Source organism: Panthera leo, chromosome E2 (assembly GCF_018350215.1).
Source record: "Panthera leo isolate Ple1 chromosome E2, P.leo_Ple1_pat1.1, whole genome shotgun sequence".
Classification (NCBI taxonomy): Eukaryota; Metazoa; Chordata; class Mammalia; order Carnivora; family Felidae; genus Panthera; species Panthera leo.
In genome coordinates, this window is record NC_056693.1 from 9,432,143 (window position 1) to 9,677,787 (window position 245,645).

General features: G+C 52.0%; 8 protein-coding genes and 1 pseudogene across 21 annotated transcripts in view; 4 read left to right on the plus strand and 5 right to left on the minus strand.

Annotated features, from left to right (window-relative positions):
* The window catches only part of CARD8 (caspase recruitment domain family member 8), a 22,094-nt gene extending 6,791 nt beyond the window's left edge, over positions 1 to 15,303 (plus strand). For 4 of the 8 annotated variants that reach the window (XM_042919437.1, XM_042919438.1, XM_042919439.1 and 1 more), the window contains 8 exons: positions 4,240 to 4,295; positions 6,346 to 6,496; positions 7,300 to 7,529; positions 7,603 to 7,865; positions 9,130 to 9,255; positions 9,586 to 9,727; positions 11,341 to 11,385; positions 14,742 to 15,303. In XM_042919437.1, coding sequence (XP_042775371.1) covers positions 4,240 to 4,295; positions 6,346 to 6,496; positions 7,300 to 7,529; positions 7,603 to 7,865; positions 9,130 to 9,255; positions 9,586 to 9,727; positions 11,341 to 11,385; positions 14,742 to 15,013 — 1,285 coding nt within the window. In that variant the 3' untranslated portion in view covers positions 15,014 to 15,303. The other 4 variants (XM_042919435.1, XM_042919440.1, XM_042919436.1 and 1 more) reach the window with 4 other exon arrangements.
* LOC122208774 lies at positions 2,364 to 3,620 on the minus strand (annotated as a pseudogene).
* Positions 15,304 to 32,356: 17,053 nt separating the features above from the next.
* Positions 32,357 to 53,383, minus strand: ZSWIM9 (zinc finger SWIM-type containing 9). The gene is given in 6 exon segments (XM_042920323.1): positions 32,357 to 33,997; positions 33,999 to 34,589; positions 34,591 to 34,758; positions 44,716 to 45,028; positions 51,961 to 52,233; positions 53,312 to 53,383. Coding segments are annotated over 5 exon segments (2,706 nt in total). The 5' UTR covers positions 52,224 to 52,233; positions 53,312 to 53,383; the 3' UTR covers positions 32,357 to 32,626.
* Positions 53,384 to 53,679: 296 nt separating this feature from the next.
* On the plus strand, positions 53,680 to 98,924 carry LIG1 (DNA ligase 1). 3 transcript variants are annotated; one of them, XM_042919240.1, is made up of 28 exons: positions 53,680 to 53,785; positions 58,943 to 59,017; positions 60,989 to 61,072; positions 61,720 to 61,855; positions 65,238 to 65,364; positions 67,756 to 67,848; positions 69,624 to 69,725; positions 70,627 to 70,746; positions 70,940 to 71,015; positions 74,576 to 74,656; positions 74,867 to 74,923; positions 77,486 to 77,658; positions 78,052 to 78,218; positions 78,595 to 78,671; positions 79,435 to 79,526; positions 79,716 to 79,815; positions 80,565 to 80,650; positions 81,403 to 81,518; positions 84,068 to 84,163; positions 86,441 to 86,551; positions 87,120 to 87,191; positions 89,606 to 89,750; positions 89,874 to 89,956; positions 91,186 to 91,338; positions 93,584 to 93,637; positions 94,487 to 94,630; positions 98,451 to 98,543; positions 98,666 to 98,924. In XM_042919240.1, the coding sequence occupies exons 2-28, from the start codon at positions 59,001 to 59,003 to the stop codon at positions 98,747 to 98,749; spliced, it is 2,739 nt and encodes a 912-aa protein (XP_042775174.1). In that variant the 5' UTR covers positions 53,680 to 53,785; positions 58,943 to 59,000; the 3' UTR covers positions 98,750 to 98,924. The 3 variants fall into 3 exon arrangements, with proteins under 3 accessions (XP_042775174.1, XP_042775172.1, XP_042775171.1); XM_042919238.1 differs by lacking the exon at positions 53,680 to 53,785 and having other exon boundaries at positions 70,630 to 70,746; XM_042919237.1 differs by lacking the exon at positions 53,680 to 53,785 and having other exon boundaries at positions 69,627 to 69,725.
* A 1,488-nt stretch (positions 98,925 to 100,412) lies between these two features.
* On the plus strand, positions 100,413 to 110,064 carry CABP5 (calcium binding protein 5). Of its 4 annotated transcripts, none has more exons than XM_042918815.1 (7): positions 100,413 to 100,676; positions 100,895 to 101,112; positions 102,041 to 102,071; positions 102,609 to 102,752; positions 103,690 to 103,799; positions 107,761 to 107,908; positions 109,534 to 110,064. In XM_042918815.1, the coding sequence occupies exons 2-7, from the start codon at positions 101,050 to 101,052 to the stop codon at positions 109,557 to 109,559; spliced, it is 522 nt and encodes a 173-aa protein (XP_042774749.1). In that variant the 5' UTR covers positions 100,413 to 100,676; positions 100,895 to 101,049; the 3' UTR covers positions 109,560 to 110,064. The 4 variants fall into 4 exon arrangements, with proteins under 4 accessions (XP_042774749.1, XP_042774748.1, XP_042774747.1 ...); XM_042918813.1 differs by lacking the exon at positions 100,413 to 100,676 and adding an exon at positions 101,708 to 101,876 and having other exon boundaries at positions 101,062 to 101,112; XM_042918814.1 differs by having other exon boundaries at positions 100,413 to 101,112.
* Positions 110,065 to 113,504: 3,440 nt separating this feature from the next.
* ELSPBP1 (epididymal sperm binding protein 1) lies at positions 113,505 to 130,218 on the minus strand. Its single transcript, XM_042920344.1, has 7 exons — positions 130,146 to 130,218; positions 129,935 to 130,003; positions 123,636 to 123,773; positions 118,788 to 118,934; positions 116,887 to 117,045; positions 114,742 to 114,906; positions 113,505 to 113,638 (listed from the first exon to the last, which is right to left on the minus strand). The coding sequence occupies exons 1-6, from the start codon at positions 130,216 to 130,218 to the stop codon at positions 114,749 to 114,751; spliced, it is 744 nt and encodes a 247-aa protein (XP_042776278.1). The 3' UTR covers positions 113,505 to 113,638; positions 114,742 to 114,748.
* A 10,722-nt stretch (positions 130,219 to 140,940) lies between these two features.
* Positions 140,941 to 150,435, plus strand: BSPH1 (binder of sperm protein homolog 1). Its single transcript, XM_042920345.1, has 6 exons — positions 140,941 to 141,013; positions 142,360 to 142,482; positions 145,477 to 145,497; positions 147,407 to 147,436; positions 149,764 to 149,895; positions 150,255 to 150,435. Exons 1-6 carry the CDS (start codon positions 140,941 to 140,943, stop codon positions 150,395 to 150,397), a joined length of 522 nt encoding a protein of 173 aa, XP_042776279.1. The 3' UTR covers positions 150,398 to 150,435.
* A 41,559-nt stretch (positions 150,436 to 191,994) lies between these two features.
* CRX (cone-rod homeobox) lies at positions 191,995 to 195,022 on the minus strand. Its single transcript, XM_042920348.1, has 3 exons — positions 194,923 to 195,022; positions 193,899 to 194,050; positions 191,995 to 192,724 (listed from the first exon to the last, which is right to left on the minus strand). The coding sequence occupies exons 1-3, from the start codon at positions 195,020 to 195,022 to the stop codon at positions 192,077 to 192,079; spliced, it is 900 nt and encodes a 299-aa protein (XP_042776282.1). The 3' UTR covers positions 191,995 to 192,076.
* Positions 195,023 to 225,692: 30,670 nt separating this feature from the next.
* On the minus strand, positions 225,693 to 230,420 carry SELENOW (selenoprotein W). Of its 2 annotated transcripts, none has more exons than XM_042920215.1 (6): positions 230,290 to 230,420; positions 228,805 to 228,829; positions 228,644 to 228,697; positions 228,390 to 228,464; positions 228,196 to 228,294; positions 225,693 to 226,081 (listed from the first exon to the last, which is right to left on the minus strand). In XM_042920215.1, exons 1-5 carry the CDS (start codon positions 230,334 to 230,336, stop codon positions 228,214 to 228,216), a joined length of 282 nt encoding a protein of 93 aa, XP_042776149.1. In that variant the 5' UTR covers positions 230,337 to 230,420; the 3' UTR covers positions 225,693 to 226,081; positions 228,196 to 228,213. The 2 variants fall into 2 exon arrangements, with proteins under 2 accessions (XP_042776149.1, XP_042776150.1); XM_042920216.1 differs by lacking the exon at positions 230,290 to 230,420 and adding an exon at positions 229,770 to 229,941.
* Positions 230,421 to 245,645: the final 15,225 nt, after the last annotated feature.

Sequence of the window (245,645 nt, forward strand, 5' to 3'; positions counted from 1 at the left end):
GAATTTGGTCATTTATATGGGAATCAGGGGGAGAATGAATGAGGTTATACAGTCTTACCAGCAAACCCACAAATTTATGAATGAGATCAACCACCTCTTCTTCCAGGAAGGCAGGATGAGAAGCTATACACGAAAAGGCAGTCATGGATGCAAAGATCACTGTGTCATTGGTTAAGATGGGAACCAAAACAAATTGCTAGCTCAGTGCCTTGGGAATCTGGCTCGTGACGAGGCTGAAGGACGGAGTGGGGAGTCCCTGAAGGGGTGTGGTGGAAAATATTCAACACCAGCTTCCTCAGGGGAGGGAGAGAGCTTTTATTTGTAGTGCCGTCCAATTTCTGTGGGGTGATTACTTGTATCATGGTGGATTTCAAACTACTAGCATAACCTCAAGAGTACAGAGTATAGAGGCGCCTGGGTGGCTCAGTAGAAAGAGCTTGCAACTCTTTGATCTCAGGACCCTGAGTCGGAACCCCATGTTGAGTGTAGAGATGACAAAAGAATAAATAACAAACTTAGAGAAAAGAGTGCAGAGTAAGATGTAGTAAAAATGCGAGCATTTATTTATTTGTAATATGGTCTATTTAAATGAAAGTCTTAGGTAACTTAATTCTTTTTTTTTTAATGTTTATTTATTTTTGAGACAGAGACAGACAGAGCATGAACAGGGGAGGGTCAGAGAGAGAAGGAGGCACAGAATCTGAAACAGGCTCCAGGCTCCGAGCTGTCAGCACAGAGCCTGACACGGGGTTCGAACTCACGGACTGTGAGATGATGACCTGAGCCAAAGTGGGCCGCTTAACCGACTGAGCCACCCAGGCGCCCCGGTAACTTAATTCTTAATAATAGCTGTGTTTAACAACCTGCACACAAAATTCCTGAAAAATTTAACAGTCGGATCCCACCTACTGGGATGAATTGGCTCCCGCTCACCAGGGGTTCCTCCCACCACCGAAATCCCAACCTCTGCCACCCATTGGAATCCAGCATGCAGGAGCATCACACAGAAGGCAGTGTATGTAACCTCCGTGCTTTGCATGGGGCCAACACAATCCATGACTGCTTCTGTAGCCTCAGACATAGCGCCAAGACTGAGCAGGGCAGGTCAAGTTTCTCGCACGTGGCTTGCCCAAGAACGCTTTTGAGAAAAGAGCCACAGATTCTTTAAGTCCACTTCTGCAAATATGTGTTCTTTTTTATCCATAGCCTGTGTATCAATTTCTCTGTTAATCCCTTATCATGTTGAAGTGAATAGACATAGCAAGGAATAGATAAGGAGTTTGGGGATCAAGGATTACGCGTATAGATCAAGAAATGAAGGGAATCTAAGAACACATCAGTGAAACTAGACATTTCATGATACCATGGAAGCAATTATGCAATAATTACTTTACCCACAGAAAACAATGCTTTTGTTTCCTCTTTCATCACATCTCCCCCTCCCCTCCTTTTTTTTTTTAACTTAAGCAGGCTTCATGACGAGCACAGAGCCCAACACAGAGCTCGAATTCACAGCCATGAGATCATGACCTGAGATCAAGAGTCAGACGCTCAACTGACTGAGCCACTCAGGCGTCCTTCATCATACCTCTTTTTAGGAACTAGGATTCTTGCCTTGTGATACCCCAGGTCTTGATTCATTCCAAATTTCCAACTCCCCAAGACAGAGGCTGGATTGTGTTGGTTGTCGTCATGTGTTAGGGACAGATTCTCACAACCAGGTGCCTCATGAACCACTAGCTCACCCCATAGATCATGATTTTCAGCTTTGTCTAAATAGTGGAATCATGGAAGCTTTAAAAGTAATGGTGCTTTGGTCTCACCACCAACCTCCTGACTTAATTGGTATGGGCTGTGACCTGTGTTTTGTGATAGGTATGTGTGTGAGTTGCGGGGGAGGGGGGGGCGAGTGGTTTATCTTCCCAGGTGCAGTCAAGTTTGGGCACCACTGCTATGGGAGCATGTGTTTCACCCATGAGTCAATTGCTAATTCAGTGTTTTTATTCCAAAAGTTATATGACACAAATGAGAGCCAATTAATTAATTAATTAATGCTAAATGACCCAAAATGTTTATTTGACTAAATTCTATTTCATGTATAAGCATTACAGTCTCCCCTCTGTTTATCAGACTTTGGCAGTTAAAAAAACGAACCAACCTTATCCAGAACAGTGAAAATACCAAGTGTGCTGAAATCTACAGGTTTACTGTAGGACACACACACACACACACACACGCATGTGCACAAACACACACACACATAAACGTGTGTGTGTGTGTGTACGTGTGTGTGTGTGTGTGTGTGTGTGTGTGTGTATATATATATATATATGTATTTAAGTCCTCTCTCCCTTTGGCCACATCAACTCTCAGTTATGATCATTAACTACAGATAAATTTTCAAAATCACTTCTTTGCTTTTCCAAGATCTTTGTAGCCATCATCATCCACCTCTGGCCATTTTTTCCTGAGTGACATCAATCATGTCATATATAAAGTCTCCCTGAATGATGATCTCATCCTCTCCTGTTACTGAGTCCCCACAGGAGAATTTTTGAGCATCAAGTCTCTGTGCTTCTTTAAGATCAATTTCGAAAGTTGCAAAGCCACGTAGTCCTGTCACATATTTCTTCTTCACTCTGGGAATTTTGGCGATCAGAATCTTTTGTGGTACAGTCTTCTTTTTTGCTTTATTGGACCTCTTCTACCTCTCTTCTGCTTTTTCTTCTCTTCCTCTTCCCCTGCTGTGTCTTTTGACCCTCACCGATGTCAGCTTCTTGTTTCTGTGAATTTTCTCCAGGAAGTTTTGCAGGCTCATTTCGAAAATTCTTCTCTAGTGTTTGCTTCGGCAGCACATATACTAAAATTGGAAAATCCTTCTCTAACCACTGTTGACATTTAGTGACACCAGGCACGTGTGTTCACAGTACTTTGTTGGTAGTAAAAAGACTCCACAGTAAAAGACTCAGAGTGGGTAGTGTGCATCTAACTTGCCCTGGAATATTGTCTCTCAGACCTCCTTTGCCATCATGCCCATTGGATTTGGAAATATAAGCAGTCGCATCTCACAAACCCATGTGGTCACAAAATTCTTGTCCCCCTCCAGTCCTGCCCCTACTGCCAGCTGAAGTGACACAGTCATAGCAACTTAAATATTTTTTTTTAAGTTTATTTATTTTGAGAGAGAGAGAGGCAGTGAGAGAGAGAGAGAGAGAGAGAGAGAGAGAGAGAATCCCAAGCAGGCTCTGCACTGTCAGCACAGAGAACGATGTGGGTCTCAAACCCACAAAACATGAGATCATGACCTGAGCCGAAATCAAGAGTTGGGACACTTAATTGACTGAGCCATCCAGGCACCCCCCAGCCAGAGCAACTTAAACAATAGAAGTTAGGTATGGCCACTTTGGACACTGGTATAATAGGAGAAGAGGTAGAGTGGTGAAAACACATTTGGTTTGAGAGATCCTCTTAGTTCTACTATGCTTACATTTTGTTAACAAATCTCTCTTTGTCCAGGTTATCTCTTTTTTGAGAGTCTAATACAACTGTCCAGTAGAACTTTCCATGATGATGGAAATGTTCTGTTCTGCAGTAGCCAATATGTTATCCATTTTCCACATGTAGGTATTATTTGAAATGTGGATAGTACAGCTGAGGAGCTGAATTTAAATTGTTTTTAAATTTTATTAATTTTCAAGAGATGGACAGAGACAGAACATGAGTGGGGGAGGGACAGAGAGAAAGGGAGATACAGAATCCTAAGCAGGCTCCAAGCTCTAGCTGTCAGCACAGAGCCCGACGAGGGGCTCAAACCAATGGACTGTGAGATCATGACCTGAATGAAGTTGGACTCTTAGCCAACTGAACCACCCAGGCACCCTTGAGGAGCTGAATTTTAAATTAAATTAAATTAAATTATTAAATTAAATTAAATTAAAAGTTTAAATGGCCTCTTTTGGCTAGTGGCCACTGTTTGGGCCAAACAGCTCTAGTTTTTAATCACATCCCTTTCATTACTATTACTATTACTATTATTATTATTATTTATTATTATTATTATTGCGTGTGTGTGAACTGATTTCTTTCTTTTTTTTTTTTAAGTTTTGGTTGTAAGTAATCTCTACACCCAACATGGGGCTCAAACTCATGACGCCAAGATCAAGAGCCTCATGCTCTACTGATAGCCAGGTGCCTGCTGTGAACTAATTTCTAATATTTTCCTCATTTTTGACACTCAAGTTGTCCATTCAGAAGCGAATCTGAAGACCAGGAATCTTCACAGAGTCAAGAATCAGGTAATTGGCTAACATAGAGATGAGGCCAGGGCTGTGTCAGTGGGTTGATGGAAATGTCCCGTGGCTTTACATAGAGAAGACAGTGTTGAAGTCCTTTATGGCAGTGACAACCAAAAACAAATTTTCTTATCTCTAACACCATCCTCCATACAACTTAAATGGGGATATGAAGTACTCAAAATCTTGGACGTTATATCAGGAATGAATTCCATATTCCAAATACTCTATTAGGGTTATTACACATATTCTCTTTTTATTATCCATGGAAACTCTATGAGTGGATTATATAGATTCTACTTCAAAGACAAATAAAGCAAACTTAGAGGTGAGAAATCTTCCAGCTGGTAAGTGAGGTGTGGCAGCATTGGATTGTATTTGGTTAGGAGACGTTTCCATTGTATTAGTCTACTAGGACTGCCATAACAAAATACGGTAGACTAGGAGCCTTAAACAATAGAAGTTAATTTTCTCATGGTTCTGGAAGCTAGAAGTCTCAGATCAAAGGCTGGTAGATTTGGTCTTTCGTGAAGACTCTCTTCCTGGCTTGTAGATGGCCACCTTCTCCCTGGGTCTTCACATGGTTTTTTCTTTGTGCATCCAGAGAGAGAGAGAGAGAGAGAGAGAGAGAGAGATCTGGTCCCCCTTCCTTTTCTTGTAAGGACACCAGGACACCTTTCCTATTGGATAAAGAGTTCTTTCTTATGACTCATTAAAATTTTTTTAATGTTTATTTATTTTTAAGAGAGAGAGAGAGAGAGAGAGAGTGTGAGAGAGACCATGAACAGGGGATGAGCACAGAGAGAGAGGGACACACAGAATCTGAAGCTGGCTCCAGGCTCTGAGCTGTCAGCATAGATCCTGATGCGGGGCTCAAACTCATGGGCTATGAGATCATGACCTGAGCCGAAGTTGGACACTTAACTGACTGAGCCACCCAGGCACCCCTCTTATGACTCATTTAACCAGTAATACCTTCTTATAGGTTCCATCTTCAAATTCAGCCCATATATCTATGCTCATTGTGTTGGGCTGGAAAAAATTACCCAACATGACTATTTTAGATTCTGTCATTACTTGCTCCACCTCTAAGTGCTGATGGTTGAAAACTGTCCCACATGGTGTGAAGTAGTTTGAAAGCCATGCGAGATTCAAGGAGAGCAGGGCACTGGTGTTGGCTGTATCTTGATGCCCAGCCCAACTCCTGTCTTCCCAGTCATGTGGTCATTGGGTAAGCTAATCACATGAATAGCTAACATTGTGTGCTATTTTCGCTGGGTATCACACAGCCAGGTACCAAGATTCAGAGCAATTCTACATGAGGAAAAAAACTCAGAGAGGTTAAGTAACTGTTTAATTGAGACTTTTCATTTTTCCTATACAAGATCTCTACTCTCTGCAAAATGAGATTCCATCATATATAATTCCTCATAAACCAATTTTCGTCAGAGGACAGTGGCTAAAAGATTTCTATCGCCCAGGTTAGAGATATTTGTTCTATGCAAATCATCCTCGCCCAGAGCCTAAGCAGTGGGAAATGAATTCAGCAGTGCGTGCACGGAGGGTCTCCAAGCATTGTTGCGCAGCCGGATCCTGGAAGCGTTCAGGGAACGGGCGATGGTCTGGGGGTGCCACGAGATGGATGGTGGAGAGGACGAGAGTGAACAGATGTGTCTTTGCCTCTTCAGCTTTCATGCTTGTTCGCTTTATGGACTTGGCTTCCCTCACCAGCAACAAGCATTTTCTGCTCCTTGGGACCATGTAGAAATTTAGCTGCTGTGGTTCCTGACTTAGGCAAATACACCCCCTGCCCCTCATGCTGCCCAGCCTGACTTCCTTCTTAAATTTGGGGGTGTAATTTCAGCAGTAACAAAGAACCTTCTTGTGGCTTTCTCTGTGTGGATTCAAAACAAAGCCGCTTGTGCTAGTCCTATACCCTTCTCTCTGATATCTGGATTCCCAACAGTGCATGTGCAATTCAACATCCAGGACCCCTTCAGGCCATGCCTTTTTCAACAATCCACATATGACACATGCAATATATTTTTTTCAGAAGATACTTGCTGGGAAGAGAAGACAGTAGTGCCCCACCTGGTTGCTAAACTCTGTTCTGGGACTGAACCGGTTTGTAAAAGTAATCAGTTTCTGGGACCGGAAGGAAATGTGGATATTGAGTTGATTGATAAGAGTGCAAACAGATACAGGTAAGAATCGAAGATGCTGATTGTTTAAACACAATTCTGCTATAAAGAAAGTATATAATGTGTGATACTTAACATGTATACACGTACATGACATATCTCTTAAGACATCTGAAATTTTGTCAATATTCTCTGTATTCCATATTCCGAGTTGGTATTTTAATTTTGACAGATGTAGAATACAGAGAAATCAGGGCCCAGAAAGCCTAATTAATTCCCCAGAATTTTCTTTAAAAAAAATTTTTTTTACATTTATTTATTTTTGAGAGACAGAGGGACAGAGCACAAGTGGGGGAGGGGCAGAGAGAGAAGGAGACAGAATCCAAGGCAAGCTCCAGGCTCTGAGCTGTCAGCACAGAGCCTGACACGGGGCTCGAACTCACAAACCGCGAGATCATGACCTGAGCCGAAGTTGGACGCTCAACCAACTGAGCCACCCAGGGGCCCCCTCCCCCCCGCAGAATTTTCTAATCCTTGCTCCACCCCAAACATCACATCCCTCTGCACAATTGTTCTTTATTTTTTAAATGTTTATTTATTTCTGATAGTGGTGGGGAGGGCAGAAAGAGAGCGAGAGAGAAAGAGAGAGAGAGAGAGAGGGAGAGAGAGAGAATCCAGGCAGGCTCCATGCTGTCAGCACAGAGCCCAATGCAGGGCTCGAACTCACAAACTGTGAGATCATGACTGGAGCTGAAATTGAGTCAGACGCTCAACTGACTGAGTCACCTCGGTGCCTCTGCACATTTGTTCTTTAAATCAAAGTCCTGGTGTTGTCCCTGTATGACTATCATTCTGACTCTTTTCAGTGTCCACTTCCCCGTGGCCGGCTTCTATCTGTGGCCAGCAACAGGCCTTGGCTTCCTGGTATCAGCAGCAGTGACCGTGACGATTACGTTCGATTCTTGGGGTCGGCACCTGGACCTGAAGTTACAGCATCACGAGAAGTGGATGGTGGCCGGCCCTTTATTTGACATCTCTGTGGAGCCTGAGGGGGTCATCACTGAAATCCACCTCCCCCACGTCATCTCCCTCCCAGGTACAGAGGGGAGAGAGGAGGCTGTGGGGACGGTGGGGAACATTGTCTAATGGCCTTTCTGGTTGCCCTGCAGCAAATGAGGTCGATATCTCTTGGTTCCAAGTTGCTCATTTTAAGGATGAAGGGATGGTCCTGGAGCCACCAGCCCGAGTGGAGCCTTTCTATGCCATCCTGGAAAACCCTAGCTTCTCTCTGATGGGGATCCTGCTGAGACTTGCCAGAGAGACCTGTCTTTCGGTCCCCATCACATCCACGGCACTAATCTATTATCACTTCCACCCCGAAGATGTGAAATTTCACTTGTATCTTATCCCCAGCGACTCCTTGCTAACGAAGGTAAGGCCTGCAGATTTGGGAGAAGATGTGAGAATTACATTTTCAGCCTATCACCTTGGACCTTCTGTCTCCCTATTGAACGGAAAAGTCAAGGCACAGGGGCACCTGGGTGGCTCAGTAGGTTGAACGTGGGACTCTTGATTTTGGTTCAGGTCATGATCTCAGTTTTGTGAGTTCGAGCCCCGTGTTGGGCTCTGTGCTGACAGCTTGAAGCCTGCTAGGGATTCTCCCTCTCTCTCTGCCCCTCCTTGGCGCTCTCTCTCTCTCTCACACACACACACACACAATAAACAAACAAACAAACAAACATAGAAAGGAAAAGTCAAGGCACAGCTTTCATTGATAGAAGCATGAATCACCCTTCACAAGGTCAATCTGTAGGTGCTGACTCTAGAACGATACGCAATGATCCCAATAGGAGTTTGGTTCTGCTAAAAATGGAGCTACCTTTTCCGGCTTTTAAGGAGAAGCAAAAAAGGGAAAGGAGACTTATGGGGACTGGCAGAAGAGGTGATGCAGAGATTTCATTGTAGAAATGGACATTAGTAATATCTAAATGAAACACACACGCGCCCCTCTGCAGTCATCCTCCTCCTGTGCATTTGTGAAAGGCTCAGAGTCCTCCCCCCCCCCCTTTCCAGGGTTAGTGCTGAAGCAGAAGTGTTGGTGGCCATTGTGGCCCCCTAGCTACTGCATCCCTGGATAGAGTATCACTTCTGTTCCTCCAGCCTCGGTGGAGAGGGTAGTGGGGGAAGACTCATCTGATTTTCTGGCCAATTGGTTAATTTTCCTACAGCTCAGTAAGAGGCAAGTGTGGGCCTGGCGGTTGTTAGGTTGTGAGTAACCGTGGGTATTTAAAATACAAGAGAAAATATTTTAAAGTTTATTTGTTTATTTTGAGTGAGAGAGCAGGGAAGGGGCAGAGAGAGAGAGAGAGAGAGAGAATCCCAAGGAGGCTTTATGCTGTCAGCACAGAGCCTGATTCGGGGCTTGAATTCACGGCTGTGAGATGATGACCTGAGCCTTTTCAAAACGACATTCCTTCCTTATATACAGAGACATATTCATATATATACGAATATGCATATATATAGGTATATACATATATATTTGAATGTATCAGTCTGTACATGAACCTTTACGTCCATTGAATGATGTCATACGTGCTACTTGATACCGTATATGGAGAACTTTGTATGCGACTGCTTTTGCTTATTTCCTTTTAGCTTTGCCCTCTGATTTGCTTCTGCTGCTTCTTCCTCAGGCAATAGATGAGGAGGAAGCTAAATTTCAAGGTGTGCGTCTGCAGACCTCGCCCCCAGTGGACCCACTGAATTTTGGTTCCCGTTATATTGTGTCTTGTTTGCCTCCCCTGGAAATAATACCCAAGGTCAGTAGAATTGGATCTAACTCAAATTGAACACATGTTTCAAAAATATTTTGTACTTTTGAAGAAAAAAAAAAAAAAAAGAGAGAAGATTATTCTCTGAACCATGTCCTGATAAGAGCTGGTCTACTCTTCCTTCCATGGAACAATAATATTTCCTGAAATTGTAAACTTACCAAGAATGTTGACCTTTCTCCCTCTGTTTTCCTCTCAACCAGCCATGAGATTGTATGGGAAATGGATTATATTTCAGTGGCCAGTTTCCTGTAGGCAAACAGAACTTGCCACCCCCTCACCCCCCCACCGATGCTTTAAGTCATGTGTTTCCTCTAGGAGTTGAAATTATCCTACAGGAACCCTGGAGAAATCCAGGTCTTCTCTAAAGTCTATGCTGGGAGGATGAAGGAACCAATCATGCTTGAAATTACTGACAAAAGATACAAGACTTTGATCTGGTACACTTTGGTGAAGCCAGGTAGGTAAAAAAAATATATATATAAGGCTAGAATTGGGGGGGGGGGGGAAATCACGCACCTGTCTCCTTGGTTGCAGTGAAGTCTATCACAGGAGAAGGTCTGTTTATGGTCTCATCCCAGAGAAGAAAATAAATCTACTGACAGTTTATAGTGTCCAAAGTTCTGCACTATCAACAACCCCAGTGTTAGAAGGTTTAAGGAATGTACTCGCTTATTGTTCACATTTAATCACTTCATGATGGTATTTCATGCCAAAACACGTTTGCCTAGAAGATAATTGTTTTCTTCCTAATTTTTCTTTAAATTCTGGTTAGTTAACATCTAGTGCAATAGTGGTTTCGGGAGTAGAACTCAGCGATTCGTCACTTACATACAACACCCAGTGTTCATCATTACAAGTGCCCTCCTTAGTGCCCATCTTCCACCTGGCCCCTCCCCCACCCGCCTCCCTCCCATCAACCCTCAGTTTGTTCTCTATCATTAGGAATCGCTTATGGTTTGCTTTCCTCTTTCTTTCTTTTTTTTTTTTTCTCCTTCCCATATGTCCATCTGTTTTGTTTCCTAAATTCCACATATGAGCGAAATTCTATGGTATTCATCTTTCTCTGACGGACTTATTTCACTTAGCATAGTATACCCTAGCTCCATCCACATAGCTATAAATGACAAGATTTCATTTTTTTTGATGGCTGAGTAATACACACACACACACACACACACACACACACACACACATATATATGCCACATCTTCTTTATCCATTCATCAGTTGATGGACACTTGGGCTCTTCCATAGTTTGGCTGTTGTAAATAATGCTGCTATAAACATTGGGGCTCATGAACCCCTTCAAATCTGGACCTTGTTGTATCCTCTGGCTAAATAATTTCTGGTGCAACTTCTGGGTCATAGGGTAGTTCTGTTTCCTAGAGGATAATTTATGTAGAACAGTATGATAACTTAAGGGTTGGCTTCACATTGTCTCACATACTGGCTTAGAAATAGAAATAGAAGGAATGTTGGGAAAATATATTCCTTCCTCTGATGCATTTCCCTAATGGGTAGGGAGTGACCTTCTACCTCATGGGGTTCCATTTGTATATTAATGTTCGAATGGGATCCTTCACTTAGGGAATGGAATTAAATTACTTTAGTGTGTTACAGGGGCGCCTGGGTGGCTCAGTCGGTTGAGCGTCCAGCTTCGGCTCAGGTCATGACCTCATGGTTTGTGGGTTTGAGCCCTGCATCGGGCTCTGTGCTGACAGCTCGGAGCCTGGAGCCTGCTTCGAATTCTGTGTTTTCCTCTCTCTCTGCTCCTTCCCTGCTCATGCTCTGTCTCTTTCTCTCTCTCTCCTTCAAAAATAAATAAAAACATTTAAAAATTTTAAAAAATTATTTTAGTGTGTTACATCAAAGCCTAGAGAAACCAAGGGGCACCTGTCTGGCTCGATCAGTACAGCAATGTGACTCTTGATCTCGGGGTCATGAGTTCTAGCCCCAAGATAGGCGTAGAGATTACTAAAACAATAAACTTAAAAAAGAAAAGAAAAGAAAAACTAAATAAAGGTATACAGCTGATTTCATATCATTCTCCAACTTTTCCTTCCTTCCTAGAGGAGCTCCAGTTTGGTGCTACATCGGCCCCTCCTCCCCTCCCAGGTCAGTGCAGTGTTTCCACCAAAAGTCTGATTTCAGGAGATCTTTGAGTGATGTCGCTCAATGTGGGTTCATACCTTCTCTTCATTTACAAAGACTAAGTGGTTCCAGAGACAAACACAGAGTCTGATGCACTTCAGCAAACACATGAGGCTGTAATACGCAGACTCTGAGCGTGCAACCACACTTTTTTGGGAAACCATTTTGCATCCGCTGAACTTTAAGTAAGAGTAGTTCGAGGCGGCTGGGGATCAAACTTTAGAGAGACGGAGACCACATGAGACCAGAGGGGCAGGCAAGAAACAGAACTTGTAAGCATAAGGATGATCATTGAACTCTTTTGGAGCCTAGTCCGAAGGCAAAGGGGGGCTTTTGAAGGGTGAGTAACAATGCACTCACTCTTCGGAACTGTGTGGATGACTGTGAGTGAGGAATGAACAGGAAGTGGGCATTGGCTTATGAGGCTGTTGTAAATGTCAAGATCAGGTGTTAGCTGGGAATTGGTTAAGGTTAATGGAAATGGTAGGTAGCGGGGAAAGAAATTATTTAAAATAAAATGCCAAAGGGCACCTGGCTGGCTCAGTCGGAGGAGCGTGGGACTCAATCGCACTAAACTTTTAAAAATAAAATAAAATAAAATAAAATAAAATAAGGAGCCAAGATTCAGAGGACTCCATTCTGCCTTCCACGTTGTTGGCCATGATCGTCGGGCTCCACGCAGTAGAAGTGACGGGCCCCCTTTGTCAAAACAGATCATCCAGGAGGAGAAGGAGAGCATTTTCTGGTGTCTCTCAGGGAGGAGAAGGCTCCTCGGGTATCGCATTGGCTTGAAATGGCAGCAGACTCATCCTGGCCAGCGGGTGCTGTCAGGAGGTCCAGAGAGGCAGACTAGCTGGAGAAAATCAGGCCCCACACCTAGAGTTGCAATTGGGTTCAAACTCAGCTACAGCTCTTGGTGAAGAATCAGCTAAAGGTGATTTCATAAAGGAAACTGAAAGGACTTAATGCAGGTGGTGAGTGTGTAGCATTAATACAGGGTCTCTACCCTTCCTATCACACAAGCTCTTGAGCAAGAGATATCTGTCACCTGTCGTCTGAAGGATGAAACTGACACTCATTCACTCTGTCTAGAAGAGCCTTCAGAAGCTTCTGCCGGCCCACATCTTGAGTCAAATCTTTATCTTGGCCACCATGTGCCATGAATCATGACACCTCTTTACCCCTCTTTCCCTTTTGGCATGGTGGCATCTTGCACTTAATACCAAAATTCTTTTCCTTCCGGGGCACCTGGCTGGCTCAGTTGGTTGAGCATCCGACTTCGGCTCGAGTCATGATCTCACGGTTCATGAGTTCCAGCCCCACATCGGGCTCACTGCTGTCAGCCCAGAGCCAGCTTCGCATCCTCTGGCCCTACCCTGCTTGTTCTCTCTCTCTTCCAAAAATAAGTAAACATTAAAGAAGTCCTACAAATCCTTCAAATCCTCCTTTGATACTAATTCTTCCGTGAAGACTTTGCTTCACAGTCTAGTCATCCCCTCCTTTGTGACCTGAAGGCTGTGGTGACATTTGTCCCATGGGACTATGGTGATAAAAATGATCTTGATGACAAACGCAGCTTATCAAAGGCCTGTAGCATGCTAAGTAATCAGGGTACCTGTATTTGTGCTTTATATGGTCCACTTCTGTTTAGTCCTGTCAATAAACGGTGGCTGGCTTCCCCAATCACAGAGGAGCGTCAGAGTGCGGACATGGTAGTGGCCGTGAAGTAACAATGTTGCATGCAGTGTAGCCTGAGACAGACACACTCTGCACGCATGGGGTTTCTATTCCAGCAGGGGAAAACAATGAAGCCTGTTCCACACTGCTTATCAAAATATACTTGTGGCGCGTGTTGCCAAGGAAAACTGGAGGGGTTTAGAAGAGGATAACATGAGGAGCTTGGATCTAGCATTGAGGGAGCTGAAAACGTCTCAGAGTGCATCCTGGAGAAAAGGAAAAAGTGAAGTTTATGTCCAGTTAAGAAGATCGAATAGCAAGGGCGCCTCGGTGGCTCATTCGGTTGAGCGTCCGACTCTTGATCCCGGCTCAGGTCATGATGTCCCAGTTCGAGTCCTGCATCGGGCTCTGCGCTGATGGCGTGGAGGCTGCTTGGGATTCTCTCTCTGCCCCTCTCCTGCTCGTGCGCATGTGCTCTTTCTCTCTCTCTCAAAAAGTAAATACACTTAAGAAAACGAAGGTTGAATAGCAGTTGCTAAACAAACGGAAAGGTTGAAACAATCGAGGCAGCAAGAATAGGTTAAGCTGAGAATCTTTCTGTGGCAGCAACATCATTCATTCAAACTGTGGGGTCACTGACCATACACTTGCAATGACTTTTCAGTACAAAGACCGAGACTTCACAGAAATCACGTCATTAAATTAAGCTGTTTGGCTATAGCCACAGATGACTGGGCATGAATTACCTGTGCCACCGTGTTAAGAGCAAAAGTTCTAGAGGCATGACTTGTACATAAAAAGCAATCACACTTTTTAAAAAATGCTGTTTTATTTTGAAAGAGAAAGAGAGAGGGAGAGAGTGCAAGCCGGGGGAGTGGCAGAGAGAGGGGGACAGAAGATCTGAAGCAGGCTCCAGGCTCTGTGCTGACAGCAGAGAGCCCAATGTGGGGCTTGAACTCACGAACTGCGAGATCATGACCTGAGCCGAAGTTGAAACCTCAACTGACTGAGCCACCCAGGCGCGCCCCCCCCCCCCCACTTTTAGTGAAGAAACTGAGGAACAAGAAAGCAATGTTATTTGGCCAAGGTCACAGAGGTACTATACATGGGCACCAACAGGAACCCTGAGTCAGCATGATGCAAAATACCTTCTTCCGTCCAGTGCCCCTGTCCCTCCTGTGTGGTCCTTAACCAGGTAAATCTCTTTCTACACAGTTCAGCAGCAGAAGACCCTTGAGGGTGGGGAGCCAGCCTTATCCATCTGCCTCTCTGGTGTCATGCACAGCTGCTGGCAATGTATGAACTCGGAGACGGTTAGAAGGATGAGTAGTTGGATGGATGGCAACGTAGAGCCCTCTCTCTAGGGTTCCGATGACAACCGGAAAGTAGCGAAGGCGAGGTGCTCAGAGCTTGGAGGGGAGGGTGCTGGGATTGAAGAAGAGGTCTCACTGAGTTCTCCCTAGGTTCATTGACCCCTGAGAATGGACTGCGCGTCCCGAGCGTGCGTTTGTGAGACCCGGGCAGCCCGCAAAAGATAATGAGCAACGTCTCCATGCAGAATTATGTCTTGAAGCTGGGCATGGGTCCTGACCCCTATAAGCAAGCTTCCCCTTTCTCAGTCTGCAACTCTTCCTTCTGTCCAGCTGTGGCCTTTATGAAGGAGCACCATCGTCATCTTCAAGCCAGGCTGGGGAACCTGAATGGAGTCCTGGATGATCTTCAGGACCGTGGGGTCTTCACCGAGGAAGAGAAGGAGATGGTGCGGCAGATGCCAACACAGCAGAGAAGGAACGAGACCCTACTGAGGATGGTGGAGAATAAAGGGCACCAGGCCCAGAAGGTGCTCTTCAAAAGCATTAGTAGAAGAGACCCTTATCTGATGTCCTACCTCAACCAGCAGAGCTTACAACAGTGATTCAGACCGATACTCAGGAAGAGAGAATCCAGTGTTCTCCGCTGCAAATGGATAAACGGACGGGTGATCATTGAGTTCAGGGTCCAAGGCACGAGGTCCAGGTAACACCAACACATCACACAGGCTTTCCTGAGGACTGATGTGTAATTTCGCGGAGACCTATTAGTGTATCCTAATATCTTAACGTCAAGAATATCTGAAGAGAGGACTACTGCCTCGAAGTGCTTTTTAAAAACAAATCCTGGGGCGCCTGGGTGGCTCAGTCGGTTGAGCATCCGACTTTGGCTCTGGTCATGATCTCACGGTTTGTGAGTTCGAGCCCCGCGTCGGGCTCTGTGGTGACAGCGCGGAGCCCGGAGCCTGCTTCGGATTCTGTGCCTCCCTCTCTCTACCCCTTCTCTGCTCATGCTGTGTCTCTGTCTCTCAAAAAGGTGAATAAACATTGAAAAAATTAAAAAAAAATCCTGTTTCATCCATTGGCACATTTCTTGGACATCTGGGCAGAGGCAGATAAACGCAAGTGTGTTCGTGATTGACAAGGCCCAGGGAGACCAGTTCTCCTGAGCAATGTGAGAAGCAATTCCGGTGAACATTACCTCTGGGATGTTACCGTCTCACAACAAAAGGCAGGAAGTCTTACAAAAACTCTCTGTTGGCGGTGGGGGGGGGGGCTGGGTGGCTCAGTCAGGTGAGCGTCCGACTCTTGACTTTGGCTTAAGTCATGATCTCACGGTTGGTGGGTTCGAGCCCCACTTCAGTCTCTGCGCTGACAGTGTGGGGCCTCCTTGGGATTCTCTCTCTCCCCCTCTGCCCCTCCCCTTCTCTCTCACTCTCTCAAAATAAATAAATAAACATTTTTTAAAAAACCTCTCTGTTGAGGACATTCATGGCATTCCTAAGTCTTAATGTTGTCGTTATTAAAAACATGCTGTGTCTTTAACATTTTATCCACTGGTATTTATCCCAGAATGATCTGAGTCCCTTTCATGGAACAGAGCACAGGAATGGAAGCCCATGCGAACGTTGGCAGAAAACGTTTTGCTGCTGGAATATAGGCTGGTACTGGGAGTGGGCAGGTCCACCCAGTGGTGAAGTATGGATAAATGGCCTGCATAGAACCAGCGAGAGGAAAGATGAAGAGCATCCAGCTGATTCTGAGAGAGGCCCTCCTGGCTAAGGATGTCACAAAAATAAGCCTGACATTTGGAGTCTCCATTGGGCCCTGCCATTTTCTATCCATCCCAGCCGTCTTTGAACTAGTGTTTGCATGGCATAATTATTGCTACCCTTTGACTTTGAACTCAACTTATTTCATTATATTTGAAGTGAGTTTTTGTGGAAGACGGCATAGAGTTGAGTCAGTTTGTTTTCGTTTTGTTAACCCACGTTGACAATCTCTGCTTTAATTGGCACGTTGAGCCGTTTACATTGAACATAATCGTTGACATGTTAGAATCTAGCCTGGGTCAGCCATTTTTGGATTTGTTTTCTGTTTATGCCCTTTGTGTTGCATGGCTATCTTTCCTTTCTTGGCTTTTCAGGGGTTACGTGAAGAGTTTTTTCAGATTCCACCTTAATTTATCTGTTGTGTTTTTGACAAGATGTGGTCGTGTATTTTTTGGTGATTGCACTAGAGATGAAAAGATACACACTGAATGCCTCAGTAGTAGTATCAATATTGTGTTAGAGTAGAATCTAGAGGGGCGCCTGGGTGGCTCAGTCAGTTAAGTGTCTGACTTTTGATCTCAACTCAGGTCTTGATCTTGATCTCAGGGTCATGAGTTCAAGGCCTGCATTGATCTCTGCACTGGGTGGGGTGTCTACTTAAGGAAAAATAAAGATAAAGTGGAATCTAAAAGCCTTACCACCATTTTGGCCATGTTACCTTTTATGACCGGGTTGTCTTCAATATTACCTCTCTCTATATATAATAAAGTCCCAAACAGAAAAATGTTATATATGTTTTCTACTTGCAATTGCTGAGTATGCTTTAAGAACCCATGAGGAGGGGCGCCTGGGTGGCTCAGTTGGTTAAGTGTTTGACTTCGGCTCAGGTCATGATCTCTCAGTTTGTGAGTTCGAGCCCTGCGTCAGGCTCTGAGCTGACAGCTTAGAGCCTGGAGCCTGCTTTGGATTCTGTGTCTCCCCCCTCTCTGCCCCTCCCCTGCTCATGCTCTGTCTCTCTCTGTCTCTCAATAATAAATCAACGTTAAAAAAAATTTTTTTTTAAATCTTTGTCAGGTGCTGGAAGCCGAGCTATCCCAGCCTGAGTGGCAAGGCCCGGGCCGTGGATGGATTGGCGACTGCAAGGCGGCCCAGCGACAGTGAAGCTTCTTGTACTCCCGCTCTTAGGTAATTCGGCCTTAAAACCACCTGGGGTATTGTCTGTTGGGGAATTGCCCTCGACAGGCCCCCTGGGAAAAGAGCCATTGGGAAAGAAAAGAAGGTTCCGCAAGAAATTGTGCGGCCTTACGTTTAGCCCTTGCCACCCCCTATGGAGACTTCTCTACTTACAGAAAGGATAGCCTCATGCATTTGCCAGCAAAGGAGGCCAATAAAGGAGAGACATATGGATTTGAAAGCCCCACTCCAGTAACTAAGGAGTGTATCTATGGACTCAGGTCACTCTAACCCCTGGGCCCACCTGGCCCCCAGGAGGCATTCCAGATGATGATTGAACCTAGTCAGTTAAGGGACAGAATGGTTCATTGGTTCCTAGGTGCATTGTCTCTCTGAGAATGTACAAGGCATGGGTTTCTAAGGCCCTCTTGGCCCCTTCCTGGCACCTCAGACCCAGGCGAACACTTTTGTTCTTCAAAACCACGAATGGTTCAGGGAAACAACCAAGAGGTCATGTCCCTGTAACTGTTCCACTCGAGGTGTTGAGAGATAAATGACCTTTCATGAGAACAGCAAAGCAAATACTTTATGGATTATAGATAAGCATAGACACATAACAAAAACAATGAAAGAAATTAATCAATAAGCAAAGGGCAGGAGGGGACGTTATGAGAAAACAATCATGGTATTCCTTATTGGGTGATGACCCAAACGAACAATTTTAGAACTGGGTAATGCCAGAAAACGTAGATGACGTATGCTACAAGGAGATCACCAGCAAATATAATGCCAAGTTTGCTACAATCAATCGGCCAGTTCAACACACTGCGGTTGTCTGCGTCCATTTCATTTTTGTTTTGTTTTATTTTCACTTTTTCTCCGACGTCGTTCATCCTTTGGGAACCCTTGGACCTGCTGCAGCTGGACTCCGGCAGTCAGGTAATCCCATCATTGGTGTCACCTCATTCTTTGATGATTATTGTTACTTTTTTGGTGTTTGTTGTTATTTTCCACGTAAGTGGAGATTTTTGTGGCTTTTCCTTACATTTTGAGTAAATTTGGTTGGTATTCTGGACATTTGAATGTTATGTTATGAGACGCTGGGTCTTATTTATGTGCAAGGCAGATTGTGGATTTTTCAAAAAGATTTTATTAAAAAATTTTAAAATATTTATTTATGTTGAGATCATGAGAGGCACAGAGGGAGAGAGAAATCTCAAGCAGACTCCATGCTGTTAGCCCAGAGGCTAAAGTGGGTCTCCATCCTCAGGAAGCACGAGATCATGACTTGAGCCAAAATCGAGAGCCCAAAGCCTAAACAACTGAGCCACCCAGGCACCCCAAGATTTTATTTTTAAGTAACCTCCACACCCAACATGGGGTTCAGACTCACAGCCCCAGGATCAAGAATCGCACACTTCATTGACTGAGCCAGATGTGCATCCCTGGATTTTTTTTTTAACCTTACAGTTTTCTTTTCTTTTTTTTTAAATTTTTTTTTACATTTTATTTATTTTTGAGAGAGAGAGAGAGCACAAGTGGGGGAAGGGCAGAGAGAGGGAGACACAGAATCCGAAGCAGGCGCCAGGCTCTGAGCTGTCAGCACAGAGCCTGACACGGGGATCAAACCCACGAACCGTGAAATCAAGAGCTGAGCCGAAGTCAGTTGCTTAACCGACTGAGCCACCCAGGCACCCCTAACCTTCCAGTTTTCAAAGTCTTTACCCGGCTATTCAGGCCTATCTTATGTATGTATCTATGGCACTGGGCATGGGTCTCCCCATTACCTCAGTTCTCAAAGTTCTCAGAATCCTAAATAAGGCCAGATCTATGTATACACAGGTTAAGCTTGAGCATAGGAATTCATATGACTATGAGTCCTCATTCCAGAGCCTGTCTCTCTTCATTATTGTGCTAGTGGGAACAATGGTAATTTGTGATTTTTCGTATCTTTAACTTGAAGTTGAAGCAAACTTGAATTTGAATTTTAACTTTAAAAATTTCCCAACAAAACCGGAAACATCTTAATTAGAAAAAATTCAAAAGCACAAAATGATGAGTCAGATAGATACATCTGAGTGTGTTAAGGTTCAGAATCAGAGTCAGATAAATAATCCACAAACTAATAGATGTGAACAGCAGATTATTGTTATAATATACAAAGAAAGCATTGGGCATCAATATCGAAAAATAAAACCCCTGGTTCAAAACAGGCTAAAGTTATGAAGTAACATTTTGCAGAACATGAACCACAAGGGGCCATGAATCAATGAAAACCATTTCAACTTCTAGTTAGCAGGGATCTTCTATAAAAACTATAAGGAGATACCATTTTGCATCGTTAAATTGCCAAATTTTAGTTTCTTGTATCTAGTATGGGAGAATATATAAAGCACAAAATATATTTGAGTACTGTGATTTGTTGTGTAGAATGATTTTTTTAAATTTTTATTTATTTTTGAGAGGGAGAGAGACACAGAGCGCGAGCGGGGAAGGGGCAGAGAGTCTGCCCCTCACCTGTGCATGCTTTCTCTCTCTCAAAAATAAACTTAAAAAATAAAATAAAATGAGAGCTAGTCCTTAGCAAACCACCTATGTCACGATCCTAAGAGATCTCCGTGATGGTTGTACCACCATGAAACTCATGGAACTGCTGTCTGCTCACATTTACGGAATTGAAGGGAGGGAGACAGTCTGTGAAAGCCGGGGGCACAACAGGCCCAGCGGGAAGAGGGGACGTGTCCTCTGCAGGGCTCCCGCGAGCTCCGCGTCTAGCCAGACCTGTGAGAGTTTCCCTCAGCCCCGTGATCCCATTTTGTGAGCCTGAAGTTTACGCTGTGATGTAGCTCACTGGGGAAAATGTTCACCCTCCAACAGGGACTTGAACCCCTCATCTATAAACCTGATACATTTAGCAGGAGAATCATTCTGTACCAGGAGGTGATGAGCTGCTCCCGTGGGCTCCTCACAAAGATCCCCGATAAACAAGTTGATGGAGACAGCGAGTGACATCAGTGTCCGCGGGGAGGAGCAGTCCTGCCGTCCCATCCCTGATATGCAGTCTGTGCCCATCAGACCCAGCCTTTCTTTCCAGCAGGTGTCCCTTTGCTGGGGAAGCTGGCAGCCTTAGGTAAGGAGTGGGTGACACTCGCCGGGAGAATGACAGGGACCCGTGAAGCCCCTCAATGCTCCTGTGCTTGCCCCACACTTCCTTACAGAGGCTTCAGGGTTTTTTTCATGTGTATTTTTCTCATATTCCATCTGTTATGACATATGTATGTTTCCTTCTTTTAAATTTTTTTGCCATCTTTTTTGTCTTCCTCCTTTTCGAAAAAAGTTAAAAGTCTAAAAAAATTTAGTTTATTATTTTTTAAGCATTTTTATTTTTTTTTATTTTTTTTTTTTACTATTTTTTTTTTTTTGGTGAGTACTTCCTTTTATTTATTTATTTTTATATTCAATTTTTTTTTTATTTTTTAATATATGAAATTTACTGTCAAATTGGTTTCCATACAACACCCAGTGCTCATCCCAAAAGGTGCCCTCCTCAATACCCATCACCCACCCTGCCCTCCCTCCCACCCTGCCCTCCCTCCCACCCCCCATCAACCCTCAGTTTGTTCTCAGTTTTTAACAGTCTCTTATGTTTAAGCATTTTTAAATGTTTGTTTATTTTTGAGAGAGAGAGAGACAGTGTGCGAGCAGGAGAGGGGACAGAGAAAGGGAGACACAGAATCCGAAGCAGGCTCCAGGCTCTGAGCTGTCAGCACAGAGCCCGACATGGGGCTAGAACTCACGAGCTGTGAGATCATGACCTGAGCTGATGTTGATGCTTAACCGACTGAGCCACCCAGGTGCCCCTGCAGTGACGCATTCTTGGGATTGTGCGGGGAATGACTTTCTATTATTGTACTATATGCTTAGACAAGTCATGTCTTCGTATTTCCTGAAGTCCCAAATTTATTGGCATAGTTAATTTGAATTGATCTTAGCATCTCACTAAAGTATATGCAGCTTCTCTATTGCTGTTTCTTTTTAAAAAAGATTTTTTTTAGTTTATTATTTCTAAGTAATCTCTACACCCAATGTGGGGCTCGAACTCACGACCCCGAGATCAAGAGTCACGTGCTCCATTGTCTGAGCCAGCCAGGTGCTCCCGCCCTGTAAAAAAAAATGTTCAATTCTGATTTTATTTATTCCTTCCTTTTAGGGAAAGACACAGAGTCTTACAGGCGTGTTGTTAATTTTCTTATTCTCTTTATTTGATTTTAACCTTTTTAAAAGTTTATTTACTTATTTTAAGAGCGACAGAGAGACAGAGAGAGTGTGCAAGCAGGGGAGGGACAGAGAGAGAGAGAGAGAGAGAGAGAACCCCAAGCAGGCTCTGCACTGTCAGCGCAGAGCCTGATGTGGGGCTGGAACTCACTAGCTGTGAGATCATGACCCGAGCTGAAACCAAGAGCTGGACGCTTAACCGACTGAGCCACCCAGGTGCCCCGATATATTGTCTATTATAGAAGATGTGGCTGCTTGTGGTTAATTAGATTTTTACATAGCTTGTCACCTTCTGTGCTTTTATTTTATTTTTTGAAGTTTATTTATTTATTTTGAGAGAGGGAGGGAGAGAATCGGCAGGGGAGGGGCAGAGAGAGAAAGAGAGAGAGAGAGAGAGAGGATCCAAAGCAGGCTCTGTGCTGAAAGCAGTGAGCCCCGAGGGGCTCGAACTCATGAACTGTGAGATCATGACCTGAGCCGAAACTGGACGCTAAACCGACTGACCCCCTCCCCCCGCCCCCGCCCCGCCCCAGGTGCCTCTCTGCACTTTTATTTTGAAAACTTGTGTAATTTCTTCTTTGGTGTTTCTTATAAAACACATATAAATGGTCTTGGAGTGTGGTTTTTCCACTATTCAGATAGTGACGCTTGCTTCCTTTTGGTTAGCTTTTGCATGGTGTATGTTTTTTCATTCTATTGCTTTTGGCCTATTTGTGTATTTGTACTTATTGATTTATTTTTAAAGCTTATTTATTTAATTAATCTCTGCACCCAACGTTGGGCCTGAACTCATGACCCGGAGATCAAGAGTCGCATACTGAGCCAGCCAGGCGCCCCTGTGTCTTTGTATTTAAATTGTAGTCATGGGGGTGCCCGCTGGCTCAGTCGGTTAAGCATCCGACTTCAGTTCAGGTCATGATTTCACCATTTGTGAGCTCAAGCCCTGCTTCAGGCTCTGCACTGAACTCTGCTCTGAACCTCATGGGATTCTCACTCTCTCCCTCTCTCTCTGCCCCTTACTCACTCACTTGTGTTGTCTCTCTCTCTCTCTCTCTCTCTCAAAAATAAATAAAATAAATAAATAAAAGGTAGTTACAGAGCGCCTGGCTGGCTCAGTCGGTAGAGCATGTGACTCTTGATCTTGGGGCTGTGGGTTCGAGCCCCACATTGGCTGTAGAGATTACTTAAAAATAAAACCTTTTAAAAAAATAGATAAAATAAAATGTAACTAGATTAGCACATCGTCGGGACATGGTAGGCTTGCGTTCTCTGCCTTTTGATTAGTGTGTCCCGTCATGTCCTGTAATTATTGGTATGGTTGAGTCAGGTTTGTGCTGTTTTTTGCTTTATCGTCTATTTTTGATGTCCTGTGTTGTTCGGTATGTTGTTGAGGGAGGCTAAGGGAGACAGCAATAATGAAATGGGTTTTCATAATAATTCGACAAACCCCTCTCTATATCCCTCCCCCCAGGAACACCACCTCCTTCACCAAGGATTGAGGAAATACACAGATAAAGTGGTGACCAAATCAAATCGAGTCAAATTGCCAAAGGCAAGAGGACGTAGATTACTATACGAGTTATCAGCAGTCAGGGGGCGCCTGGGTGGCTCAGTTGGTTAAGCGTCTGACTTCAGTTCAGGTCATGATCTAATAATGGTTTGTGGGTTTGAGCCCCACCTCAGGCTCTCTGCTGTCAGCACAGAGCCCACTTCTGGTCCTCTCTCTCTCTCTCTGTCTCTCTCTCTCTCTTTCTGCCCCCCCCCCACTCACGCTCTCTCTCCCTCTCTCAAATACATAAACATTAAAAAATTATTAAATTTTTAAAAATTATTAAAAAATTATTAAATAAATTATTTAAAAATTATTAAATAAAATTACAATTATTAAAAAAATAAGAGTAGTCAGAATGTCTGATCTGCAGAGATCTTTGGTGGTTTGTCATAGTCACAGGTCCACTGAACTAAGAGAGATAGAAAGAACTAGAACTAAATCGAAATCGAAATCGAAATATGACTTCAAGTCTTGGTTTCTAGCAGTGATAGTCTGGTGAACAGTGTTGATATGACCTGAGCCACCACAATAAAGGGTCATGGTTCCTCAGGCATGCAAGTCAATTTTTAGATTCTGAGACCCCTGAATTAATGAAAGCCCAATCATTCTGAGGAGGAAATCAGAAACTCTCACAAAAGTTTATGTATGTAAGTTTTTCTTCTATCCTTCTCCAAAGGGAACTATTTGACCTTTTATCAGAGCTATTTTTTAAAATTTTTAATAATTTTTAAACTTTGTTTACTTAGGGAGAGAGAGAGAGCACGCATGCGTGCTGGGGAGAGAGAGGGAGAGAGAGAGAATCCCAAGCAGGCTCTACACTGCCAGCGGGAGCCTGATGTGGGGCTCGAATCCAAGGACTTTGAGAACATGACCCAAGCCCAAATCTAGAGTCAGACGCTCAGCCGAGTTACTCAGGCACCCCTAAAGCTATTTATTTTATTTTATTTATTTTGAGAGAGAGGGAAAGTACAAGTGGAGGAGGGGCAAAGAGAGGGAGAGAGAGAGAGAGAGAGCAAGAGAGAGAGAGAGAGAGAGAGAGAGCAGGTTCCTAACTGCCAGCGCAGAGCCCTACGTGGAGCTTGAACTCACAAACCATGAGATCATGACCTGAGCAGAAGTCAGAGGCTCAGCTGACTGAGCCACTCAGGTGCCCCAACTGAAGCTATTCTGCATTGGGTAAAGAAAGATATCCATATATTTGGGGACTTGATTGACACTGGTTCTGATCCTGGGGATCCAAGATGCCACCGTAGTCCCCCAGGGCAGAGTAGGGCTTATATCAGTCATATAATAATGCAGGTTGTTTGAGGAGCTCATTGGGTCCATGAACCCACCCCATGGTTATTTACCCACTTCCATAGTTTATGGTTGTAATCAACATGGACATGATTAGCAGAATCCTCATATTGGTTGCTGATTGAACAAGCCTGTTTTGTTTGGAACGATCCAGTGGGTTTCTCTAGAGCCTAATCAAATAGGCTCATCAACCTAATGAAGTAGTAAACCAAAGCAAGACTCCATTTTGGAGAGGTTCTACACAGTAGAGTTTAATGTCACGATCAAGAATCTGAAAGATGGAGGGGTAGTGATTCCTGCCACATCCACCATCAACTCAGGTATTTGGTGTGTGCAGAAGACAAATGTATTTTGCAGAAGACAAGAGATTGTCTTGAATTTCCTGAGAAGTGATTCTATTTTTTTTTTTCAAGTTTTTTATTTATTTTTGGGACAGAGAGAGACAGAGCATGAACGGGGGAGGGGCAGAGAGAGAGGGAGACACAGAATCGGAAACAGGCTCCAGGCTCCGAGCCATCAGCCCAGAGCCTGATGCGGGGCTCGAACTCACAGACCGCGAGATCGTGACCTGGCTGAAGTCGGACGCTTAACCGACTGCGCCACCCAGGCGCCCCGAGAAGTGATTCTAAATGTACCTTTGCTCCAGTCGTGATTTCTTTGCTGGGGCAAAGCAAGAGTTTTTGGTACCTGTTTTGCTGGTACTTGATCTGGTGAATTCATTTATTTTCTCTATACTTGATTAATAAAGACCGCCAGAAGCGATTTTCTTTCACCTGAGAAGAATAATAATCTAACTGGCATGTCCGACCTAGCGGCAATATCAACCTTCCTTCCATTTGCACATATATATTTTATACATAAATTATATAATGAATTGCACATATTGTACATTACAAATATAATCTTGATGATGTTTCTTGTTGTCTTTCTCCCAATTTCTAACCTAAGCCCTGTTAATAGTTTTGAGCCTTGTGCACAGAATTTAACTTACAGGCTGTCAAAGGTTATAGGAGTGACAAACTTTGTTACGAGGACAAACCTATGGGGCTTCTTTGGGGAAAGGGTTTTGTGTGATTTCAGTTCTTTGAGAGATAATTGCATCATGTTATAAGAAAGTATACTTTGTCTGCTATCCTTACCTAGAAGAAACAGGGGGTAGATATGGTTGGGCAAGTGACATGGGATGAGCCATGCTTGATTTCAATTGTCAGCCTGACACTTTCTTGACTCAGAGCCACACTTCCTACAGTACCTTCCCGGTAAGGTTCTGGATTAGAATGGATCGGTAGTGGACCCCCTGTGTTTGTGAAGGTGGGAATGAGGCGGAGGCCTTTGATTCTTGTAATATGGTATGATTCAGCCTCAACAATAGACAGAAGCTCCTAGCAGGGTCTAGCTTCCAGCTTGTTGAGGTAACAACCTTTGGAATTTGAATGCCAGCCTTAAGGAATGCCATAGTATCCTGACTATATGTGTGAACCTATCAATTCTGTTGCCAATAACAAGCACATAAACAGAATGTTCAGTGGGGGGTGGGGGGAGGGAGGTGGATTTCAAATACGTGGAAGTCAGGAAGATACATGATAGATGTTTCAGACTAGGATTTATCACCTTCAGCATGATGGCCATTTAGACCAGAAAATTCCTTGCTGTGGGGACAATTCTGTACATTGTAGGGTGTTTGGCAGAATCCTTTGGCTCTGCCCACGAGATGCCAGCAGCACCCTGCCAGTTGTGACAAAAATGTCTCAGGACACTGTCAACTGTCCCATGAGTGGTGAAGAAATGGCCCCACTTGGGCAAGTCTGTATTAGGTGAATGTTTAATATGATAATTTTCTTGGAAGAATTGCATAGTGCAGCAAAACTCTGCAAAAGAGGTTCAAATATACACCCTACACTTCACATGTTTAAAGTGACATTTTCTGTCAAAAAAAAAAAAAAAAAGCCATATTTTGGATCATGTAGGTTTAGAGGTAAAACGTCATCCAATACTCTACAGGAGAAAAAATTTCACATCACGTACAGATTTGTCTTTTCAGAAGTCAAACAAGTGGCCACTCTACTTTCTCCAGGCCTCCGCTCACATCCTTCCTGGGCCACTTCCACCTTCTAGCCCACCTCTACATCCGTGTGACCCCTCTTCCCTCTCCAGGTCACTCCCGCATTCCTTTCGGGTCCAGCCAGGCTCTCGCCCTACCGGGCAGGCTCGCCTCTCCCTGCGGGCCCGTTCACAGCGGGCCCGGCTCTTTCCCGCAGGCCCCGCCCACCTCAGATCCACCGCCCGCCCCTTTCCCCTAGGCCCCGCCCACCTCCGGCCCACCGCCCGGCCTCTTTCCCGCAGGCCCCACCCACCTCAGATTCACCGTCCGCCCCTTTCCCCCAGGCCCGGCCCCTTTCCCGCAGGCCCCGCCCACCTCAGATCCACCGCCCGCCCCTTTCCCCCAGGCCCGGCCCACCTCCGGCCCACGGCCCGGCCTCTTTCCCGCAGGCCCCACCCACCTCAGATTCACCGTCCGCCCCTTTCCCCCAGGCCCGGCCCACCTCCGGCCCACCGCCCGGCCTCTTTCCCGCAGGCCCCACCCACCTCAGATTCACCGTCCGCCCCTTTCCCCCAGGCCCCGCCCACCTCCGATCCACCGCCCGGCCCCTTTCTACCAGGCTCCGCCCGCCCCGCATCCACTGTGCGGCCCCTTTCCCTCAGGCCCCTCCCACCTTCGCTTCCCGCCCGGCCCCTTTCCTTCAGGCCCCGCCTCTCCCCGGCCACCCACTCCTGTCTCCGCCCCTAGCCCCGCCCATCGCTCCCGCCTACACGTTGCGGGCCCCGCGTAAAGCGCTTGCCGCAGGCAGCACAGCGCTAGCCGCTCGTCCCCGTGCACCTTGCAGTCGAGTGGCGCTTGAAGGCGCGGCCGTGTGCACCACCTCGTGGCTCAGCAGCTTCCACGCGCGCTTGAAGGCTTTCCCGCAGGCCTCGCGGCCAAACCATCCGGCCCGGACCTCAGAGCCGGGGACGAGAGAGCCGGGCGCCGCCACTTTGGCGGAGGCGCGCCTCGGCCGCGGCATCGGGGACCCGGCGAGGGATCGAGTACGCCCGGTGTTCGTGGACGAGCTGCACCAGGGCCGGAGCCTCCGCCCCGCCTCCTCCGGGCGCCTGGGAGAGGAGAGAGGGCTCAGTCCCTAGTCATCTCCATCCCACACCTGCAGGGCAGAAACCTGCTCCTCCCGCTCATACCCCTTCATCGAATCCCTCCGATGTTGGCTCTATCCGGAAAGTACGCCCAGAATCCGGCTACTTCTCACTCTCTCCCCGGCCGCCTCCCCTAAGCTCATATCCTCTCTGACCCCAAGCGAGGACACCTGTTGCCTGTCTGGACCTCCCGCCTCAGTCCTCGACCCCCAGGTAGGTTCCCCAGAGTGTGCCTGTTAACACCTAGATCAGTTCACGTCCCTCCTCAGCCCAGAGCCCTCCCGCATTGTCCCCTCTAACTCAAAGAAATGCCCAGGTCCTCAGCAGGACTCAGGAGGCCCTGCGTGACCCCCCTGCTTTCCCTCTGGGATCTGTCCTCTCTCCCCCTCTCCCGCTGTCTCACTAGGCTCTGGCCACATTGGCCTCAAGGCTCTTCAACGGACTCATTGTCTGGAACCCTCTTCCCCAAGACAGCGGCCTGGCTTCCCCCTCATCTGGGTCAGGTCCTTGTTCAAATGTCATTTCTCACTAGAGGCCTTTCCTCACCACCTATTTAAAATGGAAACTCACGCTACCCTTCTGTCTTGCCCTACCTGCTTCCTGGCTTTACTTTTCTCCGGGGCACTTATCTTTGGATGTGAACCTGGGGCTGCCCACGTCCACCTTTCGCATCCACGGGGAGTAGAGTCAGCCTGGCAATGAAATTGTCATAGACACAAACAGCTCCCAGAGAAGGCAGGGACAGCTTCTGGATGAGCACCTAGATCTAGCTGTGCCTGAAGCATCCCCTCCTTAACTTTTTGGTTGCGTGAGGCAATGAATTACCTTTTGTTGCTTCAGCAAGCTTGGCTTGGGCTTTCTGCCATGTGGTAGGCTGAATGATGGCCTCCAACTATATTCAGGTGCTTGTGACTTTGGAAACAAGGACTATGCAGGTAGGATGAAATTAAGCGTCTTGACATGGGGAGATTATCCTGGATCATCTCGGTGGCTCTAAATGTCTACAAGTGTTCTTATAAGAGGGAGATTCGATGCAGTGAAGGCGACGGGATCAAGGAACCGAGATGCTCCGCTGTTGACTCTGAAGGTGGAAGAAGGGGCCGGAGCCAAGGGTTGTGAGGGATGAAGTTCTAGAAGCTGAAAAGGGAAGCAGACGGCCTCTCCCCTAGAGATTCAAAGGGCGCACAGCCCTGCGAACATCTTGATTTCGGCCCTAGGGAAACGGACTTCAAACTTCTGATCTCCAGACTGTGAGAGAATGAGTGTGGGTGGCTTTAAGCCGTCAAGTTTGTCATCATTTATTACAGCAGCCGTAAGGAACTAATACATGCCCTTTGCAGCGAGACTCTGAACACAGAGGGAAACAAGGGGGTTGGTCTGGATCAAAATGTGATGCTCAGAGCGCCCCCATCGGCATCGTGGGGAAAGGCGGGCGAAGCAGGCTCAAATTTGCGCGTCACCCACAATTCCCGAGTCAGGAGCTCTGGGGGAGGGGACACTCCTCACCATTCAACAGCCTGACTGCCGGCCATGTGCCGTGCACTGCCCTAGATTCTGGTAATAGAGCAGTGACCTCCCTCCCCTCTACTGTGGCCCAGCAGAAAATAAGCAAGTAAAATACTAAGTATGTCGGATGAGGGTTCATCAAAACCAGTTGAAATGCACCCGTGTTCATGAACACACCTCGCGCACAAGAATTTAAAATGCTCTATATCCAACAGTTTTCTTTTTCTTTTGGAGAGGGAGAGGGAGCGTGAGCGGGCGAGGGGGCCAGAATCTTATTTTTTTTAATTTATTTTTTTAATGTTTTATTGATTTTTGAGACAGAGAGACAGAGCATGAGCGGGGGAGGGGCAGAGAGAGAGAGAGGGAGACACACCATCCGAAGCAGGTTCCAGGCTCCGAGGTGTCAGCACACAGCCCGATGCGGGGCTCGAACTCACGAACCGTGAGATCATGACCTGAGCTCAAGCCGGACTCTTAACCCACTGAGCCACCCGGGTGCCCCAAGGAGGGAGGGAGAAGCTTAAGAGCGCCTGTCCAGTGTCCCCACTCCAGTCCACCCCCCACACGGCCCCAGATGGCTGTCTTCACCCAAGGCTGCTCTTGCCCCTCTCCTGCTCGTGGCTCCCCAGCAGCCGACGCCAGCGACAGCCCCTTGATAGGCTCCCCGCACCCGCTCCAGCATAACTCTCGAGATATTTGCCGGTGGTCCTTACATTCCAAGGGCAGCCTCTCCTTTCTGCAAGTAGGTACTTAACTCTTCCACCAAGGGGCGCTAGCACCTGTTGTTAGGCCCTCTCTGAGCCTCGGTCAGAATCCAACTCCTGCTACAAGGCACAGTTCAAACCTGCTCCGGAGGCACACACTCAACCTGGACCCTCCCCCCTCTTACACACGCAGAGGTCACCCCCAAGCACGGCCCGGATCCCCCCCGTACAAACGATGGTCTCTCCCAACCAACTTCACCCCCCTCACCCGGACTCACAATGAACTCGCCCACTCCAACCTCGCGCCTCCCCACACGGTGAACTCGCCCAGCCAGAGGCCCCGCCTTCTTTCCTTGGCACGGTCTTCTAAGCCCCGCCCCGCCCTTCGAACCTGGGTTCCCCCGAAGGCCTCCCCTCTTCCAATTGTTTCGACCCGTTTGTCTCTTCCCCCTTTTCCCCCCAGCATTTACCCCCGGCCTCCGCGACAAAGGTCCCGCCCGCCCAAACGTCCCTTCAGTACCCAGGCCCACTTCTCCCACCCCTCTGCTGGAAACTTGGTGTGTCCCGGAGTGGCAGAAGGGAACGGGAATCGGGCGAGACCATTACCCGAAGAGGGGGAGACACAGGAAGGGCGTCCCTGTTTAGGGACCGACCGCACCGCTGGCTCCCCTGGTGCCTTTCAGATTCGAGCGGTGTCTCCCCAGACTTCGCCACCTCCCTATCGCTGTCCCCTCCCCACTTAGTGCTGCGATCCTCATCCTTCGGGCCAGACACCCAGCCGTCCGCGGGTCCATTCACGCGCTTCCGACCGCCTCAAGCGCATGCGTGGTGCATTTTCGGAAGAATTCGCTGGCATTTATCGTGATGTTGATCTGGTCTAACAGATAATGGGAGACCCTCCCCATGCAGCGTCACCAAATGCCAACCCACATCTTCAGTCTCTCAAAAACAGAACGGGAGAGTCGGTATATAACGACAACCAATCACCGGGGTTCTTGGCACGCACTAGAGAGAATAAGGGCATTATTTTCAATTCTCCAACCAGCCTTGGCAGCAGAGTTAGTATTTAGCCCCATTTTCCACATCAAGAAACTGAGGGCTTGGGGTTCCTGGGTGGCTCCGTTGGTTAAGCATCGGACCCTTGATTTCGGCTCAGGTCACGATCTCATGGTTTGTGGGCTTGGGCCCCGTGTCCAGCTCTGCACTGAAATGGGGGAGCCTGCTTAGGGTTCTCTCTCCCTCCCTCCCTCCCTCTCTCTGCCCCTCCCCTGCTCCCTGTCTTTTTCTCTCTCAATAAATAAACATTTTCAAAAAAACAAATGGGAGCCATTGTGAGTGCAGAGGTGGAGGTTTGGCTCGGGGGACGGGGACTCTCCGCTGTGTGTCCATTGGCAAGTCACTGCAATTCTGTGACTTAATTTCCACAGCTGGAAAATGGGCACAATGTCCACCTCCCAGGGTGTTGGGAGGGGGGCGGATCATAGAGGGCATCTCTTAGCTGTCACCCTCAGCGCGGGCTTCATTCCCAGGCTCTATCAAGATGCTGGCAAGCAGGTCTAGGTCAAGACCCCCCTCATCCTGGGGCCTCTTCCTAGGACTGAGAGAACCTTCAGTAGCCTCCCACCCTGAGCAGACCCATTGGCCAGGATTCAGTCACGTGCCCCTTCTTAAACCAATCGCTGGCACCGTGGCTGAGATCGGCCTGGGCTAGTCATTTGAGGGTAGACTCCACCGATGTCGGCCAAGTTGTCACCTTGGCATACCGGTCCAGATGAGGGAGGAAGAGGCCCGAGCTGCCAGGGGGAATCTACTCATTTCCGGCCCCTCCATGCCATCTGGCCCCAGGAGGTCTTGTCGATAGAATGGACCGCTGGACCACCTGACTTTCTCTCCAGGTCTGGGCCACCCCGCCTCCCCCGAGAAGCCAGGAACTCAGTACAGAAACCAAAATAATACTGTTTTATTCCGATCTTGAAGCACAATAGTCCAGACTGTTGCCTTCTCCCACTGGAGAGCCTCCGCCCCTCCCCCCATACCCCTTCCCCCATCCAGTCTCTTCTGGAAATGACCAACCAGAAGGCCAAGGGGATCCAAGCCTCCAGGCTTTGGGGACTCTCAAATCACTCCCCTCTTGCTCCTTCTCTCCCTACCTCCTATACCTTTCCTTTCCATGCGTCTTTTTTTTTTTTTTTTTTCCCCCTCTGTCCTCCACCCTGGCCTCCTTCTCTCCTGCCTCCCTCTGCTTTCCCCCATTTCTGCCTCTGTTGTCCTCTCTCCGCGGGTCTCCCTGCTAGCTTCTCTCCTCTTTTCTCCCCCCTTCCGTTTGTCTGACACTCCCCTTTGCTTTCTCCTTCACCCCTGCACTCTCTGGACGGACCATCTGCTCCTGCCTGGGCTCTCCCCGTATCCTGGTGTCCTCCCCTCCCCCAGCTTTGTCCCCTCCTTGCTTCTGCCCCCCCGTCTGACCCCCCCTTCTATCCCCTGTCTCATCACACATCTCCTCTCCTGAGGGAGGCCCTCAGGAGCCGTCCTAGCCGCCACCCTCTTCCACACTGTGCCTCCAGGACCTCAGAGACCACTGTCAGCTTCCCCTAGGGCCCAGAGAGGCAAACGGCCAAGGTGAGGTCCCTGGATGACACAGGAAGTGGCCAGAGGGACTGAGGTGGCCTCCTTGGCCTCAGCCCTGTTATCTTTGGGATCGAAGAGCGCCCTCCTGCCCTCACAGCGGAGGGTGGCAGGCGGGGGCCCGATGGGTCAGGGCTCTGGGGCTCTCCCCCAGCAGTCCCTGAGCAGGTCCATGTGGAATAAGGCTGCCCCCGTGAGGAGGCGCGCCGCAAAGAGGTGGCGGCAGGGCAGACGGCGGGCGGCGTGGATAGAGCAGCTGCAGCGGGTCAGGGCCCTGTCCAGGAAGAAGTCCGAGGTTCCGTCCTTAAGGGCAAACCCAGCTCCAGTCCAGTGGAAACCCCGGGTCCCGTGCTGCCTGGCGAAGGCCAGCTCTTCGGCCACCAGTTCCGCCAGCTCCGGCCCGCAGGCCGCTCGGAACTTGGCCAGGGGCTCCCAGTCCACCTCCTCCTCTGCGGAGGAGCAGCAAGGCCTCTTTGGTTCCCGTGGACCTTCTTCTTGACCCCCTTCCTGCGGGCTCTCCCCAGCGGCCAGGCACACTCTCCGCGTCCCTGCCCATTCTGGATCGCCTTCACACACAGTTCCCACGGCGGGCCCACACGGGACTCCGTTCCCCAGCCCTAGACACCTCCCTCCTGCACCCCCACACCCCATCCCTTGTTCTCCTCGGCCCTTGGGGCCCACAGACCGGGCTCCCTCTCCGTTCTCCAGGCCTGTCACCCTCGTGTCCCCCAGATGGACCAGAACTACGTCTTCCAGATCCCTTCTTCTTTTGACGCCCAACTTCACTTCCCTCTCTTCTCCAACCTCTGGCCCTCTCTGCCTCTCATCTCCCCACTGGGGCCCCCTTTGGTCTCCATTCTCAGGGACCAACTCCCTGGGCTTCTCCACATGGTGCCCCCTCCAGGTCCTGACCTCCAGCCCTCTTCCCTTCTCAGCTTCCAGCTGAGGCCCCTTCCAGTCTCTGGTTTTCAGTCCGTGTGCCCTCTCATCGTGCAGCTGGGCCCCCCGCCAGGTGCTCCCTTCAAGACTCTTGGCCCTCTCAGGATCAAACGGGGCCCCCCTCCGCTCTGTGGTCTCCAGCACCCTAATGCTGTCACCCTCCAGCTGGGCCATCCTCCAGGTATACCCTTCCAATGCTCTCGGCCCACCGTCCTCCAACCAGGCCCCTCTCCCTGCGTAACCTTCTGGTCCCCAATCTTTCTCGGCCTCCAACGGGGCCCCCCTCCAGTCTCTGATCTCTGGCCCTCTCCAGTGCTCGTTCTCCGACTGGGACCCTCTCCAGTCTTGGACCTGCAACCCTCTCCCCGAGTCACTTTCTAACTGAGCCCCTCCCCGGTCTCTGGCCTCCACTCCTCGGGCCCACTCCTTCTCCAACTGGGCGCCTCGCCAAATACTTCCTTCTCTCGGGGCCCCTGCCCAGTCCCCGCTCTCCAGGCCCTTCATCCTTTCCTTCTCCACGTGGGCTCCCCTCCCCGGCTCGCCCTCTGGCCAAGGCCCCCCCGCCGTCGGGGCCCTCGGGCGCCGCCTCCCCGGCCGCATCGGCCCACTGCATGGCCACCAGGTCGCGGAGGCACTGCGCCACGCTGCGCGAGGGGCTCAGGCGGCGGAGCAGGCGCCGGCGGTGGCCGCGCACCAGGGCGCACGCGTCCAGGTCCCGGGCCGCCTCGAAGGCTCGGAAGCGCACCCACATGTCGCGGCGCGGGGCCCAGTTGCGCTCGAAGTAGTCGACGAAGGCGGCCGGGCCGTGGGCGCGCAGCTCGGCCAGCGCCTCGGCGTAGGCGGCGGGCGACGAGGCGCCGGCCAGGCGGCACAGGCGCGGCCACAGGCCCGGGTCCTCGCGGCCGGCGCCGCCCAGCTCCTGGGCCTTGCTGAAGAGCGTCTCCAGGCCCTGCGCGCGGCAGATCTGCACGCGCGCGCCCGGCAGCAGCTGGCGCACGGCCGGCAGCTGCGCCGCCACCTCGGGCCCGGCCGTCAGGCAGCGCACGCGGCCCTTGACGTCGGGCGCGCTCTGCAGCAGCGAGGCCAGCGCGAAGCGCAGCAGGCTCGGCGTGCCCGGGCGCGCCACGCAGCAGGCGGCCTGGCGCGCGCGCCCCCGCGCCGTCCACGCACAGCACCGCCAGCAGGTCCAGCGCGCCCTGCAGCCCGGGCAGCCGGTCCACCAGGAGGATGCGCGGGAAGCGCCGCAGCAGCGCCCGGGTGCGCGACGTCAGGAAGAACACGGTCTCCACCACCGCCTGGTCCTCCACGAACACCAGCTTCACCTGCGGGCGGGGCGGGGAGGCAGGGAAAGCGGTCAGGGATCGCCCGGGGCGGGGGGGGGGGCGCGGGGGGCAGGGAGCCCGGCGGTCCCCGGAGCTCCGTGTCCCCGACGGGGAAATGGGAATTCATTCATTCCCGCGTGCAGGCATTTCTTCCTCCGACCGGCAGGCGGCGGTGCAGGGGGGGGGGGGGATGGGATGGTGTAAAAACGCGACCTCAGGAGGCGGACTGCCCGGGCTTGAGGTCCGGCACCGCCATCTAATAGCTGTGGGGTTTCTGCCCACGGGCCAGCCTCTCTGAGCCTCAGTGTACCTACTGGGGGCTGGGTATTCATTCCTTCCTGCGCTGAGAGGCAGGCTGGGGCAAAGGTTCTCAAAGTGTAGGGCTGGGAGCAGCGGCGCCCGCTGGGACCTTGACCGAAACGCATATTCTTAGGCCCACCCCAGACCTGCTGAGTCAGAAACTCTGAGGGCCCCACCATCCGTGTTTGACAAGCCCTCCACGGGATCCCCACGCGCGCTCCAGGTTGAGAGCCACCGGTCTATCTAGCAATAAAGCCGTAGGCTGCGCAGAAAGGTCGCCTGATTTTGAGTCCCGGCCCCATCACTTTCTAACCTTGTGACGTAACCTCTCCGAGCCTCAGTTTCCTCCTTAACCTCGTCGTTCCCCCCATTTCCGCGTCTGGGAGCTGCAGACGCGTTCCTTCGTGCTCAGGGGGGCAGGTCCAGCGTGGGGTCTAGAGCCAGCGCAAGGCCGAGACCCTGGGGCCCCCACTTCCTGGCTGTGTGTGGCTCCCGGCCACTTCCCTGACCAACACCCCCTTGGAAGAATGTTACGAGATACTCCCCGCGACGGGAAGGATGAAACGAACGGAAGCATTTCGAACACTGCCTGGCACAAATGATACATTCGGCAATAGGCGCTCAAGAAATAGGAAGGGCTCTCCAAGCGTTCGCAGTCGCTACGATTATCGCCCTTGCCCCCAAAACCGTGTCCTCCTAAAGGCCCGCTCCGGCCCTCCCTTCTTAGCAAGTACCCCGGCTCTCTCTAGCCACCGTTGGCCCTGGCACTTAATCACCCCGAAGCACGTCACATCTCGACTTGCTTGTTGCCCGTTCACCCTTCCGGAGATGGGAGCCCCACGAGGTGAGGGATGTTGTGTTTTGCATTCCTGATACGTTGAATGGAGACCGTGGCATCAGCTTGCTACCTCCCCGGGGTGGACGAAGGCACAAAGCGTGCAGCGATACCCACAGGCCACGTCTCTGGAGTTCAGGGAAGAGTCTTATCTTGCAACCTGGCTTCGGCTCTTACCGGTGTGGGACCCTGGGCTGAGTTGCCAAACTGAGGCGATGTCTATAGAATAGGGTCGTGGAGAGGCCAAAATGAGATCATTTGTGTCCCAGGCTTGATGCGGATCTAATCCCGCTATTGTTTCTGTGTCACTTGATTCACCGCAGCACTCAGAGGACAGGGACGACGCTGCCCCCCTTTCTGGAACACGAATCTCTCTTGGCTTCTGTCACCCTGAAAACTCCTGGCTGTCCTCCTTCTTCCCAGGCGTCTCCTGCTCTGTCTCCTTCGCTTGCCTCACCCCTCTTCCACTCCCCACTTCTAAATGTTGCTGAGCTGTGGTCCTGTCCTCTCCTCTGCTCTTTCCAGTCGCTAGGCTCTGCCCAGGCGATCGCCTCTGGTCACCCGGCCTTTTATCATCTGTCAGCTGGTAACTCTCAGTTCTGTATCTCCAGGCTCCAGATCCATCCACTGGATTGCCTCTGCAGGAACATGGCCCCTTGGACGTCTCCAGCGCCCTCCAGAGGTGGGCAGCCTCAAGCCATACTCGATGCTCATTGACCACCCCCACCCCCGCCACCCCCGCCCCAACCTGCCCCATCTCTGTTTCATTTTCAAAACTTCAGATCAGATCACCCCCTCCCCTGCTTGAAAGCTTTTCCTTTCCCAGGACTCCCCAATCCCACTACAGGTACCCCCCCCCCACCCCCAGAGTTCACGCCACACTGTGGGCTGGGCGATCAGACCCTTGGACCTCATCTTCTGGTCCTTCTTGTCCTCCTTGGCCTTAGTCACTCTGGGCATCGTCATCGCACAAAAGCCACTGAATGGGGCAGAGGGTTGATGGTCAGCCTTGTCCTGCATGTCCCTGTCGGTGCCAACCCCCAGCCGCAGGGCCAGGATCTGAATAACTTAAGCACAGATCTCTCCACAAACCGTTCTGCCATCATCCAACCTCTTCCTACAGGGTGGTTAAAAAGCACTGCATTGTTCTTAGCTTTCAAGGGGAAAGAAAAAATATCCTCTAATTGAAAAAAAAAAAAAAAAAAAGGTCTGGTAGAGTCCCAAGGGAAAAAAAAATTTTGTCTTCCTGACCCAGAAGCCTTATAGTCAGCATCTTAACCAGTGTCCGAATTCAATAAATGTTATGAAAAAGCCTCGTAATCTTATAGCTGATTAGTTACTATCCCCCTACGATTTTTTTCAACCTATCCTGAGTTTTGACATCATTGCTTGACGATTTATCTCAGCAAATGTTTCAATCTAGAACTGCGCTCTGTCCAACCTGTATAGCCACCTGTAACTATTTAAATTTAAGTGAATTAATATTTGACAACCTATAAAAACTCAGTTCATCAGTCACATTAGACATATTTCACCCTAGCCACACGAGGCTAGTGACTGCTCTCCTGAATGCCGCAGGACATTTGCACCATCGTAGAAAGTTGTGTCAGGGGTGCCCGGGGGGCTCAGTCAGTTAAGCGTCCGACTCTTGATTTCGGCTCATGTCATGATCTCACAGGTTCATGAGTTGGAGCCCCGCGTCGGGCTCTGCGTTGACAGCTCAGAGCCTGCTTGGGATTCTCTCTCTCCCTCTCTTTCTCTGCCCCTCCCCTGCACTCACTCACTCTCTCTCTCTCTCAAACTAAATAAAATAAACTTAAAAAAAAAAAAAAAAAGAAATTCCTGTCAGACAGCGCTGGTGTAGAAATTAATGCAAAGACAAAATTGTCCTAAGTGGAACGGGTTTAAAAGAGTGACCTGTTTCTATAGTCTTGAGTTCTTGTCCGTCTCTCCTCCGGAGTCAGGAGTAACAGAAAAGTAAATAAAGCGAAATGTATTTGCCAAGAGGCTTTCCCAGAGCAGGCAGGCACTTGGCGAGTTTGAACCTGATCTCCATTCTTCAAGGGATAACTCAGATTTCTGATCTTGGGTTTTCTTTCTGAAGAGGGCACGGAGGCTTTCCTTCCACCCCTGTTTGTTCATCAAATGGCGTTGATGGACAGTCTACTGTGGGCCTGGCACACGGGCATAAATGAACCCAGGGCGGCTAAGCGTTCCAGACCCTGGAGCCAGGCTGTGGTGCTTCCTCTTACCAGCTGTGCGAGCTTCCGCACCGGCTGTGTGGCTCAGGGCAAGTGTCTGAACTTCTCTGGGCCTCCCCTGCTCGCGCCTGCAAAGGTGGGGCGCACCATCACATGGGCTCATTTGCACGAAGCATGAAGAGCAGTGCCTGGTCCCAGATCAGTATGTGCTGAGTGTCGGCTGTTTTTATGGGTCCCCGCGCACGGACAGCGTGCTCAAGAGAAAGGCTGATGGGACTGAGGTTGGTGCGGGGACCTCCGAGTGAGCGAGGGCCATTGCTGAGAGGGGACGATCATTTTCCTTCTATTGAAGATAGGGCAACCGAGGCAGTGAAGGATTACCTCAACCCGTCTGGGCTGTCTGAGCTCAGCGTATTCCAAAGAAAGGTCTGGCTCTTGCCCAGCTGCTGGGAGATAAGAACGTCCTGCCGGATAAGAATGTCTGGGCGCCTTGGACCACTTCTAGATAGTCTATGCGAAGACGGGAATGATTTATGATGGGGGGGGCGCTTGAGCCACACAGTGTCATCCTGACCTCCAGAGGGGCTGGAGACCCAGGGCGGCCACTCAGGCAGTCAGGCGCGTCTATGTGGCGGAACCCCAGCAAAATCTCTGGACACCGGGGCTGGGGGGGGGGGGGGGGCCTCCTCGGTTGGCAATACTCCAAGCCTGTGACACAATGTTGCTGGCAGAGCTGAACGCCAGGAGAACAAATGGAAACTCACGCCTGGTGTCCTCCCGCCTCCACCCCACGCGCCTTTTTTCCCTTTGCTGATTCTTAATCTGTGTCCTTTTCGCTGTAATAAACCGTAGCTGGGAGTGTAACAGTGTTGCTGAGCTCTGTGAGTCCTCCTGGCAACTGAGGGCGGCCTTAGGGTCCCCAACTACACCGGGGGAGGGGGATGACTTGCCCAGGGCCACGGAGCTAACAGGTAACGGGGCTGGGGATCCAAGTCCAGATCCCTGAAATTGTTGGGGGGGGGGGGGGAAAGCAAGGAGCCGAGGGAGACGTGTGGGGGATGCTGCCAAGGGGGTGTGTGTGTGTGGCGGCCTTTGCCAAAGGTGGGGATACCTCAGTTTTCCCCCAAATATGAGTTTCGCTACCAAATATTTACGGAACAAATCTGATGTGCCAAGTACCAGTTCGGGCACTGAGGGGGGGGCCATCAGGACATCTTAAGAGTAGGAGGAGGTGAGGGGCACCTGGGTGGTTCAGTCGGTTGGGCGTGTGACTTCAGCTCAGGTCATGATCTCGCGGTCCGTGGGTTTGAGCCCCCGCGTCGGCACCACACAGGACGGGGGTTTTTCTGTGCCGAGGCCTCACCTCCTCCAATGCTCACAGCAGTCCTGTGAAACAGCTACCATTGTTACCGCCCCCATTTTCCAGATGGCAAAACTGAGGCACAGAGAGCTTCCGCTGCTCGCCCGGGGTCCCGCGGGCAGTGAGCGGCAGAGCAGGAATTCGCACCCAAGGCGGCTGGGGCCTCGAGTCCCTGTTCCTGCCCACGCTACCCCCTCGGCCTTCACGAAAGCGATCCCACGGGCCTGGTTCAAGGGCGCGCGGCCGACAGGTGTCAGGCGCGGTCAGGGCGTCATCTCAGACACACAAACAGATGCGGCCGCCGTAGACGGTGGGTTCCACAGACGTGAACCCCGGAAACCACGGCTCGCGACATGTGCCACCCACACCCCTTCCTCCGTGTGAGCACGCGCCCCCTTTTCACACGATCGGAACGGCCCTGGTCTCTAGACTATTCCCGACCTGAGGGAATAAAGATAATAGCTCAATAGCCGAACGTACAGGGCCTCCTGGCTTTCGGGCAGTGTTGTCGCAGGGACGCACACATCCACACGTCCTACGAAGGGGTGTGTGCACTGTTACCCCCGTTCTACGGATGAACACGCGGAGGCCCCGGGAGCAAGGCGTTTGCACCACAGGGGATGTCCCACGGCTGGCAAGGGGCCCGGCCGGAAGGTGCCTACAGCTCTTGGCACCTAACGGCATCGACAAAGTCAGCGTCTAGCTCTTCGCAGAGCACCCAGAAAGCGGCTGGTCTGGTGTGCCAAGGCTGTGGGGCTCAGGGGACAGGCCCTGGGGGAGCGCTGACCAGAGGCTAAGACGAGCCGCGAGCGGCTCGGTCCGGGAAACACGAGCCTGGGTCCGGGCAGGGCTCTGGAGGACCCCGGGCGCGACGGCCCTCTCTCCGCCCGCGGTCGCCCTTCGCCACGTGCCAAGTCACGGTGTCCCGGGCACGGGGCAGCAATGCACCTCCCTGCCACCTTGCAGTCGGGCAGGGTCATGTGACTGGCTTTGGCCAAGGAAGCGGGAGCGGAAGCGACCTGACCTGGCGTGTCCCTTCCTGATACATACGCGGACCGTGTTAGGATGACTCAGGTGGGCAGAACTATTACCAAAAACCCATAGCGGGCGCACGGCGTGAGCAGGGAATAAACGTCGGGGCTGCTGCTGCTCGAGGTCCGGTCATCGCCACCGCGAACTCCGGGCCGTCCCGACTGACCCAGTTTTAAGATACTCTATCGCTCACCCCCTGATTTTTCTTTTCTACGTAGAAACAGATCAGTATGGTACATTGGGACCCTGGCCTATTTTCACTTCTCTCTCGCTCTCTCTTTTAACATTTATTTATTTTTGAGAGAGAGAGAGAGCAGGGGAGGGGCAGAGAGAGAGAGAGAGAGAGAGGGAGACAGAGGATCTGAAGCGGGCTCTGGGCTGACAGCAGAGAGCCCGACGTGGGGCTCGAAGTCACGAACCATGAGCTCATGACCTGAGCCAAAGTCAGACGCTTAATTGAGCCACCCGGGCGCCCCTCACCTTCTCTTCTAAAATGAACCATTTGAACGTGCAAAAATCCCACAGGGTCCAGGGGTGTCTGGGTGGCTCAGTCAGTTGAGCGACCGACTCTTGGTTTGGGCTCAGGTCATGATCCCAGGGTCATAGGATCGAGCCCCCGTGTCGGGCTCAGCATGGAGCATGGAGCCTGCTTGGGATTCTCTCGCGCGCGCGCGCTCTCTCTCTCTCTGTCTCTCGCTGTCTGCCTCTCTCAAACGTGCACTCTCTCTAAAAATAAAATTAAGAAGTTTAAAAAGAAAAAAGAAAAAAGTGCACAGGGTCCAGAAATCTAATCATATGAAGCTCCACAGCCACGGCCTTCTTCCCCTGCTTTTCCACCCACGCCAACCCACTCGCTGTTCCTGTGCCTGTTCCACCTCCTGGGTGTCTTCTGGAGCTTCTTTCTGTGAACACGAGCCAGCATAGCCACATAGCCTCATTCTCTGCCTCCCGCGCACAAAACAGCACGTTATGCACGGTTTTGCACCTTGCTTCGCGGTGTCGTTAACCTCAAAACCGTATCTGAGCGATCTGTTCGGATCGGCTGCCAGCGTCGTTTGCAGCATCGATTCCCGCCCGCAGGAGAGGGGCCAAAGCGGTCGTGTGGACGGACATTGTCCAGTTGTCCTCCACTGTGCCTGTACCGGTTGACCTTTTAGCGTACGTACAGGTAGCACACTCAGATCAACAGTCACCTTTCTCAGAAGGCAGAGCATACCTGTGAGAGAAGGTACCACGTTTCTGTTCCAGCTCCCTCTCTGCCCAGAAAGCCAGTTGGCCAGCTGGTTACCCTAGAGCCTGCCAGAAATGAGGTAATGGAGATGTGACCGAACACCTCAGCCCATCATCGCTGCCTTGGGGCAGATCATAAAAGGTCTTAACACCTCCCCGGATGAAGCGGCTACGGAAGTCTTGCCCACGAACCGTGGCAGTGGCTTTGGGGCACACTACTCTTGTCCGGTCCGCTCCACACACACAGTCCGCTCCCCAGACCGAGCGGGCCACGGCCACTCAGGGGTCCCAGGCATCTGGCTTTGCAAAGTAATCCCTCCAACAGACAAACAAAACAAAAGCAAACCAAAAAAAGGAATCCCTCCCACAGGAGCTGGCTGGGAGGAGCTACAGAAAAGGAAAGAGCAGGAACCAAACTCAGGAAGCTGGAAAACAGATGGACAAGCCGATCGCTCCCCACTCCCCCGCAAAATAAAGCCCAAACCCCAAACCTCGTGATTCCTGAACCTGCAACTGGAAAATGCTGAGGACCGACAGCAGCATCTTCAAAAGGAATTGGCAGCACGAGGCAGGGTGGGGGTCAAAAAAGACAAATTGGTGGCCGTTTAAGAAGCAGTTAGACCTCTCAAGGTCAAGTTGCCTCTCATCCCCAGGTGGCTGGAGGTTTCTTTTGCGAAGAGCGTAGAACAGAAAGGGTCCCTGGCCTTGCGGACCACAGGGCCATCTGATGAGGGACAGGGCATCCCAAAGCCCTCTTCCCCCGTTTGGTTCCTGGAAGCTGGCAGCCTGACTTTTACCCATCCTCCTCCCTTCTTCACTTTCAAAAAAGAAAGACTTAAAAAAAAAAAAAAAAAAGGAATAACCCATTCACTAGTCTGCCTCTTGGTGTTCCAGAACATCTTCCTCATTTCTTTTACAAGTATTAAGGTGGGGGTGCCTGGGTGGCTCAGTGGGTTAGCATCAGACCCCTGGTGTTGGCTCAGGTCACGAGCTCGTGGTTCGTGGGTTTGAGCCCTGCATCGGACTCTCTGCTGTCTGCATGGAGCCTGCTTCACATCCTCTGTCCCCCACTCTCTCTGCCCTTCCCCTGCTCGTTCTCTCTCTCTCTCAATAAATTTTTTTAAAATAACAAAAAATAACTGTCAAGGCCAAACCACAGACTCGGGAGCCGACCCTGGTTTAGCCGGGGTCTATGGCAGCTTCCAAACTGGAAGTTAAAAGGACAATCCCTTGACCTTGAAAGCTTTCATCTGTCAGCAAGCTGCTTCTCATGGAGGCAGCCCTACACAGCACAGGTGTTTCCAGAAAAGACAGCCGAGGCTGATTTATTTGATGGTGGACAGTGGAGGACGGAATAGCTCGGCAAAGACCAGTGGGGTGGGGAGCGCGTGTGTGCGAAGCCCCATTTGACAGAGCAGCAAACGGACTTGGGTGCGACCCTCAACTCTCCGGAGGCTAGAACTGATGGGAGGGGCCCGAGCCTCATTTCCAAACTGGGGAGTAGCCGAGCAGTGAAGAGAACATCCCCGCATCTCAGACGGTGTAGGGCTGAAGTCCAGCTCCGTCATTAGGTAGCGGTGTGGCCTCGGGCCACTCGCTTGCCCTCTCGGTGCTTCAGTTTCCTCGTCTGTGAAACGGAGGTAAGAATGGTGACGTCCTTCCTCCACACGCTCTGGTGAGCTTTCAATGTACAGCCGCTTAGGGTCGTGCTTAGCCCACGGTTAAGTGCCTGACAAATGTTAACTAACGTTAGCACCAGTATTAGGTGTGGGTAGAGCGAGACCGTGTGCCCTCCAGTGCAAGCAGGGGAGGGGAAGAGGGAGGGAGGGAGGGAGAATCCCTAGCAGGCTCCGCACGGTCGGCGTAGACCCCGTCATGGGGCTCGATCATCACGGCTTGGCTCGTGAGCTTAGGATCAAAGCCGAGATCAAGAGCCAGACGCTTAACTGACTGAGCCGCCCAGGTGCCCTGACTTGGGACCTCTTCCCTGCACAAGAGAAAAGTCCCCCAACCCCCCTCACCCCCTTCCTTCACGTCCACCCCAGCTCTGAAAGCAGCAGAAAGATTTCTCTTGGACAAACAGCTCGCATGCTCCAGCCTCTGAACCTTTACATGGGCTATTCCTTCTGCCTGGAACTCCCCTGCCTCTGCAGATCGAGTGGGGGGGGGGGGGGGCCCTGCCTCCGTTGTCTCCCCTGTTTCGCCAGCATTTCCTTAGAGAGACCTTCGGTGACCACTCAAACTAAAGCCGCGCCCTTCCAACTAACCGTCCCTCTCCATGTCCTCACCTGATGCTCCCCGACCCTACCCCTCACTCTGCCACCTCCTTCCCGTCACCTTCGGTGAGGAAGCCCCCTCCCTTCCGAGCCTTGATCTGGGTGTTTCCACTCTGCGGGCATTCGGCAGACTACATGCTTCGCGTCTGTGCGTTTTCTACGCGTGTCGTCCAGGTTTGCAAAATGTCTTTTAGAGGGCACTTCCTGCCCTTCTGACTCGTCTTCTTCCTAGCCCCAACCCTATTGACATCTGATCACCTTGGGGTGTGACTCAGGACTCGAGGAGGCGAGGGAATTCAAGCCCGTTCCTCTGCAAGGCAGCCCCAGGGCCAGGCGCGGTTATTTCAATCGCAATTAGTTAAAAAGAAACGAAACTTAAAGCTCGGTTCCTCGGTCCTACTGGCCACCTTTCAAGTGCCCAATAGCCACGCGTGGCCAGGGGCTACCGTTCCGGAGAATCCCGCTCCCCCCGCATTTCCGTGGGGGCAGGGAGCTCTTCCGGCCCAGCGCTGCGCTGCCCGGCCAGGTCCCCGCGGCCGGGGACCACGCGTCTTGCAGGCTGCGGCCTCCCCAGCACCTAGCAATAAGCACCTGGCGAATGACCAGCGCGGAGGAATGGATGAAAGGAGCGAATGGAGGAGTGGGCGGATGGGTGAATGAATGACCCGCGAGGCTCTGGGCGTGGCCGTCCCCCGCCCCCGGCTGCCTCTCCCGAGACCCCACCTTGGCCTCGGGGTCGGTGCGGAAGAGCCCCTCGAGCACGTGCAGGGCGTCCAGGACGCCGTGGTCGCGGCCCTTGCAGTAGGAGAGCAGGCGGTGCACGTCGGCGGGGGCCACGAACTGCTTGGAGATCTTGTTGGTGGTGCGCACGGGCAGGCAGGCGTTGGCCAGCAGGTGGCCCGGGCGGAAGTAGTAGGCGAACTCGAGCGGGCAGGCCGGGTGCGAGTGGGTCAGCTGGCACTCTGTCACCACGAGGCGGTCCCGCAGCGGGCTCAGCTTGACGATGATGAAGGCCGGGCAGCCGGGCTGGGGGGGCCTGCGGGAGGAACGACCACCGCCGCCGTCACATCACCCTCTGCCCTTGTCCTCCTTCTCTGTCTCTCTCTCTGTCTCCTTTTTTACATTTTCATTTTATATACTTTTTTTTTCTAATTTATTTTTTGAGAGAGAGAGAGAGCACGCGTGCGCGCGCAAATGGGGGAGGGGCAGAGGGCGAGGGAGGGAGAGAATCTTAAGCAGGTTCCACACTCAGCCCAGAGCCCCACGCTGGGCTCCGGCTAGATCTCACAGCCCTGAGATCATGACCTGAGCCGAAATCAAGTGTCGGACACTTCACCCGCCCCGCCCCCCGGAGCCGCCCAGGCGCCCCTGATTGTTTTCTAAAATTAAGAATTGTTTCCTGCACAGAGAAGAGAGAGGGCCTCACGATTCCGCCGGTCCTGTGACCCTGGGCGAGTGGCTTCCAGCCTCTGTGCCTCAGTTTCCTCCTGAGTTGAAAGGGAGATAATATGCTTGGTGCCTGTCTCCTAGGCTTGTTGTCAGGGTTGAAAGAGTTGATGTATGGAAAGCACTTGGCTTCCCGTGTGCTCAGGGTTTGCCGCGGCCCTTTACCTACCACGGCACCTCGAGAACGATTTAGCTTCTCATCTTTATCTCAATTTTAAGAAAGAAAACACTGCCATTTCCCATTTAGCAGTAACAACATCGCGAGTGCAGGGCCCCTGTGCACCTGCCCTCCCCCAAAAAGGACCCCTCCCTCCTCTGCCCCCCAAAGTGGCCACCTCCCAAAGTGGGTATTTTGCCTTCCTGCGTATGTTTTTAGGTACCCGTAAGCAGCAGGAGGTAGGTTCTTAGGTTCGGAAACTTTGTCTACATGACGAGGCGCTCCAGCTCACCAGGCATGGAGGGAATGCAAACAGCAACCCCCAAGGACATGCCACTACACGCTGCCAGGACGAAATAAACGAAATAAACGTGGAGCGCAGGCCAGGAGGCGGGGCAGGCCCGATTCGTACTTCTAGACCACGGGCGCGTAAAACCTAAGTCACTTGTGGAACACTGCGTGACACGATCTGCTAACGCTGATCACGGATGTGCCCCTCCGGGACCCAGGATTTCCACTCAAGCGTGGGAAGTAAGCAGGGATATATTCCTCAAACGCAGCACTAACCAACAGGAAGAGGGACCAAATCGTTACCGTCCCCGGCAACGTGGATCATCTCCCGAACCCGCCGTACGAAGGAAGCCCGACGTGAAGGATGATAAACCACCACGCGTCCCGTTTATCGCGAGTTCAGGGGCGCCTGGGTGGCTCAGGTGGGTAGGCGTGCGACTCTTGATTTCGGCTCAGGTCGTGATCTCTTAGGTTCGTGAGTTCGAGCCCCACCTCAGGCTTTCTGCTATTAGAGGGAGCCTGCTTCAGATGCTCGGTCTCCCTCTCTCTCTGCCCCTTCCCCGCTCCTTGTCTCTCTTTCTCTCAGTCTCTCTCTCTCTCTCAAAAAGTAAACATTAAAAAAAAAAAAAGAGGGGCGCCTGGGTGGCTCAGTCAGTTAGGCGGCTGACTTGGGCTCAGGTCACGATCTCACGGTCCGTGAGTTCGAGCCCCGCATCAGGCTCTGTGCTGACAGTTCAGAGCCTGGAGCCTATTTCCGATTCTGTGTCTCCCTCTCTCTGACCCTCCCCCGTTCATGCTTTGTCTCTCTCTGTCTCAAAAATAAAGGTTAAAAAAAAAATTAAAAAAAAAAAAGAAATTTCAAGAGGAAAGCTAGACTCTGCTGTGGAGAGATCAAAGAGAGGTCACGACCTCGAGTGGTTAACCCTAAGAGGGGGGAGTGTGAGGGGGTTCTTGGCACTGGACGCGTGTATCCCTTGTTCTGGGTACTGGTTACATATGCATATTATTTCCGGGAAATTCACTGAGTTGCATACATACGCTGCGTGTGCTTTTTTAAACATGTGATGAAATTAAGGGTCTTGAGATGGGGACGTGATCCTGGCTTATCCAGGTGGGTCCTGTGTACTGACAAGGGTCTTTGTAAGGGGAAGAGAGAAGCAAGAGAGGCAAATCAGAGAGAGAGAGAGAGAGAGAGAGAGAAATGCTTCTCTGCTGGAGGAGCGGCAAACCCAGAAGAGGCTGCAAGCCCAGGATCACAGGTGCTTCTAGAAGCTGGAAAAAGGAAGGCAGCAGGTTCTCCCCTGGAACATCCAGCTCTGCGGACACCTTGATTTTTTAGCCCCGGGAGTCCCGTGCTGGACTTGCGCCCCCCTCAGAGCTGTAAAATCACAGATTTGCATTGTTTTAAGACCCTCCGGTTTGTGATCATTTGTCACGGCAGCAACAGGAAACTAGCCTGAGCATCACATTCTATATATACTTTTGCAACTTGCTTTCTCCGTGCTTTTCCACCCATCAGTTTTTTCAACGCTGTTTCCTTCCTTTGGCTGCCCCACGTTCCACTCACAATTCTTCCAGCTCTACGTTGGGTGCTTTGTTTGTTTGATTTTTATTTTCATATAATCTCTACACCCAACGTGGGGCTCGAACTCACAACCCCGAGATCGAGAGTCGCACGCTCCAACTGACCGGCCAGGCGCCCCTCTAGTTCTCTAGTTCTAGTTCGTCTCTAGTTCTCTCTTCTTACAAACAACGCTTTGATGACACCCAACTCTCTCACCCGTCTGTGTGTGAAAAGAGCCTGTCTGTCTAGGACAATGGTCCTCAGACTGCAGGGCCTGGCCCCGTAGCTGAAATTGATCGAGGGGGTACAACCAGCGTTGTGAAAAATGAAAGAGAAATGGCGGGGCTGGGGGACAATCAGGGTGTATTTCCCTGATAATAATACTTAAAACTGACATCTGCTTTTGGAAAGGAGGCTCCGTGTTTCTCCGCGAGGGATGCTACCAGCAGTTTTGGCAGGGGGTTTTTATGTTTGCAGACCAGGGACTGGCCGCGCTTTTTCTGCAAAAGGCCAGACAGTAAATATACTCTATTTGGTGAACACGGCCATAGAGCCCATGTAAATGCATGGGCCTGGCTGTGTTCCGATAAAACTTTATTTACGAAAAAGAGCTGCAGGGTGCACCTGGCCAAGGGCCTTGTAGTCTGTCGACCCCGGTGACACAGGCTGTCCAGGGCTTGGCGAGTCATTACGAAGCCTGACTCCCAAGCAGTAAATGCCAGGCACACTCCCTAAAACGCTCCCAGATTGTTTCCAAATGGCCCCTGAGAAGGGTGAGGCTCCTCAGAAGCCAGGATGAATATTTCAGAACTGTCTCCGTTAAACCAGAAGGGGACCCTCGACACGTTCCTTTCCTTCTCTGTGCAGGAGGTCAGATAAAATCCAGGGAGCCTGCTAGGTTGTAAAAGTCTGCCAAAAACGCGTGAGACGCTTTGCCTTATTTAAAGTAACAAAAATAACACAAGTTTGGAAAAACCGTAAGCACACAAGTCGTTATACACAAGACACAAAAATGTCCAGCCACCACAGTGGTGTCGGGAGGGACTGAAGGAAGTTTCCGACGTGCGGTCATCTTTGATTGACCGAAACGGCCGGTTCGTGGGGCTCTTAACTCGACACGTTTCCCCCTGGATAACTCACGGGCTTTTTGTGAAACTCTCTGGTCTGGCGTCTTGTGGCCTGAGTGTTTCAGCCCCGAGAACAAGCCCCCCCCCCCCCCCCCCCCCCCCCCCCCCCCCCCCCGCTCAAGAGAGGTCACACTTCCGTGAGGCTGTGCATCTCGCCCGAGAACAGCACGTCCCCTCTGGGGTTCCGGGACCTCCCAGGACTGGCTACTGAAGCCTCCAGAAGCTAGTTTTGCTAGCTTCTTTACCTCACACCTGGTGTGTGGGGGGGAATAATGCCCCCCACCTCTGAATGTGAACTCCAAGGGGGCAGGAATCTTTGTTTTGCAAACCGCTATCTTCCCAGCGCCGAGAATGCCAGAATGCCGGGAGGCGCTCCGTAAATAAATGACGTGGAATGATGGAATCCTGCTGTACGAACCCCCCAGTACCCAGGCAGCCCGCTCGTTACATCAAGCCACCCAGCACCAAGTCCTGCCTATGGTGCCTTCTCACCTCGTCCAACCATCCACGTTCCCCCACCCCCACTGCCACCGGTCTACTCGGTTCTTTCCTTCTTCGTCCTCCTTTGCACCTAGTTACCTCCTACGCATCCTTCACGGCTCAAGCTCAGTGTCCCCTCCTCCAGGAAGACTTCTCTGACCATCCTCTGGGAAAGGGGGACAGAGTGACCAAGGAGACAAAGTCCTGATGTGTGTTCTTGGGACCCTCGGTCCCAGCCTCCTCCCTGGCCTCCCGTCTCTCTCCTCTCTCCTCCCGTCTCTCTCCTCCCGTCCGTCCCCCCCTCCCCCGTGGCCCCCGGAGGGATCATCCTAAACCCAGAGCTGCCCCTGCTCACAGCCCTCCCAGGGCTCCCCCAAGATGAGTCCTGGCCCCTGGACTCAGCCCCGCCGGGCAAGACCCTGACACCATTCCCCCCACATCTGCTGCCCTGTCACACACCAGACCCCCCCTATAGCACCCTGGCCTATGGGCTGCTCCCGGGTTGTGACACCGGACAGGTGCTGCCTGAGCAGTTGGGGGAAGAGAGGGTCTCAGAAACCGTGGGCCCCCAGTCATCATCCCTGAACTGGCTTGCTAATCCCCCCTTCCTCCTGGGCTCCCCATCCCGGGACCATCCTGCTGTCTCCCCAAAGCCACCACCAGCCTGTCAATCCCCAGCCCTGCCCCTCCTGTCCCCTGGCTCCCTGTGATATTTGCAGAGCACTGGGGACAGTGCCTGTGCACAGCAAGCGCTGCGTGTTGAAGTCAGATACATACATCCATAAGTGTATAAACAGAGAGAGCCCTTCGAGTTTTCATTGACTGGTCACCTCTTCCAGGAAGGCTTCCAGGAGCACCCCGTAAGCTCTCGGATGGAGCTGCCCACTCCTCTTTTATCCCCCTCCCTCCCCCCTTCAACTTCTTCTCTCTCACAACTGCCCTCATTTCCCTTAAAAATAACATTTGGGGGGGGGGGTCTTTGTCTCCTCCATTAGGTACTCAGCTGCTCAAGCACTGAGCAAAGTGCCCAGCAAAGAGCGTGCACACAGTTGGTGCTCAATAAGTGTTTGTTACTTGGAATTGGGTTCTGTTAACAAAGAGAGATTCCAGGATTGGGCCCAAGCCGCTCGCAACCTCTGGCGTTCTAGAGTTCTCTGTGATGACGGGTGTTTGACGCTGCTCTGCTTCTGGGTCTCTGTTTCTACATAGGCAGTGAGTAAACTACCGAGAACAGTAAACTCCCAATAAATGTTTAAATAACTACGGTCAGAATCGCTGTCAGAAGGTGCTCACGTCGTCTTTTGAGCGACGTGCCTGTATTAGCTCATTTAATCCTCACAAAACCTAGGAGATCGATGCCACGACTTCCTCCACTTTCCAAGGCAGGAGACTGAGACCCAGAAGGGTGACGTCACTTGCTCGGTGTCGCTGGCTAACTGCAGCAGGCCTGGGGGGTCGGAGGCTAGGCTGCTGGCTTGAGGCTGTGCTCTCTGACTTCTAGAATAGCTGTCGTTTACCGGGCCGCCCATGTTCCGGGTACCGGGTAAGTGCCTTCCCTCATCTTGGTCTCACGGTAAACTCACAACAGCCCTGTAACACGGAGCCTGTCTTTAAGTGCCCCGTCCTTGCCCATGGCTCTCCAGCCAAGGGTCTCAAACTTATGCACCCACAGGGACCAGGCGGGTGAAACACACAAGCGGCGGGGGCCACGTATGAGGCAATGGAGAGCGGTGGGGTCTGGGGCAAACCTGAACGCCATCACCCAGTCTAACTGGAGTGGCCATCTGCCTCGCAGGAAGGTGGGCTCAGCCTCCTCCTGTGTTTCCAGAAAAGCCGGAAACCAAACATTTTATGGGGAATGCTCTGATTTAGAAGTGGGGTCGATTGAAACACCCTTGGCCACCCGGGTGAGTCTCCCGGCTCTCTCTCGGGTGTTTCACTTGCCCCTTGTGACATTATGTTTATAGGAAACTGTGAGCTTGTTCATATAATGTGTCAGTCTCCCTGTCTTGCCTGAAAGTTCCACGAGGGGAGGGGATGTGTCTGTCCCGCTCAACCCCTGCTCTCCCCAGTGAGGTATCGCTAGCCCCTGTGTGGGACCTGGCCCCGTATTTACAGAAAGCGTGGATGAATCTTTTTCTCTTTGTCCTGTGGCTTTCTCTGCAGCTCAGTCTGGCTCTGGTCTCTTTCTATGTGTCCCAAACGTGGCTCTCACCCAGTTTTCTGACTTTGGCTTGGGTCATGATCTCATGGTTTGTGAGTTTGAGCCCCGCGTGGGGCTCTGCACTGACAGCTCGGAACCTGGGGCCTGCTTTGGATTCTGTGTCTCCCTCTCTCTCTGCCCCTCCCCTGCTTGCACACACACACTCTCTCTACCTCTCAAAAATAAATACGTTAAAAAAAATTTAAGTCTGTAACTTGGGGCGCCTGGGTGGTTCAGTCAGTTAAATGGCCAACTTCGGCTCAGGTCTCGGTCTGGCAGTCAGTGAGTTCAAGCCCTGCATGGGGCTCTGTGCTGATGGCTCAGTGCCTGGAGCCTGCTTTGTATTCCCTGTCTCCCTCTCTCCGCCCCACCCCTTCTGTGCTCTGTCTCTCAAACATAAATAAAGGTTAAAAAAAAAAAAAAAGTCTGTAATTGGAGCCCACCCTGTCACTCACTGTGTGTGTTTGCCTTTGTCCTGCCAGCAGACTGGCTGTCTCCCTTTCTCCCTTACTCTCGGCCTCTCTGCAAGGTGTATGCATTTAGCAGTTTTAGTGGGCATGTCTCCCTCCGGGTCTCTCTCCGCGGGGGCTCACTGCCTACTCCTCCCCGTTGCTTCCCCTCCGCCCTTCCCCCCCCCCCCCCCCCCGCCCCTCGCCCCCCGCCACCCAGCACCCAGCAAGGGGCAGCTCAGCTCACGCACCCCACAGTGGGCCGGCTAGGCGCGCGCACGTCCTTGCACACGAGCCGCACGTAGCTGTACTTGAGCACGTCGATGAGCGTGTAGAGCGGGGGCGCGCTGGCCCAGCGGCAGCGCGCCAGGTGCATGGAGCTCTTGACGAAGAAGAGTGCCAGCCGCTGCTGGCACCACGCGTCGAAGAAGCGGCTGAACTCGGCCCACGAGAAGAAGGCCCGCTCCCGCAGCTCCTGCTCCTCCTGGCCTGCCGTGCTGGGTGGGGACTCCATCCTGGGGCGCCTGAGGGGAAGAGGGGACACGTGGATATCAGAGTCGTCCCCATCAGGGTACCCCACCTCCTCCATTTTCCGCCCGCCTCTTTGGTGCTGGTGCCTCTTTCCAGGTGGGGCCCACGGCGGGATGCACCCCCATTAATATTTATATATGAATCTACGCTCCATCTCTGGCTTTCTCCCATCCCTGCATTATTCCTTGGGACAACTGGAGCCGGTCATCCTGGTCCCTAATTTCAGCTCTGGCCCCTTCCTCTGTAGATGTGCCCCTAGGTTCAGCTGGGGTCCCTCTCCCAAAATGGGACTCTTAAGTTCCGTGGTGGACACCTCCTCAAATGTGTTCCCTCCTTCCAGTTAAGACCTCCTCCCCCTCCTGATGTCTCTCCTCCACTTGGCCGCCACCTCTAGCGCCCCCGTTCTTATGAAACGCCCCCTTCTGTCTCCTCTTGGCCCTAACCCACATCCATCTGTGCCCTCTTCTAAAGATGTTCCATCTCCAGATGTGCTCCGACGTCCAGGCACGGACCCCGCAACCCCGGTCACATTCTTCACGCACCTGTGGCTCCCTCCTCCCGGGATGTATCTCCGATATGCAGCTGCTGCCCCTCTCCCAGAGGTGACCCCATGGGTCGCCACATCCAGCTGTAGCCCCTGCCTCCGAGACGCTCCCATATCCAGATGTCCTCTCCACATCCAGTATGTACTTTTCGCCCACAGGTGTGTGCCCCATTCACTTGTGGCCAATTCTCACAAGTGTCACCGATATTTGTCTGTGGTCCCTCCTGCCCAGACGCTCCCCCAAGTCCAGCTGTGGTTCCCTCCTCCCATTCGCAGCTATCCTACTCCCCAGATGTGCATCCTGGTCCTAGACATGGCCCCTGGTCTTCAGATGGGCTTCATCACCCCAGATGCTCCCCCCACGTCCAGCTGCGCCTCCCCACCGGGTGCAGCCCCTCCCAGCCCGCCTCGGTCTCCCCAAGCCCTCCCAGCCCCTCCTGCCTCGGGCCCTCCCATCTCCGCTGTCCCACCCAGCTGTGCCTCTCCCCTCCCCCAGATGTGCACCCTTCCAGCCCCTCCCCACTCACCTACCCGCCCCGGAGCGGCGTCCACCTCCCACAATGCTCCGCGCCGGGGCCAGGCCCGGCCCTTGCTCCCGGGATGCCCCGCGCGGTCTCCCGCCTCTCTTCCCGCCGTGCCACGCGCAGCGGCTTGCCCTGAATCTCCTTTCCCCGTCAGTCACTTCTCGGACCCACAGCTACACCCGCCCACCCCGAGCGAGGGAAAAGCGCGGGCCGTTTCCCGTCGTGCTCTGCGGGAGGGCTCACCCCACTTCACCCCTTTGCCTAGTAGCCTCCGGTCGGGGAGACTACAACTCCCAGCGTCCCCCGGGCGGCAGCGGCGGAGGGGACGACGCCCGGGCCCCGCCCCCCCGGCGCGGCCCCGCCCCCGCCCGCCCCAGTCTGCGCGCGAATTCCGTGGCGCCAATTGAGGACCGCAGTCGAGCGCCGAGCGGTTCCGGGTGTGACGCGCGAGACAGCGGCGCGCGGGGCCGGCGCGAGGCAAGTGGGGCTGCCGACGCGGGGCTGGGAGACTGGGGGGCGTAGCGCGTGCCGTACGCTCGGGGCCCACGGCTCCGCGGGGTCGGTCGGCTGCAGAGGAGCCGGCGTGGGAGATGCTCAGGGGGCCCAGAGCGTGGCAGGGAGGGGAGAGCGCCCGCAGCGGGTCGCTTGAGGGGGCGGGGGGCGTCCGCGGGGGAGAGAGGGCCAGGTAGAGGGTAGACGAGGGCCGGAGTCCGCAGGACCGGACGGGGTTTGAGGAGAGGCCTGGAGGGGCGGTGCCTCCGCGGGGGGGGCGTGGTCGTAGACGCTCGAGGGGAGGGGCGGGGGGGGGAGGAAATGCTTGGTGGGCGGGGCCATGGAGATTGAATGGCCGGGGAGGCGGGCCCACCTGGAAGGGGGTGGGGAAGGGGGGGGAGGGGAAAAGTTTGTTACTGGGCGGGGCCAGATGCTAGCAGGCGGGGCCAGGGAAAAGGTTCCAGGAGAGGTGGGGTCGGCTTTAAGTGGGGAGGGAATCCCGCTGGACGGAGGTGGGGCAGAGAGAGAGATCAGTGGAAGGGTCCAGGTCTAGGCAAAGGGCAAACGAAGGGTCGGGAACCTTCTGTGTAAGGAGAGGTCTGGCTTTGTGGATGCCTGATGAGGGAGCGGAGCTGAGGTGGGGTTGGCGGAGGCCAGGGAAGGGAGGGGGCCCTGGAGAGAGTAAATCAAATGTCTCGGTGTATTGGGTTTATTGTTGCCCGAAGGGGTGGAGGGCGGGTCAGAGGAGCCTGGGGAGCCGAGAGAGAAGGATGTTGATGACCTTAGGTGAGGGGGCGGCTTGAAGGGTAAGGCGAGGCAGGGGCGCACGTGGCTGGTAGAGATGAGCCTTTGGAAAGGGGAGCTGGCATCTGAAAGCTGCGGGGAACCGTTGAGGAGAGACGGTAGGGAATGGGATCAAGGACATCACTTCTTGGCCCCCCCCCCCCCCCCCCCCGTCCCCATTTCAGCCCATTTGAATCTCTCACCTGTTAGTTAGCCTGAGGGAGGCATGAAGGAAAGGCCAGTAGAGTCTAAGTGAGACTTCCTTAATATCCTTTTGTCTTAGGATTCTCTGGGAGTTTGCGAGGCTTGCAGATCTCCCCCCACCCTCCCCGCCCCCGCCTTCCATTCCCAGAACTTCTGATTCAGTGGGCTGGGGTATTGTAAACATAATCCCAGGCGATTTGTGGAGCTGGCTCTCTCCATTCCTGGTATCCATCATTGGCTGGCTATGTGGCCCTGAGCAAAAAGTCACTTTCCTTCTGTCTCAGCTTCCCCAGTCGTCTTTGGGGGACGTTGAGCTGTTCTAAGCCTCAGAGGATGAGAGAGAGTAGCGGATTTAGGGGAACGGTGTAAAATATTTTCCGTGGGTGGAAGGGGGGGTGGTCAGGGGAGCAGACAGGTCAGGAGATGTGAGCTTTCATTAACGAGAAGAGAAAGACTAAACTGTTTAAAGACCCTTTTATATTTCACTCCTTGCCCTGTGGCTTCCAGGTTTTTGAAAGATCGAAAGATCCTGCTTAGTAATTCTTCAGTAATGATGTTTTTTGTTACCCTGATTTTTTTAAATAAAGGCATATGTGTGGGCCAATGCATTCAGGACCAGGCACTGGTTTAGGTCCTGTGGCCATAATCTGAACAAAGTAGACAAAATCCTTACCTTTATGGAACTCAGCATTTTAGCTCTGCACTGCTGAATAGAGTAGCAACTAGCCACATATAAATATTCTATCTATCTATTTATTTGTTTTGCGAGAGAGTGTGCAAGAAAGTGATCGGGGGAGGGGCTGCGAGAAAGGGAGAGAGAGAATCCCAAGCAGATTCTGCAGTGTCAGCACAGAGCCCTACACGGGGTCTCGAACCCACTACCTGAGCCGAAACCAGGGGTCTCATGCTTAACCGACTGAGCCCCCCCCCCCCCCCCCCCCCCCCCCCCCCCGGCCAGGCACCTGCCACATGTACATTTTTAAATTTAAATTAGAAACAAATGAGAAACTCCTCAGCCCCACTAGCTGCGTTTCAAATGCTTGAAGCCCCATGTGGATAGAGTGAGCTTTTTGGACTACGTGGGTACAGAACGTTTCAATCGTGCAGAAAATTGTGTTAGAGGCACTGCTCTAGAGAGTGGGGCAAATTCTAATCTATAAGGTCCGGTTGTGCTAAATACTGGGAAGGATAAGAGGGAGGGGTTAGGACAGCATTCGTGGCAGCGGGGTTGACTGTGGGGGATCTTTTGGAGACGGCGCCAGTGGGATTTACGGGTTGATGAGTTTTGGGCGTGAGAGAAAGAGGTTGAGTCGTTGGTAACTCCAAGAGTTGGTGGTGGTGGTTTTGTTTTCCTTAATATTAAAAAAATTGCGTAGAGTCAACTTCCTCTTTTTGGCGTATGGTTCTGCCGGTTTTGAAACGCGTCGAATTACGTGACGATCACTGCGCTCAAGACACGGCACGGTTTCGGGGGGCCTGGGTGGCTCCGTCGGTCAAGCGTCCGACTTCGGCTCAGGTCATGATTTCGCGGTTCATAGTTTCGAGCCCCGCGTCGGGCTCTGTGCTGACAGCTCGGAACCCGGAGCCTGCTTCGGATTCTGTGTCTCCCTCTCTCTCTGCCCCTCCCCTGCTTGCGCTCTCTCTCTCAAAAATAAATAAACGTTCAAAAAATTAAGAAAAAAAAAAAAAAAAGAATAGGTAGCAGTTAAGGACATGGACTCCGGAGCCAGACACCTGTCTTCGGGTCTTTGCAACCCCTCAGGCTGTGTGACTTTGGACAAATTACTCGACCTCTCTGCTTCTCTCGCCTCATTTGTAAAATCACTTTCATCCAGTGCTCAGAGCCAGGCAGGGCGCCTGGCTGCTGGGGGGGGCAGGGAGGGCATTTCCCAGAGGGAGTGGGAGGCTGGGTAAGTACAATTTTTTCTTTTTCTTTTTTTTTTAAATATGTCTTAATGTTTATTTAATTTTGAGAGTGTGAGCAGGGGAGGGGCAGAGAGAGAGACGGGGAGACACAGAATCCGAAGCAGGCTCCAGGCTCCGAGCTGTCAGCACAGAGCCCGTCGCGGGGCTCGAACTGACGAACCGTGAGATCGTGACCTGTGTCACAGTTGGACACGGAACCGACTGAGCCGCCCAGGCGCCCCTGGATAATGACATTTGAATAATTACATGGGGCCTAGAAATTGAACAGGTAATAGATACGCAGGGTTTCACATGAAACCGGGACAGAGGTATGACAGGTCTGGTTCCCACCCTTCCTCCCAGCCGCCTTGGGTGCCCCCAGCCACACCTGTTGGCTTCTTGATTATCCTTCCGTAGTTTCTATCTGGCAAATAAAAGCAATACGAAAGAATAAACAGGATCGTATTTTTTCCTGTTTTACAAAATTAGGAGCATATTACGTATACCGTTCTGCCTCTTTCTTATTTATTATTATTGTTTCAAATGTGACTTAAGTATTCCTAGGGACTCGATCACGTGACTCAGGTCACGATCTCATGGCTTGTGGGGTTGAGTCCCGCGTCAGGCCGTGTGGAGCCTGCTGGAAATTCTCTCCTTCTCTCTCTGCCCCTCCCCCACCTCAAAACGAACAAACAAACAAACAAACATTTAAAAATATGTATACGTGTACTGGGGCGTCTGGGTGGCTAGTCGGTGGAGCGACCAACTTCTTGGTCTTGGCTCAGGTCATGATCTCAAAATTCACGAGTTCGAGCCCCACATCCGGCTCCACGCTGACAGCACAGAGCCTGCTTGGGATTCTCTCTGTCCCTTTCTCTGCCCCTCCCTTGTTCATGCTCTCTCTCTTAAATAAATAAAACAAAAAAAATTAAAACTATATATATACCTAGAACTTCTTTTTACATCGGCAGGTAGAGAGTATCTTCATTCTGCCTTTTTTTTTTTTTTTAACTGAAAGAATTCTATAGACTTACAGGAAGTTGTAAAACCAGTACCCCTGTCTTCCCCCAGGGGTGACATATACCCAGAGTCCAATATCAAAACCAGCAAGTTGGCATGGGACAGTACCGGGAACTAGACCACAGAGTTTGTCCGGGGGGGGGGGTGGGGGGGGGTGTGTGCGCGCGCGCGCGTGCATTTTGAACCCATGTGTAAATCTGTGTAACCACAACCACAGTCTGGGTGTGGAAAAGCTCCACAAAGGCACTCACTGTGCTGCCCGTTATGGCCGCTCCCCACCTTTTGTCCCTAAGCTCCGACAAACCCCTGATCTCTTCTCCATCCTGAGTTTTGTCATTTGGAGAATGTTGTGTAAATGGAATAGTACAGTACACAACTTCCTTTCTTTTCTTCTCTGTTTTGTTTTTGTTTTTTTTGTTGGGAGGCTCCACGCCCAACACGGGGCTTGAGCTCAGGACCCCGAGATCAAGACCCGAGCTGAGATCAGGAGTCAGACGCTCAAACGACTGAGCCCCCCAGGCGCCCCAGTACAGAACTTTCTGAGATCGGTATTCTCTGCCTGATATTTTGCCCCTGGTTTCTGTTAGCGGCACACCTTAGAAACGGCTCAGCGGCTGGTTTATATACGCCAGTGGATATAATTTAACGGACTTCCACGTTTCAGGGCCGTTTCGGATATTAGATAATCACCTCAAAACAGTTTTTTTTCCCCCTGATTTTAAAACATAACTCCCCCGCAAAAAAAAAACCCAAATGAAACTGAAAAAAACAACAACAACAACAAACTGTAGGTCTTAAGTATGTGTTCATATTAGATAAGAAGAAAGCTCTGTTCCATCGAGGAGCCTTCTTACCTTGTTCTGACTTGGGGCTTTTTCTTTTTTGTTTTGAGAGAGAAAGAGAGTGCGAGCCGGGGAGGGGCAGAGGGAGAAGGAGACAGAGAATCTTAAGCAGGCTCGATCCCACGACCGGGAGATTGCGACCTGAGCCCAAATCAAGAGCCAGATGCGTAACCGACTGAGCCACCCAAGGTGCCTCCGGAACTTCATCTTTACTAATAAATCCCACCAGCCAGTCATTTTGGTCCATAAAAACGGGAGTTTCATCTCGGTGGAGGAACTCATGTTTCTGACTTTGTGGGGTTTTTTTTCTCTCTGAAAGAAGGAGGGCCGTGTGTTTCGGTCTCTGCACGACCCGTGTTCTCACCAACTATTGGGATTTCTGTTTCAGGAACATCTGGCTGGAGAAGAGGAGGAGGAGAGGGGGGAGAGAGAATTCGGACGTCACCATGCAGCGGAGTATCATGTAAGGAAACAACTCCCCCACCCCGCCCTGTCTGTCCTGCACTCTCTAAAGGTCTCTGCTCTTCTCTCTCCCTTTCTGTGCCTTTTCCTGGAAGAACACAAGTCACTCTTCAAATTGGAATTTCCAAGAGTCAGAAGGTAACACAGGGAGCGCGATGCGTAGGACAGGGAGTGTGTCGACCGAGAGTTTTGAGCCACGGGGTTCAGAAGTGCTGACCCAGTGCTTTGCAGTCGGTGGTTCGGCCCCCCAGGGAACAGCCGGCAGCGTCATAACTAGGGGGAAGAGAGGGGGCGCTTCTCATCAGCATCTACTGGAGAAGGGCCAGGCACGCTGCTGGACGACAGTGCACAGGGCAGCCCCCGCCACCAAGAACGGGCGGCCTGAAACATCAGTAGCGCCCAGGTTGGGAAACCCTGTCCTGATGCAGGCCGGCCTCGGGGAAACGAGAAGGGGAAGACCTCGGCTTGTGGAGTTGAAACCGCTCGGTTGGACCCAGCGGCCCCAACTCTCTCACTGGGACTCTGAGGGGGGTGTCCCAGTCGGAGAGTGTGGAGGGGCCCCTCCCAAAAGGAGTGGATGGATTCTAGGCTGACCCAGTCCTGGACCCCCAGCCCGGAGACCTGGGAGGTCACAGATCACAGGCTCGGTTCTTCTCACATGACGACAAATCTGGGCGTAGCCTGTCCCGGGCGGACAGCGTGTCTGATGGTTTCTTGGCTGGATCGGCTGACTGACTGGCTGCTTTAAAGTCAGCCATTCTGGAACGGGTTTTATTTTTATTTATTTATTTTTTTAAGTGTTTATTTGTTTTACTCTGCGAGAGAGAGAGAGAGAGAGAGAGAGAGAGAACACAAGCCGGGGTGGGGCAGAGAGGGAGGGAGACACAGCATCCGAAGCAGGCTCCAGGCTCCGCGCTGTCAGCAGAGGGCCGGGCGCGGGCCTCGAACTCATGAGCCGCGAGATCATGACCTGAGCCCAAGTCGGACGCTTAACCGACGGAGCCACCCAGGCGCTTCTAGAATGGTTTCAGAGGTACAGAACAGCTGTGCAGACTGTAGAGACCGTTCTTGCACACGGCGCCCCGGGTTTCCACGGTTGACGCCTCGTGTGCCTGGTCCGTCGGCCACAGGAAGGAGCCGGCTCTGGGACATTACTGTTGACTACACTCCACGCCGTGTTCAGATTTCAGAGGTTTATCCCTTAACGCTTTTTTCTGTTCCAGGCTGCGTTTCGGAGTCCCATATTCCCTTTCGTTGCCATGCCTCCTCCGTTCCCTTTGGTGTCACTCTGGGGGACGGTTTCTCCGACTTTGTCAGGATGCCTGCAGACGGTCCCCAAATTTGTCCGATGTTGTTGTCACTGGGGTCACGGGCAGTGAAGTGCAGCAGCCTGGCATCACCCTGTAGTAGGGGGCACGGGACATCCCCAGTGACACTCGCCTCCCTCACCCGGTCGGCAGAGCGTGGGCGAGGTGCCTGCACCAATGGGTTCCCACCATCCCTGCTCAGGACTCCGGTCTCCGGAAGCCAGCCACTCGGGCGAGCCAGTCTCAAGTGGAGAGGGGACGCCTTGCCTTGTTTGTCTTCATAAGAGCACTTCATGCCTCCTGACATTTTATATTTAGCGACTTAATATCACCTCTTTTACTGGGTGTCTACCCCTCGGGGGTGGGGGCTTTGTGTCTGGTCTCCGCTGAATCCCCGGGGCCCAGCCAGGTCCCCGGCACCTAGGACGTGCTTAGCTGGTACTTGTTGAAGGAAAATTGGGATGCGTCATGGCTGTCGGTGTCAGGATGGGAAATATAAGCAGAGCGTCACCCCGCCCCGGCTGACCGTCACTTTCCTTATCGAAGGGAGTTGTCGCGCGCTGGGACGTCAGTCCGCGTCAGAAGCGATAGAACGGGGCACCGATCCGAGGACTCATTTGTGCTGTATTCATTCCCGTTTTCCCCCTCCTCCTGTGTTCCTCTAGGTCATTTTTCCACCCCAAGAAGGAGGGCAAAGCGAAAAAGCCAGAGAAAGAGACCTCCAGCAGAGAGATAGAGCCACCTCCAAAGTAGGTAACGGGGCTAGGACGTGGTGAATTTGTTCCTCTCAATCAGGACCCTCCTGGCTCTAAGTGTTTCGAGCCCCATTCAGAATGTCTTGGAGCCCTAAAAGGAATTTTTTTTTGGCTCCGGTAACTGGGAAGTCCAAAGGTAGGTCCGGCTTCAGGCATAGCTGGATTCAGGACCTCAGGGTTGTTAAGGCGGTTGGCAAGTCCGAGAGTCCCAGCAGTAAGACAACATGGGGACGAGCAGTCGGGAGCAGGTTGCGTGCATCAGTCCTACCCCTTACATCCTGTTGGTCAGAACCCGTCACAGGGCCGTGCCTAGCTGCAGGGGAGGCTGGGAAGTATAGTCTCTAGCCAAGAGGCCATGGCCTTCGCCACATCCCAGGGGCTTGTGTGACTGAAGAAGGCCTTCTCTGCTCTCAGCAGGGACTCCCGTCCGCTCCCCAGCATCGCTCATCACAGGAGGTGGGCACGTAGGATGTGGTAGATGGATGGATGATGAAGAGTGTAGGGAAGGAGGCCTCCAGAAGAAGCCCGTTAAATGCTTGAAAGGAAAGGGAGGGAATGAAACTTAGGGAAGGCGCTGGAACGTTCAGGGCAGTATACCCCCTCTCTGCCTGCTGGAACGCCTCCATTTTCCCACCCTCCAGGGTGGCGCTGAAGGAACGGAACGGAGAGGTGCCTGAGAACGATTCTCCGGTGAAGAGGCCAGGGCGGAAGGCGGCCCGGGTCCTGGGCAGTGAAGGGGAGGAGGAGGACGAAGCCCTCACGCCCTCCAAAGGCCAGGTAGGTTCCCCCCCCACCCCCCAGCCTCCCCGCTGTTTCTGGGAGGAGCCATAATTCTCATCAGCTCCCGGTGGCGCCTGCCCCCCAGGGCTTGTGCGTAAAGAGGGGTCTGTTCACATACGGATCTGAGAGTAACGCATGATACAGACTAAGGGCTCAAAAATAGATGTCCGGTCTCTCCGGAGGTCAGAGGGCTTTTCATCTTTTCCAAAGACGTTTGCTTCCGTCCCTCCCTTGCTTAAAAGTCACCTAAGGGGGGGGCGCCCGGGTGGCTCGGTCGGTTGAGCAACTGACTTTGGCTCAGGTCGCGATCTCGCGGTTCGTGAATTCTAGCCCCGCGCGGAGCTCTGTGCTGTCAGCGCAGAGCCTGCTTCGGACCCAACGTCTCTCTCTGTCTCTGCCTCTCCCCGACTCACACTCGCTCTCTCTCTCTCTCTCAAAAATAAAACGTTAAAAAAAAAAAAGTCACTTAACGGGCAGCTGATTAGTAACCTTAATTCCCTCTGTGGCCTGAATGGCCCTTTGCCACATCCCTGAGTATATTCACGGGGTCCAGGGAGTAGCGGGGGCGCCTTCAGGAGCTTGGACTTTGCCCTGGGGCTGCTGGGGATCCTTGGACCAGTTCTGAGCAGGAGAGAGACGGAAGAGGTGTTGGGTCACTGGCAGCCTTCACGACACTCCTTTGGGGCCCGTATCCATGAGGGTCCAAAGAGGAGCGGGAGACCACGCGAGTGATTTGAACGGAGAGTTTAATACAGAGAATGGTCAACCGGGAATGCGGTTTGCGAGTGGGTGACCGCAGGGGTGAAGGGAGAACTCCTTCAGGCAGCGTGGGGGTAGTCACCGCAGGAGGCGGCCCCCACGCCTGGCGGAGAGCCGAAGTTCAGACCTTCAGACGCTGGCTGGCGGGTGCCGGGGTCTCTGAGCTTGCAGGTGGTGCCCTGAAGGCCTGGTCAGATCTTTGAGGAAGGGGCACCGGGCGGAGGGGGCCGGTGTCTGTGGGGCGTCGCGTCGCAGGCCCCGCGAGCGTCGGAAACACCGTAAGTTGGATCCAGCTGGCGTGGGCCCCGTTCCGGCACCGCGTGATGCGCGGCGTCACAGCAGAGTGGGAAGGGGGTTCTCAGAGTCCCCGCGTCGTGAGGGAGAGGGGACGGGGTAGGCCGAGAGCTGAGGGGCGATCACTTAATAACTGGCAGGGGGCCCTGTAAGAGGAGTAGGGTAGCACTTGAAACCAAGATACGAGGGAGGAATTTCTTTCTAACGAGCACAGAAAGGCCAGGATGAGTGTGCCAGTCTCCCCGTGTCGAAGACCCGGGCTGCGTCTATACCATTATTTTTATCCCTGGATGCTCTTGTCCCAGTGAATGTTGATATTCAGCCGGTGAGAAGGGCAAGACATTCCTTGGGAAGTGTGCATCATTTTCCCTTATGTTGCCTTGTGTAGAAGTGAGGCTCCTGGCCACACCTAGCTGCAAGGGAGGCTGGGAAGTGTAGTTCTCAGACTCCTGGCCACACCTAGCCGCAAGGGAGGCTGGGAAGTGTGGTTCTCACACTCCTGACCAGACCTAGCCGCAAGGGAGGCTGGGAAGTGAGGTTCTCACACTCCTGACCAGACCTAGCTGCAAGGGAGGCTGGGAAGTGAGGTTCTCACGCTCCTGACCAGACCTAGCCGCAAGGGAGGCTGGGAAGTGAGGTTCTCACGCTCCTGACCAGACCTAGCTGCAAGGGAGGCTGGGAAGTCAGGTTCTCACGCTCCTGACCAGACCTAGCTGCAAGGGAGGCTGAGAAGTGAGGTTCTCACACTCCTGACCAGACCTAGCTGCAAGGGAGACTGGGAAGTGTGGTTCTCAGACTCCTGACCAGACCTAGCTGCAAGGGAGGCTGGGAAGTGAGGTTCTCACGCTCCTGACCAGACCTAGCTGCAAGGGAGGCTGGGAAGTGAGGTTCTCACGCTCCTGACCAGACCTAGCCGCAAGGGAGGCTGGGAAGTGAGGTTCTCACACTCCTGACCAGACCTAGCTGCTAGGGAGGCTGGGAAGTGTGGTTCTCAGACTCCTGACCAGACCTAGCTGCAAGGGAGGCTGAGAAGTGAGGTTCTCACACTCCTGACCAGACCTAGCTGCAAGGGAGGCTGGGAAGTGAGGTTCTCACACTCCTGACCAGACGTAGCTGCAAGGGAGGCTGGGAAGTGTGGTTCTCAGACTCCTGACCAGACCTAGCCGCAAGGGAGGCTGAGAAGTGAGGTTCTCACACTCCTGACCAGACCTAGCTGCAAGGGAGACTGGGAAGTGAGGTTCTCACACTCCTGACCAGACGTAGCTGCAAGGGAGGCTGAGAAGTGAGGTTCTCAGACTCCTGACCAGACCTAGCTGCAAGGGAGGCTGAGAAGTGAGGTTCTCACACTCCTGACCAGACCTAGCTGCAAGGGAGGCTGGGAAGTGAGGTTCTCACACTCCTGACCAGACCTAGCTGCTAGGGAGACTGGGAAGTGTGGTTCTCAGACTCCTGACCAGACCTAGCTGCAAGGGAGGCTGGGAAGTGAGGTTCTCACACTCCTGACCAGACCTAGCCGCAAGGGAGGCTGGGAAGTGAGGTTCTCACACTCCTGACCAGACCTAGCCGCAAGGGAGGCTGGGAAGTGAGGTTCTCACGCTCCTGACCAGACCTAGCCGCAAGGGAGGCTGGGAAGTGAGGTTCTCACACTCCAGACCTAGCCGCAAGGGAGGCTGGGAAGTGAGGTTCTCACACTCCTGACCAGACCTAGCTGCAAGGGAGACTGGGAAGTGTGGTTCTCAGACTCCTGACCAGACCTAGCTGCAAGGGAGGCTGGGAAGTGAGGTTCTCACGCTCCTGACCAGACCTAGCCGCAAGGGAGGCTGGGAAGTGAGGTTCTCACACTCCTGACCAGACCTAGCCGCAAGGGAGGCTGGGAAGTGAGGTTCTCACACTCCTGACCAGACCTAGCTGCAAGGGAGGCTGGGAAGTGAGGTTCTCACACTCCTGGCCATACCTAGCCGCAAGGGAGGCTGGGAAGTGTAGTTCTCAGACTCCTGACCAGACCTAGCCGCAAGGGAGGCTGGGAAGTGAGGTTCTCACACTCCTGACCACACTAGCTGCAAGGAAGGCTGGGAAATGGGGTTTTTAGTTGGGCCATCATATGCCTAGCTAAAAGTCAAAAGTTCTGCTACTTGAGAAAGAAAGAGTCCATTTAGAAAAATTAGTGTCCATGATGGGGAGAGTCTGGTACCATGAAATTTCACAGGAGGGTGGAGTGAGGCCCAGGTAAGAGAGGAGGAGGCCTGAACTGGGACTGAACCTTCGACGAGGAGGTGGCCCCTATTCCTCCCCTCACTGTAGAATTGCTCTTTCTTTTGCCTTCCAGAAGCCGGCCCCAGGCTCTCCACAGGTCTCCCCTCCCAGCCCTGTCACATTTCCCGAGGGCAGCCCTCCCCTCTCCAACACCTCTCCTGCGGGCCTCTCCCCAACGGGGATCCCGAAGCGGCGCACAGGTAAGGACACACAGGAAGGATGCCCCTTCCGTGGCTCCTCTTTGTGCACGCGAGGGTTTCTGCACCAGGCGGCCACCCTCATCCCAGCTCTGATCTTAATGTTGTGGTTGAGAGCATGGCTTCACCATCCGCTGGCTGTGTGACCTCGGGTAAATGACTTACCTTCTCTGAGCGTCAATTGCTTTATCTGTAGGACAGAGATGACCAGAGATTAAGAGGAAATAGGCGTAAAGTGCTTGGAATTGGGCCTGGCCCGTAGTGAGGGCTCAGGAAGTGTTGGTTATTCTAACCGTGGTTACGTGCCATCGTGGAGGCAGCGCAGCTCACGGCGGGGGCACGGGGCTGGGGCCACGACGCAAGGGAGGCTTGTGGAAGGGAGATTCCCCAAGCCAAGCCCTGAAGGACAAGGAAAAACAAGCAGGGAACGGGGAGGGAAGAGACTTAACGGAAGGAGGCAGCGGGAAGGCCCTTCAGGGCGCCGATGCCCTGGCGTGCTGGAGCTCAGCGCACAGGGTTGGGGACGCCGAGCAGGGACACTGGAGAAGGTCCATGGGAAGCCGGCCTGTGGAGGGGCACCTGTGTCCCCTGAGGGATCAGGAAGGTCTCGTACAGGGGGAGCACAGGTGAGAGACCCTCGTGTGATGGCAGGCGACGGGTGTCGCAGGTGTGACACATGAAACTAACAGACCGTATGTTAATTACACTCGCGTACAAAAGCTGTAAACAATTTTATGTTTGTTTTTATTTTTGAGAGAGAGAGAGTGAGCACGAGCGGGGGAGGGGCAGGTTGGGGGCAGGGGGACAGAGGATCTGAAGCAGGCTGTGTGCTGATAGCAGTGAGCCCCACGCGGGGCTCAAACTCATGAACCGCGAGATCGTGACCTGAGCCGAAGTCGGTTGCCCAACCGACTGAGCCACCCAGGCTCCCTCCCAATTTTTTTTTTAACGGGGAAAAAAAAAAAAAAAAAGAAAAACAATAGCGGTGGGAATAGGGCACTGTACGTACGTGGGAGCTCAGAACTGAGCCAGCGCGGGGGTTGTGACCCCTTGAGCTGAGCCTTGGAAAGGGATTGGTGCTGACTGCGCGATGCGGCCAAGAGCAGCCTGTACGGAGGCCTCGGGAGGGCGCTCGGGGAATCGCACACCCTGGAATGTTTCTGGAGAATGAAACGCACTTCGGGGAGCAGGGAGACCTTGAAGGCAGTGCGCGGGGAGACAGGAGAGCGGGGCTGGCTCGCGGAGGCCCGCACGTGCTGGGCCAAGGGCCCGGGGCCCGTCCTGGGGGTGCTGGGGCGCCACGGGAGGGCTGCGGGAGGGGGAGGTCATGACGACACAGCTGAGTGGCTCAGGGCTGACGCTGAGATTGGCCCTGGGTTGGGGGGAGGGGGGTTGCAGAATTCTTTTTAGAGGTAATGACCTCTGAACTTTGCCCCAGAGGGCCACCGAGCAGCAGCACGTGCCAGGGCCCGGAGTTGTGACACAGCGTGGCGTGTCTGGGAACAGCAGCAGTTCGGGGGCGGGGGGGGGGGGGGGGGGAAGAAAGGGTTATGTGACGTGGGAGGAGTTAGAAGGTCAGCTGAAGAGAGCTGAGGTAGGACAGGGGCCCACATCCAAAGACTCTATCCTGCAATGGCTGGTGGGGAGACACGGGCGGCTTTCTGAGCGAGGAGGAGGACCGTTCCGGCCGCGGCTGAGAGCAGGTCCCTCTGCGGCCATGCGCAGGAGCCACCGGGTCCAGGAGGCCGGGGAGAAGGTGACAGATGGCGATAAAAAAGACTGCAGTTGCCTTTTCGGTGAATTCCTCACCGTGCTTGAGCATCCGCTTGGGGTCTTCCAGAAGCGGCCTCAGAAGTTCCAGAACAAGAGTGCAAATGCGAGTCGTTTGTTTTGGGAAGCACAGAGAACGCAGACCGTGAGGGATTCAGGGAAGGCGGCCCAGCCGGGAGAAGATGGGCGTTCATGGTGGCTCCTTCGGTTTACGTGAGTCACTAGCGAGGGCCCGTCGCGGGACCCGTTGCTTCCTGGCCTCTCGCAGAGCCATCCGGGACACGCACTGATGGTCAGGTCTTAGGGGTGCAGGCAGGGCACTGAGGGGGTCTGCTAGAGTCCTCCCTGGGTCCTGAGCCGAGCGCATCACCGCGTCACTAACTTTTGGGGGTTGTTTTCACTCTGCACAGGCGGACGAGCGAGGCACAGAGAAATTAAGTAACTTGCTCTGGGTCACACAGCCAGGAGGCAGCACAGCTTGAAGGATGAGGCCGGCCTCGGGGCAGAAGGGGGGGGTCCCAGAGACTTCTCCAGGGGCCCCCATCACTGATGGGCCTGAGCTCACTGGGGAGGGGGGCAGACAGGCCAGCGAGGTCAGCCCTACCGTGCCCTTTGCCTTCCCAGCTCGGAAGCAGCTTCCTAAACGGCCGATTCAGGATATCCTGGAAGAACAGAACGAGGATGAGGACAGAGAGGCAAAGAGGAAGAAGGAAGAAGGTGAGTCACCAGGAGGAGGGAGAGAGAGGGAGAGAGTGTGTATATGGCGGGAATCTGGAAGGGTGGGGGCCTCTCCGATGGGACAGGGTGTTAGGATCCCCGATTTGATGCCTGTGTCCCTGGATCCAGATGTGGCCGTCAGAACCCACTCACCACCCCCCCCCCAGCCTAGGCGTCGCTGTTGTGAAAACGTTTTGAAATCCATTCCTTGGGCCGCTGCAATTTAGTGTTAATTCGTACACAGTTTGGCCCATTTTTATCTTCTGTTTGTTTGGATGGAAAATCGTTTCCTCTCTATCACGTCTTTTGCCTGAGAGATTTTATCAGGAAGCAGAGATCCCCAGCCTCTCACAGTGCCCTTAGTGTCTCAGTGATTTTTTTTTTCTGGCTCCACCCGCCCCCCCCCCCCCTCCCCAACCAGGCCACGACCTCAGTGGCTCCGTCCGTTAAGTAGTTACGTCCAGATGACTGTTTATGTTCTAGAAACCTGGGCGTTGGAGAAAATGGTGCGCGCACATCGAAAGGGAAAGCAGTTATTTTTTTGGTCCGTCCTTAGTCACGATCAGTGACTAAATAGGATGTCTCCTGGCCTCTGCACAATCTCTCAAACTGTGGAATCTGATTGAAGACTGCCCCCCTGGTTTCCTGTTCCACATTGATTTTTGTGCAAAGTTTTTTGTTTTTTGTTTTTTTTGTTGTTGTTGGGGTTTTTTTTTTGTTTTTTTTTGTTTTTTGTTTTTTTTACCACGGCCACCAATGAAAGCCCAGCTTTGCAGAAAGGTAATCCAAGGATAGAGGTCAAAGGATACTGGAATCTGATACCTCGAGCTAGTAGTTCCTGTAGTGTCCACCAGATGTCGCCATTTCCCCTTGGAGCCTTAAACGATCCTACCTTGTGGGGGGGGGGGGGACTTGCAGCTCTGTGCATATGAAATGGGGGGGGGGGGGGGGAAATGCCACCGTAAAGATCTGATCCATTGGTCATTTGGGGGCCCGTGTGAGATTCTACCAGTTATAGCCTTTGCCACTGCCAGTGTTTGTTAGGCTCAACTTCCCCGGGGCACACGTGACTTCCTGTTGGCCATTTTTAGTCGGTATCCATTCGTACTGTGAATTGTGCGTTTTTAGCCAGCATTAGTGCGTGGGGTCACGGGAGGGCGGGTAGCTTCTTGATACTAAGGCACGTTTTTCTCAAGTTCACATGCTTTTTTTTTTTTTTTTTAATCATTTATTTCTGAGACAGACACAGAGCATGAGAGGGGGAGGGGCAGAGAGAGAGAGAGGGAGACCCAGAATCCGAAGCAGACTCCAGGCTCTGAGCTGTCCGCGCAGAGCCCGACACGGGGCTCAAACTCGCAAACCCTGAGATCGTGACCTGAGCCGAAGTCGGTCGCTCAACCGACTGAGCCACCCAGGCGCCCCATCAGTTTAAAAAATTTTTACTTTTTACCCATATCAGGTTATCACATGCGTTTGGGACTCTTTCTGGTTGTATTTTGCGGTGAATAATTCTAAAAGTTGCTAAGACGGCACTGACTGTTTGTGTCCAGGTCTGGTTGCCCAGGCAAAGGAACACAGGGTTTGGATTGTGTTGGGGGTCCCGCCGTGCTTGGGGCTGACCAAGAACGGACTGTCACACCTCCTATCACTTTACAGATATGCTTGACTGGCGCACAGGAGTAGCCGGGGGCTGACCGTCTCGGGACTTGAAATGTCCTTGGGGGAGTCAGAGTGATTCTTTTTTGCCATCTGACTTTTCTGTCTGTTATCCAAAGCAGAGACCCCAACAGAAAGCCTCACAGAGCCTGAATTGGCCCAAAAGGAGGAAGCAGAAGGGGACCGGCCCACGACGCCCGCTGAGCACTTAGAGACCTCCCGTGAGTTTCCGGTCCTCTGCCTCCAGCCCGCCCCGGCTCTCTGGCTTTGGGTCGGATGTCTTCGGAGGCCAGTTAATTTTCAACACGACATAGCTCCTCAAATGTGTTGTTTAAATGCAAATTCTAGGAGGGGCGCCTGGGTGGCTTGGTCGGTTGAGCGTCCGACTTCGTCTCAGGTCACGATCTCGCGGTTCGTGAGTTCGAGCCCCGTGTCGGGCTCTGTGTTGACGGCTCAGAGCCTGGAGCCTGCTTTGGATTCTGTGTCCCCCTCTCTCTCCGCCCCACCCCTGCTCGTGCTCTGTCTTTCAAATATGAATAAACATTAAAAAAGATGCAAATTCTAGGGGAGCCGTAGGTTTTATTACCGTTCTTACGGTTATAATTTCTCCCCTGTGTGTGTGGGTAAAGAAAAAAGAGCTGGGCGTCCTCCAATAAGATATTTGTATCTCTGCGAAATCACAGGTACTAAGTGCTGCTAACTGAGCGGGAATTTATGAAGTTAGACAGTATAGTTACCCTCACAGGCCAGAGCACAAGCCCACAGCTGGGCGTCCGTGAGACTCCTGTGTGAGAAAGGACACCATGGGCGCATTTTGAGGATACAAATCGCATCCGATTTGCTGCAACGGCAGGAGAAGCGGGAGCGTTGTCTTCTAATCGTGCTGAGATTTCTTTTTACCGCCGTTCGTGTAACGTCTCCAGTTTCAGGCCAGATGCCGAGCAGAACCCTTAGTACTTGATGCAAAAGCTTCAGGCCCAAGAGGCTCAAAAATTACGCGCGGAGAGAAAAGGGGCAGAACGGGGGCCGTTTTCCACCTGGGGCGTCAGAATGACCTGGGGTTACAAATGAAGTTTCGGGTTGGATGTTGGCGTCTCCAGCTGACCCTGTGTCTCGCTTTAGCAGCCGAGCCCCCGACAGACAGCACCTCAGAGCCTGAGGTGGCCGGAAAGCAGGAAGCACGGGAGGGGGACCAGGCTAAGCCTCCCCCCAGAGCTCCCAAGATGGTCAGCAGTTTCTTCGGTGAGTGTCTCCCGCCCATCAGCTCCCAGCCGCGCGGGGAGGAGGCCGGTGGGCCTTTCTCAGGAGCACGCCCTGCCCTACCCCTGCCCTACGGAAGGCCTGACCCCTCTCTCCTGGCCTGATGGGCCGAGAGGAGTTGGGCAGTGGGGGCTCTCAGGAGGAAGGGCCCACAGTTTCCTGACTTCATTCCCAGCTCCCCGGAAGCCGGCGACCAAGAAAGAAGGGAAAGAAGAGGGACCTGGCGCCCCTAGAAAGGAGGAGGCCAAAGGGTGAGTTGATATCGACTGTCGAGTAGCGAGGACAGGGCATTAAAGGGAGTAGCGCAGTGGGTCCAAATTCTCTTGATTTTATCCCTGTAAAGACGAGACCGATAATCACCAAAAATTCTTTTAGCTTTAAAAATCTGTGATTACGGTAGGGCCTGGAGGACTCCGCCGGTTTGGGCGTCCGACTTTGGCTCCGGTCACGATCTCGCAGTGCGTGGGTTCGAGCCCCGCGTCGGGCTCTGCGCTGACAGCTCGGAGCCTGGAGCCCGCTTCGGATTCTGTGTCTCCCTCTCTCTCTCTGCCCCTCCCCGCTCGCACCCTGTCTCTCTCTCTCTCTCTCTCAAAAATAAAATAAAAAAAAAAAAAGCACGCAAAGAATTTTTTGAAAAGCTGTGATTACAGTTAATTCTTTTTTTTTTTTTTTTAAAGTTCATTTGTCGAGAGTGCACGCACAGGCGTGCACGACCAAGGGAGGGGCAGAGACAGAGGGAGAGAGAGAATCCCAGGCAGGCTCCGCGCTTGCCAATGCAGAGCCGGATGGGGGCTCGATCTCCCAAACCGCGAGATCCCGACCCGGGCGGAAGTCGGGAGTCGGGCGTTCAACCGACGGAGCCACGCAGCCTCCGTCCGGTGAACTATTCCGCTAAAAATGTTTTGGGGAGTCTTACTGTCGGTTTTGTGCCCCAGTTGAGACGTTGTTGGCGGGAGTAAAGGGCACCGTTTCAGCACGCGACATCGCTATGGGAACGCTGGCTCCTCTTGAACACCTACTGTGCGTCGGGTAGAGCACTAAAGGTTTCTTTTACGCTGTTGCATTTCATCTTGCAGCACTCTTGTGGCAAAAAAGGGCATTTTAGCCATGTTACAGGCATTGGAACCATTAGCCCAGAGAGGCTGCGTTAGCTTCCCTGGGTCACACAGGAAGACGGGGGTAGGGCCGGGCCTAGGGCTTGGGTCCCCCTGAATCCTGGGCGTGCTCCTCCTCGGTTCTGGCCCGTCTGGCCTCCTGGGTACGTGCGCGTGCTTATGCGTCCAGAAAAAAGTTTCTCTGACGAAATTGGTGGCCCACTGCCTACAAGGCTCTGTATCCTCGTTGGTTTTGTCTTTCCTAAAGTTTATTTTGAGAGAGAGAAAGCATGTGTGTGGGGGGCGGGGGAGAGGGGCATCGAGAGAGGGAAAGAGAGAATCCCAAGCAGGCTCTGCGTGGTGCCAGATGCAGGGGCTCGAGGCCACGAACCGTGAGCTCCTGACCTGAGCCGAAACCAAGAGTCGGACTCTTAACCGACTGAGCCACCCTGGCGCCCCCGTCCTGTTACCTATTTCACGTGATACCGAGATCATTCTTCCGACTCCATTCCAAGCCCGATTACTCGTCTGTCTCCGATGGCTGCCTCCAGGAGACAGACAAACGTTCGGGACGTCCAGTTTTTCTCACCTTGGAAATGGGGAGATACCGGTGACCGCACTCGCTTTCATCCAGCATTCACTGTGCATAGGCTCTGTCGGTATCCCCATTTCACAGACAGGGAAGGTGAGGCCTGAAGGCAGGACGGTATCGTGGAGTGGTGAGAAGTCCCAGCTCCTCCTCGGCCAGCTGTGTGACCTTGGGGAAGTGCCTTAGCCTTTCTGTGCCAGTTTCCTCCTGAGGGTTGGAAACGTTTGGCTAGGGCCTGGCCACTGCCAAGCTCAGCAGGTTGTAGCTGCTACTATTGTTCCTGTTAGTATTAATTTATCGTCGGTGCCTCGCGTAGGTCACAGATGGGGAGGGAGGCCCGCGCGCTGAGATTTGAACCAGGCGGCCTGGCTGTAGAATTTCTTAACTGCTGTGCTGTCTCTCATACGAACCCTACGGTCGACCGGACGACCACCACCTAGGAAATGCTTCCCCTGAGGAGCCCCACGCACGCCCCGTCCGGCTCAGCCGCACAGCCCCGTCTGTGCATCAGAGTCCGCGCAAGAGCTGGAAAAATTCCCCGAGTCTTCTCTCCCACCCTCTTGTGCCTCCCCAGTTTTGAGGTAGATACGGGCCTGAGGCTGGGGAGTCCGGGTCATTTTAAAAACGCTCCCCACAGGGGCGCCTGGGTGGGTCCGTCAGTTAGGTATGTGACTCTTGATTTCGGCTCAGGTCGTGATCTCGCGTTTCATGGGTTCGAGCCCCGCATCGGGCTCTGCGCTTTGGGTTCTCTCCCTCTCTCTGCCCCTCCCACACGCACACACACACACTCTCTCTCTCAAAATAAATTAATTAATTAACTTTTAAAAATAAAATTAAATTAAATTTAATTAATTTAAATAAATTAATAAACTTTTTAAAAAAGCTCCCCGTAGAGTGCACCAAGGAGGGGGCGCCCCTCACCATAATTCCTTTTTTTTTTTTTAATTTTTTTTTACATTTATTTATTTACTTTTGAGAGACAGAGAGCGACAGGGCATGAGCGGGGGAGGGGCAGAGAGAGAGGGAGACACAGAATCCGAAGCAGGCTCCAGGCTCTGAGCGGTCAGCACAGACGGACGGGGCTCGAACTCACAAACCGTGAGATCATGACCTGAGCCGAAGTCGGACGCTCAGCCCCCCTTCACCGTAATTTCTTAACCCTCACGACAACGTGTGATGGGGGGGACTCTTGGGAGCTCCGTGGTACAGACGAGGGCACCATGCTTCAGAGAGAGGAAACCGCGCTCTCAGGGTGACGCGGCTGCTCGGGGAGGGAACGGGGACGGGAACCCAGATGGGTCTGACTGCACAGTCTGGCTGTGAGCGGGTCCGGCAGAGTCAGTGTGAGGCATTTCCGGAGGCATTTAGAACGGGGAGGTTTGGAACGCCATCTCTGGGGCTGCGCTGCTTGTCATACGACCCTGCGTCGGCTGGAGCTACTCCCACCTACAAGTATCTGGGAAACAGGGTTACAAGAGTCCCCGGTGGGGCTCATTGCGAACAGAGGCAGTGCTCTGAGCACAGTGCCTGGCCCTTTGCGGCACCCAGAGACGGCACCCTTTTCCTGCTGTTCCATCCAGAGAAAGTAAGGGAGACGTTGGTTGGGAAACCCGAGGGGTCCCTAGCCTCTTAGAATGGACTGTAAAAAGCAGCCAGATCATGCTGGCCACCCCCCCCCACCCCAGCCACGCTGACCCCTTTTCCATTCCTTAAACGTGTCACGTGCGTGTCTACCTCAGGGCCTTTGCACTGGCTGTTGCCGTGCCTGGAGTGCTCTTCTCCCCGATACCCAGTCTGCTCACGCCTCAGGTTATTCTGCCCAAACATCTCCTTCCCCACCTCTTCCTCAGATCTAGCACCTTCTATCCCACTGTGCCCCCCCCCCCACCACTTGGTTTTAAATGTTTCTTAATATCGAAATCGTTTGCTTCTGTGTTTGGTTTTGTCTCGTTGCCCCTGACTCTCCCACTAGAGTGGAAGCTCCATGCTCACCAACTTCGTTTTCGTTCCTTTGTGTGCCCTCGTGCCTCGGACGGTGTCGGGTGCACAGCAGGTGCTCCAGAAAGTGTCAGTCGAAGGGGCGGCTCTGCTTTGCCCCAGGTGTCTGATCTCCCCTTTGCCTCCACAGACCCCTGGACCCCCCCGGCTACAATCCGGCCAAGAACAACTACCATCCCGTTGACGACGCCTGCTGGAAGCCGGGCCAGAAGTGAGGCTTCTCCCGCCCCCGACTGCCTTCCTCGCGCCCCTGTCGCCGGGTGCCTCTCCCTGGCGGCCTCCGTTGGAGGGAACTGCCACGTCCCTCGTGTCCACGTTCAGGGGACACAGGCAGCAGCGTGGAAAGCGTGGGGAGGCAGGTGGACAGACGATGGACGGCGTGGGTTGTATGCACTGCCCCGTGTCTCTCTTCCTCCCCCAGGGTCCCTTACCTGGCTGTGGCCCGGACATTTGAGAAGATTGAGGAGGTTTCTGCTCGGTAATCTGTCGGACCCCCCTGTGGGGGGGGGGGTGGGGGGGGTGGGGGTGGGGGAGGGACGCCTCCTGCTGCCTGGTCCCTTCACCCTCCCTCCCTCTCGTGGCCATGGCCCTGGGAGCAGCTGCGAGGCCTCTTGGGCCCCAGGCTCGGAAGGCCCCTGCCCCGTGCTTCTGTCTGTTTCTGTTGATCAGAACGAGACGTGGTAGGGGAGAGAACCCCGATCCCTGGGGTGGGGACACCGCCTCCTCCCTATGACGTGAGCTCCGTCTACCCGCATTTGGTGAGAAGTCGCCGCAGCCCGGCTGATTTCCTCGCCCTTACCGTGAGGAGGTCCGGGTGTTGGGTACAGCGAGAACCCCACTCCCAGTGAGCGCTGCAAGGGCCCCTGGGGCCCTGGGCTGCCTGGACCTGGTCCCCGTTCCACCCCGTCCTGCGCCCCACCCCCCCATCCCTGTGTATTCAATCGGTGTTGTCAGGGGGCCCACCTCATTCTGGTCCCTGATGCTCCATCAGCATTGTTTCCGGATCTTTCCATGTTGCTTTAAGTAGGTCTCACCCCTTTTAACCGCGCTGTGGGATTCTTTCATTTTCGTACATCGCGGAGTGTTTAGGCTGTTCCTAGTGCTTCAGCGTGTGTCTTTGTGAACACGGGAGGCGCCTCCTCTGGGGCCCAGAGGGTGCGGGAAGGGCCGGGAAGGCCAGACCTGTGGGCAGCGGAGCCAGTGCCCAGCCCCGGGCGCAGACAGGTCTGGGAGTGGGCCCCGTCCCGGCTGCTTCCTGGCTGTGTGACCGTGGGCGGGTGGCCTGACCTCTCTGAGCTTCGGCCTCCGCGTAAGGAAAGTGAAGATCATCCGTCTCGGGTTTGCTCGGAGGGGGTGCCAGGGTGGCACAGCGAGGTGCCTAGTAAGTACTTTTAGGAGGTGCTGTTGGCAGTCACTGAGTTCAGGAGGACTGTGGGTGACTGTCCAGTCCCCATGATCCCCAGTTGGAGGGTTTTACAACTTTTTTTTAGGCTCTTTAGAAATAACTGTAAACTTCGAGAAAAATCGTAGAAATGGCACAGCGAGCCCCTACGTACCCGTGATCAGCTTTCTCTAACGTTGACGTGTTTACGCCGGCAGGGGGATGGTTACCGAGACCGCGATGTCAGCGTTAGCGCGGGCTGTTATGTGACGCGCAGACGTCATTTGTGTCTGGCTGGTTTCCCCCTTTGCGTTGGCTTTGCTAGGCCGGGACCCACCCTGGACCCTCGCCCTGACCCTGACCCCTGCCTGTGGTGCGTGGTCACCCTGTCTCCTTGTCTCCATCCTCGACGGCTTCTCGGTCTTTCTTGGTCCAGCCTGGGGACTTTGCAGAAGTCTCACTTTGGGTCTGTGTGACGTTTCCTCGAGAGCTGATTCAGGCGGGGCGCCTGGGGGGCTCAGTCAACTGAACGTGCGACTCTCGCTTCCGGCTCAGGTCGTGATCTCACGGTTTGTTGGCTTTGAGCCCCGTGTTGGGCTCCTTGCTGACAGTGTGGCGCCTGCTTAGGACTCTCTCTCTCTCCCTCCCTCTCTCCGTCCCCCACTCTCACTCTCTCTTTCTCTCAAGATAAATCAACTTTAAAAAAAAAAAAAAAAAGGAAGTTGAGGTTTCTACTCCTGAAATCGTTACTGCACTATTTTCTAACTGGCAAGTAAAGTCCCATCGTGAGGCTCCGGGTAGACCTCAGTTTGGGGGGCAAGCCGTTCCGCCAGCTTCGGAGCCAGTGGTGGGTCCGCCCGTGACGGTCACGTCTGGGGGGTCTGCTCGGCGGGCTTCGTGGTCCCCCAGTGTCTCCTTGTGACACGGACAGAGGCGTTGTACGTTTACTTGTGTTGTTTTTTTTTTAAAGCTTATTTTGAGAGGCGGAGAGAGAGAGAGAGAGAGAGAGAGAGAGAGCACAAGCAGGGGAGGTGCAGAGAGAGAGAGAGAGGGAGAGAGAGAATCCCAAGCAGGCTCCACGCTGTCCGCACAGAGCCTGATGCGGGGACCAAACTCGCGAACCCGGGAGATCATGGCCTGAGCCCAAGTGAGGAGTGGGACGCTGAACCCACTGAGCCCCCCGGGCGTCCCTGACGTGGTCGTGCTTCTAGAGCCAGCGCAGCTCAGTGGCTGGGAGCGCGGGTCCTGGAGCGGACGGCCTCGGGTCACCTCTCAGCTTGAGTCGCACGGGCTCTGTGACCTCGGGCGAGTTCCATGACGCCTCAGTTGCCTCATCTGTGCAGTGGGGGTGATAGGAGCGTCTCTGTGATGGGGGAGCCGTGAGATTTCAGAGCGGAAACGCACAGGTGCTTGGAAGCGGCCCCCGGCACCTAGACGGCGCTCCGTGCTCCCATCATCCTCTGTGGATGGTCCTCCCCGTCTCCGTCGTAAGCAGGGACCGGGCTCACCCTCCTACCAGCAGCCTGTGGCTGTGCCGGGGCCTGGGCTCAAGCCTTTTGTCTTCTCCTCTCCCGGGTCCCTTCCCCCCCACCCCCAGCTTTGACCCTAACCTGCCAGCGGCTCACACCCCGTCCCCCCCCCCCCCCCCCTTGCCCCCAGGCTCCGGATGGTGGAGACACTGAGCAACTTGCTGCGCTCCGTGGTGGCCCTGTCCCCCCCAGACCTGCTCCCCATCCTCTACCTCAGCCTCAACCGCCTCGGGCCGCCCCAGCAGGGCCTGGAGCTCGGCGTCGGGGACGGTGTCCTCCTCAAGGCGGTGGCCCAGGCCACGGGTAAGCAGGGCGTGTGGTGGCCGTTGGAGCGTAGGGGGCTCAGGGGGAGAAGGGGGAGAGGTGGGGAGCGCGTGAGGGATGGGAGAGGGGACTGGAGGTGGGGAAGACAGCGGATGGATGATGGGACAGACTGGTGGGGCGCTGGTTCCGGTGAGGGAGGCCCCGCAGCTGGAGGCGGGGCTGGAGGCGGGGCCGCGGGGTTGGGAGGAGGGGCTGAGAAGACGGTGTGGAGGGAGCAGGTGCCCAGGGAAGCGGCAGATGTGGGGAGAACAACGTGGGCGGGGCCCCCGGGGCTCCGCGTGCATGTGGGGGAGCCGGCGAGGGGCAGGGTGGGTCCTCTGGGGACCCGCGGCCCGGTGCGGCCCCCTCAGCCCCGGCTCCCTGCACCCCAAGGGCGGCAGCTGGAGTCCGTCAAGGCCGAGGCGGCCGAGAAGGGCGACATGGGGCTGGTGGCCGAGAACAGCCGCAGCACCCAGAGACTCATGCTGCCCCCACCCGCTCTCACGGCCGCCGGCGTCTTCGCCAAGTTCCGAGACATCGCCGGGCTCGCCGGCAGCGCTGTGAGTGGGCAAGGCGGCCACCCCGGGCCCCAGACCCTGGGCCCTTCCCCTGGGGACCCGGAGACACGGCGGGCGGGTGGCGACAGGGGGGCTCCTGGCGGCCGGGTCGCTTCAGTCCTGCTTGTGGGGACCCTCGGGACGGGCAGGGGGGTCTCCCCTTGCCCTTCGACACCTGCTCTGTTCCTACCATGTGACGGGACAGTAGACACTGGCCGAATCAAGGTGCGGACGGAGGGGAGCCGGACGCGGCCTTCCTCGCTGTGTCAGAGCGCGACCGGGTGCTGGGAGTGGGGAGAGGTGGGGGCGGCTCGCTGGCCAGGAGGAGGCGGGGTCCTCACCCCGCGCCCCAGACACCCACTGGCCTGCCCGGCCTCAGTCCACAGCCAAGAAGATCGACGTCATCAAAGGCCTCTTTGTCGCCTGCCGACACTCAGAAGCCCGATTCATCGCCAGGTGGGCATGGGCCCGGGAGGCTGGGGGAGGTGGCAGGAGGGGGGGACTGGCCACGGGCGTCCCCACTAGGCTCTTCTCCTCGTGTCGTCCCGGGGCTCGTGGGTAAAAGGTGCGGTGATTGATTAGCCGTGTCTGCCGGGGCCTCGGCGGGTGCAGGACGGGCCGGGAGCCAAGCGGTCGACACGACAGTGAAAACAAAATCTCAGTCGGCCCCCATCGTGTGGTGTTTCTCGGGTCCCCGGTGTGGCATGTGTCAGTGCATCACTTCCTCCCTGCGGCCCTGCCGGGCAGGCCTTGTTACCCTCAGCCTGGTCTGCGGGAGGGGAGGCCCAAGGAGGATAAGCCTCACGCCCGAGACCCCCGGCTCAGAGAGAGGCCTGTGTGGGGGACACCTTGCCCATCACAGTCTGTGTTCCTCTCTGCCCCGGCTCGCCCTCCCCGAGCTTCACTGCTTCCCCAGAGGGCATCTGAGGTGAGCCGCAAAGGCCCCCAGGAGGCACTTTGTTCTGCCCCAGAGAACACCAGCGGCCATGCTACTACGGGCTGGCCTCAGTTTCCTTGTCTGTTCACTGGGGCTGTGTGACCCCTCAGGTCCCTTCCAGCCCTGAAGATTGTTCTGGCTTTGAGGAGAGGGTTCCAGAGGGTCCCAAGAGGGTTCCAGAGGGTTCCAGGGGGTTCTGGGAGACCAGAGGAGGCAGGCGCAAGGGGTAGAGGGCAAGGCGGTGCTGACCAGCCCGCTCGCCCTCGCCTGCTCTCTCCCCAGAGCCCTGAGCGGACGGCTACGCCTCGGGCTGGCAGAGCAGTCGGTGCTGGCCGCCCTCGCCCAGGCCGTGAGCCTTACGCCCCCCGGCCAAGGTGAGGCCCTGCGGCTGTCTCCGCCTGGCGCTCGGGTTGCCCGGGCTGCCCTCCCTTCCCGAAGTCCACGCCCCAGCTCCTTTCCAGGCCCCTTCCTTCCCTAGCAGCCTTGTCTCCAGCACCGCCTGCCCTGGGGGAGCCGAGGGGTCGGGCCCATCCCAAAGCCTCCGCCGGTGGCTCTGGTCTTAGATTTCCCCCCGGCTGTTGTGGACGCTGGGAAGGGCCGGACAGCGGAGGCCCGGAAGACGTGGCTGGAGGAACAGGGCATGATCCTGAAGCAGACGTTCTGGTGAGATCTGGGGCCAAGGGCCGAGGGCAGTTGGTGGGGGGGGGGAAGCTGGAGGGGTGGGAGGCTCGGCACCGAGGGCTGCTGGCGACGTGGGAGGGGCCGGTGGCTAGTGAGCGCTAGTGACCGTCGGGGGGTGGGTGGTCCGGGCGGGACTGGGGCCGGACACAAGGCTGGGGACAGAGATTAGGAAGGTGGCAAACGGTGAGGGATCCTGTGACTGACGCGCGGCGGGGCATTAGCACGTGCATGGAGTGACGGCAAGGGCTCCGGGGAGGGCCGCCTGGCCACAGCAGGACCGTCACTGCCCGGTGACAGTGGCAGGAGGGCCCGCGAGCGTCTGCACGGAAACCCTGGGGGCACCCGCTCGGGCACACGGCCATGAACCCTGCAGAACCACGGGCCAGGACAGCCGTCTCTACCCTGCCCCCCACTCCCACATCAGAATCTCCGGAGGCGGAGCCTGGCCTTGAACTTTTTACTCCATCCGCGACTGCCTTTTACGTGTGGCTCAGGTGGAGAGCCGCTGGTCTCACGATGACAGGGCTGACGGCAGGCCCAAGCCGCGGGGAACAGAGGGATGTGTAGTGACACTGAGGGAGGGTCGTGAGAGTTGGGACCAGGGGAGTCGGGGATGGGAGGGAACAAACAGGGTGACAGACTCACAGAGGCGCATCTCAGAGCCAGAGAACAGGGTTTCCAGGCTGCCGGAGTTCTGGAAGGACACCTGCTCATTCTTGCCCCCGCCCCAGCGAGGTGCCCGACCTGGACCGGATCATCCCTGTGCTGCTGGAGCACGGCCTGGAGCACCTCCCGGAGCACTGCAGGCTGAGCCCAGGTACAGGGCCCTCAGGAGAGACCACAGCCCCTCCCTGGGCAGAGCCGGCCGTGGGGCCACGGAGCTCGGGGCCGGCCCTCCTGCGGGCCCCACTCCCTCCTCCCAGCTTAGCTTTCTTCGTCCCCCTGAGAACCTATAGGTTCCTGTCACCACCAAAATCGAATCCCATTCCCCATGCTGAAGCCCATCTGTTTGTTTGGAGGCCCCGTCTGTATCAGGAGGAGCGTGGGGGAATCTGCCGTAACAAGAGATCCCCCAGAAGTCGGCGGGTCTGGCCACACAGCCTCTTCTTCCCACCCCGTCAGAGTCCAGAGGAAGGCAGGGATCAGGGAGGATGCGTGGCTGGGCTCCACGAACCCCCAGGGGCCCCCGGGGACCTAGGTTTCTGTCTTGTCACTTCGTTTCCCAGAGGTTTTCACCCTAATGTGCGTGACCAGGGATGGCTCGGATTTCTAGATAACGAGAAGAGGGAGGGAGAGAGAGAAGAGGGGTGAGGATGTGACCCCGACGGCGCGCATATCGTTACCACACACATCCTAATCACGTGGCCTTACCTAGCTGCAAGGGAGTCTGGGAATGTCCCAAAGCTGGGAGGCCACCCCCCCCTCCTGCCCCAGGAGGGCGTGTTCTCTTCGCGGTGGGAAAGGAGAATGGGCCCTGGGGCACAACGGGCTGTCTGTGCCACCCACCCCTCCCTGACCCGGGATTGGCCCTCCCCCAGGGCACCCTAACTGTCACTCCTCCCCTCCCAGGGGTCCCCCTGAAACCGATGCTGGCACACCCCACCCGCGGTGTCAGCGAGATCCTGAAACGCTTTGAGGAGGCGGCTTTCACCTGCGAGTACAAATACGACGGGCAGAGGGCACAGGTAGGGGGGTGGACGCGTTCCCTCGGCAGAAGGGAAAGTGCCAGAGAGCCGGGGCCTGGGGGGGGGGGGGGGGGGTCAGACCCGAGCTCGTAGCAGCTCGTGCCGCAGACTTCCACCTTCACGTAGAGGGTGTGTTAACACCCACCTCCCCCGATTATCTGAAAGCCGATTTTATTTGATTAAGCCATCAAAATTCCCGACACCCCTGCAGTGGGCGTTCGAGAAATGCCAGCTTTAGACACACCCGGCTGGCAGGGGGTTCAGTGTAACAGCCATTACGGGAGGCGTCTATACAGCCTTCGGTGCGGTGATGTAAGCACGTGTCGTGCGACCCAGCGCCAGGCACGCCCGTGGGCCCTTGGTTGGGTCTGTAAGGTCGCCTCTTGGGTCTCTTCTGTCCTGGCGGGGCCAGCTGGGGCCAGCCAGCGTTTGTCGCCTGGATGGATGAGCAGGTGTCGGGCTGACACCGTGTGGTGCTTAACAAGCAGTGAACTTGGAGAGTCAGCATCGTCGATCTTCAAAATACAGTAAAACCTCGGTTTTCGAGCATAATTCGTTCCGGAAACTTGCTTGTAAGCTTAGTCGCTTGTATATCAAAGCGAGTTTCCCCATAAGAAATAATGGAAACTCAGGTGATTTGTTCTGTGACCCAAAAACATTCATATAAAAATGATTACGGGGGCGCCTGGGTGGCTCGGTCGGTTAAGCGTCCGACTTCGGCTCAGGTCACGATCTCGCGGTCCGTGAGTTTGAGCCCCGCGTCGGGCTCTGTGCTGACAGCTCAGAGCCTGGAGCCTGCTTCCGATTCTGTGTCTCCCTCTCTCTCTGCCTCTCCCCTGCTCATGCTCTGTCTCTCTCTCCTTCAAAAATAAATAAAAAAATGATTACGATACTGCAACGTAACGCAAAATAACGAGGAAGATACAGAATATAAAGAAAAACAAATTAACCTGCGCTTACCTTTGAAAACCTCTGTGGCTGGTGTGAGGGAGACGACAGAGGGGAGGGTTATTGTGTAGGACGCCTTTCACTGTCACTGTCACTTTCACTGTCACTAATCACTGCTGTCTGTGGGCTCCATGGATCTCATCTGAAGTGAAGGGTTCCTCCACCCTTTTCTCCTCCTCCTCCTCTGGAGGTGAGATGCCGACGTAGACTTCTTATGAAATCTTGCAATTTCAGTCACTCGCCTGCCTCGTTCATACTTCGCCATGATTTCCTTCTTAACTTCCAGCGTAATCACGTCCTTCTTCTTCCTGCCTTTCTTTTCAGCCTTTTTCTGCGTGGCGGCCGTCGTGTACGCCCGCACGGAGGTTCTTCACTACGGTACAGTAGTGATAAACTCTGGTCATATATTGTATTTCACGTAACTGGCAATAAGGCAGCAGAGGAAAGGGTCTATATCCACAGGCAGCCCGACCTAGAATGAAGCAAAGCGTTCCTAAGCTTATTCTTTTGTTTTGTTTTGTTTTAATGTTTATTTTTGAAGGAGAGAGAGAGCATGAGTGGGGAAGGGGGCAGAGAGAGAGAGAGAGGGAGACACAGCATCAGAAGCAGGCTCCAGGCTCTGAGCCGTCAGCATAGAACCCGACTCGGGGCTTAAACTCACGATCTGTGAGATCCTGACCTGAGCCAAAGTCAGATGCTTCATGGACTGAGCCACCGAGGCGCCCCTCTAAGCTTACCCTTGTACGGAAAAGCAAAGGACTGTCCATAGGTGCTTCGAAATGACAAAAAATACACCAATGCCAGTTGTGGGCACCTTCCAATATTCTGAAAAACCACTGATTTCTGCCGAACACCGTGGCTTGAGACCAAGCACCCGAGCATGGGAGACGATCACAATCCCACAGAGAAACGGAGAGAGAGAGACAAAGAAGAACCATTGGCTCAGTTGTGCTCATGGGACGTTCGGCGTCACGGAGTGCTCGTGCTGCAAGACATCGCTCGTTTACCAAGTTAAAACTGATGAGAAGTGTTTGCTCGTCTTGCAGAACATTGGCAGAACAAGTTACTCGCAATCCAAGGTTTTACTGTAGACTGCTGAGAAAAGATAAGAGACCAAAGGATTTTACGGTAGTGACCGTGATTTTTAAGATACGTGCGTATTTTTAAGTCCTGTACGTTACAGCCCACGCCCACACAGCTGTCGAGATCACGTACGTTTAAGGCGGCACGTTTAAGGCTGTTTTAAAATGAATTAACCATAAAATCAGAATGATATTTACGGCTTGAGACCAGGCAAATCCTCTTAGACATAGCAAGACACTTTGGCATCTGGGTGGGGGCAGGGCGTGGGGGTTGGATAGGGAGGGTGAGGAAGGTGATGGCGGGGTCCAGGGGGCACGGGGCGGGGGGGCTTCCACAAACGGGTGGGAGTCGCTGTTTGGATGGAGGAGATGATTTACTCCGGTCTCTGTACCAGTTCCTCCTCCAGAGCTTCTGGAACCTTCTGCCGGTGAAGGTGGGGTCAGAAGAGAAAAGAGGGGCCACGGGGAGGCGGGGAGGGGCCGGGCTCTGATTCCCTCTCCCGTCCCCTACTGCCACAGATCCATGTCCTGGAAGGCGGGGAGGTAAAGATCTTCAGCAGGAATCAGGAAGACAATACCGGAAAGTACCCGGACATCATCAGCCGCATCCCCAAGGTGGGCGTCTGCCACCCGCTTCCCCTCTGGCAGGGGCTGCAGTTACGGGGGCAGGGGAGCAGCGGGGAGAGGTGGGGGTTTATTACAAGGAGATGGGGGTGTGTTTGGCTGCAAATAACGGAACGCCTGACTCCCAGAGGCTTAAGCAGGTGTGATTTTTTTCTTTTCTCGGGGAGATCAGGGTGGGCGGCCCTACCCAGGCTCAGCTGTGCACCAAAGCCCTCCAGAATCCGGCTCATTTCTGTCTCTGTCCTCTGCTGTCCTTCGCTGGTTGGCTCTTCACCCCAACACTCGTGCCCTGACCGCCCCTAGATACCTGCCATGCTTCCGGACAGAAAGACGGGCAGGGGGTTCTGGCTTCCCACTGTTCCCCTCTCCAGAGGAAAGTTCACGCTTTCAGGATACCTCCCACCACCCCCGGCCGACTCTGGCTTGGGGTTGCTGTCCCGCACTGGGCCCCGTGGCGCAACAGAGGCCGGGAAAACTGGAATCTCACTCAGACAGGGAGAGGCGGCCGGGACGAGGGCAGAGGGAGCCGGCCCGCACATCAGCCCCGCCGTCAGAATATGGCTGGGCCTTGAGGGCCCCGGAGCAAGGGCTTCTCTGCTTGCGGGGCTTCTTGGGTCTGCTTTGGGAGTCCTTGGTCAAACAGCCCTTCCTGCCTGCCCTAGTTAATCAGGACGTTGGCACTTTCCCAGAGCAGCGAGGACTGACCTAACAGATTCACAGGCACGGGCGGAGCCCTTGTTAGCTGCCAAGCCCTGGATTTTCTAACCCGTTTTACTAGATGTAGTTTCTTTTTTTTTTTTTTTTTCTTTTAACATTTATTTATTTTTGAGAGACAGACAAAGACAGAGTTTGAGCAGGGAAGGGGCAGAGAGAGAGAGGGAGACACACAATCCCAAGCAGGCCTGAGGCTCCGAGCGGTCAGCCCAGAGCCCGACGCGGGGCTCGAACTCACAGACCGCGAGATCGTGACCTGAGCCGAAGTCGGACGCTCAACCGACTGAGCCACTCAGGCGCCCCAACTAGACGTAGTTCCTACGAAACGTTCCGATCTTAGCGTATGTGGCTTGGTGTGTTCGGATAAGGTTATATACACCCACGTAAACATAAAAAAACCTTTCCATGTAAGCATTGCTCTGTATTGCTTCTCTGTGTCCTGTGCCGAGCCGTGCCCCCATCCGTCTCCCAGAAGCAGTAGCCACCCATGCGCCTTTTTGTCGGCACAGGTGGTGGTGTCTATATCGGAGCTTCCTGGGAGTGTTTGGATGGAGCCCCTACAGTTCGGGGCTCCTTTCCCTGTTCCCTCAGCCAGGGTTTACCAGGCGTCTGCTCTGTCCTGAGCCCTGTGCTGGCAGCTGGGGGCCTAGTAGCACGGACGGGCCCATTAAGTCTCTTCTTCCACCGAGCTTAGGCCTCACGAGGCAGGCAGATCTTATCAGAGCGTCCTGCTCTTGGCCCCGTAGTTCTGTGTGGAGACCTGGGCTCTGAAGGAAAGGACAGCCATTGTGGGAGCCTCTGTAAGAGTCAGACTTGACCTAGGCCTGGTGTCAGTGAGGCAGGCTACCACCGCGCACGTGGCCCCAGGCTGCAGGATGAATGGGGCCACCTGGAGTGGTACGGGAGCGTTCCTCTGAGAGAAAAGAAGCCCTCCCAGTGGAGGTGAAGGACGGGGACAAGCATGCTACGGTGATCGGCATGTGCAAAGGCCTGGTGGTTAAAGGAACATAGCCCATCCACGAAACAGAGAAGCTAGTGTGCTGGGGTGCGGGGCCTGAGGGGGGCCGGGCGAGGTGAGGGGGGTGCCGGGGACTGACGGGGACAGCTGTGGTTTTTAGCAGGGATACACTGCGATCTGTTTTGGCATCTGCTAAGAGTCCACTGAGTGCCATGAGGACGGTGGGTTAGGCGCGGGTCCGTGCGGGAGCAAGGAGACCGGTAGGATGACGTGGCCTAGGCCGGACTGGGCTCAGTGAGGGGGTGGCCCATGGGCGGCTTAGAGATTTCGGAAGGGAAATGGACAGGTTCACGGGGACCTGACAAGGGCCGCTGGGTTCCCAGCTTATGGCACCAAGTAGGAAGTCTTAGAAAAGTTCGCTTTTTCCTTCTTCGAGGAGAGAGGGTCTGTGCTCGTACGCGTGTCCGTGAGTTGGCATCAGTATGTCGGCGCATCCTGGGAGCTAAAACAGGGAAAGGCCATTTGTGTCCCTGCGTCTGCCTTTTGGCCTCGCCCCCACCTCTCAGCAGCCCGGGGTCTCCCCCTCCACCTTTCAGATTAAACTGCCGTCAGTCACGTCCTTCATCCTGGACACGGAAGCCGTGGCCTGGGACCGGGAAAAGAAGCAGATCCAGCCGTTCCAAATGCTCACCACCCGCAAACGCAAGGTAGCCCCGGTCACCCTGAGCGGCCTGCCGTGGTCCCCCGCTTTCTCTTCCTCCCAGCCCCGCCCCGTCCCCAGGAGGACGGGGTGTCAGTCGTGATGCGGTTCTTGCGGCCTTTGGCAGGGTGGCTGCCCCAGCTCCAGCCGTTGCGTTCTCATCCCAGCGTGCTAAAGCACAAAGGGGGAAGAGCCCCTTTCCTATGTCTCTGTCTCATTCTGGAAGATCTGTTCCAGGAGCCCGCCCACCACCTGTACCCCAGCAAACTTCTTTCCTCTCATTGGCCAGAATTGTGTCCTGTCACCACCGTCAGCTGCAGGGGAGGCTGGGAGGGCAGATACCTGGCAGAGGGGAATGAGGCTGTTGGGATGAGCTGAGAGCCATCACGCTGCAGAGCCTGGGGCCAGCAGCATGGTCACCCTCTGGGTGGGGTGGGGGTGGGGGGTGGCCCATTGGCTGGAGAGAAGGGGAGAGAGTGACAGGTGTCGGCCTCAGGCATGACGGGAGGCAAACCAACCGGGCCCCATCTCACCGGCCCCCCTCCACCCTTGCTCTCCATCCCGCCCCAACCCAGGAGGTGGACGCAGCAGACATCCAGGTCCAGGTTTGTCTGTATGCCTTCGACCTCATCTACCTCAATGGAGAGGTGAGTTCCGGCTGCATGCCTGGGGGGTGACGGGCGGCGGCGTGGGAGCTCGGGAGCCGGCGGTCTGAATTTCCCTCCCGACCTCCACGTCACCGAGCTGGGAGGCCACGCGCAGGTCACGGCTCTCAGGGTGTGGTCCGAGCACCCCTGAGGGTCTCCGAGGTCCTCTCTGGGGAAGCGTGAGACCCTGCCTGCCTTTCCGGCTCCACAGCTGGGGGAGGCAGATCCTCTTCCTGCCCTGCGGCCAGAGCGACATGTCACAGCCGTCTGTGGCCACGTGCCCTCCTTGTACACAGCAGGTGAACACACGGGAGTCCGGCTCCGTCAAAGGCCCGACTTTAATGATCTCACGGTCCGTGAGTTCGAGCCCCGCGTTGGGCTCTGTGCTGACCGCTCGGGGCCTGGGGCCTGCTTCGGATTCTGTGCCTCCCTCTCTCTCTCTGACCCTCCCCCCGTTCATGGTCTGTCTCTCTCTGTCTCAAAAATAAGTAAACACTAAACAAAAAAAGCCTGACTTTAAAGAATTTGCAAACATGTAAAGTAATGCTCCTCTTCTCGTTCATTTTTTTCTAATACAGGCATGTTTCATAAAAGCAAGTTGGGTTAACATATTGGAGTTACTATTTTTTTTTTTTTTTTTTTTTTTACTTTTTTACTTTTTTTTTTTTTACTTTTTTTTGAGAGAGACAGAGACAGAGTGGGAGCGGGGGGAGGGGGAGAGAGAGAGGGAGACACAGAATCCGAACCAGACTCCAGGCTCCGAGCTGTCGGCACAGAGCCCGACGCGGGGGCTCGAACTCACAAACAGGTCGTGACCTGAACTGAAATCAAGAGTCGGACACTTAACTGACTAAACCACACAGTCGCCCTGCAGTTATATTTTTTTGAGAGAGACAGAGCGAGAGCGGGAGGGAGACACAGAATCTGAAACAGGCCGCAGGCTCTGAGCGCAGAGCCCGACGCAGGGCTTGAACTCCGGAACGGCGAGATCGCGATCTGAGCTGAAGTCGGACGCTTAACCGACTGAGCCACCCAGGTGCCCCGGAAGTGAATTAATAAATGTTAAGGTTTCCCACTTTTAATACGGCAACTGCGTGAACATGGGCCATAGTAGCTGATACTGTGTCACTTCTATGGTAAATATCAGGGAGAATAACCCTTTTTTTTGGTACCCAAAAGCTCTCAGGAGTGAGTCCTCAGTAAACTCCAAGGGTGTGAGGTCGGTGGGTCGCCCGGCTGGGCCAGTCAGGAGAGCTGGCGACTCTTGATCCTGGGGTTGTAGGTTCAAGCCCCACACCCAGCGTAGAGAGTGCTTAAAAGTAAGATATTAAAAAAAAAAAGCATGAGGGGATCCTGAGACCGGAACGTGTGAGCACCGCTGCTCCAGGGCACGGGTTAAGAATCTGGAGCCGGGCCACCTGCTGTCACCCGCAGCCCAGCTCTCCCTCCCTGGCTGTGGGGCCGCAGACAAGTGATTGAACCTCTCTGAGTCTCAGCTTCCTCATCCATGATAAAGAGCTCACAGTAGCTCCTTGCCCCGCCTGCTTCGGGACAGAGGGAGCCGGGACAGAGGGAGCCGTGGGACACAGGCGTGCTGGCTGACGCTTACCGCTTACCAGTGTTTATTCTATGAAATGCGTCGCCATCACCACCATCGTCCTGTAGGCAATTAGCCTTTGGCGATCTGGCAGCCGAAAGGCGACCGCTTGCACTCGACTCACGAACCGGAGCATCTTTTCAGCCTTTCTGTGACTTACCGGTCTGGCGGCTTCTTGTTAGTCTCTTGTTGGTCTGCAGAGTTCCTTCCCCAGGAGGCCGGTTCGCCCTTTGCCTCGACGGAGGAAGCCGGGCAAGGTCCTGATGCTGAATGCCGGCCGGTGCCTGAACCACCCACTTTTACGATGCATGTGAAAGATAGCATTTGGGGGCGCCCGGGTGGCTCAGTGGGTTAAGCGTCTGACTCTTGGTTTCGGTTCAGGTCGTGATCTCACGGTTCACGAGATCGAGCCCTGCATCAGCCTCTGTGCTGACTGTGCAGAGCCTGCTTGGGATGGTCTCTCTCAGTCCTTCCCCTGCTCTCTCTCTCTCTCAAGTAAATAAACATTAAAAAAAAAAAAACAAACAACGAACTGTAGTCACAATGACAAGAGTCCGTTCTGGCTCCAGCAGGGCCCGGGCCCCGTCTTATGCACCTGAGGGCACAGCACTAACGGCCTCCAGCCCCCTTGGTGTTCTTGACCTCTACTTGAAATTGGTTCGCGTCCTTGGGCCGGTGTGGCTCCTCCCTCTCAGGGCGATCGTCGTACCCTGCGTGGTGGCTTGTGTGACACAGCCTTCCCGTCTCCCCCCAGTCGGGTTTATCCTCTCTCTACTCCCACGGTGACGCCCCTTCCTCTCCCTTCCTGCCCCCTCAGTCCCTGGTATGCGAGCCCCTTTCCCGGCGCCGACAGCTGCTCCGGGAGAACTTCGTGCAGACGGAGGGCGAGTTCGTCTTCGCCACCTCTCTGGACACCAAGGACACAGACCAGATCGCCGAGTTCTTGGAGCAGTCCGTGAAAGGTGAGGGGGCCTGGGGCCGGCCGCCGTGTGTCCGCCCCGCCCGGGACGATTGCCCTGGTGGAAGCCGGCTGGCCGTCCTGAGCCCGGGGCTTCACGAAGGCCACGCTTCCCTGTCTCCTTCAGACTCCTGCGAGGGGCTGATGGTGAAGACTCTGGACGTCGACGCCACCTACGAGATCGCCAAGAGATCACACAACTGGCTCAAGGTGAGCCGCCCCGGCTGCCCTTCCCAAGTCTGGAAATCTTGCCTTCCAGGTTTCCGATCCACACCGCACCCTGTTTGAGCGCGGGCGCCTTTCCTCGGTCCCCGCTGCCTCCCAGCGCCGCGAGCCTGAGCGCCGTGGAAGCTGGATGAAGTTTCTGGGCTCAGAGCTTGGCCCCTGGGTTGAGTGGGGCCAGCGGGAAGGGAGTCAGCCAGGACATAAATGAGCCGACGTTGGGAGCAGTGAGCACTGTGAAGAGAGCAAGTTGAGTTGGGGCCAGCGAGGATCTCGCCGTGCTCTGGGTGATTGGGAAAGGCCTCTCCCGAGGTGACGCTTGTGTGGAGACGTGGACGACAGGAAAGGGTCAGCCACATGGAGATCTGGGAACAGAGCAGGGTGGGCGGGGCAGAAGGGCAGGGGCAGCCAGTGCAAAGGCCCTGAGGTAGGAACAAGCTCAGCGCGTGCAGGGAGCACGGCGATCGAGGTGTGAGGTGAGGTCGAGGTGGAGAGCGGGCCCCCGATCACACAGCATGTTGGGGGTCGCTGTAAAATACGCTGGATTTTCCGCTAAGGGTTTTGAGAAGCCGGTGGTGGTTTTAGGCAGGAAGCCCCGTGATCTGGTTGTCATTTTGCACAGGACATCTGGCTGGCCGTGAATGGCGGATGGCACGGTGGGTGGGGGGGTGCTGGGCAGAACGGGAGCCGGCGGGCAGGAGGCTTGCCTGGAGAGGGGCGGGAGGACTGCAGCAGGAGGCCAGCTGGAGGGCAGCCGGCTGGATCGCCCCGTGGGTTTGTTAGCGGCCGTGGTCCCTCTGCCCCACCCACCCCCCCCACCCCGGACCGGGAGGGGAGGAACGTTTACTGTTGCTGTCACATGCCCAAGGCTGAGCCCCTGCCTGGCACTGAGTTAATGTTTCTGGAACAAATGGCAAATGTTCTCCGTGTGAAAGAGCGGAATGCGCCTCGTTCCAACAGAAAGGGGGGACCCACGGGGACCCCCGAGGTCTCTCTCTGACCTGTCCTCTGTTCTGCTAGCCCTTCCTAGTTTGGTCACCTCTTTCCCATTCACTCGGGAAGTCTAGAAGCTCGGCCTGTGTCCGGCCCCGGCCTGGTGGCCATTCTTGGTCTTCTCCCGGGAGCTCTCCTGAGACTCCCCCCTCCCACCCACCCATGAGCCTCCGGCAGCGAGGTCTGTGCCTCGCACCCCCTCACCTCCTGCCTTCCCTCCCCAGCTGAAGAAGGACTACCTCGATGGCGTGGGCGACACCCTGGACCTCGTGGTGATCGGCGCCTACCTGGGCCGTGGGAAGCGGGCCGGCCGCTACGGGGGTTTCCTGCTGGCGGCCTACGACGAGGAGAGTGAGGAGCTCCAGGCCATATGCAAGGTGCCGGGAGGCTGGAGGGAAGTCGATTCGCCTCAACGTGGTGGGGGCCTGAACCAAGAGGCTCTCGTGGCCTCTCTGTGAAGCGTTATTTTTTTTCCTAGTTTTTATTTGCTGTTTCTGATCCCACAAGGAACTCTTGCTTTGCATAGAAAAATACACTAGCGTAGAAAGATGTAAGGAAGCTACATTAGGTTAGGAATGAGCTATATCTGAGCTCAGCTACAGATAGTGATGGCTTCAGAGAGATTTGTTTTTCTCCCACAGAATGAGAAGTCTGGAGGGGGGGCAGGCAGCTCTCCGAGGTCATTGGGGGACCCAGCTTCTCTCGCCCCGCACAGTGGCTTTGTCGTGTGCTTCCAATCTCACCTTCCTAATGTGGCTGCAGTAGCTCCAGCCATCACGGCCACGCTCCAAGCATCAGGAAGGGGAAAGGCCCCTGAGCAAAGGGATGTTCCACCTGTGTCAGCCTCAGCCAGCAAGCAACTTCTGTTTAAGTGGCATTGGTCAGAATTTTGCTCCCAACGCCATCCACAAGGGAGCTTAGAAAATGCAGCGGCTTCTGTTTTTGTTTAAAGCCACACACGTCGTTGACCCAACAAATATGAGGCTTTTGCCACAGAAACAGAATAGACTTACCCATAATTCCGGTGCCTCGAGGTAACAATTACTAATATTTGAGGGAACGTCTTATTTCCACTTTTTCAAAGTTGTAATCTCTGTATATGAGGGTTTGTTTTTTTTTTTTTTTTACCCACTAAGGACCTTTTTTTTTTTTTTTTTTTTTTTGCTTTTTTATTATTTCTTTAACATTTATTTCTGAGCGACTGAGACAGAGGATGAGTGGGGGAGGGGCAGAGAGAGAGGGAGACACAGAATCCAAAGCAGGCTTCAGGCTCTGAGCTGTCAACACAGAGCCCGGACACGGGGCTCGAACTCACGAGGTGAGATCATGACCGGAGCCGAAGTCAGATACTTAACGGACTGAACCACCCAGGCACCCCTCTAAGTACCATTTTAAATACCGTCAGATATGCTTAAGTATCATAGGGATAAAAAAATATTAGGGTGTTTGCACTTGTCCCCAGGACTTTTATAAACACGACTTGAATGGGCTAATATAATCCTAAAAAACAAAACGGTTATTTGAAAACGCGTTTATTCAGAAGCAGCAGAGCATTGCAGCTTGGGACACGCAGAGAATGGCAGAACCACAGCTGGTCCCACGAAGGAGAGGAATGTAATTCTATGGAGAAGAAGGGGTTGTTCTGAACAAAAACCCATTGGGGAAAAAAGCGTCCGTTTGGGGGGGATGACAGTTTCTCACTGGCTGAGCTGCTGGGGGCGGTCGGTCACGTCTTCTAGGATGCAGACTCCCTCTTTCCCTCCGGGGGCCTGTAATTGATGGCTCTTCCCTGTCGGGGATTCTGTTGGGGCCTGTAACTGACACCCGGAGGTCTGTCACTGACAGTGGGGGGGGGGGGGGGGGCGTCCTCCCTCGACTAGCCGCTGACTCTGCTTCAGCGACATGGCCCGTGACTGTTGACAAACGCTTGCGGCTGAGTTTTCAACACGCGCCCCCGTTTCCGGAACGAACTCCCTGTAGTCGGCCGGCTACCGTGGGGCCGGCTTTGTTCTGTCCGCTAAACCGATGCTCAGCCCGGGTGACCCGTGGCCGAAGCGGCTTTACGGTTGGCCGATTATCTCAGGGCCCCAACCCGCCACCACCCTGCGTGAACGCACCTAGCACAGTTTTCCGAAACAGCTATTGTCGGACAACAGGTAGGAAGCTGTTTCAGGCTCTCGACCCCCAAACGGGCCTCCCGGCGGGGAAGTTTTCTACGTGCGGTTTGAAGCCGGCTGTCTGGCTACATTCGCGGGCAGCGAGTTCTGCTTTGGCTGTGCTGAGATTGGAGAGGACATCCGGTTGTGGGGCCGGTGGGGGGGAGGGGAGCCCCGGGGGAGCGGCCCCAGGGCCCGGGAGGCCGGGTGGAAGGAGCAAGGGTTTCTCCACAAGGCGAAGGGCAGCAGGTGGGCAGAAGGAACAGAGCAGGGAGAGGGCGTCCCCGCTCCGGGGTCTGCACCCGGCTCCCCCCCTGCAGCTTCCTCTGCGGTTTGGTGGGTGCCGGGGGAGGGCGGGGCCTCCGCTAGGCGCAGGTCGCCGGGTCTCAGGGGCAGGAGCAGCGGGGAGTGCCTGGCCGCCTGCCCTGCGTGCTCGCCTCTCACCTCCGCCGTCCCCCCCCCGCAGCTTGGAACTGGCTTCAGTGACGAGGAGCTAGAGGACCATTTCCACAGCCTCCAGGTGGGCAGCGCGGTGCGGCCTCGTCTCCTCTCCCTGCACCCTCTGGGTGGGGGCGGGGCGCTGGGAGGGGGGCAGCGGGCGGTGGAGCTGGCTTGGGAGCCCCTCGTGTCCAGGTTCGAGTCCCAGCTCCGCCGGCCGACGGGATGGGTCATGGGGCCTCCACCACCTTCCCCGCTCCTGCCCCCGCTGATGGGGGATGAGCCGCGGGGCGGGCGCTTCTGCAGGGGTGCCCGAGTTGGCCCTGAGCGGATCCCTGCGGGGCTGGGTAAGCCCCTGGTAATGTAATTGGGACTGTTTGTTGTCGTGGTCACAGGCATCTTGGGGTAGACTCCCTTTCCGGCGTGCTGGTGTCTCTGCCTCTGTGACATTCTCGCTTCTCTCTCTCTCTGGGTCTCTGTCCCTGTCTTTGCGCCTTTTATCTTTAATGTCTTTAACAAAAAAAATTTTTTTTAATGTTTATTTATTTTTGAGAGAGACAGAGACAGAGCGTGAGCAGGGGAGGGGCAGAGAGAGAGGGAGACACAGAATCCGAAGCAGGCTCCAGGCTCTGAGCTGTCAGCACAGAGCCTGATATGGGGCTCGAACTCATGAGCCGTGAGATCATGACCTGAGCCGAAGTCGGACGCTTAACCGACTGAGCCACCCGGGCACCCCTGTCTTTAATATCTTAACTCAGGTCCCAGGGCCTCTGTCCTTCATTTCTTCCCTTCACCTTTTCCCCCCTGTCCCCACCCAGGCTTTTACGTTAAGGCTTGTCTGTGTCTCCGTCTATCCCTTTTGCCCATTTCCTCGCCTTGACTTTGAGATCCAAGACCCTCTCTTCCTCCCACCCGCTGCTGTTCCCCACAGGCCCTGGTGCTGCCCACCCCACGCTCCTACGTCCGGGCCGACGGCGCCGTGGCCCCCGATCACTGGCTGGACCCCAGCGCCGTGTGGGAGGTGAAATGCGCCGATCTGTCCCTGTCCCCCATCTACCCCGCTGCCCGGGGCCTGGTGAGTCACCGGGGTGCAGCGGGAGGGACCTGGGGTCAGCCTTCTAGATGGGGGATGGGCAGAGGATCACGGAGCCCACACCTGTGCTTCCAGGCTGATAATAGCCAGGAAAGCTTGAGCTTAGGTTTTATTTGGGTGTCAGAAACAGGGTCAAAGTCTCTCTTCTTCTTTCTTTTTTTTTTTTTTTTAAGCAATTCCTCAGGTTTAGAAAGTAAACAGTGAAATTGTTTCCTTTAATATAATCATCTCACCTTTGGCTCTTCAGTGAGTTTTAAAAACACGGTTCTTTTGGGTAAAAGCTGATGGCACTTTTTCACTTCCTTCAATCCATTTTCTCGCTACCGAGGTTTAAAATTCCCCGGGCTGATTTCTGTCACCCGTGGCTCAGTCCTCAACACCAGCTGTCAAGGGTCAGCATATGGGGGACACGCTACCCTGTGGCTGGCGCTGGGGTCGCTCTTTGCTTTCCCCTCCAGAAATCTTGAATTAAAAATGGATTTCTTTTGTGATTTCTTCTGGTCCTTCAAAAATGTAGCCAGCGTATGCTTTTACGATTGGGCGTGGACTTCCACTTAAAGGCGAACTCCTATTTTTATTTTTATTTTTTTAAGTTTGAGAGAGAGCAAGAGCAGGGGAGGGGCAGAGAGAGAGGGAGAGAGAGAGTCCCAGGCAGGCTCCACACTGTCAAGAGTAGAGCCCGATGTTAACCATTCTGACAGGTGTGAGGTGGTATCTCATTGTGGTTTGGATTTGTCTTTCCCTGTTGATGATGATGTTGAGCATTTTTTCATGTGTCGGTTGGCCATCTGGATGTCTTCTTTGGAGAAGTGTCTGTTCATGTCTTTTGCCCATTTCTTCACTGGATTCTTTGTTTTTTTGGGTGTGGCGTTTGAGAAGTTCTTTATAGATTTTGGATACTAATCCTTATCTGATGTGTCATTTGCAAATATCTTCTCCCATTCCATCAGTTGCCTTTTAGTTTTGCTGATTGTTTCCTTCGCTTTTAATTTTGATGAGGTCCCAGTAGTTCATTTTTGCTTTTGTCTCCCTCGCCTCCGGAGACGCGTTGAGTAAGAAGTTGCTGCGGCCGAGATCAAAGAGGTTTTTGCCTGCTTTCTCCTCGAGGATTTCGATGGCTTCCTGTCTTATGTTTAGGTCTTTTATCCATTTTGAGTTTATTTTTGTGTCTGGTGTAAGAAAGTGGTCCAGGTTCATTCTTCTGCACGTCGCTGTCCAGTGTTCCCAGCACCACTTGCTGAAGAGACTGTCTTTATTCCATTGGATATTCTTTCCTGCTTTGTCAAAGATGACTTGGCCATACATTTGTGGGTCCATTTCTGGGTTCTCTGTTCTGTTCTATTGATCTGAGTGTTTGTTTTTGTGCCAGTACCATACTGTCTTGATGATTACAGCTTTGTAGTACAGCTTGAAGTCTGGGATTGTGATGCCTCCTGCTTTGGTTTTCTTTTGCAAGATCGCTTTGGCTATTCGGGGTCTTTTCTGGTTCCATACAAATTTTAGAATTATTTGTTCTAGCTCTGTGAAGAATGCTGGTGTTACTTTGATAGGGATTACATTGAATATGTAGATTGCTTTGGGTAGTATCGACATTTTTTTTTTTATTTTTTTTAATGTTTATTTATTTTTGACAGAGACAGAGACAGAATGCGAGGGGGTTAGGGGCAGATAGAGAGGGAGACACGGAAGCAGAAGCAGGCTCCAGGCTCTGAGCTGTCAGCACAGAGCCCGACGCGGGGCTCGAACTCACGAGTTGTGAGATCATGACCTGAGCCGAAATCGGACGCTCAACCGACTGAGCCGCCCAGGCGCCCCCAGTATCGACATTTCAACAATATTTGTTCTTCCTCTCCAGGAGCATGGAATCTTTTTCCATGTTTTTGTGTCTTCTTCAATTTCTTTCATAAGCTTTCTATAGTTTTCAGTATATAGATTTTTCATCTCCTTGGTTAGATTATTCTAGGTATTTTATGGTTTTTGGTGCAACTGTAAGTGGGATCGATTCCTTGATTTCTCTTTCTGTTGCTTCATTGTTGGTGTAGAGGAATGCAACCGATTTCTGTGCATTGATTTTATATCCTGCCACTTTGCGGAATTCATGAATCAGTTCTAGCAGTTTTTTGGTGGAATCTTGAGGGTTTTCCATATAGAGTATCATGTCATCTGCGAACAGTGGAAGTTTGACCTCCTCCTGGCCGATTTGGATGCCTTGTATTTCTTTGTGTTGTCTGATTGCAGAGGCTGAGACTTCCAATTCTATGTTGAATAACAGTGGCGAGAGTGGGCATCCCTGTCTTGTTCCTGATCTTAGGGGGAAAGCTCTCGGTTTTCCCCCATTGATATTAGCGTTGGGTCGTTCATATATGGCTTTTATGATCTCGAGGTATGCTCCTTCTATCCCTGCTTTCTTAAGGGTTTTTATCAAGAAAGGATGCTGTATTTTGTCAAGTGCTTTCTCTGCATCTATTGAGAGGCTCATATGGTTCTTGTCCTTTCTTTTATTGATGTGATGAATCACGTCAATGGTTTTGTGGATATTGAACCAGCCCTGCATCCCAGGTATAAATCCCACTTGGTTGTGGTGAATAATTTTTTTAATCTATTGTTGGAGCTGGTTGGCTCCTCTTGTTGAGGATTCATTGGGGAAATTGGTCGGTCATCCATGTTCATTGGGGAAATTGGTCGGTCGTTCTCCTTTTTAGTGGGGTCTCTGTCTGGTTTTGGAATCAAGGTAATGCTGGCTTCATAGAAAGAGTTTGGAAGTTTTCCTTCCATTTCTATTTTTTTGGAACAGCTTCAAGAGAATAGGTGTTAACTCTTCCTTAAATGTTTGGTAGAATTCTCCTGGAAAGCCATCTGGCCCTGGACTCTTGTTTTTTGGCAGATTTTTGATGACTAATTCGATTTCCTTACTGATTATGGGTCTGTTCAAATTTTCTATTTTTTCCTGTTTCAGTTTTGGTAGTGGGACTCCCTATTTTTATTATTATTTATTTATTTATTCATTTTAAATGTTTGTTTATTTTTGAGAGGGAGAGCAAGCGAGTGAGCATGAGCGGGGAGGGGCAGAGAGAGGGGGACACACAGAATCCCAAACAGGCTCCGGGCTCTGAGCCGTCATCACAGAGCCTGATGCAGGGCTCGAACTCATGAACCACGAGATCATGACCTAGGCCGAAGTCAGACGCTCAACCAGCTGAGCCACCCGGGCGCCCTGGGACTCCTATTTTTAAATCGACTTTCTTTTTCGAAAATTCTCACTCAGACTCCACCCTAGACAGTCAGGGTGCCCCGGTGACAAGTGACAGGAGCGGCGTTTATGGAACGTCTGTGCGAAGCGGGCACTGTGCTCACAGGCTCGGCACTCACACGCACGCGTCCTGTCCTCACGACACTGAACATCCCCAGTGTGCAGCTGGGGAAATAGAGCCCCGGGAGCGAAGGTCACTGGCCCGGGGTCACGCAGCTCCTGAGTTGGGAGCTGGGATTCGCACCCTGCCTCTGGTTCTAGAACCTGCACCCCATCTCTGCTATCCTGCCTCTCGGCCCTAAGAATAATAATATAATAACAGCTGTGGTAGCTGGTGTTTCTTAAGCACCTATTACACTCCAGGTATGGTCCTAACTAAGCACTTTGTTGCCTTATTTAATTTTTATAACCTGTTGCTTGGCCCCATTGTGTGGACGAGGAAGCTGAGGCCGGAGGGGAGGGAGCGGAGAGGAGGCTGGATAGGAAACTGCTGGCGTAGGTGGCCTGTGGGCTAGACCCCAGGAGCGTCTCCATCATCGCCCCCTCCCCCAGGTGGATAGCGAGAAGGGGATCTCCCTCCGTTTCCCCCGGTTTATTCGCGTCCGCGAAGACAAGAAGCCGGAGGAGGCTACCACCAGTGCCCAGGTGAGGCCTCGGCCCGGGTGGGCTTGCCCGGCCAGGCCGGCTTCTCGGCGGTGGGTTCTGGAATGGGGGGGGAGGGGTACCCCCGGGGCTTCTGATCGCCCGCTCCCACCCGCTGTCCTCAGGTGGCCTCTCTGTTTAAGAAGCAGAGTCAGATTCAGAACCAGCAGGGCGCGGACTTAGACTCCGACCCGGAAGATTTCTACTAGGCTCCCACCCTCCCCGGGGCACCGGGGGCATCACCTCTGTTGTTCAGCAAATCCGGTGTCACGGTCGAGTGGGTTTTGAGTGTCAGAGGTGTGTGCGCGCGCGGGGACAGTTTAAGTTGGGATCCGGGATTTCACCAGTCGTTTGTGTTTTCAATAAATAATTCTTGAACCCCCACCGTGGTGTCAGAGTCTGTGTTGGGTGCTGGGGGCGCGGCTCCTGGAGCTCCCACGTGGACGGCGGGGGACAGATGGGAACCGTCTGAACCAGCACCTTCCGGTGGGATTATCTGCAGGGCTGGAAATGCCCTTTATCCGTATGCGGCCGCCAAGCCCTTGAAATGTAGCCAGTGTAACTGAAGGATTTATTTGTTTATTTATTCATTCATTCATTCATTTATTTATTTTGAGAGAGATAGAAACAGTGCAAGCAGGGGAGGGGCAGAGAGAGAGGGAGAGAATCCCAAGCAGACTCCTCGCTTGTCCGTGCAGAGCCGGAGGTGGGGCTCAAACCCACGAAACTGTGAGATCACGACCTGGGCCAAAACCAGCAGTCGGATGCTTAACCGACTGAGCCACCCACGTGCCCCGCTGGTGATGTTCATTTTATTTACTTATTTTTAATTTAAAACAAAATTTAAAAAAAAATTTTTTTTAACATTTTTATTTATTGTTGAGACAGAGAGAGACGGAGCATGAGCAGGGGAGGGGCAGAGAGAGGGGGAGACACAGAATCCGAAGCAGGCTCCTGGCTCTGAGCTGTCGGCACAGAGCCTGACACGGGGCTCGAACTCACGGACTGTGAGATCATGACTTGAGCTGAAGTCAGACGCTTAACCCACTGAGCCACCCAGGTGCCCCTAATTAAAAAAAATTTTAACATTTATTTTTGAGAGAGAGAGAGTGAGAGGGGGAGGGGCAGAGAGAGGGGGAGACACAGAATCCGAAGCAGGCTCCAGGCTCCGAGCTGTCAGCACAGAGCCCGATGCGGGGCTCGAACTCATGAACCACAAGATCATGACCTGAGCTGAAGTCGGACGCTTAACCGACTGAGCCCCCCGGGCGCCCCCGGTGATGTTCGTCTTAATCATTTGATCGAGATGGTGTCGGCTGGGTGTCCCCCCTACAGAGCGACTCTCCTGTGCCATGAGTACGTTGTAAGGGGATACTTTGTGCCGTGTAAATAAATGTGGTCAAGCTTGGCCCTTTTTGTTCCTGTCTGTGGGGACTCCTGGTGTCCTGTGTTATGCTATGTAATCTGTTGTTCTTTCTGTGGATTTCCAAATGGCCCCCGACCTGGCCAGTGGAGCTTGTTCAGGCTGGCGTCCGTGTTCCTTTGCTGTGACCCCACGACGCTGTGCTGGCCTCACGGCACAAGATTTGTTTCTAGGCGCATCTGCCTGCTGGTCCTGTTCCAGTCATGGGAGCGGCCGCGTCTCCCGGTCTCGGTTCCTTTGAGTGCAGAATGCTATTTAGAAGTCAAGCCCCAGACGCTAGACGTATCCTGTAGACGCCGCCTCACTCCGCTCACGTTCCCACCCGGCACCCTGGGCCATGCCGCCTCTCTGCGGGCACCTCCCCCTATTTGGATCCCCTCCCGACCCCCGGGGTGGAGACCCTCGTTGCCTCCTTGGGCGGTGACACGTGGCTATGACTTCTCCCCCTCGCCAGTATGGATGCCCACCTCGTTCCTCCCCTCCCCTCCCCCAAATCATTTAGGGAGACGGAAGAGAGAGACGAGCAGAAGCAGCCCAGACAGCACCCTGTTGGTCGCGATGCGTGCCCGCTTCCTGAAGCCAGGGTTCTGACCCAGTCCCTGGGTTCCTGCATCCGCCAGCTGGCCCTCGCGGGTGGCACACAGCTCCCGGCGGCCAGGGCCGTGCCCTCTACGTCTTTACCTGCCCACAGGCCAGCAGAGGCCCGGCCTGCGGTGAGCGCCCAGAACGTGAATGAAGGGCTGCCCCGGGCTCTAATCCCCGTTTTTTGCAATGATCTTTCCAGTCCTATTCTGGGGATAAAAGGTCAGAGCCTGAGACTGGCCTCCCCCTCCTCCGCCCGCCCCATCCCCGCCCATCTCACTCGAGCCAGACGGGGAGGCAGACACAGCTCTGATCCCCTCCCCAACCCGAGTAGAGATTTCTGATCCAGCTGTCACAGCTCTCGGACACCAGGGGCCGAGGGAGAGGCAGGAAGAGTTGGCAGAGGAGTGACCGAGAAGATAAGGAGGCCGAGCCACCGAGGGGGACGGGAAGGAGGGGGAGCCGACTTGAGCCTGGTGCCTGCCGAGCCGTCCCCGTCCCTCCATGCAGGTCCCCGTGGGCCCCGCCTGCATCTTCCTGAGAAAAGGCATCGCCGAGAAACAGCGGGTGAGGTGGCAGCACGCTTTTTACTGTCAGGCTTTCAGAGATGAGTAGCCACTCGGTGGGATTTCCCAGGTCGGGTGCGACGGCCCCAAGCCTGACCCTCGCGGTGTCCCAGATACGGGGGCGGCAACGGTGATTGGAAATTCTTAGCCGGTTTAGGAACCGGTCGCGGGGGGCACGGATCCTCCGGCCCCGCCGTCGCTGAACGCTGGTCCCCACAAAAGGGGTTCTGAGCCTTGGGAGAAAGAATGGGGTGGGTGGGGTAAGAATCCAGGGGGTGTAGCGGGAAGAATTCGGACTCAGAGCTCAGATCTCAGGCTGCATCTGACCTGCTGCACAGCCTGGAGGGAGTGATTTAAAGTCTCCCCGCCTTGGGAGGGGCTCTGCCCCTAGGAGCTGTGTGACCTCAGGCAGTTTCCTTAACCTCTCTGTTCCTCCGCTTCCTCTTTTATAAAGATGGGAATGCTATTTATTTGGTCCTACCCTGCACCGGGTGGTTCTGAGGTTTAAATGAAGGGACTGTGGACGTCTGGCCCAGAGCTGGCACTCTGAGCACGTTTGCTCTGATTCTAAGCCTCACTGTCTTCTTCTGGAAAAGGAGGGGACTGGATTCCATGGCATCCAAGGCCCCCTTTCAGCACAGCGGGATGGATGTCCGTTCAGGAAGGGCAGAGGGAGAGAGATCAAGATTCCAGGACAGGAGAGAGGAAATGCAAAGCGATGAGCGAGAGGGCGAGAGGCAAAGAGCCGTGGGTGGGAGGCAGGAGGTGAGCGAAGGAAGGGAAGGAAGGGGTGGGTGGAACGAGCAGGAACGGAGGAGAAACAGGAAAGGAGAGGGATCGCTCAGAGGAGGGAGGGGACATGGTTGGAGAAGTGGATATGCTGGATCCCTGACCCTCTCCAAATTCCCTCTCCCTGCATTCCTTTCCAGGAAAGACCGCTGGGACAGGATGAGATCGAAGGTAACCTCTGTCCCCAGAAGACCCCCCATGGTCGTCTGCCACTAAGCTGCTCTCTGTGCATCTCCGTGCAGACCCTTTCGTCCCAGCTCCCTCTCCTCCCACTTAGCCATGATTTGTGGAACTCATGGTACTTTAGGCACCTCCCAACGTGTTTAGAAGGCAAACCCATCCCCGGGTGTCTCGGAGATCCAGGAGTGACACATGCATGAGTTTATTTTGAGAGAGAGAGAGAGAGAGAGAGAGAGAGAATCCCAAGCGGGCTCCATGCTGTCAGCGCAGAGCCCGGCATGGGTCTCGATCTCATGACCCGTGAGATCATGACCTGAGTAAGCCAAAATCAGGAGTCGGACGCTCAACCGACTGAGCCACTCAGGTGCCCCATATGCCTTTTTTTTTTTTTTTTTTAACATTTGGCACCTCCCTGGTGGTTTCAAGGGATGCCAGTCTGCCCCATTGACTGTTTCAAGTCTCCCCAGCCAGTCTGCCCCATTCACCGTTTCAAGTCCCCCCCCAGAGTTCTCCTCTCTTCGCTTTCAGAGCTTCGGGAAGCGTTTCTTGAGTTCGACAAGGACAGAGATGGGTTCATCTCTTGTAAGGATTTGGGGAATCTCATGAGGACGATGGGCTACATGCCCACAGAGATGGAGCTGACTGAACTGGGCCAGCAAATCCGCATGAACCGTGAGGCCGGGGGCGGGAAGAAGGACTGGGGCTGGGGGCGGGCTGGTGGGGGGAATCGGGAGGGATGTGGAGGCTGAGCGGCAGGTAAGGAAGAGGGTAGGCGGCCCTGGGAGTCCGGAAGCCACTGGGAGTCCGAGCAGCTCAGCCTGTACTCGGGGAGGCAGCGTTTGAAGTGAATAAAAACGGTGACCTTAGAGGCAGGATCTGGACTCAAGGCCCATTTCTATCATTTACTGATTGTGGGTTTTTTTTTTTTTAATTTATTTATTTTGGGGGAGAGAGAGCGACGTGGGGCTCGAACCCACGAACCGTGAGATCGTGACCTGAGCCAAAGTCGGACGCTCAACCGACTGAGCACCCCCAGGCGCCCCGACTGTGGCCCCTTTTGAAAAGTGGAGTCAACCCCCACTCTTGAGTCTCAGTGTCCCCACCTGTCAGGCAGAAATGATGTCACTCCTTGTGCGATTGCGACAAAGGAGGTGACGCAGGTCAGGCTCTTGGTTAGGGATGTAGGTTTACTGCCATCACCACCGGCTTTTCGAGAAGGAAGCTGGGCCAGAATCGCTCTGAGGTTTGCTTCTGGGCACGTCACGGAGGAAAGGAGGCCGAACGCCAGGACAGGATCGTGTTCCTATCTGGAAGGGACGTGCCTCCCGTTTAATTCGCACTCCCCCACTCACAGACCAACAGAGGAGGGAATGTAGATCTGAATCAATTAAGAGATTTGCTCGAGGTCACACGGACAGCTGCTTACTGCCACCCTGTGCACCCCATCCGCCCCGGTTTGGATTAAAGGGACCCTGGGGCCCGGGTTGGCCGAGAGAGAAGGTTCTCAGAAGGCAGAGAGATCAGAACAGGTCTACCTTGAACAGACCCTGAAGGTAATGGTGGCTTAGGCACACGGAATCTCACTTAGACCTGCCTCTTCTGTCCCCAGTGGGTGGCCGTGTAGACTTTGACGACTTTGTGGAGCTGATGACCCCCAAATTGCTCGCGGAAACGGCGGGGATGATCGGCGTCCAGGAGATGCGCGATGCCTTCAAGGAAGTGAGTTGAGAGTTTCGCGATGCTAGAGGTAGTTGAAGAAAGCCCAGGGGTCTACGATTGGGCTTTAAGCGGGGACAGAACCCACCCACACCGATTTCTTTTTTTTTTAATCATCGCAAATAACGGTGGGAGTAAGCAGCCCCTTATCTCAGTCATGCATATGGGGAAACTGAGGCTCGTGGAATTTACTAAATCTTACCCAAGGTCCTGCAGTCCCCTAGCCCATGTTAGGACCTCTCATCTCACTGTCTGTAATGGGAAGAAGGAATCCAATAACTTGAGATCCCAGAGGGGAACGCAAAGAGATAATCTGGTTTAACCCAGATGCTTAACACACATGAGACCCAGGGAGGGTGAGGCGTTTGCTGAAATGCGCTCATCCCCCGATAAAATGCTTTTCTCAGAGCTTTCAATACAGGCGGCAAAAGTAAAGAACAGCATAGCGTTTGGAAGGAAAGACTTTGGAGCTGTGCAAATGTGGGTTCCCAATCCCAGGAAGATCTCCCCCTTTCAGCTGTGTGATTTTTCTGCCCCAGCTTCACATAAAGATCTAGAATTGCATCGTCCGACAGAACTGCCTGTGATCTCAGAAACGCTCTGTCCAGGGCCCCTGGGTGGCTCAGTCGGGTTGAGCGTCCGACTTCAGCTCAGGTCATGATCTCGCGGTTCGAGAGTTCGAGCCCCGTGTCAGGCTCTGTGCTGACAGCTCAGGGCCTGGAGCCTGTTTCGGATTCTGTGTCTCCCTCTCTCTCTGCCCCTCCCGTGCTCATGCTCTGTCTCTCTCTGTCTCAATAATAAATAAACATTAAAAAAATTTTTTAAAAAGAAAGAAAGGAACACTCTGTCCAAAATGGTAGCCACTGGCCACCTGTGGCTGCCAAGCCCTTGACACATGGCCAGTATGACTTGAGGAACTGATTTGTTCATTTTCTCTAATTCTGGTTAGTTTCAGTTCGATTATTTACTTAATTTCCTTTGACATTCAACAGAATATAAATTCAATTTGTTTGAATTTAAAAAAGGAATACACAGGGCGCCTGGGCGGCTCAGTCAGCTAAGGGTCTGACTCTTGATCTCAGCTCAGGTCTTGATCTCAGGGTCGTGAGTTCAAGCCTGCATTGGGCTCTGCGCTGGGCGTGAAGCCTACATAAAAATAAAATAATAAAATAAAATAAAATAAAATAAAATAAAATAAAATAAAATGTAAAATAAATATAAAAAAATAAAATAAATAAAATAAAATATAATATAATATAAAAATAAAATATAAAAAATAAAATAAAATAAAATAATATATAAAATAAATAAAATAAAATAAAAAATAAAAAATAAAATAAAATAAATAAAATAAAATAAATAAAATAAAATAAAATAAAATATTATAAAATAAAATATAAAATAAAATAAATAAAATAAAATAAATAAAATAAAATAAAATATTATAAAATAAAATATAAAATAAAATAAATAAAACAAAGTAAAATATAAAAAAATAAAATAAAATAAAATAAATAAAATAAAATAAATAAAATAAAATATAAAAAAATAAAATAAAATATAAAAAAATAAAATAAAATAAATAAAATAAAATATAAAAAATAAAATAAAATAAAATAAAATAAAATAGTAATATATAAAATAAATAAATAAAATATAAAATAAAATAAAATAAATATTAAAAAAATAAAATAAATAAAATATAATAAAATATAAAATAAAATAAATAAAATAAAATAAAATATAAATAAAATAAAATATAATATAATATAAAATATAAAAAAATAAAATAAAATAAAATAAATAAAATAAAATATAAAAAATATATAATATAAAATAAAATAAAATAAATAAAATAAAATAAAATAAATAAAATAGTAAAGTAAAATAAAACAAAAACAAATATTCAATTCAGTTATTGGGAAACATTTTGTTTGGAAAAACTTGGGCATGTAGATCTACCCTTTCAACTCTAAATTGTATAAAAGGTGCATACAGGTCAAGTATTTCCTATACTATTTGGTGTTTGAATTGAGAGGCGCTATCGGTGGTAAAATACACCTGGATTAAGACTTAGTATCCTTGGCTTAAGCATATGTGTGCACTGAGCACATTAACTAATCACGCTAAGTATAAGTACTTACTATGGTAGTATGCTAAGTCTTACGAAATCCAGTGCGAATTAAAAAATGTAATGCTCAATAATTTTTAAAGATTTTACTAAAAAAATTTTTTTAATGTTTATTTATTTTTGAGAGAGAGAGACAGAGAGAGACAGAGCACGAACAGGGAAGGAGCAGAGAGAGAGAGAGACACAGAATCCGAAGCAGGCTCCAGGCCCCGAACTGTCAGCACAGAACCTGATGCGGGGCTCAAACTCACGAACTGCTAGATCATGACCCGAGCCGAAGGCGGACACTTGCTTAACTGACTGAGCCACCCAGGCGCCCCTCAAGATTTTATTTTTAAGTAATCTCTACACCCAATATGGGGCTTGACCTCACGACCCCGAGATCAAGCTCTACCACACATCTACGTGTGGGACGCCTGGGTGGCTCAGTTGGTTACGCGTCTGACTCTTGATCTCCTCGCGGGTCATGATCGCAGGGTCATGAGTTCAAGCCCTGCGTTGGGCTCCACACGGGGTGTGAGGTCTACTTAAAAAAATTCGCTGTTCTCTTTCACCGTTTTTTTTTTTTAAAAACGTGGCTACTAGCAAATTTTAAATCAGTCATGCAGTTCGCACTGTATTTCTCCTGGACGGCACTGCTCTGGGGGCGGGGGGGGGGGGGGGGGGGGGTGGGGATCATGTTCCAGGCTGAGGAAGCAGCAGGTGTGGACGGATGCTGGAAGGCAGGAAGGCAGATGTGGGCAAGAGCAAGGTCTTGGAGCTTGGAGTCCCGAGCTGGAGAGAAAGTAGCAGGCGATCAACAAGGGTCAGAGTTGGCGGAAGCAGGGCCAGCCTCTTAGGAGTCTGTGCTTCTCGGAACGAGCCAGGATATCATGGAGGGGGATGAGGAAGCCACTGGGCGATTTTCAGCAGGGGATGCGACAAGATCTGATTTCTGTTTTATGTTTTTTTGTTGTTGTTGTTGTTATTTTTTAAAGTTTATTTTTGAGAGAGAGACAGAGAGACAGAGAGAGAGAGAATCCAAAGCAGGCTCTGTGCTGTTAGCGCAGAGCCCAATGCGGGGCTCAAACTCATGAACCTTGAGAGCGGGAGTGGGATGCTTAACCGACTGAGCCACCCAGGTGCCCCTGAGTTCTGTTTAAATTTTTTTTTTATGTTTTTTTATTCTTGAGACAGAGGAAGAGAGAGAGAGACAGAGCATGAGTGGGGGAGGGGCAGGGAGAGGGAGACACAGAATCCGAAACAGGCTCCAGGCTCTGAGCTGTCAGCACAGAGCCGGATGCCGGGCTCGACCTCACGAACGTGGAGATCAGGGCCTGAGCCAAAGTTAGATGCTTAACCGACTGAGCCACCCAGGGGCCCCTGATTTCTGTCTTAAGTGAACAGGAACAGGAGGTCCTGAGATGTGGACCACCATGGGATCCAGAGGGCCAATCAGGGGACCGTCATGACGGTCCAGGCAAGAGACGATTGTGGCTTCAGCCGGGTTAGCATCAGCGCGGCTAGACGAGGATGGTTAGCTGCCCCCACCCCCCACCCCACCCCCACGCCCCCCACACTGGGGAGATAGCCCGGACGAGACTTTCTGTGCGGGTTGGTTAAGGGTGTGCAGCATGGAGGTTTGAAAATAGTTCATTAGTTTAACTAATATTGCACCGTGGGGAAGGCACCGTTTGGGGGACCTGCCACGGGGCGGTGAACACGACCGTGAAAATGACCCGCCCTCCGGGAGCTGAGGACATTTTCGAGTGCACGACGGGCGCTTAGCTTAGCTCCCGACCGCTGTGGTTGTGCTCACGGTCCTTGCCAACACCGCGCCTCTGCCCCGAGCAGTTTGACACCAACGGGGACGGGGAGATCACCCTCGGGGAGCTGCAGCAGGCCATGCAGAGGCTTCTGGGAGAGAAGCTCACCCCTCGCGAGATCTCGGAGGTCGTGCAGGAGGCGGACGTGAACGGAGACGGCACGGTCGACTTTGAAGGTGACGTCGCGAGGGGGCAGCCGCCGCGCGCGGGTGGCTTTCTGAGCCAGGGCTCACTCCTACCTCCCCCGTGCCTGTCCCTCCCTGGCTCACGGGGCGCCTTTGTCGAGAACGAAATGTCCCGTCGGGAGAGTGGACCGGTCACCAGCTGAGGCTCTGGGGTCAGATGCACGGGGTTCAAATTCAAGGTCGTCTCTTACCTGTCCTAGCCACCCAGAGAAGTCACGCGTGACGCTGCTGCTCGTTCCGGGCGGGAACGCCCTTGCCCCTTCCCGCTGGCCCAGTGTCAGTTATGCCACCGGAAGGTGCTCCCACCCCTCCTCTCGGCGCCCCCTTGTGCCTCCGCCGCAGCGCTGAGGGTGACATCACCCGAGCTCGTAATAGCGCCTCGCCTGTTTCCTCCCGAGGAGACCCCGGACTGAACCCTTCTTCCCTACACACCCCGGTCCTGGCTCAGAGCTCGTCCCACGTGTACTGAGGGATCGGCGGAAGGGAACCCGTGGGAACCCTGTGCGGATGGGAGTGGAGACCATTTTCGTGGGAGACCTAACAGGGAGGGTCAGAGTCTCATCATGGTGACTCTAGTTCAGGCACCCCAGCATCTAACTGCTGCCGGGGGACAAAAGCTGAGTTCTCGGTCTGATGCTCAGGTGCATCCCTGGTGTGACCCCCACCCCCGGCCGCACTTCTGTCCCCACTCTCAGGGTCGCTGCGCTCTGGTGCACACTGGCTGCCTGCTCTGTGTTCTCTAAATCCTGTTTCTCCCTCTCTGACGTCCCTTCCGCTTCCGGTACCTTCCCCGGTGTTCTCCATCCCTCAGGAATCGGCGCAGCTCGGTCTCCGCCATGAAGCGTCCCTTCGTCCTCAGCTGGCTGAATCCCCCATATCTGTTGCCCTACAAAGGCTTCCCTGTCCCCCTCCCTTCAAAGGACGTAATCGCCGCAGACCTCGCTGCCTTGAGTTGTGTTGGCCTCCTGGGATGTCAAATCCTGGAGGCGGTCAGGGATGTTCTCTGACCCATCAGCTTGTAATTCCCAGTAGGGAAACTCAGGAGGCATTTATGGCCTGGCTGTAACTGAGGAAATATTGTCGGGATGCCCGCTGGGTCTCGCCAGGCTCAGGTGTACGAGGGGCATCACTGAAAGTCTGGACGAGCTAAGAGACAGATCCCCGGGCCAGCCCCGCGCAGGGGAAGGACAGATGGACCTCAAGACCTGGGTGGGGCCCAGAAGTTCATGGGGCATGGAGTCACCGCAGAGTCAGTGCGTTCCTTCCAAGGTTTTCCATTCACCGTCCACGTGGCCTCAGGCGCATTGGTTAACCTCACTGGCCTCCGTTTGCTTATCTGGGAAATGGTAGTTACGCCTCCAGGATCGGTTGGAAAGATGAAATAAGATAGTCGTAACGATTGTGTAACGCTTCATGGGTCTTGTAAGCATTCTGTCGTTCAACCATCTGGAAAACTTGTGTAAGGCATATGGCGATCCTGTGATTCCCATTTTGGAGACGAAGAAACTGAGGAGCAGAGGGTTTCCCAAAGATCACCCTTGGTTCCTGACACATAGTTAAGGGCTCAAAATGTGCTCTTACAAATCGGCGCCTTACCCAGGGGCTTTTCTTTGCAGAGTTTGTGAAGATGATGTCTCGCTGAGGAGGTTCTGGAAGCCCCCGGTCTCTCCCCACCAGGCCGGCATGGACCCCGCACTTGTGGAAGACCAGATCCCCTCGGGCCCGTCCAGGAGAGAGGGTGGGAGGGTGCGTGGTGACTGGCCTTGCATTGTATGAGTCGAGGCTGGGCCAAAAGTGATGGCTTTGCCCGGATGGCGGGCGGGGTGAGGGGGAACCTCTCTAGAATGAGATAAGAAGCTAGAAATGAGATCAGGACCAAGGTCAGCGCCACCCCACCAATTCCAGAGGTTAATGACATCTCCTGACTTCATGTAACCCCCAATGCCTACACCCCAGCAGAGTCTCTTCCCTGGTGTCCTCTTGGGTCAGACTCTCCAAAAGCTCAGCCCATGGTCCACCCTTCCCCCTTCTTGCTTCAGCTGCTTCAGATTTCCTCGGTTTCTTTCTGTCGGTAAGAGGGAGGCATGACAATCTTGGGGCTACAAACAGGATTCCTGGGAAGACCGGGCTTGGAAATGGTTCCATTAAAGAGGCTTCCAAAGTGAGGTTAGTCCGTTTTCTTGATTTCCTGGAAGGACAGTCTGGTGGTTGCTTTTTTTCCCCCTCCCGCCTCCTACTTCGTGGTGTAAGATAACTTGGATAAGATACTCAGGCCACTGAATTAAACCATAAATCTGGATTACGGAGGTTTAGGGCAAGCTGATCCCCGGGGAATTAATCCCCTGCAAAATGTCATCGCGCAAAAGAGAAAGAGGATGGGGGAATTCTCAAATCCTCAGCTCGGCCAGGTGGTGTGGAAACTGTTCCTAGAAGCTCCCTGCCCTGCCTTCCCCGTGTCTGTCTGCCCTGGGTGCTCAGGGCGATTGCCTCTGGTAGGTGGGGAGTCAGGCCAGCCCTCACACCCTGATGCTGACCTGCACCCTGAAACCAGAGGGTCTTTTCCTCCTCACCTCTGCCCTTGGGCAGGACGCCCCAGTAACGCAAGGTCCCCAAAGTACAGGATTCGTGTCACACCCTTCCACCGAGTTTATTTCACTTTCGAAACCTACTAAGTAGCTGTATGCAATGGGTCATCGGTTTATAGAATAGCCTCGCTTTATAGAATTTAAATTTAATAGAGTGGAACCAGAATAATGTATTTCCTAACTTCTTGCTGTGACCACTTCCCTTTTGCCCTTCCTTTCTTCCCTCCTTCCTTCCTTCCTTCCTTCCTTCCTTCCTTCCTTCCTTCCTTCCTTCCTTCTTTCCTTCCTCCCTCCCTCCCTCCCCCCTCCCTCCCTCCCTCCCTCTCCTTCACTTTCTCCCTCCCTTCCCTTCTGGCACTTTATTTATTCAGTAGTGATGTATGAAGTGCTTGCTGCATACAAGGCCCTCTTCCAAGAATAGCTCTATCTCAGTGAATGAAATACACAGATCCCCGCCGCCACCCGCCCCCCCCCACCACCACCAGGAGCTTACATTATGAAGGGAAGAGACAGACACAGAACAAAATACATGAGTAAATATAATCCTAGTTAGTATGGCAGAAGATGGAAAGAGATATGGAGAAAAATGGAGCAGGAAAGTGGTTAAGGGATTTGGGAATGAGGAGGAGTCCCCAGTCCCGGTAGGGGCAAGGAGTCTACTGAGCACCAGGGGCATATGGAGGGGAAGAGCACTTCAAAAGCAGTGTTGGGTGAATGCAAAGGCCCTGAGGCGGGAATGTAGCTGGCCTGTTGGAGGGATAGCAAGAGGTCGTGGTGGCTGGAGGGGGGTAGGTGGTAAGGAGTCAGAACCGTCAGAGGTTAAACCATGTGTGTTCTTAGAGGCCTTTGAGGGCCTTGGAGGGCTTTAAACAGAGGAGTGACATAATCCAGATCACCCTTTAAAATACGGTTTCTGCCTCCTGTCTCAGCTCTATCCCCTTCCATCCATACACCTGTCCATCCCACTCACCTATTCAATGTGATATTTGCTGAGTCTCTGCTATATGCCTGGCATTGAAATGCCAGCATGGAGATACAGCAATGAAAAGGTACCTGACCTCAAGGAGCTTGTATTCTAGAGGCACGCAATCCCCTGGGATCTTCCATGATGATGGAATGTTCTAGATCTGCACTGTCCATTCGGGAGCCCCTCACCACCTGTGGCTATTAAGTTTTGTTTGTTTGTTTGTTTTAATATTTTTATGTTTTTTATTTTATGTTTGAGAGAGAGAGAGAGAGAGAGAGAGCACGAGCAGGGGAGGGGCAGAGAGAGACAGAGACAGAATCGGAAGCAGGCTCCAGGCTCCGAGCTGTCAGCACAGAGCCCGACGTGGGGCTTGAACTCATGAGCAGTGAGATCATGACTTGAGCCAGAGCCAGATGCTTAACTGACTGAGCCACCCAGGGTCCCCATGACTATTAAATTCTTGTTTTTTTCTAAGTAATCTCTACTCCCAACATGGGGCTTGAACTCATGACCCCAAGATCAAGCATCACACGCTCTACCAACCAAGCCAGCCAGACACCCCCAGAAATGACATTTCTTAATGACAGGCTATCTCAGGTTGGGTTCCCAGCGTCCCTCCTCTGAGTATGCAGGAGGTTTATCAAGGAGTGTCCTTAGGCTCGATACCTGGGGAAGGAACCGGAATGCAAACTCACACACTGCAGCAGAGCCCACGGGAACTCCTGACCTAGCTCTTCTGATTTGTCTCCCTGGGGTTGAACTGGCTGAACTTTTAACCTGCCCTCAGTCAGCACTTGCACACAGGCTGCCCTGGGAAGAGCATGACCTTGCACAAGGGAGGTTACTCCATAGCTGAGGACATCCCTGATTTGGGACTGATGGCTGATGGCTGCCTGCAGACAGCATTGGCCAGAGCTGGGCAGGTCCTCTGCAGAAGGGGGATCCGGGGACACATCTCCATCTCCAACACTGAGTGGCTCAGCAGAGACCAGGGAAGGGGGATTCCACACAAGCAAGGCACCGAGGCTGGAGTCAGAGTGGTAGCTTCAAGAACAGGGCTGTGCCTGGGTTGAGGGGGCAGAGGTGGAAAGTTTGTGAGGGAAGGGAAGTATGTCTGTCTGTCTCTGAAGTCTTGTGTGGCAGCTGGGGGCAGGAGAGCCAGGTTTCCTGTGGCCTGTTTGTATGTGATTAAGGAAGGATGGGTCATCTGGTTGGTCTTGATCTACAGTGGAAAAGATCTGCCATGGGATCTTCAGGCTTCTCGAATGTCTCTGCAACCTCGTTTCAGACAATCAGATTGGTACCCAATGAGGCTGAATGGTGAAAATCTATTCCTGATGTCTGCATGCAGTGTGGGATAGGGGTAGCAGTTGCTCAGAGGGTTTCATGAAAGAGGAGGAGGGGGGAAGGGGAGGGGAAACGAACAATAATAACACAAGGATGCCTCTGGGCTCACAGGGAAGCAGACTCTGTAATCAATTACTCATGTCTGCCATGGGCATGGGGAAGGAATAGTTGAGGTAGTCTTGCAATGAATTTTCTTTTCTTTTTTTTTTTTTTACTTTTTTAATGTTTATTTATTTTTTAGAGAGAGAAAGACAGAGTGTGAGTGGGGAGGGGCAGAGAGGGAGGGAGACACAGAATCCAAATCTGAGCTGTCTGCACAGAGCCCAATGCGGGGCTCGAACTCACGGACCGCAAGATCATGACTGGAGCCGAAGTCGGACCCCTAACCGACTGAGCCACCCAGGGGCCCCCTTGCAATGAAATTTCTACCCTATGTTTACCTACTAATTTATTTATTAATGATTTCATAAGTACCTAAAAATGCTCCACCCAAATCTATGGTTTCCAGGAAAGAGATAGCAGGATGCAGTTCCTTCCAAGGGGCCCCTGGGCTGAGAATCTGACCTCCTACCAGGAGATTCACCATGCATTCCAGGTCCCTCACCGAATCCCATTCCAGGAAGCACAAAGGCAGCCCCCTGGGGGATTAACTGTGGGCTCCTTTACTGGTGTTTAGGCCCCCCTCTGTTCTTCACAAAGGACCAAGTGATTAAGCAAAATGGCGGACAAGGTATTTCTAAAGGTGATTAAGCTCGAAAGGAAAAGACGAAGCAGGTTCCACACTTGGTATGTCCGTCTTCCTCTGAAGATGTTTCTCCTCCCCTTGAAAATAGAATCAAAAGCCAGCATTCAGGTGACGAGTGTGCACTGACTCAAAGTGTGATGTGAATAAAAAAGTATTGCATTGGCTTCCAAGACTGAGTCAGAAGAGGAGGTGGCCGAACCAAGAGTGGTTAGACCTACCCCTGCCCCTCACCTGGCTCATGGCGGCCGATAAGCCACTGAACCCTGAGCACCTTAACCTCACCTCTACTGTATTAGACTTGCTGAAAGAGGGACCCAAAGGAGAGAGTTGTGCTCTGGTGGACAAGAGTCAGAGGCTGGGCACTAAGAATGTTCTTCATTCTAGCCAAGCCTGGGGACGACTTGTGGGTGATTTTTAATACCCACCCTGTTAAGATGGTACCCAGAGCCCCAGACCTATTCCGTTGCCTCTCTTCTGTTCCAGGAAGATGATTTTGATGGCCAAGGCAAAATTCGGGAGGAATCACTAAGTTTGGTGTCATCCCTAAGCCACATGCATCATAAGGGCAAATATTGCCAGAAACACCAGAGCCGTCCACATATCTGATGAAAGGGCTTCTGTTTGTTAAATCCCAGACATCCTGAGTGATTAGGTCAGTGGACCCACACAGGGTGTCTGGGGAGAATACTGAAATCAGAAGAAAAGACTGGAAGGGAGAGAGAAGTTGGTCCTGTGGAGAGAGTTGAGGACTTACGTGCAGAGGTGGGGGAAGGACCCATGCAACGAGGAGGAGAACTGAACCCTACCTTTTTCTCTGTTGGCTACTCAGTGGGTAGCAGGTCAATAACCTGGTGCATGGCTTTTGGGGCCCAGTGAAGTCCTGGTCATCTCCTTTCAAGGTCATCTTTCCTTCTCACGCCCCAGTTTGAGAAATTCCATTCTCCTACTTTGCACACCCAAGGCTTCCCAGACCCAACACTTGGCATGGCACCTTTCTGGGTCCAAAATGGTTCATCCACCTCTTACTAATCTGGGAAGCTGTCCCCGTCCCTCCCCCACCCCCACTTCACCTCATCTCTGGGACAGGGAGCTCACCTTGCTGGCAACCCCAGCGAATCGTGCTGGAAGGGACGGATGTCACCTTCACAGCGGCATTGCCCAGGTATGCTATGCACCTCACCTTTGTGTCAGCAGTACACCCAGGTGTGGTCCTGGTCATAGTTGTAAGAGGTTGCACACCACGTAAGGTTGTGCTTCGATCCTTTGCTGGTACAGTTAAAATAATTCTTGTTTTTGTAGTTGAATGGGAAGTGGCAAGGAAAGCCAGGAACCAGTGAAGAAATTCCTAGGGAGTAGAAGGGGATAGGAAAATGGTTACCCCCGTGCCTTGACGCTGTGGTGAAGGCTTAGACTTCAGAGCCCCCTCTAAAATCAAAACTGGGTCGGGGCACCTGGGTGGCTCAGTCGGTTAAGTGTCTGACTTTGGCTCCGGTCATGATCTCACAGTTCGTGGGTTCGAGCCCCGTGTCGGGCTCTGAGCTGAGAGTGTGGAGCCTGGAGCCTTCTTCAGATTCTGTGTCTCCCTCTCTTTCTGCCCCTCCCCCGCTTGCTCGCGGGCGAGTGCGCGTTCTCTCTCTTTCTCTCAAAAATAAATAAACATTAAAAATTGTTTAAATAAAAACTGGGTCCACATGGCCCATGGGTCTGCTCAGAGACTCCCATTAAAGGAAGGAAATACTGACTTAACCCTAGATGCCAGAGGGGTTTTCTTCCCTGGGAAGCTATTTGAGTTTAGCTCTGTGGGGTGTGGAAATGGGGCACAAGGGCAGCGTGAACACACAAGGGGTCCTGGCAGTGGGAGAGAGGAGGACAGCGTCATGTCAGCAGGGGAGCCAGGGAGGCAAGTGGGAAGCGCGGAGAGGACATCTTACAGGGAGTCGTCTTCATTCACAGATCCTGAATGTGCGAATTCTCCACTCGTTGAAGTGGATTTGGAACCCAAATCAATACTGGCCGGGCTTGTGCGGCGCAGCTCTCGAGCAAAACGCGCCTAATGCTGAAGAGCTGTCCAGGGTCCTGAAGTCCAGGCCGCCTGGGATGTCCTTTATGGGGACCCATCAGGTTACATTTACAGAGAAATGTTCTATTTTTCTTCCTCGTGGGCTTCTTCCCTGACCACCCACCAAATGTACACTTGTTTTCCTTTGTTAACAAAATTATCCAAAACACACAATTGGGGTCAAAATATCCTGACCTTATGTCCTCCTAAAGCACTGTCTAAACAGTCCCTAAGGGCCATCTGGTTCTCTAGCTCAGTGTCAGCAAACTTTTTCTAGAAAGGGCCAGATGGTAGTTATTTTTAGCTTCGTGCCTCATACAGCCTCGGTCTTTGTATGTGGGCCCTGGGATTTGAATTTCATATAATTTTTGCCCGTCACAAAATAGGATCCTTCTTTGGACTTTTTTCGGCTGTGTAGAAAGTTGGGTTGGGGGCCAAGAGAAACATTGGCCCAGACTTAGCTCATAGGCAGGAGAGAGTTTGCAGACCCCTGCTGTAGGGAAATAGAACTTTATCTGACTTACTACCTGCTATTGCTTGGAGGCCCCAACTCTGTAACTTGTAAAAGATTGATACATTGTGAATGATTTTTGTTTGGTAGAGATGCCGATAATTTCTGTCTGGTAGACAACCCCAAGGGTTTGATTGCCCTTTGTGTTATTTTATTTTTATTTATGTATTTACATATGTATGTATGTATGTATGTATGTATTTAAGTAGGCTCCATATCCAACGTGGGGCTCAAACTCATGACCCTGAGACCAAGAGTTGGATTCTCCATCAACTGAGCCAGCCAGGCGTCCCTTGATTGCCCTTTAGGTGTTACCAGATTGGGTGGCTAACTTAACAATCTTGCTTCAGCTCAGCATTCTTTTTCACTGACTTTATGCAGTTCTTAAAATGTCCCTCGAATTGGCTTCACTATCCTTGTTATTCCCTTATTAGCAATTTTTTTTTTTTTAAATCTTAGCGTGGATTTACTCTATGTTTGTGCAAGCAAGTACTTAGGTGTTTCACATTTTGAAAACCTTATATTGACCCCTTTCTCTTGGATCTTAAGCGGCCCGCATCTTGCCCATCACGCTATCGATTTTTCATGCTATTTGCTCATCAGATATCCACGAGGGTGGGACTCTGTCTTACTCATCACCACATGCCCACCGCCCAACACAGTGGCTGGCACGCAGTCGGGCTGGAGTCAGTGTTTGCTGGGTAATTGAGTGAAGGAGTCTGCCTATGCCCACCCAGCCCCCTTCCCCGTATTACTAGTGTCGGCGCAGAGGCTCCACTTCCCATCCTCATCCATGTTCTCCGTGGTCGGGCACCACAGTCTGTTGCTTTCACTCTCAATGCATTCAAAGATCATGCTATTTCTGTAGACGGAGGGGAAGACACAGGGCTTGCTGAAAGAATTTCCCCCATACTCTGAAAAAAATGATGGAAAGGTCACAGGGACAAGAAGAGATAACAAAAAGAGCTTCCATGTATCATGCATCAAGTAGGCGCCATGCTTTATCTCAGGAAAGGCAACACGACATTGAACATGCTCCAGTTCAGTTCCTGGTGATGTTATTATTTCCATCCACTTTGCGTGTAAGTGAGAACCCAAGCCATCAACAGCCACACCATTTACAACAGAGTTGCTCTGCAGGCTTCATCAACAGAGTTATCGTGAGATCTAAGGTTAACGTTGGTTTAGGGTTAAGGATACAAGTGATGGATGGCTACGACAAAGATAAAATTCAAGGTTTTATATGGCATTATGGTTTTTTTGAGTGCTAAGGGATAAACGTAAATAAGGCTTTAGCAGGAATAAGTGTGCTCATGGATAGGTGCCTCACGTGAATTTTCATCTCAATGGAGGCAACACTGCTTGGTGAGGGAGCAGGGGCATCAGAGCCATATGGACTTGCATTCAAATCCTAACTCTGACATCACCTAGGAGTGTGACCTTGGACAGGATTTAATTTTACTGCGACCACTTATTGAATGTGGAAAAAATAGCATCTCATAGGGCTTTTATGGAAACATTCAATGGGATGTGGTATATAGAGTCTAATACAGAGAGGGCTCCAGAATGAATGGAGGTCATTAAGAAGCTAAGAGTAGGGGCGCCTGGGTGGCTCAGTCGGTTAAGCATCCAACTTCGGCTCAGGTCATGATCTCACAGTTGGTGGGTTCAAGCCCCGCATCAGGCTCTGTGCTGACAGCTCAGAGCCTGGAGCCTGCTTTGGATTCTGTGTCTCCCTCTCTCTCTGCACCTCTCCTACTCACGCTCTGTTTCTCTCTGTCTCAAAAATAAAATAAACATTAAAAATTAAAAAAAAAAAAGTTAAGAGTAGGGATGCCTGGGTGGCTCACTCAGTTATGCCTCTGACTCTTGATTTCAGCTCAGGTCATGATCTCACAATTCATGGAATCCAGCCCTGCATTGGGCTCTGCACTGATAGCATGGAGGCTGCTTGAGATACTCTCTCTCTCCTCTCTCTATGCCCCTCCCTCACTCATGCTCATTCTCTCTCTCTCAAAATAAATAAACATTTTTAAAAAGAATAAGTTAAGGGGCACCTGAGTGGCTCAGTCGGTTAAGCGCCCGACTTCGGCTCAGGTCACGATCTCACAGTTCGTGAGTTCAAGCCCCACATCAGGCTCTGTGCTGACAGCTCAGAGCCTAGAGCCTGATTTGGATTCTGTGTCTCCCTCTCTCTCTGCCCCTCCCCTGCTCACACTCTGTTTCTCTCTCTCTGTGTCTCTCAAAAATAAATAAAGATTAAAAAAATTTTTAAGAATAAGAGTAGGCATAGAATTAAGATGAAATCTGAAGCCACTTTGAAATGCAGGTAGGGTCCAGCACTGGGTGAATCCACGTATTGCCAAGTCTAGCAGCAGAAATAGTTGAAAACCAATGTCAGGACTGCAGCCCATGGTATTGGCTCTTAGGACAACTAGATTTTCCATGCTGACATTAGGCACTCGGGGGAACATGGCCTTAGGACATTCCTGTCTCCTGCAGTTGTCCTAATGTATTCTCCAAGAACACACTTAGTTTCTAGAAGTATTGCTCTCAATGCTCTGCTCTCCCCCATGCCACCATCCCCTCAGAATGATCATTGCTCTCCCCCACCCGCCTCCCCACCAAAACCCCCATCCCTGCTCCAGTGCCTTACCATTTGTTTCACAGTATTTCCACTGCTGCTTCTCATCAAAGCTGGAGGTGACGGAACACCACAGCTTTCTGAAGAAGCCACCCTCCGTGATGCAGTTGTTATGGTACCTTCCTCGATAGATGAAGGGGAAGATGCATCGTGGGTAATCTGTATGGAAAGGAGTCTGTGAGTGGTTTGACTTTCTCTAGTCATTCACAGGACAGTCACTCAATCATCCACCCGTGCATCCATCCATTCATCCGTCAGCCATCAAAATACAGGTCAAGCATCAAGTTTTAAAGATATTTTATTCATTCATTTTATTAAGCATGTTGTAAAGAAAGCCTACTTGTGTACTTTCATGCTCAAAGCTTCCCCCAACAGGGTTCCCAACCTCAACAACGCCGCCCCCCAACCTGCTGAACAAACTTAATATACTTCAGTGTCTTAAAAATGAATCTCTTAGAATCACCAACAGACCTGTAGAAATCAAGTCAAGACAAAGAATTTTGATGGTTTACGACCAACAGGTGAAGTCAAGATCTTGGCATACAAAAAAAAAAAAAAGTTGCCATTACTGAAAAAAAGTCAAATATCAGTGAAGTAAAATATAGTAACATTATCATCCAGGTGCTGGTACCTTATTGCAACTTTCATAGATTGAATTTCCCACCACAGATAGTACAACAAATATCGTTTTGGACATTATGTTTATAGTGGGTGGATTTACTCACACTCAGCGAGGGAATCAGGGTCATTTGGAGGTGATGGAGGGGTTGTCATTGATGAAGCGATGAGGGAAGGCTTCCTTGAGCAGGTGGCACTTGAGCAGAGGCTTGCACAATGTGGAGAAGCCAGCCATGCAAAAATTGGGGGGAGTTGAGGTCCAGATAGAGGGAATAAAAGTGGGAAGGGTTCAAGACAGAAAGGAGTTCAGAACATTCAAGAAGCATGACAGCCAGTGTAGCTGGAGCTCATCAGGCAAGGAAGGGAGTGGAAGAAGGTGAGGACAGAGAAGGGCAAGGTCTTGTAGAGCTTTGCAGACCAAGGTGAGGTGTCTCCTTCTCCTTCTTCTTCCCTTCCTCTCCCTCCACCCCCCTCCTCCGTCCTCCTCCTCCTCCTCCTCCTCCTTCTTCTTCTTCTTCTTCTTCTTCTCCTTCCTCCTCTTCTCCTTCTCCTCCTCCTCCCCCTCCTCCTCCTCCTCCTCCTCCTTCTTCTTCTTTCTTCTTCTTCTTCTTCTTCTTCTTCTTCTTCTTCTTCTTCTTCTCCTTCTTCTTCTTCCCTTTCTCCTTCCTCCTCTTCTCCTCCTCCTCCTCCTCCTCCTCCTCCTCCTTCTTCTTCTTCTTCTTCTTCTTCTTCTTCTTCTTCTTCTTCTTCTTCTTCTTCTCCTTCTTCTTCTTCCCCTTCTCCTTCCTCCTCTTCTCCTTCTCCTCCTCCTTCTTCTTCTTCTTCTTCTCCTTCTTCTTCTTCCCCTTCTCCTTCCTCCTCTCCTCCTCCTCCTCCTCCTCCTCCTCCTCCTCCTTCTTCTTCTTCTTCTTCCCCTTCTTCTTCTTGCCCTTCTTCTTCCCCTTCTCCTTCCTCCTCTTCCTCTTCTCCTCCTTCTCCTTTTTCCTCTTCTTCTCCTTCTTCTTCCCCTTCTCTTCCTCCTTCTCTTTCTTCCTCTTCCTCCTCCTCCTCTTCTTCTCCTTCTTCCCCTTCTTCTTCCCCTTCTCCTTCCTCCTCGTCCTCTTCTTCTTCTCCTTCTCCTTCTTCTCCTTCTCCTTCTTCCTCTTCTTCTCCTTCTCCTTCTTCCTCTTCTTCTCCTTCTTCTTCCCCTTCCCCTTCTCCTTCTCCTCCTTCTTTCTTCTTCTTCTTCTTCTTCTTCTTCTTCTTCTTCTTCTTCTTCTCCCCTTCCTCCACCCTCTTCTCCTCCTCCTCCTCCTCCTCCTTCTTCTTCTTCTCCTCCTCCTTCTTCTTCTTCCCCTTCTCCTTCTTCTTCTTCTTCTTCTTCTTCTTCTTCTTCTTCTTCTTCTTCTTCTTCTCCTCCATCTCCTCCTCCCCTTCCTCCACCCTCTTCTTCTCCCTCTTCTCCTTCTCCTCCTCCTCCTCCCCTTTCTTCTTCTTCTTCTTCTTCTTCTTCTTCTTCTTCTTCTTCTTCTCCTTCTTCTTCTTGCCCTTCTTCTTCCCCTTCTTCTTCCCCTTCTCCTTCTCCTTCCTCCTCTTCCTCTTCTCCTCCTTCTCCTTTTTCCTCTTCTTCTCCTTCTTCTTCCCCTTACCCTTCTCCTTCTCCTCCTTCTCTTTCTTCCTCTTCCTCCTCCTCGTCCTCTTCTTCTTCTCCTTCTTCTCCTTCTCCTTCTTCCTCTTCTTCTCCTTCTTCTTCCCCTTCCCCTTCTCCTTCTCCTCCTTCTCCTCCTTCTCTTTCTTCTTCTTCTTCTTCTTCTTCTTCTTCTTCTTCTTCTTCTTCTTCATCTCCTCCTCCCCCTCCTCCACCCTCTTCTTCTCCCTCTTCTCCTTCTCCTCCTTCTCCTTTCCTCAAGTTGTAGTTCTTTTGGACGTTTCAGATATTAACCCCTTATCAGGTATATTATTTGCAAATATTTTCTTCCATTCCATGCGTTGCCTTATCATTTTATTGATGGCTTCTTTTGCTACACAGAAGCTTCGTAGTTTGATGTAGTGCCACTTGTTTATTTTTGCTTTTGATTTTGGTGTCAAACCCAAACAATCGTCACTAAGACTGATGTCTTCCAGCTTAGCCCCATGTTTTCTTGCCGGAGTTCTGGGGTTTTGCATCTTATGATTCAAGTCTTTAATAATTTTGAGTTGACCCTTGTGTATGGCATAAGAGAGGGGTCCAGTTCCATTCTTTTGTATGCGACTGTCCAGTTTTATCAACACCACTTATTGAAGAGATCATTCTTTCCCCATTGCATATTCTTGGCTCCTTTGTCATAAATTAATTGACCATATATGCATGGGTTTATTTCTGGGCTCTCAATCTGCTCCATTAATCCATGTGTCTGTTTTTATGCCAATACCATACTGTTTTTATTACTATAACTGTGTAATATAGTCTGAAGTGTGATGCTTCCTGCTTTGTTTTCCTTTCTTAGGATTGTGTTGGCTCTTTGGGCTCAGGATATCCTTCTAAGTGTGCTGGTGAGCCATGCAGGGGCACAAGCAGGGGAGTAGCGTTGCATGATTTCACATTCCGAAAAGGTTACTTTGACTGATGTGTGGGGAATTGATTTGGAGGGAGGTGGGGGGGATTTGAGGAGCCCAGTTAACAAATTTGGGGGGGGGGAGAACTGATGGTGATTTGGAGAAGGATGGGAGCAGTGGAGGCAGCTCCTTCCCAGAAACTGAAGCTAGAATTGATTTTTGAAGGTAGAACTAACAGGCTAATTGGTGGATTACATGAGGGGTGGGAGGGAAAGAATTGGGGCTGTTCACAGGTGGTGAGAAACCCACCACTAGGGGTCCAAAGAGCAGTTCTTAGTTCAGAAGCCAGGGATGAGGGAGGAGATGCCAATGGCAAACCATCTATACAGGAGCCCTCTGTGATTGGCTGAAAGAGGTTTAATCAGATGCATGTTGTTAAATCTCTAGGCCCTGATTGTGTCTGTATCCGCACTTTGGGCAGAGTTTTGTCTCCTCTTGTGTGTCTTAGCATGTTTGGGGACCTCTTTTCTAGAAATAAAAAAAAAAAGTCTGTTTCTAATTTTCGGGTTCAATTTCAACCAGTAGATCCTGATTTGCATCATTTAAACTAGAGCGATATTTTCAACTAGAGGTGGTATTGCTTCCAAGTTTGGGTTTTTGTTTTTATTGTTGTGTTTTTATTCCCCACCCCACCCCCCAGTGTAATGGGGCTTCTTTGTAGTCATTTTTAGCTCTTATAATCAAAGAGATTCTGCTAGGAGGTATGAGCCTCTGGCCACCTTTTAATATCTTTTTAGGTTAGTTATGATCATGGTGCTTTTTATTATCAATTTGCTCTTTTATTTCTGTCTTATGAAATTTTTTTTTCAACGTTTATTTATTTTTGGGACAGAGAGAGACAGAGCATGAACGGGGGAGGGACAGAGAGAGAGGGAGACACAGAATCGGAAACAGGCTCCAGGCTCTGAGCCATCAGCCCAGAGCCTGACGCGGGGCTCGAACTCACAGACCGCGAGATCGTGACCTGGCTGAAGTTGGACGCTTAACCGACTGCGCCACCCAGGCGCCCCTATTTCTGTCTTATATTGCAGCTAAGGGATTGTGTTGATTTATTCTGAAATTATGAATTTGGAGTAGGTAACATTATACATTTTATTTCAGTATAGTGAAAGGGTTGTTATACTTATTATCAAAGGGAGCCTTTGATCTAAGAGAGTCAAGAACAGTGATACAAATGAAAAGAAAACCCTAAATATTCAAAATCTGGCTGCTCGTAGGAACAATTAAAATGTCCAACAACAGGATATTGGTTAAAACAAACAAAATGCCTTTTGTCCTGTGCAGAAAAATTAGAAATCATCTAATTGTCAAAAATGTCTTGGGCTTTGAGAAGCAGTAAACAGAATCTGTCAAATCCCTTCTCTGTTACACTTTGTTGTCTGCTTTTCCTTATTAATTTAGAAAATTAAGAAAGAGACAAAGAATACAGTGGTTCCCTGTGGTCTTGTAACCTCTCTTTCATTCAGAAAGCACCATTTTTAACACTATCATTGTCATATTATTAGCCATTGTTAGCATCCAGTATGTGGCCTCCGCACTTTCTATGCACACACACAGATGTCGTAACTCGTCTTCAAAAATATGATCACATTCTACACGTCCACACATTCTCTTTTATAATCCATCATTTGAGGAGGTCGGCTGAGGGGACAGCATGGCATCACTCACCCTCTTCCATACAGTACTTCCACTGCCCATCGTAAACGGCTTTTGTCGAACACCAAGGGGACAGGCTGTTGGTTTTGATACAAGAGAAGTAAGTAGACCCCTTGTAGATGAAGGGAAAGACACATGAATCCTTCTGACCTGGAGGACAGAGAGACAAATAGAAGGGTTTCATCACAAATGAATGAGCCAAGGGTGAGTCTTGCTTTGGTTCTCGTGGGCGGTTCTGAAGGTGACACATGCAGTGTTGGCATCCAACTTTCTTGTGACAAATAAGGGTGTGTCCAGTTTACGTGGAGACCAAGAGCACAGGGAAAGAGTCTCATATATCATAAAGGCAACTGGAATAAAGTTTTCCTCCAGACCATTAGAGCACCGTCAATGTCACACCAGACACTCTTGGGTCATGACATCACAGTAGGTAATGGAGCGACACGCGTCAAATAATGCTGCAACACAGACCAGAAAACAATCTCACATTTCAATGCTTTTTTCAATCCTTCTGATTACACAAAAGAGAAGACTTCAATTTAATGCGAGTATTTCTCTACCATGCCTCTAATTTTTAATAATCTCCCTTTTTAACAACAACAACAACAACAACAACAAACAGGGCAGGACCCAGGCTCAAAGCCTTATTGTTGCACCCAATAGAATTTAGGAATCAGATTTCCTTTTCATAGCATTTACTTTTGTGTGCAATTTCTATTTATGGCAAGTTAGTAATGCTTACAGATTACAGAGCTAATGTTAACTATTCTTTAAAGATAAAGGTGTTAGAGTGAAGATAAAGGTGTCAAAGAGTACATTTCAAGAAGGTTGGGTAAATGATAGTGCTGGTGGCATGCAGATGTGGCAAATACTGAGGGGTGCTTTTTGTATTCTTCTGTGTGAGGACAGGACTTTGTCTTTGACACAACGTATCCTCAGAACCTAGAATCGTGACTTGCTCATAATAGATGCTTCAGAAAGAACTGACAGAAAGGGATGAGCTCAGAAAATGCCACGTGAGGGGCGCCTGGGTGGCTCAGTCGGTTAAGCGTCTGACTTCAGCCAGGTCACAATCTCGCGGTCCGTGAGTTCGAGCCCCGTGTCGGGCTCTGGGCTGATGGCTCAGAGCCTGGAGCCTGTTTCAGATTCTGTGTCTCCCTCTCTCTCTGCCCCTCCCCCGTTCATGCTCTGTCTCTCTCTGTCTCAAAAATAAATAAAAAACATTTAAAAAAATTTAAAAAAAAAGAAAAAAAAAAAAAGAAAATGCCACGTGAAAGAAAGCTAAACCCCTTTCTTTAACAAAGGACTCATCAGAAGGGTCAGTATGCAAATGAGTGCTGAATTAGCAGGAGGCTATGGACTATATTGAATTGTCCTTTCCCCCCACTCCTCAATAGTGCTGGAGACTAATGGTCCCTGAAACACACCTTTTTTTTATGTTTATTTATTTTTGAGAGACAGAGACAGAGCACAAGTGGGGAAGGAGCGGAGAGAGAGGGAGACACAGAATCCAAAGCAGGCTCCAGGCTCTGAGCTGTCAGTACAGAGCCCACGCAGGGCTGGAACCCACGGACCGTGAGATCATGACCTGAGCCGAAGCCCGTGCCTAACCAACTGAGCCACCCAGGTCCCCCTCCCTGAAACACATCTTAAGAAATGTTATTCTACAGGTGCTTGGGTGGCTCAGTTGGTTAAGCATCAGACTTCGGCTCAGATCATGATCTCTTGGTTCGTGAGTTCGAGCCCCGAATCGGGCTCCTTACTGACAATGTGGAGCCTGCTTGAGAGTCTCTCTCTCTCTCTCTTTCTCTCTCTGCCCCTCCCCTACTCTCTCTCTCTCTCTGTCTCAAAATAAATAAATAAACTTTTTAAAAAAAGGAAAAGTGGGGCGCCTGGGTGGCTCAGTGTGTTAAGTGTCCGATTTAGGCTCAGGTCATGATCTCGCAGTTTGTGAGTTCAAGCCCCGCGTCGGGCTCTGTGCTGACGGCTGGGAGCCTGGATCCTGCTTCAGATTCTGTGTCTCCCTCTCTCTCTGCCCCTCCTCTGTCTGAAAAATAAATAAAACATTTAAAAAAATGGAAAGAAATGCTATTCTAGCCCACATTGTGGAGGAGAAAGTGAATACCCATGTAAGATAAGGAATCATTTCAACTTAATACCTTTTTTTCACCCTTTTTTGAGCAGAACTGGGATGAGAACTAGCATTTTTTTATCTACTGGTCCAGGATCACAGCTTTTCTCCCTCCCTTCATCATGTCATTCCCTCCTTCCCTCTTTTCTCCCTCCCTCAAAGACATAATTATGGATACTATGACTAAGATATTCTGATAGGTTATGGATGTGCGTGCATACACGTGTGTGCATGTGTGTGTGTGCTCATGTTCCAAAGATGGTGAGGCAAAGCTTCCATGGACTCGCCAAACCTATCTTCTTTTTTCTTTCTGGACTCCTAGCAAGAACCCATTTTTCGGCTGAATAGTTAGGTGGGGCCACGTGACTCAGTTGCAACACATGGAATGTGGGTAGAAATGACCTTCTCCAGCTCCTCGCTTAGAAAAGTCCCCGGTGGGGGCGCCTGGGTGGCTCAGTCGGTTAAGCCTCCGACTTCGGCTCAGGTCATGATCTCGCGGTCCGTGAGTTCGAGCCCCGCGTCGGGCTCTGTGCTGACAGCTCAGAGCCCGGGGCCCGCTTCCGATTCTGTGTCTCCCTCTCTCTCTGCCCCTCCCCTGCTCATGCTCTCTCTCTCTCAAGCATAAATAAACATTTAAAAAATAATAATAATAATAATAAACGAAAAGTCCCCGGTGAACCCTATGCTCCCTACTTCCTCTTCCAGCTGGACATAGAGCAGTGGTTCTCAGTGGAGGAGACATTAGACAATGTTTGGAGACGTTTCGGGTTGTTACAACTGGGAGAGGGGCGAACTGGAAGCTGCACCACTGGTTCCTACTGGGTAGAGGCTGGAGATGTTGCTAAACACCTTACCATGCACACGTCCCAGAACCGAGTCATCTGGTCCCAAATGTCAACAGTGCCCAGGTTGAGAAAGTCTGAGAAAGAGGACCCTGCAAAGTATGCTGAGGCCCTGTGGGATGGTGGAGCCCCAATACAGAAGGGGTCTGTGTCTCTGAATCACAACACAAATGGCTTCCCATGAAACATCCACACTGAAGTTCTAGATGACATGAACCCTACTGAGTTCAGCCACTGACATTTAGGGATAGTCAGTCTATTACTAATACAGATGAACCAGACATCATCTCTGTCTTCAACCTGGAACCTCCATCTCTTGCTCTGGATCAGATTCTTATCCTGTATAATCTGACCTGGGCCATCACAGGGGTGAGGCTGGGAGACAGCAGAAAAGGCAGACTGCCATCTTTGAGCTTCGCCAATGGGCTGAGGCAAGTGGAGGTCCTTAAGTCACATTGCGTTGTCCACCCCTGGCTCTCAGAACTGTGTGGTCTTGGTTGAAGACCAAGTTGAAACCAGTTAATATCTGGAAAGTGTTTAGAAGTGGACCTGGAACATGGCTGCTCCTCGACCAACATTAACTGTCATCATCACCATCACCATCGTCATCAATAATGCTCAGTCATGGGCACCACCAGTATGTGTGATGCTGGTGGCGAGGGGAGGGAAGACAGATGCCCCTGTACACAGGATTAAGATTATCCTTGGGACTTATTAGTACAAACCAACACATAATAGATACTATTAGCCATCTGCAAAGTAATCCAGCAGATGGTCTGATCTTCTTAACTGGGTTAAAATCCTCCATAATCCGGGCCCTGCTGACCTCTCTGTTCTCACTGCCTGATTAACATTTCCTCAACCTTCCTCCACCTTCTTTCTCGTCTTTGGCATTTGGCTCATGCCCTTCATCCTGCTCTTTTCTTTGTCCCTAGCTTTACTCCCTGCTTCTCATCCATACGACTTGGTTCAGCCTGGATTAATACTCTTCCACATTCTTATAATACTCTGAGATGATCTCTATAAATGTACTTACCAAATATTTAAAGAATATAATTATCTGCTTATGTGTCTATCACTCCCATTTGCTGTGAGCTCTCCCGAGAGCAGGGCATGAGTTTTATTTATTGCTATGTTTCTGGCCCATAGCACAGTGCCTGGCACTCGGGAACCACTCGGCAAATGTGTGTTGAATAAATTAGTCCATAACTATGTGCAGAGGAGACTTAGGGATACCAAGTTTCACCACAGGAATACGGGTGTGGTCTCAGGAAGGTATGACCAGAAAGAGAACCTAACTGGAAAAGCTGGCATTGTTCCTTGTCTGAATAAAGTGTGGCTTCTTAGCCTTTTCAGGACTTGTCAGTTCTTTTGACAACCCAGATCTTCTCTCTAGGAAAATGTCCATACATCCCTGTGGCAGAGAACTGCTGGGTGTTCAAAACCAGCGTCATCTTCCTCTCAAAGGTACTGCTAAAAACTACATCTCCCAGACTCCCTTGCAGCTAAGCACCCTGTGAGTTCTGGCCAATGGAAGTGGGAGAAAGTGACGGGTATCACTTCCTGGCCCCAAAAAAAACCCCCCAAAACAAAAAACCCTTCTCCTTCAAGATCCTAAGACTCTTGATCCTTGTCTACCAGCTCCATGCAAAGAATCCACAGAGGACCCTGGAACCCTAGGGGATGGTGGAGCCCCATGGTGGAAGGCGCATGGATCCTTGCTAACCAGATGCTCCCTCATTGGACTTTGTAGGAACAAGAAGTAAAATGTTTTGTGTTAAGCTGCTAATAGTTTGGAGCTTCTCTGTTATAATAGCTATCCTCACTACCCTGATAAATACACACCCTTTGAAATACGGAGCCAGGGTTTCATGAACTCTAGTGCTAGCCCAGTGACCTCAGCTTAGGAATTTCTGGAATACAGAATGTGGTCATTCAAAAAGGACTTCATGGAATTAAAGGGCATGAAAACAAGTGTTTCTTGAGCCTTATTGAAGGGAGAGGGCTCATCAGGCAGAAAAGGATTTTAATTGTGGAGAATGTTTCGCCATAGCTTAAGTGAACTATGACACAGGGTGTCTCTTTGTTCTCCTTCCATGTTTACCACACCATCTGGAGGTGGTTAATTTAGATTCTTAGATGTATTGAGAACGTAGGCTCACATCCACTAAAATGGCTACTTTTTTTTTTAAAGAGTTTATTTTTAAGGGGCACCTGGGTGGCTCAGTCAGGCAAGCGTCTGACTTCGGCTCAGGTCATGATCTCACGGTTTGTGAATTTGAGCCCCGTGTCAGGCTCTGTGCTGGGGGCTCAGAGCCTGGAGCCTGCTTCGGATTCTGTGTCTCCCTCTCTCTCTGCCCCTCCCCCGTTCATGCTCTGTCTCTGTCTGTCTCAAAAATAAATAAAATATTTAAAAATTTTTTAAAGATTTTATTTTTAAGTAATCTCTACACCCAATGTGGGGCCCGAACTCACAAGCTCGAGATCAAGAGTCACACACCGACTGAGCCGACCAGGAGCCCCTCCTTTTTTTCTTTTAAACAGAAAACAACAAGTATTGACAAGGATGTGGAGACATTGGAACCCTTGTGCACTGTAGATGGGAATACAAAATGGTGCAGCTGCTTTGGAAAATAGTATGGCAGTTCCTCAAAAAATAAAATAAAATAAAATAAAATAAAATAAAATAAAATAAACGTAGAATTGCCATGTGACCCAACAATTCCACTCCTCGTTATATCCCGCGAAGTATTTGTAACACCCAATGTTTACAGCAGCATTGTTCACAACGGCCAAGAGGTGGAAACAATCCACGTCCATCCATGGATGAATGGATAAACAAAACGTGGTAGGTCCATAGTATGTACCACACACACAGTGGAATAGTTATTCAGCCTTAGAAGGAAAGGAAATTCTGACACAGGCTACACAATGGATGGATGAATCTTGAGGACGTTATGCTAAGGGACATAAAAGTCACAAAAGGACAAGTATTGTTTGATTCCACTTCTGTGGGGTATGTAGAACAGTCAGATTCATGGTGTCAGAAAGCAGCCCCCAGGGGCTGGGGGCGGGGGAAATGTGCATTGTTTAATGAGTACAGGTGATGTATCGTGGCTATTGGTTGTACAACGCTGTGGGTGTACTTCTACTGAACTGTGCACTTGGCCATACACTTCAAAACGGTTAAAAGGGGAAATTTTATGTTCTGTGCATTTTACCTCGATTTAAGAAAAAGAGTGGAAAGGGAGGGTCCAAGATGCAGTCTGAGGACTCAATCCATTGGAATTATGGAGCCCCCCCCCCCCCTTTCAATGAACGTATTCGCATTTCCCTACCACGTGCTGAGCATCTCAAAAGGTGCTTGTGTCCTGGGCACAGCAGTCCCCGGCTTATCCACGGTCTCTCTTTCCATGGTTTCAGTTATCCGCGGTCAAGGTAGTCCAGAAGCAGATGACTCTCTATCTCCTCCCTACCTGAATCCAGGAATCTTTCTTTGGCCCATTCGTTCTTTCCGGTTTCCAAATCCTCCCCAACATTTCCCAGTACCTTCACCTCCACTTGTCTCCCAGATGTAGAGGAAGGTCATCCATCCCAGCAGGTAACTGGACCATCGGTTCATCGCAACTGGCCTCTTCTTTCTGGACTGAAGGAAAACAAAAATTTTGCTCCCGCGGGGCCCCTTCCTCTTCCACTAACTGCCAGGTTTGGTGTCATGCCATTTTACTTTCTACCCCCAGAGGGCAGTGAAGAGTAACTCACTCTTACAGGAAAGAAAGATGTGCTGTTCGCCAGAGAAACAACAACCCAGGGCTGGACCTGGTGACCTGGTTTTGTCTTGAGGTTCTGCTTCTATTACTGCTTCTCTGCTGGCTATGAATTATTAAGTACCTACTATATACCACCTTCTAACAACCTAAGGAGCAGGGGTGATTATTTTTGCTTTACGGTAGAGTGAAAACACAGTTTGGGAAGTTGAGTAACTTGCCCAAACACCACAGATGGTAAGGGACAGATCTCGGGTTCCACTGCAGACCTGTCTACACAAGTTTCAGAGTTCTCAAGCTTCATAAACCGCTTCCCTCCTATGGGCCTTTGTTCCCTCGCCTGCAGAAGTGTAGGTTAATAATTCCTGCCTCCGGGAGAGGCTGTGAGGGTCCGATGAGATGCTGAGGTGAAAGGGCATTTCCATTGTAAATTGTTAGTTGGGTTTATGAGTAATTCAGGCAAAGATCAAGGCAGCTCAGGAAAGACATCAGATGGCCCCAATTCTTAATAACAAATCTGAATGGTCCATTGGGGGAAAAAAATCCCAAAGCCATCGATTCAGGTCCTTGAACAGGTAGGTGGCATTACTGAGCACCTGGGTGTCAGAACACACTCTCTCACTTGCCTTCCTGCTACACATTGGGATGTCTTTCTGATTTCTCTTGTTATTCTTAACCACAGCACCAAGCCCTAAACTTGCTTTTTTCCTGAGTGATATCTCATTCATTCACTGCCCACCTACTCATGGCTCTCACTCTGGCTGGTGGTTCAGACTCTAGAATTGGACCCACCTCTGACTGCAGAAACTAGCTGGTCCTGACTGAAATCCTGACTCCGCCATTTACCACCTGGGTGACCTTGGGAAGTTACTTAAGTTCTCCAAGCCTCAGCTTCCTCCTCTAAAAAAATGGGGGTGCTAACCTTACTTACCACTTAGGCTTGTGATGATGATTAACTGAGATCATAAACAATAACAGGTAATACTCATTGAGTGCTATACACTATTCTAAATTCGTTATGATCCTGACAGTAGCCCAAAGAGGGAGGTACTAATATAACCCCCATTACTCATTTGGGGAAGTTGAGGCACAGAAAGCTTAAGCATCTTGCTGAGGATCACAAACTTCATAAGTGCTGGGGCTTTTAGCTGAACCCCAACACCCTAACACCAGAGACTGGGCTCTCAGCTGCTGTGGGACACTGTCTAAGTAGTCCAGAAATGTCCACCCAAATCCTTGTTCATACCAGAGCTCTCCAGGCAAACTTCTGAATGTCAAATTCTATTTTATTCTCCCCCTTTTTTTTATTTGAGAGAGAGAGAGAGTGAGAGCTGGGAACACGGGCAGAGGGAGAGAGAGAATCTTAAGCAGGCTCCACACTCAGTGCAGAGCCCAACGAGGGACTCAATCCCATGACCCTGGGATCATGACCTGAGCTGAAATCAAGAGGCAGATGCTTAAGTGTCTCCCCCAAATTCATATGTTGGAATCCTAACCTCCAAGGTATTGGCATTAGGAGGTGGGGTCTTTGGGAGTGATTAGGTTATGAGGGTGACACGTTATGAGTGGGGCTAGTGCCCTTGTAAAAGAGACCTCAAAGAGCCCCCTCGCCCCTTCCGCCACGTGAGGACGCAGTGAGAAGATGGTTGTGTACCAGGAAGTGTGTTTTTACCAGACCCTGAATCTGTGGGTACCACAGTCTTGGACTTCCCAGCCTTCAGAACCACGAAAAAGAAATGCTAAGACAATGCTCTTTCCCACCCCTCAAGTTGTCACCCCAACAGTAAAGCTTTCTCCTCCCTAACGTCCTATCAGTCATCAAACCCTGTGGCTTCTGCTTCCCGAATGGCTTTGTGAACGCATCACCTTCTCTCTGTCTCTCCTGCTCCTGCAAACTCAGGCTTTCACCTTCTATCCCCCAGATGGTTGTCACTTTCCATCACCGATGTCCTGGCCTCGAGGCTCTCCCCTATCCTGTCCACAGGGGTCTTGGTGCTTGCTTTCAAGCATTCATTCAGAAACAAATATTTCCTGAGCCTGTACAATGCGTGGGCTGCAGGGTTAGGGGATGAGAGACAGCAGAGTGGGAGACAGGCCTTGCCCCTGCCTTCATGGGGCTGGGCTGCCTACAAAGGAGACAGACAGGAAGGGAATAAACCAGAGACAAGCATGTGTCTCTTACTCATGATCATGGTGACGAAGGGGAAGGACCAAGGCTACAGACAAAGAGTAACTGGGGCAAGGTGACAGGAGGCCGGCGAGGCTCTTCCAAGCAAATGACTTGTAAACAGACCCTCAGGAAGAGTGGGATGTAGGCATGAGGGGAACCAGGGGAGGGGGTTTGGTGGCTCATCTGGGCAGGAGAGGCAAGATGAGAGAAAAAGCTGACATGTATTTAACAACAACCAGAACAGGTGTGAGCAGGGAGGAGCGAGGCCCAAGAGGTACTTGGCGAGGCAGATGGTGCTGGACCCCTACAGAGCCTTCCTTAGATTCTAAACGCTAACAGAAGCCACTGGAGAGATTAAAATGGGGACAAGTGGCATCCATTAACTCCCACACACTTCTCTGTCACTTTTATAACAGAATCCATAGTCCATACCACGGCCTTCCCCTCCAAGCTCATTCCTTATCACTCTGTTCTCCCTTGATCTGCCCCAGTTGCACTAGGCTCTTTGCTGTTTCCAGCACAGCACCGACTGAGCTTACTTACATCTCAGGGCCTTTACACTTGCTCTTCCCTCCACCTGGATGCTTCCCCCCAGGTATCTACATGGTTTGCTTCTTTGTGCCACGAAGGACACCGTGCAAATGTAAGAAGTTGATAAGGACCGATATTCTGGAATGTTAATGAGCCTACTTGGATCAAGCCATGGATATTAATAGAAAATATTTGGGGGTGGTTCAAGACAATGACTGAACGGTGAAGTGAGCCTCAACAGCCAGACACCCACGTCTGGAACATTCAAGTGAGGACCAAGTCATTCCTTGATCACTGGCACATTCAAATGCTTGTGGAGGACCTTTTGTCCTGGGCCGTGGGGTAGTTGGGGCTGGCATCCTGCCACTGTCACAAGATTGTTGGCTGGTAAGATCTCTGAGAAGTGGGAATGAACAATCAAGGATAATTGCAAGACTCCCTATTTGAATTTTTCTCCATAGGTGTACACGATTTCATAATTAAAAACAATAATTATGCAAGGCACTTAACAGCTTACTCATCCATAAAATGGGAATCATACCTATTCCACGCATTTGTTGGAAGGACCAAATTAAACAAAAGATATAAAATACTTAGTATGGTGTCTGCTATAAAGGAAGATCACAATAAATGTTGGCCATTAATGCTAAGGATGGTGATGACTGATAATATTGATGATGATGATAGTAACATCCAGTCTTCTCTTCACCATGCTAGGCTCTCAGTAATTAATTCATTAAGTAAACTTATCTTGGAAATGTTCTGATTTTCTTCTTTCCTTTACTTTTTGTTATTTATCGTCCTCCAAACTTTTCGGAAAATGTTATCTTCTAGTAAATGCTTTCCTTGCTTAATAATATTCCACATTGTTAACATTGTTTTCATCTATCTTTCTGTCACCCATACATCCATCCTTCCATCCATCCGTCCATCCATCCATTCATCCATCTTTTGACCCATCATCCGTCTTTTCATCCAGCCTTCCTTCCTTCCATCCTTCCATCCATCCATCCATTCTTCCACCATCCACTTTTTGTCTATCCATCCAATAAGTATTCTAGAACCTTGCCATCCATATAGAACTGGGGCAACTACTAAGAGGAAGTGGACATTATTTCTGGCCTCAAAAGTCAGAGATGGGGGGCGCCTGGGTGGCTCAGTCGGTTAAGCGTCCGACTTCAGCTCAGGTCACGATCTTGCGGTCAGTGAGTTTGAGCCCCGCGTCGGGCTCTGGGCTGATGGCCCAGAGCCTGGAGCCTGCTTCCGGTTCTGTGTCTCCCTCTCTCTCTGCCCCTCCCCCGTTCATGCTCTGTCTCTCTCTGTCTCAAAAATAAATAAACGTTAAAAAAATTAAAAAAAAAAAAGTCAGAGATGGGACATAGGCACAAATATCTATCACCCAACATGGGAAGTGAGAACAGCCACCAGGTAGTATGAAGGTGCTGAGAGGGTCATCAGGAGGCAGCTTAGCCCACCGCCTCAACTCACTGATTCTCTTCAGCAAAAAATGTCACAATGGACCCATGAGACGAGAATGGCACCCAATCAACCCAGGTTCAAACTCCACCTCTCCCATTTATCTGCTGGGTGGCCTTGGGAAGGTCATTTCACCTCTCCAATTTCCAGTTTTCAAGTTCTCATCTGTTAAGTGGAGATAAAAATCCAACTATGGAAGCTATTGTGGGAATTATAGGAGCTCATGGGCCTAGGCATTTGGAGTTTAGTGTGGCTTGAAAATACTGAGTCCTTCTGCTCCTTGGCAGCAGATGTCTCCAAGTGTGAAACAAAACCTCAGTGTGAGACCCCCTCACAAACATGCAAATGCACCTCTTCTATTATGCATTCAGGCTGTCTTTGGAGGGAGCAATGACAGGACCTCAGGAAGATCTCTGAATCTCAGCTTTCTCCTTCATGAAACAGGCAGAGTGAGCCTTACCTTAGAGGAATGGTGCCAAAAAATATTCATGGGACCATGAAGGTAGTAGTTGACTACGAGGAATTTACTAGGCAGTTTGTCCAGGTTAGTTCTCTTTTCTTCCATCTCTTTTCCCCCAAAGTTGGGGTACAGGCAGCCTTCCATAGCATTACATTGGTCAGACGGTCTGGCTTCACCTACACCTTTGAGTTTCTACAGAGAAAGGAATCTGCCCCCACAGCCTCCTTCCCCACTTTCCCTGGCCTTTCTTTCACAGAGCTCCATAACTGCACCTTCCAGTATGGCGGCCACCAGCCACTATGGCTTTTGAGCACTGGAAATGTGGTGAGTTCTCATTGCCCCATGTTGTAAGCATAAAATACTGGGATCTGAAGATGAAGTATGGAAAAGCAAAGAATTTTTTTTGTGTGTTGATCATATGTGAAATGATAGTATTTTGGCTATCATGGTTCAACGAAATACATTATTAAAATAAACTGCACCTGTTCTTACTCTTTTTTTTAATGTGGCTACTATGAAATTTACAATGATATTTATGGCTTACGTTTTATTTTCTCCAGGGGACAATGCTGTTCTAAACCTTCCTTCCTTGCTGTGGGAGCTCCCAGGTCCCGCCTCTCACACCCCTCCCAAGTTTCTAGGTTGAGGTGTACCTTTGAGAGAGTCCTTCTTGGCCCTAGCTGTCTCCACGAGCCCTCTTTAAGGTTCTGCTCACCAAATCTCTGGATTATTTGGGGACTGGCCCGACTGTTTTGGCCCCAACCTGTCGGTAGGAAGACACCGCAGCTTCCCCAAAGAGGGTTTTCTGCAAGTGATTACAATCAGGGTGGTTTGGATGAAATAGCCCCATGGTTAATGATGCCCCAAGATGAGCTCATGCATATCCATGAGGCCCATAAAATTCAATCATGTGTTTATTAATGGGATCTTTCAGGGACGGGGTCATGGGCAAGAATATTAATGAACAGAGAAGAAAGTGCCCCTGAATATGAGGCTACCAGGAAGTGGACAGGTTTTACCTGAATAATGAAAAACGAAGAGCCCTAGAATTTTCCAGTGAGAAAGGAAGCGTGGGAGAATCAAAAACACCAGCTCTCTGAAACACGTCATCTACTCTTTCCTCATTTTTAAGAAGTTTATTTGTTCACGTTTTATTTGTGTTAATGTTTATTTGTTTTTGAGTGAGTGGGGGAGGGGCGGACAGAGAGGGAGACACAGAATCTGAAGTGGGCTCCAGGTTCTGAGCTGTCAGCACAGAGCCCCATGCAGGGCTTGAACTCACAAACAGCGAGATCATGATCTGAGCCAAAGTCAGTCACTCAACCCACTGAGCCACCCAGGTGTCTCTAAAAGTTTATTTATTTATTTTGAGAGAGAGAGAGCACACAGGGGAGGGGCAGAGACAGAGGGAGAGAGAGACTCTCAAGCACTGTCAGCGTGGAGCCTGACATGGGGCTCAAACTCACAAATGGTGAGATCATGACCTGAGCCAAAATCAAGAGTTAGATGCTTAACCGACTGAGCCACCCAGGTGCCCCTAATTTTTCACTTTTAAATTCTATCCTACCATTCTGAAAACTCTGTGAGAAGTCCACAGCCCTGTCCTGGTATCTTTCAGGATTGACACCATAGAGATTTACCAAATATTGCAACTGATCACAGGTAGGACTCCTTGGTTTTACAGATGAGGAAATGGAGGCACAGAGGTGCCGAGGGACTTGCCAAAAGCCATATAGCAAACAGGCGGGGACAGTGGGACTTGGAGCAGCTGAGGTTGGGGTCTCATTTTATTGTCATTTTGGTGACAGTTTCTCATTGCATAGGTTTGGGAGTTTTCTAGATAAGAGGCTTTGAGGTCTTCCTTTCCTGACTTGACAGCCTCCTTCCCATCATCTACTTCCTGTCTCTGCCTGCTTCCTGTCATCTACTTCCTGTCTCTGCCTGCTTCCTGTCATCTACTTCCTGTCTCTGCCTCCTTCCTATCATCTACTTCCTGTCTCTGCCTCCTTCCTGTCATCTACTTCCTGTCTCTGCCTCCTTCCTATCATCTACTTCCTGTCTCTGCCTCCTTCCTATCATCTACTTCCTGTCTCTGTCTCCATCTGTCCTTCTTTCTCTGTGTCTTGGAGATCCACTCTCCCCCAACCTCTTGTACCATCTTTCTTCCCCTTCTCCCTTTTTCTTCCCACCCTGTCTGCTTTTTCCTCTTCTTTATCTCCTTGGGTCTCTGGGTTTGTTCTCTCTCTGTGTGTCATTCTGACCTGAATGTCTCACTATGTATGCATATATATGTATACACTTATGGGCATGTATGTGTTAGTGTCTATGTGGGTCCATAAATATGTGCATGTAGCTCTGCCCCTCCTCTTTCTTTTTTTTTAGTCCATCAGCCTGCCTCTCTTTCTTCCTCAACCGCTCCTTATTTTTAAAATTTTTATGTTTTTATTTTTTTTCTAATTTTTTTCAATGTTTATTTTTGAGAAAGACAAAGCATGAATGGGGGCGGGGTAGAGAAAGAAGGAGACACAGAATCTGAAGCAGGCTCCAGGCCCTGAGCTGTCAACACAGAGCCCAATGCAGGGCTCAAACTCACCCGGACCACGAGATCATGACCTGAGCCAAAGTCAGAAGCTCAGCCGACTGAGCCACCCAGCCGCCCCTTTAATTTTTATTTTTTTAGAAAGAGAGCACGTGCATGAGTGGTGGGGAAAGGGGCAGAGAGAAAGAATCTGAAGCAGGCTCCATGCAGCCCAATGTGGCACTCGATCCCGCCACCCTGGGATCATGACCAGAGCCAAAATCAGACTCTCAACCAGTTGAGCCACCCAGACACCCCTCAACCTATTTATTTTAAAATAGGAATGTGTATTGGAATCACCAGAGAGCTTTTAAGAATACAGACTCCCGGGTTCCAGCCTAGACCTATTAGCATTTGTATTTTTTTAACAGCTTTATTGAGGTAGAATTGGGCACAGTTTACTGTGCGATTACAAGTTTGGAGATTTGCATATACCTGTGAAACCATCGCGACAATCTAGGTAATGACATCACCTCCAAAAGCTCCCTCCTGTCTCTTTCTGTTTGTTTTTGTATTTGTGTTTTTGCTTTGTGTGTAAGAACACTCAACATGAGATCTACCCTCTTTTTTAATGTTTTTTTTTTAAATTTATTTTTGGGAGAGAGAAAGCATGAGAGGGGTAGAGAAGAGAGAGAGACCTGAGAGAGAAAGAATCTGGAAAGCCATTAGTTTTGTATAAAAAATTATTTATTAAGAACTTTCAGGGGCGCCTGGGGCACTGGCTCACTCAGTTAAGCGTCTGACTTTGACTCAGGGCATGAGCTCACTGTCTGTGAGTTCGAGCCCCGTGTCAGGCTCTGTGCTGACAGCTTGGAGCCTGGAGGCTGCTTCGGATTCTGTGTCTCCCTCTCTCTCTCTGCCCACCCCCCTCAAAATCAATAAACATAATAATAAAAAAATTTTTTTTAAAGTACCGACTCTCTTAGCAAAACAACAGCCAAAAGACCAACCACTCTTAGCCAAAGACCAACCACTATGTTGTGGAACATATTCTAGAACTGCCTTATCATATTTTGCTGAAAGATGTTCCAAAAAGGAGACGAAGTTATTGTACGTTTGCAGGCTACGTACACAACAAAGACACTGGACACAGTATCTCCTGGCTCCCTGGATCACAAAGGGAAAACCACCCATGGCTGCCACCACCTTGCAGAGACGGTCATCCGGGTACAACAGAGGCGAGGATGTGACAAATTGCTGTGCCCTGAGATTGGAAGTATTCCTTGGAGGGAAATGTACAGTTTCAAGTCCCAGGAAGAAGAGAGAGTGGTTTTCATGAAATAAGTGTGTGGATGCCGATAGGAATCCCCAGATGCCAACTGCATTGTTCCACGGGAACATCTGTCGATCCAAGATTTGGGGATAAACTTTCTCAAGTGACTGTAGGAAGCAGTGTACGCAGACACCAGTATTAGAAATAAGCAAAAGCATCAACTGTTCCCAATTAGAATTGGAATTCAGAGCTCTTGAGTAGGTTTTTATTTCATTTATTTTTTTATGTTTATGTATTTTTGAGAGCGAGAGTGAGCGAGCACAAACGGGGGGAGGGGCAGAGAGAGAGGGAGACACAGAATCCGAAGCAGGCTGAAGGCTCGGAGCTGTCAGCACAAAGCCCGACGCGGGGCTCGAACCCATGGACAGCAAGATCATGACCTGAGCAGAAGTCGGACGCTTAACCGACCGAACCACCCAGGGCAGCCTGGTTGGCTCAGATGGTGGAGCGAGTGACTCTTGACCTCAGGGTTGTGAGTTGGAGCCCCACATTGGGTGCAGAGATTACTTTTTTTAAAAGTCTTTAAAATTTTTGAAAAATGAACATAAAATCTATTGGGCAAGAGCAGAAGCCACCAGTTAAGAGCCTCTGATTTGCTGGCTCTTGACATTTTGGTGGCTGTCATTTGAGGCCAAGCCTTTCTTTTGTCATTGTTTCCAAAAGAAATCCTCGTCTTTACTGATGAGTAGAAAGGAGGCAACATGATGGATGTACTTTCAACTTAAAATATTAATGAAGGGGTGCCTGGTTGGCTCAGTTGGTTAGTCTGACTCTTGGTTTCGGCTCAGTCATGATCTCATGGTTTATGAGTTCAAGCCCCACACTGGGCTCTGTGCTGACAGCTGGGAGCCTGCTTGGGATTCTCTCTCTCGGTCCCTCCCCTGTTCATTCTCTATCTCTCTCTCTCTCAAAAATAAATATATAGGGGCGCCTAGGTGGCTCAGTCGGTTAAGCGGCCAACTTCGGCTCAGGTCATGATCTCGCGGTCCGTGAGTTCGAGCCCCGAGTCGGGCTCTGTGCTGATGGCTCAGAGCCTGGAGCCTGTTTCAGATTCTGTGTCTCCCTCTCTCTGCCCCTCCCCTGGTTCATGCTGTGTCTCTCTCTGTCTCAAAAATAAACAAACATTAAAAAAAAATTTTAAATACAATTATAAAAAAAATAATAAAAAAATAAAAATAAATATATAAACATTTTCTAAAAAGGATATTAATAGAGACTGTCGGAGCCTGTGTTTCAGAATTCAGTCTTACTTTTCAGAGCTGTGAACTGTAGGGGACCCGTACACGTGGCGTTGCTTATTCCTCGGAATTGCAAAGCCACCTGTGGCCCATTGGGTGGATCTCCATGGCCCTCCAGAGAGCAGAATCCCGCACCAAAGATTCATGGGGCGTGCGCAGGGATGCTTGTATCCAGGAGCAAATCTACGTCTCCAAACAGCCTCCCTGGGCCTCTCCGGTGGAGTCCTTGGGCCTGGCTTTCAAAGATCCATATAAGACCCATGTAAGATCCAAGACTTGGATAAGTCTATACTGCTTCTGGGTCCTGGATGGTTGTGGCTGTGGAAACAACTTGAAATTCCTTGTCGTGACTCTCCTAATCCTTGTGTATTTCTTTTTCTGCATTTCCTTCTATGCGAGGCAGAGAGGTGGGGGGGGAAGATGAAGAAGAGTGAGAGGGAAAGAGGAGGGGGACTGAGAAGGGAAGGGGACCTTACGACAGGGAAGAGGAGGGGCGCCTGGGTGGTTCAGTCAGTTGAGCATCCGACTTCGTTCGGCTCGGGTCATGATCTTGCTGCCCATGGGTTCGAGCCCTGCGTCAGGCTCTGTGCTGATGGCTCAGAGCCTGGAGCCTGCTTCGGATTCTGTGTCTTCCTCTCTCTCTGCCCCTCCCCCACTCATGCTCTGTCTCTCTCTCTCTCTGTCAAAAAAAATAAACATTTAAAAAAATTTAAGGAAGAGGAGGAGAGAAGGAGGAGTCTGGGGATGCTAGAGAAAAAGAGGGGGAGGAGAAGGAGGAGGGACGAGCAGTGGTTGGGGCTCTAAAATCCTGAGGATGAGCTGGTCAACCAGCAGTCCCTGAGAGGAGGAACATGGTCCTGCACGTGGTGTTTTTGCTGCTCTGGGTCTGCTGGCTTCACAGTGTGTTTGGTCAAGACTATGAAGGTGAGTAGCAATGTTCCAGCATCGGGGTGGCCATTTAAAAACCAAGTCTTGGGGCGCCTGGGGGGCTCAGTCGGTTGGGCGCCCGACCGGCTCAGGTCATGATCTCACAGTTTGTGGGTTGGAGCCCCACATCGGGCTCTGTGCTGACAGCTCAGAGCCTGGAGCCTACTTCCGATTCTGTCTCTCCCTCTCTCTCTGCCCCTCCCCTGCTCGTGCTCTGTCTCTCTCTCTCTCTCTCTCTCTCTCTCAAAAATAAATAAGCATTAAAATATTTTAAGTGCCTTATTAGCGTCTTTGAAAATGGAACTGAGTTTTGGCAAGTCTGTTTTAAACCCTTTACCAAAATCCTGTGGCCTTCGACAGTTGTAAATAACACAATAAGAAACTCCATTATGGATGCATTTCTTACACGTTTCATGGGGGTTACACGTAGTTGTGAAACAATTTTTTTTTTGTTTTTGCAAAATGGCAAAAAAAAAAAAAATGATGGTGTTGCATGTCCTATTTGTAAGTATTCTTCAGGACATCTTTGCCCTGAAACATAAATCAAATGCAGCATGGATAAATATTTTTTTAGAACAAGATGTCCTCAGTGTGACCATGACCACTGCTTTCTTTTCTTTCTTTTTTTTAATGTTTTTATTTATTTTTGAGAGAATGAGACACAGAGCGAGCAGGGGAGGTGCAGAGAGAGAGATAGAGAGAGGGAGACACAGAATCCAAAGCAAGGCTCCAGGCTCCGAGCTGTCAACACAGAGCCCGACGTGGAGTTCCAACGCACGAACCGCGAGATCATGACCTGAGCCAAAGTCAGATGCTCAACCGACTGAGCTACCTCGGGGGGCCCCCACCACCTCTTTCTTATCTGTTAGAATGTTCGTTTTATGCTGCTGGGAAAATAACACTTTTGTCTCAGAAGTGGATTCTTTCATGAGATATCACTTTTGTGGGTACATGAGAAAAAGAAAACATAAGCACAAGAAGCTGGCTAAGACGGTCCTAAAATTTCTCCCCTTTTGGTGCCGGGCCTCCTGAATTACCAACATCACATTTTCCCACTGTCTGGATGCCGTCCAGAGTCTGGGTGATTGTAACACTTCTCAGAAGAATGCGCGTTAAGAATGAAGACCCACCGGTTCTGGGCACCTTAGCTGGTCTTTCCATTTAACGTGGTGCTAAGTCTACTTCTGAGCCTTTGGAAATGTTTACTCACACTGTCCATCTCCCTTTGCAAGTATCTGTTTCCCCGAGGCTAGGAGGGCCCTGTGGTTGTCTCTAGGGGTTTCTTTTGAGCCCCTGACACGCAGGCTACAAGTGTTGACGCTGTCCTTTGGCTACTGTCATAGGCACAATGACCCACATTGGCTACTGTGGGCACAATGACCACGTCCCCACGGCAACCCGGCCTGCGGACAAGATGCCATCGGAAATAAGGGGCACTCTGATTCCAGAGACGAACCAGGAAAAGCGTTGCGTTTTAGCATCTTAGAAGGAATGAGATGGGTGGTTCGGATCCCGCCAGGCACACGGGATGGTGCAGACATTAAGTGGCGGGAGTGCCTCCATTCATGCTCCTGGCTAGTGGGAAGACAGGAGACAGATGAGCCCTACGAGCATACCCCTCCCCCCACTCCCCGCATGCCCCTCATGAGAACGGAGATGTGATTGACCTGGCGAGGCTTCACAGAGGGCTTGGTTGAGTGACCTTATTCCAGGACTAGAAATTTGCCATGCACGAAGTGTAATTTCCCCGCGGTTACGAGCTGTTGGGGTGCACTCAGGGATTAGGTGACACTGGGGTCCCTTTGGGGAGGACGGCACAGAGCCTGATGCAGGGCTCGAACCCACGGAACCGTGAGACCATGGCCTGAGCCGAAACCAAGAGTGGGAGGCTCAACCGACTGAGCCACCCAGGCGCCCCTTAGCAAAGGTTTGCACTAAAATACGAATCTTGCATTGCAAGAGCCTTTATTATTTTATCGGGGTGAGGCGGAATGATAGTCGGGCGCTCCTGGAGGCCCCCTACTGGCTGAGGGCTGAGCACCCTCCCACCCTTCTGTATTCCACCTCCCTCCTGCAAGGGGCTCCAAAGTCCCCCTCGCCACCACCACCGCCCCCCCCCCCCCCCCCCCCCCCCCCCCCGCCACCACCACTTGCCCTCTCTGGCTCCAGCCTGAGTTTCATCTGTGACCTCAGACAAGGTTCTGAGCCTCGGCTGCTCTGGAACAGGAGGAGAATGATTCTTATTGCCCCCAACACTCCAGGGATGCCACCCGGAATGGGCAAGGTTGAGAAGGGGGTTGCCTGGGGTGCCTGGGTGGCTCAGTCTGTTAACCTTCCAGCCTCAGCTCAGGTCATGATCTCATGGCTGGTGGGTTCGAGTCCCGAGTCCCGCGCGTCGGGCTCTGTACTGATGGCTCAGAGCCCAGAGCCCGCTTTGGATTCTATGTCTCCCTCTCTCTCTCTGCCCCTCCCCCACTTGTGCTCTGCCTCTCTCTGTCTCTCAAAAAATAAACGTTAAAAAAAAAAATGAGATCGCGAGATCACATGGCCATTCTATTTTTAATTTTTTGAGCAACCTCCCTACTGTTTTCCATTTTCCATAGCAGCTGCACTATTTTACATTCCCAGCACGAGTTCTCCATAATTCTTTGCTGTTATGATTAGGTCAGGTTTTCTTTTAAAAATCTTTAACCCGTTGTATTATGGAAACGTTCCCACAGACTCAAAAGAATTGTCAATGTCTTCTCCCCCGTGGAGGGCAGACAGAATTTCTAGTGTTAAGCCGAATGGTGTGCTGGGTGCTTGATGTGCATAATACATATGGTCCTCATAACAAGCCCACGAGGTAGGTACAATTAGCGCCCTCATTTTATAGAAGAGAATCTGAGGCACAGAGGGGTTGAGTCGTGTCCCCAGAGCCACACAGCTAGCTGGGGACAACTGAGCTAGAGATTCTGAGAAAGCATATTTCTTTAGCCACATCTCTTCACTGTCAATTTATATTCTGAATGTGTCCTCCAACTGGAATCCTTCCTGGTGATAGGTGTGAAAAAGTAAGTCATCTCGCATCGCCTTCTTTATGCCATGTTTCCTGCTCCCAGAAAAAAAAAAAAAAGTTTCATGTTTTATACAGGTTTTGCCAGTTCAACGGTTACAGGCAAAAACACATCCATTGAGATCCTGTCTCTGTTCCGATCTCAGAAAAGAGCGGTTGAAGATCTGCGAACAACAGACAATCCGTTTATGATGAAATGCCCTAGCACTTTCTGTGAGATTTCTTGTAATTTCAATACTTGCCCGATACCAGAGTCTCCTAAACTGGAATTCTGGAGCAGTTTCTAGTGGATATTAGTTCTCTATTGTTTGTGAAAATTAATTGCAAACTTGAACCTCATCAGGGAGAAAATAATGACGATTATCGTAAGGAAAGAAATCCTTTCTGCAATGAAAGAGTTGCCGTATGGTACATGCTTGCTATGTGCCATGTACTGTGCAGAGCCCGGATGTATGTTTTTATTCAACCCTCATAACAAACCTGTGACTTTGACCTGCAAAGACCTTTCCTTAACAGATGCTAAAACTAATTTGATCTTATTCTAAAAGCCAAGGACAGATCAGTAAATGTTTGCTTCCAGTGGTACCTTTCAGATAGTACTAAAAAGAAATAGAATAAAACAAAACAGAAAAGAACAGTGAAGGTGTAAAACATGTTTTCCCTCCTATATTGTGGTTTATTTTTGTAGGAAGGTATGGAAAAAGTAAGTCATTTATTTTTGCCTACTTATTTTTTTAATTTTTATTTTATTTATTTTTGACAAAGAGAGAGAGAGAGAGAGAGGGAGAATCCCAAACAAGCTGCATGCTATCAGTACAGAGCCCAACTCGGGGCTCAAATCCACAAACGGTGAGATCATGACCTGAGCCAAAATCAAGAGTTGGATGCTCAACTGACTGAGCCACCCAGGCACCCCTGATTCTTTGTTTGTTTTAGAGACTGTTTTTGTTGTTCCTGTTCATTAACACTATTTGGAAAATACAGTTAAAGCAAAAGGAAAAATTTTAAATCACCCACAATAAGGGGCGCCTGAGTGGCTCAGTTGATTGAACGTCTGAATTCAGCTCAGGTCATGATCTCACAGTCCATGAGTTCAGCACCCCCATCGGGCTCTGTGCTGACAGCTCAGAGCCTGGAGCCTGCTTCCGATTCTGTGTCTCCCTCTCTCTGCCCCTCCCCGACTCATGCTCTGTCTCTCTGTCTCTCTCTCTGAAAAATAAACATTTTTTAAAAATGTTTTTTAAATCACCCACAATGACACTACTGAAAATAAGCATCACTGAAATTTTGATGCCTCTCCTTCAAAATATTATCCTTACTGGGATATAATTCAGTAAAATATTTGTGTTTTATTTTAAAGGTTAATCTAGTGAAATAAATATTTGTTTACAATTGTGTCTTTCAGATGACAATCTACCAGCTATAGGTGAGTTGATCAAAATTCTTTTATTAGAGTTTCTTTTGAAATTTGGCAATAAAATGTAAAGTCGTTGAATATTATGCTTCTTCTCCTGGTGAGAAACTATATTTTTCATGAAAAACTACTATTTTATGTTTTTATATATAAGATAAAGTATGGGGCGCCTGAGTGGCTCAGTCAGTTAAGGGTCCAACTCTTGATCTCAGCTCAGGCCTTGATCTCAAGGTTGTGAGTCTGAGCCCTGTGCTGGGATTTGTGCTGGGCATGAAGCCTACCAAAAAAAAAAAAAAAAAAAAAAAAAAAAAAAAAAAAAAGATATAGTACAATGTATGTTAAAAATAGTTGAGGAGGAGTACCTTAGTGGCTCAGTCAATTAAGCATCTAACTCTTGATTTCCACTCAGGTCATGATCCCACAGTTCATGGGATGGAGCCCCACCCTGCATCAGGCTCTGTGCTGGTGGCTCAGACCCTGTTACTGGCCCAGAGCCAACTTGGGATTCTGTCTCTCCTCTCTCCCTGTGCCCCCTCTCTCAAAAAACACATAAATAAACTTAAAAAAAATTGTTAAGGAAATGGGCTGAGCATGGAGCCTGCTTAAGATTCTCTCTCCCTCTGCCCTTCTCTCTCGCTCGCATGCTTTCTCTCTCTCTCTAAAATAAATGAAATGAGAAAAACCTGTTGTAATAGTTAAGGAAAAAGAAGAGGAAAGCAATTATAATATTATTGTTAATTTTACTGTTTATATTTTTGAGTTTTCATCCCATACAATTTCATAATGTGATTTCCTTTTTTGGAAAAATAGAGTCTTAAAGGATGTAATGAAATAGAGAATGCCTTTTGTCACCTAAAGATGAAGTACAAATGTTTTCCTATCTATTTCTGTGCTCATCTTTGTTAATGCTTGCATGGTATTATAAAGTTTTACTTTATTTTATTTTATTTTATTTTATTATTTTTTAAGTAGGCTTCATGCTCAGCATGGAGCCCAATACAGGGCTTGAACTCAAGACCCTGAGATCAAGACCTGAGCTGAGAACAAGTGTCAGACACTTAACTGACTGAACCACCCAGGTGCCCCTAAAGTTGTATTTTATTTTTAAATTCCCTTAGTGATTGGTACTTTTGGATTAATTTCTATTTGTGGAGCTATTACCAACCATGATGAAATAAACATTCTTTTGGGCTTTTTTAAAGTCTTATTTATTCATTTTGAGAGAGAGAGAGAATGAGCAGGGGAAGGGCAGAGAGAGAGAGAGAGAGAGAGAGAGAATCCCAAGCAGGCTTCATGCTGTCAGCACAGAGCCCAGTGTGGGGCTCAATCCCATGAAACATGAGATCATGACCAGAGCAGAAACCAAGAGTCAGACGCTTAACTGAGTGAGCCACCCAGATGCCCCTGAAATGGACATTCTTAACCTCAATGTCATTCCCCCTGTCCAAAGCTCAGATGTGCCTATTGTGACCAGTACTAGTGAATACTGTGGGGATGATGGAATCTAACACGTGTGACATTGCAAAAAGGAAATAATATATAAACCAGAGAAAATAACAAGTACAATTATTTTATATGAATGTGTACTTTATAGGAATGCCTAGGAAAACTAGGAAAGATTACTAGCTTCAAGAAGAGAGTGGCTGGATATAAGATAGATATACAGTAGTAAGTTGTTTTTCTCTATACTGGTGAGAATAAACTAGACACTGGTGGGAAAGGAAGTCATTCTATTTTACATCAATGACCAAAAGCACTTTGGAGTTATATCAGCAAGAAATCTCCAGGACTTAAAGTAAATGATGAAATCACATTGAAGAACACAAAGCGAGTTGTAAATAATAGAAGAATCATGCCATGTTTTTGACTGGAAAGCATAAGAATTGGGAAATAAATGTCAGCTTCAAATTTTCTTTTTCAGACACTATAACTCACTTTCCGGAAGTCAAAGGTAAGTTGATCAGAAGATTTTTGCAATGAAAGTTCATTTCCTTATAATTTTATAAAAACAGGGAAAGCAGTGGGGTTTTTCCTGATAACATTTCTTTTTTCTCTTTTCATAAAATTTGATATAAGCAATTTGTAAACAGAAACAAAAACAAGAAATAGAGTCACCCCGAACTTTACTGGCATTTTACTGGCACTCTTTAATTTCTGCCAATATAACAGAAAATACCCGATTTTAAGATTCACAGAGGATGGGGCGCCTGGGTGGCTTGGTCGGTTAAGCGACCGACTTTGACTCAGGTCATGATCTCACGGTCCGTGAGTTCGAGCCCCGTGTCGGGCTCTGTGCTGACAGCTCAGAGCCTGGAGCCTGTTTCGGATTCTGTGTCTCCCTCTCTCTGCCCCTCCCCTGTTCATGCTCTGTCTCTCTCTGTCTCAAAAATAAATAAACGTTAAAAAAAATAAAAAAAAAAAAGATTCACAGAGGAAAAATGCCCAATAGTAATGAGGAATATTATACACAAAAAAGTACTAGAGAAACATCTTGTATTATCAGATATTTAAACAAACCACAATTATTGCCATATAAATAGCATGGTGTCAGCCTAGAATGCATCAAATAATAAGTAATCTTTTCTGATGCTCCCTGGCTTCATATTTTTTTCATGTTACCCTGGACCATCTATTTTATTTTTTTAATCTGTTATTTATTTATTTATTTATTTATTTATTTATTTATTTAAGTGTGGGCGGGAGCACATGGGAGAAGGGCAGAGGGACAGAGAGAGAGAGAGAGAGAGAGAGAGAGAGAGAGAGAATCTCAAGCAGGCTCCACGCTTAGTACAGAGCCTGACACGGGGCTCAATCCCATGACCCTGGGATCATGACCTAAGCCAAAATCAAGAGTCAGACACTCAACTGACTGAGCCATCGAGGCACACCAACTGCACCATCTGTTTTAAAGGAAGACAGGAATCATCTGTTTTAAAGTCAAGTGTTTTAAAATTGTATAAATGCCTCCTGCTAATGAAAATCCGGGTAGAAGAGCACATTGGTAGGAAAGATGAGTCGCTATTGCCTTTTGAGAAAACAACTCCCAGCAGTGTTAACAATTCATGTGTGCTTTAACCTAATAATCTTGCTTTGGGGAGTCCATTCTGTAGAAACAGATGCTTCAATATGTAAGGATTTACATATATGAATGCTGGCCTCAGCTTCATACGCAGAGGATAAACAATCTGAATAAGGGAAATATTGAATAAATTTGGCAAAATCCGTATCACAGACTCTGAATTGGCATTAGAAAGGAGCTAGAGCTACAAAGCTTTAAAAGGATACGTTGGATAACATTTTTGGCTTGAATCAATGGATGGATAGAGAATGACTGTCATTCATAAGGGCAAATATAAGCAAGCAAGAAAGATAGTGAGTTCAATTCTAGATAAAGTTCTGGAAGCTGTCTTAAATAGAGGCCAGGAGTTCTAAAAATAAGGGGGGGGGGGAAGGATATGTTGAAAAGGATTTTTGTGATATGCTGAGTTAGAAACTCAGGTTATGGGGACATCTGTGGCTCAGTCAGTTGAGCATCCGACTCTTGATTTCAGGTCAGGTCATGATCTCACGGTTTGTGAGTTCGAGTCCCGTATTGGGCTCTGTCTGCACTGAGAGTGCAGAGCCTGCTTCAGATTCTCTGTCTCCCTCTCTCTCTGCCCCTCCTCTACTCGTGCATGCGCTCGCTCTCTCAAAATAAATTATGGATATAAAGTGTGACTCATTTGGGGAGGGAGCAAAAAATCTGTGCATGTGTACCCCTACATATATATTATGTATAGTTATATATATGTTGGATGGATGGATGGACGGATGGAGATAGATATATATATAGATATATATATAGATATATAGATATATATAGATATATATATATGCAGAAAAATCCATATGTACATGCAGAAAAGTGTGGATAGAGATAAACCAGGCTATATACAGTGTGTGTGTGTGTGTGTGTGTGTGCGCACGCATGTATGTGAGAAGGTAAAGAAAAAAGACAGAGGGGAAATTGTTTAACAGACAAGTCTCAAATTTATGTTTCTAACCTTAGTATAGACTTCTGGAACTAGGGTCAAATGCTAAGCAAACCACCAACAGTGTCTATACCGTGGAGAAAAGTGGGACACGGGGTAGGGGTTTCAACAGCTCTGCTACTACGTGACCCACCAGAACCTCAGGCAGGGGCTCTGATTCTGGTGCAAGCAAGGGAGGATGAAAGTAATTTTGTAACATCTCAACTAACACTCCCAGAGAGGGACGAAGGATCTTTGTTTTCTCTAGATGGCAAGTGCGTCTTTCCATTCCAGTACAGAGGTGGGATATTCTATGACTGCATCAAGTTCAAGGCAAAACACAAGTGGTGCTCCCTAACTAAGACTTACCAAGGACAGTGGAAGTATTGCTCTGAAGAAGGTGAGTACCTTGCCTCTGCACACCTCAGGGCGGTGATCTTCTGTCGCCAGGGCTGAAGTCCGGGGCGACCCGCCAGAGGGTCCTGAGAAGGGAATCCACAGTCAGTTCCATTGCGAAAATAAGGTTTGTGCAGATCTCTGGCAGTGTGGAAGTCACAAGGCCCCCAAGACGTATGATGAGGGCTTCACCCACGTTACCTTGAAATGAAAACGTTTAGCAAAACCCCAATCCCCCACCAACATTTCAGAGTAGATGGTGCTGAGCGGAATGGTGTGTGTGGGCGCACGCGTGTGTGTGATGGCAAAGAGGAGGTACAAAACAAAAAGATTTCTTATCCTGATTGCTTCTCTCCTCTGTAGACTTTGCAAAATGCGTGTTTCCCTTCTGGTACAGACGCCTTATCTACCGTGAATGCACTGAAGACGGGGACGCGTTTGGGAGAAAATGGTGCTCACTGACCCAGAATTATAACAAGGACAAGGTCTGGAAATATTGTGACTGATGGCGACATTTCCTGGGAGGGGCATGAGGAGGGTCTAATTGTTCCCAGGGGAAATAAATGTCCAGTTTCTTTTGTGAAAGGAGGAGGTAGGACTCTCCTTAAAAACGTTTTTTGTTTTTGTTCTTGTTTTTTTCTGAGCTATGATCTGGCTGTAAATAGCTCGGGGTTTTGGTCGTGGATTATGGATGATGAGGTTTTTATATGGAAACTTCTATTGTAGCCTCAGCACTTTTACTTATTAACTGGGTTAAATTTGGCCTTTTTTAGAGAGAGAGAGAGAGAGAGAGAGAGAGAGTGAGAGAATCCCAAACAGGCTCTATGTTCAGCATGACCCTGACCTGGGGCTCAATCTCACCACCCTGGGATCATGACCTGAGCCGAAATCAAGAGTCAAGGGCTCAACCGACTGAACCTCCCAAGTGCCCCTGCTTTGTCATTCTAAATCATTGTCCCTTAGAGGGAAAATAGAGGTCTTTACATTAAAAACAACACTCCCTGGGGTGCCTGGGTGGCTCAGTCGGTTGAGCATCTGACTTCCTCATCTCTCAGTCCATGAGTTCAAGCCCCGCGTTGGGCTCTGTGCTGACAGCTCAGAGCCTGGAGCCTGCTTCCGATTCTGTGTCTCCCTCTCTCTCTGCCCCTCCCCTGCTCGTGCTCTGTCTCTCTCTCTCTCTGTCAAAAGTAAAAATAAACATTTAAAAAAATTAATAAAAACAACACTCCTTGATGAATTTTCAGATCCTTGTCTGTTCAGATACTTCTTTATAATAGGTCTTTTTGCTTCTTGCAAGTTTTTTAGGGGACATTTTTGAGATGAGCTCATTTTTTGTTTTCCTTTATCTATTCCTAGTTAAGCATTCAGGATCCTAAGAAAATGTTGAAATCCTGACACAAAGGCAATTTGCCTCCAAGGGTCAAACGAATCACCCAGATATTCCTTATTTAGTGTGCCAAGAAAGGCAGCCGGTTGCCTTCCCAACAATTTCCTGGTCAGGCTAACGCAAATCTACATCAAACCAAATCCGTTATGCCCAGGTGCATTTAGGTTTTCATAAGCCTGAAACAGACTATTATAGCAAAAGCCTAAACAACTCTTGGGATATGTGAACTATTTTATTTTTTTTATGTTTTTTTATTTTTAAAGTTTATTTATGTTTGAGAGAGAGAGACACACACACACACACAGAGCGTGAGTGGGGGAGGGGCAGAGAGAGAGGGAGACAGATTCCGAAGCAGGCTCCAGGCTCTGAGCTGTCGGCACAGAGCCTGACGCGGGGCTCGAACCCATGAACCATGAGATCCTGACCTGAGCCAAAGTCAGACACCTACCCAACTGAGCCCCCCAGGCGCCCCTCTGAGGAGAGTTTTTAAAGCTGTGGGTCACAGTCATCAATTCAATGGGGCATGACCAGCACTGTTAAAAATTTTAAATGCTGCAGAATTGGAGGAAAACCGCAGAGTATATAGTATGTGTATCCAATATATTATTTCTTATAGTTTAAGCTGATTTTATAAATAGATACGGATGCCTATATACAGATACGTACACGGATAGGTCGCGGGGATGTGGTGTGTGGCCTGGGGACTGTAGTCGATGGTGTCTTAGTGCATTTTTGAAGGCTGCTGCAAGAGTGAAGAGTGAATCTTGAAAGTTCACATCGTCAGAAAAATTTTCTTTTTTGTAACTTTTTATGGTCACGGGTGGTGCCTGGACTCACTGTGGTGATCATTTTGCGGCGAACACAACGTCCAATCGTTACATTGCACAAGGTTGTATGTCAACATAACTCAATCAAAACCTATATATAGGGGCACCTGGGGGGTTCAGTCTGTTGAGCTTCTGGCTTCAGCTCAAGTCATGATATTGCAATCCGTGAGTTCGAGCCCCGCGTCGGGCTCTGGGCTGATGGCTCGGAGCCCAGAACCTGCTTCGGATTCTGTCTCCCTCTCTCTCTGCCCCTCCCCCACTCATGCTCTGTCTCTCTCTGTCTCAGAAATAAATAAGCATTAAAAATTTTTTTTAAAAAACCTATATATAGGGGCGCCTGGGTGGCTTGGTGGGTTAAGCGTCCGACTTCGGCTCAGGTCATGATCTCACGGTCTGTGAGTTCAAGTCCTGCATCAGGCTCTGTGCTGATGGCTCAGAGCCTGGAACCTGCTTTGGATTCTGTGTCTCCCTTTCTTTCTGCCCCTCCCCTGTTCATGCTCTGTCTCTCTCTGTCTCAAAAATAAATAAACGTTAAAAAATAAATAAATACATACATATATATATATATATATATATATATATATGTATATATATATGCCAAATCATATTGTTAAATGTAATCTTACAGTAGATCACAGCACCGAGCCCCCCCCCCCAAAAAAAAATAAAGTTCGGAAGCACTGTCTTTTGAACCCAGAAGGCTCATTGTAATCTTTCATGAGAAATAGGAAATCTAAAAAAGAACGTTTTTGACTTGTCATTCTAGTCTTTGAATGCTGGTAGAAAGGACTATCTTTGAAATGGGCTTACTTGTTTCGGGGGAGCAGCAGAACCCGCTGTGACTGAGCTCGGGTGGTGGCAAGCAATCCCTAAGGTGCAAAGCGATCGTGGTTATGACACCAGGTACGGGGGATTACTTACTAATCAGATCCTTGGGAGAGGTTGACCAGAGAGACCAGTGGTTGACCAGGTGGCGATAGATAAATGGATCGTAGGTTTCTCAGGAAGAAAATCAACTCGCTCGCTGTTCTTTACATGGAAGAGCTAAAAGCACCAGCCTTCTACCCAACTTCCAGGCACGAGTCGGTTCACAGCCTCAGTGTCCCTTGAATGACGAGGAAGCTGGACAACCATGAAGCCACACGCTGCTGTAACACCACGGGGATATACTCTCAGCCTTCTTGGTAGACTTCCCCAACTGGGCACACCGCTCAGTGTTCGGGAGAAAGGGAAATACACAGAACTTTCCAGGGGCTCCTGAATACCGGTTTTGAGTGCAGATTGATTTTCAAGGGCTCAGACTGACCACTGGGATCCAGTAATCCTAGTCGAAGATTCTAGAAACATGAGAGAGAGTTGTGATTTAAGTTCGCTTCGCTGTTGGCTCAGACTGACCACTGGGATCCAGTAATCTTAGTCGAAGATTCTAGAAACATGAGAGAGTTGTGATTTAAGTTCGCTTCGCTGTTGGCTCAGTGTGCTACCAAACACGCCTTGTAATGACGTCCCCAGGTCCCGGGAGAGATAGGGTTTGGGTAAATATTTTCAGAAAGGCTCACTATTCACATTGATTCCCTCACCCCTTGGACTGTCAGCCTTTGCAATAGGTGCTTTCCTCTGATAGCTACTCATCTAAAAACATCTCATTACTGGACACCCTGGTCTTGAGTAAGCAGCTACTTTGATAATGTCATTCCATGGCCCCATCTAACTGCAGAGGAAGCTGGCAAATACAGTTTGAGTTTCTCAAAAATGCTACATTGTCAGTGTCTTGCTCTGCAACTGCTTTTGAGAAGTTTGAGGCCAGTCTGATGAACCTGCTCTTCTGTTTGTCTTCCAAATGTTTCTTTTTTTTTTTTTTTAAGCAATCGCTATGACCAGCGTGGGGCTCGAACTCGCAACCCTGCGATCAAGCTCTACTGACTGAGCCACTAGGCGCCCCAGCTTGCTCTTTTAAATTATTTGATCTTGGGCACCTGGGTGGCTCAGTCATTAAGCATCTGATTTCGACTCAAGTCATGATCTCGTGGTTTGCCAGTTCGCGTCCCACATCAGGTGAGTCTGAGACCCACATTGGGTGAGCTTGAGCCCTGCTTCTCTCTCTCTCTCTCCCCCTCTCTCTCTCTCTCTCTCACTCTCTCTGCCTCTCGCTCACTTGCACCCTCTCTCTTTCTCAAAAATAAATAAATAAATAAATAAATGGCGCCTGGGTGGCCCAGTTGGTTGAACTTCTGTCTTCGGCTCAGGACATGATCTCAGGGTTCCTGAGTTCAAGCCCTGCATGGGTCCTGTGCTGACAGCTCGGACCCTGGAGCCTGCTTCGGATTCTGTGTGTGTGTGTGTGTGTGTGTGTGTGTGTGTGTGTGTGTCTTTGCCCCTCCCCCACTCACACTCTGTCTCTCTCTTTCTCAAAAATAAATAAAAACGTTAAGGGGCACCTGGGTGGCTCAGTCAGTTGAGCGTCCGCCTCTTGATTTCCGCTTAGGTCATGATCTCGCAATCTGTGAGTTCGAGCCCCACATCTGGCTCACTGCTCTCAGTCTGTCAGCGCAGAGCCTGCTTTCAGCCCTCCGTCCCCCTCTCTCTGCCCCTCCTCCACTTGCGCTCTCCCAAAAATAAATAAGTATTTTTAAAAATAAATACATTAATTAAAACGTTAAAAAAGAAATAATAAATCATTTCATCTTTTTTGCTTTGTGTGTTCTGAGGGTATTTTCTCTACCCTGAAAGTCTAAAAACTATACGACTATACGCTAGAAATCATTATTTCCAGGTAAGTTTTTCCAGGTAACTCGTGGGTCCTTTGACCATGTAGATTCCGATCTTCCTTTATTTTTGCAGGTTTTCTCTATCTATAATATCATTTTTCTTCCTTTGTTTTGTTATTTTTTTTCAGGGACAGGCATCATATATGCGGTTCCTTTCTTTCTATCACAGTCTCTAGTACTCCTTTGAAATTTTTATCTTCGTTTCACCTTCCTGGATGTCCTGGCGCCTTTCTCAGATGCCCCTTCTTGAGTCTGAGTTTGAGCCTACTCTCTCCCTTGGCCAGATTTCAATTTAGTTGTCACTTTGGATACTTGTAAACTTTTTCTCCATTTCCTGCTTGAGCTCAGTATTGTTCTATTTTTCCCTATTTAAAAAAATCATTGGAGTTCCTTTTGAAATTTTTTAGATTTTTTTTAATGTTTATTTATTTTTGAGAGAGAGAGAGGGACAGAGTGTGACTGGAGGAGGGGGAGAGAGAGAGGGAGACACAGAATTCGAAGCAGGCTCCAGGCTCTGAGCTGTCAGCACAGAGCCCGATGCGGGGCTTGAACGCACAAACTGTGACATGACCTGTCTTTTTGAATTTCTGATTCAAGATGGTTTTCCTATCTCCAAATACTTGTAGCAACAGGGTTGATGGTTTCTAGGATTCATAGCTCAAGGGCTCCCTCTGCCGTCCACGTAGTGGGGGGGGGGGCAGTTTCTTTCCTGGCTGGCTTTTGGGGGGGGGAGGGCATGGGTGGGTGCTTGATGGCGGGAAGGTTTATGGTTTCTTCCACTTGGCGGGGGGGGGGGGGGGGGGGGGGGGGGGGGTTCTGTTTTATTTTACAGTGTCCTAAAGCGTGCCACTCTTTTCTCTCATCAACATCCAGCCTCCGAAAGATTTCTCCTTTCTGCTTTACCCTTGTCTCCTACAGAAGTGATGTTTTCCACTTTGCAAAGTAGCTTTGCCTTTTCCAGAATATCACATCGTTTGGATCATACAGTACGTAGCTTTTTAGGAATGGTTTCTCTCACTTAGCGACATGCATCAAAGGCTGGTTTTTATGTGGCTCAGGATAGTTCATTTCCTTTTATCACTGAATAATATGCCATTGTCTGGATGCACCAGTGTATTTATCTACTGACCTGCTGAAGGGCATCTTGGTTGCTCCCAAGTTTAGGCAGCTATGAATAAAGCTTCTGTAAACCTCTGTGTGCAAGTTTTTGTGTGGACATCAGCTTCCAACTCATTTGGGTCATACTGGATCATATGATAAGGGCGTGTTTAGTTCTGTGGGGGACCGCCAAGCCCCTAAAGTGGCCGTACCATTTTGCATTCCCACCAGCAATGAATGAGAGCTCCTGTCACTCCATACCTTCCCCAGCATTGACGTTGTTGGTGTTTGGATTGGGGCCATCTTCATAAGAGTGTAGTGGTGTTTCGTTGTCTTAATTTGTAATTCCCTAGTGACATGTGATATGGATCAGTTTTCCGTAAGCTTAGTTGTCGCCTGTATATCTCTCTGGTGAGATATCTGTTCAGATCTTTTGTTCATTTTTAAAATTGGGTTGTTTCGGGGCGCCTGGGTGGCTCAGTCGGTTAAGCGGCCGACTTCGGCTCAGGTCGCGATCTCACGGTCCTTGAGTTCAAGCCCCGCATCGGGCTCTGTGCTGATGGCTCAGAGCCTGGAGCCTGCTTCCGATTCTGTGTCTCCCTCTCTCTCTGACCCTCCCCCGTTCATGCTCTGTCTCTCTCTGTCTCAAAAATAAATAAACGTTAAAAAAAATAAAAACAAAATAAAATAAATAAAATAAAATAAAATAAAATTGGGTTGTTTCTTTTCTTATTGCTGAGTTGTAAGAGTTCTCCGTCCAGTCTGGTTACCAGTCCATTGGCAGATGTACGGTGTCCCAGCACCATTTGTTGAAAACACTAGCTTTTCTCCATTGAGTTGCATTTGCTCCGTTGTCACAGATTCGTTGACTCTATTTCTGTGAGTCTATTTCTGGGCTCTATTCTGTCCCATTAATCTATCTGTCTATTATTTCATTAATATTACCCTGTCTTGATTGGCTTTATAGTAATCCTTCAAGCTGTACCCTTTGGCCAACATCTCCCCATTTTTTGCTGTCCTTCTACTCTGTTTCCGTGAGTTTAACTCTTTTAGATTCCACATGTAAGTGTGTTCATACACTTTTTTTCCATGTGCGGCTTATTTTGCTTAGCATAATGTCTTCTGGGTTGATTCACGTTGTCACAAATGGCAAGACTTCCTTTTTTTAACGTTTAGTTATTATTTATTTTTGAGACAGAGAGAGACAGAGCATGAACGGGAGAGGGTCACAGAGAGAGGGAGACACAGAATCCGAAACAGGCTCCAGGCTCTGAGCTGTCAGCACAGAGCCCGACGCGGGGCTCGAACCCACGGACCGTGAGATCATGACCTGAGCCGAAGTTGGATGCTTAACCGACTGAGCCACCCAGGCGCCCCAAGACTCCCTTTTTTAAGGATGATAATGGTCCATTATATATATGTACATTATATATAAATTTTCTTTGTCCGTTCATCCATCAATGCACACGTTGGTTGCCTCCATATTTTGGCTGTTGTGAAAAATGCTCCAATGAACATGGGGGTGGAGATATCTTTTCGGGGTGGTGACTTTATTTCCTTTAGATATACACCCAGTTGGGGCGCCTGGGTGGCTCAGTCGGTGAGTGTCTGACTTCAGCTTGAATCATGATCTCACAGTTGGTGAGTTGGAGCCCCACATCAGGCTTGCTGCTGTCAGCGTGGAACCCTCTTCGGATCCCCCGTCTCCCTCTCTCTCTGCCCCTTCCCCGCTCACACTCTCTCTCTCTCAAAAATAAAAATAAACATTAAAAATGAAAAAAAAAAAATACAATGAGATGTCATCTTACACTTGTTGGGATGCCTGTCATCAAAATGTCAAAACACACAAGCGCTGGTGAAGGTGTGGAGGAAACCCGACCCTCATATGTTCTTCTTGAGGAACCCACTAGGGGTCAGGCTTGAGCCCATCCTTGTTGAAGCTCTGTGTATAAAATTAAGTTCTACCTCAGGGGACATCATCAACCACATGCTTGAAGTACAGCCTGATTCCCTGAACTTAGTCGGTCCTGAACATGGAATTTGAACTCCATCCCACATTTTTCCAGCTGTGAGACTTTCGGGGCCTTGGTTTCTCCATCCACAAATTGGGCTCATGCCATTGCTTACCTTATAGAGGTTTTGTCTGGGTTATATAATATAATAATAATTCTAAAATAAAAACTTTGTTATTATTAGCTGTAGTAACAGTTGTGGTGGTAACAGCCATGATGAAAGCAAACATATGGCACTTTCTCTGTGCTAAGGGATTGTTTTCATTGCTTTGCACATACCAACCCATGTAATCTGACACTCTTACGAATCAAGTGCAACCGTGTCTCCAATTTACACATCAGGAAAGTGCGGTGCAAAGCATCAGGGTCACAGAGCTAGCAAGTGGGACAGCCAAAAGTAGAATCGAGCCGTTGGACGTTCACCAACAGCATTTCTAACATCAGTAGTTATGAATGATGATGGTTTTGCTCCGGAGCAGAAGCGGGAATCAAACCTAGATTTACCTGACTTGAGGATTCACGGTATTTCCCACCAAATCAAATAGCTTCTGTCTAAAATAAATACCTGTATGCTTTTTCATGCAGTGTCCCCCACCTGTCGTGAACATGAGAACATTTAGGTGTGCTGACGATGCCATGTGGCCCCCACTCACGTGGCATTGCTTGCCTCAAGCAATGTGCCAGGGATGGTCACTGGACGTTGTTGTCACAACTGCCAGACATCGGCTCTCTGCTCCTCAGAAGCAGAAATACTCTTCTCTCACGAAACCCTTAGTTACCATGGCGAGCCATGGAAAAGACTTTGAGAATCACTTTCGTCTACTCTCTGCCCAGCCTGAACATCAGAAATGACTTCCCAATGACGACAAAGCAAGGCTAATAGGGTTGGCAATGACCCCTGTCATGATTATGTGGCTTGTGCCATGTTCTGGCCTCACTGCTTTACCCACGTTATTTCCTAGAACCCTCACACCAGACCTGTGAGGGAGGCACACTGTGGTCCTCCAACAATGGCCGTTGAGCACGTGCTATCTGTCAGGCACTGTTTTGTTTTGCTGGAGATAAAGTGATGAACAGGAGGAAGTCACGGCTCCAGAGTCTGCAGTCTAGAGGGGAGAAAGATAATAAAGTCACGGATACACGCATTGATAGAAACGGATATGCGTGCAGACATGGATAAGAATGCTGGAAATTGGGCCAGAGAGAGAGAAACACTGCATAAAAGATTATATCGGGGTAAGAGGGAGACACAGAGAGTTATGGGGGTCGCTGAATTAGAGGGAGTGACTTAGAACGGCCTTTCTGGAACAGCTGACACGGAATCACGGAGACCTGAAGAAAGGGAGGGAGGGAGTCCCACCTGATGTCTTCCAGGAATGGAGTTTCCATAGACAAACACACAATGTCAATGCCTGAGATAGCATTGTGTTTGGAGTGGTGGAGAAAATAGCAGAGAGGCTGCAAGGTTTGGATGAGCGATGGGGAGCATCCAAGGGCAGACAGAGAAGGGACTTTGGCATTTTTCCTACGTGTCATGGACGTCATGGGGGATTCCCCTCACAGCAGCGACATGATCTTGCTCTAGCTACTGTGTGAAGAGAAGGAAGCAGTTCATCCTTTCTTCTTTTTTTAAAAAAAAATTTTTAACGTTTTTTTTATTTATTTTTGAGAGAGAGACAGAGCATGAACGGGGGAGGGGCAGAGAGAGAGGGAGACAGAATCGGAAGCAGGCTCCAGGCTCTGAGCCATCAGCACAGAGCCCGACGCGGGGCTCAAACTCACAGACTGTGAGATCGTGACCTGAGCCGAAGTCGGACGCTTAACTGACCGAGCCACCCAGGCGCCCCCATCCTCTTTCTCTTTAATGCTTGTCTGCGTGCCACCCCCCTTCTCTGGTTCTGTCTCGAAACTGACCACTCCCGGAGAGCTACCAATTAAAGATAAGTATCAGTTGTCTACATGCAGATACAGTTGGACTTTTCCAAGAATTGAGACCTCTTTGCTTGTTATGTTGATTTTCAACATATGCCCGTGATCTCAGATTTTCCTATGGTTCAGACCAGCTGAGGCCATAATCTCATTTTGCTGAGATAAGTCAGGGTGTTATAGACAGAGTTGTGTCCCTGCCCCCGCAAATTTATGCACTGATGCCCTAACACCCAGTGCGACTGTATCTGGTGATAGCACCCATAAGGAGGTGATAAAGGTTAAGTGAGGTCAGAAATCTGGGACCTTATCCCAATAGGACTGGTGTCTTCTTGAGAGGGGACACCAGAGATCTCTTTGTCTATATACAAGCACGAAGAAAAAGCCATGTGAGGACACGGTGAGAAGCCGGTCAGTTACAAGCCATGAAAAGAGCCTTCACCCAGAAATCTAGTCAACCAGCACCTTACTCATGGACTTCTGGCCTCCAGAACTGTTGAAAAGACATTTCTGTTGTCTACACCACCCACTCCGGGGTATTTTGTTACGGCAGCCCTTGTGGGTTAACCTGCAGGGTTGCAGGAAGATTCAGGTATCTTATCTACAATTACTCAACTCTCAGAAACAACAAATTCTGAGGAGGAGTGAATACTGGGTACCCATCCTGTGCTGTGCAGCAGTGAAACCTGTCACTAATGTCCCCACCTAATAAGTGGGAAATCCAGGATTTGAAAGTTAGTCTATCCGACATGAATGCCCACACATTCTCCGCTGGGTCTAGACTAGAGCTTGGGTTGCAAGGAGACCCTCTGAATCCAAACCCGGGGCCGATTTCGCAGAAGGTAACATAGCCCCACATAACCCCCTCTCTGCTGGAATCAGCGATTTCTCTTTGCGTTTGCCTGCATTTCACACGGAAACACTGGAATCTTAAGTCCTGCTCGGCTACGTGGTAAGTTCAGGACCTTGGTGGGTTTGGGTTTATTGCTTTTTTCTTTCCTTTTCTTTTCCTCATCTCTACCCTCCCGGCGCCATCGGCCAGATACCAACTCTGGTCCTAAAAAATATTTTATCACAGTTGGTTGAGTGCCTTGGGGCATAATGACAATTCAGTTGAGCAAGAAAGGAATAATGGGTCCCCTCTGATGTCCATGCCGGCCCTTCCAGAGGGTCAGGTGTTCTGGGTCCCGCTCGGAGAGTCCCGGACATGCCTTTAGGGGGTGGGTGAGGGGACTCTCCAGAACATGCTTCCCGAGCACTGTACGTATTGATCACCATCTGCGTGACCTCATGAATATTCAGGAACATAACTTTCCATGACCTTCAGGAGAAGTTATCATGAGAACCAAGGGCATTTCTTAAAATGTACCCCCCAAAAAGAGAGCAACAGATCAAAGGTGCTCTCTTCCCTGATAACCAAAACCTCAAATATCTGCCACAAACGTCAGCTTATTAAATAAGAGGTATGGAGAACTGGTCTCACATTCCCATTGATTTTGTTTGCGTGCGTCCTGGATAGTGATGGTTATGGATCAGAAACAATGGTAAATAATTAACTAGAATTAAGTCAAAAAGGAAGGAAGGAAGGAAGGAAGGAAGGAAGGGGAGAAGGGAAGAAGGGAGGGAGGGAAAGGAAAGGAAAGGGAAGGGAAGGGAAGGGAAGGGAAGGGAAGGGAAGGAAAGGAAAGGAAAGGAAAGCAAAGGAAAGCAAAGGAAAGAGGAAGGAAGGAAAGAAAGGAGGGAAGGGAGGGAGGGAAAGGAAAGGAAAGGGAAGGAAAGGAAAGCAAAGGAAAGCAAAGGAAAGCAAAGGAAAGCAAAGGAAAGCAAAGGAAAGCTAAGGAAAGAGGAAGGAAGGAAAGAAAGGAGGGAAGGGAGGGAGGGAAAGGAAAGGAAAGGGGAAGGAAGGAAAGAAAGGAGGGAAAGGAGGGAGGGAAAGAAAGGAAAGGAAAGGAAAGGAAGAAGGAAGAAGGAAAGGGAGAGAGGAAGGGAAGGAAAGAAGGAAGGAACTACTCACGGGGCTCTCCAATGGGAGGTAGGTAGCCCCAAGACTTCAGAGATCTGGTGTGCAAACTCAGAAAGCAAAAGTAAGTTCCAGGGTCACTCAGCTAGCAAGTGTCAGAAACAAAGCCAGTTCTGCCTTTGGACCAGGAGAGAGCAAGTGTTGAACCGTGTGGTTCTGAAGAGACCAGGCTTCTCTTCATCTAGGAGCCCTCGCTGGCTAAAAGGGCGGGGTTGAACAAGAAGGCTTCATGTCAGGCTGCCTGGAGCGAACCTGCACTCTTCCACTTGTGCCTCAGTTTCCCCAGATGTCAAGCCAGGGACAGGATTCCCACGACAAGAAGCTGTGTGAGACCCCTCCCAGCTTAGGGCCGGTTGTGTTGCTTCCTCGGGGCTGACAGGTGACCTCCTTCTCCGCAGAGAGGCCAGAGGCTGGGTTGACATCCCTCTGTTTCATCAAAATAACAAAAAGCAAAAGCCTGCGTGCCAGGGAGGTGAAACTCAACTTCCCCAGGCTCTGTGCTTTTATCAAAATTTCTTCGCCTGCCTCCAATTCCATGTCCTCGTCTCTGTTTGGAAAGGGCAGATGTGTTTCTGACCAGTAGCTGGTCCCCATGGGTCTGCTAATGGGCCGTATTTGCCTCTCTTATAAAGTGCGCTCGCCTCTCCCACACTCCCCAGATCCCTTTCAAGATGGTGGCTGGGAAAGGCATTGCAAAGTGGGCCAAGCCCACACGTCGTTGTGGGGACTGGGGTTAAGATCTGACCTTCACACATCCTGGCTGCCCACAGGTGCGACGCTTGACCTCTCTGAGCCTTACCTACCCCGAGGCGGCTAAAACTGGCTTTGCCCATCTCCCTGGACTTGTATTTAAAAAACAAAAACAAAAACAAAAACAAAAATCAACGGGGTAAGTGGTACGAAATGGATATGGAAAAATCAAGCAAGCTACAGAGGAGGGGTTCCCAAACTTCAGGGGACATCTGATCACCTGAAAGGCCGGTTACAACGCAGGGGGCTGGTCCCATCTCCAGAGTTTCAGTGGGTCTTGTGTGGGGGTTAAGAATTTTTTTTTTATTTTTTTAAGGTTTATTTATTTTTGAGAAAGAGAGAGAGAGAATGAGTGTGAGCGGGGTAGGGGCAGAGAGAGAGAGGGAGTCACAGAATCTGAAGCAGGCTCCAGGATTCAATTTCTTTTTTTTTTTAATTTTTTTTTTAACATTTATTTATTTTTCTGAGAGACAGAGCGTGAGCAGCAGAGGGGCAGAGACAGAAAGGGAGTCACAGAATCGGAAACAGGCTCCAGGCTCTGAGCCGTCAGCACAGAATCCCTCTCCAGGCTCGAACTGGTGAACTGTGAGATCATGACAAGTCAAGTCAGACAAGCCCAAGTCAGAAGCTTAGCAGACAGAGCCCCCCAAGGCGTCCCTAAGGATTTGCATTTCTGACTCAGGTGCAGGTGAGGGGGGTGGAGGAACCCAGTGAAAGGAGCACATTTTGGGAACGCTGCTGCAGTGCATTCTCGGATGGATGTTCCTGATGCTTCTATGCACCCTGTGATTTAGGGCGCGGGAGAGCCTGCTGTGGAACCAGTTCGTGCCCCAGGAGAGCAGCTCGCATGGGAGGAGCGGGAGCAGAGAGTATAAATCAGAGGTGTCATTTGTTGGTGGGGGGGCAGGCTGTGTGCGGGTCACCGGCGGTGATGAAAACTCTAGCGAGCTGGCTGTCCCTGGCCGTCTGTATGAGTGCGCTGAAAGCAGGTGAGATGGCCAGGTGGGTGACGGAGGGGAGCGGGGTCACGGCAGGAAGGGGAGACCCGGGAGGAGGCAGGTTGTGGGCCAGGAGGGGGGCGGTGAGGAGGTGAGGGAGGGGACTCACTGTTCAGCAGGTGCAAAGCTTCAATGGTGCAGGAAGGGGGCGTTCTCCCTGCAGGGGGCCGTCCTGTCTTGTGCACTTAAACTTGGGTTCAGAAGCCAGATGTATTGCAGAGTGTCCTTACCACGATTTTCTTTAAAAAAAAAAAAAAAAAGGCAGGGGCGCCTGGGTGGCTCGGTCGGTTAAGCGTCCGACTTCGGCTCAGGTCACGATCTCACGGTCCGTGAGTTTGAGCCCCGCGTCCGGCTCTGTGCTGACAGCTCAGAGCCTGGAGCCTGTTTCGGATTCTGTGTCTCCCTCTCTCTGACCCTCCCCCGTTCATGCTCTGTCTCTCTCTGTCTCAAAAATAAATAAATGTTAAAAAAAATTAAAAATAAAGGGCAGAAAGAAGAGAAAGAGGGCACTTATTTTTTCAACATTAAATTTTTTTTTAATTTTATTTGAGAGAGAGAGAGAGAGTGAGCAGAGGGGAGGGGTAGAAGGAGAGAGAGAGGGAATCTTCAGCCGGCTCCACACTCAGCAGGGAGCCCAATTCCCCTAAGAGGCAGATGCTCGACTGACTGAGCCACCCAGCTGGAACCCACTCCAGGGTTTGGGGTCTGGTTGGGAGACTTGGGGGAGCTGGGTCAGAGAACCCGGAGACAACTCCTTTGAATGCCGCCGGGGAGGGGAGGGGGACTCGGTGCCTGGGTGTCCACAAACCCCCTCTGCGGGGGAGGCAGACCAGAAGGAGGAGGAAGGCATAGTGGGACGAGAAGCAGCAGCCACAGGGCGCCTGGCCGGCTCAGTCGGGTGAGCGTCCCACTCTTGCTTTCGGCTCAGGTCACAATCCCACAGTTCGTGGGTTCCAGCCCCCGCCTCGGGCTCCATGATGACAGCATGGAGCCTGCTTGGGATTCTCTCTCTCTTTCTCTCTCTCTCTCTCTCTCTCTCTGTGTCAAAATAAATAAGTAAACTTAAAAAAGCCACAGCCATTTGAGCCAAGGGGGAGGCAGAATTGGTAATCTGTGGCACAGTGGCCTTGATTTTGCCGGTGCTTACATGAAATTCCACAGCGGTCTTGCTTTATCTCACTGTCCCAAGATCCCAGAATAAGCCTGTCTGAGGTCGTGACTCTGGGAGCTGGTCGTGTCCAGCAGGAGAGTGACATGGCTTAGCCAGGGGGGTCGGGGGCAGGTGTTCAGGTTTTCAACTGTGTTTTCCCTTTCTTAGAACATGGTGGGTACACTGCAGGCCTTCAGTCAGTGTCGGTGGTGGTTCCTCATGAGCTGCAGGGAGAGGAGGAGGAGGCGGAGGGGGAAGGGAGAGGTAGGAGGAGTCAAAAACATTTATCAAATGGTAAAAAAAGTGATGGCCGGAGTTAGATGTGACAATGACCTAAAGCACCATGACAGCAGATCTGTAAGGACTTCGTCGTGTTCGGCGGAATCAGTGGATGAGAATGGGCAAAGCCATTTCTGGGGGCACCAGGGTCTGAAAGAAATAGCCTGTTCCCTGGAAACAGACCGAGCCGGACGTGAGCCCAGACTGCAACCCTTCTTGACTGTGGACAATGTTTGGGTGAAACTGTCCCTCTGCTCTCTCACCTGTAAAATGAGAAGGCTGTGGGGATTACAGACAGCGGAGAGGAGAGGTGGGTGAACATTGGCCACCACGTTGGCAAAGCCAGGAGCACGGTGGTGGACGAAGCAGAAAACTCACGCAGCGGCAGCTGGTGTTTCTAACAAAATGTCGGCACCCGTCTTTTTGTCCCACAATTTTCCTAACTCGCGGAGTGGGGGGCAGCTTCGTGGCAGCTCCTAAAAGGGTTTCAGGGGTCAGAAATAGTGGCCCCCCAGAGGCAGGATCATTTTAGAGGCTCAGTTTCTGGAGCCTGAGAACCAGAACCAGAACCAGAGCCTTTTGTGGCTTCGGAAGTGATTTCCCTCTCTTAGCCTCCATTTCTCGTATCTACAAAATGGAGGTCGTCAATAGATAGCCAATAAATATAATATATGATAATCCCAACCTCACAGGATCACTGTAAGCATCAGTGTCAGTGAGATAAATGGCATAAGGCACTAAGTAGAAAAGTGGGTGCCTAAAAGTCCACCCCAATAGCCATTTATTTAACCCACGCTCTCAAAAATGTTGACATCTTGTTGGCTGCTTTCTGAAGAGCAGAGCCGCGATCCCCTAACCCGGACGCCAGACGTACCACACAGTGGCTCCCGATTCAGAGCCTCACTCCAACCCACGAATTAGCATCGTTGTATCAGAAATAAAGTGGGCCTCGTGGGTTAAGTCACTTGCAGAGGGAAGTGACGATCCCAAGACAATGGCACGTTCAGAACACAGCCTCCGAAGTCAGATTTCTCGGAGTTTGGACCTGGTTCCCACCAGTTGGTGGTCACATGATTCTCTGTTCCTGTTTTCTCATCAGTGAATTTTGGGGGGAATGGCGAGAAAGAGAGAACTCCAAATTATAACCTCTCCTAAGGCTGTTCCACGGGATCCAGTGACTGGATCATAGCAACGGAGCATTAGACATCAGCCGATGTTATTGGTTAACAAGGCTTCGTATTTCCCTTCTAGCCTTTAATGACATCTAACCTGGCTTTTATGGTGGTGGTGCTCCTGGGACCCACACTCCCTAGAACAGGCTCAGAGCTGATACAAGAGCAAAATTTTCAAAAAAGTGAAACACAACAAAACAAAATCACTACCAAGAATGCACTGAACACACAGGTTGTTTTCCTGAAATGTTGACACGTGGGCAAAAGCTAGAAGGTTCCCTCCGGGCTTCAGACTTGTGGAATTTCGTTCCCATTGGTTAATCCCCTTGGTTAATGCGTGGAAGTTGAGTGATACTAGATTTACTTAAACTTGCTCCAAGAAAGACCTTGGAAAGAGTCGGAGCTCATACATGACTTTCTTGGGTAGATGTGAGACAGCCTGCTCCCATCAGAAGTGATCGTAAGGCATCCAAAATGTGACAGCACGGGTTTTTCGGTGACATGAGGACGGTTGGCTAGATGTACTTCAAGATACTTTTTTCTTTTAGATTTGCTTATTTTTGAGAGATAGAGACAGAGCACGAGTGGGGGAGAGGCAGAAAGAGAGGGAGACACAGAATCCAAAGCAGGCTCCAGGCTCTGAGCTGTCAGCACTGAGCCCTACACGGGGTTCGAACCCACAGACTGTGAGATCATGACCCGAGCTGAAGTCTGACTCTCAACCGACTGAGCCACCCAGGCACCCCCCCCACCACCGCCTTTTTTTCCCTCAAGATACTTTTAATAGTCATTAGTGTAGGAATGGAGTATTTTAGGAGGTGGTCTAAATTTTACCCATTTTTTTCTCTTTCAGAATTTATTTCCCATTTGCATTATCCGATTCAAGGTGGGTAGACACGTTTTTATTTGTTAACATCTCAAATGTTAGCCACACCCATGAAACAATATCATATTCCTGAAGTTCCTTGCACTTCCCGCCATTTTGCTCTTTCTTTTTTTAATTTTTTAATTTTTTTTTAATACGAAATTTATTGTCAAATTGGTTTCCATACAACACCCAGTGCTCATCCCAACAGGTGCCTTCCTCAATAGTTCTTTTGCTGTCCTTTTGCACAAAAGGCTCTCCCTGGTCATGACAGCCAAATCATATATCTCAAGATCTGGTTCAGTCTACCCCCCAAGATTTCCTCCCACCCTTTCAGAAAAGAACTCTCTTCTATATTGGAACTAACGCCAGCATTTGTGGGTTCTCTTGTTTATTTCCATGTAGAGGCATAACTTACATATCATAAAATTCACCCCAGTTTAAGTGTACCCTTCGATGATTTTTAGTAAATTGACAGAGGGGTATAAACATTACCACAATCCAGTTATAGGACATTTTCATTACTCTAGGAAGATTTCTTGTATCCATTTGCTATATCCATTCCGATCCCCAGGGACAGGCAACCACTAGTCTACTTTCCATGTCTATACATTGGTGTTTTCTAGACATTTCATATCAATGGAATCCTACATGTGATCTTTTGCCCCTGGTTTTTAAGTTAGAAAGTTAATCATAGAACTCATACGGGCTCGCCATTGATAACGTTGCCGCAGTGTCTCAATTCTTGGAAGAGTTGGGCCATTTCTGAATGTGGATAACTGCATTTTTCGATTTCAATCTCAACCTACAACCCTCATGAAAGTGGGGGCTTTGGGAGAGAAATGGAGATGTGGGAACGTTTCTTAGGGTAGTCAAGCCAATGAAAGGGAAATTTTAGTCCCAAAATGTTGTTGTTGTTGTTGTTTCTAACTACTTCAATCGCCAACCACTTGTTTGGGAGTTGAACCAACATGGCCTGGAGTATATGCTGGAAAATGTGACCCTTCAGCCCTCTTGGCTTTGGGGTCAGAAGGAAGTTATTCTCAGAGCAGTGGGCAGCAGGGTCTCTGTGTGTACGGATTGCATGCTGAGGACCAAACCTGACCTGATTGTAGCAGGAGCCTAATGACAGAACCCAGTTCACTGGACTGATATGGGAATATCATTAAATGCATTAGTGCTGGTATACTGTGCACAATATGTTCAGCAGAGAGTAGCTATCTTATATAAATACATAATAATAACAAAAATGAATTAATAATCAACATCATAATGAATGCTAAGTAATAAAAATTGCTAAATAATTGAAAATATTAAATACTAGGGATGCCTGCGTGGCTGAGTTGGGTAAACGCCCGACTCTTGGTTTTGGCTCAAGTCATGATCTCACAGTCTGTGGGTTCGAGCTCCGTGTCGGGCTCTGTGCTGAGCCTGCTTGGGATGCTCTCTCTCTCTCTCTCTTCCTCTCTCTCTCTGCCCCTCCCCTTCTCACTCTCTCTCTCACTCTCTCTCTAAATAAATAAATAAATAATCTCACAATGAATATCATAATGACAGATAATATAGTTAAATAATAAAATAATACAAGTGCTAACGTAATTGTTAATAAATATGATCACAGTATTCAATAATAAATGTAAATAACATATATCAATAAATAATTTCTAAATAATAAAGATAAGTGAATTTTGTATCAAAATTACTTCAGGCTTATGAAGGGCCAAGCAATATTTGCTTGCTAAGTCTCTATTATGTGCCAGTCCCTGTCAGTGGACATCATGGGTCTAGCATCGAACAAGATACATGGGGTCATTTCTGGCAAAGGAGAAAGACTCTGAGCAAGTCATTATGCATTAAATAATTAGAAGAAATGGGAACCTGTAAGAACGTGCAACATAACTGGATCTAGCACAGTCTGCATGTTCAAGAAAGTTCCATGGAGGGGCGCCTGGGTGGCGCAGTCGGTTAAGCGTCCGACTTCAGCCAGGTCACGATCTCGCGGTCTGTGAGTTCGAGCCCCGCGTCAGGCTCTGGGCTGATGGCTCGGAGCCTGGAGCCTGTTTCCGATTCTGTGTCTCCCTCTCTCTCTGCCCCTCCCCTGTTCATGCTCTGTCTCTCTCTGTCCCAAAAATAAATAAAAAACGTTGAAAAAAAAAATTAAAAAAAAAAAAAAAAAGAAAGTTCCATGGAGATTCACATCTAGGCGGAAACTAACAGGAGGGCCATTAAGCAAAGCATGTGTGGCATTGCTGGCAAGCAGAGGAAATCATGTCAGTAAGTCCCCAAGACGAGAAAGATGGCCACACATTCGAGACACCTAACAAGGCTGGCACAAGAGCGGACACTGGAAGGGGGGGTCCAAGGCGAGGCTTGCGGTCCAAGCTCAAGCAGAACGATAAGCCTTTTCAGTGCTGCTTCTCATCCAAGAGCAGTGGGATATTAATAGGTTAGGGGCAGGGGCAGGCTAGTATTTGAGAAGGAACATTCTCCCTGCAGTGTGGAGAACGGACAGAACAAATAGGTTGGAGGAGGCATCCAGAAATATGCTTTTGTCATAGTCAAGGGCAAAGTGCAAATCTAGGGGGTGACAAAGGTGCAGAGGGAAGCGGATAGCTTTGAGAGATACTCGGGCTAAGAGATTCACTTTTATAGGAGAGAGGAAAGAAAGGCTCCAGAATTTCGGCTTAGGAGATGGGGTGTGGGACCTCTGGTCACCTATATTTTGTGTCACACCCGGGGAAGGCAGATCGCGAGCCCAACCACATGTGGACACAGGGCGGTAGGTGGGCAAGTGCCGTGTGGAGAGGTAGGACAGACGTTAAGAAGGTCAATTTCCTTTGCAAGCTCGCCCCCCACACCTGGCGTGTTTCCTCTCTTCCAGGGTTTGTTAACAGTACCTGTGTCTTTCCATTTATTTATGATGATGTCATCTACCACAACTGCATCTCCATCCACAGCGATTATGCCTGGTGTTCTCTCGACAGGAAATTCCAAGGCAGATGGCGGTACTGCACCGGGCAAGGTGAGTGAGCGCCACCATACGGGCTGTCTTGGATGCCTAGAATCCGCGAAGCGACCCACGGTAGCAGACTGTGTGGCTTCTGGTGTTTGGGATAAATCTGAGTCCAAATCTGGACTGTCCTACATGTGTCGACCACTCTGAAAACAGTTCAGGGCGGTAGAAAAAGCATGGGTGGGGAGGTTAGCAATGATTGATGATAAAACTTGCCATGTTTGTATGTCCCCTCCCGCTCCTTCCTTTGTCTGCAGACCCCCCAAATGCACCTTCCCCTTCCTCTTCAGAAAAAAACTCTTCCACAAATGCACCAAGGAGGGCTATATTTTGAATCGGAGCTGGTGCTCACTGACGAAAAATTATAACCAAGATGGAAAATGGAAGCAATGCTCTCCTCACAAGTAAGTTGGCTGCAGAAGGAGGAGTGGGGGTGAGGGATCTCTGAAAGTGGGGAACCTTCTAGATTAATAAAAAGGGAAGCTTGGGGTCTACATTTTCCAGTGATGGCTTAGATTGGGGGTCAGCAAACACTTCCTGTGAAGGGCCCATTCGTAAGGATTTTAGACTTTTTAGATTTCACAGGTCTTACGGTCTCTCACATACTCAACTCTGCCAATTATCACAAAAGCAGCCACAGGCAATTAAAAAAAAAACTGAACTTAGCTGTATGCCAATAAAACTTTATTTATAGACCCTGGAATTTGAAGCTCGTGTAATTTTCAGGTGTCACAAAGTATCAGTCGCCTTTTGACGTTTGTTTTCAGTCAACCGCTTAACAATAAGAAAACCAATAGCTCACAGGTCATAAAAACAGATGACAGGTTGGATTTGGCCTCTGAGCTCTAGCTTGCTGGCCCCTGGATTGAACGATCTGTCCTTCATCCCATGAGGATAAAGAAATGAGGCTGGTTTCCATGGAAAAGAAGACACAGGGAGGAGAAAAGCCTGGTCAACAGACCTCCAAGAGTTCACCCATCTCTGTGCTCTTGAATTACACTGAGGGTTTTATTGAGTGTCCGATAGTATCTCAGTTAACCTTAGCAATGATCTCAAGGAGTGATTACAGGTGTCATTAGGCCCACAGAGAAACCAGGAAACCAAGGCTTAAACAGCTAAATTATACCCAAACACAGTGTCAAATCCTATCATCTCAATGAAGTTTTGTGCAGAGACTACTTATTAACTGGTCCCATCAAATGAGCCCCTACAATACGCTCAGGTATGAGCTTTCCCCATCAAAATTGCCATTTCATGGTTGTGGAAACAGGCATTGAGAGCCTGGGCACCCAAGCCAACAACTAGTAAGAGATAAAGCCCCAAACCTAGCCCGGACTCTGTGGTGGCCAAAGTCGGCATTCGTTTCTACCCCACAGCTCCGTGGTTTTATCAAAACGTGTACAACCATTAATTTGGAATTGTCTTTGGGGTCATTGTCCACAACACCAGTGACTCACAGATGGAGACCCATGTGGGGCACTCCATTGGAATCTAAGCTGAGCGATCGCTCTTTCCCTATCCACATTGTCACGCTTATAAGTGATTGGGTTGACATTTCTTGTTGGGCTTCCAGAGAAGTCACAGCCCTGTTCGGGACCCACGCACAGCAACCGTGTGGGTTGCAGCTGTGTGCTATACACACAACAGATCCCGCTGTTTCCCCCAACTGACTTTGCTGATCCTTGAACCTTCTCGGGAGCTAGGCCAATAGTTTTTAATTCCTAGGTTCGCCGATAGCTTCACTTCTTGGTAAGATCCCAGGAGGGCTCTGTGGTTTCCACACTTGGCTTTTAATTGCCTGTTACTCACTCGCAGCTTTTGGTGACTTTATAATAAGACATCAGTAGTGTTGTACTATAGCGATCCAATTCCATTGTTTGTATAATTGCTGCTTCCTGGGTCTTTCCAAGTTCCTGGCACAATGAACCAGCTAGTGTATGCCCCTCCACTGGGATACGATCCCAATTCAACTCCAGTGAGAACTTTAACAATCAGACCACCACCTTGCACCAGAGGCTACATGTTGTTCACCCCCAACGAATGATGGGGGTCTCCTCGGCATCCCGGGCTACGAGTGATCTGGCTCCAAATCCCCATCTTAATTTAACACCTGCTTTGTGAGACCACTCCTGGGATTATAACAGGTTAGGTTCTCAGAAACAGGTGTTTCATCTCTCTCTCTCTCTCCCCCTCCCCCCCTTCTTTTCTCCCTCCTTCTTTTCTTTTTTACTGCCATGGCCCAGAAAGTTTAAGACAGCTAACAAAAATAACTGGCTTTACAGTAATAGAATTAATCGATTAAAAATCAAGGAAAACTCAGAGTAAGACAGCAAGAGGTAAAGTTAGCACTATGCTGGCTGCTTTCTTATTTTATCAAATGTGCATTTAATGGATAACCATTTGTTACCAATCACAGTGGTTATGGAGATGGGCATACTCGTTGGACTTACCTCCCAGGGGGTTATGAAAGCAGGGAGGTCAAATCACTTGGATTATACAAAGCACTGGGAACAACGACTAATACAGAGTGAGGGTGTTTGTATTTTCCATCCATTTCTCTTTCTTCTCCATCTTTCCTTTGTCCCCTCCTTCCCTTACTTTCCAATTTTTTTTTATATAAAAAGAGATTTCAGATGGAGTGCACAGCCAAATAAAATAATATTAATTACAAGTAGGTAAAAAAAAAATATGCAGGATGAGTGGGACGGAGGCTTCTCTGGCACTAATAGATTAAAGGAGAACAGGTAGGGGCAGCTGGGTGGCTCAGTCAGTTAAGCATCCAACTCTTGATTTCGGCTCAGGTCATGATCTCACGGTGGTGAGATCGAGCCCCATGTTGGGCTCTGTGCTGCCAGCATGGAGCCTGCTTGGGACTCTCTCTCTCCCTCTTTCTCTGACCCTCCCCCATTCACACTCTCAAGTGCTCCCTCTCTCAAAATAAATAAATAACCTTTACAAAATAATTAAGTATAATTTGCTCGTCTTTTATGGGTACCTTCTACATTGATTTTTAAGCGAGTGTGTAAGGGCTGGCTTTTTAAAATTATTGTTATTAGAATAGTGGAGTGGAATCACTGGGTCAAAGGATATGTACATCTCAAGTGTGTGTTTTACACATTAGGTTATTCCAAATTATCCTCCGTCAACATTATTCAACTGCCCATTTTTAACTTTCTGAACGCTGGAAATTATCAATTTAATATTTTCTTCGAATAACAGACTATGTGACTTGTGTTAAATAAGCAAGAAATCAAAATGGCCAATAGTGGCCCATTGAATCTGAGAGTGAGAGAGAAAGCCTTAAACTCTCCAAAGGCTACCAATCCGCAACGTTCCTCCATCCTGTTCCACCTACTCATGCTATTTCGCTTCTAGGGGTAGACCAGATCTCCCATCAGAGAGGAAACCGATGATTTTGTCTTGGAGACTGATAGACTGTGATACACTCCTAACCTCTGGTTTTTTGTTTTTTTCCCACAGTCTTTAGATAAGTCTCGGTCCTGGAAGGCACAGAAGTTATAGGCTTCATCAACTGCCTCTCAAAATATATCCTTTCCCAGATCATTATGACCAATAAAGATTTGATGTCTGTTCCATGTGGATGACTCCTTTTGTTGGGAAAAAAGTCTCGGTCAACGCTCAATGGCAATCAGCGCCACGCTGACCGTGCTGGGGTGGGGAACCGGTAGGACATTTGTGGGGAAGAGCTGGCATTCAAATCAAGACCCTGGTGAACTGCTAATTGTAGAAGCTTTGGCAAATTAGGTAAATTCTCAGACTCAAGCTTCCTCTCATACAATTTTTCAATTAAAGTATAACATACACTTGCAACGTTTTGAGGTAAAATTTGTGACATACCATCCCCCATTGTAACGTGAACAATTCAGTGGCATTGAGCACCATCACAGTGTTGTGCAACCATCACCTCTGTCTACCTCTAAAACATTTCACGGGTGCCTGGGTGGCTCAGTCGGTTGAGCGACCCACTGCGGCTCAGGTCATAATCTCACGAGTTTGAGCCCCGCATCAGGCTCTGTACTGATGGCTCAGAGCCTGGAGCCTCCTTCGGAGTCTGTGTCTCCCTCTCTCTCTGCCCCTCCCCCGCTCACACTCTATCAAAAAGGAATAAACATTAAAAAAAAAAAACAAAAACCCACCATAGACCCATACACCGCGGTGGCTTATAAACAGAAATTTATTTCTCACGGTGCTGGAAACCGGAAGTCTGAGATGGAGACCGGAAGTCTGAGATCAGGGCGCCAGCATGATCAGGTGAGGGCCCCCTTCCCGGCGGCAGATTTCTGCTTGCCTCTGAACAGGGCAGAAGAGGGGAAGCTAGTTCTCTGGGGCCTCTTTCGTAAGGGCCCATTCATAATCCTTCACCCTCCAGACCCCATCACCTCCCAGAGGCCCCACCTCCTAATCCCATCACTGTGGGCATTAGGTTTTACCCACAAAAGAATTTGAAAGAGGCGCAAACTTCAGCCCATAGCACTGGCAGAAACGCAACATTGTAAGTCACTCTGGAAAGCGGGCAGCCTCTTCTCAAGTTTTGTGCTCTCCGGAAGTTCAGTGGCAAAGCAACATTTTGTGCCTGGCCCCCTTTGCTCATCACCACGTTCCTGAGATTCCAGCTCAGGCACAGTATCTCACTGGGTGCATGTACCACAACTTATTTAATCCATTATCTTTCTGACGGGCATTTGGGGAGCTTCTCGTTTAGGTTTATAATTCTTTTTCTTGTGTGTATGGTTTTTAAGTTTATTTTTCAGGGCGGGGGGGGGGGGGTGGGGAGCACGAGTGGGGGAGGAGCAGAGAGAGAGAGGTGGGGGGAGAAAGAGAATCCAAAGCAGGCTCTGAGCTGCCAGCGCAGAGCCTGATGCGGGGCCTGGGCTCACAAACCATGAGCTCATGACCTAAGCCAAAACCAAGAGGAGGACGCTTAACCGACTGAGCCACCCAGGAGGTGGTGCCCCAGGTTTATAATTCTTAACGCACCTTTGCCTGTATCTTTTTGCACATCTCCTGGTGAACGTATCTGTGGGGTATACACCTGAGGGCTGGAATCGCCAGACCCTAAGATGTGTGTCCACAGTTTTGCAAAGCTGATTTAAGTTCCCATCAGCCATGGTTCCAAATCCTTGCCACATCAGTATTTCCTAGCGGTGTGGTTTTAGCTTTAAATCATACTAATGGAAACAAATACAACATTATGTTACCTCTGGCTTTTCTCCCATTGAACGTGGTGCATCTCTCCCAAGGTCCCAACCCAAGGTCCAGCTCGGAAGCGGTGGTGTGGGGGTGCCCCCTGGTGGCCTCCAGGCATCGCAACAGGTATGGGAGCACCCCGTTTCTCTCCGTCCCCCAGGGCGGCCCTGAATGAACCTCATGTTTGATTTGACCTGTGTCTCTCCGCCCGTGGTTTACCGTAACAACGACCTCAAAGCTGCGCTCCTTTAGAGCTATTTCCTGTTAGGCATTTTATTTCGAGGAATTTCAGGTGAAGAGTTAAAAAAAAAAAAATGGTTTTAATTAAAAAAAAATTCCAAGCAAAATCGGATACTGTGTTCATTTACTATAAAAACAACAACCATGAAAAAAGCTTTATTTTTGTGGCACTTGATTTTTTTTTTTATGTTAGCAAAAGGGACAGTCAGATACAGCCATTCTGCTTTGTTTTTAATTTTTTTTAATGTCTAGTTTTGAGAGAGAGCACATCAGCGGGGGAGGGGCAGAGAGAGGGGGGGGGGGGACACAGAATTTGAGGCAGGCTCCAAGCTCCCAGCTGCCAGCACAGAGCCTGACACAGGGCTTGAACCCACGAACCGTGAGGTTGTGACCTGAACTGAAGTCAGACACTTAACCAACTGAGCCACCCAGGTGCCCCAGATATAGCCACTTTGAATTTTCATTTAGTGAAATAAAGTCTGGCATGGTCTTAATAATAATGGCAATATTTCAACTCCCTGAGTCCGTTTACTGGGCAGGGACTTGACTGAGAACAGATCTCAAGCTGTGCACATGAGAATCCCCTGAGAGCTTTTTTTTTTTTAAGTTTATTGATTTTGAGAGGCAGGGGGATGAACAGGACAGGGGCAGAGAGAGAGGGAGAGAGAGAGAGAATCCCAAGCAGGCTCCACACTGACAGCACAGAGCCCGAAGCAGGGCTTGAACTCACGAACCATGAGATCATGACCTGAGCCAAAACCAAGAGTCAGATGCTTAACTGACTGAGCCACCCAGGCGCCTCTCCCCTGAGAGCTTTAAAATATAGGGGCGCCCGGGTCCCACCCCTAGAGACACTGCTTAATTGGCGGGGGGTATGGGAACATTAAAAGTCCCAGGCGACCCTAATGGGTGGCAACGTTGGAGAGCCATGATTTTGAGCAGTGGTTCCCAAAGCGTGAGCATCACTTGGGACGAGGAACCAGCACACCCGGGTCTCAGGTGACGACTGTGTCCGACTCAAGCAGTGCCTCATCCTCAGCACCCCTCGGAGACTCAGTTTGTCCCCTCTGGGAAAGGGGTTCCCTCTTCTCCTTTCTCCGATTCCTTGTCTGGAGCTCCGTGGAAACCGAGACTAGACATTGGCGATCATTCCTCCAGACCCCCGGACAGTGGCTGTGGTCTTTCCATCTTTCCCACACTTTGCTCATCCAGGACAATGGGGCGTCTTGTGTCTCTGGGGCTGACTATATCCCGCGCCGTTTTCCCGGATATCTCAAACCGGGTTACCCCTTTGCCCGCTGATGCAGACCTCCCCCAGCCCCCGTCTGTCCCTTCTGGCAAATGGCCCCCTCCTTCCAGATCTTGCCAGGTTTCCTTCTCCCTTCCCTCCAGTCCCCGCAAGAGAAACACCCGTCTACCTGCACCACCTCTAGGGACAGAATGAAGTCTCTTAAACGCAACCCATTTGTGGAAGGTACAAACAGTAAACTCTTCTCATACATCCTGAGTTCTCTTCCTACATGCACTGCGGCTCAATCTAAAAGTCTCACCTTCTCCAGGGTAAGACACACAGTAGGTTCTTACCTTGCCACGAATACCCATGGCCCTATGAGGATCACCGCGAAAACCACCAGAGACGGATCACTCGGGATCCTAGGGGTCACCATGGGTCCCAACAGATCAACCGTGTTGACTAGCCATATAGTTGGAGGGTTTTTCATTTTTTGATTCTAACAAATATTTTTAATGTTTATTTTTGAGAAAGAGAGTAAGCAGGGGAGGGGCGGGGGGGGGGGCAGGACAGAGGATCTGAAGCGGGCTCTGTGCAGCCACCCAGATGCAGGGCTCCAACTCACCAACGGTGAGATCGTACCTGACCCAAAGACAGAAGCTCAAGTCGGACACTCAATCACCAGACGCCCCAACTAGCCATATATTGGAGTGATTAACAGTGCCTTTTTTTTTTTTTTTTTTTTTTTTTTTTTGCAATAGGTAGGAAAAAAGAGAAAGTCTTGCTCTGGCGCTTTCTTGGGGGACATAGATACAGGGAAGTCCCAAGCCTTTGAGAAGTTACCACCCACCCCTCTCCTTCCTTAGCTGAGGGGAAAGTCCAGATGCTTCCACTGGGAATGGTGCTGGACACAGCCTGGGAATGTGTAGAGCCTGGGAAAACTTCCTTGGGGGGTGACAAAGTTCGCTGGTTTCAGAGGGGGCAGGGCTGCTGGGGCCGCTTAGATAAAAGCTAAAAGGGAATTGACAAGGCAAAGACGGGAGGGATCCGTGTGTCTTAATCCACTCACTTTCTGGGCAGCCAGTCCCGGCAAAAGCAACCTGTCTCCGTTGTTATGAAATCCATCCGCTTGCCAATCGGTGGCTCCGGGGGACACCAGCCCCCCTCCCCCTGCCCGGTGGGTGAGTCTGAACCTTACCTGACTCCTCCTACCCCTCCATCCCTGCCCCCACCTCCGGAAGTCCTCAGGGACTCTCAGGAAGTCTCAGCTCCCCCCTGTGCTGGGATGGACGCTAAGTTAGATTTCTCCCTGCATTGTGTCCGGGACGACTGGGTTGGGGTGTCGGTGTCCGAGAAGGAGGGGTTTTCACTACATCCTGGCCGGGTCTCCACGACCCCCACACTCCCCTCCAGGGCCTGACACAGGAGCACCCCTCCCCCAAATCTGATCTAATTCCCTCTCTGCTCTGCTGAGGCTGGCCTGGCCTAAGAGGATTGGAACATTTGCTAAATGGAACCAGGACGGGGTCAGAGAAGCAGCTGTGGGGAGACCCCCGGGGCCAGGACGGCCACAGGGGGGAGGCAGGAAGAAGTGGAAGGGAGGGGGAAGAGACAGGGGCAGAAAGGAGTGAGGGGGTGTCTCCAGGAGAGTTGGGGGGGGGGGGGGGCTTCAGTATACAGAAGGGCATAACACCAGCCAGCTCTGCAGGAAAACATTTCCAAGGTGACCATGAACTTTATTAATTTCCAAATTATCAATCCACCAACAAGGTCCTGGAAAATTATCAGGATTAAAAATATCGAACCAGGTGCCTGGATACAAAGTAACTAAAGCAGTGAATTCTACATACAGGACAAACGGAAATAAAAACAAATGTTTAAATATCATCTAAAAAGTCAGGCTCCGTGAAGATAAAAAATGCTACAAAATCACCCTCCAGAAAGATGGACCCGAGACCTCTGCGGTTAAATAACATTTCGCAGGAGCGTCTTTGCAAACCACCAAATGAACGAGTTGAGTTATATGCTCAGGTTGGAAAGCCCCCTGTTGGAAAGATGTCGGTTCCTCCTCAAACCATTTATGGATCTGATGCGATTTCGATTAAATTCCCAGTGAGGTTGCCCCAGGCCTGCAGAGGAAGCGCTCCCAGCATCCGCGAAACAGACGCTGGTAGCAAGGAGTTCCACGCCAGACCTGGGAACCCACCGAAACGCCCGCGTGCGCCCTAAATGCGGGGACCCCTGAGCCGCGCGATGTTGGGTGGCCACACAGTGACCACAAGATGCCGCCTCCACAGGTGGGATGGCAGGAGGACTGATGATCCGATGTGCATGCAGCCCGACCCCCGCCGGCCAGGTCCGCACCCACGTGGACGCGATGGGCGCGCAAGCCTACGACACCTTAGTCCCCTCTGGCCCCGTGGGAACTGCAGGGCTTTTCGGAGACAGATTCGCCTATAAATTCAGTAGCAGAGTCCGAGTCTCTGTCCTCTGCAGGGTCTTCTCCCTCCTGGGACTGGGCCATCAAGGGGAAAGGGGATCCCTCCAAGGGGTCTTGGGGGGAGACGACCGCTGTGAAATTGGGGGCTGGCACGCAGCCGGCGTCTGGCCAGATGTCTGAGCCTGAGCAGCCCTGAAGCCGGGCGGGGGCGGGGGCGGGAGCCGGGGCCGGGGCCGGGGTTGGTGCAGCCTGGATAGACCCCTGGGAGCCCTGCCCGGCCCGCGGGGCGGCGCTCCGGCTGCAGGTGCCAGGCTCTGCCGCGGGGGGGATCCTCCGGGGGCTGTGCGGAGCGGGGTGACAGGCGCCTGGGCCCCCAGGGAACGCGGGGCCAGCAGGGACAGGGACCCCGACCGGGGCGTGCTCAGGGACATGGGCGGGAACAAGGACGGGGGGAGGGGCAGGGACACATTGGGGGACGCCGGCTCCGCGGCCCCCGGGCGCGCTGGCTCCCCGACCTCGCCCTTTGGGCGGTCCCTGCAGGCTGGAGTGCTTGGCCCGGCGGTTCTTGAACCACACCTGGAGGGGCCGAGGGGACAAGGCGGAGGTGTAAACGGGCTAGGCAGGGGCACCTCCCCGCCTCTGTCCCAGGTGTGGGGCGGCTCAGGAGACACGGCAGCCGCAGAGCTCTCCCTAGGGCCCCCCGGAGCCCAATTCAAGGTCCCCCGAGGATACAGGGGACAGTGGGGGCGGGGCTTGGACACCCGGGAGCCCGGGGGCCAGGAAGGGGCCTGCCCCAGAGGGTCCCCCGCCTTCACAGAGGCCCTGAGCTCTGGTGCCCCCACACCCAGCGGGCCGTCAGTCTGGGCGGGCTCATGCCGGCTGGTTCGCGCAGCACAGGGTGGCGGTGAGCCTGGGGTCCGGCCCTGAGTCCCCACAGGGGGCCCCTTGCTAGCCCTGTGAGCCAGGGGAGCCCTGGGACCCTCTGGCTTGCCTTCCCCCTGTAGCCCGGGACAGACGGCAGGTGGTCCAGCCGGAGGAGTGCCACCTTCCTAGTGGACCCTGTGGCCAGTGGGGACGGAGGGGGGCGGGGTCTTACCTGCACTTGGTGCTCGTCCAGGTTGAGCCTGGCTGCCAGGGCCACGCGTTCCTGGTAGCTCGGGTACCGGTTGGCCCAGAAGTGTTTCTCCAGCTCCTGCAGCTGTTCCTTGAGGTACACGGTGCGCTTCTTCCGGGGCCTCGGGAGCGTTCGGGCTGAGGGGGGGCCTGACCCGAGGAGAAACGGGCTCAGACAAGCCCCACAGACGGCCCCCCGCCCACCAAAGACCCTCCCCCTGCCCGGGCCAGGCCCCGACCAGCAGGTGGGAGGCACGGCCGTGCATGAGGTGGCAGCTGGACCCGACGCCCTGGGGTCGGGCCCTGGCTCTCACGGCCCAGCCCAAGTCTCTGAGCCCGTCGGGCCCTCAGTGGGCACATCTTTGAAATGGGCGCAGTAACGGCTGTCTTGTGATTCCAGCACCCACGGCCGCGGAAGGCAGGCAGGCTGAGCTCCCCAGGCCCGGCCAGGCAGCTGCCCCAGGCAGGCGGGCTCCCACCTCTCCCCCAGCCCCTCCCATCCAGGGCCAGAGCCACCCTGAGGCTGCTCACAGGGGACGGCTGTGCACCAGGCCCTCTGTCCCGGCCCCACGAAGTCCCCACAGCACGGTGTGGGACGCCCTCCCCAACACGGGGGGCCTCCTCTGGAGGCCCAGAGGCCTCCCCAGCCTCAGCCCCGGCCCCTGGCGCAGGCCCAGGCGCACCCTCAGGGGAGCCTGGCTCCTGCATCCTGCCCGCTGGTCGGTCGCCTGCGTGTGGGGCCCTGCCCACCCCACCGGGGCCTTAAATCCCACCTACCTGCCGTGCCCACCCAGACACACCCTGAGGGTCCTGGGACTCTCCCACTCTCCCCACCCTCAGCCCCGCCCCCAGAGGAGTCCCAGGATGGAGTAATCCTTTCCTTACTGAGCAGCTTCTGGATACCCAGGCCCTGGGCTGGGGCCTGGGGGCTGGGGCCTCAGTGGCCAGAGAGTCTTGGTCCCACCCTCAGGGGGCTCTAGCCCAGGGAACCCCGCATTGCCCCTTGTGGGAGTCCCCAGCCCAGGAAAGGGCCCCTCCAGCCAGTGCCCCGGGTGTCGTCCCCTCCCCCCAGTCCTGGGGGTCCCTCCCCCCCGCCTCCCTGTCCAGCCCCCTCCTCTCCCGCCTGGTCGGTCCAACAGCCACCCCGCTGGCCCCCAACACCACGCTCGCCCTCTGGTCCCTTCTCTGAGTCTCCCCCCAAGTCCTGGATGGGGCGGGTGCTCAGACACGTGGCCCCGGTGATGGCTCGGGGTCCGTGCTGGTCTTCCTATGGGATGAAGGCCGATGGGGGAGCAGGTGGATGGCTGCCCCCGTGTCTTTGTGAATGAATGAGCTGGGGCTGCCTTAGGTGCTGGACTCAGGAGCTGGGGTCACAGGGGCCCAGCCCCCTTCCCCCCACCCCCCCCCCAGCTGCATAGACCCACATCTAGACCTCAGGCTGAGCTCCTCGCTGGCCTGGGGTCCTGCTCAGGACTCGAGTCCGGGAAGCACGCAACTTACAAGCCTCAGTTCCCGGGCAGTGGGGGGCCTCTTATGATCATCAGTGCTAGATGAAGGTTAAATAGGCGATCGCGCACCGAATCATAGGTGGCAGAGGGATCTCGTTGTTCAAGGTTGACCTCGCTCCCCTGAGCTGCCCGAGCATCTCACGGTGCCATCACACCGTCAGTGCGCCTCTGTGCTCCTTCCTTTCCGGCAACATTCCGCCTTCACTGGACGTTGTTTCTCCTTCTTGGGCAGGTGGGAACACAGGGGTCACCAAGTCGAGGGCTCTGCAGTCAACGAGGGATCCTCTAGCAATGTCCTTGGTCTTTAAGATGTGCCCAGAGGCCGCCTTCTCTCTCATGTTTAATAGAAATTAAATGTACCATTTTGTTGATGAGATTGGCCCAGATTGAGAAGAGGGGTCGTGCCTGGGTGTACTGGTGGCGTTGTGACGGTGCTCACGTGGGTCTTTCTTTTTCCTCTCCTTTTTTTTTTAATGTTTATTTGTTTTTGAGGGAGAGCACAAGTCGGGGAGGGGCAGAGAGAGAGGGGGAACAGAGAATCCAAAGCAGGTTCTGCACTGACGGCAGAGAACCCGATGCGGGGCTCGAACCCACAAACCGTGAGATCATGACCTGAGCCACCTGGGGGCCCCTCACACTGGTCATTAGGGTTAACTTGCTTCCAGCTTCTTGCTCGCTGCCTACACCCCACAGTTTGTAGCAGAACTATCCTACTCCCCTCGAGATCCTGCAGACCGCTGACCTTGAGGCACCACGGACCAGACTTTCCAGAAGATACCCTGGAAAACAGCCACCGCTAGCCCTGGTGTCGTCAGTGATGGGTTCCCGGTGCAGGGAGGTATCTGGATGGGGCTTGTTTGGGGCTGCGGGACTAGCCTTTCATCACAGACACCTGAGAGCCTTGATTATTGACAGATTATTGGAAGAATTGGGAAGGCTTGCATGGACAAATGATTCGCTGTCGACCGCAGGCTTCTGCTGCACCATTTTCCTCACCTTCCCCTTTAAATTTTTTTTTAGTGTTTATTTATTTTTGAGAGAGACAGAGACCGAATGCAAGCGGGGTAGGGGCAGAGAGAGAGGTAGACGCAGAATCCGAAGCAGGCTCCGGACCCCGAGCTGTCAGCACAGAGCCCGACGCAGGGCTCGAACTCACAAGCTGTGAGATCATGACCTGAGCCGAAGTTGGACGCTTAACCAACTGAGCCACCCAAGCGCCCCTCACCTTCCCCTTTAAACCCTCCGGCTTCCCCTGGACGGAGGAAAGTGGTCTTTGAGATATTATCCCACCATCTTTCCAGGTCACTGGCTTCCTCAATAAGGCAACCTTTTCCTTTCCCACCAACACTTGTGTGTTGAGTACTGGCTTCCTAGCAGCAAGCAGCGGAACCCGAGTCTGGAACGGGTCCTCTGTCCGGTAACAAGAGGACAGAGAATCTGACCTTCTCATGCTTTTGGGGTGTAGGCTGGTTTTGGAAACAGACTTGATGATAGCAGTCAATGTCCCTCAGCTGAGGACCATCAGGACACCAGGAGTTGAGCTAATGTGGGTTTAGCATCCCATTGCAGGGAGTGGGGACACACACCATGGAAACCCTGGGGTATCTCAGTAAGAGGATGTTTGAGAGGACCTACATAGGACGAGGGCTTGTATGAGATGATCTGGGGGAAGGTTCCAAGAAAAGTGATGTTTATGCACAAAAGAATTGAAGTCAGGGACTCAAGCACATACTTGTACCCATATAAGCATATCCCCATAGGCCTGGAGACAGAAAGCAGATTCCAGGGGCTGGCAAGAGTAGGGAATGGGGAGTCAGTGCTTAATGGGGACAGAGTTTCGGTTTGGGATGATAGAAAAATCCCCAGAGATGGATAGTGGTCATAATTGCACAAATCGTGAATGGAGTTAACACCACTGACTTGTACCACTGACTTGTCCGACGTGGGCTCAGGTCATGATCTCACCGTTCGTGGGTTCGAACCCCGCGTCGGGCTCTGTGCTGACGGCTCGGAGCCTGGAGCCTGCTTCGGATTCTCTGTGTGTCTCTCTCTGCCCCTCCCCTGCTCGTCTCTGTCTCTCTCTGTCTCTCTCCCAAAAATAAATAAATGTTAAAATTAAAAAAAAAAAAAAAAAGTCAGCGAGGCTTTGCTCCGGGTTGGATGATGTCAGGAGACGGGGGTCGTTCTGTGATTGGCTGTCACGTCTAGAAGATGGGGAGGTTGGAGAGGCTGGAGTCAGCGTTTGTATGGATAACGTCACCCGTGTTAGTCTGCGTGGGGAACATCGTCTCTTTGGCGGTTTGGACCATGTGCGTGTTTCTCTTAGCGATCAGACACGATTACAGAGACATGATCATTTCCACACAAAGACTGACCTTCTAGGCAACCGGAGGGCTCCAAGTCTTGGTTGTGAGTGCCTGGCCAGCTCCCGGCTGTTGGGAGCTCCTGACTAGTTCCCCCATTTAGCACATCCCTTGAAGTCAACATGCCAAATGCTGTGACTGAGCAGTTGGGAATCCCCGGAGGTCCTTACCATCATCGGTTGCCTGACTTTGAGCAAAGACCTCCTCCCCCCGCAGCCTTGATGTTCCCCACCTGTACAATGGGACTATCCCAGGGTCTGTCTACACGTGCATGAGAGCTGAATGCTGCCGACATCTGCTCAGGAAAGAACCTGGGAGATCCCACTCCTGTCCCTACAGATTTGTCCCCAGGGCAAAGCCACTGGTTGTCTGCGAGGTCTCCACCCTGCAGGTGACACAGATCAAACACTATAATTGCCTGAAGAACCAGCCTCCCTCCCTAGCACCTCCCCTCAGAGATTTTCAAATTCTATGCAGCATCAGAAATCCCCTAAAGGGTTTATTGAAACCCAGACTACCAAGCCTCCCCCTTCCCGACTAGTTTCTGATTCAATGGGTTCTGGGGGTGGGACCCCAAATTTGCCTTTCTGACGAGTTCCCAGATGATGCTGATTTAGCTGGTCTGAATCGGGACAAATCAGGGACCACCTCTGTAGGTGAATGCCTCCCTCCTCAACCTGGGCCCCTACCCCTGGCCTTGGTCCCAGACCTTAGCTTCTTTAAGGGGAAACATTAAAAAAAAAAAAAATCAGGGGCGCCTGGGTGGCGCAGTCGGTTAAGCGTCCGACTTCAGCCAGGTCACGATCTCGCGGTCCGTGAGTTCGAGCCCCGCGTCAGGCTCTGGGCTGATGGCTCGGAGCCTGGAGCCTGTTTCCGATTCTGTGTCTCCCTCTCTCTCTGCCCCTCCCCCATTCATGCTCTGTCTCTCTCTGTCCCAAAAATAAATAAAAAACGTTGAAAAAAAATTAAAAAAAAAAAAAATCAAAGGGAACGTTTCACTGAATATAACATTGAGAAAAATGCAACAAGTTATCACAGAGAACACCCCTACATCCGCTGCCCAGAGAGAAACAGAATATTCCCAGCAATCTCCGAGCTCCCCTATGCTCCACCAAGCAAAGACAATCACCATCTTGTCTTCTGATCCTACAGGTTAGTTTTGCCTGGTTTTAAACTTGACAGGCATAGAATCACAGAATGTGTCCTCTTTTGCATTTGCCTTCTGTCGCTCATCACTGTCTGTAAGAGCCCCCCTCCCCCGCCCCGCCCTATTGCCTGTGACCATGGTCTGTCTGCATTCTGATGTCTGTGCGGTTTTCCATTGCATGGTATGACACGGTTGGCTTATCCATCCTCTCGTCCGTGTGCATTTGGTTTGGTTCCAGTTTGGTGTTATTACACTGACACTGTGAACATTCTTGTGCGTGTCTTGCGACACACAGGCGTGTGCATTTCTTTTGGTGTCTTCCTAGGGGTGGAATTTCTGAGCCATACAGCCATGGAATGGAATTTCCTGAGCTCAGCGCCAGTGGATTGTGCTTGATCGATTTCCAAAGTGATTTTACCAGTTTATATTTCCGTTTCGTCCATATCCTCCCCCAAACTTAGCATTGTCCGTCTTTTAATTTTTACCACGCCAATGGGTTGGTAGACAAAGATCACTGTGGCTTCATTTTTTATTTTCCTGATGGCCGATGAAGTTGAGCGCCTTGCCCATTCATGATGGTCTATTTCAGTCCTTTTGGTTGATGTTATATTGTATAGTTTTCTGTGTAGCCATCATGCACAGATTTTGTTAGATACTTCATGCCCATCAGAGCCCAATGTAGAGTTTGAAACAACAGCCCTGAGATCAAGTCCTGAGCTGAGATCAAGAGTCGGACGCTTAACTGACTGCAACCCAGGTGACCCTAATTTCCTTCTTAATTGTTATGTGCAATTCCTTGGCAAAGCCAAATGGGCATGGTGTGTTCTTTGTGTGAAAAATGTTAATTATGGATTGCTCTTCTTTTTTATATATAAATAATGTACTTGTGTTTTATTTTTTTTTAAATTTTTTAAAAATGTTTATTTATTTTTGAGACAGAGAGAGACAGAGCATGAGGAGGGGAGGGGCAGAGAGAGAGGGAGACACAGAATCCGAAGCAGCTCCAGGCTCTGAGCTGTCAGCACAGAGCCTAACACGGGGCTCAAAGTCACAGACTGTGAGATTATGACCTGAGCCGAAGTCGGACGCTCAACCGACTGAGCCACCCAGGCACCCTCTTGTGTTTTATTTTTCATTCACTTACTTTTAAGTAAAGTCTACACCCAATGTGGAGCTCGAACTCACCACCCCAATACCAAGAGTCGTACACTCTACCAACTGAGCCAGTGGGGACACCCCTGGATTATTCTTTAATAGGACTATTTGGATTTTACATTTTTGTGCATGCTTGCTTTGGTAAGTTGTGTTTTGCTAGGAGTTTGTCATCTCAATTTTCAAATTTCTGGGCACACGGTTGTTCATAATATCCTTTCATGATCATTGATATCTTTTTTTTTAACATTTATTTATTTTTGAGAGAGAAAGAGAGCATGAGCAGACGTAGGGGCAGAGAGAGAGAGGGAGACAGAGAATCCGAAGCAGGCTCCAGACTCCGAGCTGTCAGCACAGAGCCCGACACGGGGCTCAAACTCATGAACCATGAGATCATGACCTGAGCTGAAGTCGGACGCTTAACCGACTGAGCCACCCAGGCACCCCGATCATTGATATCTTAATGTAGGACTCTTCATAACGCCCCATGTTCATTCCTGGTATCTTTGTGAGTATTTTTGTACTGATTTCCATAGCCTTTAGCAAAACAGCTCATGTCTTTTTTTTATTGTGTATTTTTTTATTTTATTAATTTCTGCTCTCATCTTTACTATTTCTTTGCTCATTTTTAACTTCTTGAGATGACATTACAGATGGTTGGCTTTAGGCTTTCTTCCTATCTGGGCCTGATATATCCTTTAATGCTACGGACAAATCCAATGGAAATTAGAAGATCACGAACAAATGTATGCCAACACGTTTGACAACGTAGAGAAGAATGGACCAATTTGGGGGGGCGCCTGGTCAGTTCAGCATCCGACTCTTGATTTCCACTCAGGTCATGCTCTCGCGGTTCGTGAGTTCGGGTCCCGCGTGGGGCTCTGCGCTGGCAGTGTGGAGCCTGTTTGGGACCCTCTTTCGCCCTCTCTCTCTGTCCCTTCTCCGGTTGTGCGCACCCTCTCTCAAAATAAATAAATAAAAACAGACAAACAAACTTAAAAAAAAAAAAAAAGAATGGGCGGATTCCTTGAGAAATACAACTTTCTGAGGCTGACCCAAGAAGAAATCTTAAAATAGGAACAATGATATATCTGTTGAATAAACTAAGCGCATAGTTAACCTTCCTACGCAAAAACTCCAGCCCCATAGACTTCACTGGAGGACTCTACCTCCTACTTAAGGAAGGAAGCACAAGTTGCACAAAGCCCCTTCCTAGCATCTGTCTTGGCTTCTCTTTTCCTACCTAATCCCCTCCTCCGCTGTCCTTTCTATTCCTCCTTTTCTGAGTGCACTTGACTCTCCGTGTTCACCTCCTCTGGATGCCCCCCCCCCATCTCCTCTATACTCTGAGGGGCTGAAAGCACCATCCCTGAAGTCACCTAGCAGAAGTCATGCTTGAACGCTGTGTGGCCAGCCATTCCATTCCCCCCTCCCAGCCTCTGTTCCATATTTGCCCTGAGAAGCGCCGGGAAGGCTGGGACTGGATCCCGTTTGCCTTGGGGAGGCTCCTTAACCCATCCTCATCCATAAAATAGGGGAGCTGGGGGATGGCGCCCACCGCATGAGGCTGGAATGAAGATTCAGGGAGGGAGAAATACAAGGAAAGTGTCTAACAGTTCCTGGCACATGGTAAGCGCCCACTGGAGAGTTTGGTTGTGATCTCATTAGTACCACATGTCCTAGGCGAGATTTGCCATGGAGGAAGTCGTCCCGTAGTTAGAACTCATTTGTCTTCGAGGAGCGCTCCGCCCCGCCTCCGCCTCCCCCAGGGATGGGAGGGGGGGCGGGGTCATGTGTCTGAACCTAATCCCTGCTAATTCCCAGCCATTCTGCTGAGGCTGGACCATCATAAGAAGATTGGAGCATTTGCTAAATTAGTCCGGTTCAGGGACAGAGGAGACAACCAGGGAGGGGCCCGGAGACCAGGAGGGCCGGGGTGGGGGGTGGGGGGGAGAGGACGCAGACACGTGGGGGTGAGAAGAGAGACAGACACACACCTGAGGGGAGGGAGGAAGGAAGGATGAGGGAGGATCACAGTCGGAGGGGAGGGGAGAAAAGCCAGGGGGTCCCAGAGGGTCCAGCAAGATGAATATAAATCCCAGCCCTACCTCTTCGTATTTGTGAGATCCTAGGCAGGTCGCCTGACCTCCCACTGCCTCGATTTTCTCATCTGTGAAAGGGGGATGGTCACAGCACCGTCGGATACGAACAGCACCTCTGGGGTGGATCATCTCTGAGAATTAAAAGAGTTTGGACTGGCTTTCTCCGGGGTCTGGCACATAGTGTGTGCTCAGTGGGTTTTTCCTTTTTCCTTCCAATTTATCAACGTATCGTTTATATGGTATAAAATTGGCTCATTTTAACAGTACGGTTTGAGGCATTTGGACGATCATATAGAGTCATGGAACCACTACTCTTATCAAGACGTAGAATATTCCCCCGGGGCGCCTGGGTGGCTCAGTCGGTTAAACGTCTGACTTCGGCTCAGGTCATGATCTCGAGGTAGGTGAGTTTGAGCCCCGCATTGCCGGGCTCTACGCTGACCGCTCAGAGCCTAGAGCCCGCTTCGGAGTCTGTGTCTCCCTCTCTCTCTGCCCCTCTCCCACTCAGGCTCTGTCTCTCCTAAAAATAAACATTATAAATAAATAAACGAACAAACAAATAAACGGAATCGTACAATATGTGGCCTCTTGTGTCTACACGGCCTCTTCTGTGAATGTACTTAAAACCACCGAACTGCACGCTTTTAAGATGATAATAATGGTCAGTTTCATGTGCTGGATATTTTAGCACAAAAATAAATGTTTATTGGACGCTCACCAGGTACTTGGTATAATGATCTCGTCTCATTCTCTCGAGGTAGGTCTTCTCAGTGTTACAGGCGGGGAAACTGAGGCGAGGAGAAATGCCCAGGGTCACGTGACCAGAAGTGGCTGACCCCGGCTTGGACGGCAAGTCTGTCTGTCCCCACCACCCCTGGGTCCCCTCCCCAGGGACCCACAACACACACATCCTAAGCTGGGACTCAGGGATTGAGAACAGGGGCAGACAGTGGTGCTTTACAGTTGGAGAGACAGAAAGCCGGGGACAAAAAAGAAAAGAAAGAGAAAAGCAGAGATAAGAGGGACATGGCTGGGGCGGGTGGGGGGGGGGGGGGAGGACCTGAAGGTGGCTGATAGGGAGGGCTTGAATATTTACACGGGCCACCAAGGCAGGAAGCATGGCCATCCCCCCCTCCCTCGCAGAGGGGGATGGGGGGGGTTGGTGCCCAGGGAGGTCACAGCAGGTGGGAGAAGCTAGCCGTCTGGAGTCCACATCCCTGCTTAATTGGCTTTAGGGAGAAACCGAGGAAAAGTCGGCGACCAGACTGAGAGAGCACGTGGACACATCCATGACCCCAGAGATACAGGTCGGGGAGAGAGGGAAAGGACAGGGCAACCCCTGTCTCCACCGCCCCACCCCACCCCCACGCCGCCTGCCCCTTCACAGAAATTTTTTAAAAAATCACCCAGACTTCAAGCGAGAGTCAACATTTTAATTGCTGTCGCTCCGTGAGTGGCTTTTCGGGAAGGGGACTGGAGTTCCAGTGAGTGGAAAAAGGGATACAGAATAAGGGGGCCTCCTGACCTCTCAGCCCCAGTTAGCCTGTGTCTGTGGCCCCCAGCCCCTACCCCTCTGTGTATCCTTTGTGCCCCAGGCTGGACTGAGCCAGTCCCGGGGGTCTAATGGCCCAGAGGCCAGCGTGGCCCAGGCCCCTGAGAGACGTTCACATGGTGTGCTGAGTAATCCAGCTCTGTGGCCTCTAGTGACCCCAGTGTGCAGGGGTCTCGGGGGTCTAGGCTGTGCGCACCTGTCCTGGCCTGGACCCAGAAAACTCATCTGAGCCCCACCCCCCCAGCCTCTCTGCACACCGTGCCCGCCTCCTGACACCCCTTCCTGCACCAGGGGCCTGGGGCCAGCTCCTACCGGCTCGTGAGCCCAGATGGCATGCGTCCCGCTCTGGGTCCGCGAGCCCAGACTGGCGCCTTGAAATCAGCTGTAGTGGGAGGACTCATACCACGGAAACCGGCCGGCGGGGCACCTGGGAGATTCTCCGCCCTTCCTACTTCCTCCCACCCTGTGCCTCGTGCAACCCACCGGTGAAAGGCTCGTGGCTGCCGATCACCCCGGCCGAAAAAAACGAAAGGGAAATTCGGACTGAGGAAGCAAGGCCAACGCGCCAAACTCCCACGAGTGTCAAAACGCCTGACTCCTTCTCAGAATTCTCCCAGTGCTGCTCTCGGACGCTGTGGGTCGGGAAGAAATGCAGCGCTGCCCCAGGAAAACTTCCTCGGGCCAGGCTCTCTCGTCCGGGCCCGCCCAAAACAGACTCTAAGAGAGGGACTGGGTATCTGAAACGTGGGACTTCCTCCTAATCCGTTTCTCCCCCCTCAACCCCCACGTTTAACAGACGGGAAGCCCGCCACCTGCTCTTTCTTCCTGAAACACCCACAGCTATAGTTAGGACACCCCATGCAATACCAAAACTCCTCCGATGTTTGGGTGAAAGTCACCTTTAGAAAATCCTGACACAGGGGCGCCTGGGCGACCCAGTCAGCGGAGCGTCCGACTCTTGGTTTCGGCTCAGGTCACGATCCCAGGGTGATGGGATCGAGCCCTGCGGGGAACAAGGAGCTGGCTTGGGATTCTCTCTCTCTCTCCCCTTCCGTCTGCCCCTCCCCTGCTCGCTTGCTCTCTCTCTCTCTCTAAAATAAAATTTAAAAATCCTAAAACAAAAGGGTTAAAAGGAGACAGGAAACAGGCGACTTGCCTTCCATTCTCCCACCAAATATGCCCGTTCTCAATGTCCGAAAGACTGTGTGAATGATGACACAGTCATCATTAGTTAAGAAACTAACAAGAAAAAAAATAGATCGATAGATCAGACAGCCCCCTAAACCTACCAGGTAAACCCAAGGTTTGTGAAATCTGCCAAATGGATGTTTTTAATTTAACCATACAACTGGCCTAAGCTTCCATGGTGGGGCTTCTTAAAGTCTGTCTTTGGATTTTCTAGAAGGATCTCTAGCCATATGCTAAGGAAGTGTTCCACACGGAAAGTACAGAATTGAGCCTCCCTCCCTGGGTGGTCGCGGGCCTCTTGATTCTGACCTCACCAGTACCCGTCCCCCCCCTCCCCCGCCCCCCTCGCCAAATCAACCGCCGAGTGCGTTTGAATTTCGTCTCGGGGCGAAATTCTCACCAAGAGAATTTCTGGAGTCTGGGGCTCGTGGTTTCAAAAGGCAGCTAGAATCCACGCGAGCCGGGGCTGGGTTGAGGGTTACTAAGACCTACTGAAGTGTGCCCCTCGCCCCCACCCCTGCCCCCGGAGAGCGAGGAGACCCTCCCGGGAGGAGGGGGTGGGCCGTGGCGAGTGAGCCCTGCGCACGAAGCCAGAGAGGCCCCAACCTCCGCCCTGCTTCCCCAGGGACACCCTCCCGGGGCCGGTTCAGACGAGGCGCGGAGACAGAGCTGGCTTCTACAAGATCTGAAACTTCCAGGCACTCTGATCCTTGTAGTCCAGGGGGTCTGTGGGGTTGTAGGTGAATTTCCAGGTGCCTGTGGGGTCCCTGAATTCCAAGCTGTCCACGGGGCTGTAGGGACCGTAGCTCTGGCCTGACAGGGAGGTGGGGGACTGGGCCAGGGAGGGGCCCACGGAGGGCCCGGAGAGGGGGCTGAGGGCCGGGCCCCCCAGCTGGGGCACCATGGGGGACAGATAGGGATCCAGGCCACTGAAATAGGAGCTCGGAGACCCGTAGGCCGAGGGGGAAGAGCAGAAAGCAGAGGCGGGGGTGTAGGTCATGGCGTAGGGCGCGGAGGTCAGAGGGGGCCCGGCCGCCACCAGCCCCGCCCGCTGGGCCTCGGGCAGAGGGGACTCGGAGGCGGGACTCCAGATGGACACCGTGGCCACGGCCGAGGTGGGGGAGACCGAGGGGCCGGGTAGAGGGGGGCTGTAGGAGTCTGAGATGCCCAGGGGATCTGGACAGACGTCCGAGGAGGATCTTGGCGACATGCCTGCCTTCCGCTTGGCCGGACGAGCCTTGGTTTGTGCCCCAGGGGGCTGCGGCTGCTGCTTCTGCTGCTGACGCTGCTGGCGGCATTTGGCCCTGCGGTTCTTGAACCAAACCTGGGGGGGGTGGGGTGGGGAGAAGGGGTGGGCGAGTGGGGGGGAGCCCCGGAGAGTCCCAACCCCCCGGTCCGGCAGTCGGTTGCCGGGACACTCTATCCATCCATCCGACCGCCCGTCTGTCCGTCCATCCAATCATACACACACACACACACACACACACACGATCGTACAAACACACACATACACACTTATCCATCCGTCCATTCCATCACAAACATGCGTGAACTCTGGGGACACGTCCGTGGAGCTGACATTCTTGTTGAGAGTGACAGATGATAAATAAACAGTAGGTAAGTACATTGCATGGCATTCTAGAACCTTCTAGAAGGTGATAGACACTATGGAAGAACCAACTGAGCGGGAGGAGGGGACAGTAGCGTGGGGAGGGCGAGGGACATTGTGACTTTACTTTTTTTTTTTTAATGTTTATTTATTTTTAGGAGACAGAGAGACAGAGTGTGAGTGAGGGGGAGGGGCAGAGCGAGAGAGGGAGACACAGGATCCGAAGCGGGCTCCAGGCTCCGAGCTGTCAGCACCGAGCCCGACGCGGGGCTCGAACTCACACACTGTGACATCATGACCTGAACCGAAGCCGGACGCTTAACCAAGTGAGCCACCCAGGCACCCCTAAACATTGCAACTTTAAATGCGACAGTCCGTCTAGGTCTCATTGACGGACGTGGTGACCTGATTGGTTGATAAGCAGAGACTTAAAGTGATGAGGAAGAAACCTCCCAGGTTGGGGGGGGTGGGGCGCCTGGGTCCAGCCTCAGCTCAGATCATCATCTCGCGGTTCGTGAGTTTGAGCCCCCCATCCGGCTCTCTGCTGTCAGCGCGGAGCCTGCTTCGGAGCCTCTGTCCCCCTCTCTCTCCACCCCTCCCTGGCTCGCGCTTTCTCAAAAATAAATAAACATTAAAAAAACAAAAACAAAAAACGTCCAGGTGGAGGGAACAGCAGGTGCAAAGGGCCTGTGGCCAGAGTGTGCATGGCAGGAGTGCTGGGGGAAGCAGCAGCAAGGAGGGTGGAGGGAAGGGTAAGAAAAATGGGGGAGAGGGGTTATGAGGGCTCGTTATGACTTTGACTCCCCGACTCCCCCTTCTCCCTTCACGCTTGGGTCCCAGGAGGGGCTGGGGCTCCGGGTGGGGGAGGGGGGCGGCCAGAACATCCCACCTGAACCCTGGACTCCGGCAGGTTGATCTTCAGAGCCACCTCCTCGCGAGCATACACATCCGGGTACTGAGTCTTGGCAAACAGGGCCTCCAGCTCCTCCAGCTGGCTCCGGGTGAAGGTGGTCCGCTCCCGCCGCTGCTTTCTGGGGGCGCCTACGGCCGAGACGGGGCAGCGGGGCCGTCAGGTGACCTGGGCCCCCCGTTCTCTTCGTCCGCCTGTGGGAGGCCCTGAGGCTGCCAAGAAGCCCTTTCTGGGTGCTCGTCTGGCCCAAAGAAGGGCGTGCCCATTCCCTGACCTTGTAGACCTCACTCCATCCCCCCGGGAAATGGGGCTCCGCTTTGCCTGTTATCTCGGGGCTCCTGCCTCACCCCAACAACTGGCTGTAGCCCTGGAAGGAGGTGTATCCCCCTTTCTAACATTTCCCATGCACTTGGGGCGCCCGGGTGGCTCAGTCCGTGAAGCGTCCGACTCCAGCTCAGGTCATGGTCTCACGGTCTGTGGGTTCGAGCCCCGGCGTCGGGCTCTGAGCTGACGGCTCGGAGCCTGGAGCCCGCTCCGGATTCCGGGTCTCCCTCGCTCTCTCTCTGCCCCTCCCCTGCTCACACTGCGTGTCTCTCTCTCTCTCTCTCTCTCAAAAATAAATCAACGTTAAAAAAATTTAATAATAAAAAGAATAAAATAATTAAAAAATAATAAAATTAAATACAAAATTTAATAAAAAATTTAATAATAATAAAATAAAACAACAAAAGTTCCGATGCGCTGAGACGCGTTCAGGGAAAACATTCCACCACTTGGGAGTGTATAAAACTGCCAGGTTGGGCTAGAGGGCGCCACATCCGAAAATGTCATGACCGTCCAACGGGCTCCGATGCCCCGAAGTCTGGCGCTTGCAAATGACCACAGACAGCTGATGCGTGGCTCTGAGGTCGCCCCGGGAAGTCCCCCATCTTCTTCTCCCTGAGGACGAAGGACCCCAGGGACCACCGAGAGCTGGGCTGGCCAGGAGAAGGACCGGACTCACTTGGGTAGGACACTGCTTGGTGCATCAGATCCACACTGGGACCACTCAGGGCCAAGGCATTGACCGAGTAGTGGGGCCCCGGGTTCATATACGCCATCATGATCTTCGGGGACACTGCGGCCCAGGTCTGCGGGCCTGCAAGAGGAGACGGGGCGTTCAGACACTCCCCCCACCCAGTTAAAAAGGAGGGGGGGGCGCGCCTGAGTGGCTCAGTCGGTGAAGCGTCAGACTTCGACTCAGGTCACGATCTCGCGGTCCGTGAGTTCCAGCCCCGCGTCGGGCTCTGGGCTGACGGCTCGGAGCCCGGAACCTGCTTCGGAGTCTGTGTCTCCCTCTCTCTCTCTCTCTCTCTGCCCCTCCCCCGCTCGCGCTCTGTCTCTCAAAAATAAATAAACATCACAAATTTTTTTTTTTTAAATTTAAAAACATTCCCCGGTGACCGCGTGGTGACAGGCAGGCCCACGTCCAAGTTCTGCCTCAGGCTCTCTTTAGGTGTGCGACCTTGGGGACTTATCTCTCCGGGCCTCAGTTTCCACACCTGTACAACGGCCCTCCGCTTAAAGTGAGCAAAGTTTCACTGAGGCCCTGCCTGCCGCTCCCCTCCCGCAGCTGTTCTTGCTATGAGCCCAGAAAAGATGTGCAGCCTCGCACAGAATCACAGACGACCGCAGGGTGACCCGCTGTCCCGGCCTGCTCGGGGACAGAAAGGTTTCTAGAGACGCAGGCCTTTCCCCACAAAACCTGGAACAGTCCCAGATATGGCAGGACGGGAGGGTGGCATGAAAACGACAGGGAGGGATGATCTTCCCTCCAAGACCACATGCAACCTGTCTGGTAGGCTTACTTTAAAAAAAAAATTTTTTTTTTTAGACGTTTATTTATTTTTTGAGACACAGAGTATGGGGGGGCGTGCGGGGGGCGGACAGAGAGAGAGGGAGACACAGAATCTGAAACAGGCTCCAGGCTCCGAGCTGTCCGCACAGAGCATGACGTGGGGCTCGAACTCACGAACCGCGAGATCGAGACCTGAGCCAAAGTCGGACGCTTAACCGGCTGAGCCCCCCCAGGTACCCCGTGTCTGGTGGGCTTAGTGACCCCAGTGGCGGCCTGGGTGTGGAGGAGCAGGCTCCGCACCGTGTCCGGGCAGTGGAACAAACCAGAAGCATCTTACCAAAGCGATATGCCATCTTCCCTCTCCCCAACCTCCCACCCCACCCCTGCCCCGGGGGCCACAGCCTTCGGGGTGCCTCAGTCCCCCTCATGGGAAAATGGGAATGAAAAGAGCCTTTAAGTCTTTAGGTGGTTGTGAGGGTAAATAAATGCATGATGTCTGTCAGCCCCTTAAACTAGCACCTGTTACCGTCGGTACCTGGTAGGTCGCAGCTCTGGGCCCTCGCTGTCATTTGCGGGGACATGTTTGCAGAGACTGGACGCTGGGATTTCTTTCTTTTTTTGAGACAGAGAGAGTGCAAGCGGGGGAGGGGCAGGCGGGGAGAGAGAGCACCTGAAGCAGGTTCCACCCTCCCCGCGGAGCCCGATTCGGGGGGCTCGACCCCACAACCCTGGGATCAGGACCTGAGCGGCGATCAAGAGTCCCACGCGCAGCTGACAGCCGCCCAGGCTCCCCGTCCTGGGGTGTTGAATAGAACCTCTCAGGGGCGCCTGGGCGGCTCGGTCGGTTAAGCGTCCGACTTCGGCTCAGGACATGATCTCGCGGTTCGCGAGTTCGAGCCCCGCGACCGGCTCTGTGCCGACAGCTCGGAGCCTGGAGCCTGCAGATTCTGTGTCTCCCTCTCTCTCTGCCCCTCCTCTGCTCATGCTGTTTCTCTGTCTCTCAATAATAAACAAACATTAAAATTTTTTTTTTTTTAAATCCTTGGGGCTCCTGGGTGCCTCCCTCGGTTAAGCATCTGGCTCCTGATCTCAGCTCAGGTCGTGATCTCATGGTTCATGAGCTCGAGCCCCGCACTGGGCTCTGTGCTGTCAGCACGGAGCCTGCTTCAGATTCTCTCTCTCTCTCTCTCTCTCTCTCTCCCTCTCTCTCTGCCCCTCCCTCGCTCACGCTCTCTCTCTCTCAAAAATAAACAAACATTAAAAAAATAATGAAAAAAACAAACACACCAGAAGGCATTTGCTTGAGCTCCTTCCCCTCTGTCCTTCTCGTCCCCCACTTGGGGGACCGTGTTCTATTTCCATAAATTGGGACCCTACAGCCAGCCCATCCAGGAAATATTTTTGAGACCCCACCACGCTGTGGGAGCTAAGGATACAGCAAGAAATAAGGCACACATCTCTGTTCTCGCGGGACGGAACTTCTGGGAAAATGAAACGAGGTAATGGGGTGATGGCGGGATCTGGGGTGAGGGTGAGGCCTCTCATCTAGATGGTCAGGGAAGACCTCTCTGCAAGGAGATGACCCCGGAGGGGCGTCTGGGTGGCTCAGTCAGTTAAGCGGCCGACCCTGGATTTCAGCTCAGGTCACGATCTCACGGTTCATGGGTTCGAGCCCCGCATCGGGCTCTGCACTGCGCTTGGGATTCTCTCTCTCTCTCCCCCTCCCTCGCTGGCTCACTCTCTCTCAAAATAACTAAATAAACATTTTAAAAAAAACTTAAAAGAGGGGGTGACCCTGGCGCTGGAAAGCGAAGGCTCAGTCAACTTGGGAAGGGGCCTCCAGGCAGAGGGAACAGAGGTTGCAAAGCTGGGAGGCTGAAATCGTTTTTGCCTGGTTGGAGGAGAAACAAGGGGCCGGCGTGACTGGAGCAGAGCCCGTCCGGGTGGAGAGTGAACCGGGTGGTGTGGGACCCGACAGGAAGGTGGTGGGGAAGCTCGGGGCTGACGGTTTCAACAAAAGCAGAAACCACTTTACATCGGAAGAATCAGACCCCCCTCCTCCTCCCCGCCCAGTAACCTTCACCCTGGCATTCGCTCCCCTTGGGTTGTCCCCACAGCCACTAAGGGCACCGCAGAAATGACAGGGTGGCCTCCAAGGCTGCTGCCGCTCTGGGGGAAGCCACGGGACCGAGCCCCCCCCCCCCGGGGGGAAGGTCAGGGCCAAAGCCTCGGATGAGCCTGCAGATGACTCAGCCTTCTGGTCGACCCCTGACTACATCAGCGTGAGCGTCCTGAGCCAGAATCATCCAGTGGGGGCCCCCCGGATTCCTGTCCCCCAAAGACTGTATGAGACCGTAAATGCGTGTTGTTTTCAGCCACCGAGTGTTAGTGTAACTCGTTACACAGCTGTGGAGAACTCAGCGCACGCGAGCCTTACGTCCTCAGCACAACCCTGGGAGGCAGGCGCTGCGTTACTGTTATGCCCCCATTTCACAGACGGGAACATCTTGAGGCTCGGGCATGGTTCCTGGCCCAGGGTCATGCGCAGGCCGCCAGCGGGGACTCGGGGTTCCAGCCCGGGGGGGCGGAGGTTCCCGAAGGCTGTCCTCCCAGCACCCGGCCCGGGGCTCCCTCTGTCCCTTCTCTCTGTCCTCCCACGGGGCGATGATGCTACACCAGAGGTTCCGGAGAGCCTGGAAACGGGGAGGCTTGTAAGAACCGCCCCGCCAGGGACCACGTGCAGGGCCGGAAGGAGAGCATCCAAGGTCACTGTCCTCCCACCGACTCAGTGCCCCCCGCTTAACCAGGCTCAGAGGTTGGCCTTCCAGGAAAGCCCAGCCTTCTCGCACGGGGCTGATCCAGCCTCCAGACGGGGAAATCCGAGCCTGGGGTGAGGAAGGTGCTCGCCCCAGACCAAGGAGCTGATGGTGACAATGACCCCCAGGACTGAGGGTTTGCCCGCTGCTCAGATAACCAACGAGTAAGGGCCTTGTGTTCAAGATGGCAGCAAAGAATAATAACGGGAATAATATCAACACCCACTGACGTTTTTCTCTGTGTTTGGCAACGAAACGAGGGACCTCACGACCTCAGGACGTCCTCGCTCTGCACAGGCTTTTCGCGTGAGCTTCTTCCCCAGGAGCACAGACAGGAATAACCACAACATCTACTACCTTTGGCTGAGAATTTTCGAGAAACCGGACCGCGCTCCTATCACCCTCCTGCCTGGTGAATTTCAAGGCAATGGTGCCTCATGATCCCAAAGATGGGCTGAGGGGGACCCTTCTCCCTGCCCCGGGGACCAACTTGTGGGACCCGAGGCTGGCGCCCGGGGCCTCTGATGTTCAGCGGCCACAGGGTCCAGGGTCCCATCTGGAGCAGGTAAGGCTCACACCCACCTTGCGGGTAGTCAAGGAGAGAATCCCTGTAATTCTACAGGTGGGGAGACTGAGCCTGAGGGGTGCAGAGGAAAGTGCCCACCCCTCTTGACAGCCATGAGGACTTCCAGCGGGGATCCCAAAACAGCTCAGACATTTCACTGAGGGCCTCTGGACTGAGATCTCGGGGAACAATAAGCTTGTGAAAACTTCCCACAAGGTAGGTCCTCATATGATCCTCACTTCACAGAGGAGGAAACCGAGGCTCAGGGAGGAGTAGAGTCCCCTGCTCTTGACCCCCAAATCTACCCCAGATCCCCCAAAGCAGGATGAGGCCATCTCCCTCTCCTGGGTCTCCAAGCCTGTGACACGGGCTCCCCATGGCTCATCTGACCGCATCATCATGGCGCCCCATCCTTGCGTCCGCATAGCAGACGGGGAAACAGAGGACCAGAGAGGTCACGTGAATGGCCCAACGCCACACAGCGAGGCTTCAAGCCCAGACTCAGGTGGCCCCACATCCGCCCCCGGCAAGACTCCCCGAGCTCAGCCACGTTCCAGGTCCTCCCTTGCTGGATCTCCGCCACCTTTCCCTCGGCCACCCTGTCCGACAGGAGCTGAAATGTGCATGCTCATGACCAAGGTTGGACAAGCAGGAGTCTCTAGGGCAGGGAGGCCCCTACCTTAGTAATCACTCCACCAGCATGGGATCCGAGAATCCCGAGAATCCCGGCATTCCTGGCCCCATGGGGCCATCCCAGAGTCTACACTTCCTCCCTCCTGCTGTCGGCATGTGGCTCTTGCATTTTATTTTTGTCATTCAACCTCCACTCGACGGAGAACCAGGCACCCCAGCCACACGCCCGGGCACTGGGAGAAGCCAAGGGGGCAGCGGGGAGACGGGTGGGCTGTCCGTGAATAAACGCACCAACGAAGAGAGTTTCAGGCAGTGCACGTTTCGAAGAAAACACCAAGATGACGGGCTAGGAAGTTGCCTTGGACCAGGAGCGAGAAGCCCCCAGCCCCGGACACGTCACCAACAGGCCACTCTGAGCCCCACCCCACCCCCCCACGCGCGGTCCACCCTTCATTCCTCTTGCTGCTCTCAGCCCGCCCCGCACCTCCGAACACCGGGACTGAACCTCTGTTCCCGGTAGGTCCCTGCAGCGCACATCACACACGCCTGTACCGGGTGCTGAGAACCCAGGTGGGGAGAAAACAAGCCCAACTTCTGCCCCCTGTCCCCCCCCCGCCCCCCGCTCCCCTTCCCTCCGTCCCCTCTCCCCTCTGCCACTCTTGCACGCACCTTCAGAAACAGGGACGGGGCTCTCCCGGTGGCCGGGGACCTGGGCGGGAGTTGTCAGATGGCAAAGCCTGAAGGAAACAGGTCCCCTCACATGGGGAGATTTTAAGCTCCGGCTGGGAGTGATGTCATTTGCGGTGGCCTGGATCTCGGAGGGTAATCCTGGCCCCGGGTGGGGGACTTGACTGGGCGCCAGGAGGTGACATTGGCTGGGAGGGGGAGGGGCACCCGCCTGCCTAATCCCCTTCCCCTCCCCACGACATCTTGGCAATTAGGGCTGATGGGGACGGGAGGCCCCAGCTCCTGCCTGTGACCAGGAACCACCCCCCCCGGGCCCCCCCCGGCAGCCATCGCCCCGCCACTCCTCAGGGAAGTTCTTCCTTAGGTCTAGCTGGTGTCCTTGCAGCTTTGGTGTCCCATCAAAGAGGAAAAAGAGAAAGGCCAGGTGTTGCTGAGAGATCACTCGACACATAAAGGGGTGCGGGGCTTTCTGCCCTTCTCCCCCACACTCTGTCTGCCGACCAGCTGAAACCTGTACGGCCGCATCGTTCACGCTTTCTGCTTCCGTTTCCCCATTTCTGTCCGTGTGCCTCAGCCTCTACCGCTCTCAGGCTAGGCCACTCCGGCCACGTTGCCTGTGCGCCCCCAACCTCCTTCTCCATCCTTGCGTCCCTGTGTCCCTGGTCTGTTCACCTGTCCCTGCAACCCCAGTCCCACCCCCCCAGCCCCACTGTGTTCCTTTATCCGAGCCTCCTAAGCCCCACTGTTCCCGTTTCTCTCTTTTTTCCCCCAGGGTCCTCTGCTCCCTGCTGGCTTTCTCCTGGTTTCCCCTGCGTTTCTGCCTTCGCCCTATCTTGGTACCTCTCTCATTCTGCACTTCGGATCGTCCTTGCCTCTGTCTCCCTCCCTGGGTCTGTTCGTCACCACACACCCGACAGGCACACATGATCGTGGGGGAGATGGCAGTAATCCTGCCTTGTGGCTGGGTCATTGTGTCTCACCATAAGGGGCTCTTTCTTTCTCCCCGCCCCCCCCCCCCCCACCGCAAACCCCCTGCCTCGGGAGATTAAGGCCAGCAGCCTGGCTGGGGAATCAGGACAAGTCTCATTAGCTTGAAGAGAGAGGGAGGGGCTGTCTGACCCTCAGGGACCAGTCAGGAGGCTACTGATGGGAGAATCCAGTGCTATACCGGAAGGTCCTGGCCCGCAGGAGCAGGGAGAGGGAGAGAGGGTCCTTACAGGCTTGCAGAGAAGAGTGTCGGCCTCTCTACATCTCTGCCTCCCTGGACCGTGCACCCATCTGCTGTCAGGCCCAGTGTCCCCTGGGGTGGGAGGGCGTGGAGAGGTGAGTCTCAGAAGGTCAGGCTCATGGCCCTAGGGTCAGTTCAGTCCAAATCTAGGCCCTTCTTCTGCCCAGATGGATCCCCTGGGGCAAGGGGTTTTCTTTGTCATCTACGCCCAGTGACTCAGGAGGAGAGCCTGACATTTAGCCTTGACCGCTCCCTTTTTCCTCACGTCCCACGTCCGAGACCGTCCCTAAATCCGGTCATCTCCTCCTTCAGACAATTGTCCCGCTACAAACAACAAAGCAGTGCTGGGAGAAGGTAAAGGAAACCCGAGTCGGGGCGCCTGGGTGGCTCAGTTAGTGGAGCATCTGACTTGGGCTCAGGTCACCATCTCACGGTTCATGAGTTCGAGCCCCGCTTCGGGCTCTGTGCTGACAGTGCAGAGCCTGCTTGGGATTCTCTCTTCCTCTCTCTCTGCCCCTCCCCTGTTCATGCTGCTCTCTCTCTCAAAATAAATGAATAAACTTTAAAGGAGACCCAAGTCAATAGTGAAATATACCATGGGTTGGGGGACTCCATATTGTTAAGACATGTCAATTCTTGGGGCGCCTGGGTGGCTCAGTTGGTTAAGTGTCCGGCTTCAGCTCACGTCATGATCTCACAGTCCGTGAGTTCGAGCCCCACATCGGGCTCTGTACTGACAGCTCGGAGCCTGGAGCCGGCTTCAGAGTCTGTGTCTCTCTCACTCTCTGCCCCTCCTTTGCTCAATCTCTCTCTCTCTCGCTCTCTCTCTCAAAAATAAATATTTTAAAAAATTGAAAAAGAGAGAGAGAGCGAGAGAGAGATCACTATCCCCAGTATAACCTTTCCTTACCACCTAGCCGACCTGGAGCCCCTCCCGAGACTGCGGAAGCCCCGCCCTTCCCGCAGCCCCGCCCCCCTCTAGCAGGTGCCCGTGCCTCCGCTCTGGATACGGAAGACCAAAGCCTTAACTGGGGCCACAACTGGAAGAATAATCCACCCTGTGCCCAGCTCTGTGTGATCTGGTCCCTCAGCACTCAGTCCCCTTCTGTCCCTCCGGCCTCTTCCTGTCCCCAAACTAGCCAAGCACAGGGAAGGAGCCCAGAGGAGACAGGGTCCTGGGGCAGCTGGGGGGGGACAGACACTGGGGGAGATCAAACGCTGGGAGACAGAGAGAGAGAAAGGGAAGAGCTATAAAGAGGAAATCGATATTCACTGGTTCATGATTGAATGGCCAAGAGAGATGAACAAAGGACCGCCCCAGGCCCACGGTTGCCACAGGAGGGAGTGGGGTAGAGTGCGGGGGCCTCTCCCCCTGCACCCCCATAGCTCCCTAGCACGCTCACGCCTGCTTTATTTTCCGCAAAACTCTTACTCCCGTCTTATTTCTCCTCTGCCCCTCACAGGACCTGAGCCCCGGGGAGGCCTGGGACCTTGTCTGCCTGGTTCTCAGCTGTATTCTCGGTGCCTGGCACAGTCCCAGCACACGGTGAGTGCTCAGTAAAGGGACGGATGGAGGGCCGAGTGAGTGGCAGAGGGGCGGAGACAGGTGGATCCACACACACAGGGCAGAGGTGGGGTGTGGTTTCGCCGACAGGGCCACGGGCCTGTGATTTCAGCAGGCATCAGGGAGGTCAGACTTTGGAGTGGCCCACGGTGTTCGGGGATATGCACGATGCTTCAGGGATCGCATTATTGCCGAATTCACCGGTTCAGGACCTAACTGTCCCCACAAAGCCAGGTTTTCTCCGAGTCTCACGTCGGGCAAGGTGACATCCACCCCAACTCCTCGCCCCCCACTGGACAGGGGAGCCACCAGGGATGCAAAGTGAGGGTGAACCCAGCTGAGCTGGCGGCGTCTTGCCAGGACTGATGTCGAACCACACGAGTCCGGGGTTAAATTTTTTTTTTTAATGTTTTTATTTATTTTTGAGACAGAGAGAGACAGAGCATGAACGGGGGAGGGGCAGAGAGAGAGGGAGACACAGAATCGGAAACAGGCTCCAGGCTCCGAGCGGTCAGCACAGAGCCCGACGCGGGGCACGAACTCACGGACCGCGAGATCGTGACCTGAGCTAAAGTCGGCCACTTAACCGACCGAGCCACCCAGGCGCCCCTAATGTTTATTTTTGAGAGAGAGAGAGGTGTGGGGGGTAGGGAGAGAGAAAGGGGGACAGAGGATCTGAAGTGAGCCCCATGTGGGGCTCAAACTCACAAACTGCGAGATCATGACCTGAGCCGAAGTCGGATGCTCAATCGACTGAGCCACCCAGGCACCCTAAAACAATGTATTTTGAAGTGGAAACATAAGCATATTTCCCGAAACGAGAAAAGTTCACGAGAGGAGCGGCTCTGGGTACGGTCTTGCAAATCCCCTTAACGTTGGACCAACTAGAAGACAGCCGGGTCCCCACCGCGACCTCTGTGTTCGTTAAGACTGTTCTTCGGGTGCCTCACATCTTGTAGCTTCTGGAGAAGCCCCCTGTGGGCCAGCCAGAGAATGAATGAAAGGGGCTGATTCTCCCTTGGCGTTATTATGAAAATACTTTCGATCAGGTGACCCCCCCCCCCAGAGGTCCCCGGGCCACCCTTTGAGCGGCCTTTCCGCAAACTAAAAAGCAATGCATAATGAGACCTACAAAACAAAACACACACAAAACACAGAAGAATCTCACAACTCTTAACACTGAGCAAAGGAAGCCAGGCAGTGGGGCCCCCCGGGGGGTCGGGGGGCTCAGTCGGTTAAGCATCCCACCTCAGCTCAGGTCATGATTTCACGGTTCATGAGTTCGAGCCCCAGGTCTCATTGACTGACATGGTGACCTGATTGGCGGATAAGCAAAGACTTAAAGTGATGGGCAATAAACCTCCCAGGTAGAAGCGGGCGCCTGGGTGGCTCGGTTGGTTGAGCGCCCAACTTCAGCTCAGATCGTGATCTCACGGTTCACGAGTGGGGCCCCACATCGGGCTCTGTGCTGACAGCACGGAGCCTGCTTCGGATCCTCTGTCCCCCTCTCTCTGCCCCTCCCCCCCTCAAAAATAAGTAAATATTTTTTTAATTAAAAAACAATTCAAAATATGTTTAAATACTTATACAGTTATTTAAAATGTATTTAAAATTCTACGTGAAATGCCCTACGCGGGCACTCCAAAGCTGCCGGATGCCTCACGTCGGGGGCAGACCCTCAGGGCTCTGCATAGATTCCTGACAGGTCAGACCCTTCTGGAACATTCCAAGTCATCTCTGAGGGCCCTGGTCGAATGCCCCCAGACCTCCACACCTATACCCCCTTTTCCCGGTCTCCAGAACCCCCTGTCACTTCCAAAGGGACAGAGCAGGGAGGGAGGAAAGGAAACCAGGATATATGCTCATGATAAATTTTCTACATGGACAATGTGGGCACCCTTTTAACCCTTGTAATGTAGTTTCCTAAACAGTCGGCCGGTGCTAGCTCTGTTCCCCTCACTCCTTCTTTGCTCCTCTGCCTCCTTATCTCCTCTGCTGCCCCCCTGTGGCCGTCCTGGGCCCTGGGGGGGGGGGGGTCTCCCCACAGCTGCTTCTCTGACCCTGTCCTGGTTCCATTTAGCAAATGCTCCAATCCTCTTAGGCCAGGCCAGCCTCAGCAGAGCAGAGAGGGAATTAGATCAGATTTGGGGGGGGGGGGACACGTGACAGGCTCTAGGGGAGGGGAGGGGAGTGGACAGACTGTCAAGATAGAATAAAAACTCCTGCTGCTTACCTGAAACCCCACGAGGAGGTCTGAGACCTCTCACCTCACGCGCTGAGATCCCAGGAGGGCACAGGGGCAGGGAGAGGGGGACACCGAGGGGGCAGGGAGGGCACCTGGAAGCTGAGACGTCTTGCTCCCCAGGCCTGGAAAGTGTTTTTCCACCTTTGGCTCTCACCTCTGTGGCCACCATAGAACCTATCGCTTCTCAGGTCTCTCCTGTCCGTAGGGAGGCTATTTTCTCCTCCAGAACCGTTCGTTCTTGGCATGCGTATTTTTATGGGACGGATGTTGGCTGTCCTCCTTCACAGACAGCAGGTCGGACAGCGGTTAGACTAAGGAAGGGTTTCCGGGGCAGAAGAGCCGGTAGCTTTTAGCATCTGATGAAAGTCCTTCCCCGTGACACCAGGAACTCACGAACCACATTCTTTCTGGAACCTTCTGAATAGGGCAGGGTGGGACATCAGGAGGCCGACGGCTGTCTGGTGAGGGAACCAGCATTAAGGTTCAGTTCTACCCACGTACCCGGCACTTTGCTGGGAATTTTTGGAACGCCTCCCCCACCAGATTAGAGTGCAGCCCTTATCAGAGCCCCTTCCTGTAAAGCTCAGATTTGGAAGTTGACCTTTTTTTTTTTTTTTTTAAAGTAGGTTCCGTGCCCAGCTCAGAGCCTACCGCGGGGCTTGAACTCAGGACGGTGAGATCAAGACCTGAGCTGAGATCGAGAGTCAGACGCTTAACCGACTGAGCCACCCAGGCGCCCCCCCCCCTCCCCGAATTGACTATGGACCTGCTTTGCTGTGATTCTGTGAGTAGTTATGTCCTATGAAGACACCTCAAACACCAAATTAGCAAATTTGGTCCCGCTCCTCCTTTTCTGCGAGCCTCTGGCCATTTTTACATCAGCTCATCGGTATATCACCTTGTTTAACGCATTCTGTTTATTTTTTTTTTAATTTTTTTTAACATTTATTTATTTTTGAGAGAGGGAGAGACAGAGCATGAACGGGGGAGGGTCAGAGAGAGAGGGAGACACAGAATCTGAAACGGGCTCCAGGCTCCGAGCTGTCAGCACAGAGCCCGACGCGGGGCTCGAACTCACGGACCTCGAGATCATGACCTGAGCCGAAGTCGGATGCTTAACCGACTGAGCCACCCAGGCGCCCCTAACGCATTCTGTTTAAAGACAGAACGTATTACATTTAATGTATTGCTACGTATTAAATTTAATTAAATCAATTACATTAATTCTATATTAAATTTAATTAAGTAATGTCGTAAATTAAATTAATACATTGACTTAATTTCATACATTAAACGTAGTGCATGCATATGGTCGATTCTTTCACATCGATCTCCTGGCCAACAGCCCTCTCCACGCACATCCGAAGGAAGCTCGTGAAAGGCCCAGATTTTTCTCCCTCAGGCACACGCCAGCTTTCTTGCGCCTCAGACGGCCCCTCGGTGTTATGGCGGAGAGCGATTTAAGCACACGCACCACCAACAAAGCACAAAAGTGCCCAAGGACCCAGCAATTCCACGCCGAAAGCAGCCACTCACACCGATCAGCCACGCGGTCCACAACAGCCGAAACCAGCACGAGGGTCCATCAACAGGTAAATGGAGAAACCCAATGCGGCCAACCCATACAGTGGAATATTATCCGGCCCCAAAAAAGGAACGAGCTGCTTGGACACACTACACCATGGATGAACATCGAAGATGTAACGCTTCCAGAAGAAGCCAGACACGGAAGGACAGCTATCGCATGATCCTACTTCTATAAAGTACCTAGTCAAACTCACACGGACGGAAAATGGGTTGGAGAGTCCCAGGGGCTGCGGGCAGGGCAGAAGGAGGAGTTCTTGTTTCTGTCGGGGATGATGACGAGGTTTTTGGGTTTTTTTTTAATGTTTATTTATTTTTGAGAGAGAGAGAGAGACAGAGCGCGAGCAGGGAAGGGGCAGGGAGAGAGGGAGACACAGAATCTGAAACGGGCTCCAGGCTCCGAGCTGGGGGCTCGAACCCACAGACCGCGAGATCATGACCTGAGCCGAAGTCCGACGCTTCACCGACGGAGCCACCCAGGCGCCCCATGATGATGACAAAGTTTTAAGGACCGACAGTGCTGACGGTTACACAATATTGTGATTGCATTTAATGCCACTGGATTGTGTATTTACAAATGGTTAAAGTGATATCATGTTAGATACATTTTACCATAATTTGGGGGAGGGATTGTTTTTTTAAGTTGTTTTTTTAATTTATCTATTTTGAGAGAGAGAAAGGGTGAGTGGGGGAGGGGCAGAGAGAGAGAGAGAGAGAGAGAGAGAGAGAGAGAATCCCAAGCAGGCTCCATGCTGCCAGTGCAGAGCCTGACTCGGGGCTCAATCCCACAAACCATAAGCCGAGCTCAAGAGTCAGACGCTTCACCTCCTGAGCCACCCAGGTGCCGCCATTTTACCACCATTTTTAAAAGCATAAAAATGTCCCCCAAAAATGTGGCACTAAATGTGCCCCCAAAAATGTGGCACTCCAAAGGACACTCGTTTACAGTATATAGAGCTGAAAGGAAAAGGCAGCTGGAAACAACGCAAGGTCCATCACACGAATTTGTCGCCACTCTGCACTTGTCTGGGAACAACCAGGAACACGTGGGGAGGACTCGTTTGGGGGTGACAAGTTTTAGCAAGCAGGCAGAAACGCAAATACGGAAGCCACGAAGGATGAGGGTGGAGTGTATTTCAGACACGAAAGAGGAAGCGGAGAGCAAAGTCTCGAGACACAGAGAAGAATGTCCATCACAGGAAGTTAGGGCAGAAGGTTCTAGAAGGCAGAGGCCAACTCCCTCAACCCCATCTGCCCGTCGCTCCAGTGTTGTCTTCAAAGTTCAGCTTGCTCTTCTCTGACCTCCCCAGGTGACCTCCCCACCCTGGGTCCCCTCTCCCTCAGGGAGTGAGGCCTCTCTCTGCATAGACAGTAGGAAGGTGTCTGGCTATCTGGGAGCATCTTAGGGGCGGGAGGCAGAGGTGAGTCAACCACACTGAGTGGACCAAAATCAGGGCTTGCCTGGAAGGGACTTGCAGAAGAGATAAGGCATTAACGGCTGGGGAGGAAGCCATTGTTTCTGTTCTAACTGAATCAAAGATAAATGGATTAATCCTTTCTTCTTAGCACTGTTCTCCTCCGTCAACTCCCTTCTCACTTCCCTCCCTTGTGGCCCAAGCAGATTCTGGGCTGCAGACAACCTCCCCGTCCGTCCGTCTGAATCTGGGAATTGGATGGCAGTCTGGGAAGCCCAACGAGGAACCCCAGGGACTCTTGCCCCACCCCCCAGCTGTCCCAGAGGGGCTTGGCACCCACCAGGTTTCCACCCAGCCCTGCAAGGAGTCAAGGTTCAGAAGAACAGAGGGCCAAGCATCGATGTGTCCTGTGCAGCATCCGAAGCCAGGAATGTTCCTTGTTTTTCTTCTTGTAAAATAAACAAATAATAATAACAAGTGGAAATGAGAGGAAATGAGCATTTGACATTCTCCATAATCGCTGGGTTATTAATCAACTGCTGGGTGTCTTACTGTTGCCAGTCAACATATCATATATATATATATATATATATATATATATAGAGAGAGAGAGAGAGAGAGAGAGATATTGATCTTTTCAGTGTGCTTAAGTTCATGCATTCTCAAAAATGAACAATGTGCCTGAGACATTACTGGATGTCAGCAACTGTAGGCTCGTTCCATCATTTAACATATTATTATTAGTCATCAACTTTGCGCCTTTCTAACTCTAGAAGAGAGGACTCCATAGCAAAAAAAAAACCAAAAAACAAAAACAAAAACAAAAAAACAAAAAGACCTCAACTAAACAAAAAACAAAAAAACAAAAAAAAACTCAACTGAACAGAAAACAAAAAAAATAAACTAAACAAAAAACAAAACAACAACAACAACAACAAAAAACTAACCTAGACTAAAATCCCAACAAGGACTCCATGTTTGGGACACATGTACTCTGCAAAAAGAAAACAGACCTCCACCACTCGAACAAAATAAAAGATACACTAAAAATCACCAACCGTTACTACAAGTTCCACTCCTGATTCCTTCTCACTGTTCATTAGCATTCCACGGGTCGGAGGTTGGGGAGAATTTTTTCATCATTCCCTTATTGGCGCGCATGAACTCATGTAATTAACTCAGTTACTTGAAATCGCAAATAGATACATTTATGCGTGTTCACAGCAGGCAAACGTTCTCCCCGGGATAAACCTCTTAGGATCAAACCACTGAGGCAGAAGGGCACTGTGCTCATTCGATCCTTTCTCGCATCCTTAGTGGCATCAGTTCAGGCTCCCAAATCTCCAGAAATTCTTTGCTGACCGACCTCGACTCCTGCGATGGCAACAGAAAGCCGCGTTCCCCGCCCTGCGCCCCACTAGGTCTCGATAAAACCTGTCGCTCAGATCTGCATCGAACCAGGGGCAATATAATAAACATTTCATTAACGTATCCACATCGTACAAAATTCACCCATTTAAGGTGTGCAATTCAATGTGGGTTTTTTTGTTGTGCATACATCACCGGAACTAATGTAGGACATTGCATCACCCCAAATAGAAACCTCGTACCTATCACCTGGTGGCCCCCCGACGGTCCCCACCCCCCAGTTCCCGGCAACCTCTAATCTACCTTGTGTCTCGATGGCTTTCTCTATCTTGCACATTTCATGTAAATGGAATCGCACCTCTGTGACCTCTTGGGTCTGGCTTTTTCACTTAATGTAATGTTTGCAAGGTTCATCCGCGTGGTAGAATGTGTCCGTCCTTCCTTCCTTTACGGTTAAATGATATTCCGTTGTGTGAATATATGCATATTACGGCGTTGTGTTTATCCCTTCATCCGTTGACAACATTTCGAATGTTCTTTTTTTTTTTCATGTTTATTTTATTGATTTTTGAGAGAGAGAGAGAGAGGTAGAGAGCAAGCAGGGGAGGGACAGAGAGGGAGAGACAGAGACAGAATCCCAAGCAGGCTCCAGGCTGCCAGCAGAGAGCCTGACATGGGGCTTGAACTCACAAACCGTGAGATCACGACCGGAGCCGAAACCAAGAGTCGGACGCTTAACCGACTGAGTCACGGTTGACAGACATTTCTATCTGCTGTCATTTTTTTGCTATTCTGAACGGTGGTGCTATAACTCTCCTGTATTTAAATGCGTATTTTCACAGCATGGGTGATCATGTCCTTCCATCCACGCCCCTGTTGGACAACTCGGTTGCCACACAGCAAAATCTCTGAGGGCAGGGGCATCGCCTTCCGGGTCACCGCTGTGTTCCCAGTGTATTTACGAAGTGTCACATCTGGGGGCCCTGGGTGGCTCAGTCAGTTTTGAGCTTGATCTTCTGCGTAATCTCCGGCTCCTTGTGCTGTTAGCCTGGTCAGCTGGGCTCTGCCCTGACCCACGAGGGACCTGCCTCGGGACACGGAGTCACCCAGGGTCTGGACAGAACAGATGCGTTTCCAGCGTCCTCGGCTGAGGTCTGAGGGTCTTCGGCTGAGGGGTGTTGACAGACACGGACAAATTTGTCTCAAAAACCAACCTATGCTACCAAAGCGTGGGAAAGTCAGAGTCCCCATCCCCTCCCCCACCAACACGAGGCAAGACCCCTCTTCTCCGTCTCTCCCAATCTCATCCACAAAACGGTACATTCATTTATTTTGAGAGAAAGGGTGAGTGGGGGAGGGGCAGAGAGAGAGGGAGAGAGAGAGAGAGACAGAGAGGGAATCCCAAGCAGGCTCTGCACGGTCAGCGTGGAGCCCAGTGCGGGGCTCGAACCCTTGAACCGCGAGATCATGACCTGAGCCGAAATCAGCCGCCCAGCCGACTGGGCCACCCAGGCGCCCCTGTCTCATTGTTTAAAAAGAAATTAAGTGAACTTTAAAAAATAAATAAAAATTAAAATGAGAGAGAAGGCGGCCTCTGGGCACATCTTAAAGACCAAGGACATTGCTAGAGGATCCCTCGTTGACTGCAGAGCCCTCGGCTTGGTGACCCCTGTGTTCCCACCTGCCCAAGAAGGAGAAACAACGTCCAGTGAAGGCGGAATGTTGCCGGAAAGGAAGGAGCACGGAGGCGCACTGACGGTGTGATGGCACCGTGAGATGCTCGGGCAGCTCAGGGGAGCGAGGTCAACCTTGAACAACGAGATCCCTCTGCCACCTATGATTCGGTGGGCGATCGCCTATTTAACCTTCATCTAGCACTGATGATCATAAGAGGCCCCCCACTGCCCGGGAACTGAGGCTTGTAAGTTGCGTGCTTCCCGGACTCGAGTCCTGAGCAGACCCCAGGCCAGCAAGGAGCTCAGCCTGAGGTCTACAAGTGGGTCTATGCAGCTGGGGGGGTGGGGGGGAGGGGGCTGGGCCCCTGTGACCCCAGCTCCTGAGTCCAGCACCTAAGGCAGCCCCAGCTCATGCATTCACAAAGACACGGGGGCAGCCATCCACCTGCTCCCCCATCGGCCTTCATCCCATAGGAAGACCAGCACGGACCCCGAGCCATCACCGGGGCCACGTGTCTGAGCACCCGCCCCGTCCAGGACTTGGGGGGAGACTCGGAGAAGGGACCAGAGGGCGAGCGTGGTGTTGGGGGCCAGCGGGGAGGCTGCTGGACCGACCAGGCGGGGAGAGGAGGGGGCTGGACAAAGAGGCAGGGGGGAGGGGCCCCCAGGACTGGGGGGAGGGGACGACGCCCAGGGCACTGGCTGGAGGGGCCCTTTCCTGGGCTGGGGACCCCCACAAGGGGCAACGCGGGGTTCCCTGGGCTAGAGCCCTCTGAGGGAGGGACCAAGACTCTCTGGCCACTGAGGCCCCAGCCCCCAGGCCCCAGCCCAGGGCCTGGGTATCCAGAAGCTGCTCAGTAAGGAAAGGATTACTCCATCCTGGGACTCCTCCGGGGGCGGGGCTGAGGGTGGGGAGAGAGGGAGAGTCCCAGGACCCTCAGGGTGTGTCTGGGTGGGCACGGCAAGTAGGTGGGATTTAAGGCCCCGGTGGGGTGGGCAGGGCCCCACACGCAGGCGACCGACCAGCGGGCAGGATGCAGGAGCCAGGCTCCCCTGGAGGTGCGCCTGGGCCTGAGCCAGGGGCTGGGGCTGGGCTGTGGGGGCGGCCGCTGGGGCTGAGGCTGGGGAGGCCTCTGGGCCTCCAGAGGAGGCCCCCCGTGTTGGGAAGGGCGTCCCGCACCGTGCTGTGGGGACTTCGTGGGGCCGGGACAGAGGGCCTCGTGCATGGCCGCCCCCTCTGAGGGTCAGGGTGGCTCTGGCCCTGGATGGGAGGGGCTGGGGGGCCAGGCGAGGTGGGAGCCCGCCTGCCTGGGGCAGCGGCCTGGCTGGGCCTGGGGAGCTCATCCTGCCTGCCTTCTGCGGCCGTGGGTGCTGGAATCACAAGACAGCCGTTACTGCGCCCATTTCAAAGATGTGCCCGCTGAGGCCCCAACGGGCTCAGAGACTTGGGCTGGACCGTGAGAGCCAGGGCCCGACCCCAGGGCGTCGGGTCCAGCTGCCACCTCATGCATGGCCGTGCCTCCCACCTGCTGGTCGGGGCCTGGCCCGGGCAGGGGGAGGGTCTTTGGTGGGCGGGGGGCCGTCTGTGGGGCTTGTCTGAGCCCGTTTCTCCTCGGGTCAGGCCCCCCCTCAGCCCGAACGCTCCCGAGGCCCCGGAAGAAGCGCACCGTGTACCTCAAGGAACAGCTGCAGGAGCTGGAGAAACACTTCTGGGCCAACCGGTACCCGAGCTACCAGGAACGCGTGGCCCTGGCAGCCAGGCTCAACCTGGACGAGCACCAAGTGCAGGTAGGACCCCGCCCCCCTCCGTCCCCACTGGCCACAGGGTCCACTAGGAAGGTGGCACTCCTCCGGCTGGACCACCTGCCGTCTGTCCCGGGCTACAGGGGAGAAGGCAAGCCAGAGGGTCCCAGGGCTCCCCTGGCTCACAGGGCTAGCAAGGGGCCCCCTGTGGGGACTCAGGGCCGGACCCCAGGCTCACCGCCACCCTGTGCTGCGCGAACCAGCCGGCATGAGCCCGCCCAGACTGACGGCCCGCTGGGTGTGGGGGCACCAGAGCTCAGGGCCTCTGCGAAGGCGGGGGACCCTCTGGGGCAGGCCCCTTCCTGGCCCCCGGGCTCCCGGGTGTCCAAGCCCCGCCCCCACTGCCCCCTGCATCCTCGGGGGACCTTGAATTGGGCTCCGGGGGGCCCCTAGGGAGAGCTGTGCGGCTGCCCTGTCTCCTGAGCCGCCCCACACCTGGGACAGAGGCGGGGAGGTGCCCCTGCCTAGCCCGTTTACACCTCCGCCTTGTCCCCTCGGCCCCTCCAGGTGTGGTTCAAGAACCGCCGGGCCAAGCACTCCAGGCTGCCCAAAGGGCGAGGTCGGGGAGCCCACATGGCGCCAAGGGACCCTGGAGCCCCCAACTCCCGCTCTGTCCCTGCCCCTGTCGCCGAATCCGCCCCTGTCCCCGAATCCGTCCCTGTCCCTTTTCCTGTGCCTGCTCCTTTCCCTGCCCCTGTCCCTGCTGGCCCCATGTTCCCAGGGACCCCAGGCGTCCGCAGCCCCGCTCTGCACGGCCCCTCGAGGATGCACTCAGCAGCAGAGCCCGGCACCTGCAGCCTGGACCCAGCCTGGTGGGCCCCAGAGCGGGGCTCCCAGGAGTCCGTCCCCGCCCCCGCCCCCGCCTGGCCTCAGAACTCCTTTGGCGCGGACTTTGTGCCAGACCCCTTGCTAGCCCCCAATTCCACAGCGGTCTTCTCACCCCAAGACCCCCTGGAGGGACCCTCTGGCCCCGTGATGTCCGGGTACCAAGAGGAAGAAGGCCCTGCAGAGGACGACTCGGAGCTCATGACGTTACTGAATTTATAGGGGAATCTGCCCCCCAAAAGTCCTCGAGTTCCCGCGGAGCCAGAGGGGACTAGGGTGTCCCGGGCCCGCCCACCCCGCGTCCACGTGGGTGGGGACGTCGCTGGGGGGCGGGGGGTGGTCCGGCCGCGCAGCCGATCCCTCCCCTGCGGCGGGAACACACCTCGGTCCACCCCACCTGTGGAGGTGGCACCTGTTCCCTGGGTGGCCCCCACGCGTGGCGCTGCTGCGAGTGTCCCCGCAGCATGTAGGGCACACGTGAGTATTTATGTGGGGTCCCAGGGGTGGCATGGAACCGATGCTCCCCGTGTCTGCTCCCTGGATGCTCCGAGAGCCTACTCCGCGCCTTGCCCAGCCGGGAGCACTCCTGCTCGCAGCGTCCTCCTAAAACAGTGAGGATGTGACAGCTTTGGATGGCAACCTGCGGACTGAGGCTTTGCTGTGGTTCCAACATTCATTTACTGATCAAGAAGTGAGGCCCTCGCGCGTGTGTTCATTGAACATTAGTACTCATAACGTGAGTTTTTGTTTTAAGGGTTTTTTTTTTATTTTTTGAGAGAGCAGGGGAGGGGCAGAGAGAGGGGGAGACAGACAATCCCAAGCAGGCTCGGGCGCTGTCCGCTCAGAGCGCAACGCAGGGCTCGAACTCACCACCCCTGAGATCAAGAGTCTCTCGGTGCCCTCCTGGCTGAGCCGGCCAGGAGCCCCATTTTTCCTGGTCTTTGACCCATTTGTGCTTCTACCCTTGTTGACAATTTAATGTACCGCAAGTATTCCTATTTGTATTTTGCTCATATGCAAAAAATTTGTTTTAATGTCATCTATTTTCAGTGCTTTTCATTATCTGTTACGGGCCAGTTTCTTCCTTCTTCCTTGCTTGCCATCAGTGTATCCAAACGCTGTAAAGCAAAATAAAGTTATTTAATAAAAATTAACAATGCCTTTCACAAGGCAACCCTCATTTTCTTTTTTTTTTTTTTTTTTAATGTTTATTTTTGAGACAGAGAGAGACAAAGCATGAACAGGGAAGGGGCAGAGACAGAGGGAGACACAGAATCTGAAACAGGCTCCAGGCTCTGAGCTGTCAGCACAGGGCCCGACGCGGGGCTGGAACTCACGGACCGTGAGATCATGACCTGAGCCGAAGTCGGCCGCGTAACCGACCGAGCCACCCAGGCGCCCCGGCAACCCTCATTTTCAAGTTGACCGGAAAGTTTATAAAAGCTGGCCTCCAGGGTGTCTCCTCGCCTTGTCACAAACTGGAGACGGTTTACCGAAGTCTGAGGTCCCCAGGGAACTGCTTGGACTATTGCTCGGGTTTGCTTTGGTTTGGGTTACTTTTCTGCTCTAAGATAATGCCTTTTATTTTTGCTTTCTTGTTTAAGAAACCTTTATCTAGCACTTGGTCATAAAGGTACTGTTTTATTCTCTAAAATATTCTTAGTTTTGTCTCACATTTAGGTCTTTTTGTTTTTAATGTTTGTTTTTGAGAGAGAGAGCACAAGCAGGAGAGGGAGGCAGAATCCGAAGCAGGCTCCGGGCTCTGAGCTGTCAGCACAGAACCCAGCTGCAGGGCTCGAACCCACCAACCATGAGCTCATGACCTGAGCCAAAGACAGACCCTCGACTGACTGAACCACCCAGGCACCCTTCTTTAATGCATTTAGAATTGATTCTGTATGGTGTGAGGAAGGGATTCACATTTTTTCTTTTTCCTCGGGGGTTTTTAGTTGGTTGATGGAGAGGCTGGGAATTTCTCATACATCAAGGGTCCATTCATGGATGGGTCAGTATCTAGAGAAAGTCTGTACTTGGGGTCCATGGTCTCTAGATCCTTCCAATTACGTGCCCCCTCTTGTCTCCTGTCTCCAGTTTCTCTGCTGCCCCCAGTGGCCACCCTGGCCCCTGCACTTCTCCAGAGCCAGCTCTCTGACCCTGTCCTGTTCTATTTAGCAAATGCTCCAATCCTCTTAGGCCAGGCCAGCCTCAGCAAAATATAGGGAGAATTAGTGGGGATTTAGAGGGACATGTGACAGACTGGCATGGCGGGGGGAGGCGGGGGGGGGCACAACTGCCAGGATATAATGAACCCCCTCCTGCTTCTCAAAGAGCTGCTGACAGGAATGTACACAGGACACAATGAGACCCCGCAAGGAGACTGAGGGGCAGAGAAATGGAAAGACATAGGGGGAGAGAGGGGACAGATGGGGGGGGGGCGTGCAGAAAGAAGGGGAAACTGAGGCACTGGCATTTCGTGCTCTCAAAAGCAGAACAGGTGCTCCCCCTCCCCCAGCACTTCCCACGGGACAGCAGCTGCCCTACATGCTCTAATATCCTTACGAAAAAGGTCCTTTAAGGCAGGCAGCCTAATCCCTTGCCTACAGGAGGTCACAGCAAACATCGGATCATTCAAAGTGCCTTTCCGGGGAGACAGCAAGCCTCCGAGCTGGGCTAGCGAGCACCTGGCTGCCCAGCTGGAGGGCACAGCCCTTAACCTCCCGTGCCAGCCTGCAAACTGTACCAAGCCCATCTGCTTCTTGGACTATTCGGAATACGACATGCGGACAGCTGGACGTCCATGAGACTTTGGGTGACAGCCACACCCTCTCCGCGTGTGTGGGTGTGGGTCATAGGGAATGTGCCATTTACATGCCCAGTACAGAGCCTGATTTACAGGGAGCGCCGAGGAAACGGATGGGCTCACTATTCAGCCATCAGACTAGTCCCCCCTCCCATGATCTCTTCCCGTTTCTGCCACCTCTCTGCCCTGCACAGACCCTCGCTTCCCCTTCCCTCCTCTTCTCTGCTCTCCTCCCCCCCACCACCATCTCAGCCCCTGGGCTTCTCCCCAGCAGGTTTCCTTGGCCTTGACCTGCCTTGCCACCCGTCCCCACCCTCTTGGGCCAAGTCAACATCTACAGAATGTCGGCCAGGTCAGAGGAGAGGTGACGGGGACATGGGGACGTGTCGGCAGACGATGGCGAAAGCCTTCTCAAGGGCCTGCTCGCGTCTGCTCACACTGCTTTGGAGGCTATGAGGCTTCGGTTACGGCAATGGGTGCCGACAGGGGGTGTGTGGGGGTCCCTCCCCGACACAAGACCCAGGAGATTCGAGATGCTCTCTGGCGAAGCGGCAAAATCTCCCCTCCTTGATTATCCGCGATGACCAGGCAGTGGACACGATGCGGTGCACAGACATAGTTGGTTGAATTCATACTTTGAATCAGAAAATTAAGTTGGGGAGCCTGGGGGAGGCGGGGGGCTCAGTCGGTTAAGCGTCCGACTTCAGCTCAGGTCACGATCTCCTGGTCCGTGAGTTCGAGCCCCGCGTCGGGCTCTGTGCTGACAGCTCGGAGCCTGGAGCCTGCTTCGGATTCTGTGTCTCCCTCTCTCTCTGCCCCTCCCCCTCTTGTGCTCAGTCTCTCTTTCTCTCTCAAAAATAAATAAATATTTTAAAAAAAAGTTAAAAAAAAAAAAACCATGTCTTCAGCGATGAACCACAGGGATCTACCCCGAAAACCAAGAGCACACTTTACACGCTGTATGTTAACCAATTTGACAACACATTAAGTAAATAAATAAGTAAATAAATAAATACTTTTTTAATTAAAAAAAAAAAGCCCGTCTGTTCAAAAAACCTTGCCCTTCGGTAAGGTAAAAGCCTGATACTCATAGTTGACTTCCCGTGGAAGGCACACACCCAGAAGCCACTGGAAACTGATAACGCGAATCTTGCAAGGTGCCGGGATGCAAAAACCAATGAACAGAAAATGAGCTGTATGTCTATACAGTAGCAGTGAACGCTGGGAAAAGGCTATTTCGAAGCCAATGCTTGTGGCACAAGCCCTGAGAGTTATTTGGGTTTGGTTTTGGGGTTTTTTTTAGTGTTTATTTATTATTGACAGACCGAGCATGAGCGGGGGAGGGGCAGAGAAGGAGAGGGAGACACGGAATCCGAAACAGGCTCCGGGCTCCAAGCCGTCAGCACAGAGCCCGACGTGGGGCTCGAACCCACAAACTGTAAGATCACAACCTGAGCTGAAGTCGGACGCTCGACCGACTGAGCCAGCCAGGTGCCCCGGAACGGTAAGGTTTTTTCATGTGAGGAGTTCTTGGTGAGAAGGAAGGACCTGAGAGGGATTAAATGAGGCAAATCAAACAAGCCTTTTTATTTTTATTTTTATTTATTTATTTTTTTTTTTTAAGTAGACTCCACGCCCAGCACGGAGCCCCATGCAGGGCTTGAACGCAAGACCCGGAGATCAAGGCCCGAGCTGAGATCAAGGGTCAGACGCTTAGCGGACTGAGCCACCCAGGCGCCCCTCAACTCGTACAAATCTTAACCGAGCCCGAGCGTAGTAAATGCTCAACAAACGGTTAATGACAGCATCGTGTAAAGACTTCTTCGTGTCTCTGTCTCTGTCTCTCTCGGTCCCTCTGCCTGCCCCACCTCTTTCCTGCCTCCTTGTCTGGGTCCTCAGGATCTGCCCGCCTCCTGACGCTCTCCCTCCTCTTTCCCCTCCTGCATCTTGGACTCTCATCTCCTGTTCTCTGTGTCCCTGTCACCCTGAGCCTCTGAGTAGGGTAGAGTAATGCAGAGCTGGACCAGATCCCGGCAGCACCAGGAATCTGCTGTGTGACTTGAGGCAGGTAACCGCACCTCTCTGAGCCTCAGCAATGTCCGCTGTGCGCACAACGGGCTGCACGTAGTGATTCCCTTCCAAAGAGCACAGCCCCCACGGGGCGCCTGGGGCGGGGGGGGGGGGGGGGGGGGGCTCGGTCCGTGAAGCGTCAGACTTCCGCTCAGGTCGTGATCTCGTGGCTCATGGGTTCGAGCCCCGCATCAGGCTCTGCACGGGCAGCATGGCCCCTGTTTGGGATTGTCTCTCTCTCTCTGTGTCCCTCCCCTGCTCGCGCGCCGTTCTCAAAAAATAAATAAACATTTTTAAAAAGAAAAGAAGGCATTTGGCAAAACTAAGGAAAATTGAATAAATCAGGGGCTTTTAGTTAATAATAGTGTATCAGTGTTGGATCATATTCATTATAACAGACGTACCTGCTAAGAGAACATGTTAATAAGAGCCAGCTAGATGCTGGATACATAGCTTTGCAACTTTTCTGGAAAGCTGAAAACCTCCCCCCCGCCCTCTGTTTCTTCCCAGTCTCTCCCCCTCTGGTGGGAGCACCCCTCCCCTCTTCCGGCGCCTTCTCTTCCCGTTTCCTCTGCCGCCCCCCTGTGGCCGTCCCCACCAGCCGCTTCTCTGACCCCGACCCGGTCCCACTTAGCAAATGCTCCAATGCGGACCTCAGCAGAGCAGAGAGAGAATTAGACGGGGTGGGAGGGAGGGTGGGGGGCGGGGGGACACGTGACCGGCTGTGGGGGAGGGTGGCCCCACGTAACAGGGCGCCCAGGCAGGGGGGCTACCGGGATAAAACAAAAGCTCCTCCCACTTCTCTGCCAGACCCAGGTGGGGATGGCCAGAGAGGCGTCCTGGGGAGACAGGTGCCCTGGGGAGACCCCGGCAGAGGCGACGAAAGGTTAGAATGAGTCCCCGATCACACAGGCGTGAGCAGTGTTGGGCGTCTTGACCCCTTGAAGGCCTGACGACTCTCTCAGACCGGAATACATCAAAGATCTAAAAGCTGATGGGTTCACACTGGCCCTCAAGAAAGAAAGAGAAAAAACACAATTGGAAAAAAGGCGCCTGGGTGGCTCAGTCGGCTGAGCGTCTGAGTCTGGATTTCGGCTCAGGTCATGATCCCAGGCTTGTGGGATCGAGCCCCTCATGGGGCTCTGGCTGACAGCACGGAGGCTGCTTGGAATTGTAAATAAAAATAAACTTAAAAACAAAAACCACTTAAAAAAATAACCCAAAAGAACGGTCAAACAGGTGAAAAGAAAAGCTCGTACGCGAAGGTTCCCAGCAGCGCTATCCACAATGGGCAAAAGGTGGGAACAAGCTAGAAACCCATCAACGGGTGAACAGGCCGGCCAAATAGGGTCGAGCCACACGACGGAATAGAATTCTGCCGCGCAAAGGAATGGACTTCTGGTACCTGCTACCACACGGAAGACCCCTGATGACACGTAAAAGTGGAAGTAGTCAGACACAAACGGCCACGCCGCGTAGGGTTCCGTTTATATGAAACGTCCAGAAAAGACGCATCTAGAAAGTGGACTGATGGTCGCCACTGGAGGGAGGGAGGGAGGAATGGGGAGCGGGTGTGGAGCGGGTTCAGAGCTTCTTTTTGGCGTGATGACATGTTCTGGAACCGGGAAGTCGCGACGGTTGCACAAGATCGGAAATGTACTGCGTGTCCCTGAATCAGTCGTGTACCTTACAAGGGTTAAAATGCTTAAACATTGTCGGGGGACAGGTACAAAAAGAAAGTGCGCCGGCAGGGCGTCTCCTCTTCCTGACTGTGTTGAACACAGACGTGATGCCTGGAACTGCAGTGGCCATGTTGCCACCACGAGGCAAAAAACCAAGCAGATGAAAACCCAACAAGCTAAAGAAAGGAGACGAGGGAAAGACAGAAAAATTCTGAAACCTTGATCTTGATCGCATTGTTGAGCTGACTACCAACCTCAAGGCTTCTTAACAATAAATGTCCTTGAATTTCTTTTTTTTTTTTAATTGTGTTTATTTATTTTGAAAGAGAGAGAGAGCGTGCATGCACACAAGCAGGGAATGGGCAGCCTGATGTGGGGCTCGAACTCACAAACTGTAAGACTATGACCCGAGCGGAGATCAAAAGTCAGAGGCTTAACCGACTGAGCCACCCAGGAGCCCCTCTTTCATTTGTTTAAAACAGGCTCCCCACCGTGGGGCTTGAACTCACGACCCTGCGATCAAGAGTCACATGTTCTACTGGTTGAGCCAGCCAAGTGCCCCAATAAATGTCCTTGAAATTTAAAAAAAAAAAATTTTTTAAGGTGGGAGGAACTACCTGTCATGAGGTGCTCTGTGCTGACAGCTCAGAGCCCGGAGCCTGCTTCGGATTCTGAGTCTCCCTCTCTCTGCCCCTCCCCCACTCATGCTCTGTCTCTGTCTCTCAATAATAAATAAATGTCACCCAAAACTTCAAAGAGGGACGACCTCATGATGCTACCACAGAGGCATCAAGGGCAAAAATCTCTCCTTTTGCCCTCGACCCCCAGTGATGCCCACCCGGCCTGGGGGTTCTTTGATCCCTCACCCCCATTTCCCTTGCTTCCTCCCCCGCCCCTCGCTCATCACCCTGAGAGGTGACGTCACCCGCCTGAGGTCCCACAGCCAGCAAGTGGCGAAGCTGGGACTGGTGATAGGCTAAATGGAAGGGGTCCAGCGAGAGAAAGTGTTTGGAGAGAGAGGAGATGTACTTTTCCCTCTTCTTTATTTATTTGAAAAGTGTCACGTGACCACGGCAAAAAAAAAAAAAAAAGGTGATGGACTCGACTCTTCTGAATCTCAATGACCAGAGGGATCCCCCGGGGATGCTCTTATTTACCTGGAGCGACGGGGGTGCGGTTCTCAAGCTGGCCACACGGGGTCGCTGTTGGACAAGAATTCACTGGGTCTCCCGGTTGGGGAGGTGAGGGGGCTTTCTGGCTGCGTTCTTTTTTCTCGAAGGTGTGAATTGTCCCCGTGAAGCCAAAAATAGGATCAAGGAAGGGTCTCTTTCTCTTCCGTGCCTAGGGTAAAACTAAAATGTAAGGACCGCGATAGGTATTTCGAGGGTTTGCCAACGGCCTCCCGCTCACCTCCCCTTCCTGAATACGGGAAGGCCTCGGTCCCCCGCCCACTTCGGCAGGTGGGCGGGGCCGTGTGCCTGTTCTGGCCAATGGGCTGAGAGAAGACGTGATGTGCGTCACTTCCCGGCTGAGGCCTTTAAGAGCCGGGTGCGTGCTTCTCTGCGGCCTGTCCCAGCGGGGGGAGGGGCGGACGCGGTGGGTCCCTTGGCCGCAACAGGAGATTCCAGAAGCCTAGATCTGCAACTGCTCAAGAGGGTAACCGCTGGCACACGCCATGCGTGTTTGATCGCGCGTTTATTTTTTTTAATTTTTTTTAACGTTTATTCATTTTTGAGACAGAGAGAGAGAGCATGAAGGGAGGAAGGTCAGAGAGAGAGGGAGACACAGAATCCGAAACAGGCTCCAGGCCCTGAGCCGTCAGCGAAGAGCCCGACGCGGGGCTCGAACTCACGGACCGCGAGATCGTGACCCGAGCCGAAGTCGGACGCCCAACCGACTGAGCCACCCAGGCGCCCCTGATTGCGCGTTTAAATAACGCAGAATAAACCATTCGGCTCCTTGGTCACAGTCACCACGTCTCGAGGGCACCGTGTGGCCAGCAGCCGTAGTGTTGGACAGAAAAAGTCCGTCGTCACAGAAAATTCCGCTGGACGGTGCCGAGCTAGACCGATGGAGGCCTGCACGGAGGCCAGTTGCCCCGGGGGAGAGGGCTTGTGCATGCGCTGTGCTAATCCACTGAGATGTGCGTTTGGTTTATTTGCTTGTTTCCACTGAAGTTGTAGCCTAGCCTGACCCATCAGATGTCCGGCTGAAGGGTCTAGAGAGTTTGGTGTCTTTGGAATTGTCAATGGGCGACATGACGCTAAGCCCAGTGGAGAACTGGGAGCTGCAGATGTGACGCCGGGCAGACCCCCAATATGAGCTGAGCCGGCAGACGGGGGGGGGGGGGGGGGGGGGGGGGCTAAGATCAGACTCCAGCAAGTCTGTTGGCCACTGGCCTCTTTCTGTGATCTGTCTCTCTAGCTGGCTTAGAACTCAACCACCAGAGAGTTGTCTTGCTGGGGGCGCCTGGGTGGCTCAGTTGGTTAAGCTTCTGACTTCGGCTCAGGTCATGATCTCCTGGTTGGTGAGTTCGAGCCCCGCGTCAGGCTCAGCGCCGACAGCCAGGAGCCTGGAGCCTGCTTCCGATTCTGTCTCCCTCTCTCTCTCTCTGCCCCTTCCCTGCTCACGCGTGCTCTCTCTCTCTCTCTCTCTCTCTCTCTCTCTTCTTCAAAAATAAACTTTTATTTTTTTTTAAGTTTAAAAAAAAAAAAGAAATGACCTGCAGAGGTGGGGAGGGTCGCTGTCTCTTGTTGCTACTATGGATGCCTGTCTGGTGACTTTTGCTGGAAGTCCCAGATATAGATCCGTGGAACCCGGGCACAGCCCCATGAGCCATCAGCATTTGGCGGCCGGCAGGAACCGCACCCCCTCTGTCATCCCGGAATGAATGGCTCCGGCCTGAGAGCTCATCAGCTTGGAACTCGGAGTGGAGGCGAGTGACCTCAATAATTCAGAAGCGTGGAGTCCCCCAGTCTCTAATGGTCTTTGTGTGACCGTTGCCCTTGACCCGACCATTCCGCTTCCGGGCATACGCCCAGAGGTACTGGGGACGGGTGCTCAGACGAAGTCTTGCGCGCTCCGTGCAGGGTGGCGCCAGTCACAACACCCAGAAAGTTGGAAACCACCGACCTGTCCAGCAGCTGAGGGAGCCATACACAGGCGGCGTCTCCGGGCAGTGGAATATTCCCCAGCCACGAAACAGAGTGAAATGCCCATCCGCGCTACTACAGCGATGACCGTGGAAAACACTACACGGCATGAAGGAGGCGAGACGCAGAAGGCCACGGGGTACACGATTCCTTTCATACGAACTCCCCAGAACAGGCAATTCCCCAGAAACAGCAAGTCGACTACTGGCTGCTGGGGGCTGGGGGGGGGGGGTGGGGGTTGCTAAAGGGCATGGGTTTTTTTTTTCCTCTTTGTGCTGACGAAAACGTTCTCAGATCGACTGTGTTTGGGGCAGCCTGGCTGGCTCAGTCAGTGAGAGCGTGCGACTCTTGATCTCGGGGTTGTGAGTTCAAGCCCCACGTTGGGTGTAGAGATTACTAGAAACTAAAATCTTTAAAAGCAATAGTTTAATAAAATTTTAAGTATTTATTTTTGAGGTTGCGGGGGGGGGGGGGGGGAGAGGGGCAGAGAGAGAGGGACAGAGGATCCAAAGCAGGCTCTACGCTGTCAGCAGAGAGCCCCACGCAGGGTTCCAACTCACGAACTCTGAGATCATGTCCTGAGCCAAAGTTGGACACTCAACTGACTGAGCCCCCCAGGCGCCCCTAAAACTATTTAATAAATAAATAGAGTTGACTGTGATGATTGTTGCTTCCATCTGTGAATGATATTATTATATAAGGCCTTCAATTTATACACTTTAAATGGGTGAGTTGTATGGGATGTGAATTATATCTCAATAAAGCTGTTTAAAAGAAGAAAAGTGAACATTTCCGAGGCTGTGATCTTGTGTGTCTCAGGCTCTTTCCCTCGTGTCTTCGCCCACGGACCAGCCTCTTCCAGAGAGGTTTTGTAGATGTCTCCAACTTCGCAGCCTCGGAGACTGGGACTTTTCCGTCTAGATGCTTCTATGTGGCACCCAGCGGATTTCCTCACCTCACCCGGGGCCACCCGATGGCCCGGCTCAAGTGATCAGAGAGAGGACCGGAGCATGATTAGGCACAGCCCATCTGATCCAACATTTTCCAGAGTTGTCCTAGCCGGATCGTCCGAGCGCCCGATCTGTTAGCCCCGTAAGGACAACGAGCTGTTAGAAGGAAAACAGTAACACCCTTCTGTTCGGGGGTCCCTTTTATAAAGAACCTGGTGGGTTTTACACAAATGCAGTTTTGTTCGTATGTTTTGGGGATTTGAGTCAACCTTTCCAGGGAACATGGATGCATTTAAGGTATAAATGGCCTTTGGGGCGCCCCGGTGGCTCAGTCGGTTAAGCATCCTACTTCGGCTCAGGTCACCCATCTCGCGGTTCATGGGTTCCAGCCCCGCGTCGGGTTCTGTGCTGACAGCTCGGAGCCTGGAGCCCGTTTCGGATTCTTCGTCTCCCCCTCTCTCTGCCCCTCCCCTGCTCACGCTCTGTCTCTCCTTCAAAAATAAACATTTTTTTTAAGTTAAAAAAAAAAAACAAAAAACCTGTCCTCACCTTGACCTTGGACTCCCGGTTTCTGTTGTTGGAACCAGTCTGGTCTTTTTGACGGCCACCCTAGCGGACTCGTACAAGCCTCCACGAATCTGGGGCCACGGCAGGATGTACTGGGACCAATCTGGGAGCCCGGGTCTTGTTTAAATGAACATCACTGCTGCATGCTGCCTGATCCCTCATCGGCACGACCTCGGAGCCGCTATGAAGGGCTTCGTAATCAGCAAGGCCCGTTTCCTGGGCCAGAGATGGGGGGGGGGGGGGGGGGGAGGTGCCACGAGGCTGGGGAGGAGGTTCCAGGGGTAAAATGGACACACGCAAGACACGTTTTGTTAAACTCATCCAATGTTTACTGAACGGTAAACCGTTACCCACACTGCTGAAATCTACAACTCACTCATCCAGATCCCTTTCTCCGCCACCCCAAGAAGGAAGCCAGGAGCAGGAGTAACCAGGGGGGGTGCTGGGGGATTCAGGGGCAAGTGGGGAGAGGAGGGAACAAGGCAGGCAGGGAGCAGAGCTACATGCCTGGACACACACACACACACACACACACACACACACACACACACACAGAGGCAAGGACCAGAGGCGTCAGTCTCTGCCCCCACGCAGCGGCCGCAGGGACATCAGGGAAAGACCAGGCGTCTACCAGACATTTCAGTCCTTCCCGTCATGAAGCGTCGGCCACGAGGGGCTGGGCCAAGGTCACTGGACTGTGCAGAGAAGAGAGAGGGGGGAGGGGTCAGATTGCAGGGAACAAGGCCAGGTTGGGGGAGTGAGGGCCCACGACTAAGGGGAAAGAGAGAAGCGATGGGGAAAGGGGGCACCCGGCGGGGGGGGCTCGGTCAGTTGAACATCCGACTTGATTTCAGCTCAGGCCATGCTCTCACGGTTCTTGGGTTCGAGCCCCACACTGGGCTCTGAGCTGGCCATCACAGAGCGTGCCTGGGACTCTCCCTCGCCCTCTCTCGCTCCGCCCCTCCCCTGCTCGTGTGCTCTCGGAGAAACTGAGGCACAAGGACCAGGGGATGCCCGTGATGGAAAAATTGTAACCCTACAGGCAAGGTGGGCCAAGACTTAGTTCTCAGTCGGGTCTCTCGTGAGAGAAATGAGGCTGGGGGCGGGGGGGAGGGGAGGGAGTGCTAGAGGCGGCCACTAGGAGATGCGACTGAACACCTATCACATGCACCCCACGGGGAAACTTGGTTTCCAGAGAAGCCACCGACAGAAACGGGCTTCTGGGACACCCGCGCCCGCCCACTCCAGCTGCGAGCCCCAGAAAAGACCTCTTCACGGTCACCAACCCGCTGTGCCAAGCCTCAGGCGGGGGCCCCAGCTCCTGAGGGTGACCTCTCAGCACTGGGAATGAATGAATGTCCCACCTGGGGCCTTGGGCCACAGGGACTGGTCTATGCTAACAGTGTGATTCATGGTGGGGCCTTGGGCCAGGCGGTGGCAGCTCCTGACTTCTGGAGGGGCCGGGGGCCAAGGTCGGCCACAGCTTCCCTGTCGCAATACTCCTCGGTGGCGCGGGACCGCCAGGACCCGGCCCTGCTTCTCCCTTCGCTGCCTTTCGCTATAATGAACCGTAACCGCAGGTGTGACCTTGCTGAGTTCTGCGGGTCCTTCTAGCGACTCACACATCCCGAGCGTGCTCTTGGGAGACCCTGGAAGCCGCACCCGCAAGACGTGCAAACGAGAACCATGGCGCCCTCCTTTCTCTCGCGTAAACCCCACTTTCGCTCGCGTCGGACGAAACCACCCGTTGGTGGACGGCCTCTCTGGGACCCAAGGAAACCTCGTGCTGATTTAAGTAACCGCCTGAGCTGCCGACAGTTCGGGAGCAGCAAATGGTTACGTTTGTGCAGGAGAGGTGCTCTGTGTCGGCCTTTTCAGAATTCGAATCCCCAGCCCCACTGCACGAAAGTGTTCAGCTCGTGCAGCTTTAGAATTCCACAGTTCTTGATTTTCTCTTTTTTCCCTGGCGGCAGGGGGATGGAGGGGGACACACCACTCGCTTCAGACCCCTGCACGTCAGGAAGGACGCTAGTACGTTTATACCACACCCGTTCAATCTGCTCTGCCATGTTCAAGTTCACACTGCAAAGTGACCTCACTCTGCTCCAGTAAAGGACGTTAAAGAAACGGAACTTGCAGGGCTCAGGGAAGCGTCCGACTCTGGGTTTCAGCTCAGCTCATGATCTCACGGTTTGTGAGTTCGAGCCCCGCGTCGGGCTCTGTGCTGACGGCTCAGGGCCTGGAGCCTGTTTCGGATTCTGTCTCCCTCTCTCTCTCTGCCCCTCCCCTGCTCACACTCTGTCTCTCTCAAAAATAAATAAACGTTAAAAAAAATTTTTTTAATACATAAATAAATTTCAAAAAAAAAGGAAAAGAAACAGAACTTGAGTTTAAAGCACCCGAGAACCAGTTTTCTGGAGCAAAGCACCCTGGGGACAGGAACTTGGGTTCACAGGACACTGGGATGGAAGTTAGTTCCAGAACACCGGAGGAAAGACTGACTCTTGAGATTAGGAAACGGTACCAAGTCCTTCCAGACTGTCGAGCGTCAGGAGCTAGACCTTGGTTCTGGTCTGCCCAGTTCTAGAACAGGCCGGATTTGGGGCTCTTCTGGAACACGTTGGCCGGGAAATGGGAAACCAGGCTCGGAAGGTGCTGAAAAGCAGCTCCGTGATCCAGAGCACAAGATAGAAACCGCTACTCGGTCTGGAATACATTGGGTTGGAAACTTGGCCTTGGGTTCCAAACTAGCTGTCAATTCCAGGAACGGGGAGTCAATCACAGTGTCCAGTGGCTGGGCCCCCCTCACCTCTGCCTTCGGGGCCCATTAGCCCTGAGCCAAGGCGGCTTTGATGGCGGCCACCAGCTTCAGAAACTTGCTCTCTGTGTCCACGTAACCATCGCCTCTCTGGGGGTGTGAAGAAGAGGGAAGGAGTAAGCTAGGACCGGGATCCCAACTCTAAGCCAGGCTGAACACAAGGTAGGACGGACGGACGGACATACCTTCTTGGAGTGAACCAACTTCCCCCCTACCATCACTTCAAAGAAGCCGGTGGCCTGGGGAGTCCCCTCGCCGCACTGGGAAGAGAGAGATGTTGGGGGGGCTGAGATGCCCTCTTGGGGTCACCTGCACCCCCAGGAAATGGGAGAATATGGGTGAAGAGTAGGGCCGACCCGAACCACCCGGCGGCCACTCTGGGCTGAGGGGACACACAAGGAGACCGTTTTTGATTCTCTCCCCCATCCCCCAGACTCACGATGTCCAGACATCCGGGGAACTCATCTTCTAACTTCTTCTTGAGCTGAAGATACTGAAAAGGGCGTGGGAGGTCACATCGGGGGGTCAACAGGGGCCGTGCCGCTTGCCGTCCTCCCTCATCTCCCAGGGACACGTCTGGGGGCTGGCCACTCTGCTTACCTTGGACTTGTAGCCTCAAGCACCACTGGTGGGAGGTCCGAGAGAGTGGGTCCCAGGGGAGAGAGGGAAACGGTGGGGATCGGGGGGAGGGGGGGGGGGCAGAGGAGGGAAGAGGCAGGCAGCGGGGAGGCAAGAGGGGAACCGGGAAGGGGGCCCAGGAAGACATCAAGAGGGACAAACGACAAAACCAAAGAGGAGACAGAGAGAGGAGAGAAAAGACACACAGAATGTTGAAAGCCGCACAGGCACAGGGGACAGGGGACACCCACACACAAGGAAAACCGACAGAGGAGGAGAGACAAAAGACACGGGGTGCAGAAAAGCGGGGTGACAAAGAGAGACCACAAGTACGAGACACAGGCAGGAGGGAGGGAAACAGAGAACCGCGTTAGGGTAAGAACCGCGGAATCACCGCCCCCACCCCACCCAGTGGGAAGGTCTAGGGGATGAACCTTTACTCCTGGATCCCCAAGGTCCTACCAGTCCTGAGGACGGGTTCCAAACGCTTGCCCAACCCCCACGACATGCTATTTCTGGACTGGAGTCTGCAACACGCGCCTCCCGGGGGGGCCTCAAAATGTCACCCCACCCTCTGCTTTGCTGAGGCTGCAGGAACATTTCCACCGCTGAGACCGATCTGAGCCTTTCAAAATCAGCGACTGCCCCCTGGCCATTTCAGACTCGGGCTTCTGACCTGACCCCACCCTCTCCCACAACCTATAACCAAAACGGAGCTAAAATTCTCCTCCTTTCTGGGAGGAGAAACGCACTGAACAGGCATTTATTAAGCGCCTACGTGCAGGCGTGTCTATGCAAGCCCGCACAGCACTAGATGCCAGCCCTGGTGGGGGGGGGGGGGGCGGGGGGGTGTATAACGCAGTCAACAAGACAGAAAATCCCCGGTCCACTCGGGACTTTTTCCCTGCAGGGGGGAAGCTGGCCCCAACATGTTTAGCACCCGATACCGGCACTCCATCCGCGGCTAACTACTGAGATCACTCTCTCCCCTCTGCAGGTGGAGAAACCGAAAAGATGGAGGGTTCCTAACGACGGGCATCCACAGTATTCGTGCCTTTCAAACCCACGCTGGAACATTCTCGAACCTTCCGGACTCTCGCGGTCCCCACCCCAGGGAGGTTGACGGCGTTGGGGGAGGGCCAACCTTAGCGATGACGGAGGCCCCTCTCCCATTACAAAGCTGACCCCCCCCCCCCCCCCCCCCCGGGGTCCCCGGATGTCTAAAATGACCACCCGCGTGTCCCAGTTCCACCTTGGAGAGAACCTGAGCTGTCCTGAATGCCACGCCCTGGGGAGGTGGGTCAACGCCCTTCCTTCTCGCCCTTCCGCTCACGCCCACCCCACCCCATCCGCAGGGAACCCCTTTTCTCGGGAAAGGATCCCCGTAGGTCCAGCCCCCAGGACCGTCGGGTGGAGGATGGGGTCCGACAGGGGGTCGCGGACGGGGCCTCCGGCCGTCGTGCTTACCAATAAACGACTCGGATGGCGAGGGCCATGGCTGGGGACCGCAGCATGGGCGGGGCGCGGACAGGCGACCCACCTGCGGCGTGCACCGGCGAACTCCGCTACACCCGGATGGTCGCACAAAGGTTGTTGCTTGGCATTACACGGCGCGAACCAACGCGGGAGAAAGGCGGGGGGAGACGGGAAGGGTGGGGGGAGGCGGGCCCCACGGCGGGGGCCCAGGGACCCTGCCGCCCGGCACCCTGAGCCCCCACGCGGGCTCTTCCCCTCCCCCGCTGGGGCCAGGATGCATCCGGACAGGAGTCGTCCCGGGGGAAGCCCCTACGCGTCCCCTCGCGGTCCCCCCCGTCCAGGCCGGAATGGTATGGCCCGTGGGGCGGGGCTCTGGACCAGACGTTCCGCGAACTAAACGGAATTGCTAATAAGGGTGATGGTTTTTCCAGCGCCGGCCGGGAGGGGGCGGCCCTGGGGCCCCTTTTCTCCCCCGGAAGAGGGTAGGAGGGCGGGGTCCGAATTGGGGGTGTGCGGGGGCGGGCCCCGGAAGCCCAGGTTTCCAGGGAGCGCTGCAGGGTCCCCGCGTTCTTATTCAGGCCTGGCGGCTGGACCCGGGCGCCGCCTGGTCGCCGTGGCGGTCGCCGGCGCTCTCCAGCCAGCCGTCTCCAAGGCAAGGGGGTTCATGAAAGTGCCGGACGCCAGCAGTTAGTTAAGGGATTAGAGCGGGAGCCTTTCCCTGAGCCTCAGTTTTCTCCGTCTGGAAGATGGGCGTAATCGCCTTCAAGGACTACTTACCCATTTAACCAATACGTACCCGCGTACCTGCCTGCCATCAGCGATGCAAAAAAAATAGACAAAATCAATCCCTTCCCTAGTGGGAGTGATTTAGCCTGGGGACAGTTGGGGGAGGATGGGGGTTGATGTGCGGACGTTCAGTGCGTTCGTACGGGTGGAGAGCCTTGAGTGTCGGACGCGTGGAGCTAGCTAGCTCGAGAAAGATGAACGCTGCCCTAGACCTTCCCGCCCCAGCTTCTGCCTCCGCCTCCTGGTCCTTGGTCCTCACCTGCTATAACCCTGCCCCGAGGCAGGTGCCAGTTCGACTCTAAGGATTGGCTGTGTGACTTCTGATCCCCGTTGTCTCAGAAGGATATAATGAGCCTGTGATATAAGGCACTTAACACAGGGCTGGGTACAATCGATGTCCCGTATACAGAGGTCTCTCTCGGTGGCTTCCAGAGCCCTCAGAACAAAAACCCAAATCTTGGCACGACCTGTCCCTGCCCGGTCTCAGTGCCCTAGCCACACGGAACCACTGCAATCCCCCCTTGGACCGCACCGCCCTCTCCGGCCTCTGGGCCTTTGCACATGCTGTTTCTGCCCTCTTCCCCTGCGCGATTCCTGCTCGTCCTCCGAGAAATCGGCGCCCACGTATTGTCGCCAGCTAGACCCCAAGACCTGACCTTGACTGCCCCCCTGCTCGTACTCCTCTGCCTTTGTCCCCCCCCCCCCACTTTTTTCCTTAAGCTCCTTTCCAGTTTCTCTCTTCACTCAGGCAAGTGAAAAGCAAAACCCGCCCCGCTGCGCAGTAGCCACTGCCCAGACGAGACCTCCGGCCAGCCCAGACCACCCAGACCGGCTTGAGCCTAACCCCCTGACCCCACGCGTCCCCGGGCAGGCGGATGATGGAGCGATCTCTCCAACCGCGGACAGCTACCTTTACCTCATTATAATACTAACCCCGCCCCCTGCGCTAGCCTCATTTACATAACACCCCAGGCGAGCGTCGGGCTGTTGCCTTCAGGCGCTCGCAGGACCTCCTCCCTGCCTCTACCTCCGGGAGGGGTCGTCCCTGTGTAAATATTCATCCCACCGGGAGTCACGTTCGGAAGCTGTTTTCCGAGATCTCCTTCCTGGCTGCAGATAAACGCTTCCTTGTGCGACGGCTCAACCTGGTGCAGTTTCTGCCTCGCCCAGGAGCGAAGGGACGCAGGTTCACATACGCTGTGCTAGGGAAAACCGCGTGCTTCCGTGGAAAACTGTGTGCACCCCGTGCGGTGGGAGTTCCAAGTTCCCAGTTCTATAAGGACACAAGTCACGCTGGATACCCTCCTCCAGTATGACAGCATCTTACCTACTGACATCTACCGGTGAACCTGTTTCCAAAGAAGGTCCCATACGGACGTCCTGGGGGGTTAGCACTTGGACAGACGTGAATTCGGGGCAGGACGTAATCCCACACAGACCGAATCCTTCTGGATGGTGGGCTCTGTTTTAATACCCTGCAGATTGTGGGTAATGCACACGAACTCTCTGCAGGCATGCGCATGAGTTCTCTTTTTTTAACGCTTATTTCTTTATTTTTAAGAGAGAGTGAGCGCATGAGCAGGGGAGGGGCAGAGAGAGAGAGAGGGAGACACAGAATCTGAAACAGGCTCCAGGCAAAGAGAGAAGGGGACAGAGGATCTTAAGCAGGTTCTGCGCTGACAGCAGAGAGCCCGACGCGGGGCCCGAACTCAAAACCCACGAGATCATGACCAGAACCGAAGTCAGATGCTTAACCGCTGAGCCACCCGGCCGCCCCCTAAGGGGATTTAATCTGACCTAGATTTCTTTCTTGCCTTTGTTCCCCCATCACTACGGAGGCGAGAGTGATGTTGGCGCTCCAGGAAACTGAGTCAATAGGTTTTTCTGGAGATTGGGCTGTTGACAAGGTTGCCTTTTTCTTGTCATTTGCTAAGATGTCCTAAACTGATGGGAGACTCACGTCGGGCACGACCTGATCTCTGGCGGGTACAGTATTTGTTTTTCTTTGTTCTGGGGCAGCCAGGAGCGCCTGAGGAATGTCCCCCCCCTTGGGGGGGGAGGGGCGGGTGTTGCTAGATTGTTCTTCGCCCTCTGCACCCGGAGCGCCTCCCCAAACGTTTTGCTTCCCTTTGAACATGCGCTTCAATGTTCCTGATCTGTCAACGTGTCTGTTCTTTGGTCCTGCTCCGAACAGGTTGTAACACCTCACGCGTGCGGACTCCCCAGTCTCCAATCGCACGTTCACTTTTGGATTCTGTGTGAGTCCTGATTTTCCCTTTTTTGTTTTTTTTTCTCCAAAACCTATCTTGTAACAGGACCGCCCTCAAGGAAGCCCCCCTGAGCCCCTTGGCCTGGGTCACGGTCCCCTCGGGGCTCCCCCAGCCGTGTCCTGACTACTCTGTCAGTCACAGGTACGGTTCCCGGTCCCCCTCCCCCTTCCCCCCCCCCCACTGGCTTTCCCAGCACACCCAGCAAGTGGCCCGGCCGGGCACCCGCGCAGAAGCTCCCCAGAGTGTTTTGTTGGCCAGCCTTTGGGTGGAGAACTTGCCAGAAGCCTCGAGAAAAGAGGAACACCGCCAGCCACCCCCCACTTCTGCCCTTGAGAACAAAGGGGTCTTTGTTATCCAGCAGTGGGGAGGCTGGTGGAATTAGTAATGATCCCTGGGCTGGGATTCTCTCTCTCTCTCTTTCTCTCTCTCTCTCTCTCTCCCTCCCTCACACACATACATAGACTGATGGTAATTCTTAAGCTGTCCCCGCCGCCCCCCCCCCCAAACCGGCTACACCATGGCTGCCTCCTGGGGCTCACATTGTGGCTGGGGAGACGGACAAAGGAAAAGCCAGAAACAAATACGTATTCCCCGAGGGCGTAGCGAGTGCCGGGAAGAAAAATAAAGGCAGGAAAGGGTGGCAGGCAGTGCCGGGGCAGAGAATTTTGTAAACAGATCAAGGAAGGCAGCTATCTAATTGGTAAGGGCAGCCAGGGGCGCCCGGGGGGCTCAGCCCGTTGAGCATCCAACCCTTGATTTCACAATCTGATGGGCTTCCAAGTTGGAGTCCCACGTGGGGCTCTGAGCTGACAGCCTGGAACTTGCTTCCCTGTGATGATCCCATTTTCCAGATGGGCAGACTGAAGGCACTCCCCTGAGGTCACACAAAGCACAGAGCAGGGGTTGTGACCCCCGGCTGTCCGGCTGTGGAGCCTGTACTCTGAGCCACCTTCCTGTGGGCCAGCCGGGCGGGGCAGGGGGGTGATGTCAGGGAGCCCGAAAGCTCCAACGCCTGGGTGCAGGGTAATTAGCGTCAGGACCACCTCCGTCCGTCTGTCTGTCACTCTGCATGAGGTCAGGGCCTCCCTGGGGCTGCGGCTCCTCTTGTCCCCCTCCCCCACCACCTATCCACGTAGGATCACTGAGCCCTGCACAGACTGAGCCCATCTGGGGAGGACCCCGCTTCAGCCAGTCGTGGGTCCAGCATGTGTGGAAGCTGACTTTCTTTTTTTTGTTTTAATTTTTTTTAATGTTTATGTATTTTTGAGAGAGAGAGAGAGAGAGAGACCAACAGAGTGCAGGTGGGGGAGGGGCAGAGAGAGAGGGAGACACAGAATCCGAAACAGGCTCTGAGCTGTCAGCACAGAGCCTGATGTGGGGCTTGAACCCACGCACCATGAGATCACCACCTGAGCCAAAGTCGGACGCCTAACCGACTGAGTAACTTTCTGTTGGGTCGCTCATCTAAATTGTTAAGTTGTAAGTGTTCTTTATATATTGTAGCTACAAGTTCCTTTGTTGGAGATACGATTTGCAAGCACTTTCTCAGTCTGTGGCGTGCCTTCTCATTTTTGCAAGTTTTTTTTTTTTATGTTTATTTATTTTTAAAAGAGGGGGGAGAGGGACAGAGAGAGAGAGAGAGAGGGAGACCGATGCAGGGCTCGAACTCACGAACAGTGAGATCATGCCCTAAGCTGAAGTCGGACGCTTGACCGCTTGACCGTCGGAGCCACCCAGGCGCCCCTTTGCAAGTGTCTTTTGACGAGCAAAATATTTTAATTTCGATCAGGGCTTGCTTAATTTTGCTTTCGTATTTTTCCTTGCGTTTTCTCTTTGTCCTTTTTCGCGTCCTATGTAAAGTATCTGTGTCAAACCTCAGGCCATGTTTCTTCCAGACGTTTTTGTGGTTTTAGCTGCTGGTTTAGATCTCATGTTTTCCGTTCCTTATCTGGCTTCTTATCTTGTTCAAATCAATCACTGCCACCAGGTCTCTGAGCCGGGGCGTCAGGGGGGAGGAGAGAAACCGCGGTGCTATCCTTAGAAAGCACCCCCCCCCCTTGCGAATTTGGCCCTTGCCTTGAGTCTGGGGAAATTGGCTGATAGACACTTCCCTCTACTGATATAAAACTTCCCTAAATGATAAGGAGGCTCACTGCGCCACGGTTTTGGCTTTTTGAATGAAACAATATCTTTCGCGCTGACACCCGCTGTGCTTTTGGAGTTCACGCCAGGCAGATGGCCTGCTTGGGATTCTCTCGCTGCCTCTCTCTCTGACCCTCCCCCTGCTCGCACTCTCTCTCTCTTTCTTTCTCAAAATAAATACATAAGCTTAAAAGAAAAATAAATCAACTACGTACTGACTCCCGTGGGGCCTTCCGGAGAGTCTTGGAACACAGGGGTGGTTTGGGGCCCCCAACACAACCGGTACCCCTGATGGAGAGGAAAGACTGTGGAAGAAAAAGTCAGTAAAACACAGAGCACCCCACGTTGTTTGACTGTGTTTGCCCTTGAGGGGCCCGACTGGAATCACTTTACAAAATAAAAATTCTGCTGCACTGGGTAGGGAGAGAATGGGCAGATGTTCACAGATTTGGGGGCTCATGCAAATTCCAAATGCATATTTCCAGCCCCTGAATTCCAGATTTTTACATCCCAACTGCCTACTTGCCACCTACAGTCGGGTGTCTAACTGGCGTCTCAGACCAGAGCTCTGGATACCCGCCCCCATCTCTGCCCCCACCCCCCCCCCAAATCTGGAAATTGGAAGTTCCAGACCAGGCATAAACCTTGACTTTCTCCTTTTCCTTGTACGTCAGCCACTTTTGGTGGATTTCCTTTCAAAACGTATCCTGGATGCACCTGCCCCTCCCCACCTCCACCTCCACCTGCGAGCCCTGGGGGAGCCAACATCACCTCCCGCTGGGGCGCCCTGGGGCCTGCCCCGCCTCCGTCGCCTGCCTCCTGTTCCCATCAACGCCACCAGGGGGCGCCAGCCCCTCTTCTGCTCAGAACCCTCCAGGGCCCCGGGATTAGTCTAAGCAGAGTCCTCACTGGGGACCCCTAGGGCCCACATGTTCTGGCCGCCTCCCTTATCTCCGATCTTACCCCTCCTCACAGAGTTTTTTGGGTTTTTTTTTTTTAACTGAGGGATAATACACATAACAGAAATTAATCATTTTAAATCTCTTTTTTGTTTTAATGTTTATTAGAGAGTGAGCAGGGGGGGGGGGGGGGGGAGAGAGAGAATCCTAAGCAGGCTCCACACCGCCAGCACGGAGCCGGACGAGGGGCTCGAACCCACAAACTGTGAGATCATGACCTGGGCCAAAACCAAGAGTCGGACACTGAACTGACCGAGCCGCTAGGCGCCCCTAAAATTAATCATTTTAGAGTGGACACGTCAGTGGCATTTAGTGCGTTCACAGAGCTTTTTCCTAATTTTGAAAATGACCCTTAAGCCATCATTTCTTCTAGGAAATTAATGGCGACGAGGGATAGGAGTCGGGCGTGTGTGTGCGCGCGTGCACACTTTTGCGTAAATATATCTTACGGTGTGTGAGCTTTTGTGTCTGACTTAGCATCACGTTTTCTTTCTTTTTTTTTTTTTAATTTAAAAAAAAATTTTTTTAAGTTTATTTATGACAGAGACAGAGAGTGAGCATGAGCTGGGGAGGTGCAGAGAGAGAGAGGGAGACACAGACTCCAAAGCAGGCTCCAGGCTCCAAGCTGTCAGCACAGAGCCCGATGCGGGGCTCGAACCCACAAACCGTGAGATCATGACCTGGGCCAAAGTCGGACGCTTAACCGACTGAGCCACCCAGGCGCCCCTAGCATCACGTTTTCAAGGTTCCTCTCAGAGATTTTGCATGGGCTGTTCCCTCCGCCTGAACGCTTTTCCTTCCGACAGTCACAGGGCTCTCTCCTCACTTCCCTCAGATCTTTGCTCAAATATCGCTCCATCCCTGACGCTATCGAAAATGGTAACCCCTCCCCGGCCTTCTGTGTCCCCGCTTCCCCCTGGCACGTACGCCCTTGGCATCTTACGTATCTTACTCACGAATTGTGGATGCTGTCAGGCTGTCTCTCCCCTAGAAAGTGCGCTCTCTGGTTTTCTGTCGTGTCCTCCTCCCTCATACGTGCCCGGCATGTGAAGCGGTGAGTGGCTTATGGCGGGCACCCAGCAAATACTTGTCAGATAAAGGCAGCCTTAAGCAAGTATATTTAGGGGCAGGCCTGGGTGGCTCAGTCGATTGAGCGTCCAACTTCGGTGCAGGTCATGATCTCGCGGTTTGTGGGTTCGAGCCCCGCATCGGGCTCTGTGCTGTTGGCTCAGAGCCCGGAGCCTGCTTCGGATGCTCTGTCTCCCTCTCTCTCTGCTCCTCCCCCGCTTGCACTCTGTCTCTCTCTCTCTCTCTCTCAAAAATAAATAAACATTAAAAAAAAAAAAAAAAAAAAAAGAGTGTATTTAAGGGGCACCTGGGTAGCTCAGTTGGTTAAGCATCGACCTCGGCTCAGGTCCTGATCTTAAAGTTCATGGATTCGAGCCCCACATCAGGTTCCGTGCTGACAGTGCAAAGCGAACAAAGTCATTCGTTAGCACCACGAGGAATCCTTATCTTCCTCTCCCTGCGAGAATTCTCACCTCTTTCGAGGCAAGTACCAGGCGCTCAGAGTTCAGGCAAGTTTGGGGGGGAGGGTCCTGTTCTTTCCTGGAGGATTTTGGCTGATGCGAAGCATAGTTGCATCCTTAAAGGGGAAGGGCGTATTTCAGATTTTAAAGGTTTTAAAGGAAGGCTTGTAGGCTCTTCTTCCGCTGGGGAGCGATTTGTCCAAAGTCCCACGGAGTTCTCATCGGTCCTCTTGTGTTTACACGGGGCATACGGTGCCAAGGACACTGGTACATTGGGCAGGGGGAGGGAACCCAGTGTGACTTATTCTGGCAGATATGGAGCCCGAAGGAGCGAGGACAAGTGTTCAGGCGGGGGCCACACCAAGGAGTACCTGTGTCTGTACCTGCAGAAGCCTAGGAACATCCGGGGGTGCTGGTGATATAGGTATTGACTCAGATGTCACCTCCTCAGGGAGGTGTTCCCTGACCATCCTTTTTTTTTTTTTTTCAAAGAAAAATAGTGAAGTGCACCCTTTTTACAAATTTGCTTTTTTTCCCACAGTAAAGTGGGCGAATTTTTTTTTTTAATTAAAAAATTTTTAATGTTTATTTTTGAGAGAAAGGGTGAGAGCAGGGGAGGGGCAGAGAGAGAGGGAGACAGAGAATCCCACACAGGCTCCGCATTCGTGGTGCAGAACCCAATGCGGGGCTCAGACCCATGAACCATGAGATCATGACCTGAGCCGAAACCAAGAGTTGGACACTGAACTGATCGAGCCGCCCAGGTGCCCCACAAAAAAAATGTTTAAAAGTAAGCTCTACGCCCGGCATGGGGCTTGAACTCACGACCCCCAGAGATCAAGCGTAGCACGCTCTCCCGGCTGAGCCAGCTGGGGCGCCTCGAGGGCGCAAATCTTAACCGTACAGCTTGGCGATTTTTTTCACGCACGTAAGGCCGTTGAACCACCTCCCAGATCAAGATACAGATGGTTTCCTTTTCCAAGAAGGTCTCTCATGCACGTTCCCTGTCAGTTTCCCTACGAGGATCACCAACGACCTACACCACCACACTGGTCTGGCCTGTTCTAGAACTTCGTGGAAATGGGAGTCCCACAGCATGCTGTCTCTGTGGATGCATGGATAAGCCATCAGTGGGTGGATACGTGGATGGGTGGATGGATTAATAGATGATAAATAGATAGATAGATAGATAGATAGATAGATAGATAAAGATCCACTGATGGGGGCGCCTGGGTGGCGCAGTCGGTTAAGCGTCCGACTTCAGCCAGGTCACGATCTCACGGTCCGTGAGTTCGAGCCCCGCGTCAGGCTCTGGGCTGATGGCTCAGAGCCTGGAGCCTGCTTCCGATTCTGTGTCTCCCGCTCTCTCTGCCCCTCCCCCGTTCATGCTCTGTCTCTCTCTGTCCCAAAAATAAATAAACGTTGAAAAAAAAAAAAAAAATTTAAAAAAAAAAAAAAAGATCCACTGATGGATGAGGGGGCGAACTGATGCCCCGCCACCCCTAGGGGTTTGAGGTGAGGTCTCAGCCTGACAATGGGGGAGGGCACAGGACAGGGGAACAGGGTGGGGTGGTCAGGTGGGAGGCTTGGTACCTCTGGCCCACAGAAGGTGACCAGGGCCCGTAGGGCACCTGTCTCCCAACCTCCTGGCCTCGCCCTCACCGCGACCTACACAAGTCCCTCGCGGGCAGGGATCCGTGTCTGTCCTATCCTCCCGCAGGCCCTCACCCTTGAAGCCCCGCCCCCGGCCGCCCCCTCCAGGTCTGCGACCCCGCCTCACCCCCCCCCCACTCCCCCACCCACCAGGGCAAGGTCCTGGTACAGGCCCAAGTGGGGAGTTTATAACCAGTGTGGACAGATTGGTCAAGTCTCGTCGACTGCCCGGGACCTTTCAAGCCTCAAACGGCAGCCTGCAGGCCCGCAGACCCCAGAAGACCCCCCTGGGCGGACCTAGAGAGACTTCTCGAATCTGCTCCTGCCCATTCAGAATGCATCAGCTTCCTCTCACCCGGGTCTGGCTTTCACCCCACTTGCTGCAGTGTGGCCCTTGGAGGGGTCCCGAGTAGGGGTGACGGGGGATTAGGGTCGCGCGGAAACCTCCCGGAACGGCTTGTTCCGGGCGCGGGCTCTAGGCGCCCCCTGGCGGCCACTGCCTCTCCCGCATCTCCACTCGCTTCCCCTTGAACTTGGGAGACCTGCATTTTGACCGTCAGAACCAGAGAAGGACGTTCGTGTTCACGCAGGACCACGGGCGGCGCCACGAGACCGCTCCGGGCACGGTCACCAGGGGCGTCCCCGCCCTGGATCCCCGAGGCAGTTCTCGGCAATGCAGCCCGGCCAGCCCTCCTCCCTCCGGGGGTACTTCCAGCCTTGTGTGTGTGTGTGTGGGGGGGGGGGGGGGTGGGGGGAGGCAGGAGTGGCTCATTTGCCCTCCTGGCCGCTTCCGCCGCCGAGTCCCTTTGCTGCCCCCCCTTCCCCTCCCTCTTCCCTCCGTCTCCCGCCCCTCTCGCTCCTCGTCTACATTCAACTCCTAGAACCCACTCCCACTGCCTCAAAGGTCACCCGTACCCACAAGCTGACCAGCCCCCTGTGCTCCAACCCGCGTCCAGCCACTTCAGCCACCTCGCCATTCACAAGGCTGATGGGAAGCTCCGGCTTCACGGGGCCAAAGTCCAACCCAAATTTCTCTGCCCCAAACCCAGGCTCTCCCATCTCCATTGATCCTTTACCTCGTGCCTCCTGCGTTCGCTCATTCCGTTTTCATGCATTCTGTCTCCCTCTCCATCTGCGTAACGGCGGGGGAGAGGGTAGAGCTGTACTTTTTGGAGTGTGTGTTCCCTCCTGTCCCATCTCAGTACAGGGCACCTCCCTCCACGCAAATGCTCTGCCAAGAACATCCCTGGCGCTATCCTCGACCTCCCTCTGGCCTTCGTACCAACACGCAGCCTCTGACACGATCTGTGCATTCTACCTCTCAAAAGACCTATCAAAGACCTGGCAAGTCCCCACCTCCATTGAGTCCTCACTGGTCCAGGAGCATCATCTCCTGCCTGGACTACTGCGGTTTGCCTTGTCGGTGGGTTCCCTGCTTCATCTCTGGCCCCCAACAATCCGTTCCCTGCCCACAGTCCGCGAGACTCTCTCCTCACTTGGTCCCTATGGCCCTGCATGACCCGGTCCCTGGTTGCAGCATGGGCCTCACCTCCCACGCTCTCTCCTTGACTGAGTTGCAGGCAGCCAGGTCTCCCTTGCCCTTCCAGAGATTCTCCACCCCAGGACCTTTGCACTAGCTGTTCTCGCCACCTGGAAAATTTCCCCTGTGATATCTGCATGGCTGCCGCCTTTGTTTTATCCCAGTCTCTGCTCAGATACCAGCTGCAGGAGAGGACCAGTATTTTGGCTTAATACTGAGCCCGAACGAGGCTGGGGACAAACGGAAGGGCTGTTTCAAAGGGACAGTGGACAGGGCTTGGGTTGGAATCTCAAATCTGGACAAGTCTGGGCTAGTCACTCCCCTTCTCTGTGCTTCAGAGTCCTCGGCTGTAAAACAAAAACAAAGCGGGGAGGGTCACAGTATCTGGACACAAGCGCTTGGGACAGAAATGGCTTTGTACAGATGAAACAGGCATTAATTTTTAAAATGGCATTATTGCCATTAAGAGAGAGAATACATCATGTTGCCAGGCTTCTGCCCCGGGGGGAATCATGTAAGTGGGCTTCCAGACTTTGGCTCACGGGACTTTGGATCAGTCAACATTCCTCCTCGCCCCCTCAGCCCCCATGAACATACACAAAAGGTAAGGCACAGGGCGGGTGGAGGAATCTTCAGCTGTCTGTCTGTCTGTGCTCCTGCCTCATTCATGGAGGGCTGGGCTCTCCAAGGGGAATGGAGGAAATCCTGGCTGGGCCTGGACTCTCTCAGCAAGTCTGTGAGTCTGCGTGGCCGTGGGTAAACGTCTTACCCTCTTTGGGCCCCCATCTCTGTTGCGGGCAAATGAACACGGCAAAAATGTCAACTTTTCACAGTGGTTTACTTTCCTTAGAAAGCTCCTTAGTATTTTAAAATGATTTTCCTGAGTATAAGAGCAACGCACGCTTGTGGGGGGCAGGGATCGGAGCTGGGATCGGGTATTTATAACACCGTGGGAGGCTGGAGCGCGGATCTGGGCCACGTGCTCCGGAGTGACACCCAGGACGACAGCACAGAACCCTCCGAGGCCGCTGCCAGGACCGCTGGGTTCGAGGACGCCCAGTCCTGGCCGTGGCCCCGGGGGTCTCCTCTGCCGCCCACGGGTCTGGAGGGAGTCCACCCGCGGGAGCCTGCCCTCTCCAGGAGGCGGCTGCGGGGGCGGCCGGGAGACCAGTCGCTGCCTCCAGCCTCTGCTGCCAGGGGTGCAGAGGTCGGTCGGGCCCACCCGGTGTCCCCTGCAGCGAGGAGCCCGGGAGGACCCGGAGAAGGTACAGAAAAGCGATGCAGGGAAGAAGGTAAGAATCCACCGTGGTTCACCTTCAGGGGCACAATCTCCACGCGCCTTTCTCTGTGCAGGTGTCTCCAGACGTCTTCACGCTGGTCAAGGTGCTACTGTGCCCTTGGCCCATTTAGCAGTTCTGAGACAGATCATCAGTATTTCCCCAGCTCATTAAAAATTTGTCCAAAAGCTGCCTCTTTAAAGATGGCGGTGAAACCTCCCAAGTGTAGACACACTACCTGTAAAAACCCGTTTCCTACTGTTCTGTATTTGGATGATTTCTGTGTCTCTTAATCAAGTAGAGCCAACAGCACACAGCTTCCTATATATGGAGGATTCTTTGTCCGCATCTGAATTCCTTTTTTGCTTTTGCTTTTAAGTAGGCTTCACATCCAGGGCGGAGCCCAGGGCAGGGCCTGAGCTCCCAACCCTAGGATCAAAACCGGAGCCAAGATCCAGAGTGGACGCTTAACCAATCGGGAAAACCGCTCTGGGGCCTCACGAATTCCTATTTTTAAAAAGGCTTTCTCCACGATAGAAGATTCGGGGAGGCTGGAAAAAGGTGGTAGCAAGGAGAGAGCACCCCCCGGAGTCCCCGCGCCCGCGGGACTGGGCGCTGGGGCGGGGACGGCGGCAGATCCCGTTTGCGTCTTTGCACAAAGCGGCTGACGTAAACACGTCCCGGTCGTTACTCGTGCGCCCGACCCCTCGGGGAGCGGCCGCGGAGGCTTCCTCCCGGAGCGGCCGGGCCTGCCCACGTCCATTACCGCCTTTCCGTCCATTCTGCGCAGCACTCGGGCCAACCTGCCTCGGCGTCGGGCCTCCCCCCAGACTTCCGGCCTTTGCTTAGGGCACGTTCCCAGGAGTGCGATCAGGGGTCAGAAGGGAAAGAGCATCTGCGAGGGGTCCCTGGCACAGACTGAAAGGTTCCAGTTTAAAAAAAAATAAATAAACAACCCATCTTCGTTCTTTTCCTAACATTGTTAGAATAGCAAACGCTCACAGAATGTTCTCTGCTAAGGACGGTCACGGGCAGTCTCGCCCGATCCTTGTGGAAAGGCACCGTGAGGTACCGTGATGTCCATACTGCAGATGGGGACCGCGAGACACAGAGAGGTCGTGTAACCTTCACAAGGCTGCACAGCTAGCACGTAACACAGGGGGCTTTGAAATGAGGATGCCGGCTCCCACATCCGAGCTCTTAACACCTGCAGGCTGCAGCCAGAGATGGGGCCCCGTCCCTTCCAAGAGCCAAGTGCCCGATCTGCTGTATAGACGGGGGATTGCTTATTCAGCCAGGACCCAACGGATAGGTAGGTCTCCCATTTCTGCAGGACAGTCAGAGGCAGATCTGGATTTTGCGGTGCCCGAGGCTTTTACAATTTGCGGGACCTGCTTCAGGAAAAGTAACGCAGATTGAAAAGCAGGTGCGGGGCCGTGGAAGGAACCGGCGTGAACAGTCCTGATGCTTGGGCTCCATTACCATCACCCTCACGTGCACGTCCCGCCCCCCCAAATTATGCATTTGCAGCCGTAAAGTGGAGTTTCCCGTGTACCCCACCACCTAGATCACGTGTTGCTGTACTTGTTTCAAGAGGCCTCCGGGGACCTGTCCGTCTCTCCTGCCCTATTGTTCCTTGCATTTCAAAGGAAGCTGCAGACATCAGCATGGTGCCGGCAGATCTGCTTTCTCCCTTTGGGCGTAAAACTTGGATGTGAAACGTAACTTACGTGCAGAAGACCACCCACGCGTGCCTGTGCCGCAGACCCGTGTTCTGCACACACGGGAACAGACGCATTTCCCTAGGGGACGGACCGGCGCAGGCTTCCGGAGGGCTCTAAGGTCCAGGCTGCACCGGGCGTCCTCGGGGAGCTGGCCAGCCCCACCCCCAGGTACCCATGTACTTGGCGGATGCGCTGATGGCCACCTCTGGGCATTAAGAGTTTCCTCCGGGCGCCTGGGTGGCGCAGTCGGTTAAGCGTCCGACTTCAGCCAGGTCACCATCTCGCAGTCCGTGAGTTCGAGCCCCGCGTCAGGCTCTGGGCTGATGGCTCGGAGCCTGTTTCCGATTCTGTGTCTCCCTCTCTCTCTGCCCCTCCCCTGTTCATGCTCTGTCTCTCTCTGTCCCAAAAATAAATAAAAAACGTTGAAAAAAAAATTAAAAAAAAAAAAAAAAAGAGTTTCCTCCCCTCTTCCAGAAGGTTCCTTGACGCTTATTCCCCAGAAGGGACTTACTGGGTCAGAGGCTGCGGCTTAGGGCTCTTTCCAGAGTGACTTCCAACCCGTCCCCTGGCTCCCCCTCACACATATGCACAAAGAGCCATTTTACTGTCTGTACAACGTCCCGTTTTACTTTCAAGATGGGAGAGGGGGGCGGGGCAGGAGCAGATCCTTAAAGCTGTGATGTTTTACCGGATATGGGAGGGAGTGGGGAGGGGGGCCCTGCCATTACTCTCTCCCTTCACCCATTTCTTTTATAAACTGCTTGCTCTATTTTTATAAACATCTCATCCCAGAGAAACCTTTCCAAAAGCCACAAGAAAAAAAGAGGGAAAGGCTAACAGAACACCACAAACACTGAATGCCTCTGACAAATGACACCTTACACGAAGCAAAAAGCCAAGAGCCTGGGAGAAATGTTTGCAACAGGCGTGACAGAGACTTCGGGATCCGTAACAAATAAAAAGCTACTGCAAGTAAACAAGAAAAATGACGAACAGTCTAAGAGGAAACTGGTCAAAAGCTTTGAACCAGCATTGAAGAAAGGGCCAATGATGGGAAGACACATATATATACATTCGACCTCTCTGGTAACCGGGCAGAATTTAACGAAAGACGTGAGATCAGACAGCAAGAAGGCTGCAAGCGAGCAAGTGGGCCCCTACATTGCTGCAGGGTACAAATCAGCACCCACTACGTGGAGAACAATTTGGCCGAACCTATCAAATGACCTTTTGCACAGATCTTCCCTAGATTTTCCCAGAACTAAGTATGGTATGATCGTATCCGTGACCCAGCAAGGCCAAAACAATTCTATTTTCAGGGGCTCCTGGGTGGTTTGGTTGGCTAAGTGTCTGACTTCGGCTCAGGTCGTGATCTCACAGTTCACGGGTTCGAGCCCCGCGTCGGGCTCTGTGCTGACAGCTCGGAGCCTGGAGCCTGCTTCGGCTTCTGTGTCCTGCTCTCTCTCT

Excerpts from the sequence above, each read along its gene's own strand:
- CABP5 (XM_042918813.1), top strand. The coding sequence starts at position 101,724 with ATGGCATCCAAGGCCCCCTTTCAGCACAGCGGGATGGATGTCCGTTCA. Across the intron at positions 102,072-102,608 it reads GGGACAGGATGAGATCGAAG|AGCTTCGGGAAGCGTTTCTT; the intron begins GTAACCTCTGTC and ends CTTCGCTTTCAG. Across the intron at positions 103,800-107,760 it reads TGCGCGATGCCTTCAAGGAA|TTTGACACCAACGGGGACGG; the intron begins GTGAGTTGAGAG and ends TGCCCCGAGCAG.
- CRX (XM_042920348.1), bottom strand. The coding sequence starts at position 195,022 with ATGATGGCGTATATGAACCCGGGGCCCCACTACTCGGTCAATGCCTTG. Across the intron at positions 194,051-194,922 it reads CCAAGCAGTGTCCTACCCAA|GCGCCCCCAGAAAGCAGCGG; the intron begins GTGAGTCCGGTC and ends TCTCGGCCGTAG. Across the intron at positions 192,725-193,898 it reads TGCCGGAGTCCAGGGTTCAG|GTTTGGTTCAAGAACCGCAG; the intron begins GTGGGATGTTCT and ends CACCCCCCCCAG.
- LIG1 (XM_042919240.1), top strand. Across the intron at positions 78,219-78,594 it reads CCGGGCTCGCCGGCAGCGCT|TCCACAGCCAAGAAGATCGA; the intron begins GTGAGTGGGCAA and ends GCCCGGCCTCAG. Across the intron at positions 87,192-89,605 it reads TCATCTACCTCAATGGAGAG|TCCCTGGTATGCGAGCCCCT; the intron begins GTGAGTTCCGGC and ends CTGCCCCCTCAG.
- ELSPBP1 (XM_042920344.1), bottom strand. The coding sequence starts at position 130,218 with ATGAACCGATGGTCCAGTTACCTGCTGGGATGGATGACCTTCCTCTAC. Across the intron at positions 130,004-130,145 it reads GGAGACAAGTGGAGGTGAAG|AGAGACCGTGGATAAGCCGG; the intron begins GTACTGGGAAAT and ends AACCATGGAAAG. Across the intron at positions 117,046-118,787 it reads GAAATACTGTGAAACAAATG|AGTATGGGGGAAATTCTTTC; the intron begins GTAAGGCACTGG and ends CATTTTTTTCAG.
- BSPH1 (XM_042920345.1), top strand. The coding sequence starts at position 140,941 with ATGGTCCTGCACGTGGTGTTTTTGCTGCTCTGGGTCTGCTGGCTTCAC. Across the intron at positions 147,437-149,763 it reads TCACTTTCCGGAAGTCAAAG|ATGGCAAGTGCGTCTTTCCA; the intron begins GTAAGTTGATCA and ends TGTTTTCTCTAG. Across the intron at positions 149,896-150,254 it reads GAAGTATTGCTCTGAAGAAG|ACTTTGCAAAATGCGTGTTT; the intron begins GTGAGTACCTTG and ends TCTCCTCTGTAG.